This window comes from Athene noctua, chromosome Z (assembly GCF_965140245.1).
Source record: "Athene noctua chromosome Z, bAthNoc1.hap1.1, whole genome shotgun sequence".
NCBI lineage: Eukaryota > Metazoa > Chordata > Aves > Strigiformes > Strigidae > Athene > Athene noctua.
The window spans coordinates 47730949-47984315 of NC_134077.1; the positions used below are offsets into that span (position 1 = coordinate 47730949).

General features: G+C 37.1%; 2 protein-coding genes across 5 annotated transcripts in view; both read left to right on the plus strand.

Annotated features, from left to right (window-relative positions):
* The first annotated feature begins 92073 nt into the window (after positions 1 to 92073).
* On the plus strand, positions 92074 to 240157 carry ADAMTS19 (ADAM metallopeptidase with thrombospondin type 1 motif 19). Of its 4 annotated transcripts, none has more exons than XM_074931477.1 (23): positions 92074 to 92176; positions 93151 to 93761; positions 123013 to 123178; positions 130067 to 130239; positions 131145 to 131228; positions 132241 to 132398; positions 145699 to 145742; positions 168081 to 168186; positions 183003 to 183143; positions 184384 to 184534; positions 192346 to 192447; positions 195157 to 195287; positions 196881 to 197050; positions 199278 to 199405; positions 201460 to 201580; positions 203553 to 203633; positions 211200 to 211357; positions 212192 to 212345; positions 215182 to 215317; positions 217570 to 217774; positions 219662 to 219814; positions 235658 to 235835; positions 238994 to 240157. In XM_074931477.1, exons 1-23 carry the CDS (start codon positions 92092 to 92094, stop codon positions 239143 to 239145), a joined length of 3588 nt encoding a protein of 1195 aa, XP_074787578.1. In that variant the 5' UTR covers positions 92074 to 92091; the 3' UTR covers positions 239146 to 240157. The 4 variants fall into 4 exon arrangements, with proteins under 4 accessions (XP_074787578.1, XP_074787581.1, XP_074787580.1 ...); XM_074931480.1 differs by having other exon boundaries at positions 235658 to 235830; XM_074931479.1 differs by having other exon boundaries at positions 199308 to 199405.
* A 5051-nt stretch (positions 240158 to 245208) lies between these two features.
* The window catches only part of MINAR2 (membrane integral NOTCH2 associated receptor 2), an 8942-nt gene continuing 783 nt past the window's right edge, over positions 245209 to 253367 (plus strand). Inside the window, exons 1-2 of the mRNA XM_074932810.1 lie at positions 245209 to 245388; positions 252916 to 253161. Of these exons, the coding sequence (XP_074788911.1) occupies positions 245224 to 245388; positions 252916 to 253161 (411 nt within the window). The 5' untranslated portion in view covers positions 245209 to 245223. The remainder of the gene's footprint in view (positions 245389 to 252915; positions 253162 to 253367) is intronic.

Consider the following 253367-nt stretch of genomic DNA (forward strand, 5'->3'; position numbering starts at 1 on the left):
AGAGGGCAATGGATAAAATGTTTGCTCAGAAAGGCAATTCAATAAATGGGATTATCTTTAACTGGATCACTCAGTAGGGGACCAACACTCAGTAGGTGACCAAACTGTGAATGAATACTCTTATGAGAAAATAAAAAAAGACTCCAAAGTAACAACAGGTTGATGTAACAGGGTTAATGGGAGTGGAAATTAAGTTCATAATTAGACTGAGATAATTGCCTTTCTGTAGTTAAAAAATTAATGGAGGCTATAGGCCAAAGTTTGCCTTTAACTCTCTAAATACTATACATAATATGAAGAAGTGGATTTCTTTAAGCTTAAAAAATATTTTTTTCTAAATATGCTTAATATGCAAGAATTGGTAAAATCCATTTTCTTACTGGCTTGCCCAAACCTAGAACTGGTGTAAAACTTCAAATTCTTGTTTCACCTGGAAATTCTGACCACAATAATTTTGTTCTCATGCTGAGCAAGACTGAGTAAATGAACTTTTGGAATACTAATCCCAGAAAAAGTGTCAGAAGGTTTCAGTTCATTCAATGATTATACATTTTCTGATTAACTTCCTATTAAATAAAAATGTGTAAGATCTCCAAATCTTTTTTGTTCGGCTTGCCAAATTGCCTTTCTTCCTTTATAGAGATTTAATGGAGAAATGTTTCTCAATTCTGCAGGTACATGGTAAGGCTTCATAGGAGGAAAGGATGAACTGCACTGCAGGAGAGGAAATCTTCAATGGATCTGGTCTCAGAAAGAAAATGTTGAACTGATTAAATCCAACAAACAAACCAATTCTGATAGACAAAATATTTTATATCAGTTTCATTGATAAGAAACTAATTTTTTAAGCCTAAAAAAATCCTTTTTTTCAAATAAGACTTCAAGTGGAAAATTCTGACCAATTACATTTTAATTTTTTAATAAATCTTCATATTAAAATATGTGTTGCTGCATACTGATGTTACATTTGATGCCATTTCCTTTAACAAGCAGTAGAAACTCTTGAGTATGAATTAGGTTCATTGACAAAATATGTTCAGAAACTGCTCTCCTTAAAACACTCGTTTTAACACATCCAACATCTGCATTACATCAGATTTAATTCATACAGAATAATTCCAGTCATTTACAGTAAGTATTGAAAGCAATTTAAAACATATGTCTCATAAACTGTCTGCCATAATCTATGCAGATTCAATGCTACAGCACAGATGCTTATGTCCAGGATGCTGAAGAACATGTTTAAACATATTTTAGCATTTACCGAAAATCTTTAAAATTTTCTGTCAGTTCCTGCCTTCTGTGTATCATAAACAGCTATCAGCCAGAGATTTTCTTCTTGCAGTCCCTCAACAGCTTTTGTTTGATTCTGAGAGTAGACATGATCTGATTTTTCTTGGGGTAAGCTACCATGATGCCGTGCCACTAGGATCTGGATGCATGCACTCAGATAAATTTATGAAAACTGTAAACATTTGTTTATGGGTGAATCCATCCTTTTATGGGTGTGTCATGAATTCCAATAGCCATGACAGATACCTTATACTTCTGTGTATATATGCCTATTCCCATGACACTTGTCCATGGTAATTCTACAGAATGTGTCATATAAAATACAATTACTGTCTCTGCATCTTAGCATATATACTTCGTGTCTTTGCTGACACATAGGACATGCTATCTACCTTCACCTGGTATAGTTTTCAATCTAATAAAACTCATTAAAATCTCTGTTTTACTTGTGAGAAACAGGAAGCTTCCCATGCTTGTAAGTAAAAGCTACTAATCACAAAGTATGAATTGTGACTGTGACTCTGCCTTTTTTTTTTTTTTTTTTTTTAGGACAAAGAAATCTGAGGAAAGACACTGGATATAAACTAATTTAAAAAGTAGAAGTAGAGAGAAAATGTATGACATATGATGATCTTTATTTACTTTCTGGGTACTAAGTTGTTTAATCCTCTGCTTAAATGAGCAGTGGAAAACCTGATCTCAGGACTCTAGTCTGTAAAAGAGCACAACACAATTATGTTCTTCAAGACTTTGTCCTGGCAGTGCAAGAAAAAGAGCTGAATTATTGAAAAGAGCAATTTAATTTCTTAGGGTTTCAGGGAGCGCGCACACACAAATACATGTACATAGATACATATATATGTGTATACATACACACATACACATATATATTTTTATACATACATGTGTATATAAATATAAATATAACTACAGATTTGAACAGTGGGCCAGCTCCCACTGAGGTGTTTGACTTCTACTTGCATCATATAGGGACTCTTCAACTGCATCTGGGTAACAATCATGGGACTTAATTTTATTACCACAAAGTGGTAATAAGGTTTATCTGCAGCAGTTACAAGGGAACTTGCAGTGTCACAAACCTCATGCTGTTTTAAACTGTAAGTCTACTTCTTTTCCTAAATTACAACAGGACATCCACTCTGAGATCTCCAGACCTTCTCTTTCAGTGTTTATATTTGCCCACTTTTCATGAAGTGGTTTTAAATGTATGAGGTAAACAAAATAACTGCATGCAAATAATACTTTTTTATATCTTATATTCACATTTAACATAGGGTAGTGTTCCAACCTTAAGTAAAGTGAAAGTAAAATTTGTCCAATAGCATTTTCTTATTAATTGCTATAAGGAGTCTATACATTCAGCAATCCTTGTCCCTCTGATAGAATATCCTGGGTAAAATTCTAGGACCACTGCAGTCAGCTAAGGTTTTGCCATTCTGTCTACTGAGACAGGATACCCCCTCCTTTTTCTCGCCACCTAGTAAAACTAAAATAGAGGAAACATTAGCTCTATGACTTTCACAATGTCTTTTTCAGAAACATGGTTTTTCTGTCACTTGTAGTTGCAGATAACACATTATCTCCTAGATGCCACTGACAGACCATTAATAATAAGTTGATAGATAACTAATTGGCTAATTAGTTCTATTCCTGAAAAAAAAAAAAAAAAAAAGAAAAAAAAAAGTTTTGTTTCATTACAGTGAGAAAATGATAGGAGCCAAGCATTTCATGTTTGCATCTCCGAAAAAAACACATGCAAATTAATGACCATCCTGCTGACCTTTCAGAAATATCTATCCAAAATCTACAAGAAACCTACCAGGAAACAGGAATCTTAGTCAGTAGTCCCTAAGGTAGTTAAGCATTGGTTGCTAGTGTAAAGAGCTCTTTGTCACTTTGATTTAACTTGGAAAGGTTGCTGGAAAATTGTTTGACTTGGCCTTTTCCCATTCAGTGATTTCTGTGTAGTCCACATCTAAGTAAATATGTAATCACAACAGTATAGAATTCCGTTAAAATCTGACTCTAGCATAGTAAAGGATTTAGTAGTTTTGTTACAGTGACCAGAAATATTTTTTGCTGTAATGCTAATTGGCACTTTAATTGTGAAATGTGTGTTATTATGTAGCTTAGCTTGTTAAAACTGGCTGAAGGTAAAAGTGAAAACAAAATAAAAATCAGCTTTCTTCTTCCTTTACTGCTCCAAAAAATATAAAGAATTTAAGTTGATTAATCACTGACTTCTGGCTCATGTGTGGCCTCACACATATTTGGAGGTTAATATCATAAACCAGATTATATTTTTGCTATGAAAATTCCTTATTGTTCAACATTGTTTGATCTGAAAAAAAACAATTTCATTTTTCCCTGCCTTACTATCAGAATATACTAAACTAGACCTATTGTTTTCTGAAAGCACTAACTTGTCTGTGATCTTAGAGATTAGACTTCACACCCTGAGCTAGTAATACCACTGTCAAGAATTGGCTTCAGTAAGGCTAAACACAAGAATTTCTCAGGATTCCTGCTTGATAGCCTTGCCATTTCATAGCTGAGAGATATTTGATGGTGGCAAAGAAGAGAAGACGAGCCATTTATGGCCCTTTAGAAGCAGTGCTGGTTCACTCAGGTTCTCAGAACCCCACGAAATGTTGCCTAGACAGAATCTGATTCCCACAAAATAGGACAAAGTGGAGAACACTGTACTGAATGATTTGCAGGACAAAGGACGATAAGGAACACAGTAAAATAAAATTTTGAAGGAAATGCACATTGGAATTAGTGTAACTCGTGGTGAAAATGTAACTGTCCATGAAATTCTGACATTCTGCATTGAATTTCCTAAGAATCTAGTCTGTGTATTACGATGTAAGGCCTTCCATTAAGTAAATTGAAACAAGTGAGTTTATTTCAACCTAGAAATCTGACTTTTTTTCTTTTTTTTTTTTTTTTTAAGCTTGCTTTTGGCCACACTTACTGTGGGAGTGATACACAGTATGTTACCTGATTGAATTTCTGTTATACATCATAAAAGATACTAGTTGTCAGTTCATTGTCTCTCCTCTCCTCTCCTCTCCTCTCCTCTCCTCTCCTCTCCTCTCCTCTCCTCTCCTCTCCTCTCCTCTCCTCTCCTCTCCTCTCCTCTCCTCTCCTCTCCTCTCCTCTCCTCTCCTCTCCTCTCCTCTCCTCTCCTCTCCTCTCCTCTCCTCTCCTCTCCTCTCCTCTCCTCTCCTCTCCTCTCCCCCATCATTATTCTGCCTCTCTTTCTTTTCTCTCACTTACTTTCTATTAAATCTTGCAATGAATTTCTGAAGTACTAGAAAGCTGATAATGAATGTACAGAGATTTGAATTGTCAGTCAGTTCCAAGAAAAACACTGTAACAAGTAATCATTGTACTGCAACACAGCGTTATCTAAATTCTCCTTTCCAATTACTAAGAACAGATGTTATCTTTTAAAATAAACATGTTTAAATACTCTAATGGACCATAGAGACCATGTAAATCTATATAAATTTGTCTTTTGCACATATATTTGCACAAATATACAGTGTTATATCACAAACACATAGATGCAGTTGTTCAGCTGGGCAGGGAATACATGAAAGTGAGGGTATGTCATATCTCTCTTTAATCCTTTTTACTGAAAATTATTTCCAGTCTACAGTTTCCACCTTTATTTTCCAGTGTTGAAGATCTTATGTCTTGGAGAAATCATCAAGGTGACCTATTTATGGAAGAATAATATGCAAATATAAAAAGTCAGAATAACAGAAAAATGTGAGCAGAATCTGATGTACAAAACTTAGATTTTGAGACTTCACGTAACATTTCTATCTTGGGAATAATAATGATATTTCTTATCTATAGTTTTTACTTCACAAAGGCAAAAATATTTCTGAATCCACTCCCATTTACTGCTCTCAGAGGTTTCTTTTGCCATTGATTTCCATAAGCTTGAGTTGAGATCAAGATGAATAGTGTTTTAAAGCATTTGTTAATTGAGAAAAAAAGTACCTGATTACTTTTTGTTTTCTCATCTCCTTAAAGGCTAATAGGGTTTTTTCTGTAGACAATGTATAAGGGTTTGAGTGTCTCTGATTTTTGTAATTTTCACCTTGCAATGTTCAGGTAAGCTTTTCTGCACTTTATCAAGAGATGTGTGACTGACACTGATACAGCAGCCCACTCGTATCTACAGCTAACTGAGAAGGTGGCAGCCTGTTGAGACGAAGGTTTCTTATAAAAGAACTATGTAAAAGTCTTAATCCTGCTTCCTATAGAGGTCACTGAGAGTTTTGCATTTGATTTTGTGGAAGCCAAATTGGTCCCTGGTTGAACAGAAAACAATAACTCACTGTATAGTGAGAATTTATATCCTGCAAAAAAGAGTGTCTATTAAAAGGGACTGACATAGGGGTCACTGGGCAATTTTAGTAGCCTAGAGATCATTACATTTAGTACTCGATTTTTTTCCTTTTATGCAAGAAAAACTCACAATGACTTCAGTAAGAGTTTTTCTTACTAAAGGAGTACAGGATTGAGTACTTAGTTGAGAACTAAAGCAGCATTAATGGTTTCCATATGTCATTGCATAAACTTCATTCATGTGTTTTTGATTTAATGGATTATAAAACAGAAAACAAAAATATTCTGTGTGAGCAGCAGAAATGCTTTAAAGATCACGGATGAGAACAATTCAATTTTAGTTAGATGTGCAGTAATTGTTTGAACCCTGGAAATCACTTCTACAAAACAGTCTCTTGTTCTTTTTGTTCAGTCTGTCTTACATACTGTTTCCATTCTCTTGTCTTCACCTTTTTTATTTCCAAAAGCCCTCTGGGGTTATTATGTCAGCACTTCTTGACCTCATGTGGTGAAGTTGTCAATGTTGAATTAAGTATTTTTTTAATATAACCATACCCATCCTATGCACGGATCTTCCATGCAATGCCCTTGATTGTATAGTGAGGCGAAAATGCATAGGGTAATGCTGCAGAAGCTAGCAAAAGGATATTAACATGTTCCATAATGATTGACTCAACGTACAAATAACATTCACCTTTTAGTTTTATGCAGAAATCCTTAAGCACAGACACAGTCCTTTGCCCTAGGATACGGGATTGCAAGGAGAGCAAGACTAAAAAAGAAAATAGAAATAAAACCCTTTGCCACTGAATCAGTAAATAATACTAGCAACATCCAACTGAAAATAATTAACCTTTCTTTTTGTTCTAAAGATCATAACCAAATACCATATAACTCAGCCCTGTAAGGACAGTTGTCCAAAGTGGACTTCTACTTTGAGCTCGGGATCCAGGATTTGCAATTACTTGTATTCTCTAACTCAGGTGTCCCCCCATGGCCATTATTTGTGTTCATCTGCCAGATAGCTGTAGGCAGACAGCATGAAAACAGCTGCTATTTTTGTATTTACTGTATTCAAAATTTAGCTTATAATTTACCTGGATGTGAACCATAAGCCTCAGACCATGATACAAGGAGTTGATCTTTTTCTCCATATACATTTAATTAACTGTGCTGTGTTACTCTCTTACTGATGAAGTGAGGAAGAAAACATGAACATGCTGGTCTTTTAATGAGTTGTCATTACACCACATTAGTAGTTTTCAAGCAGTCTTGCTGTGGCTAAAGATTTAGGTCAGTAGGTCAGGAATTACTTATTTAGAGAAAAAGGGTTGACACTGATCAACAAGGCTGTAAAATTTAGCCACACATATTGAAACAGACACATGTAAAAGCAGCAAAGAATGCAAGGTGAAATGAAATAAAAGGATCAAGGCGCTGTAAACATCTGGCCTCTTCCTGTGCATTACTACATTTTAAGGGCTTTGCTGAGGGCATTGTCAATTCTTGAAGAAAGAACACAGGTCAGCAGATAGAAATAAATAATCACTCATTATTTCATACACAGAAAATGTCATTTTCCCACTGTCTACAATCTAAATATTTTCCCCAGTAGTTCATATATTTCTTTCCCTGCAAAGTAAAGTTAGAGCTTTCTTCATGGTACATGTCCAGGCTTTTAACACCCCCCACTGTTCGACATGGTTTCTCTCTCGTCTCTCCTCATGCTTTGAGTGGTGCACAGAGTCTCCCCTCAGTGTGGTCAGTCTCTGCAGTATAGCCTGCGTGGGCCACTCTGGAGCACTGTCTTTTGAAGCTAGCAGAAACTAGAGGTTGTGGAGAAGGGACGAGTAGGTTGTTATTATCTCAGAGCACTTTCCATGTTTTACCATTCCTCTGAAATCCTGATGGAGCTTTCTAGCTGAACGATATCCCCACTGAAGTATTACTCATCTAATCCTAAACTGTTTATGTGTCACCGATGAGGAATGTTGCTTCTCCATTTTGAGTTGAAAGAAATTATTTGATCAGTGTAAGCAAACAACTGAAAATCCCCCACATCTTTACTCTAAGAGGTTGCTAAAATGTTCTGTCTCTTCTGTTTCAGATTGCTGACACAGGAGCTGATTGCTAATACAGGTAAGAGATTATTTATCAGGACATAGGCAATGCCTCCTCAGTAGTCGCCATATTAGCGGTTACATTTTAGCTGTGTAAGCAATAGTTTGAATTGTGTTTGGCTTGATTTTAGGCAGATAGGACCTTACAGAATAAATTAGAAACATTAAACTGTTATATAAGCTTGATAGAAGAAAAACTCTTTTTACAGTGAGAGTAATCAGTTACTGGAACAACCTCTCCAGGAGCATGGTGAAGTCCTTGTCACTGGGGATTTTCAAGACACCATCTAGGCTTCTTTTCCCATGAAAGGTTGGATGAGATGATCTTCTGAGATCCCTTCCAACTGGAGTCTATCATTCCATGATTAAATTGAAAATAGCAAAAAAGCTACAAAAAAGATGTAACTCAGTAAAAAAAAAAAAAAAAAAAAAAAAAAGTGTCCTTAAAAAGTTTTTGTCTTAATGTTGGCAGTAGGTTTTCAAGGCATTCAAAATCAGAGGCAGGGGTTCATCTTGGACATCTCTTCTTACTGCTCTGCACACCTGATCTATCTAAAATTCTTGGCAAAACAGACCAGAAGCTTGTGCCCCAGCCAGAAGCAGGAAGTCCTTACAGTCTCTAGAAGTACACTGATCTTGCTGGCTTTCCAGACAAGTCCTTGATATCTAGGTAGGCATCCAAATTCGGTGCGAACCCACTGAGTCTCACTGAAATTTAGTAATGTTTCCTCCATCTAAAAGTAGTAGTAGTAGTTGCTCACTATACAAATACTTGAAAAAATGTTTATACTCATCCTCCTTACAATGATGTAGTTAGAAAAGTAAAGGGAAACATTTTATATAATATATTTCCTGGAATACACTGCAGGGCAGTTTTAGATATATAGTGTGTTACTGTATTATTAGTGACAAATTACTGTGAGGCTCTTTGAGTATGTAGGTAAAATGATAACACAAGATCAGCTAAAAAGTAGATAACTTGGATCAACACTTAAAAAAGAAAATACTTTCCAGCCACCATCCCCCAAACCCTCAGCATTTGTTTTTCGTTTATAAACTTTTGTGGCAGAACATTGATCACATTGTGTCAAAGACTTAAAGAAATATCACTTTAAGAAGAAGGATTTAGTTAAAAAATGTACTTTGTTAACAGAAATGGTAGTAGCAACGTATGAAGTGTAACATATACACACAGCATGACTTCCAGCTGTTTGGCTTCACAGTTATTATGTGCAATGTAAAAGAATAAATGAATCGTTCGATAATGCAGCAAAACATTTCGAAGTCCATCAGTTACTCTTTCTGAAGATGTAAGGAAAGTTTCCTTTCACTACTAATTCTGAGGTACATAATAACCTCTGCTGCGTAGATCCTAAAAGATTAGAAAGATCAGTGAATTTTGAGAGTGAACTTAAAAGTTAGTTTAAGAAAATTAATTACCTTTTCCTAGATAGAAACATGTTTTCTGTCTTATAATTGTTAGCTTTCCATAAGGAAAGAAAATTTTAAGTCAGTAGTACAGTTACTATTATTTCAGAGTCTTCTATTCTGATACTGACTTAAATCTAGGTAAGTATAAGTTAAAATTTTGGTAAATTCAGCTTTTAGGGGAAATATATACTTGGGAGAATTGTCTCAATTCAGTGTGTACTAAAAAGATGAATGTATTTTTACAGTTTCTGCCTTTCTGGATTTTTTTTCCTTTTTTGTACCAGATACGGTCCAAACTGCATTTGAGGGAAGTCCTTTAAGGTAGCTTTATTGTTTTTACAACACTTTTGAGATCCCATTTTCAGTAGGAAACTATTTCTACTTCTTGAACTATTTCTTGTATATAAGTGTAAACTCTTGACAGTACAACCTGTATTACACCTAGGAAGAAGTGTACATGTCCAGAAAAAGAAAAGAAATTGAAAATGGGGGTTAAATGCAACATAACATTTTACTTCTAATGCTTGGGTTGAAGTAGACCTTGTTCTGCTGTCACCACATCCCACTGGCTACAATACTCTTCTTAATAAGAAACTAGAAAGTTGAGGTTTAAATCAAATATAAGGACCTCCTGAACTCGATAATTCCATAAGATGCAGCATTTAATGAACAATACTGAGAAATACATATGAAATGTACAAATCATCAACATGTTGAACGATCTTGTAATTGATTGAATGAGATGTGATATGCTTAGGCAGATGGGAATCTTATTTGTGAACCTGCATTTAAAGGCTGTTATTTTGGCCATAAACACAAGTACAATTTACAAACAAGAACTTCTCTTGTTAACCTCCTGATACTTTTGCCAAGAAATTTTAGAATTGTAAAATGATTAAAAATAAGAGACATGATTTAAGAGGTTAAGTATTCTCTTCAGTCTGCTCTGTGGGTTTCAGCCTGAGATATGAAGGTGGCTGCCAACCCACCAAAATATAACAAAAAGTTAAGCAATGAAATGAATTACAGTCTTTTTCCTAGGTGTTTCATTTCGGCAAATGGCCTGTATGTTGGAACAAGATACAAACACAATAATTATGCCGGTATATAATGCAGGACTATATGTGTATGTGTGTATATATATATGCGTTATTATACAGTGAAGTGAACTTCTTGTTAAGCCATTATTTTTTTTCCGTCCTTGCGTCCAGATTTCACTTAGAGGAAAAATGACAGGATTTAGCTTTCTTACTGTCATTTCAGTAAAACGTTTGTGTTGGGAGAATGGCCACTGGGGAATTTTGGTTTATGCAGTGAGCCAGAGCATAGACAATCACTGTTTTCATTTCTTTGTGTTAATCCATCCAACTCACTGGTGTTTCTGCATTCATCTTACAGCACTACACTTGACCCCATCCTCCTATCTGAGGTAAAGCTATTCACCACTGCTATCTTCTTTTCATCACTAGCATAACTTTTTTGTCCTGCCTTGCAGTTAATAGTGTTCTTGGCTGAACTTCTGCATTAGTCTTCTCTGCTACACTATCAGAAGTGATTTTCTCAGTTCATGCAATTTAGTCCATCATCTAGCTGTTTATTTGCAATGCTATTGTAAAAAGAAAAAGTGCATTGATAGTCCTGATTCTGAACCTGTAACAGCATGCACAAAGCCCCAGGCTTCTATGTAGCTGCTTCAAAGATAAATAACAACAACAAAAGACGACAATAAGACTCCACAAAACCTCACAGGTTTGTTCACATGGGTCTAGTTATGGAGTTGGCGTTCAAAAATTATGCCACTTTTTCATGTCCTTACAGATGGCCTGTAAATAACTTCTCTTTGGCCAGGTGCTTCTTTTTTATTTTGGTTACTTGTGTAAGTCACATCACTACCAGAACACATGTGGGGGCTCCAAAGGCATAATTATATTTCAGAACTGGGCACACTTGTATGACGTGCTAAAATGACTTGCCAAGGACCACAGAGGACTTTTGGGGCAGAAAAAGAATGGAATGTGCATTTCCCACAACCTTGCCCAGTCCTTGAGCCACTGGCACAAACTTCTGTTTCACTGTTACAATCAACACTGTGACTCATAAATTGTCCAATCTGCAGTCAGACTTGAAAGCTTAGTTATTAGAGCTGGGTAATTTGTAAAACAAGAGAAACTTGCAGTATTCAAATAAACTTGCAAAAAGAGGGGCTTTGGTCAACCATGAACACCATTTGTATTCACTGTGCATTGTCAATTACGCACCTGAACCACCTTAGAATGAATTTCTTCTGAGAAAGAAAGATACATAACTTTCCTATAACATACAGCATCTTGTAGTGTGTGCTCAGTTAGAGACAACTGGGCTCAGAAAAATAGAAAAAACTCCACATCTAGGATAAAACATAAAATATGTGGAAAAAAACATCATTGCTATTAGGAAGGGTATGATTTCACTTTTGTATTTATAATTGAGTGGACAATTTCACCCATTTTTCTTGAGTAAAAATGAATAAGCAGTTGTAGATATTATGAGATATGAAGAGATTGTGTTCCTCTGTAAGGAGTTCTGAGAAAAAACCAAAAATGACAATATTTAATAAATAATTACAATAAAGGCTGATTTGCCGCTCTCAAGGAATTAACTACTTTCTCATCTTTTTAGCCAGATCAATACAAATTAAAGCATTACATTTAGCTTATGCTAAAGAAATCTCTCCCAATCTTCATGAGTTAGGAGCTTCAGATGTTAACAGAGGATGTTTGTCATATATTTCAAGGTCATTTAACATTGTTTTATTAAAATAGTGGTTTAAAAATATTTTATGTCTTACAGTCTCAGTATTTTAATTGATTTTTTAGGTCATGACTAAAGCTTACCTTGTTTGTTGGCACTTTTCTTGTCCATGGAAACCTTTAACATATACAATTTATTTATTGCAGTTAAGTAGTTGTTTCTGCTTCATCTGTCACTACATTCTCCTTACACAAGTGCAGAAGTATGCAACAATGAAATTAATATCAGGAAAATACTCAAACAAACATTTCCAAAGCTGTGAGAGAGTTTGGTCTGGCATGAGAGAAAAGAATGAGGTTCAGATCATGGGGGTAAAATGGGTTTCTTATTTTTTTCTAGACTGTTTTCCCCTTCTCTCACTGATACCATAAAACATTGAGACACTGCTTCAGCAACTTTATGCAGACCTGTATTCCAGGAATTGCTGCAGCTAACCAAGAGAGAAGCTATTCTTTGTGAGTCCAAACTTCAGCAGTTTTTTAAGTAATGATACAACTAAGGTAACTCATGATAAAAAGAATTTTGCAATTTTCAGTTCACTAAAATGCATCTTGGGTCTCTCACCAAGACAGATATATTTTTCATTTGAAGTGTCTACAAGTGACAGTCATTTATCACATCCCCACTGAAAGCTGTCAGGTTTAAGAGGCAAAAATAGTCACTCACTTCTCTGAGGGTGAAGACAGATGAGACTGCCTTAGCAGTCCTCATTTGGGTGCTTTTGGGGAAAAATCAAGGTCACTCCCTTTAATCAGCTGTAGTGAATAGAGTCTGAGCATCGATTTCAGCTGCAGGTGAAATGAGTTTCTGTCTGCACTTATTTCTTTTTCCACTTATTTCTAGTACAAAGTCAAACAGTGTCTCTTAAAGTTGCTTAACCTCATCTATTTGACTGGAAAGAAACAGAAATACTAAAAGTTAGAAATATATGGAAAATTGTTTTAGAAGCAACCATCTCATGCTTATCATTTACTATCTTTTATTTCAGCCCAGAAACTAACTGTACTTTTGTGAATGGGCTTAGGTACACGTTAGCAAGTAAAAAATAGATGAACAGGCAATTTATGAAAAAAACAGATTGAAAATTCCCAAGGACACCTCTGTCACAATATGTCCTGAGAAAGGACTTCAGCAGTGCATGGTTCCACTTGGTTCTGAGAGACAGTCCAGCACAGGGCTCTGTTGCCTTCCACTCTCTCATCAGAATGCTCCTAGTTACTGCCTGCCTCTCTTTCCTTTTCAAGCAGATAAGGAACTTCCTGTGGTAAGATATGCAAGTGTGGAGGACCAGGCAAAATAGTATGTGGAAGAGTGAGGAGCTGAAAACCAAAGTGAACTAGCCCTTTAATATTTTAAACAATATATGTATATGTAAGGATTCATGTGACATTAGCCAAAAACAGACTATATTGATTTTTCGTTATTTTACCACTGTATTAGACATGGTTCCTCTTTTGTGCAAAAGCCTATTTTAATCAGAAAATTGGGTCCAAAAAGCAACAGAAATATCTAGACAACTAGATACCCAGAGATACACAGCACTGACTCCAGCAGGACTTGCATGCCTATGTACTGTTGTAGAGCTGAGCTGTAGTACTTAGCACTGGAATGGTTAAGTATATATTGGGGATGTCTTGCAACTGACGCTGCCTAATCATGTTTGAATTATTAGTGGGTTAGCACAGAAAGCAGAGGAGGTTACTTAAGCATTTCTTACCCTGTTCAAGTTGTTTATCAAGTTCAGCCAAAGTTAAATGTTATGTTCAATGCACTTCAAGTTTTATAGGTGGTATGGGGATAGATACATGAAGGGTTGTGCTACTTTTGCTTGTATTCAGCAGTTGCTAACCTTCTTTTGCTCATTATATAAAGCTGGTCTCCATGGGTCTCAACTATTTGGGACACATACATTTAGCAACACCCCTATGTTAATATGGCTCTCCTGAGATCACAGCTGGGACATAGAGTTTCTGTAACTGCTTATGATTAGATCAAGACTTTTCTCTTTCCAGCATTTACTTATGTCATTGTTTTGCAACTTGTGCCTACTTAAATTCTGGAGACATCTCAGGGACATGATGGTTTCTTGGTTTTATTTATTTATTTTTAATTATTTCTGCTGCCATTGAAAAGTTTTTTACTGTAAAGACTTTTAAACCACTGTTACTCCTGAGGGAAATAGCATTTTCATCACTGCATTCATACGAGAGGGTACCGTTTGCTTAAAGCTGCCATATACGTTGCTCATACAACAGCTACTTCACCTGCTTCAGTTGAAATCTGCTGCGCCCCTGTAAACTAATTACTGCATATGCCCTGAATGCACTTATTTTAACTGAAAAAAAGAGATAAGGCATACCAGATGAGTATCTCTACCACAAGATACAAAAGGATGTGCTGCCTGAGGGAGTCTGCAGTTGGGGGACTGTAATTTCTGGCATTGACATGGCTAGATTTCAAAAAGGATGTTCAGTGACTGAAAGTGGGCTCCTAGGCTAGTACAGATAAAACTGGGAATCCCCAAAACCTCAGATTCCTTTCACAGGAGAGAGTCTTCTGCAGGATTTGGTTCTTGACTTACAGTGTCTAAGTTTGACCTTCCTGCATCCAATGTGCATAGTTGTACTTCTCTGCTGCTCTAAGTGATGCACTGTTTTCGCTCTTCCATATGACAGGAGTCTGTTTCACTGTTCTTTGATTCCTTTTGCAGCATTCACAGTGGCTGTCCCAAAAAGGCAAAGCCCTTGTCTTGTGACTGCTTTAGCACAGAGGTTTTCTGTCTCCCTGTTACATAGGATACACCTATATATCTGCAAAGGTGTACAGATGTTTACTGAGTAAAGAGACATGCTGACTGTTTTTACATGGGGGTCATCTGTACATCCTGGCAGAGAACAAATCGGGAGACATCTAAATACTACCAGGAAATTCTCTGATACTAAGTGAATTGATAATGTTTCCTATTTAGTAAAGAAAAAAATCTGCAATTCATATTTTTTAACTGTATTTATTGCTTGCAAGGATTTTTCGTGGGTGAAGCTTTTAGTTTCATTCTGTTTAGTGCTATCCTTAGATCCTCCAAAAATCAGTTTATCTACCTTCTTCTTGTTTTGCTTTTCTAGAAAAATCTGGAGAAATGCAGTGAAGTTTTTATGTCTGTCATTTCATTAAAGACTATAAGAACATCACATGTGAAATATGAAGGAAATTAACTACATACCTGTAACATCTGTTTCATTGCCTTTTCAAATGTATATGTGTGTTGGAAGAGCAAGCAATTCAGATACTGCCTACTTCTGTAGCGTCCCTGACTTCCAAGACCAAGTGGGGGTATAGCAGGGATGTTATCAACCTCCAACAATAATATGAAATAGTATTTACCAAAATACATAAGTAATGAAACAATGAGGTTTTGTCTCCACTCTCACTATAACATTTAGAACTAGTTAAATCATCTGTGGTTTGACATTCTTTTATTATTTATCTCGCAAAAGTGCTGTGGTCATATCTTCTGTCACTGAAATCCAGCTCAGTGAGAGGGAGAGACACACAAAAATGACATCAAGGAAGCACACAAATGTGAGAGTAAAACCAGATGTTTGGGGTGTAGTGGTCCTTGCATGGAGAGCAGTCTGACATACTTCACCCATACGGTACATAACAGTTTAATCCCCCCAGTTGTTGCATTAGATGCATAAGCAACCGGAGAAAGACTGAGCTGCTCTACATCTCCTCTGCTCCTTTTCTTTTTATCACCCAGATGTGAGAATTCACACAGACAATTTTATTGATGTAGAATTAGTCCTGTTTTGCAGGATAAAGCTCTTAGCATGTCACGGACTCCTAATGCGGAATATTTTGCAGTTAGGGAATTTGGTCAGAATTCTTTTCTGTTTTCCTCCCACCTTCTTTCCCTCCCCACTTTTCTGTCTTTAACTTTATAACAGACATATTTGTAAAAAACTATGAAATAATTACTGAAAACTTGCTTATTCTTGAGGTTTAGTATAGTAATTGAAAGAACGTGTGTGTAATGTATATATGGATTTAAGTTTTAATATATCACATATATTTTACAGCTTTTGCATGATGTTGATATTGTCTGTGTAATGGATGGCCACATGTGATGCACAATGTAGGGCACTACGCTGAGGGCTTACTGACACCCAGATAATTAGCTGGTAGCTGATACTTCAAGAACTGAACAAAGATAGTCTTCATCCTATCCATTCTTCTATGTACTGGTACTGCAAATGTGCACATAGTCATAAGTATTAAATCACTAAACTGGTGTAGTACATATTCTTTGAAGAGTACATGATGATTTTCAATATTCACTGCAAAAATAATTTTTAAAAAATAATGGCAATTTAATGTAAGATAGGGCTAGTCTCACAGCTGAGCTTTGTAGGTGTTGAATTTATTAAAGATTTTTATTGATTTTGCATTGATCTGCTTTTTTAAAAAAAAAAAAATAAATTTTTATACTGGTGAGTAGTTTCTCAGCTGACTTACTGCTGAGCAGGGCTCTAAGGAGGGACCTTAACACAGTGACAGCAACTAGAGCTGATAGTTGCTCCTGACACTTCATCTGATGGTCACAGTCTGTGATGCAGGATTTAGGGTAATTCAGTGAAAGCTCTGTATCTGTAACAGATTAAAAGACAAATGCTGAACACATAGCCATGCTACCAGTTTGCATGATCCTTATGGTTAATGTTGCAGCATTTTTTTGTTTTTCCTAAAACATAAATTACTAACCCTCATTTTACTACCACCCCTCCATATCTTCTCCCCAGTCTCCTAAAATTCACTTCTAGATTTGAAACTCTATAGGGTGAAAAAAAAAATAAAATTAAAAGCAATTTTTCAAATTCACATATGAGCTGATAGTGAAATATTAACTATATTGAAGGTTGTGTTTTTAGATACTTCTCATTGTTTTCTATCAGTGGTCTTAGATTTTAAATATATTATAGCACTAAAAAATCATGTTTGTTGCACATGTGTGGTTAATCTAGTTGATGGTTACTTGATGAAAGAACAAAGGACACAAATCAGTGAAGGGTGTAAATGATATTTTGTATGTCAGTATTATTAGTTTAGCTTTTTAATACTGGTAGAAGAGTAGGTGAACAACAATTCATCATAATGACATTTTCTATCATTAGCTGAGAGAGCTGAGAATTTTAACTGTGCAAGTTTACTCAATTTAATTTATTAAGTTTAATAACTGTCATAAGGATTTATTTGATACAGTTTGGGAAAACAATTGGAGTTCTTCCAGCCTCTGAATTTGCATGATTTTTGTACTTCATAGAGAGTTTTACTCCTTACCTAGTTTCACTAAAAATCACAGTCTTTAGAGGATCTTTTTTCCTATCAATCTCTTAATTTCTTCACTATTGAAGCTGCAGATGCAGAACTTCAGAGCTCCGAAGGGTATAGTGACAATGAATTTGCAAAAAATGTAGGTACTTCAGTAGTAACCTAGTGTCAAGTCAATCTTTGATAATTTAGAAATATATTGACTTTAGTTTGGTTTTAGACTGTGTCATTTTCAAAGGAATATATTTCTATTAGACATGACTTATCTTTGTTTATTTTCTATTCAATCTCTCTTTGAATTTGTGCATAGTTCCTCTGTGGTTCTCTATCAGATAAGAGAAGCTCTCTAATCTCTACGGTTAACAGGCTGTGCACCTGGTCTTTGCAGAGCAAGTCTTGAAGTGGTGAAAAACTGCAAAACATAAGGCTTGGTTTTGCTTCTGTATCCTTTTTTTGGAGACTTGGGGTGGAGGGAAAGGAATGAAGGTCTTTTGCCAGTTTCAGAACAATTAGCTAAATTTGATTGTTGAATGCTAAATTACTGTAGGACTTGACTTAATTGCCACATCCTGGTATAACTCTCAAGTATACAGTAGAATAAAGATTTGCAATCTAATGGTTTGTTAGTTGAGCGTGTTTTTTGATTTTTTTTTTCCTTTTTTCTTTTCTTTTTGGAAGAGTTCACCTTGATAAATTATTTTCCCACCTTACAATTAAGAACAAAAATATTTTAGAAGTGAATCCCAGTGAAATGTAAGGTTGGTACTTAGAAAAGTATAGAACTCGGCTACCACTTCTTAAATGACCCTGTACATTCCAGAGCATCTGGGAAATGCCAAAATAAGGGGTTCTGCCAACCCCCAAAATACTCATTAAGTGTGGGGCTGGGGAAGATTGAAACCATAAAAAGCCATGGATCAGAAAAAATGCACCTGATTCATTTTGTTTTTCTTCCTTTCTTCCTTTGCATTTCTGCCTTTCTGTCTGTCTGCCTGTCCCTTTTTCTAAAGTAGAGAATGGAGTAATGTGATCAGAAAACTTAAGTAAATAGTACTTCAAAAAGATTTTAGTTCTAGGGTTGAGTGAAGATTTAGTAAAGAGGCTATGATATTTTGTGTTGTGAGTTCAACGCATTAGCATCATGTAATGCTGTGGAATCTGCAACCAACATTCTAATCTATAAGATAAATATTTTTTAGTTCTGTAAGCAACATTGTGAATGAGAACATGTGGCTGAAACAAATGGTGATAAACCTCTTTTTTTCACCAGGTCGTATCAGTGTGAAATATGTGCTCTGTCACATAACAATGAAGGGATTTATTATTAAAGAGTTGTTTATTCACACAAATTACGTTTTTATACAAAAATCTCAAAAATTTGGCTTAAAAGAACAAATAACATTTGCAAACACTGTGCAGCTGCTAATGTCTCTTTATCACTGTGATTTTGTTTTGTTCATTACGTGGCAGCTGGAGATTTGCTCTCCATGGGCTTTGCAGAGGTCAGCAAGTCTTTCTTGTGATTTCAAAGGCTCTATTCCTGTCCTTTAAAAGAGCTTGACATCTTTCAGGAATCACTCCAATTTGCTAATACCAAACTATTGTGTACAGAAACATATTTCAGATGTGTTTTCAGATGAGGTATTATATACATATATATCAATGTTTATACATAATGCTAAAGATGGAGGTTCTTACCCATTTTTGGTTCCGATTTTCTTCTGGACCCTTAAAAATTGGTCTCCCTTATCAAACACCATTTCATTTTAACACCAGATTTATTTTAATGATCTATTAGCATAGTATAGTAAAGCAGTGGGATCAGCTGATTATATGACTAAGGAACTTCATTTGTATTTCATACAGATTTGAACTGTAACTGACAGAAAGTCACAAAAAAATTAAATGTTTCTATTTCTTTCAGAAAAGATCTAGTATGTTGGAATGATTACATATTATCTCAGTTCCTTTCAAAACTGGAGAAATAATAATATGGTGAAGGACTTATCTAGCTATAATAGGAAATGAAAATGAAACAAGTGATTTAATTTTCCAGATTTCTTTGACAAGAGTCTGTGAACGTGCTTGTGTGTATATGCAAAGTAAACACTATTATTTTTAGAGGTTACTTGCAAATGAGAGAAGCCTTAGGCTTTTGTTTAGGAAACAGATAGAACTACTATATATAGTTGGGTTTTTTTCTTTTTTTAATCCTTGCATTTAGGAATGTCAGGTTATATTCATATTTTTCTTCATTATTTTGACTTGAGGGCAGGAAGAACTGGAATGAGAGACTTCACAGTTTTGTTTTTTCCCAGACAGAATACAACATGTAATCTGAAGGTGCTCATTTGAGTACAACCTGTAATTTCAATGGAGAAAAGAGTGAGTTTCCTATTTAGATATTAAGTAAGGATTTGTTTTTTTCAGAGGGACTCGGAAGCTAGTGGGTTTAGTTTTTTGCATATAAATAAAGGTTACACTTCTTTGAAAACCTCAGACTGAATATTTGTAAGTCTATTTGAATGTTTTGAGAATTCTGGAATAAACTGGTTAGTATTTTCACAGAATTACAGCAGCCCAGGGGAAAGAAAAGTCTTTTCTCCTGTGTAGTCCTGGATCATCTTTTCTGTCTTCTTGACCTTTGTTCATTCAGCCTATCTGGTCCAAAACTCTTACATACTATAATAATTTGCAGCATTTTCCATCTCTTCTGAGTTGTTTGGTTTTGTCAAGTTCATTAAAGATGACTTTTATATTTAAACTGCTGTAAGAAATACCTCCCCAAGGAATTACACACATACATTTCAGTCTAACACTGCTGTCTGAGACACTCTTCATCAAGTTCTACAGTTTCTATCTGTGCCACTGCCATGGTTTTAAGCCCTGCCGGGACTGGAGACCACGTTGTCGTTGTCCCTCCCCCATCCTCAGCCAGTCAGGCTGGAAGTGAGGTACAAACAGAGGGTTAAAATAAGAAGAAATTTAATACAACAGTGTAATAAACAATCTGAACAACAATAGTAGCAATGATAACAACAATAAACAGCAATAACAGTAAACAAGACAAAAGCTATGCAGAGAAATACCACAATGGTTACAGACAGCTCGCTTGCGATGCTCCCTGTCACCAAAGCCACAAAGGAAGAAGCTTCCCGTGCTGCTGCGCCCAGACCTGACGCCAGCATGGTATGAATAACCCGACTGGAGATCCCTTCCCCCTCTCTGCTGGGGAAACTTAACCCTATCCTAGCTGAACCAGGACAGCCACCGTTTTAACTTTTGAAGTGACTTGGCTCATTTGTTTGACTACTAGTGGGTGAATTAACATTGTAATGACCCAAGTTTGTAATAGACATTTGGATATTATGACATACAACAGCAAGAGTGTCTTAAAGCTAATAAAGACTTCTTGAAATAAAGTTTATAATATCAAAACCAGTTTTCCAAGATGTACTTTCTAATTATCATTGTTACTGGAAATCTAGGGAATAAAATAATAGTTTTGCTATTTCATACAGCAGAATGAAAATAGACCTAAAATACTTATGTCCTTCAACTTCCAAAAATACAGAGTAAAAGCTTGATTTGTTAGATTGAATTAATTTTTTTAAAAAAACATCATTAAACAATTCATCCTTAATTTACCTCCCAGCCTTAACAACATGAGAAAACTAGCTTATCTTTTTCTCTGATTGTTAGTCTTTTTTTTTAAGAAATAATCTACTTGCCCACTTGAGATACAGAGTCTGTATGAGGACAAGAATAACTTTTGTTTCAGATTGACTTTTTTTACAAGTATGTGACTACAATGATGTAAAGCACATAGGAATAAACAACTTGGATTAACATTTATAGATCCTTTTTAACAATACACATATCTTACATTTACATGCTCCACATTTTTCAGATTTTTACACGCATGACAATTATTCAGTATTCCTTCAATAAGACAATGGAGGGGACAATCAGTTTCTTTGTTGAACACCATTTCATCTGGAATTTCTAGTATATGTTTTTTTAACATTGTGTTAAAGTGTGTTGTAACAGATGGCTATAAAAATACTTGAAGAACATATATTTAGAGTAAAATCGTTCTTTAAAGAATACACAAATACTATATTTTGCTGGGCAAAGCAAATTAATTTATTTTTAAAATGTATGCCTACTAACATTCATGACAATGATTAATCAGTTTACATAAGAGTTTTAGTGTACCTATAGAAGATGTCACGTTTATCAATCTCATGCTAATAGCATTCCTTAGTATTCTATTTTTTTTCTGTCCCTGTATTGAAATCTTTATTCTTATAAACTTCTCACTCATGATGTTTTCTACTCATTAGTGAAAGATTAGGAATGAACCAGAAGAAATATACTCAAGTTCTGTCCTCTTTTTGATTTTTTTTTTTTTAATTTCCCTTCAGTTTTAGTTTTTCTTGAGACTGATGAATTGTAAAAGTTTTGGGATCATTCTTCTGGTTTCTTTTTGAAGGAGAAGGAACTTAATATCTTATCCTACTGGTTATGAAACACCACTGTATTCTGAAATTATGTATCTCACATTATGTATGTGTTTATACATAATTTTGGCTTTACAGACAAGAGGTCTCCCACTATATTGTCAGATATTTGTGTGTTCTTGAAAGTCCAAGTCCTGCATCCATAATGATGTTCTGACTGAATCCTTGACTCTGCATCCATAATGATGTTCTTAGAGACATAATAGTGCATGTGCACATTTTAAAATTTTGTAATATAGAAATGGAATGCTGAAAAAATGATCTTACTTTATTGTTCTACTTGCTTGTTGATATGCTCACATAAACTGGACAGACAAAAAAGCCAATAAGCAATTTTCACTCTTTATTTCATGGTGCATCTAATCAATCCCAAACTATTAATCAATGTAAAAACTAATTTTTACATCAGTCTTTTAACAAATCTGCAAAAAACTTCATCAGATGTACACAGCTGAAAAAAAATGATGTTGCTATCAAAGACACTGTACCCATAATAACCTGGGATTTCAAAGGAACACTGCTGCTTCAATCTCTGATTCACTGGAGTACATTGCCGATTTATACATAACAGTTCTTGTTCTTTTAATTAGGTTCGTTGTAACTTGTATACTTTTCAGTATCACTGAAAGACAGCAAAGAGTATTCAGTAAGCACCTGGTACCAATCTTAGAAAATGTCATCAGAAAGTGAGTATGAATATTTTTTATACTACACCTCTGACTTATTGGGATGTGATATCAAATAACTTCCTATGAATTAAAAGTTTTAAATGTAAATGCACTTGCTTGTCACCTGGCTCCTACTGCTAGTATCTTGTAACTTACATTAGGAAAATTCCCCTTTTGTTGAGAGAGGAACCGTAATTGTGGTATCATTAATACAGATTATGTGAAATTCACTGTCTTCAGAAATATTTATTTATCAAGGAAAAATGACTTTGTAAATAACTAGGTAAGCCAAATACTGGTAGTCATAACAAACAGATGGAAATAAAAATATGTTTCTGATAACCATTTCTTCAAGTGCAATTAAAGTAAGACACAGAACATTGTAAACAACTTTTTTATCTGCCAAAATATGAGTTTGGAGTGATGCATTTCTCTTATAACAGATGACCCTACAAGCTTCCAAAGCAGCAATACCAATTTGCTCCTCATATTTGCTTTGCATGATAGACATGCCATCGACTACAACTGGAAACAAAAAAAAAAACCAAACAACCCAAGAATCAACAAAACAGAACCACAGCAGCCTTCATGACCCCAGATTTTTGTATTTAAATGAAGAAAATATTAATTTTAAACAGCTTGGTTTTAAAAGGTATTTAAAAAGCATTTATTAATGATTTTAAATTTGGCTAAAATTTGAAGATCCATTGCATTTTAGAACAAAAATATTTAACCTTGAAATTAAATTTAATACTATTTTCTGCCTGAAAATCCCAAACCACTTTAAAAGTATAGGAATATGAAACAACATGCACTTTTCCAGAAAGGTAAGGCAGCAGGTCTCCCTGGCAATACTAGTGCAGGGTGCCAGCTCCAGTGTGCCTGTTGTACACCTCCTACACCAGGAGCTCAGTATGGAAACAACACAAGGTGCTGGGGCCAGAGGCACATGTTCAGTTATAGTGGATCCAGTTCAGTTTATTAGTGCACTCGCTGCAACAGCTCCACCATATTGCCGAATAAATGAATGAGGGTGAGAAAGAGATGATGGTCACAGCAAGAAGGGGTAAAATCAAACAAGAAGTGACAAATGCCCATTCTCAGGTTACAAAAATGGCTGGAAAACAGTGCTGTAAGGCTACTTCCATTTATTCTTGTTTTGCATATAACAGAGGTCTGAATACTATTTGGAAGTACAGAATGTGCAGACTATTTGATTTAATAGATAGGCAGACTGCTATTTCAAAGGATAAGTAATCATAAGCGTATTCTCTGAAGGTGTATTTACTGAGTACATTAAGAAATTTGCATATTTATTTTAAATTTAGTTAGTCAAAGTGTAATAACAAATAAAAATAAAATACATGGACCTTGGACATTGAATATTAGCAAATAGTTTAAACATATTTAAAAACTATGAATTTAAAAATGTATTGTGGTCATTTATGTGCAATAAAAACTTTCAGCAGTTTTTTTTTGTACAAGACAAAAATTGCAGTAGGAAGTTGATAGATACTTCTGTCTGAAAATTATTATTTCTTTATTTTTAGTTGTGACTTTCAATATATGCGGTTAGAAATATAAATCAGTTGCTCACGAGAGGGAAGTGTTGTTTGCCAGTGTTTTCTGAATTCCTTTTAATAGCATATTTCTGCACATAAGCATTTTCAAATGAATGGGGTTTCAGCAGTGTGAAAATCCACACAAAAATGCAAAAAAAAAAAAGAAAAAATAAAAGTCAAAGTTTTGTTTTGTCATATAACATGACTGTAAAAGAACAGCTGAAATGGCGCCTCATGAATCTAGTCTCCCAGTAATGCAGAGGCAATGTGTATGTTAAAATCACGTGGGAATTAGACTATGGAGATCTGATATAAAGCAACAGATAAAAAATACACAGGAGAGAGCTTAAATGTACCTCATTTGTACCCACAAAAGGCACAGTGCAGTCTCAGATAAATCCTTGTTTCTGTATCCTAACAGACCAGCTAACTAAATAATTTAAGGTATTTTCACCTCTTTGCTTTTGCATTCTCCTGCATATGCATGAGAAATCATATCAAAGAATGTATATCAAAGTGTATGCATTTCAAAGTAAAATGAAATGACTCAGAAAAGTGAATCTTTTCATGAAATGTAAATACTGTAATATAATAAATGAAAGAAAATTTTCCATTGATTTCTTTGCAAGCTACTTGGGATGGAACCCAATTTCCAGAGTTCTACCACCTTTCCTTGTAACACAAGGTAATACATTTTTCACTGCTAATTTGAGTGAACTCCTGTCTGCTTTGCTCAGAGTTGTGAAATAGCAAAGGCAAAGCTACTAGCTCCAAAATAAAGAAGCCAGTTTTTAGCCTGCGGGCAGAATCTACAGATTTGGTGCCTGAAGCACACTTGCTGTTGTGGTCTATCATGAAGCCTGTGGATGAGGGAAGGACATTTACAAGGGGCAGAGGAATTGCTGGGTTGTTCTGCAAGCTCTTATCTGCTCCTCCAAATTCTTCTGAGCTATGTGATTAAGTTTCTACACATCCTTACTGCCTTTATATTTGAAATTGTCTCTCTTTGAAGAAAAACTGCTTTTTGCTAAGCCAGCTTGTCTACAGCAGGCTCAAAAGTGCCCAAGTGTAGACACTGAAACTGTGTATTGCTAAATAAAATAAACCAGGGCCCATATTATGGCTCCAAAGCCAAGTAGCAATGCCTGAGTTGAGTTCTCACACCTAAACTTTCTTTTTCCTGTCTGCAGCTAGATCTCTTAAAACAAGACGGTCACACAGGAGTTTTCCTAACTGGAACAGTTCCTGGAGTTTGCTATCCCCCAAATAATGCTGGGCAAAGTGCAAGCTGGCCTCAGCCAAAACAGTGCCAGAATGCATCCTAATGACAGCAGAGCAGGCAGGCAGGCACAGGAGAGAATTCACACTATCTCTATAGTAGCACACAGATCTACTTTTTGGCTTTAGGGTCCTTACAAGCTTTCACAGGAGGCACTCAAGGCTGACCCCTACTGATAGGCTGACCTTGTGGAAAAGGAAGGCTATTTTACTTCTCTATTTCAATGAGTTGTTCTAGTGCTGTTTGGACCTTATTCTGCATGATCATCTTGTTAGAAAGAAAAGTCCTTTGTGCCTGCTGAAATGTGAACATATAATGGAAGAGAATAAATTATTTTCCAGTGGTAGATTGACATATTTCTACTTCTTATACTTAAATTCCAGAATGAGTGATCTAGTTACTAGTTCATGGTAAGAATGGTTTCTCAGGTAAGGCTGATCAAATAGGCCTCAGTTCTATTTCTAATTTGTAGGTGATTTCATTAACATCAATGGGACTTCACATTTTTAAAGTTATGAAGATACAAAGCCATATCTTCAGAATATGCTTAAACTCTACTCCACATCTTTTGACAGTTTTCAGTCATTGTTCGATAACAGGTGCATATTTGCAGTATGATTCTTGAGACAGTACATCTCGATAGTCACTACCATATGAAAAAGAATATTCTTTCCTCCATGCATGTTGATTTTTACTTCATATTCAAGATATATTAGCCTCCAACTAAAAACAGAGCGTGTGATCTGGAAACCTCACAATATCAGACAACCTACAGAGTGACTACTGTACAGATACTTTTGCAGAAATAGGAGGCATCTGTAAATATTTCTGGAAGAGAACAAAAACACAACCTGTGACAGAGAATTTATATGGTACAACATTCTGAGCATTATATTCAACCATTCCATAAAATAAATATTAAACACATATATAAATCAAGAAGAAGAAGAAGAATGAATAACCTCTCTTCAACAAGAGACATGCTATTGCCATGAGCTAGTTTATAAACATTCATAATTAATAGCCATTTATAATTGTTGTAGTTACTTGTGCTGATTTCATTCAAGTGTAAGTTGTAGAAAGCACTGGCTCTCCTTTTCAATCCAAAATCATTGATTTAGATAGCACAGAATGGATCTTTATTTTTCTTCTCGTTGTGTGCATTGAAATCTTCCTCTAACATTATGTAATGTAGGTATTTCTTTTCCTTGTCTTGAGAACTGCTTAACAGTTTGGGACATTAAAAATATCTCTAGGTGCATTTTTAGCCTGGTTTCCTGAGGAAACAAGGCTTAGGCAGTCATGCTGTCTGTGCGTCTGTGTCTCTCTCTCTCTAGTACCCTGGAGTCCGTTGGACAGTTTCAACAAAATTTTACAAAGACATTGAGTTTTCAAAGATATTAAGCTCTTTCAACTGGCCTGCACAAAATATTGCCCAGGGGCCTCATTCAGGCTCCAGAGCTGTTTGTTTGATCCCTCAAAGTTGAGTTGTTCTGTTTAGGCTCACTCAGCAGCCAAGAAACAGCAACCAGCCAGGCAGTCAGCTCATGGAGAGCTGCTGGTCAGTCTGCATGGCTGTGATTTTCACCAAGCCACACTGTGTGCTGTTTCTTGCTGGGCTGTCAGGTCAAGAAAAGATACATAGGGACCTGATAGGTTGTGGCCAGGCTCATGAAGGTGTAAGAATTTGGCTGTGTAGGATTGCAGGTCATTAGTATTCAAACATTCTATAAAATAAATATTAAAAATAATATAAATCAAGAACAAAACCTCTACAGCTTTATTTGTCTCTTGTCACAGAACTACTTAAATGATTAAACAAAACACAGGGTCCAACACTTGCTAGCATCCAAATACAGATCTTAAAATTATGTGCACCATACATCTGTTAGGAAGCAAACAACATCTAAAAGGTACAGGAACAGACACACACATCCAAAACACATGTGAGCATGTGTGTGCATTTAGATATATATGCATATTTGCATATGAATGCACTAATCCTGAAACCTTCATAATGTGATGTACATAGTCCATATAAAGAACTTCAGATTCTGTGCTCTTGCTATTTCCAGTCCATTATGGCAACAGGACATTCATTTGTTAATTCGCGCCGAGATGGTCGAACAGAGTATTCGACCACTGGGATAAGGGTCAAGTCCACCAATTTTACTGTAAGATTACTGATTTGGTTTGTATAAATAAGATTTTGGATAAACTATGTTGTTTGTCACCAGCAGGGCTCATATTACATAATTACAATGTGACCTGCAAATAAGCTTCTCCAGGGCAATAGTGTCACAGAAATATTCTAGTAGTTCTAGTAAGCACTTTGTTTTAGAAAAAATGTCAGAAACTATTTCACAAATTTGTTTCATTGCCAAAAATCTATCTTAAAATGTGTTAACCGTTTGCCTTTACTCTTTACCGTGAACTGCTGTCTGTCTTTGGTTAAGAACTAAGTGATTGGAGCCAAATGTTCAGGGCAACAATTTAATATTTCTGTTTCATTTCTTGAAAAGTCCATATTGAAAATGGAGAAAAAATTGGAGGGAAGAAAAAAAATAGCATTGGAGGGCACAGCAGAGTGGACAGCAAATGTCCTGTAAGTAATGCCAGCAGGCAGGAAATAACATATATTAAATTCAAAGCAGCCGTTTGTGTCTTCAGTCTCTCCAAGAATGCTAGTACAAATCCAGCTGGCACCTCAGGTAGGTTCTCCAGCCACATCTGCCTGACGCATTTGGCTGTGTCTCTTACTTTTTTTTTCTTTTTTTTTTTGGTAAGAGAAGGTCTGAATGCTAAGAAAAGTATAATTCATTTATTTCAGGATTTCAGGGAACAGATAATCCACCACGTGGCAACATTTCTCCTCATCAGCTTTTTCCTACTGTTGTAATGCTGAGCAGGAACAACTGAACATTTATGATTGCCATGCTTCATATTATTTAGAGAGGCATGGTTGTATTTCCATCATGTGTTTGCACTGTGGTTTTCCTTATCCAGCAAGATGCCTGGTTATTAGCTTGAAGAAATGCTAACTTCTGGCTGTTGCACCTAGCAAGCAAATAGGTGTTTGTTCTGACCATGTAAGGAACTAGCTGGTTAGCATGTTTTTATAAGATACTAGAAATCATTTTACATTACAAATTATTTGGCCAAATCCCTCCTTCATTTAATTCTGTTGACTTTTGGCTTAAAATCAGAGAGGATTTTAATAACTCTGGCTAGCAATAGACTGTAGCCTCAAAATGTGAATCTAAATTTTCAAATGCCTTTAACTTGGAAGCCGGGTTTTGTTACAAGCTGTCTTTCTTTGTAACAGCGGGACAATACGGGATTATGCAATTTAAATGTTTTGTAGTTTGGTTATATGTTTTTCAGTTTGTGAAAGTACAAATTATTTGTCTACTTGAAATAAACATCTTTTGTATATCTGACTGCATGGAGTCACACTGGAAAATTGTATATAAATTCCCAGTTCAGTCAGAGTTACAAATGTCTATGTGAAACGTCAAAATGACAAGTCTATTGCACAAAAATGGAACATTAGAAATAAAGAAGTGCATTATTCAATCTATTTCTTTATGTCTGCACAACATCAGGCAAACAACCAACTCTCAATAAACCATAAGAAAAAACAAATAAGTATAAGAGAGTACAACTGAAATAATCCCAAAGAATTAAGGCCAAGTAATTACAGCTTTTTAGATATATTGACTATAAAGAAGTGTTTTCCTTGAGGGAACTTGAGGTTAACCATATGGCATACTGACCTAATCTTCAAAAGTACGAGAAGCTTTTGTTGAAGCATGGCATTGCTATCTACATCTATGACACAGGAGAACAAATTATGTAGTTCTGTAGATAATCTGGTAATCTTTATTAATAATTATAGTTATGCAAGTTAATACTATGGCAAATATTCAAGTATAATGTTTTAGGATATAAACTGAGCAGTGATGGCGCCAGGAAATTAAGTCCCATATGTAGAACAGTGACTCATTGCAGTATGAATCATTTATGTCTAAAAGCAGAACTGGTGTTATTGTGTGTTGCACTGTGTCAATATTTCCATGGTAAATCATTGTTTTCAGGGCTTCTATCCATGGAAAATAAATTTTTCATTAAAACTGGTATACAACACATCAGGCCAACAGCAAAAATGCTCATTACTGCAAATAATAGGTGTTTTCCCATGCAAAAGCAGTTTGGATCATTTGTAAATATGTTCAAGATAAATTTGATTTTCAAACAAATATTTGAATCACATTTAGACTCTGTGAACTTGAGAAGAAAATAATCTGTGTGTTTGAATGTATCTCATTATTTAAGTTTTATATATTTGTTCATTCTTTCCACTGGCTTTTCTCCCAGTCCTTTCTACCTTATACCACAGACATGTTTGCTTCAGGATTTGTTTATCTATGGGTGTAAATAGGTGGAATTCTAAGGCCCTCATTCTTCAGTCAAAACCAGCAGACATTTAGCTTCCTGTGTCTTCCTTGTGATTGGATTTATAATTATTGTTGATTTCCTAAACATTTCATAGCAGGTATAATGAAAATCTGTGCTACATGTATAAATGTTTTTAACCCACAGGTTTTAAATAAACCTTCACGATCAGAGAAAAATCTTTCTCATTAACGACAGTACATGAACAGCCTAGATTTGCCAGACAGACAGCTTAAACCCAGGTTTCACTGGTTTCGGGTTGGCATGTGACTAGGATAGCTAAAAATTCTGGTTTGACAAACTCCTACTCCTTAGCAAAACTATGGAGATGGAAGTGGAGATTTTCCTGTCCAGTTTCAGAGACAGATAAAGTGGACATTTTAATGTAAGTCAGTTACCTATGGATTAAACATCAGTAGTACATCCATATAATTTTAAGATTTTTCCACCATGAAAATGTTGTGGGGTTTTTTGTTGTGTTTTTTTTTTAAACTTATTTTCTCCAGATTTCAGTGCTTTTGGCTATTGTATGCATGCATTTCACTACCAGGCACCTACCCTGAAAGAAGTAGGGGCTGCCTGACACAGTTTGTTGAAGGTGGAGGGAATATAATAAATGTTGAAAAAGATTAATAGTAGTAGGGCATCATTATGCATTCTGAGTCCTGTGAAACTTCTTTTTTATAGTGTGGTCTATCTTGGGAGTATTTGAAATATTCTGGTCTAATACAATGGGATTTTGTGTCTGGAGTTCTATTTTGATTCTTTTTATTTTTGGCACGTTGCAAAACAACTAGGTCAAGTTTATGCAAAAAAAAAATGTACCTTATAAAATTTTTGCTAAAATGAAGATGTCCCTTCACAATAGATACAGGGCCCTGGAACTGTTGAATGAAGTAGAGAAGGACAAAGAAAATGAGACAAACAAGGAGAAAGACCAAGGTCCACCAAGGCTGGGTCATTCTAGACCAGGTATTAAAAGCAGTTCTCAAAAGAACTCCAGAAGAGTCATTGCAGTGAGTGACTCCATTCTGAGGGGTGTCGAAGGCCCCATATGCAGACCAGACCCGCTTCATAGGGAAGTCTGCTGCCTCCCTGGGGCCCGGGTCAAGGACCTCATGGCAAAACACTCCAATGTAGTGAGATCCAAGGACTACTACCCTCTCTTGGTTTTTCAACTAGGTAGTGATGATATTACCAGCAGACGTCCTAAATCAATGAATAGAGATTTCAGGGCCTTGGGAAAACTGGTTAAGAAGCTGGAGGCATAAATTATGTTCTCCTCCATCCCTTCAGTTGCAGGGATGGATGAAGAAGAATACAGGAGAACTCAACAGATGAACTTGTGTCTCCAATATTGGTTTTACCATCGGGGCTTTGGATTTTTCAATCATGGGTTAGTATACAAGATGCCAGAACTTTTGGCATCAGATGGGATGCACCTGTCCCAGAGGGGGGAAAGGATCTTGGGCAGGAGTTAGCTGGGCTCATTGAGAGAGCTTTAAATTAGATTTGAAGGGGGAAGGGGGCAAAACATCAGCCCATCTGAAGTGCATGTATACCAATGCACACAGCATGGGTAACAAACAGGAGAAGCTTGAAGCTGTGATGAAACAGGAAAATTATGATGTCATGGCGATTACAGAAACATGGTGGGATGTCTCCCATGACTGGAGTGTGCCAGTTGATGGCTACAAGCTCTTTAGGAGGGATAGACAAGGAAGGAGAGGGGGTGGGGTGGTGCTGTATGTTAGGGGCTGTTATGATTGCTTCGAGCACAAGTGTAGTGAAGACACAGTGGAGTGTCTTTGCGGAAGAATCAGGGGGAAAGCAAACAGGGCAGATGTAGTAGGAGTCCACTATAGGCCACCCATAGGTGAAATATTCTACAGGAACTTAGGAGAAATCTCGCGAGAGACTTTAACTTCCCAGACATCTGCTGGAAATACAACACAGCAGAGCGGGACCAGTCCCACAGATTCCTGGAATGTGTGGGACATAACTTCCTGACGCAACTGGTGAGTGAACCGACCAGAGAAGATACCCTGCTGGATCTCCTCTTTGTGATCAGAGAAGGGCTGGTGGATGATGTGGTGGTTGGAGGCCGACTAGGGCACAGCGATCATGAAATAATAGAGTTCTCTATTCTTAGAGAGGCCAGGAGAGGGGGCAGCAGAACTGACATCCTGGACTTCCAAAGGGCTGACCTTGTCTTGTTTGGGCACCTGCTTGAAAGGATTTCTTGGGAGATGATCCTGAAAGGTATAGGGACCCAGGAAGACTGGGCACTCTTTAAAAAGCAAGTGTTAATGGCACAGGAGCAGGCTGTCCCTAGTTGCCGTAAGAGAAGCCAGAGCCAGAGAAGACCACCCTGGCTGAACAGGGAGCTTTGGCTGCAGCTCAGGGAGAAAAGGAGAGTTTACAGCTTTTGGAAGAAGGGGCTAGTGACTCATAATGATTACAAAGATGCTGTGAGGCTGTGCAGGGCAGAAATCAGGAGGTTTAAAGCCCAGCTGGAAATTAATCTGGCTTCAGCAATCAAGGACAACAAGAAATGTTTCTATAAGTATGTGAGCAGCAAAAGAAAGACCAGGGAGAGCCTCCATCCCCTGCTAGACACAGAAGGAAACATGACAACTAGTGATGAGGGAAAGGCTGAGGTGCTTAATGCCTTCTTTGTCTCCGTCTTTAATGACAAGACTAGTTGTACTGAGGGAATCCAGCCTTCGCAGCCAGAAGACACAGACTGGGGAATGACTCCTGCAAAAAATCCAGGGTCATCCTGATCCAGGAGATCACAATCCAGTGACCTGCTTTATCACATAGACACACACAAGTCTGTGGGACCAGATGGGATACACCTGAGGGTGCTGAAGGAGCTGGCTGGGTGGTCGCCAAGCTGCTTTCCATCATTTACCAGCAGTCCTGCTGACCGGGGAGGTCCTGACAGATTGGAAATTGGCCAGTGTGACACCCATCTATATGAAGGGTCAGAAGGATGATCCGGGAAATTACAGACCTGTCTTGGCTTCAGTCCCCAGGAAGGTGATGGAGCAGCTCATCCTGAGTACCATCACACAACACATGCGGGACAACCAGATGCTCAGGCCCAGTCAGCATGGGTTTATGAAAGGCAGGTCCTGCCTGACAAACCTGATCTCCTTCTACGACAGGGCGACCTGCTTATTGGATGAGGGAAAGGCTGTGGATGTTGTCTACCTTGACTTCAGTAAGGCCTTTGACACCATTTCTCACAGCATTCTCCTGGTGAAACCGGCTGCTCGAGGCTTGGATGGGCACACGCTTTTCTGGGTAAAAAACTGTCTGGATGGCCGGGCCCAAAGAGTTGTGGTGAATGGAGTTAAATCCAGTTGGCGGCTGGTCACGAGTCGTGTCCCCCAGGGCTGGGTTTTGGGGCCACTCCTGTTTAACATCTTTATTGATGATCTAGACGAGGGGATCGAGTGCACCCTCAGTCAGTTTGCAGATGACACCAAGTTGGGTGGGAGTGTTGATGTGCTCGAGGGTAGGGAGGCTCTGCAGAGAGACCTGGACAGGCTGGAGCCATGGGCTGAGGCCAACTGGAGGAGTTTCCATGAGGCCAAATGCCGGGGGCTGCCCTTGGGCCACAACAACCCCCAGCAGCGCTACAGGCTTGGGGAGGAGTGGCTGGAGAGCTGCCAGTCAGAGAGGGACCTGGGGGTGTTGATTGACAGCCGGCTGAACAGGAGCCAGCAGTGTGCCCAGGTGGCCAAGAAGGCCAATGGCATCCTGGCTTGTGTCAGCAATAGTGTGGCCAGCAGGGACAGGGAAGGGATCTTACCCCTGGACTCGGCACTGGTGAGGCCACACCTCGATTCCTGTGTTCAGTTTTGGGCCCCTCACTACAAAAAGGACATTGAATGACTCGAGAGTGTCCAGAGAAGGGCAACGAAGCTGGTGCAGGGTCTGGAGCACAGGTCGTACGAGGAGCAGCTGAGGGAACTGGGGGTGTTTAGTCTGGAGAAGAGGAGGCTGAGGGGAGACCTCATCGCCCTCTACAGCTCCCTGAAAGGAGGTTGCAGAGAGCTGGGGATGAGTCTCTTTAACCAAGTAACAAGCGATAGGACAAGAGGGAATGGCCTCAAGTTGCACCAGGGAAGGTTTAGACTAGATATTAGGAAGCATTTCTTTCCAGAACGGTTTGTTAGGCGTTGGAATGGGCTGCCCGGGGAGGTGGTGGAGTCCCCATGCCTGGAGGTGTTTAGGGTCGACATAACGCTGAGGGATGTGGTATAGTTTAGAATGGTCAATGTTAAGTTAATGGTTGGACTAGATGATCTTCAATGTCTTTTCCAACTGAAGTGCTGAGGCTTGGATAATAGGCCCAGGCCAGAGCTGACCTAAAGATGAATCCTGTATATTTTATAAGTGGTAACCAGTGTGCTAATAGGAATTGTACTAAGTTATAACAAACCACCTATTTTGATGTAAAAGGTGAAAGTGTTGAAGCCTGAGCAAGAGGCTCCGAGCCAAAGCTGCTAACTTAATATGTAGTCATTAATGAAATATATATGCACATTAATGAAAGATGTAGCTTAGACATCATACACTCATTACTGGTGATGGATGTAATGAAAACATGTCTGTCCTGAATGTGTCTTTCTTCTTCTCTGTGTAGGGGTAAGTTAGCAAAGCCATGAAGTCAGCTGTCCGGCCTTGGGACAGACGTGTGGCCTTGTTTTAAAAGGAACATAAATTAATTAGATAAGGAGGGAAACTCCTTTGGTTTCCCCTCCTGAGCCCTGGCCAGGCTTTGGGTTGAATCCAACAGGAGAACGAAACCAGAAATTTTCTGCTCAAAGCAAAGGTGCCAGCTCTTCTGGCTTGTCAGTCTCTGGTATATAAGGCTGGGCCTGTTCGCAGCGACTTTGGCAGCCTCACCCATGGGTGGACGCACCGCGTAGGATTTCCCCCTTGCCGGGACAGGCTCTGCAAACCCTCGCTGTAACCGGGGCTGCCCAGCCACTGCGGGTCTGGGTGATGGGAACGTGTGCAAGGGGCGAGGGATCTTTCTTCATCACTACTCTCTCTCTCAGGTAGCAACGATTTGATGCATTACCCTGTATTTTCCTGTTTGTTTAAGTGCACTGTTCTGTCTCTTCTTACTGTATGTTTTCTGTATTATTCTGTTATTTAGTTATTTTGAGTAAAATACACCTGCTCTTTTTACTCTGGTGTCTGAGTTTAATTGATATCCCTAATCAGCAAAACACCAACCTAGATGATTCTGTGAAAAAATTTTATGCATCCAGTTACAATCAGGTGCAATTAACAGTTGAAGTGTAAACAGTCAGTGGTGTAAATATGTACTCAGTTATTTTTCCAGACAAAACTGAATTCACATCTCAAAAAACTATTTCTCTTCCTTAAAAGAGAATTCCATTACCTCTGGAACCAATAGGTATTATAGAAGGATAGTCTAAAATTTATCATACTTTATTCATTTGAAGTTGTAGATTTTTTACAAACTTTCCTTTTTCCCTGTACTTTTCCAAAAGTTATTATGAAATAAACAAGCTTCAGTAACAAAAATAAAGGAATATGTAGAAAGGAAAAATCAACTAATGACCACTGAATAATTGTTTTTAAAGTGTCAAGAAAAAAATTATTTTTACTACTACAAGGTACTCAGGTCTAAAATTAAAAAGAAGATTAAGAGGTTTTTTCCTAAAGTGCCTTTTTCTGCAAAAGGCTAACATGCTGAGGTCCTACTGTTACTCTTTTTTTTTGTGGGAGAAATCTTGTCTTTATGGATTTTTGTTTTTCTTTTCCTATTCTGGCCTAAATGTAATAGTATGAGTTCAGGTTTTAATGTGAAATTACTCAGTGGAAAAAATGGGAGAAATCATCATCCTTCTAGTTCTTGGAGTGAAAGATTACTGACAACTGTGCTGCAGCCTACACAAAACATGCGGGAGAATGTAAAAGTAAAGATCATAATCTTGTTCTCTGTATGAATCAGAAGACCAATTCCTTACATGGGTGAGATGTACTTCATTCAAAAGGATGTGACATTTCCATTTTGCCCTTGCAGCCCATGAGACAAGGGATGTTCATACGTCACAAATCTTCTGACTCCAAGCAAGAGGGAAGTGGTCAGGTTGCAGAGGAACAGTTAATGGTCTTCTTGTGTTTCCTGTGGTATATTCATTGTGGATACTATGAGAAAGTATTTCACACCTGCTATAGTCTTTACTTTTCCAAAAGGAGAACATTTTCTCTGAAGTATTAGTCAGTGTCCTGTGGATATGTTATCTCTGGCACAGATTATCTAAGTGCATCTACAGGGAGATGTTTCTCTGTAACCTTTTAGTAAAGGTTTCACAAGAGACACTGGAAGCTCCCTCCAACACTTTACTGTCTCATTCGGTTTTTTCATCCTTGAAGTTGCCAAGCAAAACTTTAGCTAATGCCTACAGATAATTTAGCTATAATATATTGCCCACTAAATTCCACAGCAAGGCAAGCCTGCATAAGCTTTCAGGATGCTTGCAATGTAGTAGGATTTATTTGGAACAATTGTTTGTTTTGGAAGCTTGTTACCATTAATAGGAAACACTTTCCTACTCTCAAAGTTATGCATGAGTCTTGCCATCCTTAGGTGTTGCATTCATGTATGCAACTCCATGTCTGGGGTTTGCAAGTGACTCTTTAGTCAAAATGAGAAGTATTTTATACTGTATTCATTAAGACCTGAGTATTCTTAAGTGAAGATTAACAAGGCTGTTATGGATGCCAAAGAGTGGCAGCTGTCTGCTCAGGTGGAAATCAGGCATTCAATAACAGGATTCCCTGTGATACGGCTTGCTGTGTATAAAAGGATGTAGGTGAAAAAGGACTTATAATGTCAGCCTAAGAGGCTCTTGAATCAGGTGAGATAAATGTAAAAGTAACTGCTGCTTGTATGCCTCAGGGGAAGGTGTGTTATATAAATGTGCATCTATTCAAGTATTTAGTAGTATCTCCACCCTTGAAGATATCCAAATCCTGACTGGACACAGCCCAGAGCAGCCTGCTCCAGCTGCCTCCACTCTGAGCAGGGGGTTTGGGATCATTTATCTCCACAGGTTTCTTCCAGCCTCAACCACTCTGTGATACTGTGTAATAATATCTATGTGATTATCTACAAAGCCTAGCAGACTTTTAGCTTACTTGCTTGCCTTTCCTCCCTCACCCATACTCCAACTGCTAATTAACCTCATTTGGGATGTTTGCAAAAGAAAATACATCAAACTTTGTTTAATTCCAGCTTTTTTACATTTTTTGAAGTTCTAACAACAGAACTTGGAAATTGTTGTTCTCCCAAAGAAGTGAAAATGATTTCTGGTTTTGGGTTTTTGGTTTTGGTGGTTTTTTACCTCGTATGTAATTTTCTCTCCTTTCAATAAAATGATAATTTTATTAGTTGTGATTTGAATATCTCCTTTGTATGCCATGTCTTCACATATAGAATTCAGTAGCAGAATTAGCTGATCTGTGGTTCATACTAAGACATATTTGCCCCTGAGCTACTGGGAGCTTTACTTATATCTTTGTTAACCAAGAAATAGGGGATGAAAAATGATAACTGTTTTTAATCTTGAAGTGTCAGTACTAAAAGCAAAACACTAGAAGTTCCTGAGATATGAGATTTTATAGTCATGTTTTTTCTGGATGAAAAGCATAGTGAAAATCATTCTGGATTATTAGTTATCTAATTTTGAGCCCAGTGGAGATAGTTTCACAGTAATTAATGTGCTGAGTATTACAAATTCAAAACAGAAATAGTACACTAAATTAAATTGGATATCACAATCAGCTTCCCAGGCACTGAAGTCAAGCTGACAGGCCTGTAATATCCCGGATCATCTTTCTGACCCTTCTTATATCTGGGTATCACATTGGCCAGTTTCCAATCTCTCGGGACCTCCCTGGTCAGCCAGGACTGCTGGTAAATGATGGAAAGCGGCTTGGCGAGCACCCCAGCCAGCTCCTTCAGCACCCTGGGGTGTATCCCATCCGGTCCCATAGACTTGTGTGTGTCTGTGTGATGCAGCAGGTCACTGACTGTCTCCTCCTGGATTGTGGGGGGTTCGTTGCACCAGTCTGTGTCTTCTGGCTGAGGAGGCTGGATTCCCTCAGTACAACCAGTCTTGTTATTAAAGACCGAGGCAAAGAAGGCATTAAGCACCTCAGCCTTTCCCTCATCACTTGTTGCCATGTTTCCTTCTGTGTCTAGCAGGGGATGGAGGCTCACCCTGGTCTTTCTTTTGCTGCTCACATACTTATAGAAACATTTCTTGTTGTCCTTGATTGCTGAAGCCAGATTATTTTCCAGCTGGGGTTTAGACCTCCTGATGTCCACCCTACGTAGCCTCACAGCATCTCTGTAATCACTGTGAGTCACTAACCCCTTCTTCCAAAAGCTGTAAACTCTCCTTTTCTCCCTGAGCTGCAGCCAAAGCTCCCTGTTCAGCCAGGGTGGTCTTCTCTGGCTCTGGCTTCTCTTACAGCACCTGGGGACAGCCTGCTCCTGAGCCATTAAGACTTCTTCTTAAAGAGCGCCCAGCCTTCCTGGGCCCCTGTACCCTTCAGGAGAGTCTCCAAAGGGATCCTGTCAAGCAGGTGCCCAAACAAGACAAGGTCAGCCCTTTGGAAGTCCAGGATGTCAGTTCTGCTGCCCCCTCTCCTGGCCTCTCTAAGAATAGAGAACTCTATTATTTCATGATTGCTGTGCCCTAGTCAGCCTCCAACCACCACATCATCCACCAGCCCTTCTCTGTTCACAAAGAGGAGATCCAGCAGGGTATCTTCTCTGGTCGGTTCACTCACCAGTTGCGTCAGGAAGTTATGTCCCACACATTCCAGGAATCTGTGGGACTGGTCCCGCTCTGCTGTGTTGTATTTCCAGCAGATGTCTGGGAAGTTAAAGTCTCCCACAAGAACAACTGCAAGCGATCGTGAGATTTCTCCTAAGTGCCTGTAGAATATTTCATCCACCTCTCTGTCCTGGTTGGGTGGCCTATAGTAGACTCCTACTGCAACATCTGCCCTGTTGGCCTTCCCCCTGATTCTAATGCAAAGACACTCCACTCTGTCTTCACTACACTTGTGCTCAAAGCAATCATAACAGTCCCTAACATACAGCACCACCCCACCCCCTCTCCTTCCTTGTCTATCCCTCCTAAAGAGCTTGTAGCCATCAACTGGCACACTCCAGTCATGGGAGACATCCCACCATGTTTCTGTAATAGCACTACATCAAAATTTTCCTGCTTTATCATGGCTTCAAGCTCTTCCTGTTTCTTACTCAAAGATTTTAAAGATTATTGTTTCAGGTTGTGGGTTTGGGGGTTTGTATGTTTGTACTTAGCTTACTAAGAGCATTGCATTGTGGAAAGATACTTATATAAATATTGAAGGCAATGGTACTTGATAAGCTATCCTAAAAAAGGAGTCAAGTGGCCAGTTTCATACGTGTACCTATTTGGGTTTTTTTTCGGTTTTAGTTTTAGTTGTTGTTGTTGTTGTTGTTGTTGCTTTGGCAGGGTTTTTAAATTATTGTTTTTATTTAGTTCATGCAGATCTTTTGCCTTTTGAGACTTAAATCAGATACCACACAGACTTTTATTGACATCCAGTCTCCCCCATCCTGCTTCCATTAAAAGCATTTGAACTCAGTTCATGTCTGCAGTTCTCCTTTCATTACAAAGTAATGCCAATATCTCTGCAAAGACTGTGGCCTGTTTAATGTCTTATTTGTCACCTTGTTAAACCCTACTGTTTGACATTTAGAATTATGTCTAATAGGTTTACCACTTTTCTAGGATCTTCATCCCCATTCAGCATAGCCTTTGTAGAATCTTTGCTAAAATATGATGCCGGAAAACAAATAACATGTATGTTACAAAGATTTTAAACTTACAAAATTCTATATAAACATGAAGTCTATGGAGACTCAGTTATGTAATTTCAACTGTAAAGAAAACAAAACAGATGCTATACATTAAAATTAAAACTATCTTAATCATAAACAGAAAAGATAAAAACAGGGAGAAACTCGTTGTTGCTCTTACCATTACTTCAATCAACTCCAAGATCAGTTCTCTCAGTTCTTTTTTTAAATGGAATTTTAAAAAGAGTTGGGCAGATTACTTCTAATGAAGAATTTATGCAGTTACTGTTCACAATATATAAATTCTTTAGTAAAAACACTTTTCCCTAATATTTCATTATCAATATGAATTAAGGGAATATTTCCCACTGCATTGCAGGCTTTGTTGTAGAGTAGTTTCATTAATCTGATATTCAGGCTAAATTTCTATCTTTGAGATTAGTAATTTAAATTATATGCTTTTTTACTCTGTTATCTCGGTCATTATATTTCTTAGGCTCAAACTTCACTATTTAGATGGGGAGTCAGAAATTGTTTTCCATAGTTTTTCAGAAGCATGTGGCACACAAATCTGTAACTACTTTCTTCAGGGAGCATAGCTGAATGAACACTTTCCCTCTCTTAACCTCCAAATGGTGCTTCTGTTTCTGTGCCCTAGCGTACCAAGTCCTTGGTTGTGCCTCTGCTATTCTTTGTGGGATAGCATTGAAAGTAAAGTCAATGACATTATCTGTCATTTAAGTATAACAGATAAGCTTGAAAGACTCATCCATTAGCAAATGTAACTAGTGTTGGTGAGGGACTCAGCACCAAGGTGTGGTGAGGGACTCAGCACCAGCATTCTGACTTCTTGGTGTTGTTTTGATTAGGAAAAGCTCTCTTCTTAGGTGTTGTAACTAGTGACAATGCAAGGTACAGAGATGGTGGTAAAGCCTTTAATGTGATACAGTGACAGAACAGGAGTAGCCAGAGAACAGAAGTATACATCCCAATTGGTTGTTCTGTCATGGACAAGGAAACCCATGTCTATAAAGCTTGTTGTGACTTTCTGTGGCTGCACCATCTGCAGTTAGCATGACATAAATCATGGTACATATTGTCCCCCCGAGTCATAGTGAGATGCTGACTTACACCAAAATAACGAGAAACAGCACAATACATGTCTGTGGCTGGCTGCTTTCAAACAACCATGACATTTCTTTGCCTAGCAGAAATTTCCTGTTGGCTAGCTTCCTTACCAAGGTTGAGTCTAAACACTGATGTACATGGAAACAAGTTTCCTCAGCCTGACATTTTCCCCAAACTCCAAAATTTGTAGCACAGTCCTCTGCCACCCATCCTGGTATATAGATCTATCATTTTATTTAAGCTTTTACTGACAGCAGTGTCTGACCTTAAAAACAAAGTCTGTTCCTAGGACAGCCACCAGAATCCAAGCCCAATCATCATGAGGGTAATCATACTGATGGTGATAGACTTAACATCACAGACATGTATGGGGCAAGACTCCACCACCAGGCAAGAAGAGGACAAACACAAGCAATCAGGGCCATGGCTGACAATTTTGTGGCAAATACTACATAAACACCTAGCTATATGCTCCAGCTAATTAATTCAAAATACACCTACTCCAGATCCATTTTATATTACCCAGTGATCAAGCAGTGCAAATATCTGATATCAGAGATCATCAGATCTTGCCAGGGCTGGGAGGGAGGAGTCTAATAAGGAGCAACTTTGGTTGCACAGGGGGGATGAATTGTGCCTAAGTAATGAATTTTCTGTTTCTTAGCCTTAATGTTTAAAGCAATTTTCAGCAAACTTCTGAAAATTTATGAAGAATATAAATTAAGAAAATTATCTTAAATGGCCAGCTAAACTGTGGCTGGCTTCAACATTTTAAAAGTATGGGTATGAATGCAAATAGTCTCAATTATCTATTTTTGGTGGTTCTGTGGTGTGGAAGCTGGACATATTTCTTTCCTTTGAATCAAACGCTATATAAGGAGCTTAAGGGCAGTAAAATAATAGAAATCTTCAAAGTTCCTGAGAACTGATTAAAAACCTAAAGGAGAAAAGAGCATTATAAACTGCAAAACAAAAAATTAATTAACACATTCTCTCCATTAGAGCCAAGAATGCTGCAATTGTGTTGGGGTTCAATCCAGGACATGTGATGTTTGTTACCAGAAACTATAACATGTAGCAAAGAAGCAAATGTAGCTGCTGCTGCTCAGGGTTTTTTAAAGTGTGATTTGAATACCTGGTCACTAGGCAACACAGTAGGAAAAGCACCATGAAAAGTTTAAAGAAGTTTTTCTTAGGGAACTGCCTGTGGGCAAGGTGATACAACTGAGCGTACAAGAACATACATTTATTACTGAAAAGGTATTGAAAGAGTACATTTGCTACTCAGAACTCATGTTAACTCTGATGAACACATACACAGTGCAAGCAAATTAACATTATATTCTATACAAAACACCAGAAACATATGGAAATATGTTTTTCCTATCTAGACAACTACAAAACACTTTTGTAAAATCATAAAGCCATGCAGCACAATCTGCCTCTGTCTTAAAAGATGAGTTTGAGACTTAACAAACTCTGCATTACATTGTGTTTGGCTCAGAAAAGAGAAGTGCATTGTGAAGTTGATCGTTTTATTTTTTTTAAAAATAAAAACTCCCTGCTGAAGTTGCCTTCTGAGGGAAATGAAATCCCAACCTGAGACCACTACATGATTGCAGCTGTGGCAGTACCAGCTGGGTGGCAAGGCAGCCTGAGGCAGACGTGGGCTCTATGTGCCCCATACCTTCAGCTCCATCCAGATGCACAGCAGAGCCAGAGCACATTCTGGGAACTGCAGTCCCTAAAGCTTCCAGTGGGAAATGCAACCCACCAGTGAGCCCTGAAAGCCTTTGCATTGTGATCTGTGTTGGAGTAAAACTACAGTAACCTCCTAGTGACTCACATGTGGCTACCTTACTGTCACAGAAATAGGAAATCTGCCTAAAATTTCTTTGTGTTGGGAATTTTGTGATGAAATGTATACCCACCCTCTATCAAATGCAGAGTAATCAAACCCAAACAATGCTTTATGTAGCCTTTATCTTAAACAGATCACAGAATCACAGAATCATTCAGATTGGAAAGACTCTTGGGCTCATCGAGTCCAACCATCAGCCCTACTCTACAATGTTCTCCCTACACCATATCCCCCAACATCTCATCTAAACCATCTTAAACACATCCAGGGATTGGGACTCCACCACCTCCCTAGGCAGCCTATTCCACTGTCTGATCACCCTTTCTGAGAATAGAGAGGATATACTGCCATTCCTGAGCTGATGCTGACCACCTCATTGCAGCAGGGCATCAGCTGACCATTACAGTTAGCATGAGTCCAAACCAAACTGAGCAAAAAAGGACTAACAGCAGCTCTCCTCAACCTGGTGGGGACATGTGATTTCATCAGATTCACTCACTCCTGAGTTAACCCAAGCCCTCCTCTTTTATGATGGTGTTCAGCCTCCCTCCTTGACTGTATCTCAGGTTGCCTTTTTCCCATCATCTGAGTAAGTGGAGTAATTATATACCTTTGGTTTACAAGATATGGGTAGGTATTAGGACTCCTTGTGGGGCTTTCCATTAATTCTGGTTGTCTTGCTGGAAGAAACTTGGTTTATCGTGGTCTGCTGTGACACAGCCTGCCAGGAGACGGCAGCAGACATGCTCCTAATTATCCTTCCAGCCCTTGGGAGAGATGGTGTTTTGGTTGTAAGAGGAATTTTTTGGACCACAAAAGGAATCTGACATCTGTAATACCAGTTAAGCACAACACTGCAAGCATACTGCTTTGTCTAGTAGTGGGCAATACTAGGTATAATGTAGGAGCAGGTAATTAAGTGTAGCTAGAAATGAAGACCTTATTGCAGAGCTTTGGCCCTGCATGTTAGATTTGCTCATTTAGAAAGCATATGACAAATCATCACAAGTATTTTCCTTTTCCCCTGTTCAGACCGTCTGCATATAGTGTATGTATATAACAATTCTGTTTTCTGAAAACTTATGAAAAAAGAGCATAAATAATTGTTAAATTATAAGAGATTTTAAAGAGAATAATTTTAAAAGCATATGCTCTTGTCTGTTTCTAGCATATATTTTACCTATCTCTTACCTTTAATCTGTTTAATATGTCAGTCTTTCCTACTAAAAATGCACTACAAGTCTCATACAATTCAGTCTTTCCCTACTTTTAATTCATTCGACTTTTCTCTATTCCAAGACGATGTGAATTCTCAGATTTTCTTGCCTTTCTATGTCACCCTCTTTTAATGGGACACTATTGCTAAATAGCAAACCTCAGTCTGCTTTCAAAATCCGTTTCTGCTTTCCTGTTAAAGACAGTTTTGTTGACTGTAGAGACAAAACAAGCCATGAACAAGCTTCCCCTGAAGCACTGTATTTATGTCTAATACTTTCCTGACTATTATGTGTGTCCAACACAACGACACTCTGCTATCTATAACTTCAGAATAAGAGAGGCTTAGAGCATGTCCCAGACTTATCTGTTTGAAAAAAAATCTCTAAAATATCTGCCCATTATCATAAACATAAACTGTTCAGTATAATTATTTGCAAAACTGCCAATAAGTCAAGCCTGCCCAGTTATCTGGCTCACCAACTCCGCATACCTTCAGTCAGTTTATCCACTTTCTGCTGAAATCTCCCCATTCTTCAGATGACACTGTAAAGTGCTTCGAAAATAATTTCAGTATAGGTAGCTTATACATGTCTCTTAATTGTTAGTTCATTTTGTACAAAGTAATTCAGTCAAACAAATATTAGAAAAAGCTGTACCAGTTTTAAAATTTTGCAGAGGGAACAGCTGATTATTTTTTATTCCTTTAAAAGTGCCTTAATTAAATTGCATAGAAGCAGAACACAGAATCATGCTTTCATTCAAATTCACGCCCTGAACAAGCAGTATTCTTGCAGAACTTTTTTTTAACATCTATTGTCTGACAATATTAATGACAATCAATGAAATCACTAATGATGACTTCTTTTGCAAATGGTTATGTGATGAAGAGACAAATTTGCTCTAAACAGCTTGGTCTGTTTCTTTTTCCTCAGTCTGTGTGAGATTGCGAGCTGCTCAAGCGATTGTGATGATTCTTGAAGAACTTTTAGGTCAGATAAAGAGGGTTATAGAATTGACACAGTATGGCCATATCATATATTACTGACAGAATGGGTGAGTATATTTTTTTGGGGGAAAAAAAAAAAGTTTTCTTATGAAACAGGTAAATACAAAAAAAAAAAAAAAATCAGATTTTCTTTAGCTGTGTACTCCCAGGATTTAGAAAATAGGAAGGGCATTCGATTCTGAAATTTTCTTAGACCTAGGATTTTTCCCTAGAGACTTGTTGGAAGCCATTCATTCAGCCAACCACTGACTGAAACAAAAACATCTTTATATTTTCAACCTGAGATTTTATAGGATAAAACTCTGGTTTTGGAAAAAGAGAAAAGTAAGTTTCTAATGTACTTGTAGTCTCAGAGTACAATATAAGTTTTGTAATTAAATGGAAACTGTAAAGAAGCAGTGGTAGGAATTCTGGATGTGTGTACAGAAAAAAAAAGGAGCAGAATCCAGAAAATACACATATTTGTAGACAACAGAATGATGAAGTAACTCATTGAAGACAAATTTGCTCCAAATCACAGAATCTAGTAATAACTAATAAAATAAACAGAAATGACAACTTGTTGAAAACCTTTGTAAAACCTGCCCTTTTGAATTTTTTAAATTAAAAAGATTAATTGGAATGATCTACTCAGTGATTCAGGGGAGAAGTTTCATCTTTTTTTGCCTGCACTGGCAAACTGATGTTGATTCTAATTAGGTAAGGTTCATAAAGCTAAAACAAAGCTTCAGTATCTGCAGTAGCTCTCCTTTAAACATCTTTCTAAAGTTCAACATCATTCTAAATATGTTTCTAAAACATCTTTCACACATCTGATGTGACTTAAAAAGCCCAGCTATTGACATCTATCAGTATATCAGGAAGACTGATGAGGGGAAGGGATACATACAGGAAAACCAAATGAGTGAAAACTTGTTATGAGTAAACTCAGACTGAAAATTAGATTTCTAGGGATTCAAGGAATAAGATTTTGGAGGTATAAAAAAGAACAAGTTAATTTTAAGTGAAAGATTACATGTTTATGGAAGAGAAGGGATAAGATTATTTGCAGTGAAAATGGACTAGATTTAGTACTCCAAGATCATCTTTACATTTTTATGTTCTTGTATCACATTAGAGAAAACTGCCAGTTAGTGGGGTGATCTTGATTATGCAGCTGCTGAAGCTCTGCACATGAAAAAGTGTTAAGTATTTAAACCCAAGAGGGTCTAAGCTTGTTTTCGAAAGGGATGGTACTCATCACATTACACAGTTGGAATTACTATCTAAAATACTGAAAAGTATAAAACAAAATGCCCATTTTCAATAAATTATTACTAGGTCACTACTAGAGATAGGTTAATTTTCTTAAATCATCTGGCTGCTTTTGAAATCTGTACTCAAGTTCCTGTAAGTGTATGATCAGAGAAACATTTTTTTTTTTAAATTGTTTTACGAAAAGCTCAAGAAAAAATGATAGATCTGTTCTTGAAGTATTTCTAGTATTTACTTTCTAGGTTTTATGATTCAGTGTATGACTTGATGTGATATATTAGCTTCTTTTTATACATCTGTGAATGGATAATTCTGAAATCTCATAGTTATCTATCTTGACACAGCATAAAGTCAGTACCTTTGTATGAGAAGCACTATAGATCTGTAAAATAATAAGCAATTTTACTTTTTCTATGTTTATTCAATTAATCAAAACAATATATCAATGTTTGTTACTTCTTTTATGTTGTCAGTTAATATGTTACTTTTTAAGTTATTTTTGAATTGACAGTTTAAGCAAATTACTGCTTTTGATTACAATACTCCATAAGTTGCAGCTCAGCAGACATTTACCACATTTATATGCTTAAATAGCACAGCCTGTGATTCTTAATTGAATTTATGGTTAGGCAAGGTATATTTTCTAAAAGGAAGCTGTGGAAACACACAGGAAATTAAGCCAGGTTGTAACCTTGCATAAACCCTTAATTGAGAACAGCCATGACAAGGGAGCAAATAGTGCATCAATATTGGGCTTTTTTTGTTCTGTGAAAAGATCTATTTCTGCTTGTGCTTTTCACTGTTCTTCCCGCCCCAGTACATCTGAAGGGAAGCAGTGGAGGCCCCAAAGAACACCTTTTCCTGGTTTCACAGTGTAGTTCTATCTCCTACAGACAATAGCTGGCAATTAATCACAAAAATCACGGTCCTATACAGACACATTTATATTCCAGGTGTCCTTCTGCAACTTTAGGCTGTGAATGAGATTGTCTGCTTTTTTCGTGTTGCTTGCTCTGTTGGCTTTACGGCACAGTACCCCCAAGTGGCCTGTTTAAGTCAGTATTCAAACATGATAGTTCACTGATGTTTTTTTAATGAACAAAGCTGAAATTGAACTAAGACTTAAAAAATAGAGTAGCAGGGAGCACTTCAAAGAAGCCTGTGTAAACAGAACTGCAGCTCAGCGACCATGTCAGAGGAAGTGAATGTTTTACATAAAATCATGCAGAAGACAATCACCCAAATTTTCACTTCTCAATGCCTTTCAGTGGCCTGGTTCAGGGTCCTGGCTCATGGTTTTGCTCAGAGTGTCAGTGAAGTGGTAACACTAAACTTTGGAAGTAATTTTTTCCCTCCTTCATGGAGATTTTCTATGATCATGAGCCAAGTAGGACTGGGTAGAACTCAAACTTGCTACCACAAGTTGTTATCACATGGCATATAAAACAGCAGGGCATATGGTAGACTCCTAACAGTGACACTGAGAGGATGGTAGGAAGGAGATGGAGCTTCACCAGAACTTTTTTTTTTTTTTTTTTTTCCTAATTGGCAGTTACCTCTAATGTTTATTCATGGACTAAAATATAGTACATTTTGTACTGGCAACTTCTACTTCAGGTAATCAGTCAGCCTGTTGAAGTAAAAATTCTTTGGACAGTTTTCATCAAGTGTTTTGGTTGAAACCATGTTTTTTTAAACAGATGCAGGGCCATATTCTGCAAGGAGATGAGTGCTTAACAGCTTCACTGATAAAGTCATACTGGTGTCAGTCAGGGAGCGTGCAGTACCTTCTTCAGCTTCTAGCCAAAGTCAGAGGTACTGGCACTGTAATTGGCTGAGGACTCCCAAGGACAATGAAAACACATCTTGCTGTAGACTTTACTCACAGCCCAGTGAGAGTTGTTCTGGAGCTGAATGCTCAGGCAGAGGGTGAGAGAACATTTGTTATGAGATTTGCCAGGTTTACATATGGAGGATAAGTATGTTTGCATGTGATTTGTTCCTGCCATTGGCATAATCGTTATATAAAAGCTAATAGATAACTGCATTCACTCTTCGTTATATAAAAGCTAATAGATAACTGCATTCACTCTGTCTTTCACTGCAGTATGGTACGATATTATGCCTTGAACTGAAATTTCTGGGATATAGCCCTCTCTGAACAGTGTCAGCCAATTCAGCTGACAGAAAGGCAAGATGATAATGTGACAGCAAACAAATACATATTTATGTAATAGGATACCTTTAGGATTTTTACTCTTGTTTTAAAATATGAAATATATAGTACTATGTGTGATTCTGATTTAGTGTCAGAGGTAAATTTTATCTCACTGAACACAATGGTTGAATAATACTGCCAATTAAAATAATCAAGTTAATATAAATCACATATTGTCAGAGCCCATATATAAGAGCCCACATTCTTATATAAGAACGGATATGCTGCATTAATATTGCTGTTTCAAAGGTGATGCCAAAAATGCCTGAATGGAATCATAGTAGCAATAGTTAAAAGTTACCAGCACCTTATATTTTGGACTTTGTTTCTTTTTCACCATATAAAAATGTCGTTAAATATAATGAAATTAAATAAGAGAGCTGAAAACAAATGGAAGATTTAGGATTTGATGCACTACTATACACACATCTGAGCGCTCAAGGGCCTTCTATGAAAGGCCACATTCAAGATACTCTGTCCAGCTTCACCACTGTGGCAGCTCACCCACAGCCAAGGCAGATGACTTGTACAGGCTTCCACTAGCAGACCTGTTGAATCTGCATCTTCATTTTTAGAAAGGCGCACTAGTCCAGAAATCTCATTACTCTCTGGTGGTGATCGTGATAATAACAAAATGTCATATGGTAGATTAAAGAGCAAATATTAAACACTTCACGGGGAAACTATAATCTACCCTCTCCTTTTATTATTAATGGTGTTACCAGTTAGATGCTGTCAACACACAGTAAAAGAAGTTCTCTGCCCCAAAGGACTTACTGTCTGAGGACCTGATCCTGAATACTGTTGTATATGACTGTACACAGGCATATATGCATATATGTGCTAGCATATATTTTCTGTTTGCTTGTTGACTAAAATGTTAAAAATTGCAGTTCATTCAAGAAAAGCTCCCATCTATATCAAAAGTAGCTAGACTAACTGGGGTATGCATTTTTGAGCACAAGCTAGTATTAGTACCTATTTAAAAAATCCACATAAACTGACTAGTAAGTACACTAATGTACATCAGATTGTAGGTTTGTACAACTGTCTAATAATAATTTCCAAGTAGTCCTATGACTACTTATTTCAACTATTTAGATAATGTGGTTCTTCTTTTCTAAATCACTTGGTTTTGCTGGTTTGTTAACTTCCTGGATTTAGATTTCATTATATAATTTCTACATTTTTCTAATATTACCTATTTCCCACTGGATACTTTTCCCTCTAGAGCCCTATAATTTTATCAAAAAAGGGGTATTGGCTATTCATCTTTACCTTGTTATTCCAAACAGCAAAGACTACAGGATTTTGATTATGTTATATGTTTGTGGGGTTTTTTTAATTACTGTATGGGTTAACTGGGCCTGCATAAGATATATGTATTCATCAGAACTGAAAAAGTATAGCATTTCATGATTTTTAAATCATTCCTGTAATTTTTGTACAATTTCAGAGAAGTCCAGTGGAATTCTGTAAGTGGAATTTAGTCTAAAGAATGTTACTTCTTCTTCAGTACTCTGCTACACAGGTATGTGTGAGGCTGGCAGAATATTTACTTGCGTTTTGTAAAGAAAATCTATGTTATTTAGCTGGTACAGCAGTGAAAGCTTACATTTCTGAATAAAGCTCTTGAAGTTGAAGATTCAGAGTTTCTGCAAACCGTAACAACTTGCCTATCACAATTTGAGAATGAATGCTGCATATACTGTCCTTTAAACAAAAATTATTAAGAGAGTAGTAGTTGCGTAGAAGGAATTGTTTTCTTACTTTGCAGTCTTTGTCCATGGACAACTGGACACAGTGGTGTTCTTCAAGTAACACTTAATAAGCATTCCACATGAAGTAGGAGTGTAACAGCAGAGAAAAGGAGCTCTATCATACAAGAAACTTGAGTATTCCATAATAATTTTCTTTCAAGCCATCCTACTTAAACATAATCCTAAAACATAGCTGTCTTCTTTCTTCTTAGTTTTTGTATTTAGATAAAAGAAAGCCCTGTAAATAATCTTGGTCTTTCAAGAAACATCTTCATCTGTTTGTTTTTTGGGTTTTGTTCCTGTAAATTTTCCACCTATGGAACATTGCCTTCATTTGGTCTTATTTTCATTTGCTGAAATCCTCAGTCACGCATTAATCATTTCTTATCCAGACCGTTGCTATTCCCACTTTATAGTCCTTATAAATCCTTATTATCTCCACTTCAGGGGGACTGAAGTAACACAGCCAGACAGTTCTGTCTACCCAGTAAATACCACTATATCATCTTCATCTTCCAGACCATTCCCTAGCTTTCTACTTAGACTGACCTTTTGATCAACCTCAAAATGGTATTTTTCAAAATCATTCATAAATTATTTAATTCACTATATTAACTTGTCCAACTTCACCTAACTTTGCTCATCCATCTTCCTGTCTTCTCTGTCTCTGCTCCATAATTTGAGCTGACTACTAAAGTCGCATTCAAGCCAAATGAGATTCCTTGCAGTGTCTCTGTGACCAAGTAATTTAAAATCTCGCATTACTTTTTTCAGCATAGGTTGCTTGAGTTTGTGCAAATCCTTGTATGACATTTATTTATACGGAATTGTATTTCAGAATTTGACAATATGAGATTGCATAATAAAACAAGGAGATAACCCTCTGTAATTCAGTAATTTCTTTCATTTCATAGTGGATGAATATACGTGATTTCAGCATAGGTTTGTTTATATGAGTGTCCCTAAAATTGTCCATAATATTTGTTCTCTTCAATCCCCAAAACTGAAAAGGGAGTGTACATTAAAAATACATATATAAAAATATAAAATCTATAGCTGCATGATGAATTTGAAGGCTTTCAGTTTTATGAACTGAAGCATTGGAAACATATTTACTGCATTTATTTTCTGAGCCTTTGGCACAAAAATAAAAGAAGATTTAAGCAAGCAATATTTTTTTTAAAAAAATCTTTAGCTCAAGATATGAACCAAATTTGATTAAAATATGATGAAAATTCTCTTGTATGAAGCATGATATAAGTTGTGAGAAATGCTTTATAGAAGGAGAAGCAAATTCAAAGAAAGAAATTAAATCATGATTTTAAATCCCAATGCTAAAACCCACATTAGCCTTTTATAATACAGCAGGGTGTGTGGCTAATTCCCCTCCAAGCTGAGTAAATGGCCATTTTTCTGTTCATAAAAGCAACAAAACTTTGTAAGGCTATGAGAATGTGACATTTTAATACAGCCTGAAAGAGCAGACAACTGCCATAGCCACCTCATACTGATAGCAAGCCTTAAATTCATTCCAGCACCCACTTTTAGGCAAACTTATGCTGTAGAGCTCCCTTTTGAATAAATGGAAAGGGATAGCCCTTCTCTGAGTCATCCTTTGAAGGACTGTATTTCATTCTTTCTACTGGCCACACTCTATATAAAAAAATAAAAGGTATAAAAGGTAAAAGTATAGGTATATTGTTTGATGAATTCTTATCTGTGTCACAATGAGGCTAATTTATAATGTGTGAGCTGTTTTCTTTCATTTTGTAAAATGTTGACTTGCATACTGAAGTAGGAAATAATTGCACTACTGCAGGCATTTTCCACAGTTTTACTGCCCTGGTTATACATAGTTTTACAGGAGAATCCTTCCTTTTACCAGACTAGATTTTTTTTTTTTTTTCCCAGTTATGAATTACTATATGATTTACCTCGAAGAGCTGCTCTGTAACGTCTAATTTGTAGTAATAAGGATGCTACAATCCAGGAAACTGTATTTATGAAACACCCTGACTTTTCAATGAGGTACAGAACATCATGTGATATGTGAAAGCTGCCAGTAGAAAAGTAATAGAGAGAAACAGAAACAGAAAACAGGAACAAAGTCATCTGGAATATTTCAGGGACTTAGCAAATGACAGATGAGTGTGATGAAGGCATAAAGGAATAGATTCCTGGAAACTTATTTTACAATTAGAATATGAGTCCTGAGTATCTGGCGGACACTCTTCAACTACAGGTAGGTTGATAGTTTAAATAACTATGTATTCTTTTCATATAATGGCAAGGTGACCAGAACTCCTCATGTTCAAATTGCAATATGACACACTGAGAGTAGTTGGCTCTTCATCATTTCTTTTGTAATTTAAACTCTCCTGACTATAAGGCAGAAAACTGTACACAAAGTATCTCAACAAAAGGAAAACAATATTAGAAATCAGAATTGTGTAATTTTTCCAGAGGTTGCACTGTGTACATCTAAATTAAATGCCAGTGCAGAGGCTTGGGTGATCACATTTTGCACCATTTAAGCACACCTTCTGTCACATTTAGAGAGGGTTTAAGTAAGGTTCTGTGAATGTGGGTGAATTTAATCTGCAATTACCACTTCATAATTTTAGAACTACCAATGTAAAAACATGCCAGCCTTTTCCATAAAACAACCTGATTTAGAAACTTAATGTTGTTTCTCACTCTTTCAGTATAAAACTACCATGATTTCTAGATAAAGCCATGTGATTTGAAGAAACATACCCAAACATGGAAACAAAGAGAATTTTTTTTAATCATGATGACAGAGGGGGGGAAAAAAAAAAAAAAAATTAATTAACAGAAAGGATAAGTTTTTCTGATATTCCTAAGAAATATCTTGAAAGAGGCTTGTGAATGTGAAGATAGTACAACTCAGGGGAAGGATCGAGAACCATTAGCTTAATGAAGTTTATTGACTGTTGCTTAAGCAGTTGCTGAGCTATGTCTGTAGACTTTTCACCTACCATGAAACAATCAACTTTATGAGCACTCCTTCAGTGCAGAGTTAAACAGATTGGTTTTCTTGGACCATTTCAGCCTGGACCCCCAAAGAAGCCAATCTGAGAGGCAGCAACAGTGAGGAGCTCCAGAGCCAACAACTGTAATTGCAGCAAAGATACACACAGCATTTAGAGTGAGGATTTTGAAACAGAAAAGAATTTCTGTGCAGACACCAACAAAAGGAGAAATATTAGTTTGAACATGAACATGTCAGGATCTGCAATTGTCTTTAAAAATTATTAAAAGTCCAGGTTACTCAGAATTCAGGTTAAAGAACAGGCAAAATACTCTGCTACCTCTCATTCCACTCTATTTATCATCTCAAAAATAAAATTAAAAAAAAAAAAAAAGACCACCCATCCAGTTATATTAATTAATATGTTTACTACATGAGGTATTGCTAAAAGCTATGCTTCAGCAGACATGAGCAAGTTCTTCCCAGAGCCTAAGCCAACATGAGCCATTTAACTGCCATTAGAATATCACAGAGCCCAATAAGCCCTGCTGTGAAGCACTGTATAATATCATGATGCCATGCTGACGAGGCAAGGCTTGTATTGGTTGAGAGTGGAAAAGAAGAAGATTATTTCCTAGATAAAACATATGTAAACACAGTCATAATTACAGCACAGTTGCTCAGGCAGCTTAGTTGTGTATCTCTAAAATTACTCTTTTCTACAACTATAGCCAGAGCCCCATCTAAGAACAAAGTGACTTACTGCCCTGTTTCCACACAGAAGTCATGATACCGGCTACCTATGTGATTTAGAATTAAACTAGTTAAATCCCAATTTTTTCAGTGGTAGACTACAAAATTCCATTACTTTTTAAATATCATTAGACATGATGCTGGAAATTTGGGGGAGATAAGATTGCAAAAAAGTTTATCTGATATTTCTTCTTCTTTTGGAATAATTCAGATCCCCCCCAATTACCTTAAATATTACTTTGCTAAAATTACATGTTTTAAATTAAGATTGATTTGCAAATAATGGATATATATTCTCAGAAAACAGACTCTATACTCGGAGACATTGCTACGATGTTTAAAAAAACTCTTTACTTCAGATAACTGTATTACTTGCTGTGGAGGCTTCTTGTATGTATATGCAATGCCACTGGAACCAAGCTAACGGTGGATGCAGATCTGCAAAATGAGATTGCTGAGGGGTACCTCATTCTGTACTTGAGCACCAGTACAAACTAAGATTTTCAGACAGTGGCTTTATTTTTTAAACTGTCTTGTACTAAAATATTTATTATGTTTAGTAGTTCTATGGTGTAACAGGAAGATGTAGATACGTCATGCACCAACACTCCCTTCTATAGAAAAGGTGTGTGTAAAAATACATAAGACAAGTAAAATTATGGAAGAAACTGATTCTTTACCTGCAATTCAGTTACAGACTCTAATTTTGGCCTGGCCTGAGCCTTTGTAAGACCATGATAGACTGGTCAAAATCTGGAACTGAAACAGGTTTCTAGAACATCCAGAAATATTATTTGGCAAAATATTTAGAAGAAACTGTCATAGTTTCCTGCAATGCCATAAATGAAGGGAAAATCAAACAAAATTTGTTTTGCAGTCTGAGCAAAAACTCACAACCCCCAAGCTAAGCAGTTAAAAATTGGTACATTGACTTGGGGTAGGTGGGAGCCATACCCAAAGAAGATTTACAGTCCATACCCACAGTGAACCTAGAGCTTCCCTAAAAGCCCATAAATCTCATTTCCAAAGGTAAGTTTGAGAGAAAAGAGAGATAATTTTGCACTCTGTTTTTCAAGATATGATATATCTAACATCACAGCAATGCGTAATGCGCAGACCGCTGAGAATGGCTTCAGGTACTGAAATTTGGGGTTAGATCACTCATCCCACTCCAACAGGAAAACTATTTCAGAACAGCAAAGTACCTTTAGAAAAATCATGTGGACTCATTCATACTTTGAACTATCAAATTATACTTTGGCATCAACCAAGTACAGCTTTCATATTTAATAGAAAACTGGATGTAGTCAGCCTGTAATATTTAAAACTGATGCCAGAGGAAATGAGGAATTGCAGAAGTACAAAGAAACAAAAAAGGCCAAAGAGAATAATCAATATGGTATAGTATCTGAAGGTCTTTCCCATACAGAAAAAGATACTATATATCTTACAAGGGAAAACAATGATAATAGCTTGCAGTAGGGTCCCCAAAATTTGGCAGACAGAAACTGAGGAGAGGTAGGTCCTATCATCCCAGCATCCCAAAAAACAAAGAGAAGGGATAATGGGAACCTGCCAGTTTGCACAAGAATGTCTCAAATAACTGTGACAGCAGATTAATACTAATGCCTCTACCAAAGCAAAGAGATCCTTTAAACATCCGTAGCAAAAGTAGTGTCTGTGCCTGAGGGGGAATCCACAGATCCAACCCACCAAGACACGTCACAGATAGATACATCAAAAGTATCTGATATGCTTTATGCAGTGCTCTGCATTCAAATACCTGGCGTTAACTACACATAATATGCTGTATTATTTGTGTTTGACAGAGTTTGAAAGTCTGATACTTTAGCACCGATTACCAACAGACCTGTGTTTATAATAATCCTCGCAAACTGCTGGTAAATGCTGCTCCTCAGAGTAGCTTTCCTGCAACTATCAGCAATGTTGTGCCTAATAAAAATCTGACAAATTAAATTGTCCTACTACTGGATTTTGGTATTGCTCTGTCTTGGAGTGTCTGGACTGAATTGGTTTATTCTGCTTCTGCGCTCATTGTCCCTGACAGCTGGGGAACCACAACATGTGCTCATGTCTTTCACTCATGAGATGTGGCTATTCCCAGAATAAGACCTTCTTTATTAAGAAATCTTGTCTTGCTTCCCAGTTCCTAGTTGTCTTCTCAGTTATTTCCGCTCTGTGTGGCTCATTTACGAAATGCTACCAGCTTATAAATACTACAGCAGTGAAGTTTAATTTGTTGCATTCACGATAAGCATCTGTGCCGTATGTTCCCCTTGACAATATTGGAAAAACTTTTACTAACAAAAAAAACCCTTCACAAAATCCTTTGGGGACAAATAGATCACTATTAAAGACCAAGTAAACTTTTTCAGGCATAACATAGCAAATGAATGCATTTTTATATAAGGTATTTATTATATCTATAAACAGAAAGATTTTTGGAATATACCGACCACACTGTCATTTTTTCAGATTATGCTTAAATTTTTGAAACAGGTTTACTTAATTTCCTCAGGAGTAACTGAATAGTTGAGAACAGGAGCTTTAACTTTTAAGCGTTCTTGCTTTTCGTATGTCACTTGACCTTGTTGCAGCTCTGCAGCTGGTTGAACATCAATCCTGAAATTTAGGAAAAAAGATTTGAAGACCTATCAAGGGGTTGGATTTTTCAGGAAAATAAAAGTCAGGAATTTTAAAAGGAGGGAATAGATAATCATGATTAGATTGTATTTTGTCCAGGATTGTGCAGGCTTTACCTAAAACATTGTATCTAAACTTAAAATGCAGCTACTGTCACACTTAATTCAGTCTGAAGATAGTTTCTCTAGCCAGACTTGCACAAGAGCCAAACGTATGTAGATATTGTCCAGCTCAAAACCAGTATGTCCTCTTCTTTGTCTGGTTTATTCAATCGTTTTTCTGACAGGGATTGTAGGAAGTGTCTCTCTTTCCTGAAAGAGTGTCCCGTGCTGTTTAAAATACACAAAATGTTTTGAATTTACTGATTTGTAGGTGTCTATTGACAGAAACTCACATCTATTGACACAAGAATTACATGTGCTGTCTCCTCCATGGCTCACACTTCAGTCTGTTAAAAGCTCATGTTCTGGGAGAGTCTGCTGAGTGCTGTTTGTAATAACCTCCTCATGCTGCTAGACACCAGGCTATTCCTCACATCGAGTTGAACTAAAGAACCATAAGAGCGGTTAGTGCTGATTTGTTTTTAAATCATTGCATCTCACAAAGTCCCAGATCTGGTTTTGTACCTAAAGCAGGAAGATGGCAAGAGTTCTTAACAGATGAGATAGGGTATAATACAGGAGAGGATTTTTAGATGTCTCTGAAAAGCTGACAAAGAAGTGGGTAATTGGAGCATGATACAGTGTTGTGAAGCAGACTGATGCACAGAAAGACAACAGAAGATGATGAGAGAGGCACAAAGATAGAGGAGGGCAGGTAAAGGACCATGAGTCAGGTTCCTCACCTATCCCAGCACAGCAATGGGGCTCAGCATCGTCCATTTCCTTCTTGTGATGGCACTCTACAACAGACAACTGGCAGATAACTAAGGCTTGCCGTTCTTCTGGGAAGGTCCCTAAAGTCTCCTTTCACAAGGATTTTTAGTAGCTTGAACTTGGCTTGGGTTTATCCTGCTTGCAAGGGAAATGGGACTGTAAGGTGGCTGGGCTGGGAGCTCTGGGATCTTTGGGGGCACTCTGGGACCTGAAGACCCAAATGCAATGTAAGTGTAAATAGCTTCAATCTGATGCTCCTGACAGAGTCAAAATTAAGTAAATATTAAATTGAGCCAATATTTGTGCAACTGAAAATGTACAAAGCAATAAAAGTATCGTTAAGACAGAGCACAACTAAAAGATTCCTGTTGCCTTCACTGGACTTGGGACTGGTCCCATTTGCTGTTGTAAACTAGTTCTTTAGGGATTTTAGGTTGACAGATACCTACTTGCTTACAGGGACTTGAAAGTCTTGAGGTTTACTACAGAGCTGTGTACTCTTTACCTTTACCCATCATGCTTTGTGCTGTGTTGCAGCTCTAAACAATTAAAGAGTTTACGGTTTCTTTTCTGCAAGAATATGCCAAATCCCATTCTTACTTAGGACATGGGGTGATTCAGCACAGTTAAATCAGCTGATAAACCAGGATTTATCCTATGAATTTTCTAAGAGAAGCATAAGCAAAAAGTGAAATGAAATTGTTTGTGGTTCAGCATGGCATCTAGCACTGTAAGTGATAATTCTATTTCATTTTGACTAAAGCAGAAATAAAAAGTTTAGCATGTAGTAAAAGCTCAAATGGACATATCATTCTATGATGGTGTTCTTTTATTCATGTCAGAAAAAAATTAGATTAACTTCTCTGGTAAATCTTACCTACCAATAAAGCTACACAATGACTGTCATTAATAATTTCCACATTGTACACACTTCTTGTGAAAAGTTTTTATGTGCTTGAAATTAACCTTGCATGTATTGTTTGGATTTCATAGCAGCATGTTTTATGTGGGGCTTTTTCATTTCCAAATGGAGAAAAAAACCAGGAAGTTGTTTTGCAGCAGGGATTTTCTCTTTTTATTTTTTAACATCTCTTCATAGTCTTATGGTCTGCTTGGCTGCTAAGAATGACAAAGACCTGGTTTTTGGCAAGTATGAAAGAGAGAACCACACTGCTGAACAACCTCATACAAATATCTGTACCTGTAAGGATCTTTTCAATATACATATCAAGTGGTTTTACTATTCATGCTACATTTTCACCACAGCCTCACTTTTCCAGTGCCGTGCATATAAGAGTTTTCCTTCCTATTCTGACTCCCTTACAGCTGAGTATGAGTAATAAGGACAAGAGAGCTGAGGAAGACATAGGGGTGAGGACAGGACCAGGCACAAGGACTTGAACTGGGTGGGGATGATTTCTTGGTTAAAAGAAACTGTGGGAAATAAACTGGTCCTGTAGGACAATGATGTGGAGAAGGGGAAAGGCTGCCATGATGGCAAGACCCAGATGGAAGTTGGAAGAACACAGGAGCTGACAAGAGACTGCTGACGTCTGCTTAGGCAGTGCTTAAAAGGTTAAAATTTCAGCAGTTGGCTGCATCTTAACCATTCTGGCAGACACTTGTGTTTTGCTGCAACTGTGGTCAGAAGAACCCAAAGATGAAGAAAAAAAATATGAGGATGTTACAACAGGGACAGTACTTGTGGTAGCATCTTCAAAGATCAGTAAATATTTCACCAAAATAATGATGTGGCAAATGATCCTACCAATAAAATGTAACTTTGCTACAACCGGAGAAGGAATTCACTACACGAAGTCTGCAACAGGAAGGCAACTCTACTTTCAGAGCTACATCCCAGTCCACTCTGAAAGGCAGAATGACTAGTGACCTTTCTTAGTTTTAGGGCTGAAAATTGCACTTCTGTCTATATCTTGGTACAACAAAAATGGGAGGCAAGTCAGTGAAAGAATCATAACTAACTACTACTATCAGAGCTGCAAGCTTTGTACAAGATCCAAAGTACAACATTCAAATCATTAAGGCTTTAGGATGGGCTTAACTGTCCCCAATGTGTTTCTGTGTCAGTAGGAAACAGGATATTGCCCAGTGTGCCAATATGTGTTTATGAGGAAGATGGTTTATGGGGTGAAGCAGCACTTGTGAGGGTGAGTTCTGCAGCACGCAGGTGTTGATGCCGGCATAGCAAATGTTGAAAGTAAAGGCTGTGTCCTGCACAGCCATGCTCACAGTCAACTCAGCCTCCCCTACAGCGTGCTCCTGCAGGTGACAATTGTGAGGAAAGGGGTGCCGTCACTCCAGTTCTGGCTGTGGTGAAAGAGGCAGATGTTGGGCTACTCAGCCTTGTAGACAGCAGCTGTGTTTTGGATTATGACTATTTGCTGAACAGGGTAGAGGAAGTCTTCAGCCTTGCAATGTATGAAGGAGCAGTTTGTCTGACATGTAGCTTGTTTTTCATGGATGTGATGTAGTGAGAGCATTTCCTTTATTCCCTGTGGAAGTGGAGGAGGCCATCAGTAGACTAGCAGCTGCAGAGCATAATTACTATTAGACTCAATCTCAAATGAGGTCATCATAATAAATATCATAAACATTGTAAAGTACATTTGATGGCCTCCTTCAACATCTGTAGTTTGCTTAGTATTTGTGGCAGCCACTGCTTTATGGAATGAAAAAAGATAAATATTTTTGCTAATAAAAACCGGTCTAGGTTTTCTCTGTTTCCATCTTTCCCCTTCTCTATTACTACACTAACTTTTAAAACTTTTTTGAAGTGATATGCTGTTTATATCTTTTTTTGCTAAGGCCCAGTTTCCTGCTAAGAAAGTCTTAGAGAGTAAGAGACCACGATGCAAGGCAGACACTGTCTTGCAGTAGAAATTTTAAAATTCTGGCATAACTATTTCTCTGAAGTAAATGTATGTTTTCCATCAGACTTTGCTCTATCATGTGGCCTAATCTTCTTGATATTTTGCCCAACATATTATGAGATCAAGCTACTATTTCTTTCCTTTGTACAAGCCAGTAATATAAACACTAGAGCAAATGGTATAAACCCCAATGGAAAACACATATCTATTTCATTGGGGTTATTGGTTGCCAATGGGAATAAACAGATTTTTGTCTTTGAAGAGCTCATTAGCTTCTAAGAAAACAAAAAACAAAAAACAAAAAACCTTTCTAACCTTGTAAATCCATTGGGACCCAAATCCAAAATTTCATTTAGTACTTTTGGAAACATCTGCTGACCTTGGCTTTAACAAACCTTGTGAGCTGTACTTTAGCCCACACAGATTTAGATGCTCACAGTTAACTTAGAAGATATCCATTACTGCTTATGTCCAGACTGAAGAAGGGTGTTGGTTTAGAAAACAACTGCCTGAGCTTCCATGATTAACTCCTCTATTAGATCATCCTTACTGGTAGTTTTTCCCTAGTTATTCTATATATGAATACTTACCTTTTCTTCAAGGTTGGTCAAGAGAGTATCTTTCTTGGACAGTGTAAGGCACTATCAATATTCCCTGAAAATCCTATTCCCATACAAAAATGCAGTGTATGAAGGAGGTGCAAATCCCCAGGTACCTGTCTCATACTGTTTCCACTAAAAAAAAAAGAAACTAGCAAGATATATTGGGTCACCTATTGTGATTCTTACTTGATTTAAATTGCTATCAGCATTGAAAAGTATCATTCTTCAAGAAAACACCCGGAAGCCTACTGTTTGTTTTTTTCCCAGAAAGCAGACACATTCTGCTGGTGGTCTTGTCTCCGGACTGTTTTGCTGATTAAGGATACCAATTAAACTCAGACACCAGAGTGAAAAGAGCAGGTGTATTTTACTGGTGATAACCAATGTAACAGTGTAATACAGAAAACATGCAGTAAGAAAAGGCAGAATAGTGCACCCAAAGAAAAAAACAGGAAAAAACAGGGTAATGCATCAAATCATTACTACCTGAGAGAGAGAGAGTAGTGATGAAGAAAGATCCCTCACCCCTTGCACACGTTCCCATCACCCAGCCCCGCAGTGGCTGGGCAGCCCCGGTTACAGCGAGGGTTTGCAGAGCCTGTCCCGGCAAGGGGGAAATCCTACGGGGTGCGTCCACCCGTGGGTGAGGCTTCCAAAGTCGCTGTGAGCGGGTCCAGCCTTATATACCAGAGACTGACAAGCCAGAAGAGCTGGCACCTTTGCTTTGAGCAGAAAATTTCTGGTTTCATTCTCCTGTCGGATTCCACCCAAAGCCTGGCCAGGGCTCAGGAGGGGAAACCAAGGGAGTTTCTACAAGGCCAGATACGTGGGTTCTCAGCCTTGAACAAGGCTGAACAAGGGAAGCTGGATACATTCTCTCCTCACTACTGATTATATTTTGTCTAAGCTGCGTCTCTCAGTAGCGAGCTTACATGCTTTGTTAATGATTACATAACAAGTTAGCAGCTGCAGCTTGGGGCCTGTTGTTCAGACTTCAGTATTTCAATGCTTTAGCACTTTCTACATCAGCACAAGTGGGTTGTTATAACTTAGTACAATACCTACTAGCACAATGTTTTTCAGTTATAAAACATACAGGATTCATCTATAGGTCAACTCTGGCTTGGGCTGGTTGTCCAAGCCTCAGCACTTCAGAGACTGAATCTTCAGAGGACCTTCTAAAGAACTGCTTTTAATCATATGTACTTCAGAATACAAATCATTTTACAAACTGAAAAAAAAGAGCCTGTGGATAAACAGCACATATCAGAAAAAGAAGGGAAAATTAATTTTTATTTGGAATCAATTTTACTGGTTCCTTACCACTTAAAGTAATAGTTTTATGATGAAAAATACTATGTAGAAAGACGCAAGTAGTTAAACTTAAATGGAATTATTTTAATCCAAAATGTATGCATGTAAGCTTAGAAATGCTGGCAAATTCATTAAGATTTCCAGACTTGTAAATACAAATCCATGAATAAATTCTGTAAAATTTAATAAATAAATTTAATTGCACTGCTAAATGTAATAAATCACATTTTCAAATGTATTTTAAGTTATCAAGGGTGATTGAATTTGTATTGTATTGAAAATACAATATTGAAAATATTGAAAATATTGAAAATATTGAAAATGTATTTGAATCTGAATTCAACTTTCATAGTCTAAGCTAAGTAGTAATTACAATACCTGAGATGTTCACAGTTATATATACAAATTACTTATTCAATATAAGGGAATATTAGCAAAATACTCATAGCAAGTTGTAAGCTCTTAAAGAATTTTTTTTTTCTGTATCAGTAGGACTGGTCAGTGAATAGAACTTCAGATTTTATTGAGCTGTGAAAAGGCCATAGGTAGCATGACTATTAGTGCACACGAACAAAGTTACAGCAACCTCAGGATTCAGATTTCTACCACTACCATCTCCACATTGTTTGTATTGTGGCTGCCTGACACACCCACACCCTTGACTCTTGGCTTAAAAATAAAATTTCTATTAACAATAGAATTGTTAAAATTAAAATTTCTATTACTGAAGTTTATGAACAGTGTCTTTCTTTCACTTCAACTACTATTCATGGGTGGGTTGGTTTGAATTTCATGCCCCTTCTCCTAGCACAAGCATTCATTGTTTTTTATATATGTAGTCTCATCCTCATTGTGAAAATTACCCGTAGCTGGCAATATGTCAGCAGCTGTTTCTTTTTTAATGTAATGATATTGGCTGTTATTAAGAAGACCTCAGCTGTAAGCACTAAATGAACAAGATCATTTTCATGAATTGTAGAGAAACAACATAAGGCAGAATTTGCCTACTATGTTTGAACCACATTTTCTTCAGTAGTGCTGATATTTTTTCCTGGACTTTCAGGACAGTGACAGGACTGTGTTAAGATCTAGTGACCCAGTTCTTTCGCGTGTCTGCACATTGAATGGTAATAGTCAAGGATATTGTCTGTAGACTGAGCAGCTTTATGTCTCAACTTCCCCCTATGTTAAAAAAAGTGTTTATCCTTCAGAAAAATATTCAGCATTTTGCAGTATGTCTCTCTATGTAAATAAAGTAACTCTACAACATTTTAAACATCTTAATAAAATACAAGAAATACAATAATAAATAAGTATACTCATGCAACCCCATATCAAGGGTATTTTCTTCTAAACAAATACATGGTTTTACGTGTACCATAAACCCAGAATACACATCTTTGTAAGAAGCCCAAAACAGAATCAGAAGATCTTGCACAGAAATTTGAATCCAGTGATAAAGTTTCTTTAGCCATGTAAACAAAAAGATCATAAATGTGGTGGCAGTATGCAGTGAAGATGGAACTGAAAGGGAGGACAAGAGGCCAAAATTAAATTAGTATTTTACCTTTCCAGAACGATGCTAAAGTTGAGTTCAAGGGCCAAGGCAAGACGGCTAGAATATGGAACTAGAAATCTTTATATCAAACATAGAAAAAGAATTTCACTGATTTACTACCTTCAAGTCAGGGAACTTCATAATCTTCACAGTCTTCACTGAAGAATCTTGCAAATCCCTCCTTTTTGTTAGGGTTCAGAGGAAGGTCTTCGATTATAGAGAGAAAATCTAACCTGATTTTTTGTGCACATGGGATTAATGTACTACATGCTTATGAATGATAAGTTTGTCTTTCTAAACTGGAGGCTAACCTTTTGGAAGAGGAAGGAAAAAAAAGGTAAAAAGCTCATTGGATTATGAATCACAGGAATGTGATGGGATACTGTCATGGTTTGAACTTGGCTGGTAGCCAATCACCACGTGGCCAGTCATTTACTTCCCGTCCACCCCCCCACCCCCACCCCCCCAGTGAAATAGGAGAGGGACAAAAAAGAGAAATTTGTAGGTTGAATAAAACCAAATTTAGTAATAGTAACAAATCAACAGTAACAATAGTAAGTCCAAACAAGTAAAATGCAGCAGTAGCTCACCAACTGGCAACCAGTGTGCAGCCCACCCCCAGCAGTGATCCTGACTGCGCCAAAACTGAAATCGAAACAGTCTGTGAGTGAGCACGCATCTGCCTATATACTGAACATGAAGTCACATGATATAGAATACTCTAGTGACTGATCCCATCCCAGCCCTCTAGCTGTGCTCCCTCTCAACCCAAGGAAAGTTAACTGGCTGAAACCCGGATCGTCTCCACCATAATATTTATGTTATGCTCAGGTTCCAAATACATCCTAAGGAATCACCAACCCTTTCTCCCAGGTCTCACAGATTTCATTCCCTTAGCCTATTGGCCATCCTTCCAAAATGTCTGCTGAGTTCATTTAGTCCATAACTTTGGGTTCCATCTGTTGTGACAGTCTTTAAGACTGGAGGAATGAGGTGGAGATGGCTCAGTCGGTGGAGCAGGAGGCTTCGAATGTGGCACAGGGATGTTGCGGGCCACCAATTGCAGTAATTTGTTATTTGACAGTTTGATTCATTGGTTATTTTCACCTAAAATCAAATGTCCTTGAGGCACACATTGGACTTCTCCATCCTTCTGCATTACCCACCAAGTGCACCTAGGTCCCTGGGCAAAAGTAACCCCACGCATGGGTTTACCTTTACCCAATGCAGGAATAACCTAGATGGTCTTCCCCAGCATATTTTTAATGCACACTATGTTGGCTTTATCCCCATCCACAGTCTGTAGGAGGTTTGATTGAGCAGGGCCAGCTTGCTTGGCAGATCCTCTGATATTGACTAACTTTTGCTAAATGCACGTCCCAGTGTTTGAAAGTTCCACCACTCATTGCCATTGCTCTCAGTGTAGTTTTCAGCAACCCATTGTATCGCTTAATTTTTCCAGAGGCTGGTGCATGGTAGGGAATGTGATATATCCACTCAATGCCATGTTCTCTGGCCCAAGTTCCGGTGAGGTTGTTTCAGAAATGTGTCCCATTATCTGACTCAATTCTTTCTGGCGTGCCATGCTGCCATAAGACTTTCTTCTCAAGGCCTAAAATGGTGTTCCAGGCAGTGGCATGGGGCACAGTGTAAATTTCCAGCCAACCCGTGGCTGCTTCCACCACTGCGAGCACAAAATGTTTGCCATGCTGAGTTTGTGGGAGTGTGATATAACCAATCTTCCAGGCCTCCCCATATTTATATTTTGACCATCATCCTCCATACAAAATGGGCTTTAACCATTTGGCTTGCTTGATGGTAGCTCATGTCTCATATTCATGGATTACCTGTGCAATAACGTCCATGATTAAGTTCACCCCTCGGTCACAAGCCCATCTCTTTGTTCCATCTCTTTCCTGATGGCCTGAGGAGTCATGGGCCCAGCGAGCCAGAAATTGTTCACCCTTATGTTGCCAGTTCAGATCTACTTGAGTCACCTTGATCTTGGGAGCCTGATCCGCCTGTTGGTTGTTCTGATGTTCTTCAGTGGCCCGGCTCTTGGGTACATGAGCGTGTACATGACGTACTTTCACAACCAGATTCTCTACCCGAGCAGCAATATCTTGCCATAATTCAGCAGCCATGTGTTTGCTTCTGCACTGCCGAGTTACTCCTGTAACCACCCCCACAAGGCATCTGCCACCATCCATGAGTCAGTACAGAGGTAGAGCACTGGCCACTTTTCTCGCCCAGCAATATCCAAGGCCAGCTGAGTGGCTTTCACCACTGCGAACTGACTCAATTCACCTTCTCCTTCAGCAGCTTCAGCCACCCGTCGTGTGGGGCTCCACACAGCTGCTTTCCACCTTTGAACCCCTCGGTAAACTGGGCATATTGCTTCTCATTATCCAGTAGCTTATTATATGGTGGAGCCTCTTCAGCACATGTTACTTCTTCCTCTGGCGACATTCCAAAACCTTTGCCTTCTGACCAATTTGTGATCACTCCCTGTATTCCTGGATGGCTGGGGCTCCCTATTCGAGCACGTTGTGCGATTAATGCGACCAATTTACTGCACATGGCATCAGTTGCATGGTGTGTAGAGGGGACACTCCCTTTGAACACCCAGCCCAGCCCTGGCAGTTGGGGTGTATTTCTTATGTATGGGAGCAGCTTACAGTGGCTGCAGTTTCTGTTACTTGGTTACCAGGTGCAGAGCCCTTCTCTTCCTCTTGAGGGTGCTGAACAGTGTTTAATAGCACTCGGTAAGCGTGGGCTATGCCCCAGCATGCTGCAGTGAGCTGTGCCTCTTCAGGATTCTGCACCTGTGCAGGAGTGAAGTTCCAATACACCGGAGGTGCCCACTGTCCTAGGTACTTGCCCATGCTACTCCACACTCCCAGCCACTCATAATTCTCCAACCTTGGGGCAGATTTCCAGGTGATACTCTTAAATAGTTCATTAACCCTAAACAAAACCTGAACCACATGCAGGAACACAGTAGCTCCTAGCAGTAAGACAACCATGTTAATGTCAACATTCCAGGGGAATTTCTCAAGCACAATTGTAGATAGCTAATGACTGCACCCTGTCATAGATCAGCATTACACAGTACAGCAAAGCAAAATCTTAACCCAACTCTCAGGGAAGGTGAGACACAGCATGGAAAATACATATTGCAAATGAGGTGATAAAATTTAAGGAACTAAGCAATCAACATTCTGACCTGTTCTGTTGTTGCCTCAAATCTCAAGCCCCACGCTGGGTGCCAAAAGACTGTCGTGGTTTGAACTAGCCTGGTAGCCAATCACCATGTGGCCAAGTCATTTACTTTCCCACACCCTTCCTGGTGAAATAGGGGAGGGACAAAAAAAAGAAATTTGTAGTTTGAATAAAAAAAAAAATTAACAGTAGTAAATCCAAATGGCTAAAACGCAGCAGTGGCTCACCAGCCAGCAACCAGTATGCAGCCCACCCCCAGCAGCAATCCCGACCACACCAGAAATCCCGCCAAAACTGAAACTGAAACAGGCTGTGAGCAAGCACGCATCCACCTATATACTAAGCTGTATGTCACACAATGTGGAACACTCCAATGACTGATCCAGGCCTGGTCCTCTAGCCGTGCTTCCTTTTAGCCCAAGGAAAGTTAACTATATCCTGGCCGAAACCAGGACAGATACTGTTGTGACTGCAGCAGATGCTATCCCAAAGATTTACTAAGTAACGTTGTTTCCAGCAGAGATCAAGAAATACTGTTGCTTTTTCACTATGCAGAGTGAGATGCATCTATAACAAAGATGGACGCAAATTGAAAAAGGTGATGAGAAGGGATCTTTTTGACAAATTGAACAGAAAGTGTTTCACAAGAGAATAATAAATGGGCTTTATTGTTTTGTCATAATTCTTTCAAATGAGAAGGCCTTCAGCTATTAAGGGTGATATGACACAAAAACAAATAGACATAATTCATCAGTATCTATACTCTAAATATTTCTAACCATCAGTGGTACTATAGAACAACTTTCCAACAGCAATAATGATGGGAAAATAAGACTACTGAACTGAGTGATGGCTCTTAATCCATTTGTGGATGACATTATTTGGCATGCTGAGCAGATGGCAGATTAAATCCTGCATTAGGACCCTTCTAGTCCTGTGCTTTTCAGGGTGTAGAGACCTGTTCCTGCCTCAGAGAATTTGTATTTCCTCCTTGCAAATAATCTTGTAAAGTTTCTCCCTCATAGTACAAAATACTTCAAAAAGATTAGAAATAATTCCTAGTCTGAAAGTCCCTTTGTAAATGTACAGAATCTAATTTAGAAAGGTTGAGTGAGCAATTTTCACCAGGATCTCGCTGAGTCAGTGATATCTGTCACTGAAGGAAGAAACAGATGTAGACTCCCAGGAATGTGGGACACCACCTGCAAACAGCTGAGGTTTTTTGAAAGTGTGTATTAAAGAAGAACAAAGTACGCAATGTACCAGTTTTGGGGTACAGCAGTCTCGGTCAGGGGAGCTGTACTAGTATATTCCTAAAAACTGTATATTTAAGGATATTTTAAGGTCCTTGCATCTTTAGTCATGATATAACCATGGGACATACTGCTGGTCAGTTGGGGTCAGTTGTCCCATCTGTGTTCCCCCCAAAATTCTTGTGCACCCCCAGCCTACTTGCTGGCAGGGCAGTTTGAGGAGTACTTGACATTGCATAAGCACTGTTCAGCAATAACTAAAGCATTAGTGCATTATCAACACTGCTCTCACCACAAATTAGGCATGCAGACCCAGTTTGGGATGGTCTTCAGCTTTTTAAAAAAATAACAAATAGAAGCAACAGATGCCTCAGCATTTCTCTGTCACATTCTCAGGCTTCAACCCTGCAGGCAGACCCCACAGGCAATTCCTGTTGAAGTCTAAAGTGTTTTAATAATCCATGTGTGAATTGCTTATATATAAGCCTAATCAGCTTTATAGTATGGTAAGAAATTCTCACCTTTTTTGTCAAATGAAGATTTCACTTCTTGAGTCATGTGCATTTTCACTGCGGTTATATAAGTTGGACAGTATGGTCCAATGGAAGGTTGTAGATTTTGTAAATGTTCTGTAAGTTCTGTGATTATTGCATTGTGACATCTTTTTTACACATGGTAGAAGCAATGTAGCTCAGTTGTACTCTTACAAAAACAAAATTAAATTTTGAACACATTAATGTCCAGCTGAGTCACTTTCTCCTGCTTATTAGGCTGACTGCATCAAGATTCATCAAACATAGGTGGCATTACAATCTCTGCCACTTTTTGAGCTGCTGCTGCTGCTGCTGCTGCTGCTTCTTTTCCTGATGGGCTTCTCCAGCAATTTTGATGTGAAGCCCAAACTGCTAAGCCCAACAGAATCTATTAATGCTGTTTTTTTTCCACACACACAGTATCCTATTTAATTCCAGGGTTCATTGAAAGTAGTGGTTGACTGTTTTAATGTAACATTATAATTTCAAATACAGTTTTTGAACACTACCATTCACTTTAATGTTAGACACAGACACCACTTGTTAACCAGTGGTACACTTTAAATATGCTAACTTCACTACCTCAGTTGCATACTTTACCTACATTATTAACTATGAGATATCCTCAGCCTTTCTGAATTTCCATCAAATATTCATAGCATTTTGCTGTTAATTTATGGTGCCAGTTTTAGAACTACTTAATACTCACCCAATTACCATGGGTGAAATCCTGGTCAAATGAAATGACTGATGGAACTTCCCTTGCTCTAGTAAGTCACTGGAAGTGTTTCTTTAGATTTTTTTTCCATTTCCTCTTCAAATAAATAGCATTATTTTATTTTAAATTAAATATTAACATAATTTCATTTAGCTGAGTAAAATACTCCTACTGGAGCTGATCAAGTGTGAAGCTTACTGCCTTGAGCAATTGTAGTACCCATACAGACACCAAATCCTCAGAAAAACTTCAAAAATCCATAGTTTCTGTAAGCAGCAATGAAAGGAATATTTAAGGTTGTTATGTACCCTGCATATTTAGTGTGTCTTTCTCTGTGTCTTGCTTTTTGATACAGGACTGGAGATAGCAACAGTGTAGTATAGAGACTCTGTATTCTATATAAAGTCCAATTAAAAATCACCCTAATATGATTAAAGATTTCCTTGTTATAGTCTGGTACATTTGCTGATCCAGACTGGCTATTTATAGCCCCGAAGAAGATCTCTTCTGCTGCCTGTTAAGTCATTATTAAAATGATGTACTCACAGCTGTAGGTGCAATGCTTGCCTAATCCTTCTCAAGATTTAGCATAACACTGTCCTAAAGTATCACAGAAGACAGCTAGAGTGTCAGTGACAAAGATGCTGGTAAAGACTGTGTTGTATGCCGTGACTGTTCAAGAAAAAATATATGAGCTTTCTTTTCCATGACATCTGTAACATCTCAGTCAGTGACTAGTTCCAAGTAATTGTCTACTCTTGGGGCTGGTTGAGTGTTTCATGATGAGGAATTTTTGTTATACTTGGATAAACTCACTAAAATGCAGACTTGACTTTTGGCTGGCAAAAAAAAAAGGCTGGCTTCAGAAAGGACAAATGTTTTTTTGATTTGAGTTTTGGTCAACAGTATCTCTTGGTGACACTAGAAATACTGAAGGAGTTTCAAACTGATAAGTAAGCTAAACACACAAGCTGCTTTTGATTAATGAAATTACTGGGAGAAAGCAAGATACCACTTCATTTGTAGTTAAAACTGGTGAAAACCTGCTTTAGTTCTTATTTCTCTGTGCACTGAAATGTTCTCTAATTACCAACTTGCTAGGAAACATTACTTCTATGATAAGATACAGTGAGAGCAAAAAAATTCTAAATCATTGTTTTTCTCACATTTTATATTTTGTGGTACAATACTTCACTGATTTTTAATGCTTGTTTGCCACCTCACAATAAATGAGAATAGAGTGTAAACTCTAGTCATTGATGCTAATTGAACAAAAGGGGTTATAACCATAGTCCAAGATAACAGAGATAAATCCAATTTGGAGTATTTTTTAATTTAAATACTTAATTACTTAATCTATTTATAGATTAAGAACTAGCTCCTTTTTTCAGGACAACTTGTGATGGTGATAAAACAGTAGTGTTTGCATCTATTACTCAGGTTTACATTGTAATTTACTAGGTACAATACCAGCAGTCATCTTATTTCTTTAGTTGAGAGCATGAATGCAGGTAAATTAATGGGGAATGGAAATAAACACAATTACTCATGTAAAAACTCTTCAGAAGAGCTAATGGCATTATCCTACCTTCTGTTGGGGGCGGTTTTAACTGGGGACTTTATCCCAGAGGTTTCAGCTAAGAGGATTACAGTGACTTAGCAAAAGTTTCTCAGAGAGCAAACCTCTGCAATGTTCAGCTTTCACTTCATTTCCAGATGTAACACAAAGGTTGTGTTTGAATTTTAGTTCTGTTTTTAAACTTCTATCTCCTTAATTCCTTTGGTTCCTATGTGGCTCAAAGACAGCTACACTCAGAAGACATGACCAAGCAGCCATGGCAGATGAGAATAGTAGTCAGACTAAGATTGACCATTTATTCATGAGAAATTGGAAGCAAGGCCTTTTTGAATGAAGGGGTTGACATAGTTAAAAGTCCCAGATGGGGTTATTGTAGTCTTTTGTGATTGATGCTAATCAGTATATGTGAAATCCTTAAGAATTTTCTAGTTTTCACAAAAGGAACTCCAATTCAACTATGCTAAATTGTAATTATTACTAGGATAATCCTGGAAGAACTGACAAAGATAACTGACAAATTTCTTGCCCTCTGATCCATGACGTGCCTCTTATTTGGGTTACAATGATCAATGTCCTGTCTTTGCTGTGCCTATAGTGAGACCAAAGGGCCTAGTCCTTTGACATAAATTTTCAAGTATAATACTCCGGGACTCTCCAGTTCTTTCCTTATGGGATTAGACAGGTCTGCCTCCATGCAGTCCTACTGCTGCATGAGTGGGTTTGCCACTAAGCATACTTTCCAGTGTCTGTCTTCGTTGTTGTACATGTCTCCTTTTGGAGCAAATCCTGTTGTTCCAGTGCATTTTACTTGACTTCCATTTATTTTACATTTTCTAGTATCAGGTCTGCTTGCCTTGTTCTTATGCCTTTTTCTCTTTTTTACTGCAACAACTACTTCTTTGTTTTTCTTCCTGTTCACTTATTTACTCCCCATATTATCCAGAAAGCCCTCTTCTCTTTGTCAAAGAAGATAAATCTCCATCTGTCTCTTCTTCTTTAAAGCCTTCTGTTTCAATTTCTTGCCTGATATTTCTCTGATTTTTCCTCCCTGGGAACCTCAAGTCATCCTCATTAATTTTAATTATCCAACACTCTCACCAGTTGAGGAAGGGTAACCCAGACACTGTGTTTCTGTGCAGGTGTATCCACACACAGTATGGATGCTTCTTTTACTGACAAGCCTGTGGGTTTGGCCATATGCTTGGGCAGTGTTCCCAAATTCCTGGGTAAACCACATGAACGCAGAGCAGGACTCTCTGCTCTTTGTAACCTCCCAGGAGCTGCATTACAAGACTATGGCCTAGGCTGTCTTTGGTGTCTCTGTCTAACTGTACATTAATGCATGGATTCTCTCAGTCTATTACAAATTCTCCTACACACTCAAAGGTAAAGATTGCATTTCTTCTTCTCAACTGAATAGTAGGTTGCTGTTTTTCTTTCTCCATGTATGTGTGTGTGTATGTATCTGTCTGGAACAGATGCCTTTCACAATCTCTTACTAAAACCTATAGAAAGTATTGTATTTGGGGGTGTGCCTGGGGGAAAATATTCATGGTCTCAGTGGATTTTAAATTGTTCCTGATATCCTTGCTTTAGTTGACCAATATCTAAGGCAAGCTTCAAATATATATGCCCAGAACAAAACTGGACATTAAGTTCACTGTAACATTCATGGCACGAATTCAGAAACTTGTTATGATTGAAGGGAAAAAATGGCAATTCACACAAATATCTTTCTGTGCAATTAAGCCATACCTCTAGATTGTTCCTGGCACCCCACAGCTGTAATCCTCAGTTCATACTCTGAAAAATACAAACTTCTTGGTACACCTCTCCTCAAGATGTGAACAAACATATTATGCTCAATGCTGATTCTATGTTGTTCATTAAATGAAAACTGAATCTTTCTAACTAGTTCACATCACCTAAAGTTGAAAAATGTCAGCATCTATTGCCATCAAAAAAAAAGCAAAACCACTGTATAAAGCAGAACAACTTTAGTATGGGAAATTGAGATAATAAATCTCCAAGGTAAAATAATTTCATTTTTTGAATTAAGAGCTCATTTGAAACAACATGTTAAAGAAAAAAAAAGCAAAAAATCAAAATCCCAAACCCATGTTTCTCCTACATAAATTGGTTTCGAAAGGACACCAGCAAGTGCCAGAATTCACACATACATTTATGCATGAAAGTGGCTGACCCTTCTTAGTCACTTCCTGTTGTAAAAATGAGAACTAAGATTTTAATTTAAGACAACTGTGGTGAAATATAATGTTCCCAGGTGGTAACAGTGAATGGAAAGATGGGACCCCACCTGGAGTACTATGCTCAGCTCCATCAGAAGGACATGGACCTGTTGGAGCAGCTCCAGAGGAGGGCCACAAAGATGATCAGGGGATTGGAGCACCTCTCCTACGGAAACAGGCTGAGAGAGCTGGGGTTGTTCAGCCTGGAGAAGAGAAGGCTCTGAGGAAACTTTATAGTAGCCTTCCAGTACCTAAAGGGGGCCTACAGAAGAAGGATTTTTTGAAAGGGCATGTAATGATAGGACAAGGGGTAATGGCTTTAAACTGAAAGAGGGTAGATTTAGGTTAGATATAAGGAAGAAGTTCTTTATTGAAGGTGGTAAGGCTCTGGAGCAGGTTGCCTATAGAGGTTGTGGATGCTCCCTTTCTGGAATTGCTTAAGGCCAGGTTGGGTGGGGCTTTGAGAAACCTGGTCTAGTGGAAAGTGTCCCTGCTCTTGGCAGAGGTCTGGACCTTGATGATTTTTAAGGTCTCCTCCAACCCAAACCTTTTTCTGATTCTGTGATTCCCTCATCGGAAGGGACAAAAAAAAATCTTCCCGATTAGTCACTCAGATAAAATACACATTCTGTTTGACTGTAATTGACCCACTGTACATAAATAAATAAATAGCTCAGAAGTCATTAGATACCCTGTTAGTCTTACTAGGTGTTCAAATACATAGGAATATGGAACTGCAATGCGGGCATAAAAATAATCTTCTGAATCTTTATCTCCGTCTTTTTTGTTTGTTTGTTTATTTTTTTCAGTAAAACAACTGTTCTATTTCCTTCAGTATTACTTCCCTAATTTTTGTTCCAAGGATTGACAGGCTTTTGGATAGTGAAAAATCAGTGCTTGGTCTCACAGCTGTTGAAGCTAATGAAAAGTTCTACTATGTGCATGGCTATATAGCAGAACAGTATCTCCTGCTGAAGGGCAGTTTTTCATAGTGTTCATTCCACATGCTATTTTATTTCTAACTATTACTACCAATCTAATGTTCTATATTTTATTTCTCTGGCTTCCTGACTCTTACATTAGGTGTGGTTTTTTTTTTTGCTTTAAATAATATTTTAAAATTCTTTCACACTTGATAGTTTCCATAAATTCAGTCTTGCATTGTCCCTGACAGAAGATACATTCTGCTGTTTTTTTCTTGATAGGGTTGAATTGCCATGTTTTTTTAAGATACCTTGTTTTCAGCTTAAGTATGCATGCCCTCTCTGACATTTTTAAGAAGCTCCCATGCTGAGCTGAGTGTCTCTAATTACTGATTTTTTTATGTCATATTGTGAGGCTTTTAGCTCTGTCTTTTAAGTACCCTATCCTTAGCACAAATATTTTTGCTTTGTTTTATATTATTTCTTTCCTCTATACTGTTCCATTTGTCTGTATTGTGGAGACTAAGGTAGTAACTGTGAGCTTACTGTGTTATCACTCAATGTCATGAGCCTATTCAACTAATTCAGACATATCTCTATCACAAGAGAAGTGAATCCTTTCTGATCACCATGTACTCCAGTATTTTAGTTTCACATACAGTTGTAAGCTTGCATCTGCTCCGACTTTCACACAGTCCATACACAATTTCTGTTTGCTCTTGAATACATGTACACATAGCATCCATGTGTGTTATAGGCAGAGAATCTCCATAGAGGCTACCAAACAGGTTTAAGGATAGGATTATCAGATTCTGTATGAAATGCTTACTTTAATCACTCTGGTGCTGGATGATGCAATAGAGAGCAGCAAAGTTGTTCCGACTAGTTTCTAGGGATTGCAAAGGAGAAATGATGAAACAGCTCAGCAGCCTTACTAAGCCATGGCTGAGGCCCTGCCTTGTAGAAGGGGGGGAACAGAGACAGAAGGTTAGAAGGACACAGAGGAAAACATAAATGCATAAAAACCCAAAAGGATGATGATGATGATGATGATGAGAAGGTTTATAACCACTCTTACAAAGCCTGAGAACCTGACCTCCAGTAAATGTCTTGCTTCCCTCCAGAGGCTGGCTCATGAAAATATGCTTGCACTGTGTTAGCACATTTATTCTCTGTTCTTGATTGCATAACCCTGAGGTTGGGAAAACCAGAAAAATAGTTGCAAATTATATTCATTTTGGGTTCCTTTCACATAAGCATCATGTAGTATTTCCAAAAAAGGAAATGCTAGTAGTAACCATGGTGGTTTTGGAGGCAGACATTTGGTGAGATCATTATATTTGCTTTCAGTTAGATTAGATTATGTGAGATCATTATAGAAACAGGTGAATATATATTTTTGGTAGTGAATTTTGTATTCTCTGTGGAACTACTGCACTCTGACTGTTTATTTCAAAATTGTGGTCTACAGCCTCATGGTTTTAGAAGTTCTTTCTGTTTATTATTAAATTGAGAGAGAGGTTTACTGAAAAGACCTACTATTTCCAAAAGCAACTGAAATTGAAGGCCATTTGGTAGAACCAGGTCTCACAGCTGTCACGGGTTAATGAAATGCCTGTGTGGATAGGCATAACTCTTTGGCTTATGACTACAGAATCTGCTAAGGAGAATAACAAATCACCATAATGTTTCCTAATGCTGAATCTGAAAAATAGGAGACACCATAGGGAGGCAGGGAACACCCTATCAAATACCTTGAGGAAGTTTATATAGTTTATTCCAGCTAATACTGGGAATATGCCTCACTCAGAGATACCAGGAATCCCTCATTATCATTCTTAATTTCACTCTAACAGCAAAATAGGGGAAAACAAAGAGTGCTCTGTATGATAAATTTATTTTCCCTCACTGTGTTTTCACTGGTCTTTTGTATATAGCAAAATCTATCATATTTCTATGTGTCTTTTGCATAACATTCATTCTAGAGGAAGAAATGGTATAGTGTCCTGGAATACAATGTGCCAATACTGATTTACATCACTTTATCACTTTGGAATGCATTTCCTATAAAATAACACAAGATAAGTATTTTACATAGTTAGCTCTTATGCTTAAAAAAGATTTAAAGTCATGAGAGTTTCCTTGTCTGGGATCAGGACCAAACTCTATGTCAACAAATTTCCATAAGGGTTGCTGGATGCCTTCTTGTAAGTCCTAAATAGTTGTGCTTTCTAAAGCCAAGGAAACAAAATATTTTTAACCACTTTTTCTTCAAATGTGCTATTGATGAAAAAAAGCATGAGGAAATGCTGAAAAGAAACTGAACTGTGGTGAAAGAACCTCCTGTTGAACAGAATCGTTCATCAAGCCCAACAGCAGCAGAAAGTAAATGAAAATGTGACCTGAATAAGCAGCTAAAAAAAAAGAGTAGAAGTTAAGCCCGTTAGGAATGCTTCTGTCAGATTTTTGGCATAGTTTTGCTCCTGTATTATATGTCTAAAATACTGTAGGTATGTTCTCAAAATAATAATAATAATAAAACTGTAGTAGACATTAAAGCAATTCTTGAAGAAGCAATAGAAGTTTAATAGAAACCATCTGTTAAGATGCTTGGACTCAAGAGGCCATTGTTTTAGCTGGTTATTTTGATCTTTTTTCTGTGATATTTTTAACAACAAATATTGCAAAAATACCCTATTTAAATTTAAATTCTAAATTAGAATGTCTGTATTTTCCCATTTTAAGGGAAAAAAATCAATCATGCTGTACTTTTAATTACTTTACAGCTGCTTATATGATCTCTTATTTGTAGCAATAAGCTCCTCCTGGAACCATCTGCTACCTTGTATTTAATGAAGTCTTACACTAAAGATTTCTTGTAGTATAGCATAGGAGGTTGAAGCATGTCATGAGTATCTTGTAACAGTCAGCTTTTCTTCCCTGTTTTTTAACACCAAGCCCTGTTTTCTCTCAGTAGGATGTATATGGGACATAAAGCCAGAAGTCAGTAATGAGATAAACTCCGTCTCTGCAATGATTAATATATAAAATACATTTATTAAATGAAAAGCACCAGTAAAGAAGCTCTTGATTTTTCTCTTACCACACACTTCTTAACTTTGTCCTTTCCTCCAGGTAGAGGCCATCTCTGTGCATAGCACTGCAGTGCACAGTCTGCTGAAATGGGCCTTAACTAGTAGATTTCAGTTCTGCTAGCAACAGTTACAGTGGCTGGCAAGTAGCATAGGTAAAACATCAGAGTATTTTCTTGCTTCACAAGGGTTTTGCACTGGGGCCATTTCTCACAAGGGAATTTCACGCTGCCTTGACTACTAGCAATGCCAGGTACACACTAATGCAAAGCAGATGCTGAGAGGTCGTGGCAGCACAGCTGTATGGAGGTAGCAAATTGAACAGTGTGTAAGAAGGTTGACTTACCTACTGAGGAACAAGCAGATGAAGTGAACCGACATAATTTGACTGTAATTTATGGGCCTAATCAAGAAAAGTAGTTGCATTCTGGATCAGCTTAAAGCACATAAGGAGAGATTGTAACTTTTTCAGAGCTCCTATGTTTTGTCTGGTTGTACCCTAAAAGCACTGGATGTTTTGCCTAACACAGAATCAGGCTTTTCACTGTGTTTCTTGTACGAGATCATGTTCTCTGTCTACATTTAGGTTTGAAAATAGGAAGGAAAGTTTATTCCTTATCATATAACATTATTCATGCTCTTGTATCCATAACAGAACTACCATTTAAAGATACTGCTGTTAAAAGCAGACTCTATTTTGATAACAAAAATAACATTCAAAGCAAAAACTAATGCTTTACAGATCATCAGTAACCTAGATGTTGTGCTTGGGATGGCATAAAATATATGTATGCCATTTTAAGTTCACATTAATTTATCATCGTTCTGTGTGGTGTTATGGTATCATGCCAGCCACCATAACAGGGTTTGACTCTAGGTTTCTGATGAATCAGTAAGACAAAAAGATATTAAAGTCCTTTTATATTAATAGTGCTACAGATTGAGCTGGGTGCCTGTGAAGAGGGACCTCGAACAAAGAAATCCCTGGGCAATTACACCCTTACAATCTTAAGTTCCCTACCCCTCACACATTAGTTTGGACCAATAGGGGTCTTTTTGCTTTTTTATTGGTTTGATTTGTTTGCTGTTTCATTACTAAACGGTTGCTGAGTGGTCATCTTCTTATACAATATCACATCTTCTTAGGTCGATTTCAGACGGTTCTATAGTTAGCTATTTGGCCTGTTGTAATATGGTTGTTACAGTTCACATATCATGATCTATAGGCTTTGTCTACTTCAGCTATTAATCTTTATGCTGCTAGCTTTGTCTACTCTAGCTATTATTAATGTTTAAGCTGCTGGCTCCACGTTTCAATTAACTTTGTGTACAACAGTAGATAGATTGCTAATTCTTGTAAAGTTCACTTGTTTGAGTAAATATGTAGCTGTGGAGCTCCCTCTAGCAGAGTTTAGTTATTCCCAGTCATTTTATCCTGCGTGTCCTCAAGTGGTTCTAAAACTGCTTTTCTCTTTGCTTTCTTAAAATAAATTGCTTCATATAGATGTTTTCTCAGAAGTTAGGGTTAGATACTCTGGGAATCAAACTTATTTTGAAAGAGCTCTCTATACAGTGCATCACAGGTCTAAGACAAGAAAAAACACTTTTATCTTGAAAATATGTGAAAAGGTACCTGAAAAGAGCTTTGAAATTTGCAGTCAGCTGTATTCTCTTGTGAACATGTCAAATGTGTCAAAAGATGATGACGCCTAAATTACCACCAAAAAAGACAGGTCATTCTTTTTCACTGTGTATAAAATTGGGAGTGGTTCTTAAGAAGTTTGTAACTGGTAAATTGGGAAGGTACATTAACTAAAGAAAAGTGAATTCAGTCTTTCTATGAAAGCTGTTTTTAACACTATGAAACTTGACTTCAATGCTCTTTAATTTATAGCATTTACTTTCTTAAAAAATTTTTTAGTTATCTTCATTATACATATCCCCTTTATGATTTGTACTGATTAAAATATATTTGATATGATGGGGCAGATCTTCTTAAATCACCATTTGCTTGCTGCTTTATGTACTACAGAAATATGTTTATTTTTCTTAATTAAATAAATGCATTTCTAATAAAATCTTCTATTGAAGGTGTAGGAAGAAATCAAGCAAAAAATAAAAGGGTAGTAAAAGCTATCATGATCATGTTTGACCAATGTCACCCTGAAGCTTTGAGGAAGAGGAACTGAGCAGTTTCATTAATAAATGACTGCCTCCACTGAACTATTAAATTACCCAACTTATATACAAATATTCCATAAACAGAAAGGAGTTTATTTCCAAGATTGAGCCCGAACAGCCCTAGAACATTAATATCTACTGCTGATCTACTATGACTGGCGTATTTGTCTAAAAACAATGAGAGCATTTGTTTTTCTTAAATGATATAAACCACTGATGGATATTAGGAAAACAAACATTGTAACCTACTGATAGATGCTAGGGATTTTAAATTAATCATTTGAAAGATAGAAGTGGGATTTATTTTATTTGGATGGATTGTTTCTCTTTTAATAGAAACTCCATTTTAGAAGAGAATGTGCAGAAGTTTTACATAATGCCTTAAATGTCTTAAAATAGTATGTCTTTTGCAAAGCTCTGTAGGTCACTAAAGCAGGAGCAAAACTTCAGCACGTTTCAAGCTGAGATGTCAGAGAGCCACCGCAGGAACCTTGCAGTATTCATAAACATTAAAGGCAAAAGGACATTCTCTTTTTTCTTTTTTTTTCCCCCTTCTTTAGTCGTCTCCTTGTTCATTCATCAGGTTTGTATTTATGAATCACACTTCTTAACAGAAGAGGCACTTGATTTTGCATACTGGCAAGTATTTAAGAAAGGAAGCAAAGCAAGTAGGGAAAAATTACAGTATATTAATATGGGCAAGATGACACTCCAGTGCCAGCCAGATCTGAACTGCACGTTTGTGCTGGTTCAACAAACACAGTTGATCTCCCATGTACTAAGGATTTAACACTTTACTACAATGTTTTTCAGTGCTTAAAAGGGGATGAAGATTTTGCTCTCTAAGTATGGGTTTTTGAATGAGGCAGTGGTCCTTCTAACTAGCTTTTCCATAGGACAAAAGGGAAGAGGAACAACTTGCTCATTTGGTGCATTTTCACTGCTGAGATGGCCATTTCATAGGACAGGAGGGAAGTCAGAGGAAGACCTTGCTTATTTGGCCAAATTCCACATAATTTCCTGCAATCAAACCATATCTCTGTTTACTTTTGCTGTGTCTTCATCTCTTTTTTTCTCTAGAAGTCATACAAAAGGACAATATAAACTACATGGTCCTTCTAGAGTGTAAAACACCAACCTTTGTGATCTCAGGTCAAAAAGGAATTAGTCTACCTTTATATAAATATCAAGTGAAAGGCAGATTAATATCAATTATGCTTTTATATAGACGGTGAAATATCAATGATAGCTACCATCGTGAATATGTACTATAAACAACCATATTTACCTTCCTTGCCAGCAATAAGCTAAGCCTGAATGCAGGTTTCTGGACTCAGGTTTCTGCTGAGCAACCAATGGTTTAAAGCTGAGTTTAATATTTTGATTAAATGTAAGGTTCCTACCTGTGTAAGTTTTTGCTTTCACAACCCTCATTGCTGTAGCTGAAGTCATAAGAGGCCACTCTTATGTGCTGGAATACCTGGCTACAAAGAAGGAAGCTATTTAACCAGGCAAGGCATCCCACTCTTCCCTTTAATCCATAATAACTTGCATTTGTTAACTTCAAGTTGTCTTATAAAGCCTCCAACTCCCCACCCCCCACCCAGGTTTCTTCATTGCTTCACAAAAATTAGTTATTTGGCTCCTTTTAACATTTGAGAAGCTTTTCCAGAAGAGTTGTCTTTATTTCCAACGATCACTGTTGTTCTCCTAATATCTGCAGACTGATGAATGAGGGAATAACTAACGTACAAAGAAATTTTGCTATGTTATGAAGGAAACTGAAGGTGCTGCTTTGGCACCAATGTGCAGATACCAAACACAGGTTTTGCTGAAGCAAAAAATCCCAACATTCTCTGATCTGTATTCTGTAAATACTTATCTTTCCTAGGTAACTGAAAGATAAAAAAAGTATATTCAATTTTTTAAAAAAGAGCACAGGTTAGATAGGCATAATACTTACATTTAAAATACTATATTCTCCATTTAAAGACATTTTATGAGTATATTTATGAACAATTTTGTTTGTACAACAGGTTAAGACAGTTTCAAGAAATATTTAATTCACAGTTGCACAAAGGTCCTGAATTGTCTGCTCAGCAGCTACAATTCTGTGTGATTTTATTATTACATGTCTCCACGTCTAAGAATAAGATATTTGAGTTCATGTCCTATTGCACCATTATTTTGGTGGGAGAAGCTTGAAAAGTCTAACTGGGATGCTTAAAACCCACTATTTTAGACCTTATTAGTTTTTACTCTACAAACAGAAAACCTTTTTCTGATTTGAAACACAAAGGAAAGTCCAAAGCATCCCTAGAGGCACTACAGTCTGGACTAAGGCCTTCAGAACTCATAGAGTTAATTTTTGCTCTTACTGAGAAGTGATAAGGCTTTAGCAAGAACCTGTTTTGGGTAATTAATTTCCAGAAAGATGTGGGCCAGTATGAGGGTCCAGGGGAGAGTAACAGTGCCCTTCAGAGGTCTAGAAAGCATGAAGCTGAAAACGTGACCAGTGGGAAAATACTGAAAAAATGTATTGGGCTTATAGCACAAAGAACCCAAAGAGCAGTGATGCTTGGTACGTTGCTGTTGAAAAGAGAAAGGTAAACAAATTTTCTCCGTAGCTACAGCTAGCAAAGTAAGATGTTGAAAGTGGATCACAAAAAAATTAGATGAGACCTAAGGAAAAATAGGCTTTCCAACAATTACGACAGTTTAATGCTGGAATTAATGTAAACTGGAGAGCATGGATTTTTCATCACTGAGGTTTTCAATCTCCTGATTGATTTGATGAACAGCTGTCAGACAGGACACTGGCATTACAACTGTTTCTTGGGCAGGAGGTAGACAAATGGCCTACCTAACCATATTTTTCAGAATTAGATGATGTGAAGAGGTGAGGGAAAGGGAAGCTCTCTGGTATGCTTACCCTATCTCACCCTACCATCATGATGAATAATTTAAGGTCAGCTTCCTTAGGATAGAAAAAAGGAAACATATCTAAGACTTTCTTTGAGCATCTTCCCACATTTTTACAATTCCTTGAATGTATGATTTACTGGAAAATAAGCTAATAGTCAGAATGAACTGTACTGGTTGCAAAGCTTCATTCTTCTTGTAGGTGTGTTCAAAAGCTCTGGCTGCTAGTAAGACCTATGGAAAGAAAATAGAATGAAGAAGTGCTGTAAAAAATTAGGTGTCTGTGAGTCAGAATTATGATTGCTATATGGGTGAGCTTATTTCCACTTCATGGGCGCAACCCTCACAAAAATTCTTCCATGGAGGAAGAGCTGGACATCTTCATAGACGGACATCCCTCAGGAAAATAAAGTGTGGCTCTAAACTTGGAATGATAGTATTTCACCGAAAAAATATGTGGCTGGATAGCTTAGAAAGCTGGTGTTGATATGCAACAGAGGATCCAAATCAAAGATCAAAGTGAAATGAACACCAGAAACATATAGGAGTACCTTCTGTCAGATGTTATCTCTGAAAAACTGTCATACTGACACCAGCCTTGTCAAGTCAGCCACCCCTATTGATATGCTTTTAGAGCCTGGTCCTCTCCTTTTCTTCACATCAAAATTAAGGTAAAAGATGGGAGGGTAAAAGTGCAGATAAACTTACTTGTTTAGGAAATGACTGAATGTATAACAATTTGGATTAACATTATCTTTTTTAGATAACATAAATATCAAGATAACTGGGTGTAGTATCTAGGACACCAGCCTGGGAAGTAAGAGATCATAGAATCACAGAATCATAGATATGACTTTAAACTCAGTTTTTACTACTTTCTCCACGTGTAGTTTTCACAGATCACTGGATTGTGTCTAGGTTGTTTCACCAAAAATTAAGATAAAAATACATTCTCCTATCTTTCAGGCATGAGTAGATTAAAAGTACCAAAAACCATAAAAGGCTATGACAGCAGGACCTTTAAAAGTTAGGGTTAGGTACAACATAGCTGGATTTGTAATAAGACATTACTTTAATGTCCTGTAGAAAATTGATAGGAAAATTCCTGTATGTATTTCTTATTATCAGAACAACAGTTAGCCTTTTCTTGGCAGGATAGCCACTCCTTCTGTTTTTTTGGTAATATGTTTATACTACTTGTGTCGTACACTACAGTAGGTACTCTGAATACATAGAAATCTGTTTCCTTCATATTGTCTATGAAACAGGCTTACAGTGCAATCTAGGCATGCAGGTAAAATCCTTGGTCTACAATGTCTTACACTGGCAGAATAAGCAGGAGCAATCATGGACACCAGATTTACATCAGCTGGTTTAGAGAAAGACTTTATAAATAATCCCAAGGTTTTCTGACAATACATCAGAGTTTGCATTTTACTGAACAACAGAGCTTTTTGGACATTAATGATGTACAGCACTTTTAATCTTCAGGGTGCTCTGCAAACAGGAAATAATGTCTCCTCTACAACAGAGATCTTTGAGCTCTCTGTTGTCCCACACTTCCTGGCTTTGGCCAGGAATACGATCGCCGTTGTGTGGCTTGACAGTTTGTTTATTTCTACTGCCTGACCTCACTTAAGTACACCAACTTTTATGATTTTATTCTTATCTGTTTCAGCATAATGGGAGGGAGAGGGAGGCAGTGATTAAGAACTGAGGAGCAAAACTGAAAATATCTCATGGTGCCAGTATTTTTTTTTTTTTCCACTTCAATTCAAGCAAAAGACTACTAGAGAGTAGGTTGGAAACCTTTTAGTCATGTGTCCCTGGCTTTCTGCCTGTTCAACAGAGGTCTTGCACAACCTGTGTTTTATGTGCTGTCACCTTGATTTCTCTAGATTTTAGCTGTTCTCCTGATGCCACTGTTTGCCATTGGCCTGCCTTCAAAGTGAGTGTCTGTGGACAGTACTCATATGGTATGCAACATACCGTGTGCTTTGACAACTCATGTGGTCTTAATGGGTTTCCCAGTTACAGAGGCTAAAAGAGCAAGGCAGCCTGTTCTGCAGGCTACCACACAGCAGTTCTTATGAATAAATGCTTTAGATAGGAAAAAATAAATCGTTTCTACAATGTTTGTATTTTATCTGGCAGATATAATGAAGTCTTTCTTTCCTGTGGCAGGGGAAAGTGCAAATAGGATATCCACAATATCATTTAAATGAATAATGGCTTGGAGACTAGTTAACTTCATTTCTATTAGGCTTCATGATATCTTCAGTGCTTGCAGCTAGGTGACATATTGAATGATGTCTAGAAATCAGTGACTATTGTGGTTTACCTATCCCACTGAATGCTTTCTTTAAATATACACAGAAAGAAAGATGTGTTTCAGAAAGCAAGGTTATTTATATGCCTCACAAAACAGCAAGAAAATGAACTTTGCTGCATGGACCATTTCCTTTGATTTACTTACAGCCTTTGAAGTGGTATCTCATTATCTTCTCTTTATCCTCTCTTTGTTTTTCTTGACTTTGTTATCTTGATCAGCTCTCAATCACCTCTACACTGGCTATTCCTGATACTGGATCTATTCTCCTGCCTCTTGTCTTCTTTTTCTCTGTTTGTGCTAATGGTGTGGTAGATATAGTTTTATAATAAAAATAGTAAAGCATCTATACTGGTAAACTGAAGACCATACAGCAATTTAACTGCCAGAATCTCTAAAGCTGATTCAGTTTTTTAAACCTTTCTTGGAGCCTTATTTCATGTTATACAAGATTTGACTGCATTGCCTTTCATATTTCTCACATATTATCATTCCCATCCCTGTATTCTTCATTTTTATCTTCAAGTTTATATGCTTTCAAGTTATACTAATTCCTTGACTGAAAAAAAACAAACAAAAAAAAAGAAGAAGGTTTTGGTTTAGTTTTTTTTCTGAAGCTAAAATGGTGTAAATATGTTAAAGTGGTAATACTACTCAGCCATTTAAACTGTGTATGTAAGTAATGGAAAGGAATTTTTAACGCACTGTACAACTCTTAACATGATTGCTCCATTTCTTTGGATAAAATCAGAATAAATTATGAAACAGACTGGTTGTCTAGTAGGGTTGGGACAACTATGGCTTACAAAATCTTTTAAACTTACTAGTTTAAACATAGCAGACATCTACCCACCATTCACTAATAATCTGATGTAGTTGTCAATTATTCTGGTTTGATCATAAATGCCATACAGTTTTGTACCCAGTCACAGATATTTGCAGTTCCTACCAAACACTTTCCTTTGTTGTACAGTTTGTATTCCTGCCCACTGTCCCTACCGCCTTTTAATGTGTGGACATGCTGACACGGAGAGAATAAAGTAGCCTAGTCAAGTTCCCTGAATGTGCTTCTGATATTAATTAGAAGAGGTTAGAATCTTTTAAAATAAAAATGCTACAGTCACAAATGGAATAATTTTCCAACAGGAAGCAAAACTGTAATTTTCCACCATTTTTGATGCCGAAAAATTTCTTTGATCTTCTAACCTGCTCTTACAGTTTGGCAAATGAGTCAGTTTCATTATCTTTATTTCAGAGAGATACTTCCCTCTGCTATGGGAATTTATGTCCATCAAGCTATTTTAAGGATATTTTCCATTATTGCTTTTTTCCCAGAACATGTCTGCATGTTCTTACATACATTTACAAATTATACTACAGTTGTAAACAGTACTTTTATTTTGAAGACATGACTATTTTAAGACATACTTGTTGTATTATTTTAAAATGTAATTGTCGAGAAGAATCATGCGGTGTTAATTAGTAATGTGAATATATTCTCCATAAGCAGTCTGTGCTATAGCATCTCTTCTAAGCCCTATGATAGCAAGAGTAATATACTTGTTTTGATGGTAAATTGTACATGTTGTTAAGTACAGAGTTTTATAAAGAATGGAACAAGATTTCAATAGCACCAATATAAAAATAACTTTAGGCTTACACACATTGACCTCAAAAGGATTACTCTTCTAAATGCAGGCATGCATGTAGACCATGGAAGTGTCAGAACCTTAATTCTTACTGAAGATCTGATTCAAAAGGCAATCTCAAAAGTTCTTAAAAACTAGAGTCTTCATCTGCTTTAGCTTTGAATAATAAAGTTTTGAAAATACAAAGGACAAAAGTCTAAAGGATAGACTAATGAAACTGTTTCCAAATATTTTTTATTATGCATGTCATTTTTTCTATCATTCTTCCACCTAATTCTTTAAACCACTTTCATTCAGAAACCAAGCAAGTGCTTTTTACTGTCAATGGAATAACTGTTATCAGAGATTCCCAATGCCACATGTGGTTCTGAATTGTTATTTTTGCCTTTTCTCTAGTTAGAGATAAAAGTTTTTAGATAGAACTCTGCATTTGAATGTTTATATGATCGCAATTCTCAGCAAATTCTCCCAAAATGCAAATTAAGCTGTCTTTTGCCATCTTCTTAACTAGGAGGAAACTCAGAAGGATGTTCTTCTCATGGTCTTGAAAATTCAGTAAATACAATTTCTTCTTAAGTTGTCTGAATTGAATTCTGAACTCAGAATGTTGATGAATTTGCTTTTGTATTGGAAGAAATCAAGCAGAGCTTTGAAATCCTTAATGTACGAAAGAAACCTTACTAACTGGGTCACTACCCACAGGCAGAGTTTTAAAGTTGGGTGTATGTGTTCAGAGGTTTTTTTAGACCTACTACATTGTTTCTTGTGTTGGTTTAATTATTTTTTTTCATGTTCAAAAGTTAGAGATCTGACTTCTGCCTCAGAGCAGCTTTCTCACAAATTAGCAGGTTTTTTCACCAACAAGTGACTTGCAGGTTTAGAATTTGAAGACTTGTTCTTTTAAGGTGTTCCAAAACCAGCAACTATTTGTGGATCATTCTAAATTAGCCTTCTCCCCATAATAGATCAAGTGATATACTTTCTTGATAGATGATTTCCAGTTTAGAAATTTGAGGAAGCTCCTCTTCGTGGGAGACTTTAACTTGGCAAGTTGTGTGGGACTTGGTTTCACAGAGTGAGCCTTGCTGTCTTGGCCACTTAAAAGTGTCTTCAACTTGAGTAGAGTACTCTGGTACCTTCCATTGCACAGACTGAGCTTTCTGACAAATTATCTACAATTGACAAGCATCAGTGTTTCTGAGAAAAAGAAGTCACTAAACGAGAAAAGGATGTAGTAGAAGAGCTGAGAAAATCTATTCTGGTTAAAGTGGTGACTCTGCAAAACATTCTGTGTAAATAGCGTGTTGAAAGTGTGTTTTTACCTGTATGTACCACACACAAAGATCTCGATCAATTTCACAATATGACTTTGTGAAGTAGCTCACAAGGTAACAACTGTGACTTTGAAGTAAATTTCACTGCATTATCTGAATTCAATAGGATCATAATAGTTGGTGGCATAGCATAATAGCATTGAGCTGCTGTAAGCTTATCTTTGCTCTTTTGAAGTTTTTGCACTTTAAATCAGTAGAGGTATTAAGCTCACAATAGTTTGGCACACATCTTACTCCACAGATCATCTGATTGTACTACTGAGTTTAGATGTAACTGTGAGATTTACCCTGAAGCAAGATCTGCTGAAGAGAAGTTGTTTGGAGTGGTCTTAAATACATATATTTTAAATAAACCCTTCATTTTGAGCAAGTAAATAACAGTATAGAATTACAGACTAAACATTCAGAGTCTGTGAGCTAAAAGGCAGTAGAAATCCACTGTTCAGTTCAAGGGATAGGCAACACAACATTTTCTAAAATGGAAAAAAACTTAATTCACACTTAAGTGGAAAAAATCTGCATTATACAACATGTAGGTTTCAGATGAAAATAGTTCAATCTGGTTTTGAACAAGTTTATTTACACTGAGATAACATTTGCAAAGCACCCTAAAACCAGGAAGATGTGAGTTTGTTTCTAATCTCTATGGTCATATGATATGTGGCCTTAACATAGTAAGCACCATTCAAAACATAATAGATTTTTTCCACTCATCTAGCATATTTTGTTGTAAAAATTTGAAACAAATGTACTCAAAGATTTTAAAAAATCAGTGATGTCATCAATAAGATATATATAAAGCGTACATTAACAACAGATGTATATATAAAGCAACATTAACACTTAACAACTATTTCTCTGTGAAGAGGATTAAAGGTTTGGGGGATTTTGCTAACAATTACTTGAGTCAATTTTGTATATATTGTAAAACTGAGGTAATTTCAAGTATAAACTTGGTAGCTTTTACAGTTAGACGATTAAGAGAAAAAATAAACCAAGGAAAGTCCCTGACTGATGCTGGTGTCTGTATTGCTAGAATCTGACATTTTGAATTCAACAGTATGATTTGCCCATACTTATCTTAATCCACAGAATTAAATGACTGAAACAGATTCACTATGAGATGGGGGGAAAATTCTGCCCTTGCTTGTGTAATATAAGACAGTAACTCCAGCACAAATTTGAATAAAACCATAGTGATGAAGGGCGTGGAGGCTGAAGAACAATATCCATGTCTTCGAAAGGTGGCAGGAGATGCCTATGGTATGTCACCAGTGATTGTGGCACTATCATTATCTTGGTGCACTGAAGAAATGAGAAGTCAGCCTGTGGCGGGGCCTGAGAGAGACCTTGCCCTGCCAGCCCCTAAGGGACCAATGGCACAACTCTGTAAATTTAACATCAGGAAAGACTAAAAGAGAGAAAGTTGCCAAATCTCTACTTCAACAAAATTAGGCTGATTTATCTCAGTCAGGAAGGACTGATGAGGATGCATTCTGTACCTCATTTTCTGTCATTTTTGTCTCATGTCAGTGAGATGGTCTGGATCATTGTTATACTTCACAAATCAACACATTCTTTACTTAGTGTATTTATGATTCCACACGAGTCAAAAGCCTTAGACCTTTCAGATAGGAAGTGTAGTTTTAAGAATCTACTGGAGCAAATCAAACATTTTTCATTTTGCTCTATACTGAGTTTGAAGATACTATTCCCTCCATTTTCACAAAGGCATAGTTAATACTAACCCATATGCAGTATGTTCTGTAAAACAAAAGCTATATTGCAGAGTTTTGGTGGCTCTGTGATTAAGAAAATAAAGTCTTTTGTACAGTACATGTGGATACAATATTTTTCTCTCTGCAAATAATTGCAGTATGAAAGCATTGTTTTGTTCTTTTAATTCTTATTCTTTTAGACATAGACTTCTCTGCACTGGTTTCACAGTGACGACAGTTAGCATGTGGTGGGCTACAATACCGTCTACCAGTAGTAACCTATGACCAGACTCTTTGTTTAAGCTAACGAACACCAGTGGGGGCTCTATTTTATAGTGCACTTTCCCCAAAGTTAAGCATAGAGAACTTCCCCCTATATTTTTCCTTTAACTATTGAAAACGATAAAAAAAACCAAAACAACAAAACCAACCATAAAACGAGCTAAAGAAATTTGTTGCAGCTCCATGTTGACTTTAGCTTGCCTTGTGTTCTTATGTGGAGGCTTATTTGAAATGCTCCTCTTTTTTTTAAAGGCTTGTGTTAAAGTCAAACACATTAAATTCTTTCTCACTTGGCTTCTTGCAGTCTCTTTACACCCTGCAGCTTGTGTTAAAACATCAAATTCTGCTTACCTTACTGACAAAACCTGTTCTTTTGTCTTTTTAGTAAGATTATACATGTGAATAAGGGAGGCAGAATTTGGTCCAAAGGGACTAACTTAACTTCAGCAGACTGAAAACAGTTACAGCAATTTGTAGTTTTAAAATGAGAGAATGCACATGCCATGTCTTTTTTTCTTATTCCTGCGGGTTGTCAATTTATATCTTTTGGGATGTAACTGTATGCACCGTAAGTAAAGATTTTCTCTGTGTATTTTTACACCTTGTCTATATATTCTGATTTTTTTTTTTTTTAAAACCCAAACAAATAACATCAGAATTTGTATCTAGTATATGCACAGGAGCTTATAAACTGCTTTTTACAGCATTTCCTAATCGGTTGTAAGGACAGTTTTTGCTGTGGAAAGGCTGCAGTATTGGGCCTATTAACTGATTCCACTGTAAATTAGTATGTATGTTATTTACTTGGGGAAAAAAGCTTCACTTTAAATACATTTATAAGGTAACCTAATTATCATGCAAATACTAGTTTGCAACCTCTGGAAAACTCCCCTCTTCCTAAACTGCCTTTACGAAGTCCCTCTGATTTTCTTCCTGTAAGCTGGCTCAGATGCCAAAAAAAGGGGACTGCTGTATGGTAACTTTTTTCCTATAAAAGCAAACAACTAATCAAAAATACTGTTTGGAGGTAGTTGAGAATACATGTGTGTGCAGCATAGGTTTCAAGCAGCTATTGCACAGCGGAGAGCAAACCCCAGCTGCATTTGGCTTCTGTGGAGTCTAAATGTGTTTTTTATTTGGAGTCTTAACATGTGATTTTTGTTTGTTTGCTTTGCTTTAAATTTTATACAACTAACTTTTAGGAAGAATTCTTGCAACTTCTCAGCCTACCCTTAAGAGCTCCCATGGCTTTCCTGTCCGCACTGGATTACTTTGCTTTCCCCCAAGGCACAGCAGTCACCTTTGACACCAACCACAGTAGGTGAAGCAGAAGCTGTGATAAGAGATCAGGCTTTTAGAGGGAGGTGTTTACTTGTTGCTTATGCTGATGTTAGATGTGCACTTAAAGCCTTTGCTCGACTCCTCATTTACTCACCCGTCTGCTGACAGGGTTGGGGTGGGAAGTGATGGGTTTCCAACGGAGAGCCGCGCAGTGGGGGCAAAAGGAGTTTAGCATCAAATTACACAAAACCAAGCTGAAGCGGTCAGCGCCCGCCGCTCCCTGAGCCCGAGGCGCAGGCTGTGTAGACCGCGCTGCTGGCGGTGAGGACGAGAGGAGCCCTTCCCGCGGCCGGGACGCACGCGGTGCGTGCACGCTGGAGGCGTGCGGGGTGCGAAGCGCGGTCTCCCGGCGGCCGCGCCCGCGCAAGGTGCCCGCGGGGCGCGGCCGGGACTCGGCTGCCCGCGAAGCCGCCCGGGCGCGGGAGCGCGGTGCGACGGCGGGAGTGGGGGGGGGGGGGTGTGCGGCGGCGGGGTGGAAGGAAGGGGGGCCGCGCCGGGGGCCCGCCCGGGCGGGGCGGGGCGGGGCCGGGCCGGGGCTGGCCGGGCCGGAGCCCGGCGCGTCCCGCCCCGTGGGGGCGAGCGCGGCGGGCGGGGGCAGCGCGGTCGCCGCCGCCGGGGCGCAGCTGCCCGCCCGCCGCCGGGCGCTGTGTGCGCGCACGGGCCGCGCTCCTGCCTGCCTGCGCCCGCGCCCACCCACGCGCGCCCGCCGCGCGCGGCTCATCCCGCGCTGCCGGGGGTGCCGCTCGGCCGCCCCGGCGGGACGCGCCCTTCGCGCTCGCCTGCGGTTTCCCCGCGGGCGCCCAGGTGGCTGCGCTCCGCGGCGCTCCACGCCCGGCACGGCCCGGCCCGGCCCGGCCCGGCCCGGCTCGGCTCGGCCCTCCCTGTCCCGCCCAGCGGCGTCCCGCGGGCGCGGAGCCGATGGGGATGGGCGGGAGGATGCGCCTGAGCCGCGTCTGCTGCGTTTTCTACCAGCTGTGCGTGCTGTCAAGCGGGCTCGCCGCAGGTAAGTGCGCGCCTTCCGCGGGACGGGGCCGAGCCTCGGGCGGCCTCCGTGCCCGGCCGGCTGCCGGTAGCCGCTTCTGCCCGTTGTTCGGCGCCTTAACAGCTCTGCCCGTGCCCTGTCAGCGGTGGGCGATCAGATAACGTGTGCCTCCGCTGTGAGGGTCCTTGGCAATGCGCTAGTCCGCACGAGATACTGATTTTCATACTCATCTGTGTCATCCCAGCAGTGCTGTTCCTGGCGTGTGTGGGATGAATGAGTAAATAAAACTGTCTTCTGCCTCAGGCTGGTGGGGATTCTGTGTAGTCGTGTGTTTATAAACATAATGATGGTATGCTGGCAGTTTTGGCTAAATTGTGATATAGTGTGTGTAATAAGCAGACCTCACTGATTAGTGATTATAATTCAGTTTGATTATAGCGATAATGATACAACAAGTGCGTGCATCTGCCACTTGTACTTGCACTCGCGAATGTGCGGCCATGGGGTGTGCGTGCATTGGGCCGCACTTTTAAAATCATAGTGGGTCTTGTAAAACGTGCGGAGAGCAGCGGCTTTTTGTTCAGTTTTTCCCTGCTAGGATAACACTTTTTTCTAGCTGTATGACAAAGTTGCCACTTAGTCTAAATGATTAAAGGTTTGCGCCGCTCTCCTTGCGTGGAGGAGGTGGTCACGAAGAAGAGCATCCCCCGCTGCTGGTACCACCATAGCTTGTGCCCGGCTCTGGGCCCGGGTGCCGGGGCGCTTACCGGGACGGCGGCGTGTCCCGCCCGGCACGGCACGGGGACACCTAGCGGCGGGCCCGCCCGCCCGCCGGGCCGCAGGACGCGGCCGCGCCGAAGAGGGCCCGCTGTGGTTTGGGTCACACGTTCGGCGGGCTGGGAGACAGAAGGAGAGTGTCGTGGGGGGCACGGGGTGGGTTTCTGGCAGGCGCTGGGTGCTCCACTCAGGTAAAGCATCTGCTGGCCTTCCCGCAGGTCTCCATGCTTCAGAAGAAACTGAGGAGTGGGAGATCGTCTTCCCCGCGCTGTGGAGCAGGGGCCAGCAGGAGCCGGCGGGTGGCAGCGGTGGTGGAGGGGGCTGCGGTGCCGACCCCAGCTGTGGGAACCGGAGCAGCACCCTCAGTGCCCCCATCACACCTAGCCCGGTGGCCGGCAGCTCCCGGGAGGTGCGCTCGGTCTCCTCCTCGGTGGAGGGGCAGGTGCAGGCTGTGGGGGAGGCAGCCGAGGAAGAGGACGCTGAGGATGAGTATGAGTCTCAGGAGTTTTACCACTGGTCCCCACTCCCCCAGGGGTCTGGCGCTGCCTCTCAGTTGCCACTACCACCATCCCCACCACCACCACCTCCAGCGGAGGGCGGAGATGAGGTCCTGCTGAGGATCCCAGCTTTTGCTCGGGAGCTCTACCTGCTGCTCAAGAGGGACAGCCGCTTCCTGGCTCCTGGCTTTGCCGTGGAGGAGCGGCTCGGGGGTGAGGGAAAAAGCCCACCCGGTGCCGCACAGTCGCAACCTGAGAGAGCTTGTTACTACAGTGGTGCTGTCCTCCGCTACCCGGGCTCCTTCGCCTCCTTCAGTACCTGTGGTGGATTGGTAAGATGACCTTGCATGCAGGGGTAGCACCAAGGTCTCCATCCAAGTGTCAGCTTCATCTGCTGCTTTTCATTCCCGTCCCTTTCCTGAGGTCTTCTTCCTTTCTTATCCTCTTGGGTCCTCCTCTGTACTTATTTTGAGACGTTTTGCCGTTCGTACTTCTATTATCCCACTCATAATTTTTTTCAAATCCCATTTCTGCCTTTATCATGTAAAGTTTTTATGTTCTTTGTCCTGTTTCCAGATATACTTTCATCTCTTAGTCCCATACCTTTCTTTTTTGGATCTCCTTTTTATCCTGTGCCCTTTTTCCTCCAACTTCTCCCATCTCTATCCTTAGTTTTATCTTGGTCTACACTATGTGCTTGTAATTAGTTACCTGCCTGCTCACTCTCCTTCCTTTTCCCTGTATCGTCATCTCTCTGCCAGTCCATCTGTAATCCATTTGTTCTTCATTCCTATCCTATATTCTAAAATTACCTTCCTCATCTGTGTTCTTTCATATCTTCTGCATCTCTGTTTTCCGACTATTCTGTCTTTCCAACTTCTACAAATGGTTATGTCTGCTTTCTCATCTTCATTATTCTTTTTCTTTCATTCATCTTATCTCTTTGGCCTTTTTTCTCTACCTCACAACTTCCCAGATGTGGTACCTGTAGTTACTTGGATTTGGGACTCCATACCCTTCTTTCAGTTCCTCCATAGACGTATGCAATGAGTATGTCCTCAGCAGAAATGTTAACAGAGTCAGACCTTTTGAATTGTTACTTCTATGGCATACCTCCCTTATCTAAAACAAATTTCACCTCCTATGTTTTCTGTTGGATCAGTTGTGATTTTTACCAGATAAAGACTAGAACTGGGCACACTGATGACAGCAGTTGGTGATCCAGTGAGCTGCAATCCCAAGATACTTGGGAGTGGATGGAAAGAGTCTAAAGCAGCTGAGATGATGTAAAATGCTGGCAGGATTTTAAACAAAACCAATTATTACTACTATTATTTTCATCTTGGGCCTTTATATAGCATTGTAAATGCACACTCCTGCAGCACTTTATAGAATACAAATAGTAATGGTGCTAGGGAGAGTTAACATCATCGTGACCCTGGGTTTTTTGGGTGGCTAGATGGGTGTAAATCACCCCAATCACATGATAGATGTTTTCTTGTATTTCTTTTCAAATGTGAACATCTAACTCATTTCATTGTTGATTCATGAAGATACTCCTGCCTGTTTTTTATTTGCATGGTCATGAAATGAAACCATGTAAAATGCGGAAATTTTGACTGCTTATTCATTTGCCTGTTTGGACTTACTCAAAAGTCAAAACCCAAACTGAAAGGAGGGAACATAGGTGGATTGACACCAAATAAAATATTTGCCTGAACTCCTGCAAAGTGAAACCATCAAGTTTCACACATCTCTTAAGAGGCTGGCATCTAATTATTGACATTTTGTCAGATTTTCCAAAGCATGGTAGCAGAATTAATTGTGGAGAAAGATACTGAAAGTCACCTGAAGGTGGTTTGAAAGCAATCAGGTAAAGGATTTTTATGTTCTGGAAAAGCATTTGACTTCTCTACTCCTTGTTCTTGTTAGAATTTTACTCCCTTCTACATTGTGAATGGGTAAATGATAATGCAAAGAAATTGGTAGAGATAATTATCACAGAAGCCTGCTCAAAAGTGATGTACATCATTGCATATCTGTAATTCCTTTGACTGGATTTGTTGAAATTCACTGTTCAAATAGACCCCAGTTCCTTAGGAGTCCTGTTTATAATTTTTGATTCAGTCAGTCTTTTCCTAGGATTACCAGCTTACTCCCAGCCTTCTGGCCATTTAAGCATATATGTGCCCAGATCATGTTCCCATTCAGAAAGCTGCAGTTGAAATATAAACTATTTGTGTATCTCAAATAAAACTGGAAACTCTTGTAGATGTTGACTGGTGGTGTCATGATCCTCAACTGCATAGTCTTGTTTGCAGTTAAATAGTTAAGCAGCTGTTTTTCCTGACAGAGTTGATGTGTCAGGCACATAGTTAAAAAAAAAAAAAAAAAATTGCACTGTGCTATTATGTCAAAGTTGTCACAACAAATCTTGAAGTTATTTGTCATTCTTTATTCAGTCATTGCTTGGGCTCTATTATATATGTAAGTTGCTCTGTTTCCAAGAGTCTTGAAAAAACATCATACATGCATTGCATATTCCACCCTGTTTCTTTAGTCTTTGCTTTGCAAAAAGAGCCAAGCAATATTTCAAACTACATTTTCTCTTTTAAGATGTAAAAATCCATTGAAACTTGAACCTACAAATACTTTATTGTAGTTACCTCAATTACAATATATTTTTTCATTTTAAATATTAAGAAATTTCAGAGAAAAAATGAATGTCTTAGATATACTCTTAATTTCAAAGCCTTGCAGACTTTGCGTTAGGATTTCTACACTGCATACACTTTGGAAAGCCAAACAGATGGGCTGTATGTCCCTTAATATGTGGCTTAGATTCCACACAGCAATTTTTCTTTTCACTGTGAAATACAGCATTTCTTTCTAACAACAAAACTTCCACCATTTTGTTCTTTGGATAGTACCTTTTAGTGAAAGAGATTCACCTTTTAGTGAATCTCTTTATTCAGCAATGAAAATAAGTGTAGTCTGAAGACAACAGTGATTTTGCCGCACAGGAGGAAAGTGTAAAGAAAAGGTTTGGCCATTGTGTGCAGCGGAGGGTGATACATGGCAGTACATATGTGTGGCTGATGCTGTAAGGCTAGTTTTGTGAAAAGATACCAGATCTTCAGTTAAATGAGAAAAAGGCCTTGCATGACATTATTGTTGCCATCCAAGTTCTTAAGGCGTGAAGAGACCTGACATGCCAGTGACATTCAAGAAACTGAAAAAATGTCTATGTAGAAGTCTTAACTGCTCCTTCTGTAGTCAGAAAGACGGAAGAATATTGTTGCAGATGTTAGGTACCTTATCCCCTTGAAGAGGGATTTAGATGCTCTTTGAATAGTTCACTGATTGCAGTTGGGTAAAGCATGAAACATACAGCATGACATGAAACCTTCTCCATATTTCTTATTTCACAGTTCTTTAGAGCTTCAGTAGTGTGTTTTTTCTTGAGCTATTTGTCAAAAACCAATCTGGAGGGGTGATAGAAACGGGATTCATAACATAGCACGTTAATCGTGAATATGCAAGTGAAAATTGAAGCTGTATTCCCAGGTAATTACTAACCAAATTCTGACTGCCAGCATTAGCTTCATTTGGCAACCTGTCTTGACAAGTGAAAGGAAACATAACTCAGTGAATATTTTCTAAGATCAAGTTAAAGACTGGAGATATGCACTGACAGCCCAGGAACTCTATCACCATGGGCTTGGTGTAATCGCAGAGTTCACATGATCAGTGGTGACAGCCCTATCCAACTCCTTTGTAAAACACCTGTGTGTTCTTACATCCTTTTGTAGCTCATTGACACAGCGCTGAGGGATATGATGAGAACGGTCAGTGTGAGGTTAATTGTTAGACTAGGTGATCTTCAAGGTCTTTTCCAACTGAGATGATTCTGTGATTCTGTGACATTTGCTCTGAGTTTTTTTTAGGATTCTGCACTGGAGGGAAGATTAATAAGGAGAGGTTTCCAAGAATTCTCCATCTCCATGCTGACTGCCTACTTGTTGTTCATCGTTAGCCAAATACCAGAATGTAAGCAGTCCTGCTGATGCCAGTGAGACTGCTCTTCTGAAAGTGATGAATTGCAGAGCCGACCCATTAATTATTTAAATGGTCATTTCTACTGCTTTCTTGTGTTCTGCCATAATATTTGAAATAAGAAAAAAAAAGCATGTGAAATATTGTTAAATAGTTTTATTTGTAACTGGAAATATATGTAGCTTAAAACTGATGGTACTTTTAGAGCATGCTCCAGGAGAAACTTAACTGTGGACTAGAATTAAGAAACCTGCCTACTGGCTCTTTACCAATGACCTGCTCTGCTGCTAGCATGGAAGTTGAAGTAGTCTCACTGCATTTCCCCAAAGAAAGCTGTAAACGTGTGCTTTATCCCCCATGTCATTTATTTCAGAAAGAGAAGCATTTAATGTCATTTTTTCTTAGCACTGAACTGCTCAGGTAGTGCTCTGTGGCTATGCGGTGACAGGCAGGGGTTTTCACAGTATTTCTTTGTCTTTTTAACTGAAGCAGTCTGCCATAAACAGAGAGCAGCTAGGCAGAGAAAGGATTGGGATGTCTTCTTATACCAAAATTAGTGCTATATGTTTAAACTCTTAGGAAGTGCAAATAAGAGAAAATGTATACACGGAGGATGGATAGGAGAATGCAACTTCGTACAGCTATGTTGTTCATTGCAGCACTTGGCAGATTCTCTAACAGAACTTGTGTGGAGATCTGCCTAGACAGACAGCATTGCCAGCTGGGTCAATTTACTGGAGAGAAGCTTTGAAGTTCATCAGTGTGGTTCTGTGTTTTCAGTGTATCTTAAGAATGTGAAATTGTCAATAGCATTATTTATAGTTCTCTAAATCCCCCAAGAGTCAGTGCCAAATACTAATTGCAATGAAAAATAATGTGCATTTGCCCAGTGACTTGGGTGGGAACACATATTAACACAGCTCCAATCCAATGAAGAGCTCTCTCTAGAGAAGTGTATGGTGCTTTTATTAGGCCTCATTGCCATTAACAAGCAGGTATTTAAAAATCTGATCTATAGTTTATCAGCAAGTAGTCACAGATTGACTCCAGCTGTTACACATGCATTTAAAGAGCACTATCCAAAGCAATGCTGCCATCATCAGCAAAAGGCTGGATGTCCAGTAGTTCTGTGTCATGCAGAGATGTGCCAGATATCATTGGACAGCATATTTTAACAAATACTTTCTATGGTAATGTCCTCCCTTTACAATGAAACTGAAATAAATTAGGATGTGAAAAAAACTGTGTGCTCTCTTTGTCTAATGGAATACTTTTATGTTATTTTAGTAAGAGCTGAAACAAATCTGTAGCACCTTTACAGGAAATGTATTTTTAAAATTTCTGACATAAACTGTGTTTTGACGATCACTGCTATTAAGTAGTAGTAAGGGAATGACACATGATGTATTCAAAATATTTTAGATTTTTTAGGATATTTTAAATTCACAAGACCCTTAAATTCAGGATATGTAGTAGAGATTCTACAAAACTATAAGTTTTCATTTTGTATCTGTCACTTGAGGACAGTCTGACTTTACAGGTTGTCTGTCTCAGAACAAGCAGAATGAAATTGTAATAGAACAGTAGTTACAAAAAATACTTTCTGTATTCCGAAAATTCTGCACACAGTCACTTTTGAGGAAATGAAAAAAGGCTGAATCCTTGTTTTGACATCTTTCCTCCCAGAAAAGGGTTTTAACCACAGTATTTAAATATTTTTACAAGGCAAAACTCCCAATAAATATAGTTCTTAGTTACACTTCCTAGTGATTCCTGCAATGAAAGTAGTGTCTGACATAGCAAGTATACTTGAGTTCTTGGACAGCTTGCACACTTTGGAGAGCTGTACTGAACTTCTACCTTTTGGTTGTACAGCTGCTTTCAGTGGCATAGCAGTACTTAAGCCCGTTGCAACTCCTTTTCTGTCAGTGGGGACAGACTGGTTGGGAATGCATAGATTGGTTGCACTGTGTGTGAGTAGCGAACCTGAGATTTGCTGTGCATATGCAAGCATGAGAATCCCTGGTTTTGTGGGTCCCTTGGAGCAGGTGCTCAGGGGCAACTCATGGGCATCATAAATTGCTTTGGGAAACTGTGTTATTGCAGATTGTGAGCTCCTGGTGGAAGGCTCTGAGACTTCTTAATAGACTTCTTGTTTCAATGAAACTGGAGGACAGCTACCCCATTAGATCTCCTGGACCATAGAGTACCAACATACAAGCTTGAAATGGGATAAATACCAAGCCTCTTGTCAACCAAAAACAGTACCCCTACCTTCTCACTTCAGTGATGTTGCAGTTACACATTGCTATTGACTAGCTTCCACACCAGACACTTCCCCAAAAGGAACTGGAGACAATTACAACTCCTTTACAGTGCTGAGCATAAGCATTAGAAAACAGAGTTCACCAACAATTTTTCATAAAAGGGGAAAGAAAAAAGATTGTTAGCAATATTCATGGTCCATTTGATACATACAGGCTAAAGTTTTACATTGCAGAAGGAGGATTATAAAATTAAATGGGATTATCCTTAAAGGCTGCCAGGATGAGATGAAGTGCACATTCCCTCCTTCTGTACACGCAGCTTCCTGAGATCCTAAAATGTAAAAGAGGACAAATACAAGCGTTAAAATACGTATTTAGATCCCCTCTTTTTAAAAACTAGGGTAAACTCAAGACAGAAAGATGTGGGAAGTCACAGGTGGGTTTTTTGGGAGCTTTTCCTGTTACCTGTCTACAGTGATAAACTATTTCTTATCGCACAGTCTGCCTACTGTTTCATTGTGAGTTTGTTAAAGAAATGAAACTTTGCTGAGAGGGACAGAAACATGTGAATGAGTGTGCTCTGTGACTATCCCTCACTGAGAGGTCACAGGTTCACCAAGTTTTGCTTTGTTGACTTTAGCTTACTTGTGTTTTAAAATTCTTTAAATGGGCAGTATAAAATGTCCTCAGTAGAAATGGGTGGGCCAGGTAGGGCATGAGTGAAAATGTCATCCTTTGACAGAAAGCAGCTCTGCTCTTTGGGTTTCTTTGCAAAAAAAACCAGAAGCATCTAGGGGAAAATAAAGTGTTGGGATAAAATTTGGTCCTTCTATCTCTTCATAAGGTAGAAGAACCAGTGAAGTGCGGTGGTGCTCCTGGGAGAGTACCCATACTGTCAATGTAATATGAATAATGTGTGCTGAATGTCGGTCAGGTTGCTCCTCCTAGATTTACATGACAGTGGAACGTGGAAGGGAGGAGGGCAGCTGCTTAGGCACAGAGGCATCTTGCTCCAGAATAGATTTGTCTGCTATTTTTGTTTAATCCCTCTGTTTTACTAAAATCTTCTTCATTATAATCTCACCTTGAACATCTAATGAAGCACAACTGAAAACACAGGAGAGAAGCCAGAGAAAATTAACATGAACAAAGTAACTATGGCCAGCTGGAATAACCAGCATATATGTACAAGCAAAGCAGTATTAACAAGCATTGCTTTATCCTACCTTAACAGCAAGTTAATTTGAAACAGAACTACTAAATATGGTTCTTTTTTTTTTTTTTTTTCATAAAGGACGACTGAAGATGGTATCCCTTTAAATGTTTGACTAATGTCATTAAGCACCATAGCCAATGAAGATCTATGTAAAGATAAGGGACTAAAACCCTCTTTGTTTTTATTTTCCTTCTTGAGCTCTGATGCTGCAGTCTGTTGCTATTCCTCTTTGTCTTTCTGGATGAAACATCATTTGGTTGGATTTTTGTTTTGTGTGTCTGAGAACTTTTGTGAACTGATAAGAAGCATAAGTCTTTTAGACATAGGAACAGTAGTGTTAATGTAAAGCTGAAAGGTTTAGAAAATAATTTTTGATTTAGGCTGAGACTACATTTGACCTATAACGATCTCTGTTTCCTTTAATATTAAGCGCTAGGACACGGTATGCGATATGTTGGGCCAAGATGCCTCAGACCATGTGGTAATGATTCCTTTCTCCTTCTGAGAACCGTCCTATAATCATGTAATCATTCCATTCTGAGACAGGTTTGACTTGTAATTCTAATCCTGCTTATAATAGCCTGCTGTTCTTCTGAAGTGCTTAGGTTCAGTACAAATACTTCCTTTCCAATATACTTCCAAGCCATAATTATAAATGAGAAATATGCTATCTCCAGAGTAGCTTTATTTAAAAAAATTGAAGCTGTTGTGAGTCACTTAAGATATTTACCCATTTTAGTCAGTAAGTATAAAATTATCAAGGTTGTTTTGCAAGGTACAGAAGCGAGATGGTAAATCAGAAAAACTGGGTAAATTAAAGAGTAAAGTTTTTGCATTAATTAAATTTGTAAAGTTTTGACTCCCTAATTTGAAGGTAACTGCCTTAAAAAGAAGACAGAGCACTGAACTGTTAAGGTTAGTGAAATTAGCATTTAGTTTTGTATCCCTGACTTTTATTCATATCTCAGGATATGTGCTGATTGCTTCTTCTATAGCAAATGAATCAAGATTTTTAAAAGAAACAATTGTTCTCTGGCTTGCAAGCCTTGTAATTTTATTTTTAAAACACTGTTCTTTGTCTTTCTTTTTTAAAAAAAATCTTGGACCTGCAAGAATGGAGATTCGTTTTGGTAGTTAATGACAGATTGTGACAGGGAAAAAATAGGAACATCCATGATTTAGAAGATGTGATACCATAAAAATATGGGAGCTGGAACATAGGGTAGAAACAACAGGTGTAGTAGTTATTATGGAGTTGATGGTATGTGAGGGTATTCAGGAAGCCATCTGTGAAAATGGATGGTCATGTACAGGTAGCATGTAAGTGATGCACATCTCTCTTCGCTGTGTGATAAAGAGAGCTACCACGGTAGGAAGGGATGAGTTGAAGCCATTTGGATTTGGGGGAAAATGAGATGTTTGGAGTTCTTCTGTAGAGCATGTGCCTTTCCTTGGTTTACTCTGGTCTCTCACTGATGACTTTAGGAAAATAGCATGAGAGCTGATTGGTTGCTCCTTGTTTAGCTGGAGCAGCAATGTAGTGGAAATGGTGAATACATGCATGTGTGTGTTATATTGTATATCCAGATGGTAGTTGGTCAAGCTTTTGTAAACCAATAGCCAGAAATATTTATATTAGATTTAAAATCAGATGTACATGTGTATTAGCCGTTCAGTTAACCTTTTGTTGTTAACCTGTCATTGCCTGGACAATCTGGTTATCTTGTTTTTTTCCATTACTTCTAATAATAGCATAAATAAGCAAAGAAGTGTTATTTGGACAGGAAATTATGAAGAATATTTCTAGTGTAGAACAATGTGTTAGAATGATAAATCAATATTGCAACATTAGTTGCTAATAATCTATGCATCTATACGTAAGTGAATAGAAGTAAAACTTTTTGGAAGCCTGTGCTGTGAATTTTTTTCTTGGGTCTGCCAGTACTTCAGTCAGAATTATTTTCTGAATGAGTTTTGCTTCAAAAAATGTAGAAATGTGCCCAAAATTGACTTGTGAAGTGATTTAGTTTCGTGTGATTGTCCTCCAACAATTGCATATGTTTGTTTTATGATCTCAGCTGTGCTACCTTAACTTCTCATTAGATGTTGGAAGTTTAACTGGGTCAAGTCAGGTCAAGCTTATTTAGATAGCAGTGTGTTACGAAAAATACAGATATTTCTGCATGTATGTCAGTTCAGCTGGGGACAACTTTTTATGATTCAGTAATTTATGATTCAGAGTAAATGTCCTGTTATGACTCTTGGGGCTCAAGGGGATGCTGGCTAGTAATGCCTAAGTAACAGCTAGAGCTGTTATAGGAATGCCATATAAAATGTTAGGCTGTGCTTCAGGTGCGCTTAAACTTCTCAGTGCTCTTTTTGTCAGTGAGAACACTGATTAGCCTGGTGATTAGATTATAACCTTGAAAATTCAGTTGTAACTCTGCTTTAAGGCTTCTATTATGAAGTGCTTTGCTTTTCTTCTGAAGATGGGAGACTGAAAGAAAAAGGGACACAGAAAAGCTCAATGCCTGTTACTCTGGGATACAGCAGTGGGTGAAGAGTGAGTTCTTATTCTTGGTATGTGCAGGGAACATAAGGCCAGGTTTGTACACATATTTTCAGGAGTTAATATTTAACTGTGGTCTTACTTAATTTACTTTTTAAAAATACTCTCTAAGCATAAAGCTGTCTGGATCTATGCTCTGTTGTAATCTCTGTGTGAAATTCTTCTAATTTAAGCAGTTTTTCAAATCTTCTGAGAATTTACAAGCTTGTTGCAAGTTAGGGGACAGGAAGTTGCATAGATGATTTTATGCCTAGAGAGATCCCTGATCTCATTTGTCCCTCTATGGCATAAGTGGATCTCACCCCAAATATTTATTAAGTAACAGGTGAGGGGAGTGAGGGAGATAAAAGTAGAAGATGGTTTATAGAGTAAAATGGCAAGCATTATACCTATAAAAAACCTTAGTTTTCTGATTTCGGGCTGATAGTTGTAGCATGTTTCACTTCTTCTGTCTGATCTCCCATTTCTTCTGTAGTAACCTATCTAAGGACACATAATAACAAAGATTTCTTCGATGTCCCTTTGTTGTTTTTTTTTTTTTTTTTTTCTTCTAATATTAAATTATTTGCATTGGAAATAACAAAAGGAAACAATTAATTCTTGTTTTATTTGGGTGATAAATCTTTTGCTTGTTTGATATAAACAAATTCACTCAAAAGCGACCAGTTATGACTGATGCTTCTTGGTTCGAGATGCTAATATCAAAACTCTATTCTACTCACCATTTTTATTTTTATACCCATAAAATCAAGCTCTAGGTTGTTTTTGTTTTTTGTGGTTGTTTTGTTGTTTGTTTTTTTTTTAAAAAAAAGGAAGAAAGCCTTCTTTTCCTATTAGTTAAAATTATCATTCTTGAAAAATAATTACTGTTCCTCCTTTCATGAGGGTAGCAGAACTTTAGTTTCTATGTGCAACAAAAGATAAATTTGTATTTTTTCTCCAAAAAAAGAGGAAGGTGAAACTAAGCTTGGAAGTTAAAGGCAAAAAACCCTATGCCTAGTTTGGAAAAAAAGTCTACATATGAATTTCAGTTAGGAATGGAGTCATAGAAGTATATGGCTTCTATATATTTTTAACTTTTTTAAGCATTGTGAATCTAAAATGATACAAAATTGTGAAAGTCTTATTTATTTCTCTTAAAGCCACCAGTTCTTGACTCATTTAATTCTAGATAGAGATATAAAAAGCCTAATCATAACTAACTTTATTTTATAGATGGACTAACTTGATGTGTTGAAGAATAGTTCTATGCTCATAACTATAATTTATTTTCCTTTCTTGAATTACTGTTTTCCACAGTTAGTAGTTTTGGCAAATTGTAGATTTGAATGAAACTGAATTTCATGTAGTGTTGCCTTGAATTAAGTAGTCTTTGAATGCAATTCAGCCCCTCTCTCAGAAAAAAAAAAAAAAAAAAAAAGGAGTTGTGGATAGATATTTCAATAAGGATTAGCAGAGATTAAATTTCTCTATGGACAATCATGGGTGGGTTTTGGAGCTGTGCCACATCCCTCTGTGGTTACGATGAAAGCACATGGGTTTGAACAATAGTAGCTCATTGGTATGCACTATTTGAGTGTTTTACATGGATGAATCAATTTAAACTTGGATCGCTTGTACTGATCATTTTTGGTACTAGTCTAGGTGTTTGATCTAATGTAGGTTACAAACACAGTTGCTGGTATTTTATGTTTAAATCTCCTTCATGGGACTCAGTGTAGAAAGCTCTGTGCTCATCCTTTGTGTACTATTACATTTTTGCCTGCATCAAATAGCATTGTAGATTCTGATGGGATTAAACCTGGGTTTGCACTAAAGAAATGGGGTTGATGTGTTGATGCAGTTTCATTAGCTAAAGGTACAGCAGCTCAATTCATACTCCAAAAGAGTGGGTTTTTTTGTCTTACCACAAGAAGTACTGAAGTTGTTCATATTACACCAAAATGCTCTAAAGAAACACATCTTTAGAAGCACTGAGTCTTTAATTGCAAGGATTTTTTCCATAAGTGATACATTTCCGTAGATACTGCTTTTCCTGGGACTAGTCATGTTAAGCTTTGCAAAGGGACTTTCTTACACAATATTAATAATTATTGAAATGTTGTTATATGATGAATAATCTGGAATATCACTAAACCTGTTCATTGTAAATAATTTTTAAGTTTTATGGAATAAAGTTTTTTTTAAATACTGGCTTACTTTAGAGAAGTTGTATTTATTCAGGAAAGTGGGTATGGTTGGGATTGTGAATTTTTATTTATTTTTAGTAGTAAATCAGTGGTGTTCCATTTAATATAGCATGTACTTCATGTGTAAAACCAAGTGATTGTTAACATCATACATCCCTTGGTTATGACAACGTGATAGACATAACTTAGAGGTTAGGTGGCCATTTAAAAATTTTATTTTTATGCCAGTTGCACTTTGAATGGTGCAAGTAAACGGCTGTATCATGCTTGTTCAAGTATAATTGTATCCTGGTTTTCAGTGAGATTTCAGTTTCTTTTGTTGCTCAGTGTTAATCATCTGTGGTTGGTTGATCAAGTTGCTGCAGCATACTTTTTGAAGCAAAATGAATTGAGGCTTTCCAGAACATTTCAGGCAACAGAAAAGAAGCATCTTTATTCATTAGTTAGTTGGTGCATGCTCCAACAATGAAGTTGAAGTCATGCAACGAAATAAAACATATGTTTAAAGTATGGTTGTATGGGGAACAAAATTAAGATCTTTGTCCATAGGACTCAAATGTTTGATATCTTTGAATGTTTTCCTTTGGTTTAGCAGCCCTGGTAGTTGGTTAATGCTTACTTTTGTAATGGTAGTTACTTCCTTAATTTCATTTGGAAACTGTGCTCTGATCACTGTGTTTTTGATATGCCAAACTGAAGGCATAGTCTTTCTGATTTGCTATACGATTAGTGATCTTCCAGCTTCTTGAAACATAGACCTACATGAAAATTAGAACTCACAAAAATAAAAAAGTAATTCTCTAGCCCACATAGGGACAGGTCAGAATATTAAACCTGAAGGCCAAAATGCTGGGAAACCACTGAAAGAACTTGTTTAACAAAAAAAAATTATTCTGATTGTAGTTGACCAGTTAGAGCTGTGAGTACAGAAAGTTTATGTATTCTCTTAGTAAGATAAAAAATTTAATTAAATTGTGGTTAATAGTATATTTTTCATGCAAGTGAAGAGGAATAAGCTAGGTGGCCAGTTCATTACTTTTGCACAGATGTTGCATCATTTGTCTTCCCTTTTAACATTACAAAATTGAGAAAGCCTTCTGATCTTAGCTATAATATGGTTACCCTCTTACCATAGAATGAGGGCTTGGCAATAGTTGACATAGACACAGTGATTTTGAAAGAGACGTAGGGTGGTCATTAGTGTCGTTATTCTTAAAAAATAATAAATACTTAATGTTTGTCAAGCTTTCTGAACCAAAGATACCTATTTTATTAATTCAATTTATGTCATTGGAATAAACAGACTTTAAGGCTTTCTAGCCCTTCTTCAGAGTGTCTGTTTCTTCTGTAATAGAAGCAAAACTACTTGACAGATAAGAATAATTCCACAATCTAACTAGTTTTACTAATCAGCTCAACCTTCTGAGATAAAGAGTAGGAGTTACCGAGTAAAGGAAGAAATGATCAGGAGACCAGTAATTTACTACATGATGGGTTGGCAGAATAGATGTCGATTTCTTTTGTGACATAGTCATGGTTGCCATAAAGTCTGTATTGGTTTAGGCATCTAAGGTTGAAAATACCATATTTGTTTTCTTAAGGATTGCAGTGTGCCTTGTGTGAAGTTAAAGATACTCTGCACATTTAATAGCTGCACCACTGATGAACTCTGGCTTGCTAATAGCTGTCTCTGTTCTTAGTGATATTAGTCAATCCTTGCATAGTTATCTGGAGTAAATGCAAACAATATATTTTTAAAATTTAAGTTAGTTTAAAAAGAAATTTTTGCAGTGTCTTTAACCCAGTGTGCCTTGAAAACAGGTTTTAAATTGACTGTCACATACATAATGTAAAGTTGACTTCCCATTTTAACGCTGGCTTGTAGCACTTGGATCAGAAATGATAATTTGATTTTAAAATTTTATAACATCACCTATGTTAAGAGTAATAGACTTTCTCTACCTCATAAACTTCCAGGGGGCTGCATAAGAAAAGAAAATAAGGACATGCCTGTGGTTAAGACTCCATTTCTTTGTTTGTAGTTTCTAAGTATAAATCTTCAGTTGTTAATAATTTTGAATTTATTATTTTTAAGATATATCTGTGAAATACTTGAGTGAAAATGAAACTGCATATGGGAAAGAAAATGGAATTTCATGTACTGCAAACTTGAAGTCCAGATCATCTCTGTATTGTATAGTCTCTCTCTCTCTTTCCTCTCTTTTTTTCCCCTGTTTGTTTAAAAGATGTAAAGCCTAAACGCTTGGTAGATAATAGGTGTATAGCTGTGGAGAATGAGTATTCAAAATCTGCGTAGCTGCAATTTAGTGAAAAAAAAGAAATTATTTACACAGTCATTTTAACTTTGTAACATGGTAATAGGAAAAAAAGAGGCATTTCGAGTGTTTATGCTTCTGTCAAACATTTTTCATGTATGTGTGTTTCCATGCAACCACAACTATTTGCTTTGTAGATGTGCAATTGAAAGCTAGTCTTTAAATTGTGGTTTATGTCAAAATTTTAAAATATAGCCACTAGTTTTGAATGTCTCAGATTGTTAGTATTCAGCATATACATATACACTCCCAAACTGAATGCTAGTTAAGAATACATGAGCACAAATATCTTGGCCAAATTTATATTGCAAGGCAGTGACAGAACAAGGTTAGAATTCAAAACTTAAAACAAAGACAGAGAAAAAGTAAATAATAGAATTGGACTAGAATTTAGAGAACAGGACAGTATCAACTTAGTACAACATCACAGCCAAGTACATGTCCCCTCTGTGAGAGGTGATGATGTTGATGTAGGCAATGGCATAGATCAGCTGTTCTTACCAGAAAAAAAAAACAAATTACAGCAGAACAGTTGTAGGGATTATTCAGCCTAAACTGAAGAAGTACTGAAGAAATACTGAACAAGCTGTTTTATCTTTTAGAAACTGTATACACAGAAGTATTGTACTATTCATGCAGAATTGCAGCACTGTTGATTTTTTTAATACCTCAGACAAAGATATTTGAGTAGATTTTCTTTCTTTCTGAATGTATGTGACACTTCAGTAGGATTGCATAAATTTTTCCTCATGTTTTTTCTTTTTATTTGCATATGTCCCTTTGTTGTATTCCATGCTCCACCTACTGCCCATAAGGACCACCAGGTCCATTTTAGCAGATCTGCTTTCCATCTGTCCATCCATTCATCCATCCATCCATGCACTCAGTGAGAAGTCCATACCAGTGCAGGGAGTGAATCTGTCTCAGGCACTGCACTTGGCATTCATCCTTGCGGAATTTCATGAGGTTCCTGCTGATAACTATTCATAAAGATATATTTATAAGTATATTTTATATTACACTAAAATGAGGTTATGTGCGTGACTGGTATCTCCCTGAGATCCACATGCCCATCATTCTGCAGCTGTAAAGAAGCTGGGCCACTTGTTGGCTATCCCTCTTCTTTATGTTTTCACCTGGCTCATAGATGACATTCTTTGTCTGGTCATACCTCTTCAATCCCCAAAATTTTAAATTATCTGAGGATTACTAGTTTCTATGGTGCAAATCATTAGGTAACAGAACTAGCTTTCTGTGACACGTTTGTAATAAGTTATCTGAAGTTAGACATAGCTGGTTTGGTTGCCATCTATTTTTTAGGAAAATAGGCTATAGGAATGGTACATTTATCTTTAGGAGTTTGTAATTCATATTTATTACATTTCTGCTCGAAACATTTGAAAATAGCACTTAGAATTGCATTATGGTAGTAGGTTTCAATGAATTATTGTAAAAGATACTTCAGTTACCTCAACCTGGAACAGGTTATACTTGTCTCTGTGGAGAGAAACAGCAGCATATGCGCATCTAGTTCATGGGACAGGTTTCTGTAATTGTTCCAGAAAGAGTCATCTTAAGAACTATAGGGTTTCGTGCTTTTTTGTGTGTGTTTAATTTATGCTGTGCCTTCTCAGTGCAAGACTTAAAAGGGCTTGGGATGAATTCTGTGTTTTAAAGCACTGAGCCTCTTCCAGTGTTTTGACACATCTAATTTGACTAAAGCAAACTACAATTAAACTATACTTCTGGGTAACTGCTGCCAAAAAAAGAGTATACAGCGAAGTCCATTTACAATGTGCTGTTGAAGCAATAAATCTGTGAGAAGAATAACATATGTTTAATTTCAGTGAACTTCTTAAAGTTTGGTTTTGGTTTCGGATTTTTTTTTTTTTTTTTTTTTTAAATAATCCATGAAAGTTTATACATGATGTTGTAACAAACCTGCTGGCACATTACTTAGATGAAATTTTCACCACTGTATCTAGCTAGTAATGTGTGCCCTACAATACAGGAAAATTAGGTAGTGTCAAAGACTAATAGACAAAACTAGTTAGACCTAGGAGACTGAGATGAAAAAAAGTATTTCTGTAAAAACAGAATGTCAGCAGTAACAATGACCTTAAAATAACAAATTGAAAATAGCAAATTGTAGGAATTCTGTTCTGTAATGATCCTACTATGTGTGTGTTTGTTGTTCTGTGCTCTCTCACTTTTTAAAGACTTTATTCTCCATGTTCAGATGACTGTCTGTCAATGGAAGATGTACCTTTGGTATTTGGTATGATCATTCTGAAGTCCTACTCTCACAAATATAATCTCATGGCATAGTGAGAGACAGGGTTCCAGAAAATTTTGCCTAGTTTTCAGTATGACTTTTGTTCATATTAATGTAGAGAGAAGGCAGTGTTTTATAATATAAGGAGCATATTCTTTTTGATTCTTTTTGATGCAGTATTTTTGAAGGAAAAAACACTCTTTTGCTGGAAAGCTTCTGGCCATTTATAGTAATGAAGAACCTAGCTTCTGTAAGAACAGGAGGTAATATTGAAAGCAACACTTCTGGTGTGACTTAATACTTTTACAGTACATTTCTAGATTTGCTTTATAGGCTGATGATTTAGCTGGCAGTGGCAGGAGGAGCATACTTGCTTATCACAGGATCATTATGAGAGATCTGGCATGATGTGTATGTGAAAGTTGCATCTAATTGGTGAAGGACATTTAGTGGGGAAACAGAAAATTCACTCTCATTTCACGAAGTTGCAGTAAAAGGACAGCTGAAATACGGCTTGTGGTTCTGTTTGCTGATGTTCAGAGAGAAGAATTCAGTTGTGGCTACAAGGATAATTGCAGTAGTAAAGCCTATTTGATCAAGCAACAGTCAAAGGCTGGTGTGTTTATCATCACACAGCAGAAACTGTGATATGATATGATTACCTTTTATAAAAACACTGGAATGAATATCAAGGAGCCAGGAAAGCCGGCCAAGGAGGAAAACATTGTAGACCCAGGATCAGGTGGATCTAAAATAATGACCATGAAGAAATTAAGGTTAGAAAATTGGAAAGATTTCCAACTTCTAGAAGAGAAAGGTCTGAAACAAATTTCAAATAAGAATAGTAAAATAATAGAGCAGCAGTTCTATCAAAACTACTTTAATGAACAGTAACAGCAAAGAAATACATTAAAAAAATAAAGGATCTGTGTTACAAGGGTAAGTGTAAGAAAGCCTCTATGTTATGATGTCTTGAACGCATAGAGGGCTGGACTTGATCTGTGGATCTAACACTAAAATACAAAGGCAATTTGCATTCTCTGTTCTAGACTCTTTCTTATCCTTTGCTAATATTTTGATACTGTAGGACTTAAGCATTGAGAATTAAGGTAGTATAATGAGAATAAAGAAATAATGCATGCTGCACATGACGAAGAGAAAATTTGATTTCATTTAGCAAGTTGAGTATAGCCGAGTCTGGTTTTAATATTCAAGTGAAATTTATAAGCCAACCTACTATTTCATGAGTGATGTATAAGTCTTTCTTTGATTTCCTGGCTAGAGTAAAGAGATTAAATGTCTTTTTATTACTTTGAGACAGTAATAAAACCCCCTGAAAATTCATTGTGCTAGATAAGTTACTAGACAAATCAGCCAATTGTTCTCTTGGCTTCTTTCAAGGCAATGTAATATGTTCAGAAAATCATGCATGACCTGTGTTAATACCAAGTGCTTCAATCAGCACTGGAGAAGTCGAGATTGTTCCCTTGATAGCAAGTGGTCTTCTCCTGCTGGGTTTTCCTCTCTTTCGCAAAATACACAGCTTTTTCATGTATTGGGGTGTGTTGTCCTTTATCACAGGTGCTGCTTAAGTTTCATGTTTTTTTGATCCTTTAAGACAGTTTAATCAACCCAGAACCTGGGGAAGAGCTTCTTCGGTGGGGGAAAGGGGATTCAAACACATATTTTCACCATCTGACAATTGGTTTATCAGTTCTGCTGAATTCTTCTGGGGATCAAAGGGCAATTGTAGGGTAGTTGAAAATGCACTGACTTCTCTGGAAACAGTGGCACAAGCTGAACAGGTGGACTCCATGAGTGATGTGACAGTATTGTTGAGAGTCTGTAACCAGTTGGTATTTCTGAGAACAGAGAGTAGTTGGCATATGAAGAGGGGGTCACTTGAACGTGATGACCAGTCTGTTACATTGCACAGAAGGCTGTGGCACTTGGAGGGACTTGTTTCAGGTTCATGAGTTTCACTGCTGATGGCAGTGGCTGAACACCTGATTTTTAAACACCACCATGAATTTAGGAAGCACATTTTGTGCTTTTGTCTAAAAGAGGCACTTAAAAGAAATGAGCTAATTTAGAATTGATACACTTTGTGTATTTTATTTACAATTTCATTTTGTGTGTAGTGAATAACTGTTTACTAGTGAGTAGCACAGTGAGTGCTGCTGGGTAATAACAATTATCTTCTTTCATCTTTGTGGATTTTTCAGAGAGTGAGGAGTATGTATTTCTCTGTATAGTCATTCTAAAACACTATAAAATGGCAAGAGAAGCAAGGGTAATAACCACTTCAGTATTTTAACGTTATTCAAAAATTACAGTTTTTTTAAACAGTATCTCCTTAAGATGGTGAACATGGTAGGTGGAGATACTGTGCTGAAAACTAGAGAATTTGTACTTACTCTGAAATTTGTGTTAGTCTTTACCAAAACAGGTGTTTGTACCTCTGTGTTCACCTTGTGAATTATGTGCCAATTCATAACACACCCTTTTAGATAGTATCTTGATTAAAAAGAAATTTAACCATACATCATGGATGCTAAAGTCCAGTTGATATCAAGTTCTGAAATGCAAATATGATATCAAAATTACACCTTTATTATGACAATCATGTATCATGGGGAGTATTCCAACTTTTCATCTTTGACATGGATTGTTGTAGATCTGGAAGACTCCATTAGACAGAAAAAGCAAGAGGTGAGAGCTTTTATGGTAAACTCAAACATTGGGACCTATGATAAAAGTGACAATGCTGAAACAAAGAACAGATGTGCAACATGAATAAGGAGATTATAACATTGTAGTGATACAGATAGGTTTTTGACATAGACGCTTGTTGATACATGTGCCTTCATAGCTTTTTCCTTCCTTTCTTTAAAGCTGGAATTAAGTGAAACACTTTAAAGCTTAGTGTTATTAATAAGTTTACCTGTAAGCATTGAAAAGCTGTTTTGAAATGCTTGAAAAATCACAGTTTGAACTATCTACGCTTATGTTAGATTTATAATATCTGTTTTTGTTGTTTATCACAACAAAATGTGTCTTCTACCTTCAAAGACATTGCATTGCAGCTGTGCAGGCAGATTACACCTTGAGGGTTAATTATCTCAGATGTGACATGAGAATTTCCAAAAGTGCCCTATAAAAGTTCTGATTCCTAAGTTCTGATTGCTATCTTGGAGGTGTGAATACTGATCACTGTAAGCTGTGGACTTCATAGCCTAATAATACAAATTATACTGAAGCATTTTTGTCTAACTTCCAAAAAAATCTAAGTCCATCACAAAGAATACATTAAACAGAACTGAGATATTTCTGCAGATGCCTTTTGCATAAATTAAAAATACATCCCAAATGTTAAAAGCTAGCCATGTAACTTAGGGTATTTATACTTTGTAAATGGCCAGTGTGTAAATAAGTCTATGTAGATTTTTTTGTGTCTTACGTGTTGGAAGTACAGTCTGCAGTTTAGAGATATGCGTTCTAATCTTAGAGGTTTGCCTTCTATCTCAGATTTTTATCTAGGGAAAGAAATGTGAGCTCATTCAATAAATTGTCACTATTTGGGACCAGTTTGGTGAGTAGGTTTTTGCAGAGCTGTGGGGTTCTTGCAGAGAATATATCCTGTCACCAACTTCCCAGTTGAAACTGAAATACCTTTTCCTAGCTTAGCTGTATTTCAGCAAAATGCCATTGAAAGAACCCAAGTCTTTCAACAAGGTAGGTTACCCATCACTGAGAACTGAATAACTAAAATTCAGAATTTGAAACTATCATGGGAAGCTTGTAGACAGCGAGTTTGGAGCATTGCTATGAAAGAATGTGTTGCTGTGAGATAGTCTTACCATCTAGTACATTTGCTGCTTCTCCACTGATCTTCAGTAAAAGAAAGGTGTAGTAACTGAAAGGTATAGGACCCTGCACAGACCAGATAAAGGGTTTTCTTTTTAGGTCTGGCAGGAAGAGCTTCCTCTACAATGAGATGCATTTTGTTTTTACTCAAAAAACTATTCTACCTAAGTTTTTTTAAAACTTTAATGTAGCATTCATGCAGTGCTAAAAAAATAGAATGTGAGTCAGAGCAAAAGTTAGTGTTGCTGCTGGAACTTTATTTTGACAGTGGTGCAGTATTTACTATTCTGTTTGGGTTTTTTTAAAGTTATGACTTAACTGCACATATAATAAAATATATACGGTTTCTGATTTAACTTTGAACTTTGAGCATAATTCAAAAGAATAGGGAAAGCTGACGTAGTAGTAATAGATTTCCAATGCACTTTTATGAAAAAAGAAAAGGAGTTGAGGAATTAATTCTATCCATATCTTGTTGCAATTCATGCAGTGGTATGTCATAAAATGGTATTATTGAATGCTCCCTGATAATCTTCAGAGTGACAGCTATACCAATTTTAAAATCAAGTGACACTTCATGTATTTCCAGATTTCAGAGAATGTCTGACAAAATTACAGATTATGTAATTTACATCCTCCAGACTAAAATGTACTTGAATAATATCTGTTGTTTTATAATGGCAGTTGAAGCATTAGAGAATTCTACTTTGCACAGAGGTGAGATGCCAACAAGTAGCTGAATGGCAATGCCTTATGTAAAGAAATTATTTCTTGTGCTTCACATCACCTGAAAGAAATATGGGCAGTCTGGCTGGCCAAAAGAGGAGATGCACACTTTGGCAGTGGAGGCACGCAGGAAGTCGTATTGCTGCTAAGAGTGTAGGAGGTTTTAGAGGTGGAGGTTTTGAGTAAGTCTGATTGTGGTGCACATTGGTAAGAAAGGTATTTGTGGCGTGGAATGGAAGAACCAAGATGTATAAAGGGGCTTCAGGCTGCAAAGTATAAGTTAGTGTTCAGTTTAATGGGAAAAATGTAGTTGTATCAAAGCAGCCTTTCTTGAGGTCCTAGTGAATGTCTGCAAACTTGAATGAAAATCAACAGGCATTTCACAATCTTATCAGTTTCACAGTTGTGACCATGTGTCATGTTGCCTCCATTGCCTTGTTTCCAAGGTACGTTAAATTTATCACAGCTCTCAAGTGATATTTAGGAGGCTGTCAACCTTTTACAGATTGGGAGATTACTATCAAATATTTGACAACATTGAATCATTTCCAAAGCTACGAATTTGTTGTCTCCTTTGAGTTCTGGTCTGCTGAAGGACAGCGCTGGACTTAACCAACAATATCTTTAAGCACTCACAGCGCAGGGATCACCAGAACAGTGTTTGTATGTCACTCGTTATAAAGTGGAAAAAAAAAATGATGCTTTTTAAAAAAAATGCCAAAGAAAGTGGAGTCTGTAAGTCATGGAAAATTAAATAATCCTCTGTCCACCCTTCAGTACCTTAGGATCTTAATAGATCCTTTTCCATATTTTTCTTATCATGGTTTTTATTAATGGTCTTGATATATTTTTGAGATTTTACCATGGTTGGAAAAAGAAGGCTAACTAGTTTACTTCCGTATCTTGTCATTCTTTTTCATACTCTAGAACTTGAATCATTCCTGCATTACCAATAACTCTTTAACAGTGTTTTTTGACTTGTAATCTTGTAAATGAGCAAATGGGAGTGGGAGAAATTGTTTTGTTTATTTCCACTGCAGTTAAAGTTTGTGCATACTGTAAAGCTACTGGTACCAGTTTGCTACTGGAGTTTGCTGTAGGCTGTGAGCATACAAACTACATGTTTGCTTTGTTCTTATGGTCTTTCTGGTTATCGGTTACACGTGTCAGAGAGAGGATAGTGCACAGGGTGGACCTTTGTTCTGATGCAGTCCAGTTGTTCATATGTATTTAACATAGATATGATTGTTTTCTCAGTATCGTCAATTGTATCAGTGGTGCAGGTGATCAGCCAGCCTGAGAAAGCTGGCTGAATATAAATTTCCTTGATGGGAAATTTCCTTGAGGGACAGGATGTCAAGATTTGAGAAGTGGAGATTTTGGAAAAAATGATGCGATTTACATATTTTTATTGAAAGATTTCTCTGTAAAAATCTCTTGAGAAATGAAAATGTTTTGAATGTGGGGTCCAAAGAGTAAGGACACAAATGCTGAAATCTATTTTAGGTACTTACATTCAGTAAAGCTAATATCTGAAATAACTGGTAAAATCTTGCAATAGATCACAAACTTGTGTTACAAAGTAATTTGTTGCACATGCAGCCCTATTAAAATATTTTTATTGTGATGGTGGTCAGTGATTGTTTGTGGTCACTCCTTAACTAGGCTGTACTTTCTTTAGATGTAATCCTGCACTGTGAAGATAGTTTGAGAATCATCGCAAATATTAGAATATTGGCAATTTAAGCAGCACTTGCCCAAATACAGCATTAATTTCTAGTAATGTGTTTATAGAGGGAGACTTAGGTCTAGAAAAGGAAATATTTTCTTTCTGACTGGGAAACATCAAATTTTGAATCTGGAGGAAATGCCAAACATCTTAGGGTTTGGCCAGCAGTTGATTAATTGTCAAATGGAAGTTCGAAGGGTAACAACCACATGGGCAGACATGATGTCTATAGTTTTTTTATCCATTGATCTCCTTTACTTCATTTTCTTTTCAACAAATCAGATTCCTTTGGATTTGTGTCCTTTCTGTGATCAGCTTACACTTCACTCTCCACCGTCAGCTTGAGAAATTCTTGCTCAGTTGGGTAAGGTTATATGAATAACAACACCTGTTCAAATGTGTCAGACTTTGCAAACCCATCTCAGTTTTGCATGCTTCATTATTCAACTTCATTTGTATCTAACAAAAATGGAGAAAGTCTTTTGTACATCAACATGAGCTTGTTTTGATAAAAGTACTCATCATGTTAAACATCATGAGAGCAGCATCCTTTAGAGAATGATTTTTGTAAAGATTCAGGGTAGTATTTATCTTAAACCAGACTGGAGGCAGAGGAGTTTGGAGGAGTTTAAGAGCCATAGAAAAATTCTACAGATCTTAAATTTGGGACTAGTAGCTGAATGCGTGCTTTTAACTCAGTAATCTCTGTGTAACAGTCTTAATGTTTTTCTGGGGCTATAAGGTATGGTATTGTGCATGTATGTGTACTTCATTAGGGCACACTCCTACCATTAAATTAAAAAAAAAAAATCCTAGAAGGGATTGGATTGAATGCTATGTTGGCAGCTGAAGGCCTGTCAACAGAGATAATAGTGACTTTCTCCCTGCCATGGCTTCTCCTAACTCTGCAGCAGAGTAGAGTGAGCAGGTAGTTGGAGAACTCCTCTAGAAGTTCCATGTGTATGCTGTGCAAAGCCCAGAAACACAGTTAACTGAAGACAGAAGTTGCTGGCATTTATGAATTGTTTCTTCAGCCTTCAGCAATGAAGGTACTTGAAGATGGAAAGCTGTAGTGTGTTTGGACAACAAGAACATGTGAAGTTCTTACCCTGTTATTTATGCAGTTTGAAAAGTTGTTTGAGCTTACTTTATTGTAGATATGACTATAATATTACTATTGCATTAGTAAGAGCTGGAGACTTTCATTTTGGTTGTGTTTCAGCTGAAGTCAGATCCTGATAGAATCATGATACTAAATTTAATTTGGACTTTTAAAGTCATGGAGAAAAACCTTCTTCAGAGTGGAATACTGATATGCGAATTAAAGATTTTATCCTCTTTAGTCAAGAATAAATCTTCAGTTCTGGGACATTTTACAAATAGTACAAAGTCAAAGATTAACAGAACGTGATTCAAAACTAGTAGGTATTGAACTAGTAAACAAGAATTGTCTCTTGCACTCTACATCAAAGAAAAACTTTTTATACTGCAGATGACATTAATGCTTCAGTGCTGATGGTTGTAATATGCTTATTAAAAAACTACATGTACATTTTCTACATTTGATAAGGATGAGTTTTACCTATGAAAAATTGTTGTTTTGTGGCCAGTATTGCTACTCGCCTTGGGCAGTATGGTGAGAGCATGAAGAAGTACAATTTTGTACAGCCTGTCCTTGCACACTGTGTGCATCTGCTTTACGAGATAGCAGAAAGTAGACTGCAGGCAAAATTTTTATCAGGGTCATGACATTGCAGTGCTATGTCCATTTATTACTGAAATCTACTTTAAGATGTCTGTTGAATGGATGAAGAGACAAAAGAGTAGACAAAACAGGGAAGGTGTAACACAGTGAGAGTCTGCTTCAGGTGAGAATTAGGAAATCTTGGAGCTACTGCTCTGTTAGGGGAACTTACAGTTATTAGGTATACCTGTGTCCATGCAAGCATGCAGCTGGTAGTAATAACCTGCAAGACGGGGACGGGTACCTAACTGTGTGGATGGCCTCTGTGGGATGGTACCAGCGACTACCCTGTGCTGGCTACAGTTGATTCCAGTGGGCTCCAGCAGACCTGCTGCAGGTCACAGCCGAGTCCCTCAGCCAAGATGGCAATGCCCCTGGGAAAAGGAAAAGGTGAAACACTGCTCAGCAGTGTGAGGAGTGAGCAAAAAGGTAAGAGAAACATCCCTGCAGACACCAAGGGTAGAAGAGGAGGATGGTGATGATGATGGCAACCACCACAGGCCACAGCATGTGGGCATGCCCTGAAGGATGCTGTAGACTCTGGAGAGGCCACGCCTGAGCAGGCTCATCCTGGAGGAATGCTGCCTTCCAGTATGAGGATGAGGGAGCAGCAGAGAGAAACTGTTAATGTGCTGATGGTACCCACTATTCCCCATGCACCCTATGCCACTTGGGGTACAGGGGAAGGTGGTGTTTTCATTTGTCTTTGTTTCTCACTGTTCAAATCTGTTTTAATTGGTAATAAATTGAATTAATTTTCTGCAAGTCAAGTTTTATTTGCCCATTATGGTAACAGCTAAGAGATCTCCCTGTCCTTATCTTGACTCATGAGTTGTTTTTTTTTTAAATCTCATTTCTTCCCCTGTCCTGTTGGGAAGGGGAAGTAGGAGAGCAGCTGGGTGGGTGTTTAGCAGCTGGCCAAGGTCAACCCACCACAGTGCTGAATTGTTTAATCAATGAAATATTTTGCTTTGCCACATCAAGCTGCAGGATTAGAAACTGCTACTATGTAAGTGACTAATGATAAATTGTAGACCACTGAGAGTCACCCTTTGGAGCTGGCAAACTAGTTTGGTTAAAGTTGAAAAGGCTTAATGTTCTGACATCTGAATTGGTATGCAAGGAAGATTATATAAGAGTTTAAAGAAATCTTTGACAATCTTGAAATTTCCTGGCTTATAACCAGTATCTAGTAACTATACGCATTAGTAGTCTTCACAAATTTACTTCACTTTTAGAAACTGCAGTTCTTTTAGGAAAGGACAACAAGAAATTGCTGTCTGTTTAGGAAAGAAATGCTGGGCAGAAAAGATTAGTGTGAGTGTTCTAATACAGATGTTAGAAATATGATAGCATAGCAGTTTCTCTTACTTCTTTTATCAGATGCAATTGCCCAGAATATTCAGATATTTTTCATTCTTCATCTGTCGCCTATGATATTTCCAATTGGATGTAAGAAAAAAACTCAGCTTTCATATTTAGAATAATTCTGATCTGCCTACTTTTTGAGATTATTGTTATATTTCAGATGTTAACTATGTTTATTTTGGGTAAGACAAAATGTTAGTTTGCTTTAAGGGCTGGTGTTTCCACATGGATTTTTTCTGTTTGTTTCTTTTAAGAAAGTGAAAAGTCTTTGGTATGATATGAGTGTATGTTGTGGAAAGCTTTCATTTATGAGGGCAAGTGTCCACTTTAAAATATATGTGGTAGATGTGAGTCTATTTCAGAGTGTCCATGCTTAGTCCCATGTAATGCTCTACATGCTCATTTGATTAAATCTGCCCTGTACTTAGGGTCTCAATCTGCTGCATAAAGTAAGTGAAATGCAGAGCAAGTACCCTGTTCATCCTTACTTAAGACGTCTGAGCAATTTTTTGCCAAATGAGGTTGTCCTGGGCTTGAAATTTACTGACATATATGTGTGCTACTTTTAGGTTTTGTTTTATTTCAGGTAAGAATCTTCAAAATGCAGGGATATATGAATGCAGGGGGAAGAATGGCATGTTATGTTACCTTTGCATAAGTCCACCAACCTGGTAGCTTTTTCAATTGCAGATGTGACCAGTGGTAGCTCTTCATATGAAACTTGTGGAAGAAAGATCAGTTTCTCAGAACTCACAGTTGTATCCTAGATGCTTTTTTTTTTTTTACTTTTTTTAAAAATCTTTGTTTTGCTGTGTATTTTCATAACATGAAGGTTTGCCATTTGAACTGTCTGAAGCCTGTATTTGGCCCTGTCATATCTGAAAACACGTTGAAACTGTGGTGCTTTAATGCATGGCTTTGATTCTCTGCTTTCTGTGTTTAGTTTTATGGTAGAAGATCTCCTTAACTCCATTTCTAATTATTAAGAAAAAATAAGGGCATGGTTGGCAAGGATATAGCTTCATCTTCCGTTCTTTAACTGTGAAATTGTCCAAGAGGTGGAGAAATAATAATAATTTTTTTCAAAGGCAGTCAAAATGATCACAGAGATTATTTGGTTATCCAGATCTGTCTCAAAATTACCCATTTGAATATATATAACTGAGGTTAATTTTATTCAGTAAACTTTATATCAGTATTCAGTTCTTCAACTTCTCTCTCAGGAGACTGGCCATAATTTTTTGAGTTCTCTACCAATGGATTAACCTTCAATTTATGTAAGGAGCTGAAGGAAGGCATAAAATGTTAGTTGTCCTAGCACAGCTTCTCAGTATGTCTAGCGGGCACAGCATCTTAAAACCTTGGTTTCATTTTGCAGCAAAAAGAATGAAGCCAGAAGAAATATGGCAAATGTGGAATGATTGAGTCTTTGTTCAAGGTGGACTAAGGCCTTGTTTTTCGTTAGGTGGACAAGGGGAAACCTGCACCACCGCCTGATGGGCTGCTATTCCTGTTCTATACCCAGAGTTTACCAGCATCTTTCATAGGCTAAATAATGATTTTTTGATCTATGATCTATGATCATATTTGATCTAATTGATCTATGATCTATTGATCACATTTGATCTAATGATCTATGTCTGAATGAAATTCAGCATTAGACATAAAAATCAAATGAAAAATAGTTTATGCATTTTACTAGTATTTTAGAACTATGCTTTTAAATAAGATTTCATTTAACATCATAGTTTATATTAGAAAAGTTAGTTGTTATGTAAAGGTAACATTATTCAGGATATATAGAAGTGGCATCTTGTAAGTGGAGGGAAAGTACCTAGCAATACATAAGTAGCCAATCTTCTAAACGTGTAACATTTAAAGCTCATGATGAAGATAAACTGACCTAAAAAGTAAGGGCAAAAAGGAAACAGAACAGCCCAACAAACCCAGCTACTCTTATGTTTCTGTACAATGCTAATGATGACCTTTGTCACTATTTTGCAGCTGGTGTCGCTGATTGAAAAACTAAATATATGCATTCACATTTATTTAATGTGAATGTACAGAGAGATTGTGTTGGGTTTTTTTCTGTTTAAAGTAATGCCCACTTACGTTTGAAGGAAATTATATTTTGTACCACCTATAAAATTTAATTTCGTTTTTCTTACTTGGATCAGAATTTTTTTTTTGATGATTTGTTCATATGTCAGGCAGAATATCCAATGTGATAATAACATCTACATAATTCCAGAAGACAGAAAATTCTTTTCTGTTTCTCTCCATTCATACTACAGGGAAACACGCAGAAGAGCTCTGCTTCTCTTAGCCATATGTGCCACATTGTTTTCTTTTTGTAGCAGAACTGTTTAATAGGTTTTTAACTTTAGAGAATGAGAAAGTCAACTGTCAGTCTTGGTGATGACATTTTCTAGGAGTTAAAAAAGCCCACAAAATCTTGCTGTCTGCAGCTTTATTCTTGATAAGAACTTGTGTGTTGGCAGCTTAACAATTTGAGCTGAGTTAGGCTTGTATGGTATTTATATAAATATGTTTTATAGTACTTTTTTAAAACTTTAGACAAACTCTTGTAATATTAGATATGCATCTGGTGTGTTAGCTTTTTATATATGTTTGTATGTATCAATATGTTGCGACAGAAGGAGAGCTAACCTACTAAATGTCTGTATTAGAATGTTTTTCTGTTTTGGCTGCTAGCAACCAAGGAGGGATTGCTGCCTTTTTTAATACTTTTTTTTTTTTTTTTTAAATTTGAAAAAGTGTATAAAGAGTATCACAAGATGTCTTTCCCAGCTTTGTAGTTGTTCAGGATGTATTCTTATGCCCTAAGTTATTTCATTAAGTGTAGTTACCTAAAAATGTGACAATACACTGAGTAATAAAACTGGTGTATAGACTTTTCTGTACATGCTGTACATATTTAAATGACCCCATGGGTCTCCCAAAGCAAACTTTTAACATTCCAGATCTTTTACTGTGCATCTGCTACTGGCATGTAGCCACCCACCCACCCAGATTTAGTTGAAATAAAAGAAATATATTCTAGTTCATTTAAGTAGAAAGGCTTGTAAAATATAAAGGTAGTCACCTTGCTGGTAAGATTACTAAAACAAAGGGTTTTCTTAAATGGAATTTTGTGGGGTTTTTCCTTCTGCAGGACTGTGCACAATTTCATACTTTCTTCAATTCTTATCTTATGTGTTCCTTTTGTTTTTCTTTGCAGATGGGGTTTATACAGATGAATGAGGACTTCATATTTATTGAGCCAGTCAATCGCACTTTGACTGTGACAGGTCATGCACACAGGGTGTACAGACGAAAAAGGTCCATAGAGGAGAAAATTACTGAAAAGCCAGTTTCTCAGAATCAGTACTGTGGTGTTGTTACAGGTAATGTACAAATCTTACCAAAAAGATCTAATGTATAATAGCAGATGTGTTTTTAAGATATGTAGATAGTAGAACCAACCCCCAATGAAAGCATATCTGATTATTCTTGTAGAAGTAATTTATGATGGACTTTGAGATTGCATGCTGAGGCTGACGTTTCACTTCCTGGAAGAGGGAACTGTCCATTGAGGAATAGATACTGCTTCTTAATGTCCAATTATATTTGAAAGTAGAAATCTTTGGGTCATATTTTTACCTCAACTTAATAATTACAAAGACAGAAAGGGACAAAAAAATAGATTGTAGTTGCTTAATTACTTACATGTGAAGTTCTTGTACTTAATTTTCCATTTTAAAACATTAGCACAGTTCATCCCAGTTTTGGTTAATAATAAGTCTTGAACTTCCAAATGGGTCTGACACGGAATTGAAATTATTTTTATAACAATGTTCTTGTTCTATGATTGACACTTAGAAAAAGTGTATGAAACAATCCTAAAGCATCTTTCTTAATGGTGGGTAGATGAAGTTATGAAGAGTTTCAACAAAAATTTGGCACATAGTGATGACTTAAATGAAGTTTTAAGTTTTACATGGAGAGAGGGAAAATTACTTTTGTAAAAGGTGATATTCTGTTGTTTCTGCTTCATCATCAGCTCTTGAAAGGGTAGAGGACATCTCAGTCTTCTGACTTCAACATGAGCTGAGGGAGTTTTTAATGTTGTTGTGAGAACTTATTTTTTCACAGGAAATAAACCACAATGAGTGCATGTTCATAGGCATTTTTTCCATGTCTTCTAACCCAATATAAGTGAGATACTGACAAAACAGAAATAAATAGCAGAGGTGCACTGACATGGCTAGGGAGCTGGATTATATGATATTTGGAGTGAGACAGAGGGAACTGGGTTATTTCAAACAAGTAAAGAAAGGTAAAGGAAGGATGCAGCTGCAGTCTTCTAGTACCTAAGAAGCTGCAAAGAGATGATGCCAGATTTTCCTTAGAGGTATGCTATGGCAGGATGAAAGACAACAGTTGTAACTTGAATTCAAGGAAATTTCAATTGGGCAAAAGGAAAAAAAACCTCAGTACTAATGCTTAGCACTGGAAAGGAGTTGCCTAGAGAGGCTGTGGAGTCCACATCCTCAGACATTTACAGAACATAGCTGGAAATGGCTCTAAGAGACCTGATCTTCAGCGCTTGCCCCGACTGGAGCAGAAGCTTGGCCTAGCTGACCTCCGGAGATCCCTTCCATCCTAAATGTTTCTGTGACTGTGTGGTTCTTCCTGAACATTTATACTGCTCTGTCTGTTTTATATGGTTACAACATAAATGTTGCAGGTTTCTTCATTTTGGAACTATTGTTTTTATAATTGAGCATCTATCCACAGGTTGAAATACAAGATGAATTAACAAAGCAAAGCTCTTTTTGTGGTTACTAAGAGGGACTAAGTAAATGACATGTAACTTCCTTCAGCAGGCTCTGTATTTCTCTTCTAGCATTACAAATGCTTATCTAAAAGTGAAATTTTTCGTATTAGCAAAAGTTGTTCACATAAGTCTAGTTATTTTTCCTTATTAATGATAAGTGAATTATAGAGGACACATGCCTGCATTTGTTTGTGGGTGAGAAAAAGAGAGGAAATAAAAAGTATGCATGATGTGTGCACTGGGAAAGGGGAGAGGGACATCTGATAAGTAACAAGACATGATGTGTATGAGTAAAGATGTAAACTGATCTGTAAGGACATTATTCTTCTTCCTTGTTCATTACCAGTTATCCTTTCACTTTCTCTTATGCTCTAAAATGCGAAAGTCAGTTTATTCTGTTCGAATAATCTTATGCCCAAGGCTCTGACTTGGTGCAAATAGTCTGTCAACAGAGCTTCAACTATTTGCTTGAAATAAGATTCATTCTCTCTACTACCAGGCTGAAATTTCAAAATCACTCAAGCTGTGCATAACTGATTAGCATCTGCTGGCACAACCTTGTTGCCAGGGTGGTATAAATATCTGCAATGTCTAACTGATGCTGTTGTGCTAGCAAGACCAGTCCCTCACTCTGCTGCTACAGATTATTTTTCTAAGCAGGGCTGCAGTAAATCACATGCATAAGAGCTCTGTCTATGCTATGAGCAATCTGCTGGTGTGATATGCAGTTAGCTAATATCACCAAAGCATTCGTGATACGGGCACAGCCTTGAAGGTGGGTTGAAGCAACAAAAATAAGCCTTTACAGCAGTATTTGAGAATTTAGAGTTAAATCATGAACTAGATAGATCAATAAAACAAAACAGATGATTATATGGGGCTCTCTGATGTTCTCAGGTTAGGCACAGCTGCCTTTGGTAGGTAGAGTTGTAGCTCTGTGACACAGAGAAACTATTATCTCAGCAATATGGCAACTTCTCAGTGATACGGACCTATCTTACAACAGGATCTTGCTTCTACAGTACTCATGTGTCAGAATATGTGCTCAGGGACAGGTATTTATGATGCTGGCTTTGAGCCAAATTGACCTCAAGGTCTGGCTACCTATCAAGCAAATGTGTATTGCCAGTGATGAATTGTAATTATTAGAAGGAATGAATGTCTGTGCTGGATGTGTTGAAGGATCACTATTGGAAATAATAGCTTTTCATGGAGAACTAGAAGAGGCAATCAAAGAAGGTATTGTCTGTTGTCCTTTGCTGGTGTGGGCTGGATTGAAAGATGCTACACAGCCAAAATTGTTTGGAGAGAACAAAGAACTTGTTTTTGTGAATGGGGTGTATTTTTGTTATTAATTAGGGGAGGGAGAGAATTGTGCCAACAGAAGCAGATGGTTTCTGGATTTCTGAGAGTGTGTGTGTATCGTGTTGTATGTGTGTGTGTGATTTATTTACACATGTGAGCCAGTTGCACATACATAGACCTCACACTTCACACCTTTCTTTAGCACATGGCCCATGAAACCTTTCAAAGCAACCACTTCACAAGTGTCTTACAGAGAAAATGTGAGAGAAGAAGGTGCTATTAGAACAAAGGACCACATTGGAAAGCTGAACTGGTTTGTGTCTACCTAATCTGAAGCTCTTGTTCCAGGCTGAAGTTGTTTCTACAGTGAACCTAACTCATTGTAAAGGCATGGGGCACTTTGGGGGAGAGGGGGTATTTACCTTCTCAAACGGTCATTGCTTTTCACACAGACTAGTGAGCAAGAGCTTTTACCTAGGATACAATAGATCTAAATTTTTAATCCCTTCTGTATTTGGGACACAGAAGGCCTCCTCTTTTATCTCCTCAGTTCTGGTGATAAAACACATACTGTTCTGAGTTATGACCAAATGGTACTTCTCCTAGAGTGATGCCATTTTGCAGGAAAAAGCCTGCTAGTTTCACTGGATCAAAAGCAGAAGTTTAACTTTGTGGGATGTAGACTGGGCAGTCAGCTGGGACATCTGTGTTTGGTTCTTACTCTACAGCCTGTTTTCATGTGATAATCATGAAATAAAATCCATAAACAATCTTGGTCATAGGTCTAGATCTATGAGATTGCACAAGATGGAGACTAGTGCTGCCTGAGGTGTTGATTTCCATTCCTTAGGTTGGAAACAAGTTGACAGTCTGCATTAAGATATTTAGATTCCTGTCCAAGCTATAGTGGAGGTACAGCTCATGGTTTCCTAAGACCCTCAATATTCCCTGCCCAACCAGAATACTGCAATTTCTATATGGCTAGGGTACCCATTTTCCCTGGAAAAATAAAGCCTGGGGGGCAATGGTGATTGCTCTGTAGTCTGGGCCTGATGTAGATGTTTTCAGGGAATGCTCTTGTCTGAGGACTTGCAAGTGTCCAGGAGTCCTGTAGTCATAGCCTGTTGGCTCAGATATTTTATGCAACCTGTGGTTGCGGTAGCTGGATTTTCAGCTCTTTTAGTTTTTTTGGGGGGGAATTTTTACTGGTTTGTAATGCTTCTTGCTATTTTCTCTTGATTGCTTATTGAATATCAAATGTACTTGCTGCAGTATTTCTAGCCTTCTTACTGTAGTACTGGAGTGTTTCTAGTTTTCTTTCAGTCAGCTGAGTTTAAGTAATAAATTGATATAGAATCTTCTTGTTTTCTATAGTTACACAAAACATAGAAGTCTTATTGCACAGATTAAAAAAATATTTTTTATTTTGCCAACGTAATTAAATTTTAAGATTTATACATCTTTAATCCCAAAAAAGCAGGGATATTTTCAGTTAATCTGACTTTTATTAGCACATGCATTATTGTCGTATGTTTTTTTGCAGGAGTTATTATCTCTTATATACTATACCCTCAATAATGAGCAAATTTTGTAATTTTTACTTATTTCTGGGAATGTAAAGAATTAAGTGGTTTTGCCCAAAACCTGCTTTACCTGTTATCTGGTGGTAATCATGGTAGTTGTTTGAATACCACTGGTACCAAAATTACTAATGCCATTTATTTAATGGTCTTAGGGAACAGCTAAAACTTTCAAATAAATGAGATCTCATGTGATAAGGAATTCTGCCAGCAATTTGGAAAAGGTTGGCTGGCCAAGAACAGATTGTCCTTTTGTTTGTTAACCTGGCAGATATCTGAGGCAAATGATGGGCACTGCCCCCCTTGCAGCCGGCTTGTCTACAGAGCTGTGCAGTCTCCTCATCCACTACAGTTCTGAAAGACAGGTTCCAGATTCCAACTGCCGTGACCTTAGTGTTTAGCACAATGCTGTATTTTATTGTGGGCTGCCTATTGTCAATTCTAAATAAAAATGCACTGCTAGCTATAACTTTTATAGAGGTGTGTTAGCAGACTTCTCTGAATGGCCATGCTAATATTAAATTTAAAGTTTTCAACCACTAGCTGCTGTTTTTTACAAAGAAGTGAACAATGAATAAACTGTGTTGCTGGAAACTACCCTGGTATCAATCACTGCTCCTGAGAGGAAGATGGATTGACCAGATGGCTTATGAGAGATCTTTTTTTAACCAAAATGATTTTGCTATTTAAACGTAGATCTATAGCCTACTCTTGCAGCATTAGATGCTTGTATGGTAAGTCATAGTTCTATAGCTTGTAGGGTGTGGGGTTTTTGGCACAAATCCTGACACTGAAGTTTCATTAAAAATTATTCTCAAAAGAGTGATGAAAACACTCAGTGTTTTATAAACCAGGCTGTGAATCCACAGTTAGCAAACATGAGTAAAGCTAGAGGCTAGCTGTACGTATAAGGCTAAGCAAGTGTCTGCAGGATCAAAATGGGAAAGGTTAAAATTAATTTTAGATAGCTTATAAATTTATAAGTTGTTTCCAGTTCTAGGCAATCAAACACCAAATATTTATTTCTGAACAATATATTATTTTATTAAATTTGTATACTTATCAGTGTTAGTAAATCTTACATTGTCACCCTTTGTACAGGAATCAGTAAGCCCCTCTAAAATGTAGCAGGGTACACTAAATCGCATGTTTAACATATGACTACAGAAAAAGATGGACAACCTGTTTTAAGCATGGATACTTTATACTTTTTACATTGAAAAGCACATATCTACGTTATATTTACATAAAATCTGTATTAAACATACATTTATATTGAATCAGGGATCCTTCTTCCACCAGTATCTTATATTTTAAAGTTATTTTGAGAGTTCAGTGACTTTTAAAGCATATTTTTAGCACTTTCCTGAAGAGTGACATTTTGTGGAGAGTGTCATGTGTTATAAAATGAAGTGCAGGAACTTTCCTATTAGAGATGAGACTGATTAATTGCAAAACATTTCCTCAAAATTTCTGAATATTTGATTGTTTCCAGGACATGTGTTTATAATTGTCATCTTAAGCATCACTTTTGTTGTAAACAAAGAGCCTAATATTCCATTGTGGAAGCTGGAAAAAATTTCACTTGATTTCAGTGACTTCAGTGAGATGAGTCCCAGAAGTTTTACTTCCTCTCAAGGGGATCTAACAGAATTTAGCTATTGCAACAGGGAGTTTTATATTTTGTTTTAAATTAAATTATTTTAAATATCATTGCTAACTGCTGTATGCATATTTGACCAACTTCTAGCCTGAACTGTTTCTGTGTAATTAGTTTTTCTTTTTTTCATACATACTGTAGTAGTAATGGGGATTTTGTCATGGTTTTGGAGTTGAGATTTAAAATTAACAAGAGCCGTAACCTCTAGCTTACCATAAATGTAACATGGTTTTGATTTGAAGCTTTTTGTAGGTTTAGAAGCATGTTTCCAGAATTTGGTTTTGTTGTTTTACTTTAACTATTTGTAATGACAGCAGCACTGACTCTGAAGTCGTGTTAGTAAAACTTCACTTTTTTGTTTCCAACAAACCTCTATGTTACATATCATTCTCTTATCATTCATCTGAAATATTCTTTTGTCTTTTCAAATCAAGAAATTGTATTTTCTTAATATTAAATTCTTAGAAAATCTGTATTTGTTGGTTTTTATGCTAAGATAGAGTTACATCAAGATGTTTTCTCTGATTTTGAAGATGGGCAGATGATAATTCTGCAATTTCAGTGAGACTGTTTTTCCGTCAAACCTAACATGAATTAAGTTTTCTCCTACAAAACAAACTAGGAGTCTATATAAATATGTTAGGTGAAAGGATGCAAAGAATCTGACTGACTTTATATTAGCAGCTGGATAAGATTCTTGTTTTGTTTTGGTGTGAACTAACATTTATATGTCATATATGCCTTCAGTCTAAGCCTTAGCTTTGGCAGTGCTAAATAAGCGTGTATTAGAGTTCACAGCTATTACAGTCCACTTAATCATAGTTACACCATAATCATAGATTGCAAATACAAAAAGTACTGTAGGGGTAGATTGAAGGATGAGTTTGTCAAGCAATGTTTTATGTTACAGATAAAAGGAAATCCAAGAATCAAAAAGTATCAGAAAGTGGAAGAGGAAAACGATACTCTTACAAGTTACCTCAAGAGTACAACATAGAAACTGTTGTGGTGGCAGATCCATCTATGGTTTCGTATCATGGAACAGATGCTGCCAGAAGATTTATTCTAACCATCTTGAACATGGTAGGAAATTTAAAATTAATTCTGGCATTAATGCAAGCACAATGCAAGCACTGCGGGCTGATTTCGTTGCTCCTTTTAATTATTCTGACTGAGCACCTGTAAGGGACAGTCAGTAAATGATCATGAGCAGTCTGTCAAGACTTAATCCATATGTTTTGCAGCATAAAAATGGTGCTGTGGACTTGTCTGTACTGTCTGGTGTTATATCTTCAGGGAAGCCAGAAAATGAGAGCTGAACAAGATGACTTTTTGGTTAGAAGCCCATGATATTGTTGGGAAGGCTGGGCTATTGGATGATTTCTCATGATCTATGCTTGTTATGGAAAGATGACATTGTTGAGAAGGATTGTGTTATCATTAGTGGCTGAAAAAACCCAAAAGGTAATGCAGTCACACAGTTACCTCCTGTATCAGCTCTATCTGGAGCTGTAGTGCACTCATTTTGTGCATAAAGCAGTGAAAACTAGCATCTGTAATGTAGGAAAGGAAAGATTGTTCTAAAGAAGGAGCATAAACTGGACAATAAATAAAAATTTTATTCTGAATGATAGGAAGAATTATTGCCGTATCCTGGCTCAGACCACTTGGGCCATGATCCTGTATTTAATTGAACAGAAGTTTTATGTGATTAGTATTTAATGCATGTGTAAGTACTTTGAGAAGGAGGCTACAGTTTCCAAAGTGGTCATGGCCATTGAGGAGAAAAGGGGGTTTTTGTGCTCCCAGAATGAATACTGACTTAAGCATAGAAGATCAACACAGTACTTTAGCTTAATGTTATGTTCAAATTATGGAAAACAAAAGCAGTCACAACAGAATATGAGAAATTTTTTACTTTCTGTTTAGTCTACAGTGTGCGGTGTACAATACAAGCATGTATTTTTATTACTCTTTTTTTTTTTTAGGTTTTTAACCTTTTCCAGCACAAGAGCCTTGGACTACAAGTAAATCTTCGTGTCACTAAGCTAGTTCTCCTTCATGAGACTCCAGTAAGTATGTATCATCTTTGTCTTAGCCTGTAGAAGGTAATGCTGTTTAGCTTGTTGCTCCATGAAAGCTTGTAATACTCACTGAGTTTAATGGCTGACAAATTTTCTCAGTTAGATTTTGTGTGTAGTTACACTGCTGGGCAGCCCCAGTAAAGATTAAGCTTCTCCTAATTTTTGTGCTGCACATATTGAGATTTTTCTGTGCTTGCATTTGGAAGTCAATCAAACAGAGTTGCCTTGTGGAAATCAGCTAGTTCTTAACAAAATCTGCTTGTGCTCTGCTATTTGTGTGTTCATATAGCTCAGTACAAAAATCATCTCCCTTAAACCCAATGGACAGTAGAAGGAGAACTGTTATTTGTTGACCAATACCTAGAAGACCAAAAGGTGCCACGATACAGCACTATTCTTTCATTGCACTTTTCAGACATCATCTCAAATCCTGTTCTTTTTGAAGAAAGATGAGTCACCTGGTATCTTGATTGAGACATTCTATTAGTCTATGGTTTGTATCATATTTCAGGAAAATGTCAACTTGATTTCTTGGTTTTTATACAAAATATTATGAAAATCCTTTCATACTTTAGTTACTTCATAAGAAAAAGGGATTCCCTTATCCATGTTTCTAATTTTAAAATAGTGTATTTTTCCAGTGAACAAGAAAGTATTTCTTACTTCAGTGTCCTCTCCTCAGTAGAGGAATCTCATTTCATGTTCAAATTCTGGATCTTCACATGATTAATCTTTTCTTCACTATGGAGAGTGAAAAGTCACCACATAAATGAGATGAGTTTAGGAGAACAGATCCACTGTACACCTCTCAGTACACTGTCTTCACCTGGTCTCTTTAACATGAGAAAAAGGTGGTCACTGCTCCTGAAGTTCAGGTCTTTCTACCATGAATATATTATGCCATAAAAAGGAGAATATTTTTGTTAACTTAGTCAGAAATATTCTTAGTTCTGTTTACAGAATCATAATTTCAATAAAATGGATCGGTTTTTGCTTCCAGGCAGATATGTATATTGGACATCATGGGGAAAAAATGCTGGAAAGCTTTTGTAAATGGCAACATGAAGAATTTGGCAAGAAGAATGATCTACACTTAGAAATGTCAACAAGCTGGGGAGAAGACATGTCTTCTGTTGATGCAGCCATCCTGATCACAAGGTAAAATACTGACAAATAAGCATTAACAAATAGGCAGTGGCCTAATATGAACATAGAACAAAGGAAGTGGTAGATGACTAACGCAGTTAGGATTTAGTTTTGCAGTGAGGAAGAGTGCAACTTGGGGCATATTTCCAGAACTCAAAGGTGGTGGTAAAGATGGTTCAGAAAGCAATATTTTCCAGATTGTAATATCTGAAATGACAAACGGGTCATATTCTTGTTTCTTCTTTGGCTATATAGCTAAGGCCATAGGTTGGGTGCCTCTCTCCATATGCCTTCATTTAAAAGACACAGCACACACAGACCTGTAGATATTTTAATTAAAAACACAAAAGCATATTTAGACCATTCAGAGATGGATCAGCATGACATTAGGCACATGTCTGAATCATGTTTCCCTCTAATGGACCTAGAATGTCTAATAGAACTAGTATGTTTCATTGTGTGCTGAAGGTACATCATGTATGCAGTATGTACTCTGCAGCCACAGGGGTGTGATTCCAGATATGCAGTTCCTTACAACTCTTAAATATCAGGCATTTCACACATTTAGAATGAAATATGCCTCCAGCTCACCTCTTTCCTCCTAAGCAGATGCTGTCATGGTTTGCAACTGGTGCACAGGAGAATGCAACTTGACGTTCAGACAGTGTGCAACCGCCATCCGAAGAAAAGGACAGTTGGTTCAACTGGTTTAGTGTTGGGCTTAGTGCCATTTCTGGTGTACCTTGGACTGGATGACCTTCACAGTTCCATTCAAAGAAAATTCCTGTGATTGGATATACTGAAATACAATTGTGCTTTCTTATGCTAGTTGGTGATATGGTATCCTAAAACCATGTGTAATCTTTAAATTTACGTGTAGCCTTATACTGTTTATTCAGAGAAATCTTACTAGGAGCTATATGCATTGTTTAAACACTAGTTTACATTGTGATTACCCCAATATCTATAATGTATTTCAATTTTCTGAAGCAGAGAAATGCTTCCCCAAATTTCCCTGTTTTGGATAGCCAGTCACATACTGGAAGGAGGAAATTAAGCAATCCAAATTGTCTGTGGTGAGAGCTTTGTTGCTACTTTTGCTGCTTAATCCCATACCTTTTCCTGGAAAAGCCCACACCCATCTTTTCTTACCCTGTGCCATGCTCCTTTATTTGTTCTGCTTGTCTGTTTATTGGATTGTTGGGGCTTTGAGGGGGCAGGTTAGTTTTTGTTACACATTTATACATTAGTTAAGCAGTAGTACTTCACACAGACTCCTCTGAACTACTGTGAAAGACATGAGAAATAATGTTCTCTGTAACAAATTTCCATCAGCTCATCAGAAAACATATGTGGGACGACAGACTGGAAATAAATTTTTCAGATTAAGATCCAAAACTGATTTTAATAGCAGTGAGTGTGTTGGTGAAGGAAAGAGTCTAGATGGAGAAGGAAACATGTGAGTAGTAGGAAAGAGTGAACACGGGCCAAGGCATAAAGGATGGCCAAGTATCATACATGGCATTGCGTTGACAAGCATAGCTAAAGGGGAAAAGACCTTCCCACATCTAGTTGTACTTTGTGACTGTCCAAGGTTAACTGAGCAATTACATACTTACTGGTTGCTAGAAATATAGAGTAGTTGAATGACCTCTTGCCTATCACCTGCTCTCTTAGTTGATACAGTGGAGGCAGTCAGCAGTATCTGAAGCAGCAACTTGAGGGAGAATCGAATGCTTCAAACCTGCATGTTCCAGGAGAGTAAGTCTAGGGCTGTATCCTTTAGCTTGTGAGGTATATCTCACAAGTAGCAAGATACTGTGAAATAAAGCGTGTTAAACCTCTTGCCTACCATTTTTTTCATCTTTGACTTAACCAGCCTTTATGAGAAGAGGCAGAACGGATGGAAGTGAGGCATTAGTTAAACAGTCAAGAGGCAGTGGTCTGGAGATGTCTTTAGCAGCCAGTGTGTTTGGCCACAGAGCTTTTTGAATTTCATGCAGCATTTCTGAATGGTAAAAAAGCATTTTGAAAGCCTAATCATATGTTAAGATATGCTTTTGTGATGTGCTTTGTAATAAAGATACACTGATTTGCATTGCCTAAAATTTTTTAACTGTCAGTTTTAATATGTTTTTTTGAGTAAATCTCTGATCAGTGTTAAGGAAATTGAAGTAGAGAGCAGGGAAGTGATTGGTTAGATGTCAGATAGTAAGTCGGTGCTGGAGCCAGAAATTGAAGATCTGTTCTGACATTTTTTTATTTTTTCAGTGGTATTATTCTCTGGACTATACTGCCTCCCATCTTAGAACTGCTTTAGCTGCTAATAAATCATACCAGTGCGGTTTGTTGGCTGTGGGAATGTTTTGCTAATCCAGGCTCCCTCTGCATATCATCAGGTTTATGGTATAGCTAACCCATGTGTGGCTCCACTTGTGTGTTTTGTTAATTCAGTCTCATTCTGCTTTGCAAATGCAGAACAAGCTCCTTTGTTGCAACTTCCAAACAGCTTCGGAGAGCAGACCTGCTTTATTGAGAGAAATAATTTTGTTTAGACAGGTGAACACCAACTGCTTTGTATTTTTCAAGTAAAAATGTAAAGTTCTGGCTATCTAACACATTCTGTGGCAGATGTGTTAAAACTTACCCACACCTCCTTTTTTTGTCTTGCATGATAATAGAACAGCAAGAGTGCTTTGAAAAAGCTTTACGGTGCTTTCACATGCCAGTTGTGTCTAGTAAGGAAAAGAGTTAGAAATGAAGTACTGAGTGTTCTGCAGAGCTAATTTTTAATGCTTAACTACAAAGAGTGTAATGTGTACATAATAGAGGCTGTTATTCAACAGTCAAAGATCTGTCATAACCTTTTAATGAAAAAGGTATTTTGCAAGATTTAGTTTTGCATTTGTTATATAAGGCAGAAGGCAAAACCAGCTACTCCCCACAACTTTCTCTGCTATAATGAAACGTATGAATCTGCCAGCAGTTTGTTCATTTCACTTTACTGTAGTACTATTTCAGCCTGTTAGTTTTTGTTTACTTTCCCTTTTAAATTGGCTTATTCAGATGAAGTAACGTCCTGTTTAAAATATAATGCTATAAAATAAAAGTAAAACAGAAAGAAAAAGTTTGAATTATGTATTTAGAAAAGATCCCCAGGGAGGTTAGGTATAAAGAGAATGTCAGAATTAAGACACAAACTGTTTTAAGGACTCTCTTGATAAAGCTATCTGAATCACAGTTAAAAATTAGCATATTACTTTAGAGATACACATAACAGGAAGAACTTTTATCTGGAAAAAAAAATATACCATGGCACATCAACATCCTCCTTGCCTTTTGAGTCACAGAGTGCAAATGCACAGAGATAAGTCCTGATTTTGGTGGCCCCTGAGATATTAGCAGTTGCTATCTGCATTGGTTCTCTGAATGAGGTAACTGAAAGTAAGGCAGGAAAAGGCCTATGGCATCCATGGTTGCTCTATGATGATACTTAAGTTCTCATATTTCTCCTATTGTAAAAAAAGCACTGAAATCTTCAAAGTGTATTTTAAACAAAAAACAAAACCAAAACCACAGAATCATTCAGGTTGGAAAAGACACTTGGGATCATCAAGTCCAACCATCAGCCCTACCCTACAAAGTTCTCCCTACACCATATCCCCCAACATCTCATCTAAACCATATTAAACACATGCAGGGATGGGAACTCCACCACCTCCCTGGGCAGGCTATTCCACTGTCTGACCACTCCTTCTGTGAAAAATTTTTTCCTCATGTCCAGTCTGAACCTCCCCTGTTGCAGTTTAAAGCCGTTCCCTCTTGTTCTGTCACTAAGCACCTGTGAGAAGAGACCAGCACCAACCTCTCTACAGTGTCCTTTCAGGAGCTGTAGTCCTTTCAGGGCTGAGGGAGGTCTCCCCTCAGCCTTCTCCTCCTCAGACTGAACAGTCCCAGCTCCTTCGATCACTCCTCATAGGATTTATTCTCCAGGCCCTTCACCAGCTTCGTTGCCCTCCTCTGCAGAGATCTCTCTCGTATTGAGGTGTCCAAAACTGGACACAACACTCCAGGTGTGGCCTCACCAGTGCAGAGCACAGGGGGACTGTCACCTCCCTACTTCTGCTGGTCACACTAGGCAGAATCTACCTTAATTTAAAAATTGTGCATCATGCTGCTTGTCAAGTGCATAGACAGTCTGTGTCACAGTGGTTTTTAGAAAAATGTGTAAATATAAACAAAATTCTTTATTCTCCTTCTCAGAATTTCCATTTATATATGTGCTTGTGATAGAAAGTAGATCTCTGATTCTCCTAATATGCATCCGATAGACAGTGATATTTCATGTTCACAGTGTACATCAGCTGTCAATTCAAAGTGACCTGCAGTATCTAAAATCTATTTGCTCTGGGTGATAGATAACGAAACAGTGTTGCAAGGCATTTTCACTGTAAGAAAGTGCCTAATTCTATAAAATTAGACAATGGCATGAACAGCACTTAGATTTGCTAAATATTGTTTCATTTCCAACTGTTTCAACCCTCCAGAACTCTCCCCAAAGATTGGACAAGGACTTCTTAAGTGTGATAACCTTCCAATGCACACAAGAAGTACAGTTCTTTTCCTGACTACTTTTTACTACCTTTCTGATGGTTTGAACGAGAAATACATCCTCATGAAAGTCACAGGTGGAAGACTGAATGACCGCTGCACAGAAAGTAAAACTACAGTGTCACGGAAAAAAAGGTTGCAGTGTTTGGAAGTCCAAAAATTATTGAAATGTAACAGGATAAAGATTGAGTTATTAAACTGCTACTGCTGTCCTTAAACTTCTAATGAAATTCCGCTCTGGAAAAATGAGTTCTTGCAAGTGCAGGGTGAGAGATGAAATTATTCCTAATTTTGTCTTCATCGTGGTATTTATTCATCAATATAACTTTAATACTGCCAACTCTTTTGATATTTTTGCAGTTTTACTGTGTTCAATGGTTTTCTTTTGATATCAGCAGCAGACATCAAGGGAGTTCATTAGAATTTCACATGTTCTTACTGTCAGTTATTTACTAATAGGATTGTAGATGCAGAAGGAAGCATGGACAGGTGAAAAGATCATACTTCAGAAGCAAAGCTGTCTTTTTTTAAAAAACACAACAATCTTCCTTATTCATCACATTTATTGTAAGACTTATTTTTACCTTGTGTATTCCAAATATCTCACTAATTTTAAGTCATCACATGATATTTGTGTGGGGTTTGTTTTTTTCCTTCTGTAACTTCAAGTGTTTGAGTCTGTCAAGTAGTAATGCTTGTAATAATACATGTAAGGAAAATCTGCATGAATTTATCTGTTTCTGTCAGCTTGTTCTTTTGAGCTTTAGTCCTCAGGCTATGTATGTTCCATTCACTCATACAGATCTGTTATGTAGAATTACATGGACCTAAAATGCATTTTAAATCCCTGATTATCTAGTGCAAGTCTCTAACATACAATTCAGCCAGTTATTTTTACATAGAATCACAGGATCACAGAATCATCTAGGTTGGAAAAGACCTTGAAGGTCATCCAGTCCAACCATTAACCTAACACTGACAGTTCCCAACCACACCAGATGCTTCAGCACTATGTCAACCTGACTCTTAAACACCTCCAGGGGTGGGGACTCCACCACCTCCCCAGGCAGCCCATTCCAATGCCCAACAACGCATTCTGTAAAGAAATGCTTCCTAATATCCAGTCTAATCCTTCCCTGGTGCAGCTTGAGGCCATTCCCTCTTGTCCTGTCACTTGTTACTTGGATAAAGAAACTCATCCCCAGCTCTCTGAACCTTCCTTTCAGGGAGCTGTAGAGGGTGATGAGGTCTCCCCTCAGCCTCCTCTTCTCCAGACTAAACACCCCCAGTTCCCTCAGCCGCTCCCCGTACGACCTGTGCTCCAGACCCTGCACCAGCTCCGTTGCCCTTCTCTGGACACGCTCGAGTCATTCAATGTCCTTTTTGTAGTGAGGGGCCCAAAACTGAACACAGGAATCGAGGTGCGGCCTCCCCAGTGCCGAGTACAGGGGTCAGATCCCTTCCCTGTCCCTGCTGGCCACGCTATTGCTGACACAAGCCAGGATGCCATTGGCCTTCTTGGCCACCTGGGCACACTGCTGGCTCCTGTTCAGCCGGCTGTCAATCAACCCCCCCAGGTCCCTCTCTGACTGGCAGCTCTCCAGCCACTCCTCCCCAAGCCTGTAGCGCTGCTGGGGGTTGTTGTGGCCCAAGGGCAGCCCCCGGCATTTGGCCTTATGGAAACTCCTCCAGTTGGCCTCAGCCCATGGCTCCAGCCTGTCCAGGTCTCTCTGCAGAGCCTCCCTACCCTCGAGCACATCAACACTCCCACCCAACCTGGTGTCATCTGCAAACTGACTGAGGGTGCACTCGATCCCCTCATCTAGATCATCAATAAAGATGTTAAACAGGAGTGGCCCCAAAACCCAGCCCTGGGGGACACCACTTGTGACCGGCCACCAACTGGATTTAACTCCGTTCACCACAGCTCTTTGGGCCCGGCCATCCAGACAGTTTTTTACCCAGCAAAGCGTGTGCCCATCCAAACCTCGAGCAGCCAGTTTCACCAGGAGAATGCTGTGGGAAATGGTGTCAAAGGCCTTACTGAAGTCAAGGCAGACAACATCCACAGCCTTTCCCTCATCCAATAAGCAGGTCACCCTGTCGTAGAAGGAGATCAGGTTTGTCAGGCAGGACCTGCCTTTCATAAACCCATGCTGACTGGGCCTGAGCATCTGGTTGTCCCCCATGTGTTGCATGATGGTGCGCTCAGGATGAGCTGCTCCATCACCTTCCCGGGCATCGAAGTCAATCTGACAGGCCTGTAATTTCCCAGATCATCCTTCCAACCCTTTTTATATGTTGGCATCACGTTGGCCAATTTCCAATCTGTCGGGACCTCCCTGGCCAGCCAGGACTGCTGGTAAATGATGGAAAGCGGCTTGGGGAACACCCAGCCAGCTCCTTCAGCACCCTCGGGTGTATCCCATCTGGTCCCATAGGCTTATGTGTGTCTGTGTGATGCAGCAGGTCACTGACTGTCTCCTCCTGGATTGCAGGGGGGTTGTTCTCCCAGTCTCTGTCTTCTGGCTGAGGAAGCTGGATTCCCTCAGTACAACTAGTCTTGTTATTAAAGACTGAGGCAAAGAAGGCATTAAGCACCTCAGCCTTTTCCTCATCACTCGTTGCCATGTTTCCTCCTGTGTCTAGCAAGGGATGGAGACTCTCCCTGGTCTTTCTTTTGCTGTTGAGGTACTTATGGAAACATAACTTCCTATCTTTGGCTGCTGAAGCCAGATTAATTTCCAGCTGGGCTTTAGACCTCCTGATTTCCACCCTGCATAGCCTCACAGCCTCTTTGTAATTATTGTGAGTCACTAGCCCCTTCTTCCAAAAGCTGTAAGCTCTCCTTTTCGCCCTAAGTTGCAGCCAAAGCTCCCTCTTTAGCCATGGTGGTCTTCTCTGGCTCTGGCTTCTCTTACGGCAACTGGGGACAGCCTGCTCCTGTGCCATTAACACTTTCTTTTAAAAGAGTGCCCAGTCTTCCTGGGCCCCTATACCTTTCAGGATCATCTCCCAAGAAATCCTTTCAAGCAGGTGCCCAAACAAGACAAGGTCAGCCCTTTGGAAGTCCAGGATGTCAATTCTGCTGCCCCCTCTCCTGGCCTCTCTAAGAATAGAGAACTCTATTATTTCATGATCGCTGTGCCGTAGTTGGCCTCCAACCTCCACATCATCCACCAGCCCTTCTCTATTCAAAAAGAGGAGATCCAGCAGGGTATCTTCTCTGGTCGTTTCACTCACCAGGTGTTTCAGGAAGTTATCTGCCACACATAGACTGGTCCCATTCTGCTGTGTTGTGTTTCCAGCAGATGTCTGGGAAGTTAAAGTCTCCCACAAGAACAAGTGCAAGTGATCGTGAGATTTCTCCTAAGTGCCTGTAGAATATTTCATCCCCCTCTCTGTCCTGGTTGGGTGGCCTATAGTAGACTCCTACTGCAACATCTGCCCTGTTGGCCTTCCCCCTGATTCTTCTGCAAAGACACTCCACTGTGTCTTCACTACACTTGTGCTCAAAGCAATCATAACAGTCCCTAACATACAGCACCACCCCACCCCCTCTCCTTCCTTGTCTATCCCTCCTAAAGAGCTTGGAGCTATTAACTGGCGCACTGCTCTCATGGGAGACATCCCACCATATTTCTGTAATAGCCACGACATCATAATTTTCCCGTGTCATCATGGCTTCAAGCTCCTCCTGGTTGTTACCCATGCTGTGTGCATTGGTACAGACACACTTCAGGTGGGCTGGTGTCCCCAGCACTTTTTTGCATTTAGAGGTCCTAAGTCCAGCCTGAGCTTTCAAAGGTGTTACCATGGTTACTGATCCATCAACATCCCTTGCATCTTTGTTGTGCTGCGTGTCTTCATCCCTTGCCTCCACTGAGATGGCAGGGTGAGGGTCACTGCTGGCACAACAGCCCACAAACTCTGATAATCTTCCCTGGGACTTATGTCTGGGAGTTCCAGTTTTATACCCTTGCTCCTTGACATCTAGTATAAAGCTCTCTCCATGAGCCCAGGTAACTCCTGCCCCAAGATCCTTTTCCACCTCTGGGACAGGTGCATCCTATCTGTTGCCAAAAGGTCTGGTGCCCTGTTTAGTAACATATGATTGAAATATCGTATTTTATTTTTCTAGTGAATAGCAAAGATAGACAGTTCTGAGACAAATATTTAAAAGAAAGGAAGATTATCTGTGTTCTGAAGTAGACCATTGCCACAGTTAATTACTTTCAGAATGGACAGTTGTATCTGATTTGTAATTTTTGTTACTTCAGCTTTCAACCATGGATCTATTTGTACCTTTTACTGCTTAAGAACAGTGAGAAGGATCTTCCCTATGTAATACTTGCAGGCTGTACTCAGGTTACAACTCATCTTTCTCTTAGATTAATAAAGAGAGATTTTTAAGCCTGTTTCTCAGACATGTAATCATTGTCTTAGATCCTTCCAGACCTTTTCCCTTTTTCCAAATTGCTTTTTGAAGCATAAGCACCAAAATTGGACACAGTCGTGTGTGAATGGTTGTACCGGTGCCATGTCTGATATTTTCCTTCATCTTTATCCAAGGATACTGCTCACTCCTACTGCCTGTTTTCGCATGCGCATTTCTTTTTGTTGTTCTTGTCATGCTGTTGCCATATCTGATCAAGTTCAGGGGGTCCATTTTTGGCTACATTAAAATAAAAAGTTACTCAGATGAGTAATCTTTAAAAACTGATTTGTTTTCATTCCTATTTGTACTCTACCAGAACTCATTTAATTTTCAAACTTCACCAGTAGTGCTCTCTTATTTTCTTCCAGATCATTGTTTAATGCTAATGCTGAGTCTAGATTCTTTTGGACTCCACTCAAAAACACCTTTCTTGGCTTCCTAACATTTCTATATCTGTTCTGAGATGTTAATTGCACATTCGATTCAGTTGCTAGTTCACTTACCATACTTCTGAGCTGTTATTTTTTTTAGTTTGTCTGAAACATAAACTTTAGAAGACTTATTTATATTATCCTTTTTAATATCAGCTCAACTTTACAGAGCCTTAAGTGATCTCTTAACTATTTAAAATATTTAAATATAGTATTTCCTGACTTGCTAAAATACACTGACAAGTGCATACTGGTGTATTTGAGGTTACCCTCAAAATACTAAACAGTTTCTGAAATAGCAGTTGCAATAGTAACATGGTCCATTTGTTTAAATTCATAGGTGAATAGAAAATTTTTAACTTATCTTGAGGTTCATTAACTACAAAATTGATTTTTTTTTTAAAAGCACATTTATTAGTTAGTAGGTATGTGCTTAGTTTATATGTGGGAATCATTTCAGAATGTCCTATTACATGAAGAGAAAAGAACATCTGTAGTGTTGTCATTATTCGCATAGCACGATGGAAACATAGGCATTTGCGATGTGGTGATACTCTTATTCGCTACAGGGGCCATTAATTGCAACTATTCATAAAAATTTTATGATTTGAGAAAACTTGTTTCTGGGACAATAAACCTCAGATATATCTTTAAAAGTTGTAAGTGCTAGAAGCAATAATGGCGGGAGTTAGACTGTAGATTCAAACCTACACTACTTTTTTTCAAAATTATGAAGAGAAAAAATTAGAGAAATTAAGAAACTGAAAATACTGTGAAAGACAGAATGAAGATTTGGTAGACTTGTAAAATCCATCATCTATCCTCTTCTATTTCTTCTTTTCTCCAATCTAGCACATGGAAGGAAATGATAAACTGGCTTGGACAAGAAATAAATCTTTGACTAGTGTGGCTAAAACAAGTGTTAAATTTATCCAACATCTCAAATTGATGGAACCTATTAATAAAAAACGAGTCTGTGTTCTTCTCAGTCTTCCTCTGCCATTCTTGATGTCTTTTGTTGTACATCTCATCTACACATTAGGATTTACTTTAACTAAGAGAATGTAGTGAGATAATTTACATTTAGAAACTGGATAGTTAGTCTTTGCTGTGAAGGCCATTCATAATGCTTTATGTAGTCAATTAGAAATGCACTTATAATTTTCTGAAACATGGTTTAGTGGTTAACCATTCTTACTTAGAATTCTCTTCTAGGGTTAGCCAACTTGTTCAAGCTCAGAAGTAAGTCCTAAATCCCATGAAAGCTCCTCTCTCACTTGATTAAGGGCCTATTTTCCCTTCATATGCATGCTAAGTAACCATGCAGAGTAATGTGTGTGCTGAATACTGGTTAGAAGGGGACATTAGTGTGCTTTAACCAGTTTCTCACTTCCAGTGTTAGTTACTAACTTACTCTACAAAAGCTTCTATATACATTAATGATAATGCTGATACCTTTGCCCTGTTTTGCTAAGAGAAGGGAGGAAAAGAACAAGGCAAATAATCTCAGTGGCTTTCCTGAGGGCTTTGTAGTGTGCTTTATTGCTCTATCTAATACCTTCTCTTACTTGGAAGAGGCCGTATCCTCTCGTTTTGTGTAGTTTCAATATGCCAGTTCCATACATATATAAAGTGTAGAGCTCTGTGTGTGTATATATATATTTGTGTATGTTATATACACACACAGAAACATAGTTATAATATGATTGAATATTTAAGATACCATGTGGGGATTAGAGAATGATTTCTGTGAGAGTCATTGGTAGTTCTAGCTAGAGCTGTAAATCTTTACTAAGGAGCCTAGTCTCAAATGTATGTAATGCAATCATATTCTTGGAAATTAAAGGAGGTATTACATTCTTCCAATGTAAATCAGGAACTAAGAATGGTTTATTGTACTTCCTTCTTGCCAAATCATAGCAGTACTGTTTCCCCAAAGTCCCATAATGAAACTCTGGATGCATAGCATAACCATAGAGTCAGCCAAGAAGGAAAAACAAAACAAAAACAGCTCAGTAAGCATACGAGACAAAGCTATTACATAAGCAGAAACCTCTTGGATATTGGCAGTTTTAAAATGTCAGATGGCATTCTTTTACATTTGAAGGTATCATTTCTTTCTTTTTTTTTTACTCATCGTTGCCACAGTTAATATTTATGGCAGTTGCATGAGTGTGAGTGGAAGGCAATCTATGTCCTTAGATTGTCTTTACACATGTTCTCTTGCTTCACCACAAGTCCCGCATTTCTAATCGTTCTGTCGTATTGCTTAACAAGACAATAAGTCCCTTGTGTCACATAGCGCAAAACAAAGAATAGCGTTATAACCCAGCACATTAAATGCAATTTGTTGCAGGGTTGAAAAAAATAAAAGAACTTCCTTCTGAATATGATTATAGCTTCTTGTTTACCATCTTTGGCTCCATTTCCAGGGCTCTTCTCAGTGGATTCCCAGAGTTTCTTTATCAGTTTATTCACAAGATTTGTTTCTAGCACTGTTGTTTTGCTTTTCTTCTCTGTAATTATCCGGCAATGGTGACTGGAGAATCAAAAGCTATATAACCCCATGTCTCTGGCTGTGTGGCCTTTAACAAGTGTCAGAAATTTGCCAGCCTCTTGAAATTGCTTTTGGGTCTAAATGACTCTGTGGGAATAATCTGTGGGAAACAAACAATCAAAAAGCTCTTGGAGTAGTTTAATTTGTAAAAATTATAAGTAATCGTTACTCTACTCTCTCATCCCAAGCACCAAACAATTCCTGCATTCTGTTCCTGCAAAATGAGTGTTTCTATATGTGTGTATGTTTATTCTTATCAATCTATGTGTATATCTATGTAGCTTCATAGACGGAATATAAAAATTAATCTCTCTGGCCCATATGGTCCCTCTCTAAAAATAAAGATCATTACTCCATGGTATAGCTAAAGAACAGGAACGTCTGTATTTGAGTACATCTCAGAATGAAGTTCAATAACTAGGTTGTATTTTGCTTAGATGCTATATTTGTTTTATTTTTTCTTGTTTGTTTCTCATGGGTTCCCTCCCCGCCTCCCCAGTTCGTGTATACCTCAGCAGTCCTATTTTTTACTTAAAATAAAAAATTAGCATGAGTTATAAACACTGTAGTAGAAAACAGCTTTTTCTTTGGTCTTTTGATAACTTTGTTATGTGTCTCTGAGAACAGGTAAAATAGGTATGAAATCCAAATGAATCATAAGGAGATGTTGTTTAACAGAGATGAAATGTTTTCTCCACTTCAGTCTTATTTATAGAGCTATGGCTGGACTAAAATATGTGTTGGAGATAACTAATCTTTTCCCAGTTAATTAATTTGTAAGTCTTCCACTACTAGAATGGAATACCCGAGCAGAAATCCTTCTCCAGAGTGTATTCGTATTGGTCATTTTAACCACTGACTTTTTAGCACAAAAACTTTCTGACTGTATTTCTGATCTAAATGCTGGATTACAATGCTGGATTTGGACCTGTTATTAAGCACTGAAGAGATTTTCATTTCAAGAGAAAGAAAGACTAACTTTAGACTTGTTATATTTCAAGATACATGGGAAAAACCAGAAATTCGATACGATGCAATTTAAATATATGGTACATGTTTTATCATCTGACTACTCCTAAATCTGTCCTAAGAATAAACTGAAGTTTAAGTGTTCTGGGTAATCCTGGCCTTTTCCTCCCCATGCTCTTTGTTGATATAATGGTATTCTGTATTTATTCATTGAGCCATAGAAAATATTTGTAAATAGGTCACATAGACATTACCAGTCTGACAGCTTGGCTTGCTTAACATTTTTCTTTTCCCCCCCAATTCTAGGAAGGATTTCTGTGTACATAAGGACGAACCATGTGATACTGTTGGTAAGTAAATAAGTATTAAGAGACTGTGTGTATAAATCACTAAAATGTTATGTAAATAGAGATGAGAAGCTAAAAGACGACAACATCATCGGTAATGGATAGCTCTGATTAGCTAACGTGCAAAATAATGTCTTAAATATCAGTAATACTTTGTTAGATTTGTATATGCTTCTAGCAAAAGAATATGTTTAAGAACAGTATTTCCATCTCATTCATAGAGCAAACTTTAAAAACTTTTTTCTTTTTAATCCTTCTGCCTGTTTAATACAAAATTGTTCAGCTTCATATTCTGAATTAAAAATATTAAAGCAAATGTGTTTATGATTTTTATTACGCAGTGGATTTATCTTTGGTGAGAATATGTCTATGATGTTTAAAAGAAGTTTCCACAGGAATATAATATAATATAGTAGAGTGATACAGTGTTTATGCACTATATAACTTCAGAAGAATACAGGATGTGAACTGTTGTGCAAGGCATCTTCTGACGTCTTCAGCTAAAGTGAGTGCTAGATATCAACAGTCATTAATTAGTTCACACCCTTCTGTGAAGATGTTTTTTCAGTGTAAAGGTCTGCAAAAGGTAGCAACTGTCTGTTCAGTCATAATTCTGGGTAAAACCATGCCATGACACTAAATGAAGGATGGCATGGCATGTTTTTACCCTAGAATTTCATTTGTCTAATAGAAGTCTTTAACAGTTCTATATATTCAGAACCTAAATTGTTTCAGTAAGATTAGCGTGACAGCAATGGACTATTAATTATTGTCATACTTGGACTCCCTCCTAGGTAGAGGAGAAGTAGGTGATTTTTTTTTTTTCCTGTTCAGTTTCAGTGGCAAAGGTTTGAGAATTCTCACGTGAGCTGTATTACCTCACTACTTTCTAGTCTTTTTTCTTCTACTGCTGTATCATCCCAACTCTATGTGAGTGAGTCTGTGGGGTGGGTATCAATATCATTCTTAATGAAGAATGGAATGTTTCACACAGCAGTTAGTGGTTAAGAATTTATGGTGTTCTTCCATTAATCGGCATCTTGGTCTTAGGTGAATTTTGTATGAGTGTTTGGTGCTCAGAGGCATTCACTTTTGTCTTCTAAGTGGAAAAATGTTTCCTTCCAGCTGAAAGAGGAAGTGATGTGACAAGAAGGCTTCAGTATCTTATGCTGATCTGAGCTGAAGATTAAATCTGGAGTACTTTCAGTGTATCTAAATCAGGATAGGCTGCAGTTTGGATTTCACAGATGAAGTGAATGTATTCAAGGATTTTCCCTGAAAAATATTTCCTGTTTGTTTGAACCTTGAAAGTAATAGAATGGCTATCTCTGAATTTGTCCATGGAATTATAAATGAAGTCAGATTGAACTGACTGAAGTATCAGTCATTCACATTGAAGTGATGAAGAAGCTTGGATGAAACTTGAAAATAAGTCAGTGCATTAACTGTAAGTGCACAGGAAGTAAAAAGTTTGCAGTCTTAATAAAGTGGTAAGCAAAATGAAAAGACCTTGGCTTTCTAATTTGATATTTTGTAGAATGGCTGTTGTGGACTTTCCCACTGTGTATTGTTGCTTAGAGTTTTCTTCAGGAGTAAAACATAGTTCATATGTGTAGTTCTTTCCATATAGCTACAACTGTGCAGCAAAAGCTGAAGTCATTCTTTTCCTTTTGTTCTATCAGTTATTATATGATTTTAATGGTTAGTTTTCCAGTTGAATATAGTGTCCTTCCATAAATTCAGTGTATAATTTCTTCCATGCACATTTACAGTACTATGGATCCATCCTCACTCTTCAGAAGATAGTGTCTTTCTGAAGCTCTTGTCCACTATCATCCATGAGCTGACCTAAGGAAGCTAAGGAAGAGTGTTCAAAAACTAGGGAGAAGTTTGTGCATTTCTGTTGAAGAGAATTTAAATTGTCTTACTGGTATGGATGTGTTACCTCAATATTTTTAGGACTACAGATTTATATGTAAAATTGTTGGAAGTACATGTAGGTGGATGGTTTGGTTTCATTATGGCATCTTTTCTTTTACTTTTGATTTCCCTAGGAAACCTAGATGCTGATTTTTAGTCTTAGATAAAATCCTGAGTAAAAGTTCATTGAAAGGTAAGGAAGAGCAGATTGATCTTGCTATAGATCTTCATGCAACATGTCTATAGGCAGACAGCACATTCCAGGCTGTTTAGCATCCTGTAAATTACAGAATTTGCCAAAGAAAGTAGATGAGAAATGCTAATGTAGTATCAAATGTACAATTCCCAGTTGTCCAGATCTTACTTCTGTTTTCCACCCAAAAATCCCCAAAAGAATACACCACAATGCAAACTTTTGTCTACCATAAAGAGTGGAATAAGGCAATTTTCTGTGAAATGTTAACATAACTGTACATGTACGTGAGGCAGTCAAGGTAATCTTTGTAGCACATTACACAATCCAGAAATGAAAGTCATGAGAAAGGAGTATCTACAGGACAGATCTCATTATTGGAAAGGGTTGTCATGTTGGATCATAGTTCTTCCCAGTGATGGATACGAAACAGGCAAATACTGCATTTATTTTTTATTCATTAAATGCCAAGACTCAATGTTTTTCAGACTGGATGTGAGTACCCACTTAAGCCAGATGGAGTAGGTGCCAGTGTTCTGTTATATAGACAAAGTTTTCATGGATTTAGGTGGCAAGTAATACATTCTGTGCTTCCAGTCTTGTTCTACTAAAAGTACAGAGTTTATGCAGTCTTCAATTAGTAATTTTTCATTGTCCCTTAGAGTGATATATATGAAGTTTTAATGGTTTAAAGCTAACATTAACTGAGAACTCTGTTAACCGGAAAAAAATGTTTATTCAAAATCAAAAATATGTCCAAACTCCACAGCAATATATAATTTCATTCTTGTTTTTGAAACAAAATACATGGTGCCAGTCTTCCAAATCTTCCAAATATTCCTTCACAAAAGCTTAAGTTGGAAGAATATTCTTATATTTTTCCATAATGATAGAAAACATATTTTGGAATGTTTCTCAGATTTTTACATTCTTAATCAGGAAAAAAAAGTTCTATTTTGGTGACCAAGCAAATATTATTAACGCTTCATATCTGATAGTTTTGAAATGTAGGTGGAAGTAAAAGAATTTTATTTGATTTCCCAACATGTGTAAACTTTAGTAAGTAGAATGTCTTTATTTTATGCTTTTCAGAGTTATATTAAGTATTATAGCATTGCTAGAAGTGTTTGGAAAGCTCTGCTGTAGCCAGGGGAGTTGTGGAGTTACTTTCTTACTTCACAATGTAGATCCAGAGTAACTTGAATGCCTTCCTTGACTAGCCTCACATTTCTGTAAAACAATAAGCTAGACTCTCATGTGGTATCAGAGTGGGTCAACTGATTTCAGCTAAGCTGTTCTGATTTCAGTATTGTCAGTTGTCACAGCCCCTTACAAATTCTTTCTGTGTGGAGAACCACAAGGCTATTATCTTAGGGTCAAAATTGACCAAGACCCAAGTGTTCTTGAGCTTCCTCTGGTTGGTTGGCTGCAGCACTCTTACTATCTCCGCCCCACCCCCTCCTGTGCTGTTTCACTCATGTGTGTGCTCCCTGTCTCCTATTCCTGCACAGAAGTGAGATCCTGTTGTTCCACCACAGATTCTCACAGCTCTTCTGTAGCTTAAAGAGGTTTTAGACCTTGCTTTACTGTACAATCATTAGGGACATATTATGATTAAAACAGAGGATTTGTCTGGGGGTGGAAGAACATAAAGGTATTTATATACACATTACCTGTACTTTAGCTAATGAAGAGATTAGGTTAGATCTGTAATTGTCCAAGATCCTTTTCCCTGAGAAGACAACAGGGTTTTGAGATAATGGCATTTCTGACCTCCAGACAGGTTTTGTTAGCTTAGTCAGAGGGATCTTTTAAATTTGTGGTGCTTTAGAGTGTTGTTCTTGTGCTGTAGACAGGTAAAATTATGAATGTAGATATCTCAACGAATTTCTGAAAACTAAAAAATAATTCGGTTAGAAATTTTCAGAAACTTAGGTGTACTAAAAGAATCGGCATGAAATGTAAACTGAGAGCTAGTACATACTGTGCTGTTCTTGTGCATGCATCTTCTGGGATTATATTCAAGTAATTGAAAGGAGCAGTGATTCATAGGGCAATTTGTTAGTGGGTTATTGCACAAACCTTAGTACCAGGAGATGGAAATAAATAGATATTTTCTCACTCCCTTCAAGGACTAGGCTGACAGATAAACACAGGAAGACTATTTCTTGAAGCATGTGTATGCACATTTGAATTTCCCTTCGTCTACCTTTCCACTGCAGCAGTTAAGATTTTGAGCCTGTGAGATATTCTTCTTCTGGATTACATTTGTTCTTTGCTGCTAGCTAACGTCTTCTATGGAAGCGCTCTTAGTAGAGAGTTCTTAGTGTGAAATGTTACAGGCACAGATAGATTGTAAAATTATTCTTGTCTTGTGTTGGCATCAGTTGGGAGCCTCATTAATCTGCAGGAAATCAGGAATGACTGTTTCTAAGGGAGGCCATGTCCTTTCTGGGACACGCTTTCTCTCTGCTTTGAGGCTGCTAACTGCCTTGATTTAGAATCCCTCTGCCTCCTTTTCCAGTCTTTTCTTGTGCCAGCAAAATGACTCAGCAAGTCTTAGCACAAACAGTTGTGTTTAGCGGAAATTATGCTTGTTTACTTAAATAGCTCTAAAATTTTGTCTGTAGCTTCCATGCAGCTCAGTATTTGTGCCAAAGCTATAGGTTAGATTGAGAGGTAGGTTCTAGCAGGAGACATGAGAGCTTCTGATGCCCTGGAAGTGTTCAGGGATGCATAGTGATGTTCTCACAGCAGTATCATCTCAAAATTGTTTTCAAAAGCCATAGGAATGAGCATAATTGATACAGCTGGAAATACTGGCAGGCTGAATGACCTGCACAAAATCAGTGAATTAGTAAGCGGGACAATGAGGAAGGGAACCCAGCATGTTCTTCCTCTCCATTCAGCCTATTACATTGTCTAGTGCCTATGATGTGGCTTTTAAGAAAATCTAAAATGTTGGTTTGCTGTCATATCACTGTAAGTTGTAAAGCTCCAAGTAAATTTATTCTTAAAGAACACGCAGAATTTGAAAATAATTTGCAGGGGAAAAGTCTTCTCTTCTACTATCCTATAGTGAATATTAATTGCAGTTCCTGCTGGTAGTTGGTTTTGTTCTGTCTTTATTGAAGATGGACCATTCCAGACATTAAGCACCTGAATCCTTGCATTATTCTTTGTCTTACCTATTCTTCAGGTAATATCTTCTCACATCCCTTGTCAAAAGTCTTCAAGTGTACAACACATGTGCTCTGTAAAGTGTTGTGACCATAGTTAATGTTTTGAAAGATTCGTGATCGCTAGTAAAATGTCCTAGTAACACTGATTGCAACGAAATGAAAACAAAAAATTAGTATTTTCAGATTCAGTTACAGTAGGCATTTTATTGCACTCAGTTAAAAAATATGCCTCTATCAAAGGAAGGTCAGGAATTTTCTCAGCATGTATAAATGTGAGTTCCATTTGACCTAATATGTCAGAATTATGAGTCATTTCAAAGATAGCTTTTGCCTTGAATAGAGTGACCTCAGCTGATTGTTTCAACACTCTTACTGCAGGATGGTGAGGTTTCTTTTTTTTAACTACATCTCCAGCTGACACACCTATATTGTTCTGCACAAACGTGTTTCCTTTAAAGCTGGTATCGTTTGCTTATAGTCTTAGTTCTGATTGAAGTTCCCAGGTAGCTGAATGTTTCAGAAATAGTAAATGCAGCTTTTCTGACACGATATGAAAGACAGGGTTTCCATCATTTTGTTGATCACAGCGGAGAGTAAGTGTAGTATCTTCTGATTTTGGTCTCCTGGAGAGAAGGTAATTAAGTGCTGTTTTCAAACAATATTTTGTATTTTATGATATCACAAAGCTCAGGATTTCCTTTAAAAATATATATTTTATAAACCTGATATTTGATATCAGGTTTATAAAAAATATTTTCCTTTAAAAAATGTATTTTATAAACCTGGTATAATTTGATCCTGTATTTTCAGATACCATTTTCATTTAAATCATCATCTATAAGAACATTGTTTCCAAAAACACGCTTACATCTAAACTGTTTACTAGAAAGCATTTTCCAATAAAATGCTGATACTTCAACCTTTAAAAAGAACTCTTAAAAACTCATCAGATTATTTTAGGGGGACGGTACAAATATAGTATATTATAAATTTCTAATTTTGGTAATAGCTAGTGTTGCAGAGATAAAAACAATAGCAGAAATTTGAGGTGCCTCAATTTGGCACAAAGTGTCTAAGTACCATGGATGCAAAGAGTGACAGTAAGGCATCAGGCAAACATCTACACAGTAAAGACCACAAAAGAAAACAAAGTGAAAGAACACATATTTCATTCAATTTAGCAAAATGCCAGAGATTATAGATTTATTTACTTTTGTTTTCTGATGTGAAAGCTGTAGATCTTTAATACAAAGGACCTGACCTTTTCCTCCAAAACTTGTCCCCGAGCACAAAGGTTTAGTGAAGCCCTGTGCGTTTAGAGATATCACGGAAATAGGGAATTGTTCAGTGGAGGTTAATGCTGGAAATATTGAAGCTGAATACTTAGTGCCTGTTACCAATGAGCAAGCAGACAAAGTTGTGCAGAACATGGTCAGGAGCACTGCAGAAATAAACTTAAGAAGTCTGTTGCCCTGTGCTTCCTCATCTGTCTCCATCTGGTGTCCTTCCTCTTATCCAGCAAATCGCTCTGTTGTAGTCTTGCGTAGCTACCCTTAGCCTAACTAGCTAGGAGAGTGGTAACAGTTTGATGAGAAGCAGGATGAACTCTTGTCAAGCTGAGCTGTACATCACTGTGGCTGAACTCTTGCAGGAACTTCATATTGCTAATTTAAAGCTATTTCAAGTACCTGTGCGCTGCAGAACAGGAGCCCTTGTGACATAAGCCTTGTAGGCAGGGTTAGTCTTTCTGGTTCTCTAACACTTCCTATGGCTAGACAGGATGGGATTGCTGGAGCCTGAACTGTGCCTCTCCAGAGGAGTGAAAGGAGGGAAGAGGTGCTGCCACTGTGTTTTCAGTGGGCGTATTTGGTTTAACTGGGATAAAGAAGCAAGGGGAAGTCTGTCAGCCCTCTTTCAGGCCCTCCCCAACATCAGAACTGTATCCTGCAGCATGTGTCTGTATTTCTAGAAGATAAAAACAGGGACTTATGTTGTTTATGTTCACTAGCAAGAGGGTTTTTTGTTTCTTCTCTTTCATTGAGGCACACCTGTGGGAGAAATACACTTAAGACAGTTACAAATCAGTACTGTAGGATTTTTCAGGGAGCAGGGGGCAAGGGAGACTTCTGATCAGTCAAGGCAAACAGGAGTGGTGCGTAAACCCTGAGGCCTGTTGCTTATGGTATGTCCAAACTTTGACATGCATTTTTAGGAACAGGTTCCTCGGTAAGACAGATAAGGCTGAAAGCAGGGGGTGGGTCAGAACTACTTCTACAAAGGATGGAGTATAGAACCTCTGTATAGGTCCTGCCATATATATAGCAGAGGGGGTGGGGAGTTGGTAGTCCTGTCAGTCTTGCAGATCGAAATGTAGCAGGCATGCTTAGAAAATGAAATCAGTGGAGGTTAGAAAGATGAGGTTTTTCAGGTGTGTGCATACATCTGGTTTTTGGAACATTTTAGCATTGCACAAGGTCAGGTTGGTTATTGGTGAAAAGTGTTAGGTTTAAAGTAAAAAAAATATTATTTGAGGTTGCCATTTTAAAATTCTGTTGACTGAAGTCCCCCATACCTGGAGATGTACACCTATTCCTCCAGCCGACCACCGTGACCTGCATTTTTTTTCTGATATTCATCACTAGTGCGATTAAATTTGTTTCTTTTGTTGTGAATGTTACTGTCCTGGGTGTTATGGGGATTCAGAGTGGGAGCATGAGCAGTTGGAGGGACAGACTGGATGAGGAGATGCAACCACAGCAGGTTTCTCCCACTGATGGCATACCTGCAATCTGTTAAACTTTCTACATCAAAAATGTTCTCTAACATATCTTGCTGGTACACAGAATTTGCAAGGACAGCAAGAGCATTGTAAACTTTCAGGTTTTGCCTTGTGAGTTGGTTTACCCCAAGATACAAAACCTGTCCTGAATAGAAGATACTCTAAACGCATACCATGTGAAGGAAAGATAATTTTTGTCAGTAAGATTGCTGACATTCAGAGAGCTGGATTCACCATTTAATTTGCAAAAGAATTCCTATGGAGATTTCCAGTGTGTAACCTAATCTAAGGCATTCATGTAACTTTTACAATACATAAAATTTTGCATTCATAAAACATTCTCTTCTACATCAGGATCATGATAATAAATTCACTGACCTGTATATAAAGGAGCACCTCATACAGTGAGAGCAGAAGCGTCTTTTAAGTGCTCTTACGGAAAAGCTAGCCATAGACACTTCACTCAATTTCACTTCATGAACTTTTGTTTAGAAGTACTGTAGTTCAGATGTGTATCCAGTAACTGCAAATGTCTGAGTAGCTACAGTGTTCACATGTGGCCTCTGAACGTTGATTTCTCCTGTGGCCTTGCCAGGATGTTTTATTTAGTATCATTTGAACTGTGTTCCCTAGTTCCCTAGGAAGTGAAATTCGTATGATAGTACAGTATATGTGTTATACCTTTACTGCACAAGATTTTTTTAAATCATTGGGGGAATTTTGACTTCTGTAGTCAACAGAATAAAACATGATTTTATCAGTGAGTTACATGTCCCTAAGTACAGCAAAGCAGAGCCTAATTAGATGGGAATTCTAATAAATATAAAAACCCAAAACATAATAAATAAATAGAGTTTAGCCTACCTCATGTGTCATAAAATGTCAAATTAATTACGCATGCTTGGTGCAGTTTCTCAGGAAAGCAGAAGAATGTAGGACTGCAATACATGTGCTCAGTCATCAAATCCAGACATCTGCTATTGCAAGCCTGAACTTTATTCCTCTTCTAGATATATTAAATCCAGATATATTAATTTTTTTAAAAAAATATTAAGATTCATGATTCCAGCAAAACTCTTATTAATAAAAGATGCAGTCCCTTCTCACCTTACTTTTTTTTTTTTTTACTGAGTTGGACTAAATAGCAACACTCCAGTGAGACCAGAGAGCTACATTTTCACACCAAAGCAGCCAAACCTTTGTTTTCAAGCTGTGTTGTAACTCAGAAACAAAATAGCTAGGTTGCAACACATTAGATTGTTTTATTTTAAGTGTTTAAAGTTTAATTAATCTCAACAGTAGGGTAACACAGAATAAATCTCTGTGAATGGACTTTTGATGGCAATTTCATAATCACTAGCTTGCCTTTAATTACTAACCACTTACATACTTAAAAAACAAGTCTCCCTTAAACAATTGATCAAGCACTTATTGCTTTAGGCAATTCCTTCCTTTTAATACTTTGAAGTATTAGTTAGCCAATGAATTTAGAGAGCTGGAAGTGAAGGAAAAAGAAGTATCTTTTCTGTTTTGTTTTTCAGATTATATTACAGAAGTCACTGTTTTCTCATTTAGTATGTGCTCACAATCTGTCTTGGGAAACAGAAGGGCCTTTGAATGTATTTAGGAAGACTGAAAGGTTAATTTTCATGTTTACATCCAATTTCAGAGGTTTACAATTAAATCTGTAAGAAAATTTTAGATTTTTTATAGCTGAGAAAATCTATGATACCTGCATTGAATTTCCATTAGCCTGTGGATGTTCTGGCTCAAGGAATAACAATTTTTGAAAATAAAACAGTCTAACATGTTACTCACTTGATGTGCAGGAAAATTTTGTGTGTTTGTTTATAGTCATGGTATTTATGCTTGTCTTTATAACTATTATACAAATAAATACTATTAAATTAAAAATAAATACAGGATAGTTAAGATAGTACTAAAGATTCAATCATTCCTCAGTTACTAAAGAAACCAACTTTTTCAGATATTGTTGTTATCTTGAAATATCTCTGAGGTTAGCAATTATTTTCTTACAGTATAATAATAACTATTACATCCATTTAGACACATGTCTAATTCTTATTGCACATTCAAGTTCAGATATATTCAGTTGTGCTCTTTGTCATTAAGTTGACATATGTTTAAATCCCTGCAGTCAACTACATGCTCAACTGCTGAATTTTATTCTTGACCTCAGTAAGTGGTCCTGTAATACACCACAACATCATCCATAGTTCTTTGGAATTTCATGTGTAACCATATCCCTTCTGTGAAAATGTAATATAACTGTCATTTTCTACAGATTATACTACTTTAGGTAAATATTTTTGTGTATTTTGTCTTGTTTTCTGTATTTAGTCACAATTTACCTGAGGTATTTAAAATTCTGGTTTAAAGTGATTTATGATATAGAGAGACTTACTATACATAAATCATTTTAACCTTACACTGAATAGCATTTAAAATATTTGTGCTTGGAACTAGAACAATTTCTTTCGCAGGCAAAGCTCCTGTGTCCTTCAGAAAAGGCATTACCAAGTATGGACAAAAGAGTATTGTAATATTTTACAGTACAGATTTGCTTTGTGTTAAAGAAAACGGAAGGAAATTGCAAGCTAATTATCACAATAATTTGTGTTTTCTTGTGAATACTGTGTACTTTCTAACTTCAGCTATGCATGCCAGATTCAAAAGTGAAAAATCAGTGAAACATCAGAGCAATACTGCCATGGTACGCAAGAGATGCTCATGCCAAGGCATGGGAAGGGTGGTGAGACACAAAGCAGAGGACAGAAATGGGCATGGCTTAACTAAGCTCAGGCCTCTGATGGCAAAAATTCTTTCACAAGGAGAAAATATACAGTTTTAGCTATTCAGACTGCAAGAGATAAACAAATGAATGGTTTGGTGACCCTCTCACTGCACTGAATAGTGCATTACGTCCTGTGTCATTTTATTCATCCAAAGTGTTGAGAAACTCAATCAGGCCCAAGCAGCTGTGATCTCTTGACAATATCTTTCATTGTCCCCTGGACTTTACGTCTTCAAAAATTATCTTTTATAGCTTGTCTTTATGTCAAAAGCATTCAAATGAAATCTTGCATACATTCATATAAACATTGTGTGTGTTGGCAACTGTAAATAATTGTGCATTGATAATCAGTTATTCTATATAAGCTATAACACTGAGGTATACTCTGTAGTAGCTTGTGTAAAGAATTGCTCTTCATTCTATGTATCATGCATACAATTAAACTTTAAAAATGAAAAATTAAATTTGGTGTCAAACATTACAAATTAAAGACACCCAAAATACAGGACTGTAAAGTAAGCTATACCCATTCTCTAGTTAGCAGCTGTTTCTCTAATACTAGTCTTGTGTTCAGTTCTTGGTAGATATGCTTGTGTGTACTATTTTCATCCCTTCAAAAGAAAGTTATATTGGAATAGGGTAGTCAATCTTATATAGTATTTTGCACTGAAAAAATCCGCTATTTTTTACTGGAAGTTTTTTTCAGAATAAGAGAGTCAAGATAGCTCCTTGTGACTAATGCATCAGTTTCTGTCTCCTGTAGCTATATAATGAAAAAAACCCAACAGCGTAATGGAATTAGATAGACCATGTAATGGATGCATATTTTACTCTGGAGTTTGAAGAATGAAATGAGTAGGCAGTGATACATGAGTCCTTTAACTAAGGAGGAAACAAAAGGAGGTCCATATTTGTGGAGAGAACTGTGGATGATCCATACAACTGCATCTAACTTGTCAAAATACAAGGAAAAGTGCTCTGCAAGTACAAGCAGGAAGGAACAGAGAGACAGGGTCAGGCTTATTCTTCATTTAAATGCCTTTGGGCAGATTTTCTATTTGAATCCATATCATAGGTCCCTTCTGTGACACTTAAATGGCAACACATTCTTTTGTATTTCTGTTTTGAGTCCTTACTGAAGGTTTTATATTCTCAGGATCATGATACCCTACCCTGAATAAATCATGAGTTCCTCATCAAGTCCTTTATGCATCTTGCTCAAGCAGGGACTAGTTAGGGTCTAGTGCTGTATATGTGAGATACAGGAACGTCCTCTAGTTCTCAGTTACCTTGCATCTTGCAGACTTTGCGAAGGTAGTTTCGATAATGGATTCCCTGGAAGAAAAAAGACCTGATACACTCAGCCTTTTCAGCTTGCTGTCATAGAATTCAAACTTCTTGAGGATCGTCCCAACAAACTTGAAGAATTTTTGAGTTGAAAGCAATTTGCAAGAACATTGATATGGTCTTGAAGGAACTCATCAGGTGCAGGTACAAGTTGGCACTGACTCTTACTTAGGCAGAATAACTCCTTTCATCACATGTGCTATTACAGCATGGAACAATATATGCTTAGCTACACTAATGAAGGTAGAATACAGGATGGATATGTGGAGATAACAGTAGTAACTTTAAATATTTTTAGCTGGGAAGAGTCACAATGGAAGACTTTCCAAGATAGCTTTGCCTTTGTTCTCATTTGTCAGAAAGATACTAGTTATTCTAGCTATCCACTTCTAGACAGTGTTTTCTGTGTAAAGGAACAGCTATCTATTTATTTCAGTTTTTCTAGAAGGTGTGCTACTGGTATCTGCTTTAAACAGTCCCAAGATTAGTCATTTTCTTCTACTGCATCTCTCTTATAGTGAAACAAAGTATAAATTCTTCACATGAAAAACTTGAATGTCACAAATTTCAAAATTTGGCCATAGAATAATTGATTAGTATAAAACCCAAACAAACAAAAAGCAGACTAATACCTCTTTCAGTCCCCTTAACTGCTCCATGCCTCACACAAAAGAGAATGCACATTACACCATGCTTTAAAAAAAGGAAAAAAAAATCCTAAATATTTTCTTTAAGTGGGGTCTCAACAACAGTAGAAAAATCACTTTTATATCATTTTTAGCTTGATTATGTCATGACAACATGAGAAATGTTTTCCAGCAATCACCCAGATTGCAGAAAACGAGGAAATGTTTTACTGTGCTGAAGAACTATTTGTCAAAGAACACTTTTACGTTTCTGCCACACAGTGTCATTTACATAGTACAGCTGTAATAAAATAAATTACAAAAGAAAACAAGACAGTCTTGTTTTCCTCATACTTTGTTGCAGAAATAACAATAGGTGTAAAGAAGATGTATTAGACTGAAAATGATATGGTCTCTTGAGTGATTTCACATCGGTTTGTTGCGCAGAGGATGGTACAAAGGCAAGGGGAAGAAGACAGCAGAAATTTAATTATAGGAGAATCATCTTAATAGGGTATCAGGACTGCAATCTTTGTAAGACCAGCAAAAGCATCAGTGATACATTATGAATAGTTCAAACTGGTAAGGGAAGTTATGTCACACAAGGCTTGGAAGCATATTCAGAAAAAAAATATTTTGCTGGAATGAGACGAGATTAATTCAAAGGCATTGCAGTGTGCATAGAGATACAGAACAGGGGGCAGTTTAACAGCTGTGCACTTTATGAATGTGGGGAACTGAACCCCAGATGTCAGGAAGGCAAGAATCTAAGAAGCTAATCTGGAGGAGTGGTGTATCTGATCACAAAGGTAAATAAGTAAAAGGAAAATGTATAATTGGGTTTATGTATTTTCTAGTCATTGTGATGATCCATTAATAGCAGTCTTTCCATCACTTCTAAATTAGGGTTCATTCTATCAAAGAAAAGCAGAACTCAAGTTCTGCTTTTTTCCATCTAGCACAATGTTTTAAAAGATGCTTCTCACTGATGGTCTTATTTTATGTTGTGAGAGATTAATGGACAATAATAAAGAGATTAATGCACAATAATAATATTTTCCTTTGTGAAGAGTTATTTTTTATTCCTGTTTTGCTACAGCTAATCCAAAGATCAGATCTGCCATATGCTTAGAGATCATGAGGACTGGAAATGGCTAGATCACATAAATAACTTCCCCTGTTCATTTTTGTCCCAAGAAAAAATATGATCCCCAGAAATGGTTGGTAGAGAAGGCTACAATTACAGCCCGAAAGACTGCAAAACAGCATTGTCACATTGCCTGCCTGTAAAGCGAGTGTAATTATAGAGCAATTTGGAAAACACAGAAAGCAAGTTTGAGTTGCTAAAAATCCTTCCTGTGGTGTACCGCAGAATTCACTGTTGTCTTCTCCCCATCTTGTCTGTAGAGTAACCAGGATTTTTTCAACATACAGAAATAGTTTTAGGGTAGGAAATGGGCACCAACTCTTAATCTGAGGCATGTGATGCTCATTCAAAGTAAACTGTGTGACTTACAACTTTCCAATGCATCAGTGAAAAGCATATCCTCAAGATGAATGCATGCATATATTTGGTGAGAGCTATTCTGAAAAGGCTGGTGCTCAGCTTGAAACCTCTTTTTGGCTTTTTAAGTAACAAGCTTCTGTTTTACTTTAGAAAGCCCCCTTTAGTTTTGTTTCCAAAGAAATGACATTTCTTTTCAAAGCCACATTTTATTTGATTGTATACAGTAGAGTTCCATGAAGCTTTCATGAGTCACTCTTACAGTTTACTCATGTAATTTAAGGGCTGAAATTCTTTCTTGTGTAAGTCCTAAAATTAGACTTTTGTACTTCTGTTCAAAAGTTAAACTTACAAATGTACATTAAGATTATTAATAATTTTCTATACCATATAAAAAAAAATCTAGAAAATTTGTTTATGCAAATTGTACTGTGAGGAAGTTAGAGTAATGGATTACACTAGTTCAGTTTCTTTGAAGACGACTGAGTTATTGCTTAGAAAGATTATGTTTGATTATTCTGTCATATTAATAGTAGGAGAAAATACGAATCAAAGAAAATCTTTATTACACATTACTGCATACGCTATGATTTTTTGAATTTTCTTCTGAACAGAATGGCTTACAACCTCTTCAACATTAATTCAACACAATCTAACGAAATTTCTTCTGCTTTTAAGTTACAGGTGCAAAAGAAGGTCATATGTGAAGGAAAGGAAGTTGTGATTCCCAATTTATGACATTTTCTTTTCATTTTCCAGTATGCAGTTTTCTTTTGCATCTGTCTTTTCCTGTTCTTGCATATTATGGACAAGTTTTCCACTTGGTGATGTTGTCTTTACCAAAAAAAAAAAGGCAATCAAAAGATTTTAAAAGTATACTTACTGTACTCAGTGGATGTGTTATAATGTGTTGTTACTTTAAATTTTTTCCTTTAAATTTCTAAGAAATTTTTTTCACATGTTGCTTGAAAGATTAAAAAAAAGACATGGGAATTACTTGCCAGGTTTTACATTAGAAAGTGTCCTTGACTTCAGAGCTGTCTTGCTTCATAAAGTATTTGGAATAGTGCGGCCTGAGTATGTTTTCATATGGCTTGAAGCACTCTGGCACTCTGAATAGTTCAGCATAAAGCTGACAAGAATAATTGTAGATTAACATCATGATACCAAAAAGGCACTGAAAGACCAGATGAAGTTAAGTATTGCCAAATACAAAGTAATACATATTAAGAAGAAAAAAAAAAGGAGTCTTTAGCTTATATGTGTGAAACCATGGGCTTTGCTACGACTCAGAAAAGAGGTCAGAGAATGATAGTGAATGATAGCAGAAAATGTCAGTTCGCTGATCAGCTGAGTAAAGTGACTGGTAGGACTGACTAGGAAAGAATACAGAAACATAGAAAAAATCATAATGCTGGTTGGTACTGACCTTCTGACTACAACCACTTTTGTCAGAAAAACTGTCGTAGAACAAGAAAAGGTCAGGTGGCAGAGTGCTGTAAAATGTAAAAAAGGTGTGGCTGGCTTGTGCCTCATGAGTCACTAAATGTTCTAGAGCTTCTCAGTTTGTCACTGAGATAGCTGACAGGTAACTAGGAAGGCATAGAAGGCTGTTTTAGTTAGAATACCCCCTACACAGTCTTCATAAAAATAGAAAAATGTACTGTTGTACACACAGTTACACTCTGGAGCTATTTGCCAGTACATGTTATGGATCCAAACTGAAGCAGGTAAAGAAGGAATACCCAAATTCAGAGAATAAATGCTTTGGTGGCTGTTAAAGTTAACAGTATGGATGCAGTCTTGAGCTCAGGGGATCCCTACAACACTTGTCAGCAGAGGCCAGGAGTGAACAGTGGGGAGGTTCGCTTACTGTCTCATCTGTGTATTCATCTTGAGAGAAATGTTGGCTTCATTTTAGAGGAAAATCAGTATCTTCAGCAGTTCTGCCATCCCATTCGTAGGACAACATATTAAATACGTGTAGTCTGTTCATAAGGTGCAAGAACTAAGGACCTAAAACTGTGCAGTCACACACTCAGAATTGCTCATGTGTGTATAGCATACATTGTTATGCCCTTCCCATTTTTAGACTTTTTGCCCACTCCAGGGATTAAAGTGAAGCAGTTTGTTTAAAGGGAGAAGAGTAAGTTTAATAGTCTATTCTGAAACATAAAATCACATACTTATGAGATACTTGATAACTTATTTTTCTGGAAGTGTTAGTTTTTCTAAGACATATAGAAATCATAAACTAACAAAACAGGTGAATAAAATTTGTGTTGCATTTGTGTAAAATGCAGCAGAAGCTGATTGGGTTTTATCCCATTGGTTTTTTGAATGTCTTGCATCGATGTGTATGTGCATTTGTATATATACACACATACAGGTATACTTATCATGACTGTCAATATCTCTCAACTTAAAAAAAAAAAAGTATTTCTAGGCTTTTCTGTTTGCACTTGGTGTTTTGATTGCTGCCGTGTTTAAGGGATTGTGATTCACTGACAACTGACAGGATTTTTTTTTATCCTGGAAACAATCAGTGTCTGGGACTCTTTTAATTAACTTGTGCTAATTAGACTTTTAAGTGTCAGATCTGTGGAAAGCTTTTCTTTCCCCTGCTTCTTAAGAAAAGCATCTGGACAGCTAAAAAGAAAAATTTACTAGATTAGTAATCAAGTCCAGTTAAGTACTATGATCCATGCTCACAGGCCCACTGATTTGCCAGTTCAAATTTAAAATGCTTATAGTTGAACCAAAAGCCAGATGTGCTTGGCTACTAAATTACGTTTCTATTGCAGTGGCTTGCTAGGTTTGTGCATCATCAATAATTTAAATTAAGGTTATGCTGTCAAGAGTGTGTTGCTGCATGGCACATTCTGAAGGCTAAAGATTTTTTTCAAAGTTTGTGATTTAAATCATGAGTTTTTCTTCATGTTCTTTATCTATTTAGGCTTACCTGTATTTCATCAGTGGTTTATACTACTGATTATGAAACTCAGTATAGAAACTTTAGAAGAAAATTCCATACATAAATACTACCTTTATTCATAGTATGTGCTTAAGTAATATCAGTTGTATGTATACTAATTTAATAAAAATAGATCCATCGTTCATGAAGTTCATGAATGGTTTCAATATTCTTGAAATGTGCATTCAGTAATTATATGCACTAATAATATTCAGTAATTGATTATATTACTACACTATGTAATAATATTCAGTAATAATAATGCACTAATATGCATTCAGTAATAATCGTGTGTTTCATTATATTCTCTAGACGTTAAAGAATGCAGTAGGCACTGGGAATCTGTTCAGTTTTACTGGTTTTCATCTTGGTCAACTTTGACAATTTTTGCTTATGTATAGATAGTACTTCAGGGAGCATACTATCCCTAGATTCCTGAGAATATAGTATACTCCTTCATTAAAAAATGCTTTAAAATGGAAATGCTTTTTTTTTTTCCTGAACTGTGCTATACAAACATAGGCTCTTTTCAGTTCTTTCAGCTTGTGTTTTCAGGAGTTGGAAATGGAACATATGTGCTTGGTTTTCACGGAATTTTGATTTTATATGAACTGGAAATTCAGCTAGAATGCTCTTGATCAGTAGTAGGGATATCTAGGTGATCCCCTATTCCTCTTCATCAAAGAATATGTTACGGAAACTTTGTTCTGTATATTTTATGGTCGTAATTGCCTTATAATCTAGAAAAAAACCTCAAATCTGTTTGCAGAACATTACTATTCCCAAAACAGAAAGGCTTTGAAATAGCTCAAGAATGTGTAGAGGTGATGTCTAGGTGATATCAATGAATAAAACTGGTAATATGCGGAAGGGTCTCTCTAACAACATCTGAAATTTGTAAGTAGCTTTTGAGCAAGTATGAGAGAAGGGTTTCAAAATAAACACATAACTAATGGCATGTTAAACCAAGTTTGAATGTGTTGTGAAACCAAGGAAATTCAGAGAAAAATAAAATCAAATGTGCTAAGAAATTTATTTGTGTGATTAAGACTTTTAGAATATTAACTCTGTTTCATTGAATCACTAAAAAGTGAAAAATAATAACCATTCTCTAGCCTTTTAGAATGCAATATTACAAATGAAGACATTCGTGTCACAAGAGCAATGTTTGTATGTTTGACTGCATATTTCTTAATGTGATTTTTTTTTTTTTTTTTACTGTGGAATTTTTGTCCCTGTGGGCAATGCTGACAGTAGTCTTTTAATATAGGTAGTGGATTTATGTTGTGGATTGCAGGCCGCGAATGAGTAGGTAAAGCTGACAAATTTGTTTGGATACTGTAGTTGGTACCATGTTTTGTGTAAACATCCCTGTGAGTTGAACCATGGCTTTTCAACAGAAAAGATGTTAATGTGTTCCTACTTTGAAAGAATAAATAGTTTGATGGTTTGATGAGGGTGTTCATTAAGAAACCAGAAAATTTTAAAGAATAGTTATCATATTATTTAGAATGAAATACTTGTCTCTATGGGTAGCAGTAATGGTAGTAGCAATAAACCGCTGTTATGACTTTGGCAAAAGTTCTACTTTTCTGAAGCAGGATTTATTTTATTTGTATATTTACATGTTTGATAAGAAAATGTAGTTGCTTATGTGGTTCTTCTAGGGCACAATGGTAAAGCTTTACTCTCTTAACTGATACTGTATGTATTTTCTTTTGAATTAACTTGAGAAATGCCTGTCTACAGAGTGAAGTAATCTGAATATTTTACATTTGGCATGTATTCATTCAGTAAACTGATTTATTTATAGATAAATAACAGAATCCTGCCTTAAATTGTCAGTGAGCTGATGTTACCACTTTCTAGCCAACACTTTTAGATACTAAGTGGTTTAATTTGAAGCTGGGTATTGAGACTGTGGGTTCACTAGCAATATCTTAATCATAACAAGGAAGCAATTGTTCTTTTTTTTTTTTTTCTTATGGATTTAACCTTGGAACGGTTCCAGCTGTCTTAATAAGCCACAGGAAGCTGCAGTGAACATACACATATTTAAAGAAGAAATTCCTTCTCTTACCTAATGCAGAGCCAACTAAGCAAGAGCAGCTGCTTACAGAAGTCAGTTTCTTTTTCTCTACATGTGAAATTAATAACCAAGGACAAGACATGAAACTAGTTCATGGCTAGTAGTTGGCTAATTTACATCCAGTAGCTGCTGTTGGATGTCTCTTTCACATACGAGGCTGACTTTGTTTAATAGGGGAAAATCATAAAACATTCATTGCACTTGATGCTTTTGGACATTTCTAGAATCAGAAATCTAATTTAATCTAAACGAAATGCAGGTCTTATGTTTTGTGTGTTACACCTAAAAAAGTCAAACATAATTTTCTTCAAGGAATGCCAAGTATAAAATATTATTGGTGATGTGCATTGACTACTGCTGACTGCTTCTTCTGCAGAACAGGTATGGTACTTGCAATGTGTGTAGCTCTTTGGGAACAAACTGGGGGAGTCAGGATAGTGACAACAACTGATAGTATTCATGTTGTCATATGGAAAGATATTGCTAATGTACTTGAACCTGCCATTTTAGAGACCAAAAGATGGTTAGGAGGCTTCTTTTCCCTAAAAACTACAGAGCATCAGAAAGTTTTCAGTTAGGATCAACAAGCAGAGGGAGGTTTGCCCAGAAAGTGTTATCTGAGAATAGCCATCATCAGTGTGTTGTGGTTTAACCCCAGCTGGCAACTAAGTACCATACAGCCACTTGCTTCCTCCCCTCCAGTGGAATGGGGGAAGAGAATCAGAAGGGTAAAAGTGAGAAACTCGCAGGTTTAGATAAAAGCAGTTTACTAATTGAAATATTGTAATAATAATAATTGTAATGAAAAGGAAAATAACAGAGAAATAAAACCCAAGACAGACAAGTGATGCAAATGAAAACAATTATGCACCACCAACTGACTGATACCCAGCCAGTCCCTGAGCAGCAGCTCCCCCACCAATCTTCCCGCTAGATTTATTTCTGAACATGATGTCTTATGGTCTGGAATATCCCTCTGGTCAGTTGGTGTCAGCTGTCCCAGCTGTGTCTCCTCCCAACTCTTGTGCACCCCCAGCCTTCTCACTGGTGGGGTGGTGTGAGGAGCAGAAAAGGCCTTCACTCTGTGCAAGTGCTGCTCAGCAATAAGGAAAACATCACTGTGTTACCAACGCTGTTTTCAGCACAAATCCAAAACATAGCCCCTTACCAGCTACTGTGAGGAAACTTCATCCCAGCCAAAACCAGCACAGTAAGGAAACTATTTCTCAACATTTTCCGTTATAGCAATAGGAATGCTCACAACACTTCAAAATACAGGACTGGATTTTGTCTATGGCAAGAGTAATTTTTCTATTTTGTTTTAGTACTTTGTGAATTCATTGGTGTTGGTTGAAATCAGAGCCCTGATGTCTGCTTCTTCTGGTATTGTCACCATTTCTACTTCTTAGAGCTACAATATTAAAAGCAGCTCTATCTTTTTCAATTTGGTTGTCAGAACTTGAAAGAAAATGCATGTAATTATGGAACTGTAAGGCACAAAATGATTTTAGAAATATTTTCGTTTCAGACACTGGAGCATAACATTCAAATTAAAACATTACATTTCGGAGCATTTCTTCTCTTATTTCCAATAGAGTTAATGTGATAGCTACATTTAGCATGAGGTGTCATTTGAAGGACTTTTTTGCTTTTAACATGTTTTGCCTTTTTTAATATCCCAAATTACTTTTACTCCTGCTCCACCTTTTCTCCATTCTTTGGAAATAGGTTGTAAAATTTTAAATATTCTGCCTTATTCAAATCGAATTTGTAGTTCTTTTATTCAACTCTGAACAGCATTTTTTGTCATATGAGTTCTGTGTCGGAAAACTTCCAGCCAGCTCTGTTGAGAGCCACACTGCCAGACTAATGATGGGGTTACTACTTGAATTTCATGTTGTGGATGAGACATTGTGCTCAGACTGACAAATACTTGGATTGTAAGAAGAATTACTTTTATCTGGTTAACTTAGAATGCTAATTATGACTAAATTTCAAACACTGTCAAACATTTCAAACTTGACCTTTATATGCAAACATCAAGCAAAGATGTTGATCCAGAGGGCACCATTCCATTGAAAGGATGTTCCTGGGAAGAAGGCCAAACACTTGAAACAGCATTTTGGTTGCTTACTCCAGAATTTCAAACAAGTAATGACAATGTCATCAGAATGTATTTGTGGTCAAAAAAAAAAAAAAAATTACCATTACCCAAATTAAGCTGCATGTTCCTCAAGCTTTTACAATTACAGACCTTCCATTTTTTAGAAGCTGAACTGAACTCAAAAGCCTACCATTCAGGCTTCTGTTTTTTGAAAACTTAGGTATTATATAGTAGAGTCAATTAATGTGTTTATCAAGCTGCAGTCTCCTATGAATTCTTCTCATTCTGTGACACCTGAGATTTTAGACATTTTAAAAATCATTAACATGATGAACACTGTATCATTACTTAACAGTGATCATGTAGAGGCATGGCTCTGTGCTTCTCATTCTGTTCTTCTGAGTCTGTCAGAGGAAATACCTGTTCAGATTTGTGCACTATTGTTGTAACTATCTATTTTCATTTACAGTAGTATTGATACTCATATGTGTGATCTATCACATCTGATTAAGGTACCTAGCACCACTTTTAAAGAATGTATTTTCTGCACATTGCAGTCTGTGTAATCAGTTAATATTACTATCTGATAATATTACCACTGTTTGTGATTTCTTTGCTATCTTTTATGAAATTTTGTGCTAAACTCAGTCATTTTGGCTTACAGGTAAGTAAACTTTTGTCAGATATCTGTTTATATATTTGGATGGTTTTGGCCACAGTATGGCTTCAGACCTGTTTGGGTTTAGTAATACATATAGATACAGTTAGTAATAACAAAATAATGGAATGTGGTGGTTGTGTTTCCTAGGTATAGCATATCTGAGTGGAATGTGCAGTGAAAAACGAAAATGTATAATTGCAGAGGACAATGGTCTGAATCTCGCTTTTACCATTGCCCATGAAATGGGTCACAAGTAAGTGTGTGGATAACAAACTTTAGTATTTGTTTGCATGTAATATTGCTATGATTTTATTAGTTTGACTGTATACTTCAGTTTTTCATTTTTCCTATTAAATCCTTTCAAAAGCCTTCAAGGCTTTTAAATCTGGTGAAAACTTCCAAAACAAGCTTTCGTTATTAATAATAATAGTGACATGTATTAATATATAGTATGCAAATTAAAATGTTTACAACTTGGAGTAATACAGGAATATGTGTAGCTACACAATAACTAGGTTAGCTGGAAGGACTGACATTGTCTAGAGGAAAAGCCAGTGCCCCAGGATGTTTTTTCTTTTGGGAGTATGGTATTGTATATCAGATCCAGCTCTGACTATTGTTGCCAACAAACACTTTAATGAGATCATGAATTGGAAGAGCCCGTATTTAATTTGGCTTTCTTTGGATAGATCCCTTTGAAGTGTATAGTGGTCATCAAGTCATTGCAACATTAATATTGTTTTTTCCTCCCCTTAATAGAAAAGGATGACAAAGTGAAGGTGAAGGTAACTATGTTTCACAATTGGATGTTTTTCCTTGTTCTGTAAGGAATACTTTGAAACAAAAGTGAAAAATTCTTATATTTCAATAATCAAATTTGTTATTGAAAGTTGTGTTTGATTCTTAGCATCAGTACTTGTTAAAGAAAAATAAATAGGAGAAGTTTTATTTTAAAATTAAATAAAATAAAAGGAAGGTATATATTTATCTGTCATTTTTATCGGTGATGTCTGCTCCAGGTATCTGCATATACATTTTTAGAATAGCAGCTTCAGAGTGACAACAGACAGGGATGTTTTGTTAAATCGTTTGAACCTCTGAACACTGAGGTCAGGTATCTTAGAACAAACACTTGGAATTAAAAGTGATTTGGTTTAAATTTGGTCACAACTGTCTGAGAATTGGATAGCATCTAATGTTGAAACATGCAGTTAATTACAAGAAAGGATTAGAACTTAAAATATTTCTATTTAAGGTTTGTCCTGGATACAAAATAAGGAAATTCAGAGCAATTATATAGCTTGGAGGAAAACGGTGACATAAGTATTAGATGATGCATGAAATTGATCTTTTCTGTTTTTTCTTTTTTTTGAGTTTTCATAACTGCAGAAAGCAACACCAGGTAAATATAAGTCATCCTGTTTGAGTGACAGTTATGATAAAGGAAAAACTACAAAAGAAAAATTGTTTGTGTTTTTTAGCCACATGCTGTCCTTTTTCTTTTTTTCACTGTAGTGTTTGCTGATATTGTAAGGGAGGATAGACTCGTTTTCTGTACACTTGTTCTTACGACAGTAAACCAAGGATAAGGGGAAAGAAACATTAACTGAATATGGTCTGCAGATAAGTTCACTGATGGAGAAAATTAGAAAATCGTTTGAGGCAGGATATGATTATACCACATAATTTAGAGAAATAAAAGTGCTCTGCACAATTAAGATATATTTATAGAATAAAAAGCCCAGCAGCAGAATTACTGGATTTGAAAAAAGAGACATGTTGATCAACAAGAAATGTGACACATTTTTCCTGGGAAATGGTGATGTACAAAATCCTATATTTGGGAAATGGGATGCAGGTATAAAATTCTTGCAAAGTTACGAGTGATGTTGGTTCTACACATGAAAATTTGAGAATGTGGGATACTTATGAAGAACTTTTGTATTGCAGCAAACAAGTCAGACCTATTTTTTAACATTCTAAGAGCTACTGGATGCCAAACAGTAACTGGAACAAGTTAGACAGGGAAGCTCACTGTTGATGCCTAGCCATTCTTCCAAGACTGCTGCACAGGCCAGGCTCCATAACCATTGTTGCATTCGGTCCTTAACTTGAGATATTTTCATGGCTTTGCGTTGCAGTAAGACTGAGGAAGAGAAAGGATTTAGCATGATCCTCCTACAGGGACATAAAAACTAAATCGCTAATGTATGAATCTTGGGCAGAAATGTTAAAGACTACACTATGAAATTTCAGAACTTTCCCTCCATATTATTTCAAATAAACTTGGAAAAACAAATCATGATGATATCCCAGCCATCATATTCTCAATGTAATAAAGGCATTTGGATGGTCTTAGAGACATTCTCACATTTCTCTGCAAGGTACTGTAATAGACATTTTAAAACAATTGAAATGAAGAATAAACCAAATCTGGTTTCACAGTAAAGGACAGGATATTATTTGAACCACACATTTCTTCAAGAAATTCAACCTCATTAAGGCTAGTAACAAGCTATGTAGAAGTTAGGAAGACTGCCACAAAAGTGAAAGAATAGGTAGGCAGAATTATATGAACAGATGCCACATAAAATAAAAAAAATAATAAGGGGCAGCCTCCACCCCAAAACATGCAGAGGCATTTGGCTTGATCCCTGCTTCATTATGAAGCCAGAGTCCCTAACCATTGCAGTCTGAAATAGAGTGGTCTTGCACCAGAGAGAGTAAGGTGATATTTCAGAGACGTTTGTTTTCTCTACATGACTGCTGCCTGCCAGCATAGACCTGGTGATTGCAAAGAAGCAGATTAGGAGTAGTTGACCCTTTGTGGAGAGGCAATATAAAAATATTTGAAGGCAAACATTTGAATGAAAGGCCCACTGAAAATTACTTTGAGATTCCTACATAGCTAGATTATTTCTTGCAGAGATTTGTCTTGTTCATTCTGAACTGTCTCGGAAATGGAGTTTAAATGATCACCATCTAGACCAATCATAAATCTTTTTCAACACATCATGTTTTCTAGAAAATCTTCACAAACTCTTTCTGAATCTTAAAGTCACTTAACTATTACTTTTTTTTTTTTTTTGTCTAATATCTTTAACCATTCTAGTTGCTCTTGTTGTGGAGAGAGTCCTATTCAACAGCATAGAAAAAGCAAAAACTTTCACAGACTGCCTGTCAAAGCATGAAGAAAAAACCCTTATTTTTTTGTCTCCTGTACAACAAATAATATGCTTGCCCATAAATTGTTCAGATAGACACAAAATGTGTGAGTATAGACTGTTGATTTTCACTGATTCATCTGAGAACATAAACAAATACATTCAAAATTGCCATTGTTTTTAATAAGTATAAAAATACCTTTGAATAAGATAACAGTTTGCTTTTGGAGGGCTTATTTTTATACAACAAACTCCATGCTGTTATCTATATATTTGAAATTCATTTGTCTCTGGTAAAATCTCATGATCATTTGCAAACTCAGGACAATTTTGGGGACCTCTAGTGTCACTGACATCATTTGCATACTTACATGTTTAGGGGACTTTGGGAGGGATGGTGTGTACCCCCTGCACTGAAATCTAGATTTGCTTGCATGGAAATGCAGTTAAAGAAGTATAGTTAATTCTATTGAATACTTATACATGGATATTTGTTGAAGTGTTGTGTTGTGATTTTCTTAATTTTTCCAATTAAAATAGAAATATTCTCCATTAAATACAATGGCAAACTAAATCTTACTTTGCAGTATGAAGTGTCTTTGTTCTAGTCTTGTATATCTGAAAGCAGATGAACTTTTAATGACATTGAGAATTAATTTTGTAAGTCAACAGTTGATTTTTGAGCTGTCTTGAAATATTAGGAGTTGGTCTCTGTAATCGGAGATTAAAAACTGTAACACATTAATGGATTCAGTTTTAAAAATCAAATCCTATTCATTAAATGTAATGAGCAATGAGGTAGTTACATAATGAAGTCATACTACTTCATAGAATATTACTACATAGAATAAAAACTGAGAAATAAAGGATAGATGTAAACTGCAGTATCTCAAAATATATTAATTAACAATTATTATGGACTCTAAGTGTACTTTAAAAGTTATTTTCAATAGTTGAAAGAGGTACTGTCAGAATTTCTCAGAATCAATTTTATACACATCCACATTCTTTTTCTGGTATTCATTTTGTGAAATATGAAATGTACCTATTTTTCAAATTCTGGATATTCTACCAGGTATTTTTTAGTTCCAAACAGGAAGTCTGTGCAATTTTTCAATCACCTACTTAATATCTCAAGCAAACAACATACATTTTTTGATGATATTTAACAATTGTATGAAATCCAGTGGAACCTGAAGAGAGTATTAAGTGGGAGACTAGGAAATGCTCACAGGGCATCAATTACTTCATGCATTTTTGTTATCAAAAATTATTTGATAACATTATTGTCCAAAATTTGATAACAGAACACAGTAAAACCAACAAGATTAATAAAAGCAAATATCTACCAATCTTTTTGAGTGAGTTACTAATGTGGAGAAGGGAATCTCATTAAAGTAACTGAAAAAAGATGTATCTTGATATTTATAAGGTTAAAGTAGAATTTTACCATTGAATTTGTGTTTACAAGGTACAAGATTAGCACATGCAAAGCAAAGGTATTAATGAGATTGTGTAGAAGACCTCCTTACATCTTCAAAATCATCTAATCACAGGTATAATGAGAAACTTCAGGAGCAGTAGTGGTCACTTCTACTGGTAAAACTGTGCACAGTAGGATTCATATAAGTAAGGATTACCAAATTAGGGCATTTGATATGTGGCATTTTATCTCTGATGTTAAGTCAAATTATTTGTTTAGCATTTATTTTGATCCCTTTTTGTTCAGCTGTGAGAGAAAAAATTAAGCCTTAAGTGATGCCTGGGTGAATGTGCATACAGACTACCCACTGTTTACATTTTATTTACTTTTCTGTCTTGAGAAAGAAGCGTAGAGAGGTTTTACAGGATAGTGGGACTGTTTTTCAAAAATACCTATCTGTGGGGTATACCAAGAATTTTGAGTCTCCTGTCTGTTAGTTCGGCAACTTTCTCAAATGTTAGCTTCACCAGGAGAGGGGTTTGGGTATTCATTTGGAAAAAAAAAAAAAACAAAAAAACAAAACAGAAGAAAACTTTCTGCCTACTTGGTCAGTGACAGCAGCCTGTCTTATGAATGATGAGATTCCTTCCCCTTCCATGTGCCTTCCCCTTTTCTGTGACAGACTACAAAGGCAGAGTTTGTAAATCCTACCAGCTCATGATAAGCGTAGCTTCCCAAACAAGGAAACATATCTATATAAGGACTGTAATTGTTGGTATCTATATTAACAGAATACCCATTTCCGTCCTGAAAACAGAATCTAGATGAACAATCCGTGATTTGAATCACATTGCTGAAATTACCTGCTTCTGTAGGACCATTCTCCTCTTACATGAGGTAGCTGACTTCTAGCCATGCAACAGATTGTACTGTTCTTAGGATAATTATTTAGTTAGATTTATTTCACGTTCCAGAATCTGGGATAATTTTTTTTTTTTTAGAATAAATTAGAAAGCACAAGGGTGATTTAATGCTGTTTTACCGCAAAGGAAGAAAAATACTTTCTGAAGTGCTATTTTATGCTCTGAGAAGGCAGCCAAATTAATTTTTCTGAATGCTTAGAACATTTTAGTTGATTAAGAAATGAACCATAAGTGAAATAACATATGATCTCAGGACAGTGGATCACAGTATGAAATTAAGAGGTAAGCAACTGTTGAAGTTGAAAACTGTTTCCTGCAGAAATAAATGCAGGTATGGTAAGTTGAAGAATAGTTTTGAAACATAAACTGGTGAAAGTACTAAGGAGCTCATGCTGTAGGAGGTGGTGTTTCAGGATTCCTCAATTGCAGAAATGTTACAGTACGAGTACGGTTCCTTTGCAACTGCCTTCACTAGTAGAGTATGCTTCCTGAGTTTATCGTGGAATCCATTACTCAGACTTCTGATTCAAGTGAAGGAGTAAAAATATGAAACTGTTAGGTTTGCTGTAACTATCATTTGTTAATATTTTCAGTTATTTCCTTTTTTTTTCCAGCTTTAGGCCTTCTCTTCTAAAATACTAGAACTTTTAAGCCTCTGCTGCCATTTTAAGTTTTTTTCACTAATGCTACCTTACAAATTATTTCTCTGTAATTATACAGTTAAGATCCAGTAGTATTTCTAAATTTCTTGGTCTAGGAGGCTGAGAAATTAATTTCTTGTCACCTGCAAAGGCCTTTTCTTTATTTTGGCTTTAGAATACCAAATTTATTGTTAGTCAGGACCTTCCTGTTTCAGGTTATGTTTTTCTAGCTTCCCCTTCCTTGATGTGAAACTGTTCTTCTATTTCTGTCTTCAATTGTTATTACAGAAAGACATATGTCTTCTAGTCCTCTTAAAATTTTAGATTTTTTTCTCATTGTTTGTATTATTATATTGTTGTATTGTTATAATTTGTATACTAGCAGGAAGGAGACAGGCTAGCAAAATTTTGGGGCCCTGTCATTCCAAGCATTGTAATGTTGAAATGTGAGAAAAATCCCTTTATAGTTATAAGCATAATCAGTAAGTGAATTAATTTCTAGGAAGCATAGATAAATGTCAAAATATATCTATCTTTTATGTGCTCTATGTAGCACTTCTCTTAAAGAGATCTGCATAAGAGAGATACTGTGATGGCATATATTTAGCCAACTTTGATTTGTGGATAAATTATTGCCTTAAAAGATGGTTGCAGTTTAGGTTATTTAACCAAGAATATATTGAGTTGACATGCTAGCATAATTACTTGATTTACTGATAATTAAGTTAGGCCTTTATTCAGTAATGGCCATAATGTCTCTCTGGGTCTCTTCCTCTCAGAGGTCTTGCTTCTCAGCATGCTGACTCAGGTTATCTTGTGGTCCGACAATGTCAGGCATTCCCATGGCAGTGACTACTGAATAAGAAAGAAGCTGCTGCAGTTGTGTCACTGAGGACCATGCCTGTAACGTGTCTCCAAATAATCTACTTGCTTCCTACTCTCTCCTATAAACCCCTGATCCCATGGGCTACAGGGGCAGTCCATAGAAGGTGCAGAGGAAGTGTCTATCATTGTGGCCTCCTCCCAGCTGCACAGACTCTCTCATTGTCCCTCCATTGTTTCTTTATTTTTCTGTCCTTTTTGGCTAATGGTCCAAAGTTGTATTTCTCAGCCTGAGTTTAGAAACATAGATAGGAATATTTATCTGTAGATACAGGAATATCCATAGATTCAGGTAGTTGGGTACAAAAGCAGCCTGAATGTCAAAAGATGTTGAGCTGTAACTGCTTTGACTGATATTCATCATTACTGAGTTGTTTATTCAAAAGTTATTGTTGACTGTCAACTGAAGTGTAGACACAGGAGACTGAGTTTTGTGCAATACAATTTGAAAAGTACACCTGCAGTTTTCAAAATTGAGCTTTATAATTATTTTTAAAATATATTCACAAAAAACTATAAAAAATTATCTTTCGCATACACATATTTGTGTCATTGATGGATTTACAGAGGAAATGGCTCTAACTCTCTGCAGTTTTTAGATAGCTGCATAAAATATGGACATATTTTTATATTATTTCTAATATTGCTTTACTCTCTGTGGTAACATTTTCTGCCCCATTTGCTCAAAAATGTTCACAGGAAATTTTATCTATAAAGTATTGTACTTGTTTAATAAGAAACTACTTTTATTAAATTTGCTCTTAATAAGAAGGATACAATCCTTCCACTTTTCTTTGTTACTTAGTTGATTGTTTTGATAAAAGGTGATACAGGGTTTTCACTTTGTATTGCATTCAGCATTAGATATTCTTTATTTCAAACATGATATATGTAAGAATCATCCCAGTAGTTTCCACACAAATGCTGCTTTTTTTACTGTTGGATTAAGAAAAGAATCCATAAGATAAATGTTCAAAAATATTGCAATAAGAAAACCCACAGTGCACTGACTGATCTTTAAAGCCTTTTAAAAAATATACCTCTTTTGATTTTTTTAACTTATTTTAAAGAAGTTCAAAGTGTCTGTTAGATGTTCAGCCATATTAGCATGACATTTAATACCCCTGTGATGATAGTAAATAGAAAGTAATGGCAAAAAATAGCACTGACCCTTAACAGCAGTCACAAGGTCCTTGAGATCATCTGAGATTCTGTCATTCAGTTTTCATGCTTTAGTTAGTTAAGTTCGTTAAAAATCAACAGTCTCTGGTCTTTCCTGCATTCATACAAAAGTAGGCATCTGTGTTCCACAGTCATGAAGTTATGCTGATTTAAATTAGTGTAGAATCTTATTGGGCAGATGGGTATATCATGCCAAACTTCACAGTGGTCTGGAAACTATGCAACAAAATACACTTGCAGTTAGAGATGACAGAAAAGGACGCAGTTTACTGCATACTTTGCATTTCCATTTACTCTTACCCTCAACGTTTATATAGTGATTCAAAACCATGAAAAAAAAAAAAATTGTTTTGCTTAGTCCAATTCTGTGAACAGACAGAGGCTCAAGAAATTTCTTATTTTATGCAAACAAATCACAACAATGCCTAGCAGAAATCAAGCCTCACTAGCCTTTTTCTGGCAGCTAGACAGCTGAAGAAAAAAACAGCTTGGGAAGAAATAAAGCACTGGGACAATGAAGTAGCACTGTATCAGCATTTTTAGTAATTTTAAAAGATACAGTAATTTTGTAATTGAAATTTAGAAGAGTAGTCAACCCTTCATCTAGCAAGGTATCAAAGCTTCCATTTCTGCCAGACTATAATGTTCCAGGATGGATTTATAGCTAACTTTCCTTAGAATAGCATTTATAACCTGAACGGTTAGTAACTGAATGGATGCATAGATTTAATTTAGCTGTGTAAAAGCTGAATAAATATCATAGTAGTGTCAATGGGGTTTGTTAATAAGGAAACTTAACTTCTAATTTTTTTTTTGTCTGTTCACTAAGTTCATGATCACTCAAAGTCTTTTTCCGAATTACATAATTTCTTCAATTTGAAGAAATACTATATGTCAGTGTTCTACCTTGGCATAAGATTAAACCATAGACATAATTGTTTATCTTGAAATACTGCAGTTTGCAGAATGTGGCATGGGTATCATATTTGCCAGAAGTGACTACTTTTCCTGTATTGTATACTCTCTGTAAAAACCTTCAGCAAGAGGCAATACGTATCATCATGTTATGATGCTAAATAAATCTGTCACATCAAAGCTTTAAATTATTTATGTGCTTAAATCAAAGGACCGTGACATGGTGCTATGCCTAGATCCAGCTTATTGAAGTATTGTGGTAGAAGTGTTGGAGTGATAAAGAAAGCAGCTGTTTAGCAGAAGTTACAAACTCATCTGGACAGGAGCATCCAGTATATCCTAATGTCCATATATTAATGTACGTGTTGTAATTTTTACCCAATTGTTTTAAGATTGAAAATGCAATCTGAGTTGCAAACAACATAACTGATTCAGAAAAGAGAATATTAATTGCATAAATATATTTGATTTTTTCTTTTTATCACTGAATTATTTTTCCTTTGAAGACTAGGTTTTTTCCAAAAGAAATCATCTTCTACCTTTTACCATCATAGTTTTCTGTAGCTAGGTTACTTGCCTTCCAATTCACTTTAGGCTAAATAATTCATTTACAAGTAGAACCATGTGTTTTATGCCATTTATGCAATAATCTGTGAAGCCTTCATATCTTTTAAAACACTTCTAAAAAAATCATACAACACTTATTACTTCACTAACTGGGATTTAAAAAAACCCCACAACATACAGTAATACATATTTTTGCATTAATTCTACAAAATAGCTTATAGAAACCTGCTACTAGTCTGTTTACATAGTTTTCTCTATAAAGATAGCAGTATGATAATAAAACTTTTTTTGTTGAAAAAGTGCAATACAACTATTAACAAAGTAGTGCAGCTTCCTTCTCCCTGTATGTGATAGTCAAATGAATGATGTTTTCTTCACTTGTCAAATACATCCTTGTGATATTGTGATATGCAAAATTTCAGATTAGAGAAGTCATTGGGACAATCATTGTATTATTAAATGTCATATAAGCTTTTAAACCTCGTCCTTTCCAAGTCCATAGTTTAAGAAGCTTTGATCATTCTAACATAGTATTGTATGTAATGATGACAAGAAACAGTGGAACTAATAGGGAGGATAACACTTTGTAATTAATAATGATTTAAAATTAATTCTTATTTGTTCTTTTTAAAGTAATATGATCCATAAGGTGTTTGTAATTTGTTTACTAGCATGGGAAAAGATCTATAGGTTAATAATTATAGTAAATTGACAAATTAATCTATAAAAATATAAATTTTTAAAGAAATCAGATGACACCCTGATCCCATCACACATCACCAGTATAAACTGGCAGCAGCATTCAGAGATTTACTATCTCCTTCACAAAGGGAAAATTTTTTCAATAATTTTCATTCTGTCATGAACTTGAAGTAGTATTGTTATCCTGGATCTCCAGTTTACACTCATCCTTCCTCTGCTCTTGGGCTGAACTGTTGTCTTTTAGGCTTTGGGAATCTATTTATTATACAGAACATTCAACAACCTACCCCCAGTTCCTTGGGTACTTGCTCTCGTGGATTTTCTAATTCATCTCATTTCCTAACCTGTCTCACTGTTAGTGACTGTAAAACTCTCAACAGTAGTAGTCCTCTTTAATCTCTTTAATTCTAATTTTTTTTTAAATTTACAGATACACCTAAAGTAGTTTGCCACATCTAGCTGAACTCACCCATTCAATTGCTCCTCTATTAAGTTTTTTGTACTAGTCTTTGTGCCTGCATTACCTGTTTCTCCCTTAATTGCATCATTCTTGTTCAGCTGCACTACCACGCATTTAAGTGGAATGTGATGATGATAACCAGGTTGTCAACTGCCATTTGCAAAGCACAATGAAAATAATGAATAAATAATAAAAAGCTTTCCACCTGGAAGAATGTGGGGACACTGAGCAAATTCATGATGCAATGAATGTAGCACATATAGGAGAATTCTGTAGCCCTATAGTAAGAAATATAAAATAGCACTTTACAATGCAGACTTAATTATTTCCAGAAGGTGTGTGAATAGCTTTATTTAACTTATTTAAATATAGCATAATGACTGAGGACCTTTTGTTGTGATTTAAAAGGGCTTTTATTTCTTAGTACTTGCCTATAATTAAATCAAATCAAAGTGTGGTATTTGGTACATTTTCAATATGTGGGTTGACACTAGAATGCATTTTGTGCCTGCAAGAATATGAACTATTCCCTTGATGGCAGGAGAAAATCTGTTGTCTATCTTGAATCCAGCTGTACTCATATAATTGCAGCAGTAGTGAATTGTAAAAGAATCACTTTTTAACTGAAAAATTGAACTAATATTTGTTTCCTGCTTTCTGTGGCCTGAGTTGTTAGTTCTGACTTCTACAGAAATGAAGGATTTTTCTTTGTACTATTCCTACTGCTCATTAAACATCAGCAGAGATAATTTTCAAAACTTAGCAGAGATTCTTCCAACTTTCTGCATGATATCACACACACACACACACAAAAAAAATCTGGCAATGTTTTTTAAACAAGTTCTAGAGGTTTTATTAGATAAAAATATTTTTTCAGTTGACTTGACAACCATGTATAATGGTAGTGGAGTTTATTTGACCAGGGCTCTTTGTCAAAATACTTTTAAACTGAGATTATTAAAATGTAGTTTAGTTGCATAGTGTGAGTTGAAATATTGCTTATGTTTTAGTTAGGGAAAGCATTTCATAGGATACTTCCTACTTTCATATTATATCTGTTGTATACAGTCTTTAACCAGAATGGGTGGAGCATTTTTATATATTAGCGGAGAATAATGCTTCTGTTCTTAAAACAGAATTTGATTTATTTCCGTGTAGATATGATCTACTACTTGTTAAAGTACAGCACTGTCGTCTTTGTTAATTATGCTTTTTTAGACTCTTGTAAAGTTATCCTCGTACCCCAGATTCCCTTGTCTTCCTCCCACATGCACATGGTGTTGCTTTACTCCTGCATGAATGATCACAGCTGTGGGAGAGAAGAGCTTATGGACAAAGATGTTCGCAATGTGCTCAATGCTAGCATAATAAATTCTACAGGAAGAGTACAGAACAGCACCTTACACAGACAGTTTCTGCGGTGCCTTTCTTTTAGTGAAAGGATGTAGTTGTCTCTTTCATGTAGACAGTACAACAAAAAATACTAGAAAATACCATGACCACTAGTGGGAGCATGGAATATTATTATATCCTTGATTGTTAGTGAAGTAGATATACATGCTTGCATTACTTACTCTCTTGCTGGATAGGAAGGTAGCAGTGACTGTTCAACTTCTTTCTTTCACCACACACATAATGTAATACGGTGAAAGAAATCAGAAGTCGATACTACTGTACATCTACTTTTATGTGGTCTTGTAGTTGATACTAGATCAGATAAATTATGCGGTCGTTACCATGATATAGAAGACACCAACAGTATGTATTAAGGAAAAGATTTCTAAGAATGTTTAAGGGCAGGTTCTGTTGCTACTTTAACATAATCCTCACATATTGTCTTGAGATTTAATTACTTGACGTTAACATAATGACCTTTACTTCCCTTTTGAAATAGCTAGTCATTCTGATAGTCAAAGTCTCCAATACTGGCTTTCATTACTTGCTGGGTATTTTGTTATGTGTACTTAATTTGGAGGTGGGAGTGTATTAAAGAAAGAATCCTATTGTGTTAGTGCAGATACTCTGAACTACATTTGAGTGTCAAAGCAGAACAGAAGTGTAACAAAAGTATAGCAGCTGAAGTATTGAAAGACAGTTGGAATTAGATTTTTTTATTAGTGCCTAATGTTGCAGATATACATAGCTGTTATGAGTACACCGTTTTTTACTACTTCTTAGCTTTAAAGACAATGTTGTTCTCAGAATTTATGTAATGATAGACTATACAGAATGCTTCTGTGGTAGTAGACTGAAAAGGTTACACTGCTGTTTCTATGTGATGGTGGCTCGTGGAATTGTTTTGTGAAATAGTGAAGATCTTGATTTAGCTCAGCACACATTTTTCTGGGTGATTTTACAGACTACTTCGTGACAAAGTCTGATTTCAAGAATTGCTCTTCAGAGTGGATGGAAAATACTAGTAATCAGAAAATATTCTTAATTTTTAAAAAATTAAAAAATATTTTAAATAACATGTAAATTCCCATTCTGCATAAATGGGAACCATCAATTCTTTAATAAATTGTATCAAGATTTTGTGTACTTGTATGTTGTAAATGCTTTATTTCAAAACATATATGATACTGATAAATGAGTATTCTTGCAGTAAGAAAGTCTATAAATTGAAAAGCTGTAAGTAAAATCTATTTCTTGTGCAGTCAACAAAGTAAAGTGTCATTAGATTTTCTGTGTCTTCTCCTATAGTTCTTACGGATATAACTCTGGAGATAAGGATGTCTCAGATTCTCCATGTGAAGCATATAAGAATGTAAGGGAAGTGCAAAGGCACTTTCATGTGCTTGTTTTGTCCCATTCAGGCAGTTCTGGAAAAGACAGAAGCTAGGACTAGAGTCAGATTTGTTTACCTCAGTTACACTGTTTACAACTAACAAAATTATCTAATTCATGCAGGGACAGCTGTTCCAATGCTTCAGATTGTGGGGTGTGCACATCACTATGAAAGACTGAGCACTCTTATAGGCAAGATAAAGCCCTACACAGCTTTTAAATTCATTTAATTGTTAAACACAAGGTAATGCAGCTTGCAAAACAATATAAAATTTCATCTAGTCATGAGGGGGTTTGGGATAAACTGGAGAAGAAAACTGAGCTGGTGTTTTCAGTGATGGGTGGCAAGGCCTTTTTTGCCCTTTGGCACTGCAGTGTGGTAAAATATGGAGAACCATGATGTACTCTAGTTTTTCTACAGAAGCGGCAAACTTCTACCGTCTTTGCAGTCTCTAAGTGATTTAACTGCTCTTTGGCTGAAGAAATCAATACAAGGTATAAAGCTTTATTCACTCTAAAGTTTTGCTTTTATGCAAGGCAGATTAGGGCTACAAAATTCCAGCACCACTTTGAATCCAGTCCTCTGGAGAGTAGTCCTGTACTTATTTATGAATCTTCAAAAACAGTTGAGAGTATTTAATTTATTTCTCTTAATGCCGGTCAAACATGTATCCACTTAGCTGATTTTCAAAACTTTATATAAGTCTATCTTCTTCCCCTCTGTTTACTGGTTGTGAATGAGAGTGACAGTGAGTCTTCAGTTAACATAGCAGGTTCAAGCAGATTTTTAGTTGAATTTTTCATTGCAGTGTCCTATGTGACAACTCACTGGGATGCATATGGATGCTGAGTCTTTAAAATCAAAATCTATTGAATAGCTTCATCATTGTTATTTCTAACAGTAGACATTGAAAACACATTTAGGTGATTTTTCTTTAGATCCAATTATGCATTAAACTAGTAAGCATTTTACTGTCCAATAAAATTTCAACAAACCAGTTCTATATGGAATTACGATAGAATCAATGCCAAAATATCGAACAATTCATGGATCTCAAAAAGTAAATCTCCAGCATTTTTGTTGCCCATTAGTGAGAGAAGTACAGTTCATTAAACCTGCCGTAGTTTTGCAGTTCTAAATATTTAAAAAGTTGTCCAAAGTGTATATTGAATGTCTGATTAGAATGTAATACTGCTCATCGAATGAGGCTTCACTTTTATCTTTCACTATAGAATTGTCCTCCACACACTGTTTCATGTACTTCTGTGAAAGTTACCGTGGAAAAAAATCAAAAGATATTTCCTACGTGTAACATAAATGAGTTATTCATAGCTTCTTGCAAGAGCTTTAACTTATAAACATTTTGAAGACAACTTCTTATTTTTTGTGCTTTGGTTTATTTTTAATAACTTCATAATTCAGCATGGGGATAAGCCACGACAATGACCACCCATCCTGTGCAGATGGTCTCCATATCATGTCTGGGGAGTGGATTAAAGGACAGAATCTTGGGGATGTTTCATGGTCTCGGTGTAGCAGGGAAGATCTGGAAAGATTTCTCAGGTACATCATTCAAGAAAAAGAATTCTTACTGTGTGTCATTTACAAATAGTTGCAATAAATATCCTGAAATATCAAGTTTTCAATATTTTTTACTTCTGTGGGAGATTTGTGTTGCATAATCCATCAAAATAATATAAATCATTATGAACTGCATAATATGTGACATTGACTAAAATCTGTTTGCAGCATTTATTTGTAGTTTTATCTTTTCATGTGTTAATATATATGGTTATACTTATATATATATTTATATATACATTATATATATATGTAAATGTTTAAAAATATTAATATGCTGTGTTTTGAAGAATGCTGGACAGTGCATGACCTATGAACATTATGTACATTCTCTAATCTATGTTCTGCCATTCAGTATCAAACCATGCAGTATAATCACATTATGTTAATTTTTAAAACAGAAATTGACTATGAGATGTTTAATAGAGAATAGTATACTTAGAAACCAAATAAAACACTTAGTTTCTCTTTATATCTCTTAAATAGGATATGTTCCATAAAGCTCTGTTCCTTTATTAAGTTCATAAATATATCTGTTGAGAATTTGCTTGCAGCAGTTAAACAGACCTCAGAAGGTCTGTTTTATGACACTGGAATACTTAGTGTAAGTCAGGTGTAACAGTCTGACACATTTGTACTGAACCTAGACAGAAATCAAAATCATTACCTGGTGCTTTAACAGGTCTAAGTATTTTCAAATATTTTTTCTTCATTTTTATAGAAAAGTTAAATCTTTTGGCTACCAGCTCAGAAATTTATGTATTTTTAAATATGTGTTTATATATACATATATAAAAGATATATAAAAAATCTGAAGTGATTAATTTGAGGTCCTGCTAGATGTGAAAACACAAAGATACACAACTGCCTATGTGTTATCAGTCGTCTACTTTTTTATAATTGTTTGCCTCTCTATCCGAACTTCAATCAATTAAGTAAATTTTACAGTAAAATGTTGTCCAGTGCTTCCCTGAAATTCTTATTATAGCCGATAAATTATAATTTCTTTCTGCAAATCTGTAACATCAGAACACATCATTAACTTATCTCAAGTAAGTCATATTAATTTACACAAAGTCATTTCCCTGGATGACAGCCCAATGGTGACAAATAAAAAAATTGGAAGAGCCCACATTTTTCTAATGTCAAATGCATGTTTAAGTCAGTACAACAATCAAACTGCTTAGGATTGTTCAGCATATGAATCTCTATATATTGCCAGGTCAAAGGCCAGTAACTGTCTGCTGCAGACGAATCCTCAGAGCCTCAATTCTGTGATTATTCCCTCCAAGCTCCCAGGAATGACGTACACTGCAGATGAACAGTGTCAGATTCTTTTTGGACCAACTGCTTCCTTTTGCCAAGAAATGCAGGTAAGGATGGCTGTGTACTTCAGAAGATATAACTATCAAGTCATTTTTCAGTGAGAGATATTTTTGTGCAGGTGCTTGAGAGGAAGAGAACATAGTGCCTTTGAAACATGAAATTTACACTTCACTTTGAAGTTAATATGAAAATTTTCATTTGTTTATCTTGTAAGGCTGGCTTTCGATCTCCAGACATCCTGAATCATGTTGTAGTGTACCATACCATTGATATGTAACTTGTATGTTAAAAATAGAAAATGTTGTAGTGTGAAGTCACCTCACTGCAGCAAATGGAATGTTTGCAATTTATTCCACTGAGATCAGATTTCGTGTGTACGTTCTGTTTGATTGTTTTGGGTATTGAACCTCTGTATCTGACCTTCAGTAGAGTATGCTGTGCCTGTGCATGCTCCAAGGGAGAACAGTGGTGTTAGCTAGGCTCCCTCTACTGCTGAATATATCCTGCCTCCTAGCAGTCCCTTGTGAGCTCAGGCAGAGCTATGCAGTGCCATGGCAATAGGAGTTAGAGTTCTTAAGTGAGTATGCTGACATTGCTTCATGCCATTGCATGGAACAGTGTCACTATATATTAACCTTGAAAAGACAGATTAACAAAACTGAAGAGTTCCTCATAATTTTATGGCCTAATACTAGCAGACATCTGATTGAAGAAGCATTTTAAGAATGGTTTTAACAGAGAAAAATGATCCTTCTTTAATGTCAACAGGACAGGTACTAAACCTGTTGGATGCCCTTGAGAAGGTAACCAAGACAAAATGAGTAGATGATATTACAAATGTATAAAGAGCATGAACAATGGGTTGATAGAATGAGGGCTAGGAGGAACTGTGAAATAAAATTTCATTAGAGTCAGAACAGAGTGATAGCCTGGAAAGATAAGGAGTACTTATTATGAAAGCTTAGTTCCTTACTCCTTTAGTTCTTCAGTTCTCTTCATCTTTTCTGCTTGGACATAGTACTATTTCTTTAGTGAATTTCAGTGAGAATAATCTTTATCCTAAATATTCTCAAAGGAAACGTTGTAATAGATGCAAAAGGTTACTGGTTATTTAACTATCTTGAAAACATTTTCATTCTGAGAGATAAGTAGAACTTAGTGTAACGATTCTATGAATGTTCTTAATTGCTTCTAATGCTTTTTTCATGAATTGGAATCTGTTTCTTGGTTTTAGTACTTTGTTTTCAATTAAAGGATGTGATTTTGGTTTCTCACTCTCTAGAAACTTATTCAGAACAAGAAAATGGTACAGCATTGTTCCTTCTAGGTCTTCTTTACCAGCTAAAAGAATTTCCAAAGTAGCTGAAGATATAGTCAGACCTGGAGACTCACTGTTGCATAATACCTTATATGCTTTTAATTTCTCTGGCACTTCCCCTCCATTAATATCCTGTGTTTAGTTCTAATTCAGGCCTTTAAATTCAGATAGCCAAGTGGTCCCATGCCTGTTGTGTTTCATTCACAGATGCAGTGAATATTCCTCCCTCAAGGTCCTGGCTCCAAGTTTTCTTTGGTTTTCATTATTATTTTAGAAATGTTAGGAAGTCAAATTCAGTTAATACTACTCTGGTAGTGTTCAAAAGTTTGCAGAGTACTTAGGCTCTGGGTGCTGAAACCTAATTGTCCATTTCTAGTCATCTTCAATCATTTTCTCTTCTTCTGTCATTTTGTGTGTAAGATTTCAGCTAAATCATTTGTCATCTGTCTTTTTTCCCCACTTACTGGATCATTATATTAACATGGTTATTTTAGGAAAATTCCTATTGAATATTGGTGTTAACTTACCATTGTAACAAGTCCAAAGATACGTGGGCTTTCTTTGAAGAAAGAACCTAGTAATGCTACAAGCCAATACAAAAGGCCAGTGATCTTTTAAACTATTCTTGTTTCTGACAAGTTAATTTTCAGTTTTCTTCATAGACCGAGTCTGTTGCTTGATAACCTTATGGTCCTAACAGTAAGAAAGGGAACATGATAACAGTTCTGAGAAGAAAGCAAGGTGAATAATATTCTGCAGTTTCACTAGAATCCCCTGCAGAACTGGTAATCCTAAACCAGAAAACATGTAAGCAAATACCGATCCACAAAATTTAAGAGCTTTAGACCTATAAGAAATTGCATTAAAATAATTTTAAAATACTAAAGACAGAATTGAGAAAATATGGTGGGGCACTGAAGGAGAAGAGAAGTTCTACAAAGCTCCAGTGCCAATCTCTAAAATCACCTTGTTGGTCTTCCTCTGCATTCTTTTGTCTGGAAGCAAAATTTACACTCCCACCTTCCCCCAACAAAAAAATCCAAGAAATTTGATTCCCAGACTGTAGACCCAAAGAGCAAGTTAGAGCAAACTTAGGCACTTTATTCAGATCTCCTTCTTTTGTTCCTTGATGTGGGTCTTTGTGTTGGTTTAGGCCCTGCCGGGACTGGAGACCACATTGCTGTGGTCCCTCCCCCACCCTCGGACACAAGTAGGGCACAAACCCTGGGTTAAAATAAGAAGAAATTTAATACAGCAGTGTAATAAGCAATCTGAACAACAACAGTAGCAATGATAACAACAGTAAACAGTAATAACAGTAAACAAGACAAAAGATATACAGAGAAATACCGCAATGGTTACAGACAGCTCGCCCGCATGCTCCACACGACCAAAGCCACAAAGGAAAACTTCCCGCGCTGCCGCGCCGGACCTGACCTCATCGTGGTATGAATAACCCGGCTGGAGATCCCTTCCCCCTCTCTGCTGGGGAAGCTTAACCCTATCCTACCTGAACCAGGACATTCTTAAATTAATCTTTTCTGTTAGGGAAGTTTACCATATCCTACTCAAATTAAATGCGATTTTCATGGTGAAGAGGAAACAGAGCAATGGATAAAGCACAGCCCAAGGGATAAAAAAGTTCTTCTGATCTTACATATATTTCTCCTATATAAGAAGAGAAAGAAAAGAAGATGTTTCTGTTTAAATTGGGCTATAACCAAGTTGTAGAAACTTCCCAGAAATCCTTCATGAGTTCTAGTACATGCACTGTACAACACCAATATTGTCTAACTGCAAACTGCTATTAGTAGCTAATTTTATCATATCCCTCTTATATATGAGGATGTTACATGGAAATAACAAAAATAGCTGAATTTAACTTAACCAAGTAATTGCATTTTACATATTCTGAATGTGATTCAAAGTTCACGGTGTTGATTGGACAGGTTATTGTGGCTGCCATTAGAGAAGTCAACATTTAGAAGACTTCTCTGAACTAAATACCATATTTCCCAAATTACAGTATTAATTTATTAAAATAATTAATTTGTTATACATTGGCTGCCACAGAATTTTCCATTAAATCCAACTACTTTCTTTTATCTCTGTATACTCTTCTACTCTGCCAATACCTGGCAGTTTACTGTGGATGCAATTGTCCAGAAGCCAGGAAGTGAGACAGAAACGTACAACTTGAAGGTTCATTCAATAAATCCGATTTATAGCCCAGGATTTCTTTGATACATTCTACTTGCTGAACAGTACATGCACTTCAGTGTAACACATAAAAGGTAAATTATGAACTACGTCAGGTGTTACTTTTTTGTGACTGGAACATAATTTGATGACCAGACTTCCAAGCAGTCTTTTACATTAAGCCAGTATGTTTCATATACAGCAGCTATTCAACTAAGAAAACAATTGAGTTATGATGGGAAATAATTTTATTAATCTAAATATAATCTACAAATATCAGTGGTACAATCAATAATGCAATTCTGCTGAGATGTAATTTTCTACAATGTTATTACTGAGCAGCACTTTAGGATAATTTACAGTCACATTACATGGCAACCTCAGAAAGACTGCAGATGCAAATTATTTTCTCTTGCTATCAGGAATTCCTCTTTATTATTTAATGGTTAAAGCAAAGGACTGAACTGACCATTGAAGGCTACTCCCATATCTTCCTAAGTGATCCCCTCTTACTCCTCTTCCATGAATGGTGTGCAGACTTTATTTTTTCCTTTTCACCTTTTATAGAGCCTGAGAAAAGTGTGAGTGGAGATCAGAGTACAAGGTTTATACCATGTCGCTATGCTTATCTTGTAAGGGAGGCAAGTTTGCCTTTATGCGCATGATGTCTCACACAAGAATCAATTAGACCCTAACATTGTTTCACATGACAGTGAGATCATGACTCAGAAGTAGTTCTTGATAATTAAATGTGATTGTAGAACTTGACAATTTAATATAATTGTCGAACTATTAAATGTTAGCTTTTAAGATTAAAGTCCAGGATGCAAATGCTATCTAGTCAGGTCGACTAAAACAATTCTTGTCATAACACAGCTGTGATCTTTGCAAAGAAGTAGGAAACTGTAATATTTCAAGGTGATTTTTAAGGCATTTTAGGGAAAGATCAAAATGAAAAGAATGGAAGTCCTCATCTCCACCACCACACTTTAAACAATCTTGTCTTTGTACAGATATAATTCTAAAATGCTCTTGTCTCTGCTATTTCCTCTCAACTGGACCTTCTTTCTAGATGCTTATATGATTAGAAAAGCATCCTTCTGATGCACACAGACCTACCTCACTCTTTTCTTTAAAAAAAAACCCACAACCAAACCAAAAGCTGGATTGACCTCTGCTATTTCTGTAGTACATTTTGACTTTCATGTTGTATTTTACAAGCTTTTGATATTAAAAACTCACGATTAACATTCTTTCAGAAAAAGGTCTTTTGTGTGTGCTTGGCAATATTTTGTTTTCCAGTGCACACACATGAAATACTTTACAGATTGTGAGTAGTCTAATATCACAAGTATAAATTTATAATCTTCAACTTCTGCTTCCTTTGGCTAGTTTAAAAAACTGTAATGGCTGTTGAACTGTGCTTATGGTAGATAACTATTAATAGTAAATCTCTGTGAATGTTAACAGCTATCCGGATTTTGACTGAATGAAACTTTCTCCCCAGAGGAGTAAATTTCTGGTTTAGAAGTTTGTGCTCGGATTTTGGAGTGACTGTAATATTGACACTGTCATCCAGATTTCTAAGTTTTCAAATCACTTCTGATCTGCAGAATTGCAGGTTGCTAAGGAAAAAAACAGGTTTTTCCTCACCCACATGCAGAAATCCCCAAATGTCAAACGTTAAATGGTAATAGTAATCTCCATTTCTCTTACTTCTGCAGCAGAAGTGCAACCGGAAGCGTAACTAAAGAGTCTATTTCAGTGATTTCACTGAAATGGAAAACCCAGAAAAAAAAAGTCATCCTCCAATTTTAGTAATTCCATATCTCCATTTTCTTAGGTTTGTGAAATCTCAAAGTCTAGGATGAGAAGTTAAAGTAATATTAAATGCTTATTTTAAAAATTGGTGAAGATAAGGGTTTTTTTTAGAATACAGTTTGCTTAAGGCTCAAAGGTGTTTCTAGCTGGTGAAGTTATGTTCATAGTTCATAAGGAGGTGGTATGCAAGTATTTGCAGAAACATGCAGATGTATACAAAGGACATTAGCAAGTCAAGCGTCTTGATCTGATTTGTTTGATTTACTTTACACAGCTCAAGTTCATCTGTGTGTTCAGGTACTCAAATCTTTGCAAATCTGACTTCATGTCTTCCTAAGTTTAGAATAATAATTTCTGGATTTGTAAGGAGCTGTGGACTTCTTGTGAGCTATTCTGCAGCCATATGCCAGTGAAACTGAGCACAAGATCAAAGTGTTTAGGAAATGAACAAGGATAACATGCTTTAAATGTGTTGTCATAAAAAAAAAACAAAAAAAAAAAAAATTGACTTTATTTTTTGAACCCCTGGATAGTTTTTCCTTAAATGTAGTCAATGATGAAGATTTAGGGATATGAAAAACATTATTTGAATTAGGAACATTAAATTAACGTATATTTTTGTGGGGGTGTTCCAAAAGTATAGTCTGTTACTTCATATTTGCTATGGAAGCCGTTTCTCATGATCAGCTGATACTCTGTGTTGCCTACATTGTTTTCTAAAACTGTCCCAGAAATCTTCTTGCTTAGTTCGCAGCTCTGCAGTTATATCTTAAAGTGCATGTTTCAGAAAAATTTAGAAGTATATATTCTCTTTCTCCCTTGTACAATAACAGAAATTGCAGTTTGATATTTGAAAAAAATGTTTGTTAAAATTATTCAGGAACAGGATAGGACTTCTGTAGCTCTATTTTAGGATATGCATAGGCTAACTGTTGTCTTGTTTAGTTCAGCTTCAGCACAAAACTGTTACAGGATGAGTCAGGAGTGAATTTGTCTACTGCCATCCTGTCTCTTGTTTCTGTGCAGTGCTGCAGACCTCTACAATCTGTGACTTTTTTTGAAAGCTGATCTTACAGACATTTTTATATGTAAGACTCCCACTGGAACTGTCCTGTTCCTTGGTTCAGACACAATCTTTTGTTGAGTTATGTTTCCTGTACCATAAGACTGTTTTCAAGGTAGCACAAGATTTATCACACATTTTTCATGCATACTATAAAAGGCACAGAGATTCTTACTGGGTTTACCAATGTAAGAAATCATTTCAGTCAGAAAAAGCACATCTTCTGGCAACCCTGATTTAAAAAAAAACAGCTGATCTTTATTTTTTATCCTCCCTGCAACCTGTTACCTTTTCCTGATCCTTCCTGTCTCCCTTTGGGAGGACTATGTGTATTCGGGGGAATCAGTCTGCACATGCAGTAACATTGAGGCCACAGCTGAGCCCCACATGCCCTCTGTTCACTTCCACCTAGTTTGCCAGTAAGGGGGAAACAAGACAGCAAGGAGAATAAAGTCATGAATGAAAACCATGGGGGAAGGAAGACTTAAGAGGAAAATAGGGAAGGCTTTCACTGAAATTTGGAGAAATGCAAGCCAGCATACTTCAAGGCCGTACTTTCTTTTTAAAAAGGTAAAATCATCTTGTTCTGATGCTTAAGAGGGACAGAGTAAGCAGCTTTTCTTTCCATCTCTCAGATTCATTACTGACTAGTACCCCTCTCATGTCCCTTTTCTTCTTCTTTCCGGCAAAAATATTTCATCCTGATTTGTGAGTTTACTTTGTGTCTGTGGATATCAGGTTTGACTGCTTTTTTGAGATATTTCTAGAGGAATGAATGAATTCTAGAGGAATTATGAATAATTGGAAGAGCATAAGATAGCAGCACTCATTGGGATGGTATGAATAAGGGGGATTTGGAAGCCTCAGAGAAGCCTCAAAGTTTCTTACAAACACATCTTCACAAAATTCCTGTGACAGTTTCACAGGATTGTGTAGCTTCACATTCATTAGTCTGTATATATAGAAATGGACTGGTTTTAAACCCTTGGTTTTTGTTGCTAGTGACCATCTACTTTTCTCCCATTCACACAAAATGAATGAGCACTAAATAAAAAGAGGAAATATATTAATTATTTTTTAAAATAGTTCCCAGAAGGCTCACACCTCTTCCAGTCTCTGGGGCAGTGGATGTACTCAGCGACTGCTTCACATCAGAGGACAAAGTTGTTCTTATGTACTTTGTCAGATCTATTGTATGCAAAGACTGTGACCTGTAGGGTTATACTTAGAGGGTTCTTTCCCCACTCTGTCAACACACCAGCTTGACTTGTTCCATGTGTTCATGATTATTAAAATTCTAAGCAGAATCTGCCCACTCTGTTTTTTGTGCGTTTAACCTGTCTTTAAACATGCTTCAGTACCATCAAACTGGTGACTTTATGATGTTAGTGAATTGCATGTAGAAAATAATTGTGCATAAGATAGATTTTGTGCTTACCTGTGTGTCTGGTTTTCAGCATGTCATTTGCACCGGGTTGTGGTGCAAGGTGGAAAGCGACCAGGAATGCAAAACTAAGCTGGATCCACCAATGGATGGAACAGACTGTGACACTGGAAAGGTATATTTCTGGTGGAAAAGCAATATAAATTATCTTGAACAGCTAACAGTTAAGCTGAATAGGTCTTTGCACTTGTTTAAAGTTCCTTCTTACCTCAGTTATTATAAAAATCATACAGTTGAGTTACACATAAAATGCATGTAAGAGTGATAGATGTCATTAAAAGTATGTCATCAAGATAAACGAAATGGTCATCTGAAGTCAGACTTACATTAAATGCCTTTCAAGAGCCTTCTTGTTTGAATAATCTCTGTTATCTCTATATAACTGTAAATGAAGATAAATAACCTCAAATAGATAACAGAGCAGTGCATTCATATATCTTGGGATTTTCCTGATACTGTGCTGACAGCAGTCTCCCACAGGAGTGATTTGCTCTTTGTATTGTATTACATTAACCAGGACTGTCATCATCCCCCTAAAAAGTAAACCAATCAAGTACGATAAAATGTTCAAGTAATATATTTTTACATGCTAAAGGAAAAACTGGGTTTATTCATTTTTGTATCCCTAAAATAATTACTTTTGCTGCGATCTTTGATTCTGTTAAATGTGTGTAGTTGATATTTTGTCTTAAGTCAATACCTGGAAAGTCAGGGACATGCCTTTTGTAGTAAATGTTGCATTCTTTACACTGAGACTGGCATGCCCATGGTATGGATTAAGAAAGTGGCACCTCTTATTAAGACTACTTAGAATTTTCATTGTGAAATCACCACCATCATGTACTGGGCACCTGAAATTAGTGTGTGTTTTGCATATTAATGTCTGACTTACAAATGGTGATAATAACAACTCATCGCAGAGGACTCATTCTGACTTTGTACTTGTGGGAGCATTATGATATGGTAGTGACATGGGTCCTGGCAGAGTCCAATGAGGAACATAACATCATTCTCTTTATCATAGAGTTTAGATAGTAGGGGGTAAATAATTAGTAATAGCAAGACAAAATACTGATTCTAATTAGAACAGCTCGTTAAGCCTTGTGCCAGGCTACAGAGATACCTTATTTAGTCCTGGGAGTAAAAATCTAAGCCAACATTACTGAAACATCTGACTATTAGAACGGATTATTCTTCTCGTTTATTATCTGTCCAAGATGAGCTTCAGATTACACAAATCATTGGTTTTGGTTTGTTTTATTTATATTGTAGAGATGGAATATTGTCTTATGCTCCTCTTAGGATCTTAGTAAGTGATGGAAATGTTATTTGCATAGCCTCTCCAACTTAGTTGTTTTTTAAGTCAAGGATTTATAAGCATCCCTCAGATTCTACATAAGGCAGATACTATCTCTGGAGAAAAATCCTTTTTACCTATTATCTCTGAAGGAATATTGTTAAAAAAATATGAGCCATTTTGATCTGAAACATCCAAGAGCACTAAAAAATTTGTAGTATCTGATTGCAAATACAACATAATGATGGAGCCGTGCTATGTGAAGACTTTTCAAAGGTGGTATAATTATGCCATCATTGTAATGTCATGATTTAAGAGAGCAAATTAAGATCAACTGATCAGTGAAGACCAGTTTGCAGTTTGAAACTGCAGATGAAGTTTAAGATCACCAGACAAGGATTTAGTACAGACACTGCAAGTAACGGAAGTGTATTCTAAAAGTGACAAAGGCCTTTATTGACTGCATTAGTGACATGTTTTGTTTTGTTCAAAATACAAGACTTCTTCATGAATTTCATCCATTGGTAACAGTAATTCACCAGTAATTCAGAGTACAAAGAGAAATGGATTAAATTAGTGATGGTAATGACATTAATTGTTCATTGTCTACTTGTGGACTTACTACTTAGCAGTTTCTGAAATTTCATAATACATGGGACAGATATTCAGCTGGTATAAGTTGATAAAGTGCTAGTTTCTGTAGAGTTATGATGATTTATACCAGATATGACAGATTACAGAGCATAACAATAGTGATTGGATGGATTTTGAGTGTGAAATTGCAGTTGCCCTGGGAAACAATGTATGCATACAAGACTATTGAGGTGAATATTATTATTATTATTATTATTATTATTATTATTATTCAAATAAAGGCTAGAAAATTTCTTGACTTTCTCAACACTAGCTTACTGAGGATTCCATTCTGTCTTTGAATTCAAGTTGTGAAAAAAATCTCTTTTTCTCTATTACTTGTAATATATCCTTCTATTGAAATTGTCACTAGATAATCAATGACAGTGCAGTTCCTAATAGTTACATGGGAACTGTATAGTGAACCAAACAAGTCCTGAGAACAGCCCTGAAAACTGTGCTGTGATCATCTGTACAGTTCAGCTGGAGAATGATCCCTGCAGTGGGTTTGGGCTGGACCCAAAAGCACTTTCTTAGGCAGTGCCCAGGCTCAAATGAAGGGGACAGCATGCTCTGGGGACCATTTCCAGTAGACTATTCTAGGAAGCATCCTTTCTTGGGAATGAACTGGTGCTCGAGCTTGTGAACAAGAATTGCACCTGCTTTCTGGCCACTGAGCCAGAGAAAGGTCTCTGGCTCTTGTATTTACTAGAATTAAATAAATAATAATTTTTAAAAAGCCACGGGGAACAATAGGAGGAAATATATCATCTGACTCATATGAGAACTGTATTGAACAAAATGTTTGTGTTGTGCTTTGTGTGTGCTTGTGGAGCAGTGAATTGTTTTGCATGTGCCTTGATTTATTTACCTAAGAGCTGAATTTTCACCTAGTGGTGTAAGGCTGGAGAGTGTATCAATCGGACCTCTTTTGCGGAGCATATGGAGGGGGAGTGGAGCACGTGGAGCACTTGTAGCCGTACTTGCAACACTGGAATCAGCAGTCGACAACGCAAATGCCCTGGGTAAAAACAAGTTCAGGTTTCCATTGCTGTTCACCAGAATTTCCAAAGAGGATTTAAATCTTATGAGTACAGAAACCCATTAAGATATAGTTGTCCTGTACATAAGCAATATATTTTTTATGTATACTGAAAAACAACTAGGAGAATAGGTACTTCGGGGTTTTTATTGCACAGTAGCACTATTTTTCCACTTTTCTGCTTCTGTCAGAATCTTAGATAATATTAATGGGAGAATACAACTTTCTTTTTAAGATTCATCTGAAGAAGCAACAGAAAATTTAATTTGTAATTTTGGACTTGCAGAGCGTCAGTGTGTAAGTCTACTCTTTCAGTTTTTTACTGGAGAAAATTGACTTCTGTCTCATTTGGAGAGCCAACTAATTGCAACTTTTACAAAGAGATCTTTATACCAGTTTCACAGACATTGAGACAGAATATCTGGAAACAACATTTAGATTCCATATCTTGTAAAAACAAAAACCTTGTGCCATTGGGGATAAAGGGAGTTTTACCATTGACTTGGATGATTCTGTTTCACCATATTCAGTGATCAGATAAAAGATACTTTCCTTTTAATTACTCATATCACATATCTCTCTTTCATGGGTCATTTATATACCAATAAAAGAAGAATAAATAGAGAAGTTGGAACAGAGTAGAGCTGAGTAATGAAGACAAGTGTAGATAAGACTAGACTAGATTAGACTGCACCAGGGTAGAGTAGAGTAGGGTATGGCAGGGTAGATCAGGGCAGGGAAGGTCACAGTAGGGTAGAGGATTTAGGAAAATAATAGAACAAAAGGGGACAATGAAGAAAGATGGAAGACAATATAACAGATTTGGGGCAAAAAAATAATGACAGGAAAGACGGATTTAAAAAAGAGGAGTTTACATAAAGACATGTCAGGAAAACTTGGATATGGCTATACAAAGGCATTGTACCTTAACAGAAGCCTTAGATATGCAGAATGCTTTCATATTTCCTGCCATCTAAATGCCACTTCCAGCTCTATGCCTATTTCTAGAATTTAGGGATGTCTTACTTTTACATTCATTCTTCATTTTTCCAGGCAAGGTTACAAATAATTAGATCCAGTTTCTGCAGTTCACTGTTCTTTTGCATTTGCTCATTGGGACCCGCAAGCACAACAGGAGCTACCATAAAGAAACAAAGCATATTGTCTGAACTTTGCAATGCCACAGTTGTAAAAAAGGAGAGGTAGCAAATCTGCAGGTGTTACTTCCTGTCAGTGGCACCTTTGGCTTAGTCCGGCTAGAGAAGAATCATCTGAACAGTGTCAAAACTGCAGTTGAGGTTCTCCTTACTGAACAACTCTACTAGTCCTCGTGCTTCTTTGGGGCCAAGTGTAAATTTCGGTTTAGTACCCATGACTCCTTGTATGTAATATAACCAGTACAAAGAGAAGGCAAACATGTTCTGTGACTTTGATTTTTTGCGGGTGATTTCTTAAATGTTATGTGTCAACAAAAAAATCTGCTATTTAAATTTAATTTCTGTATAGCATAACCGTGCTGGAAATTTGACAACACGTTACCAACAATAAAGCATTATATTTATGCCATCTTTTCTAGTTCAGGCCTTGAAGGAGATTGTCATGGTCCCACGATGCAGTATAGAGTATGTGAAAACCCTTCTTGTCCTGCTGGCGTGCCTGCATTCAGGGACTGGCAGTGCCAGGCTTTCAGTGTCAGATCTTCATATCAGAAGCATGTGCACCAGTGGCAGGCTGTCATTGATGATGGTAAGTATAAACCATCTCCTATGTTCTTATCATCTGCTCATATGACTTAGACCTTGGTATTGTGGTTGATTAAGAAAGATATGGTAAATACTAAAGCAAACAGACAAACCACAGGCCCAAGAATTTTGGGAAGTCATTTTTATTTCATAGGCAAGATCTGGTGGTATTTTCACACACTGTGGAATCTTTTGTCTTATATTCCTATAGAATTTGTCCTGAAAAATTGAACTGAAATTCAGTATCACTTTGGTCCTATTTAATCAGAAATGTCGTATGAAGTGATTCAGAAATACATCTCTACATTAAGCACGCATATATCAGTTATCCTTCTGCCTACAAAGCGAAGAAAATAATACGGTTATTGTAAGCTTCTATTTTTGTGGAAAGAGTGAGCCCTTTTAGCTTAACACTTGAGTATTTCACATACCAGTATTTGATTTTGGCAGAAATCCATATGTAATGCATACTGCAAATTTAGATTGTATTATTCAGTCATCTGAGGAAAAATCTTGACACTCTTGTCCCATGTTGAGGAGTATGGATGGTTGCTTTCACCTGACTTTGTTCTGAGAGATCCTCTTGTCTTGAGGTATCCCTCAGGAGGCACAAAAGACACCAGCTAAAGAATTCCAGCGTCACAGAAGTACATCGTTCCCAAATCCTCAATTATTTACACTCTTAGCTTTTTGTAGACACTAATTGTGCACCATGTCCAAAATGGATGCTGTATTGGAATGAGGTGTCTTATAGTTTGTTGAAGTTATCTGGTGTTGTTGAGTTACTGTCTCTTTGATTTCAGTGTCCTTAAAATAATGCTTAGGTTGTTAATCTTGTATTTCTTTAAAAAATGCTGTTACATACTTAAATCTCCCAGGGAAGTTTGGGATTATTATTTAAGGAGTATATCAGGAATGCAGAGGGCACAAGCTCAAGACAGAGACTCACGCTTCTCATTTGGAGATGTCTGACTGGCTTCATGTGTTGGCAGAAGAGATCACAACTGTTGGCACCAGTCCCCTAGATATACCCAGGAGCTGTGTCAATTTTAGTAAATTATAAAGCGCACAGACCACTCTCTGATGTTTAAATCAGCTGGCACAGAAGTCCTGTGTCCATACATTTCAGCTCTTTTGCACTCTAAAAAGGATGGTCACATGTGAACTGCTTTTTGTAAAAGGTTCTTTTCAGGTGGCAATTTCCAGTCTAGACCAAGCTAGTACTAGTTAGAACATGCAAAAAGATGTGGCATAGACTGTTTTACAGTTCAGCTGTGTAGACAGTAGAACTCCAGTGCCCATGAACGTTTCCTGGAACTATTTAATTTACTAATAAAAATGCACTCCAGGAATCTAGAAGTCAGAATGAAGTCAGAGTGGCGTACATTGTGTCCAAGTGAAATCAGTTTCAAGTTCAGGATTTACTTTATCCTTTCAAAAATCTGCAACAAATTTAGGAAGAAGTTCTGAGTCAGTAAGCTTGTGAACAAAGATGTGAAAAAATCATGTCATTTTGTACTCAGTTAACCACTGAGAGGAGACTTATTATATTTTGGTATATTACTTTGGCGGTGGTGAAGCAAACTTCATTTATAAATGATGACCATTAGGAGTACATTGATACATAGGATATTATTACTTTTTTATTCTCCTTCAAAATTAGAAATTATTTGCAAAATGTTTTAGAAACATAGTAGAAAATTGCCTGACCTTGGCAAAGATGTTAGAAAGAATGTGTTCAGGTTTTTGTCTTTTTTTTTTTTTTTTATTGTGGACTTTTAAAATCTGTGTATTTTTCTTCCCAGGATGTCTCCATTACTTATTTTTTTTCTCTTTGACCTGTATAGTTAGAAAATCTGGAAAGTGTTAAGTTTCTTTTTTAACCAATATTTATGATCTGCTAAAAATATAGTAGAATGAAAGTATAGATTATAACCAAAATATTCCAACAGCTGTTAATGTGCATATTCTTAATTGCAACAATGAACATGACATGAGTACTATGTAGGCTCTTTATAGCACCAGTATGCTCTAGCAGGAAAATGAACTTGAGTTTTTCAAATAGCTGAGAAAAGGATCAAAATATTTTTGTTTGCACTGTATCTAAGTTATGCTAACATAGATTCCTGCCACACAGATAAGCAAATATCAGTTTTAAAAATAATGTTGATAATATTTATTAAGTGATTTTTTACCAATGTGGTGTTTTTTTCCATTAATTGCTACTACAGAAAAGCCATGTGCCTTATTCTGTTCACCAGCTGGAAAGGATCAAGCCGTTCTTCTAACAGAAAAGGTGATGGATGGGACTTCTTGTGGCCAGCACGGGTTAGATGTCTGTGCAGATGGTAGATGCCAGGTATGAATTACTTGTTTTGAACCTGGATACACAAGCACACGTATGCCAGCATATAAAATTGTTATGCACATGTATTATTTTTGTGATAGCATGTTGCAATACGCATGATCAAGACTGAACAGCTCTTTTTGCATCATATTAAACTATTTTAAGCTAATTTCACGCAGTGCAACACAGTATGTGAAGCAGCTGAAGGGTTAGCTTGGGGAATGTGTATCTGTGATGATAAGGATGCTTACTAACAAACTGCTGCAGAGTGGAAAATGAGTATCACTGATTTCATCCTCTAAAGGAAGCCTCAGTTTTCAACAGGTTTGGAAATTTTGCTACGGAGCATGCATATATATGTCTAATTCTGCCTTTTTCAACAGAAACAAATTTTACATCTAAATAAACCAAGACCAAAGGAGAAGAATAACAGATAATTAAAGCTGAGGGCTTATGCTGTTATCGATCCTCAGAATTCATTTGGTTCATAGAAGTTCTTTTGTCACTTTCATAGTGCCTCATATGGAAACTCTTCTATATAAAAATCTCACAGAGCTGGTTTTTTTCTTTATCCACTTCTAATGGTACACATGGAATTCAGTATAAAAACTAACCTTTAACAGAGAAACAGCATTGCTAGATACTGTAATAACTTCAGCAAATTAACTTATAGACATATGTATGCATGCATGTACATATGCATACAAATGCCTATATGTTCGTATCCATTCTTGAGTGACTGGGTGCATGAAACAAGAATACTCTTAAATACTTTGTCGAATTGGGGCTTTAAGTTCACTGTGTAATAATTACAGGTTTAATCACGAATATAATACATAGATCATTTTTTCCTGAAAAAATGTCGTTTAATCATTCACTTTTCACAACTGACTGATAAAGACAAAAAAAAGAGCCTTAAAAAAACCCCACCAGACTGACTGTGTTGGCTTCTTAGCATATCAACAGTCAGACAGATTAGGCTCTAATTAGATTTGAAAGTCTTAATTTATAAGGTCTTCCACATTTTACACTGTCTTTTTGGACAACCCATTGGGAAGAACTTTGGGGGCTACAGCTGTAGAGTTAGGTTTTTCTGTCTTGTAGATGTGCCATTTTGGATACACAGCTCTTTGAATGCTTACGCTGTAAACAGTGTTTTGAAATCTGTATTGCTTTTTTAGGTAGGACTCTAATAAAAATTCTGTGCATGAAGTCAAGTAACAATCTGCCTGAAAATGGGTGGCACCTTGATAGACTGTGGTTTCTTGTCTTAGAGGAATCCTTTATTTTCTCTTTTACCAAGCTTTTATCTTCATTATTTATCAAACAGTCTTGAAGTTTAATTGCTTTTATCAGATGCATTTATACAGTGCACAAGGTTACCCTGTAATGACTTCTCTACACTTTAAAAGACTTTAATTTCATATCAAGCCAGCATATGATATTGACTGTATTTCTGTTGTCAAGCTACCACTGATATTTATTGGGAGAAATGTGTCTAGCATAGTAATGTGGAGATGCTTGTGGAAACTCAATTTATTTTAAACTGAATACTTTTTAGCAAAACAGATATACAATCTACATTTACATATTCCAAGTGTGTCCACATCCTATTCATAATAAGACATTAGGTTGACATTAGACACCACTTTACCATTGTGGGTATGGCAGAGAAACTCCCATATTTTGAGTAGAAAGCAGTAGAGTTGCACATGTTGCAGACCAGGAGGTCCTGTGGGGTCTGTGTTCCACAGTGCCTCAGATGTGTCAGAGGTCCCATGGGGGAGATGGGAACATCATATTTCTCTTGGAGAGCAGCTGATAGAGATAGCCAGCCATATTGGAAGAGTGAATACAACAATCTACATAAACTACTATGTTTAATTTTTAATGTACTTCATACATTACTATGGAAGGGATCTCTGAACTAGTGCAACTCTCATTCTGAGCAAGGCTAGATCATGTTGATTAGGGTGTCTTTCCAAAGGGTGAGATGTCCACTACTAAAGGCAGCTTTATGAAAAGCATGGCCTGTGTCTTAATTGCTTTATTTTCTTCTCCCACAGAAATTTGGCTGTGATGGCATATTGGGATCTCTGGCTCGTGAAGATCATTGCGGTGTATGCAATGGTAATGGAAAGTCATGCAAAGTTATTAAAGGTGATTTTAACCATACCAGAGGAGCAGGTAGGTCTGTTTCTTTCAAATACTCAGGAAACCAGTAGCTGTTGGATTACTTTGAACATTGGGAAGTTTAAAAAGCTGTATGTCTTAAAATTATACAGTTCTCAAGAACTCAGATCTATTTTTTTAAGATAATAAGACATTTAAGATAAGAATGCATGAGTATTTTTAAATTTAATTGTTGCAAAATCATTGCAAATTGTTTTAATTATAAAATTAAGGAATTATCTGTCTTCCATTAAGACTCATAAAGAGCCTGATTTTTAAAAAAAATCTGTGAAATAAAATGTATATTTTTAGTAAACAAATTACCTGTAAACTCTTATAGTGTTTAGATAAATTTAGTGTTCTTCAAAATAAATGCACAAATTATGATCTGTTACCTAGACAGTGGGAGAATATAAAGCTAAATGTGTGAAGAAGTCTTATATCTTTTCTTTATTCATTGTTTTACACTAACGTATCATAAAAAGCAAATAGATTTTCTGATGCAGAATGAACATGAGATTTTCAAATACTACTGTGATCTGTTCCTTGAATGAGAGTAATCGACTGGCTCCAGCACAATAGTGTTGACAGAGTAGAGGATTGAAATCCTTAATGTGCGCCATGCAGCATGTATACCTTCTCTACAAGAAAAGTCTTTCCTTTGAAACAGTGTTTGACCAACTGTTTTCAGCATTTGTTTGCCATTACACTTTCAGTTTCTTGAGTAGAAAATGCGCAGAATTTCAAAACAGTAAGTAAATCACATCAAAAAATATTGTAATTAGAAGCAGACGGTATATCTGGAAAACCAAGGACTTCAATGCATTGTAGACAGAAGTATAGTACTTCCAAAAAAAGAGAAAAATTTAGGCAGAGTCTTTAGATGTTTATGTCTGGTCCTCTCTTAGGCTGAAGGTAATGCAGAGCAGGTATCCCAAAACCACAGATGAGTCTGGAAGATTACAGAATCAAAAAATACAAAGAAGGTGGCTGCTAATAAAAATTACAGTGTATCAGCTCCCTTTTATATTTAATGTGTATATCCACACGCTTTCAAGTTTACTGAGAGTTTTGTGTCAATCCACATTATTGTGGTACTGCCTTCTAAACAACTGAGTAATTTATTTTCCTTCTCAAGAAGCTGGACTGTCAACAATACTTAGAAAGTGTTATTAGCTTTTAAGGAAAATAAAGAAAAATAACACTGCTTTGCAGCAATTTAATTTTCATGTTTCAGGATTATTGAAAGGCTGTTGAAAATCCTCAGTATTTTGTGTAGAGCATTATGTAGCTACACAGAATAAAAATTTGGTTTACTGTCCACTTTTTGAAGTTCACATGGATAATATAAAATACATTTTTATTTATTTATAACATTCTTGCTTGCATGATGTTTTTCAATCTGCATTGCCTTTTCACTCCTTTTTACCTAACACAAATTGCTCAACAGCATGTCTTTGTCCTATAGTCTTATTGTAATGTAAAGCAAATAATTAATAAAAAACTTTAAAACTAAAGCCATTCATCAAAGAGGGTTTGAATGTGTTAAAGCAAGAAGAGGTAGATGGAGCACAAAACGTTTTAAAAAAACAAAACCAAAGCCAAACAGTGGGAAGATGTTTGGGTTTTAGTGCTGCATCATGTGTCTCTCTATGCTGAGTGAAGCTGGAATTATTTTATGGTTATCTGGTGGACACTAAACTACTTGGCCAGACACAATTTCATCTGCTCCAGCCCAACCTGCCCAGCCTCACTAGTTCTTATTATGTTTTACTTAGCTAAACTCTTAATTGTATATCATGGTATATGTAATACACACAACACAGAGTTTCATAGTGTGTTTCAACAGAACCTTCAAACCGTTGCTGTTTATACTATAACTTCTTACACTGAAAAAGCAAAATAGGAGAAAATAAATTAAAAAATATACAAGATATAATTTTCTACCCATCTGTATTTAACTTGGGACATCTGGCCTCATGTCTAGGTTATGTGGAAGCTTTGGTGATACCTGCAGGAGCAAGGAGAATCAAAGTTGTGGAAGAAAAACCAGCTCACAGTTATTTAGGTAAATGTGTGTTTTAGTGTTCATATCCTGTTTTGGTCAGCACTGAAGACTGCTAGCTAAACATACTTTTGTGATTAAACAAAACTCTGAGTGGAAAAAAATTTTAAAAGGTGAAGAATATGTCTAAAGAAATTTTGTGGAAATAACAAAATAAAAGAATGGTTATAGCACCATTCTTTGTATAGATTTTATTTTGAACTTTTATCCCATCATATATTGTTTAGAGAATGTTTCAAAGAATGTATTTAGATGATTTATGAAAAATGCGGAATACTTTAACATTTTTAGTTTTTCATGTGGAAAGTGGCAAGGAAAATACTTCACGTTAAAACTAGTGAAAACAATTTTATGCTGAAATACAGAATAACTTGTGCTCAGACAACAAAAATACCACACTGACCAACATATAGCAAATCCCCAACAAAGACAAACAAAAGTTCTAAAATTAGCCTAAGCGAGCAGAAAAATATTATTTGTATTATTTGGAATTGTCTATATTTTTTAATGGACAAATTTAATCACAATGAATACTTCTTTTGGTTTTTCCATTTCTATAAAATTTTCTTTAATTGATAAAAATTTTCTCTTTTAATGAGTTCCAAAGCTGTTGTGCAGGGGAGTACAATTTATTGCTATTATTTTTACAGGATTTAAGTGAATATATGAAAGAACATAACTGGGGCTATTTCATGCATTGCCTAAGTTTAAATTGAGAGAGACAATATGGGAAATAGGACAGTGAAATGAAAAATTCCCTGGTTTGATTACTACTCTTAGTTCTGCTTATAAGTAATATCTACATTTTAAGGAACTTTTAACCTGAGTTTTCTCAGTACTTTAATTAAGAGAATGTTGAAGATGGTGAATCTTAAAGTTATCAATGGGTGAGTCTTAGTTTATCATGGAGTCTGCACCTGCCCTGTTAAGATATCACAAATCATTTAGAGATCTGGATTATTTCTTTGTTCCCCAATGGACCATAGACATAATATGTAAGAGTGTCAAATCAATAACTGAAGTTTTATTGACATATTTTGAAATTTTTACAAGTTTATTTTCCTCTCTGTGTCTACTGTGTTAACATATGTGGGCAACAGAAATGCTATTACTTTTTATTTTTTAAATAGTTCAAAAATAAATAAATATCGGAATTGTATTTAGGGAAATTAGTTCCTTTTTCACGAGTAGCAAACTGATTCATCCCTTACCTTACAAAAGGCAAAAAGAATGTAATGCTTTTTATGGCCATGAAATAATATCAGTCATGCTGCTTATCTTTGGAAGGTTCTAACTAGCACATATTTGGCTCTTAATTGCTTGTCATTTTAATTTCACTTTTCTGAATTTCACTAATGTCAGTATGAATGAGAATCAGCCAGTATTTCACTGCAATAGTTTTTGGTTAAGCCTTTATGGAGAAGCAGGAGCAGGTCTGTTACAATATTTTGAATTAAAACTTCTTTCATTGCACCTTTTTTTTCTTTTTTGCTAGTGTATTTAAACTTTTTTCACTTCTAGGAGATTTACTCTGAAAGCACAAAAATCTGAACTGAAAAGGAGTAACATTTTGAATGTTTCTTAATAGGAGTAACTTAAAAGTTTTGGGGAGAAGGCATAAATCTCTCATCTTTAGAAAGAATATTCTTCAAAATACTGTGATTAAAAATGTGAAAAGTAATACGGATTAAATTCTCTTGTGTTTCTGATTTGTTTTATATCTTATATTTCTGGATGCTAATTTTATGTTGCATGGTACTTTTTATTTCTGTACCTGAGTTGATACAGACCAACACTATTTCTGTTTTGCTAATTGTCATATACACATTTTAGGATTAAGGTTTTTAAATAATATAGCTCATTATGTGATTAATAATTGTATAATAATTATTATACTGATTATTATTACAAATATTTATTATTAAGTATAATTAATAATGACTCTGTGTAGAATAATATGCATATATGTGTATATTATTATGTAATGTATATTATATAATATAATATATACTTAATAGAAATAATAATTGTATGATTAGAGATATAGCTGTAAACACAATTTAATCCGGTATACAGTAAGAGCTGTGGCATACAAACTAGAAGCTAATTTAAACTTAAAAGAGGGAAGATTTGATCCTTGTTGTACAGCACAGGTCAAATACAGAGGGTGTCAAAATGAAATGGCCGTCTCTGGACTTGCTTGGTGGTCAGAAAGCAGAGTCACTATGACCTGGAAGCTGTAATGGTGTTGCTAAAGTGATTAGTAAAACTACAGCCCACATCATTAACATCACTGGGTGATAGTGCTGCTGAAGCAAATCTTTGGAGGAATTCTACCTGAACACCTCAGATATCTTCTTTATCTGAGGTATATCAACATACACCACAGTAACAGAAGCTCTGGCATCCTAGGAGAAAAGATAACATGTAACTTGCAACTTCATTTACAGAATCAATTGATTTATTGAGATCTGTACTGTCTCTTCTCCCCTGTGGGGAGATAGGAGCAGTGACATAGCCAAGCATTAGGTATTCCTCCCTAATAAAGTTCTATGAGAAAATGTGTAAGAGATTGTAATTCATCTTTCATCAGTATAGCATTCAGGAATAGGAATTACTTGTAGCAGTTTAAAAGGGCAGGAAGAGTGTTTATTTAATTTGATAAATATTTCTTAAAATGTATGCTTATTAATTTTGGATTTGGAATTCAATTTTTAAGAAAGAATTTTGACATTTATTTTTAAAGAATAAACTAGCAGTGATAACCCTGTCTGTTTGTAACTGTGTTGACATGGGACTTAGTTCATTGTCAGTTACTTTAAAAAAATTATTGTAAGAACAGCTATAAAAAAGTTCTATCAAGCATTATCTATGTTCCTGTGGTCTAAGATAATTCCTTTTCTGTCCCTAAGTTTTCATTTATATTTAACAGGTGTTAAAAGTTTTTTCAAAATAAGTTCTTTATGTAAGATACAAAAAGGAAGATTATGTAATTTTTGTGTGAGAGATACACCAGACTAGGAGATTAGAGAGCTCATTCATGTGACACTTGTATAATGGCATGACAGGTCCAGGCCCCACAATGAATTAATAAGATCAGTTAATGGTATATAACTATACAAATGAGTTACAATATAAAACGTGAAAATTTTTCGTGCTAATTGGAAAAGAGAAATTATTTGTTTTCAGCTGAACTGAAGTGGATTAACTGTATCATTATTCTCAAAGATGCTATCAAACCACTTCAGGGATATAGATCCTTCGGACCTTCAATTTAACGCTGCCTGACATTGTAATTGCCAGTTGTCCTATAAGTATCACGTCCATAGGTGTGTTGTGTTCTGTCTGATTCCTTTATGAAATATGTTTCCTAGTAAAAAAAAAGCATGTTGGACCACATTTTGGGGGTAGAGGGTGTGGGAAAGCCAGGTGGGGTCTGACAAACAGTATGAAATTTTGAATCCCTCATTTCTGGTAATGCTAATAGTTTTAAAATACCTTGGAGCAAATCCTTAGACTGTGTAATTTCTAACTTCAGGGTCATCTAGTTGAGGACCTGGTCCCATAGCAAAGACCAGTCCACTGGGACTAAACTTGTTTTTCTTTCATATATAGAGGGCCACAGAAGATGGTTAACAACTAACTCCTGTTGAAACTATTTCACATCAAGATGAAACAAATGTCCTCTATATAAAAAACTGGATTGACTTCACAGAGCTATCTTTGAAAAACAGTGAGGAACAGGTTGAGAACTTATGGGTAAAACTTAGGGGCCAAACCAACAAAGAAAACTTCATGGCTGGTGTTTACTACAGGCTGCTGGGCCAAGGGGAGCCTATTGATGAAGCCTTCTTACTTCAACTACAGGAAGTGTCACATTTAGAGGCTCCAATTCTGCTTGGGGACTTCAGTAACTCAACATCTGTTGGAAAAACAGCACAGCACCAGGAGACTCTTGGAGCGCATCAAGGATAATTTCTTAATCCAGGTGATAGACAGCCCAACCAGAGAAACAACATAACTGGACCTTGTTCATTGCTTACCAACACAGATGAACTATTTAGATAGGTCAAGATTGGTGGCAGCCTGGACTGCAGTGATCATGCCCAGGTGCAACTCATGATCTTGAGGGGTATGAGCCAGGTGAAGACTAAAATCAGGACTCTGAATGTTAGGAGAGCAAAATTTCAGTCGTCTAAGGAAATAGTGGATGGAACCCCCGGGGAATCTGCCCTCAGGAAAAAAAGGGGCAGAACAGAGCTGGCAGCTTTTTAAGAACATTTGTCCTAGATTGCAAGATCTCTCAATTCCCACATGTGAAAAATCAGGCAAGGAAAGCAGGAGACCAGCATGGCTGAGTAAGGACCTCCTGGTCAAACTAAAGTGGAAGAAGGAAATTCATAGGCAGTGGAACCAGGGATATATACCCTGGGAAGAATATAGGGATGCTGCTTAGTTATGTAGGGATTGGATCGGGAAAGCTAGGCCACAGTTGGAGCTGAATTTGGCAAGGAATACAAAGAAAAATAAGGGCTTCTACAGGTATGTTAGTCAGAAAACAAAGATTAAAGAAAATGTACACACACACAAACACACCCCCTGATAAATAAGACAGGAGAATTAATGACAAAAAAATATGGAGAAGGCTGAGGTACTCAGCAGTTTTTTGTCTCAGTTTCAATGGTAAACATTCTTCCCACATCTCTGAAGTCCCTGAACACCAAGGTAGGGACTAGTGGAATGAAGTCTCTCCCATCATAGATCAGGTTCGAGACCATGTGAGGAACCTGAACATGCACAGCTGTATGGAACTTGATGAGATGCATCTCAGGGTCCTGAGGGAACTGGCTGATACGGTTCCAAGCCACTCTTCATGATACTTGATAAGTCATGGCAGTCAGGCAAAGTCACCAGTGACTGGAGAAAAGGGAATATGGCACCATTTTTAAAAGGGATAATAAGGAGGACCGTGGGAACTACTGACCAGTCAGCCTTACCTCGGTTGAAATTTTTAAAATGTTACTCAAATCTTAAATCTTAATGTTCTTAAGAAGGATTGAAGGGAACACGTGATAACCTGAATGGAAATGAAACAATGACTACCTTGACAAAAGAAATCAGTGAAAGTACTAGCATTTAGAAATTAATTTCAGATTTTTATTTTTATTTTTTTAGAAAAATTAGTGTCAGTCAAAATTACATTGTTTTGGTACATTGGAGAGCATGACTAAATTTCGCACAGAACAAAAGGCAAAATTCACAATTCACAAATATATCAACTTCCCTCTTATTTCAGTACAAGTGGCTTTTTTCTTAACCTCTCTGTAAAGTGTGAAAATTTCAACTTAAGCAAAAATTTCAAAGTTAATACAGTGGTGTAGTATTTTACAGTTTTCCATAGAAAAAAAATAAACCAGGAACTAGGCACAGATTTACCAAGGGAATGACCAGGACCAGGACACTGTTGCTTCACACTGAGCACTGGGAGATGCAATAGCTGGACTGTGAAATGTTGCATCTCTATGGCTGTGTAACCTCTTACACCTTATCCACATTGGAAGACTGTATATCCCTGGTACAGTAATTAAAGAATACATTTCACTCATCACCATCACTTAACTGTCATTGTGATAATGGTTATTTTTTGCTCTGCAGAGGTACACTTGTAATTAGGTCCCTTGTTTTAGCACTGAAATTTTGGTGTTGGTTACAGTTGAAGTAGGTTTCCCCAGTCCAAGTTTTTTTTTTTTGTCTTTTTAGTTGCATATGTATTGCTTGATTTGTTTTATGGCCTGAGAGAAGAAAAATTTGTGTGCTGTATTTTCTTCCTGTATTGCATTACTTTGTACAGGAAATCCTTCTCTATCAAAAGCTAAATAGAGTGGGAGTGCATGTGTGGTATGGAATAAAACTCGGTGAACTTGCTTACAATATGGGTGTGACAGAGTCAAGAACAGAAGCTGGACTGCCTGAATCCAAGACTAAATTTTAGGCTGGAGGATACCCTTTCTTACTTCATCTAACCCCAGTGGCTGAAGTGAGGAATCTGAAAGCAGAAAATGCAAGATCTAGCATATTTCTCTATTCTGGGGCTGAGATTCCAGTCCCCTGCACATGTTTGTGTGCTGTGGCACACAGGTTCATTTTAAAGACAAAACAAAATGATGCAACGTCTGCTGCTCTCCAGGGGGAAGATGATGCTCCATCTGAGCAGCATGACCCAACTAGACCTCGGCACTTTTGAGTACATTTGTTTCTACACTGGGAAGAGGATAGGCCCCTACAGTTTAAACACTAAATAGAACTTAATTACCATTAATAATAGAATGTTTAAACCTAAAATAGCAATTTTTAAATCTTGTAAAATCACTGGCTATTTTTAGTATAGGGCTGTTCTACAGTGTTAGTGGATTTTATAGTCTTAATATTTATTACACAGTGCCGCAGTGGTGCACATCAGTGGTGTCTTACTCAGTTGGATTTCTGCCAGTCCATAGACCTGTTGCCATTGTTTCCCATAGAAACAAAACATAACAGTATAAACAGTATAAACATGAATAGGAGAGAAGATGATTACAGGAGTGACTCACATTAACTTACAACTTAAAAAAAGAAATTCTGGACAAGGCTTAAACTGTTGATGTTCTCTTACAACAGTCTGATGCCAAACATGCACTTTCAATGAAGAGGAATGTGTAAAACTTTTTGTCCAGAAGGTGACTTTAAGTATATTCTACTTCACATGATTATTCAGACATGATCTCAACAAAAAGTAAAATAAAGTAAAATTTCAAGTCCTTCACAGAAGCATCTATTCTGTTTACTATAGAAAACTATTGTAAAATCCTGTGTTCTCAATGTGTGAAATATATCTTACCTGATTTGATGATGCTTTTGCATATAAATTAGGCCAGCAAGAGGAATGATTTGGCCAAAAAGAACAAGCTTCTCCTATTTGTTAGGAGCATCAGATTTGTCGTGAGTGTGTATAAAATAAGTGTTTAGGTACAATGACTGTAGTTTTGTCACATTTAAAGGTGAAAAAGGCAAATGTAGTTATTAGAGGGGAAAGAATTCTGAACTAGAATGTTTTCAGTTTTAGCCTAATTCCACAAATCTTGAAGGTTTCTGAAAATTTTGTTTCCCATGCCTGTGTGCATTGTAGAAATTATCTAGGAATAGAGAATGGCTCCTTTACCTTAAATTAATTCAGTGATCAAATTACGAATTATGCTGGAGTCTGTCAGTCTCTTCAGGCATTAAAACACTGATGTTAACTTCAAGTAATGTTAAACACACATGGTTTTCCAAGCATTTATTCCACAAAGTGTTTCTGAAGCATGTTCTAACTGAAAGTCATGTATAGCAGGATTCATAAATACCTTTGCAAACAGTTAGGTGATTTCACCTACTTATAAAATTGTCCAAACAGGAAATGGAAGGAGACCCAAATCACTACTGAACAGACACCTTTTATTTATATATATATATATACAAATAAATATATATGTATGTACTTAGATATATAGATATATAGATATACACAGTCTTTTCTCGTATATTTTACAGCTCTTCGAGATGCTGGAAAACAGTCAATCAATAGTGACTGGAAGATAGAGCATTCAGGAACATACAATATTGCTGGGACCACTGTCCATTATGTTCGGAGAGGTCTCTGGGAGAAAATATCAGCCAAAGGTCCCACAACATCACCTTTACATTTACTGGTATGACAATATGGGTTGGGATTTTTTACCTGGTTCCTATGATAGCATGGTAACTAGTGTTTTTCCAGGCTTCCGAAGATAATGAGATCTATGTAAGATACACCTGCTTTTTTATATATATATATATATATATAAAATTGGTTATCTATATAGATCTGTCAGCCCACTTGTAAAAAAATGCACTTAAATCAAAGAATATTCTTTATGTTGTTGAGGCAGGATGAAAGGTTTCAGCTTTCTTATAAACGTCATAAAAGCTGATGTGCTACTTAAGGAGAGGGATTCAAATTAATATCAGATGTTTATTGTCCTGGCTGACTATAGCACAGCCTCACCAATTCATGATTGCAATCATCAAGTTCTCCATGAAGAAGTAGAGTTTTGATGCATTTCAGTGTATGGGTGGAGAAGTTGATAGTCGTCAGAAAGAACAAGGGAGAGATTATGCGGAAGTACTTCACAACTCAAAATCCTTCAAGTACAAATTGTCTGGTATATCTAAAATAGTTCTAAATCTGATGCATCTAAGAAAGACCTCCTGTATTTATGAGCACTGAAATCACAGGACATAATCATCCTCCAGATTTCTGGTGATTTTTGTTTGGTTATTTCACATGGAGAGCTTTCTGACCTTTATGTTAAGTAAAATAGTTTTTCCCATTGTCTTGATTTGGATACTCTAATTTTTTATACAAAATCCATCAAGAGGATTTAAGGGCTATAAGGCATTAAGTCATTCTGTCATGCTTTTTCAAGATTATCTCCTGACAGTTCAGAGTTTGTTCTGCACAGTGTCTGCCTACATAGGTAGGTTTTCTTCTCTGTATCTTGTAGGTGCTGCTCTTCCATGACCAGAGCTATGGTCTACACTATGAGTACACAATCCCACTCGATCCACCTCCTGAGAATCAGAGCTCTAAAGTGCCAGAGCCTCTTTTCATGTGGACTCATTCTGGCTGGGAGGACTGTGACGCTGTATGTGGAGGAGGTAAAATAAAATAATCTACAAACACACAATATTAAAAATGTATATTTATGTGCAATATGCCTGTATATACAGAATATGCAATATATGTATGTGTGTGTATACAATATGCATATATATGTATAATACACTGTGTGTATACATAAATATCTCTCTCGATTAGAACACATGGTGTATTAATATTGAAGACTGATGATGTGTTGTATTTAATAGGAATATCCTCATTGTGGTTGTATGATTCCATACAACGGTGGACATTCTTCATGCTTCCTGATTATATTAAAAGAATAGTGATAACTCTAGGAAAAGATTCAAACCAAATAAAATAAGTAGAAAAAGATGGTAGTGAAGGAACAAAATCTAGATTAGCAAAGCAAATTCAGGACACAGTTTCCAAGAAGAAATACAAGTGCAAGAGCTAGAACAAGAATAGAAAGTTCATCTGCATTCCACTCCATATTTGGAACTATTGAAGATAAATGATCTGTAAAAGACATTTCAAACTACAGAAAAGCTGAACCCCAGTCTCAGATCAAATATGTACAGTTAGTAACGTGAGTTGAGGATGATCCAGAAACATATGGAACAAATATTACAACAGCAGATATTAGTATGCTGATGTGTAATTTTTCCTATGTTTATGTTTATAAACCATAAAAAATGTGAATTTGGAAGAACAAAATACGATTATGAAAACAAATACTGGAACATGAACAGGATTGCTGTAACAAAATCCTTTAAAACTGCTGTTTAGAAGATGGATAGATAACTACACTGAAAAAAAACTTGAGAGTTTTTTTAATTAATGCAACCTATAGAGATCTGTTCATACCTGTGTAATTAGTCAGGCATAGACTGTTAATACTGTACTGATTTTTGATACCTGTCGTTCCTGCTTATGACCTTGACAGTCATGGTTGCTCCAATCAGCAGTTCTGAAAACTGTTGTACACCTTGTGATTTGAATAAGGCCTGGCAACACTTTACTTTCTCATAACAGCAGTATAAGGAACACAGTGTTCTACCTCCTTTGACTCTGTGAACAATCCTGATGTCATGACAGACTACTGTAGTTTCCATAAACATGCTTTTTGTGGTTTGGTAAGAAAGCTTCTTCCCTGAAAGTATTTTGTATGTGGTGCTAGTAGCTTCCTCTGTTTCTTAGTAGTGTGTTCCTATTCACTTGGAATTTTCATGCTTTTTACAGTTTCCTGAAGTATTTTTAGAATAATTTAAATGCCACCACAATCTCTCATTATTGCCCCAAATATTTCTAAAGTTACCTATCAACTGGAGAAGACTTAAAATGCAGTATGTCGGGAATTTATTCTACATTAATGCTTAAATAAATATTTAAGTGTTTTACTGTAATGTTTATTTATTATATTTTTATCTTGTAACTGACATTCATTTTATGTTATAGTCTAAAATAGCTGAGTTAATACAAAGTTCCATAAAAGGTGTTTTTACTGCAAACACTCCAAAATACAAGTGAAGGGTTTTTCTCTCTTTAGACAAAACCATTTTAACTATTCTTTCAGTTCTTGGCTTAAATATGAGGCATTTATGACATTAAAATGTGCAGTTTGTACTGTGTATAAATGTTTCAATTTTTAACATCAATATTTTGATGAATTACAAAATGTAAGTTTTCAGTAGTTTTGCTTAAATGCTAAAGCGTATGTCAGAATGAAACTATTGATGAAGCCATGTGGGTTTGCATGTTTATACATGTAACTGATCTGCAACCTCCTGTGTTGCAGAAAAGCTTTCTTTGTGTGTGAGAGAATATGAACACACAGATGCAGACATAAATGCAGAATTGTCAAACATTTCAGACGCTGTATATGATGGATTAGTTGCATGTGCTCTCACGTACACAAGCGCTGTATAAAATGTCAGTGGTGGTCACACACATGATGTGCATTTATAACTTAACTGCTCCATCCGCAGGCACATTTCTGACCACTGGTGAACATTGCGTGCTTACGTCTACCCTGCTCCTGCACACACCCTCTTTGTCCGTAAACTTCCAGATAGAAACAGTATTAAAATGTAACCACAGGAATAAATGGTTTTGAACCTGTTTTCTACTAATTAAAATCTTTAATTCAAGGATTGCTAGTTTTCTAAAAATTAGACTCCAATCTAATTGCAAATTACTGTTTACGGTAGGTATAACGTTGAATTCTGATTTCTAACACTTCCAGATTCAAGAGACACCAGGCTTCAACCCACCCATCAGGGCAAGGTTTCTGTACAGAACATAGCACATCCGCATGTAGGCAGTAACCAACTCCCTAAATAATTTTATGTGGCCTCTCTAGTTCATAATAGTGCAGGTTCCTTACTGAAGGGTGGATGTTCTGATTCCCTTTAGCTGATTGCCAGCCACGCCTACTAATATACTGTTAAACTAGGCAGAACTACTAAACTGAAGCAAGATGGACTTGTCATTCCTTATTTTATATATTAATTAACAACCATACTTTTTTATGTAATTCCTCTGCAAGCTTTTGTCAATGCTGGGGTCTCAGTGGCTGAGAAACAATTATTCCAGTAAGACTAAAGGTTTGGCTTATGACTGATTATACAAATGAAGCAGCAAAACTGTTGTCAGCAATGTGCAAAAATTGGACTAGAAAATCACATTGTTGCCTATAAACTGTAATATCTCTTTCGGGCTCCCTGTTGGCTTTTATTTTCTTGTAGAGGTTTTACAGTTCTTTTAGCCAAACTGTACATGAAGTATCTATACCTCATAAAGATACCATTATCCATTTTTTTTTTAACAAAGTTGCATATTCCTGGTTTCCCCACCTGCTTTATTTTTCATTAGGTGAAAGAAAGACAACAGTCTCTTGCACAAAGATTATGAACAAGAATATCAGTCTCGTGGACAACAAGAAGTGCAAATACTTAACAAAACCTGAACCACAGATCCGCAAGTGCAATGAGCAGCCATGCCAGACCAGGTAATAGTGATTTGGTTAAACTAAACTGTAATATCTGTATGTAAAAATCTTAGGAGCTAAGAGAGATGACTGCCTCTGGCAATGCATGTGCAGTAAATAAATACATCCAAGAGGTTATAATGCAAAACATCGGGAAAACAGAAACACTGGCTGTTGTTTCTCCTGAGTTTTAATGAAAGAGAGCTGCAATAAAGCAGCTCATTACTTTCTCCAGGAAGTGTTCTCAGAGACTGACATGTACTATGAAATTGAAATTCAAGTGCTGTTCATATGAAGATGGATTTAATCCTGTGCTTTTAATTAATGATATATTTTAGCGTTTTGTTCAGTCAAGGCTTTGCTCGTTTAAAAGCTGTGGGTAAGCTCTGGGTGCACTAAGTAGTAAATAAATAAATAATTAACTTAATCAGGTTTTCTACATGGATGCAACTTGAAGTATAGATAGCCTTCCCCTCACTCCTCTCCTCCCTCTCCCCCCATCCCTTTGCATGGGGATCAATAGGCAGAACTAGACTCTGACACTGGAATGGTGGAAGAAGCAGAAGGACCTTTTTTCCTCTGAATCTGACCCCAGGAAGCAGCTGCAGCATGCAACCTGTGCCCTGCAAAGCCTATCCTATTTGGTGTCCCTGCAGCTGAGCTGGCAGCCTGCTCCTTGCTCTGGCTGGCCAGACTGGCACAGTCACCCATTTCAGTTTGCCACCCTTTTTCCATATGGCAGTGAAGAAGCTAAGAATAAAGTCGCAAAGTATTGTGTGCACTTTCAAGGAAGGGGAGAGCAGCTAGCAATAGTTGGCTAGCATCCCCAGGAGTAAGCACTTGGATAGATCTACTGCAGCCATCTGGACGAGAGGAGGATGGTATTTTTAAAGAAAACAATGCAAAGTAAATAAAATTAAAATATTGTTGAAAAAGTACATAAAATGAACCAAGAGACATAGCTTTCTTGAAAAGGATGAAGTACTGAAATTGATAAAATGCAAGGTATGATGCATTTTAAGGCCAAATCACTGAGGTTTGGACTTCCCCAGACTAGGGCATTACACTTTGGAGGCATTATTTGTATTTCATTATATACATACTTGAGCAGATCTTTATTTTATTTACATCACTGTGCACTTAGTACATAGAAATGTAATAGTCTGACCTCTTTCTGAGGCAGTCAGCTATAAATTTTCAATGTTCTGTACTTCTTGCAGCATATTAAACATTTCAAATGTTGCTAACTGTATTCAGAGATGTTGTGCTGAGAAATGTAGAAAGATATCATGATCCTTAACATATGTCCAATTTTTAATACAGTATTAGTGACGATTACAAAACAAATATTGTTAGCTTTCAACAGAAATATAACTAAAGGATACACTTGCATGACTAGTTGTTATTGGCACTTGAAGAAGTATCTTAAACTCTGTTGCATTAACTTGACAGGCTGTGATTTGTAAATTGAGTCTCTGGACTGATAATAAAAAAATCTCAGTTAAATGTTTTATTTTCTTACAACAAATGCGTGACAGAAGGTTGGAAAAGATTTGTTAAATATCAGTTTCCTAAAAAATCCCCCTTGCAGTCTAAGTCTCCTGGGATACACTTTTGTACTGCATCAGTGACAGGACTGTTTGATTTTTAAGGGCACATGGCCATAGTCTGGAGCTACAGAACAATTGGGAAAAATTATGTTCTTGAGTGATTGCTCTCCAGATATGCGGGCTCTGCCAAGATGCATCAGCTTTCCTTTCTGCTGTGATTTAAATCACACAACCTGAGTTAGGCCTGACCCTGAAGAACATGAAGTCTTATATTTCCTCTAGAGCAACAAGCCTTTCACACAGGAGGGATTCTATCTTGTAACTGAGTATTTTCAAAGAATGCTGGACTTCACATGCTGGGCATGCACCTGACATATAGATAGTCATATAGATAGAGAATAACAGACAGGCTGATCAGTGATCTGTCATCTTAAAAATGTGTGTGCGTTTTAGAATTTTTTAAATTGGAATTATAATGAGGAGAGTACTCTGAAAATATAGGGACGATGGACTAGGAAAATAAATTATAAGAATGTTAACACCTTATTTATTTTTAAATGTTAGATTAATAAGTAGTCCATTAACAAAGTGAAGTTAAAAGGAGACAGAAAATATGCAAGTATGTCTTGGGTGTGTGTACTGGTAAGCAAGAGAGTAAGATGATGCGATGGTACTTTTCCCTTCCTGATTTCTTCTTACTGCACTGCCTGTATTTCTTTGCAGATGGATGATGACAGAATGGACTCCATGTTCAAGGACATGTGGAAAAGGGACCCAGAACAGACAAGTAGCCTGCACACAGCAGCTCAGAAATGGGACCCTGATCAGAGCTAGGGAGAGAGATTGCCTTGGGCCAAAGCCTGCTTCTGCACAGCGCTGTGAAGGCCAGGACTGCATGACTGTGTGGGAGGCAGGAGTCTGGTCTGAGGTCCTGCATTTATTTATACAAATAGTTCATAGTGATTATTTCTGCCTATTTTCTGGGAATATGATTTCTTCAGTGTCAAGTGGCACAGCTCAGCCCAATGATTTTCGTGGTCCTCATGCAACGATTTGGCAAAGGGATCAAGGACTAGGAAAACCAGTCATGTAGAATTACTACATTTTACCTAGTTAATGTCCTGGAACAATGGCCAGTTTTCAAGCACGTTTTATCAAGTATATTGTGACTGTAGTAGTAGGTAACTAGGAGTAAATGGAATCGTGGCCATCATTTATTAGCTACCAGACCTTGGGCTCGGAGTGGGATCATCTCTGAACCACTTTTGTACCAAGGGATGTTGACCAGTAGATGGTTGCTGCTATTCTGCTTCAGGGAGGCTATGAGGGGGCTGCTTGTAAAGAAGAACATTTTCTTCCCTTCCTATCTCTTCTCACCTCTTTTTCCAAGACAAGCCAAGCAGTGCACAAAAGAGCTTGTAAATAACATGATTTTGCATACGTTGCATCCTGAAGCATGGCTGTAGTGTAGGCTGTAGTCTTATTATTCAGAAAGCTTTATTTAAGATCTTTTGATGTGTATGTCCATTTGGCTTACTTCTTCTAAAAAGCTATACTACTTCTAAGAATAATTAATGGTGGAGGAAGAAGGGTGCTTTTATCACTGCCATCTGGACAAGCCGAAGGGGTTATTTGCTGCTTCTCATTCCATTGGAAAGGCAAAGGCAATTCAGATTGCCTCCCATACCAGAAGCGGTGCGATGGGTCCCTCAGGGTTCAAAATACAAATATCAGCTTTTCACTGTGGATGTAGTCCCTTCTTTGGGCTCCTCTGCTCAGCAACACCCCTTGATTCCCAAGTAAGGAAGAGCTAAGACATAGGGAATGTTTTCAAAGATGAAAAGCAGATGCTAAGGTAGAGATATGAGAAGTAAATAGCAGCATTTCCTGGTGTGGTACACATTGGTTTACAATGCAAGAGCTGGTTGTGAGATTATTCACTCAGACATGTGAGATTTGTTGGTTGGTTTGTTTTACTTCAGGGAGGAGAAATAATTGAGCATGTTTTTGTTGGAAGCAATAAATATATTTTGAAGAGTGAGGTGTTTTTTGTGGCCATTCCTACTATCACCATTATATTGGAAGCTAGCCATTACTGCTTCCTGCAGTTATAATCAGCTTGGCAAAGGAGAATTTTGATCTGCAAGCAGTGGGATGATCAAAAGCAGTGATAATGTTTTGAGAAGGAAATGGCATAATTTTTGGCAGTGTAAGTGGGAATGGTGGAAAAAACATAGATTAAGACCTTCTGTGCAACTTGAAGAGAGTTTTCACATGCTGTATATGCAGAGACTTCGAATTTTCAAATTCACACTGGATACTTGCAGAGTTTAGAATATTTACTTTTTCATTTTTTTTTCCCTCCCAGAAAAGACCTGTTAGACACTAGGAGAGATTTTCTGAAGTTGCTTCATATCTTATTATGAACATTATTTAGATTTTCTTTCATTATATTTCCTTCCATTCATAGAACAGAGATTGCCTAATATTTTCCATATAACATTTTGATTTCACTTCATCATAACTTTCCAGGTGTTTTCTTATCCAAAAGCCTAGTTTTCCCTTAAGCAAATAATTTTTGATCTAATTATATATTTTTAGCTGAAAGTGAAAAAATTATCATTCTGCCCCATAAGGAATTTTTGTTTATTTGTTAGTTTTTAACAAATCCAGTGTCTATGCAATTGAAGATTGGAAGTCAGACAGTCACTGATGTACTGAAATATTTATGTTATTCTGTCAGAGAACATTAAAAGCAGATAAAATGGGGTAACTGCAACTTTTGTAGAACCTGAAAAACATCTTTTTCCAACAGTGCTCTGTAAAATGTGGTAAGGGAGTACGGCATCGGACCGTGAGGTGTACCAATCCCCGCAAGAAATGTGTTTTGTCCACAAGACCTAAAGAAGCAGAAGACTGTGAGGACTATTCCAAATGCTACGTCTGGAGAATGGGAGACTGGTCTAAGGTGAGGCATCCTTGATACTAGTGCCCCAGAGCATAATACATTTTGCAAGCTGAGTTGTTTGTAAGAATTACTTTTATCAGAAGCGTGGGAGTCTCTCAGCTGAGGGAACAATCAGGCTTAAAAAAAACCAAACCAAAACAAAACAACCTAAAACGTGTAGTTACACTGAGACCACAGTATAAAAAAAAATATATGAAGGAAGTGTGAGATGAATCTTCAATATGATTCAAATCTGATATAAATTTACTGTTGTCAGTAGGCAGGCAAACAAATGCAGAAAATGCAGCTCACTCTAACCTCCCAGTTTTCATCACTTCATTAATTTGTGTTTGCACATTTTATTTGTATTTCAAATTAGTGTCACCTTCCAGTCTTACTTCCTTATAAGGAATCACCTTAAGCCTATTAAATTTCCACATATTTAATATCTAGGAAGCATCTATTGCTGTCTGTTCTGAACACCTGATGTAGCTGTCAATACATGATTTCCTTGGCACATGGGCTTTGATTTCAGTGAGGTATATAAGCATAGGCCAAACCATAACAGAAAATGTTGGTTATATCTGTCATTGAACTGAGGCCTTGAACATCTGATACAGTTTTGAATATCCAAAACATGCCGAAATACAGAAATTGAAGCTTGTCAGCGTTTTCTCTTGCCATATCACAGACCACACTTTAGCAGAGAAATTGTAAATTTTTTTTTTCATTGCTTCTCTTCACAACTTTGAACACAACAGTTCTACTTTCAGCGCTTAACGTTATTGCAGCATTTTTTAGCTTGCTTGTATGGAGAAGTATTTAATGTATTTTTAGTTGTCTTTCATGTGATATAACAGCTGGAAACAAGGACTAAAGCCAGCAGTGTATGACTAGCCAGCCTTCCAAGAAATAACTGCAAGTATTCTGTGGGCAACTAGTGTTTCACAGAATTCTGCTTGGGAGCTCCCATTTTATGATGATGGGGTACAAACTGTCACTATCACATTACTATACCATTTTCTTTACTTTTTCACATTTAAAGGATAAAGGATGGTGTAAAATGATATTTTTTTAATATAATGGCGATAATTTAAAATGTTTGGAAATATTCTGGAACAGCCTCACAAAAACTAGAAGATAACTCCCCTACCTTAGTTACTTCAAAAGGACAAATAACCATTAATTTTTGAAACCACAGAAGCAATTAACCTTCTGTAGCAGGGTTAATTTTACAAGAAGATGTGTTTGACAATAAAATTTAGTATTTGTATTTCTATACCACAGAACTGCACCTGCATCATTTAGCACTAGGACCAGCAGGGAGTAGACTATGGAGAAATGACCATCTGCTTTTTTAATTGAAGGCAGTAATTCAAATCAGGGTTGCTGAGGCTATGTCGAGATGCTCAGACACTTACACCGTGTTCCCAGTGCCCTCTGGAGAAAAGAGCTTTATTCTCTAATGCTGTACTTTTCACAAACATCGTTATCATAAAGATACAAGAACTTGCTTCTTCCTGTTTAAAATTTACTGACATCTTGTATGTTCTGCTTTCCTCCTACAGTCAAAGCTGTAAAACTGTCACCTAATTGTACTTTAAACTTCAAAATTAGGAGATGAGGAAATATTTCATACAGGATTGACAAAATCTTTTGAACAGTTAACATAGCTGCACAAGTCATAGTCAGGCTGTGAGATTTTCCAAGATTTATACCAAAAAATAGATACTTAAATTTCTCTACAGAGACATGAGTTCAATTTAAAATATACTTGGATTTCCTTTTTTTTTTTCCCTGTTGCTATTCTGTTCCATTGCTAGAGTACATAGCAACATGAAGTCATGGCATACATGTTAATATGTCTGCAATGGAGGAAAAAAATAGAAGACTCAGATAAATGTTAATCTTTGCTCACTGTTTGTTTCTAACTCAGAGGTTCAGTGCAGCCTTCTGTGTTCACTGTTTTTACTCTTCAGGATTGTTCTTGACATTGACAGAAGGCTGTTCCTTTGAGCAGAGCCAAGTTCCCCCAAGCCAGTGCCAAGACTTGGCTTGAAAAATTTAAATGACGCTTCTCACACATTGAAACAAGAGGCTTAATGTGATCCTTATTGGCTTTGCTGCTCCCCTTGAACTCCTAAGGCATAATTTTAAATGAAACTTAAATTGCACTATTACTGAAAAGATTACATTATTAATAATCATAGTAGTGCTGTAATGGAGTTAATTTGTTTCAGAGGTACAGTCACATAGATCAGATAATTCTTCTGCTTAATGTTTTAACAGTGCCAAGATCAAAGAAAATTTGACCAAAATTACAAGCTCCAGTAGGACAATAAACACATCAATTCTTCTAAAACTCGGACTTAATTTAAAAGTTTGCTGTATAACCTGGCCTCTATGCAGCATTAAACTCCATAATAGCTCTTAAGTCAGCAAGGTGGGTCAATACACTAAACGATGCTGTTCTTAACACCATTTGGGTTCTGCGCCTGCCCTCATGAGGAAAATTAGTATCATGAGAAAGCAAAGAATAAAGGCTCAAACAGTACCTAGCAACATTACCAATTATACTGTCTTTTCCCAGTGAATGCTGTCCTTGAAACGCCATACTTAACAATGTAAAAGTTACCTTCAGATGAGGAAAGCTCATAGCTGGTAGCTACTATAGTGCCACTTAGGGCAAAGTGTAAGCTTAGCCTTATTAGCAGCAGTGTCCTTTACTAAGCTGCCCACTGCCACCCATTCCAAGGCTATATGAGGACAGGGTCATGCTCAGAGGATAAGCAAGTAGGCAGGGGAGAGGTAAAATGAAATGCATGTGAACTGTGTGTTTATGTATCTACCTGGCTTACCAGAGTTCATGTCATTGTAGAAGTCAGTTTTCCAAAAGAGACTTCAATATCAATAGCATAGGGTACTCGAAAGGTAGGTCTAAGGTACTTTATGTAGGAAGCTGTGATTTGGGTTTTTTCTGCTATTATCTGGAATCTTCAGAACATTGGTGTAATAAATGTAGCATGAGAGGCAGGATGAATTTTGAAAGGGAGAGTGAGTTTTGAAAATAATAATTAAAAGCTTAAATATAATATTATACCAGAAATTTTTTGAGACGTTCAGCAGGGGATAACAGAATCAAAACACTGGACAATGGAGTAGAATTTAGGAGCAGCCTTTTGTAAGATGAAGGAATATAATTCATGTATAAGAGACCAGAGAAAGATAGTATGGTATAACTTCTAAAAAGACATTTTTCCTTGGAAGCTGGAAAGAGGATGCATTCAGCAGAAACTAAAGAAGCAGTAGCAGCAGAATTTCTAAACAGTATCTATATGTTAGACCAGAGATGCAGAGGAGTAAAATCTGAGATAATGGTCTCAATTTTTGGGATGGAGTTCACTTTGTAGTGTGAAGAAGCAAAAATGGGGAACAAAGGTTAATCTGCAGATTTTTTTCCAATGAGTCTGAAAGGAAATCTGAAGCATCTGCTTGGTTTTCACATCAGTGAGTCCCAAAATTCATTACTGATTCCAAATTACTTAAGATAGTGCCTGCAGTGCCCTCTAGAAAGTGTGTGTATATCAGAGCAGGAAGTCAAGCTGTTGCGAGGGACACAGAGTGAACCCAGCAGGTCACAGAGAGATCTCTCGATTGAGTGATACAAAAAGCAGTGATAAGGATTGCTTCTCTTCTGTCCCAGTCAAAGAACATGTGAAAAAGGAGAGAGGGAAAAAACCCAAATTCTTTTTTTACCAACTATGTGACAGCAGGGGACATTCAACCTTTAGACTGTGTTCTTAAACATTTAAGCAACCCCTAAATTTCCACAGCAAATAGACTTAGCTGATTTAATCTCCTTCAATTAAAAAACAGAATTTGGCTAATATTAATATAACAGTTTTATTGACAAGGTAATTAGCCTTGGTTTTATTCTTTGGATCCCCATCCAAAACTGTTAGCTCTTTTAGATTCTGGGAATGGAACAGTGCTGGCCATGAGTCAAAATATGACACTATTAATAGATTTATGGACAAAGAAATTATGTGACTTTTATGAAATAATAGAATGCAAAATAATACTGGCATCACATTAATAACTTTTATATTGACTTAATTATACAGTTAGTTTCCAGCAAATGAGGTATATCTTTGTTTCAGAAATGAAGTATGAGCAAGTCATATGGAAGATATCAATATAATAAAATGAGAGTGGGAAGTTTTTTGTACCTTTCTAACCAATCTTGTAACACTAACTTCATTTGTTTCAGATTAATTTTTTTTGATAGATCAATGTACTGCAGTATTTTGCCTGGAATAAATGTAATGTCATGCTAGTTTCTAGAAAAACAGAACAAGACCACCCATGGGCAAAAGCACTGATAAGACTGAAAAACATCTTAAAAGTAAACATTACCCATTTGGCACAAACATAAAACCACACAGAAATGGGAAATTCTGGTATCTGTATCACACTTAGATCTACTGGGACATCTTTGCTGGTTTTCTGCTACAAGCCTCTTTAGCGTAAACAAAGTTTTGGGAATGCCAGACTGGAATCAGAAGGTAATTATGGGTACATGTTGTATTGTCTCTTGAACTGCATTATCTGTAAGTGGGGTTATATTAAAAAAAAAATGAAGTTGAGGTACATCAGTAGGTTCCCATCATGATTGAGCCTTGCTAGGTCCCATAGTAAAATAAAGCAAGAACAAAAAAGAACAAAAGGATCTTACAGTTCCTGCTGAAAGGTGCTTGCAGTCTTATCTGACAAGTGACATGGTAGGGGGAGAACTATATAATCAGATGGATAATGAAAAGGAAAAGAAAGAAAAAAACTTTTGTAAATCCACTAATAACAGCTGCTTTTTTTTCCTGTGTGTCGTAGGAGAGGGTCTCATGCAGAAGGTACAGCCTTTATACATTTGTTTTGAATGTTCCTTCAAGAAGTAAACAAGTGGATGCCCATAATGACCTTCTAATGGAGCACAAAAGATGGTGTAATGCAAAAAGAAGGTGAACAGATTAAAAAAAACCAACTTTCATAGCTAGAAGAGGATGCCTGGAAGATGGCAGCGTGTAGCAGAGGCAAATACAGCCCCATGCTTAAGTGGGTCTATACAGGCACAGTCTCACTGGATAATGAGATGCATGCTTCAGGTGCTATCTGAAAGAATGGTATGGGGAAAGAGGAGATTCACTAACGCAGGAACTGTTGTTGCCTGTCTGACAAAGTAATGGTAACATCTATGAGTTCAGCAGTTGTATGAACTGGCTTTGGATTGTGCTGATTTTAGAGTGCTTTTCAGGGAGGCATGCTGAGATGCATGCTAGGGACACAAATCAGTAGTGAAAAGGTTGACTTCTATGGCACCTTCATAAACATTAACAGTCAGAGGAAGTCTAGGAAATCACAAAAGAAAAGGAGATCTGAAATATACCTGAAGGAGCTGGCTTTTTCTTACTCCCTGGTAGTAGAAGTAAAATGATAGCAGTGATGTTAAAATAGATAATTGAAAACTTTATAAATAAAATACGTTCTCCTCCCTGTATGCTCAGCAATATTTTAGAACTAAATACTGTTAGTATGCAGTCATAGACTGCAAATATGGGACGCTTTATAAATTTCCTGGGCATTCCTTCCAGCTATATGTTCTGTGGTTCTACCTACAGCCCGGAACCATAGCTATAGGTGAACCAGTCTGGCTGCTATTTGCCGTAACAGTATTTGGCACTCCTTAAAATTCACAGGTATGGTTGACTGGATTCTGTCTTACTGGTGTGAAAAAGATATGTCTATATCAAGGCAGACTTCTATTTCTAAGTGAAGCAAAAATTGGTGTGTCAGCTGGCATGAATTTTAAAAATCTTTTCACTTTACAATGTAGCCCATTTTATCTTAAGTTGAATAGACTGTAGGTATCCGTGCTGTACACAACTCCTATTTTGCTGTTCTCTAATGTCTAAACTGTCCGTTTACCTTCTATAATTAGCTTCCATACTTGTCTAGCTGTTTATTGAATTGCCAGATTCGTCAATCTGGCATTGCCCAAAGGATAGATGGCTTCAATAGATATTTTAGTGGTATACTGGATGCAGAGATCCAGGTCATCCACTGAGCTTTGTGATCTGACACCTCTTTCCATGCAAATGATGGTGTTTGAAGAAATTATTCTTCCTGAAGCCTTACTGAAAAATAACGGTGTGGGTGTTTGGCAGCCAGAAAAGTGCTGATACTGTCAGTTAGCATTAATGGCCCTTTTCAGCTGTGATGAACAGAGTTGTAATATGGAGTCCAGAAACTGCATATATCAGATTTCCAAAATGCTGATTTATAACAATCTTTCTGATATATAAAAAATCATCTTTGACTATACACAATGAGGTAAAAAAATGAAATGTTGAGAACAGTAAGGATCTTTTTCAAGCATTTTTTAAAATTAAGCTTCAGCTGCCCAAAATTAAGCTGAAATGTTCTCATGAGAAGTGGATTGGTCAAACAAGATACTGTCAATATAAGGATAAATTTTTGGAATGGCTTTTTTTGGACCAACTAGGTGAAAGGCTTCTTGAATTTTACAGAGTAATACAAAGGTATGGCTTCAGGGAGAAAGTCTGGTTAAACTGTTAAGCATCATGGCATTACTGAATGTCTTCACACAGAGAAAATCATACATGTACATTTCTATTGCCACATTAAACTTTGGTACTGGATCTCATTTTAAAAAGGAGATGAGGATTACCTTCAAAGGAAAAAAAAAAAAAGAATTAGAAACTAGAAAACTAGAATTGGAAAAACCCACACCTTAGCTATAATTATTAGATGTGGAAGTACAAGTAGGATGCCTTTGAATAACTGTTAAATGTTTCTACTACAGAGAAGATAGCAGGAACTTGCTTGTGCTGAGGCTTGCTCAGTGCTGTCTTTCAACATTTGGATGTTATGATCTTTTGGAGCGAACAGGGCCAAGTGAAGGAGACAAGCTCACACCTAGCAGGAGATATATCATGAAGGAATAAAAGCAGTAGTCACAGATCATAGCAGTAGCAGCTTCCCATCACCTCCTTTGACTCTGCATCTGTCTTCCAAGCCATTCTAGTGCAGTCTTGATCAGGCCAAATATCAATTCCCAGACTTTTCTGGGAGCCTTATAGTGCCAGGCCAGACATTAATGCTGCAGGGGACTTACATTGGCACACATATGCATATGAACATAATTTAAATAAAGGAAAACATTATTGGGAATTTCGGGATAGAAGCAATGTCCTATATCCAGGACTTCACTATGTGCTTTCCCATAAATGCCTACCAATTTTTGCCAAGGGCTGCTGGGATCTTTGAACAATGAGGCTTCTGGAAGGCTTATGCATAATTCATCAGCTTGGGAGATAGTTCTTCACCAGTGAAATCTTTAACACTCTGCTACACAACCATTATGATGCAGAACTTTTTAGCCCAACTAGCAGGATGCATATCCCAGAGTAGTCTTCTGAATGAGGAAGTGCAGTAACACTGAGCATCCCTCCAGTGTCCTTGTGCTGACACTGATTCTTGCTCAGTTGGATTCGATCTAAAAAGATTATTCTCAACAAAACTTTATAAGATAGGGACTACACTGAGCATCAGAATTTCAGTGTCCTGAGGAGCTATGCTGAATTGATGTGCAAAAAATGCCATCACATAGCATCACAAGTAAGTAAGAAAGGAGCTAATAGAATTAGAAGTAACATCAGATGGCAAAGGGAGGGACAAGACAAACAAACGCAGCAAATTCTCTTTTATCTTCTCAGATTTTACTTAGCTGAAATTAATATACTGTGTATGTACAGCCCATCCTATGTAAGGATCTCCAGTCTCTTTACAATAACTGACTATAACTGTTTGTAAGACTATCTCAGTATAAAAACTGGAAAACACTGCAGTTCATCGGACTTTCCATGGCTGATCCCACACTTTGGAGGAGAACACCAGTCCCCTGACATTTTGAACCACATAAGTTTTTTTATCTTTTCAGCATAGGCTTTTGCTGCATGTTCATTACTGTAATTTCCGTCTTAATGTTCTTTCTTGCTTTTGATTAGTGCATATTGGGCAAACCATTTCATTAGTCTGTTCATGATAATGCCTAGATTTTTTTTCTCTGATAGTTGACAAGTCATTCCAAAACTGTCTGTGTGTGCAGGAAAACTCAATCACTCACTCAGTGCTGAGACTCAGTCCAGAGGCGTTCTTTTGCCTGGTGCATCTCCATCTCTAAGATCGTCTATCTCGCCAAATGTTTTCCTCAGCATCTCTGACTGTGTCATCTGCCAGTGTGTAACTCATAGCCAGTTCACTTGGGTTCTGTTAGAATTTATATAATCCTTCTGCTCTTGTGGGATCTAATTGATTTTTTGCATGTTGGAAAACTTTTTTCTTTCATGCATTTTTTATCCTATCTTTTATGCAGTTAATGTAGATAATACTGCTTCACATGTTCATTTTTGTGATAAATGTGATCTTCTATGAAGTCCACGTTTTTTCATAAATGTATTTATTGTTTATTTTGTTTTAATCTGTGTGATTCTCTCTTTTTACTGTTTTCTAATACCTTGTAACTAGTTACAAGCTGAAAGTAATATAATTAATAACTAATTCTTGAAAATGTCTTTTGAAATAATTGTTTCAAATAAGTCTGTGATTTCTGACTGGCAAGACAGAATCAGAATAGCTACATTATTTATTTACCAATTTTAAAGAATTACAGGCAATATTACTTATTTTTAAATACTGTAAGAAATATTTACTTTTCTGCTTTATCTGTGCTGTTTCAGACTGTTGTTCATAGATTTATGTTTAATCTCCAGAGTTCCCTCATCTAATCTTGACACAAATGCTTCCAATAATGTTGACATAAAACAGAGTTCACCCAAAAGTAATGATCCTTCTTTGGTAAGTTTATCATAGGATCACAACAACTCAGGTCAACATTGTCTATCTTCTGGCCCTCTGATAGCTCCCTCAGGACAGTCATGCTTTTGGGTGACCTCATCATACATAATGACAGTATTGCACTTCAGTATGGGTTTCCTACTAACAAAGAATCATTTTCTTCCAGTTAAGAATGTGTTTAGACATTTTGGAGAGAAAATTAACTGGTGGCAGTTTTATTGATAGATCTAAGTTATTTTTCTACTTCATTTTCTCTGTTTCTCTTCTAAGGGTTTTTTTTTTAGAAGTAGTGACCCATATGTGGGATCATGGTATTTCAGCTAAAAAAAAAAAAAGTCCTTAGGGTTCAATTGTCCTCATAAACTCTTAATTTGTTGTGGTTTTTTTTTTTTTTAAATATCTTCCATATCCATTTAGCTGAGTTACCTGCTGTCACTTCAGATCTTGATTTAAGATTTGGTAGATTTGTACTGAATGGAATTAAAGTCATTGCTAGAGATGAGCTCTTTCATTTACATGTAATACTACTGGAAAAAACGTGAGAGTGCTATATAGAGTGATGCTATTTAAAGGCAAATACCTAATTTTATGTAGTACAAAAAAGCTTTTTGACATAGGCTTCTTTGATTTCTGAAAAGTAAATAGTGGAAAAATTTAAGAGAAAGGAGTTTTGGGGAGGTTTTTTCCCCCTCCTATGACATTTCCTTTATGTTCTTAATGGGTTCTTTGACTTGTCTTTTCATTAGAAATGCCATAATCCTTTAATTACATTTTTGTGCTGATGAGCCCCTTTTTCCTGGAAGGTTTTCTACAGAGCAGCAGGCCAACATTGTGATATATGCTGACATTAAATTATATACTCAAAGGCTAATATGTCAAATTCTTTTTAAAAGTTCATAGGACATATTTGTATATTATCAGTAAGTCTGAACATCTCCACTTTTTACTGTAGAATACTGCAGCCATGTAGAATGCTGATGGGCAATTAATGATTTGTTAGCATTCACCACCTTATTTTTTCTAAAATCCACGAGTGTTTGGATGTCAAATACTATTTAACAATGTGTCTAAATACCTAAATAAGAATTTTTCAGGTGGAGAATTGCTTAAAATGGTCTTAAAACTTGAAGGTGCTTTTGTATTAAATACAGATCTGTAGAAAGTATAAATACAAAATTATTTGAAAGTAAAGTACACCTGGATCATACAGAGAAACATGGCTTCCTATATCTATTATGGTATTACAGTTTTTGACCATGCTTGGCCATAGATCATTAATGATCAGACCTTTCATGATCTGGGGAAGAAATGAGAGACTGTAATACTGTCTGTTGTTCTTATGGATCAGGACTCCAGGTTGGCATACATGGAATTTTTGCAGCTTAATGCTGAAGTTTAATCTTTACTTTGAAGTTTTCAGGAACATTTATCTTAATTATTTTTTTGGAAAGTATTACAATCATAACCAGATTTCTGTTTGTGGAGGAAAGGAAAATCTTCATGATAAAAGCTTTTAAGTCAGTATAAAGCTGTTGGAAGAATCTACCAGAAAAACACCCTCCCTTTTGCTCTTTTCTGGTTCTAGAGGATCCAAATCCATCCTCTGTGCCACATGGGAAAGCTCTTTAGTCCTACAAGACACTTTCCCTTCAAAATTCGAGGGTCTTCTACTTGTTCCTTGCATAGTCCAGTAAGAAGTGTATTGAGGCATCAGTCTTCTTGAGCTTGAGGAGATTCTTGTCCTACTGGTAGCACTTGTCCTACTAGTTTTTGTCCTACTCTAAGCAGCCTTCTTACATGAACTAATAAGTCCATCTGTCCTAACAAAATGAACTAGTTTCACTGGGATTTTTAAATCATGAAGTGGGTTACTGTGTTTCATTAGTTCATCCAAGAAAGAAAATGAGGAACTGAACCTGGGTTTCAAATACAGTCAAAGAATTTTCTATTCCAAGCTGAGTGCAGCAAGTCTGTTAAAATTGAAGCCTATCAAACCCCACTATTGATTCAATGAGTAATTATATTCTCTAATATAGATTTTTATATACTGTCCTAGAAAAAAATATTTGTTTTTTTGTTTTTTCATTAATCATCATATTACACCAAAATCTATGTGGTTTTCCTCAACCAGATTTTACTTGTAAACTTTCAGTTGCTTCTTGTTTTGTTACCAAAGGCAGTTTTGCATTGTTCACCAAACAACTGGGTTGTTGTGCATGGGAAGCTAACGAAATTTTTTAAAAAAAAAAAAAAAAAAAAAAAAAAAGAAAGGAGAAAAGGAAGGTCCAGGTTCTTGACATGAGGGTTTCCTACATAGGAACCCTGTCTCTAAGCCCACTTTATCAAAAGTGATTTGGGGGTCTATCTGTCTTACTTTAAAATCTTATCTCTTTTGAAGTTATCCAGTATTAATTCTTACTCTGGAAAGAAGAGCTAAAACGAAAAAATTAAGGGGAAAAAAAAGAAGGGGGGGGGAAAATGAGAAAAGTAAACTAAATAAGGACAACTCAAACTTGCTAAACTTAGGAGAGACCAACAGTAGAATTTTCTCAGCTAAACTTAGCACAAGTTCTGAATTTTAAATTTGGCATTCACATACTGAGGTGTTGGGTGTGTCAGAAATGAGAGAGGCAGAAAGACCTTCCTGGAAATGATGGATTGGAGAACTCAGACTCCATCTTATGTTTGGATCCATTAGTCCCTCTTTTTGTGTTGGTTACACTATTCACAAATGCCTTCATAAAAACAACAACAAAAAAAGTGCTTAAACTCCAGATTATTTGCTTTATTTAGGTAACCTTTAAGAATATTGCTAAAGTCTTTGTTGAAAACAAATGCACCACTTCATCTACTACCTGCCTTCAAAAGCAAACTTCATAAAAATACAAGATACAGAAAAAGATTGCAAGCATGTTAGCAAATATGAATCCTGTTGCTAAGTCTGATTGCTTTCTATCCTTGTTTCACACTCGCTTTATGCAGAGGTTGAAGCCGCTTAAATGCTGGAACTGATGAACCTATACATAAATGATTAGGAATGCTCTGCTAATAATTTCCAGTAGAACACATCACTGAGTTTCCTTATGAGCACATCGCTCTCTGCTTTGAATGCTACTTAGTTTTGTAAAAACCTTTTACTGAACAATCCATTTATTCTTGAAATAAATTGTCCAAGTCAATTCTGTTAATATTGTCACAAATTGGGTTTTTCACTGTGGATTTTATCAGCTTCTGCAGTGATTGCCTGTTGTCTTGGCAGAAATATGCATTTTGACCATTATTGTCTGCCAGTGACAATTTTTCCCTTAATTTAGGAATTCCTACTTGTTATGAAGGCCAGCTGGAAGCAGCTAATGCATTACAGCACCTTTCTCAGCTGTTGGCCTTGGGAATATGCATTCTCTCCAGAATATATATCTTTGGCAGGGAACAGAAAGAAGGAATCTTGGGTAACGGGTGTGCATGCCAAATGTAAGGATTGTTATATTTAACGCCTAGGTTTCTGTCCTTGAAATTATGTCTAAAGGAAGTTTAGAAGTAGGACAAAATTCAAGCAGGGTGGGTAGATTTTATTTGAAAGAAATAAAAACTTAAAAAAAATAGCTGTTAACTATATTTATCAAGGAATTTTTTGTAATCTTTAACAGGAATGTTTTACATGTCTCGCTGCTTGAATGGTTTTACAGTACCTTTAGGACTGTGTCCAAAATGCACAGATTAACAGCTACATAAAAAACCTCTGGCTGCATATTAGAACATTTAGCCTAAACCTACAAACACAGTTGTCCTACGGGAATTTTTGCTAATCAGCTACATGGCCTTAAAGTCTAGGTCATCTGAACAGTCAGAAGTAAAATGTAATTAATCACCACAAAAATAAAATACAGCATGTGCAAGAGTGACATCTGGGAGGTGGAGGCAGTGGGAAGAAGAGCTATAGAAAAGTATTCTTCATTCACTAGTAATAAAACCTGGGGTTGAAATTAATCTGAGATCTGCTGAATTGATGCACGTTGCTACAGATTGGAGTGGGCATTTTCTGTACATTTTATATATGTAAGCTTTATATTAATATATATTTATGTATAAAGTCATGGAAAATAGAAGCACTTTTTACAGATAGATTGCTTTCTGATTAAATTCACTGCTTAATATGTAAAAGTGAAAGTATTTTTTGTTTCCAGTAAATTGAAAGCTTTGTTACAGTTTTAAACATGGAAACTCCAGAAGTATGCAAAAGCTATGCAGCTTTAACTACATACAAGTGTTACCTAAAATGTGACATCTGCACATCCAGTGGGAGGTATTTGCCTCAGGTTGAATATTTTCAGTGAGAGAAATCCCAAACTGAGGCAAGTTTAGGAGAGAGTTTTGGAAGTCTGCTTCAGCTAGAATGTACACATGCATATGCAGTAAAATGAGTATCAAAATGAGGGTCAGAACTGTGGCTTTAAGTTGCATCTAGCTGGTTTGCAGAAATTGAGGTGTCTCCCAGTGAAATTGAACCAAATCCATAGCCTTGCAGAGTGAAAAAGGAAAATATTATGGATGCTTTTATCCTCCAATATTCAGTGGCTGCCTTCAGTTATACCAGCAGTTTGCTGGTGTGTATGCAGCACAAATTCAAGTTTGAGACAACTCCATGGAGACAAACAAAAATCTCACTGTTTGTCTGTGTATCTAGCAAATGCACTGCTGAATGCCGTACCTGAAGTGTATTTTCTCTATTTCACACTACTTTGAATGTGACATAATAACGATATGGTAAAAAGATACTATTTTTTTTCTGGCTTCCAGTCAGTAGAATTCTTAATTTTGAAGTCAGACACTGCTACTGCTGCTGCTGATGTGTGAACATGGAAGAGCACAGCTTGAGTATAAGATCCGCGGTAGATTTTAAAACACTAGTGGTTTGGAAAAAACTCTCTGCTTGTAAACTGATGAGGCTGGCTTTGAAAGTTTTGGATTGCAGTCTGGTAGTCCTGCCTCTTCACAGTTTTCCCCACACATCTTACAAGACTTAATAGAAGTCCTCAGTTTTTTATAAAATAAGAATAAATGCAAAGTTAAAAAGTAGTACATATCTATGAAAATAAGACAAAACAGAATGCAAATTTCTTCCTTTGCCATATATTTCCTATATGAACTGAGCCATTTTATTTTATCATCCTTTATTGTCAGTTTCTTCCTCTAAAGTTGTGATGTTAATAAGTAGGTCATGCAAGACTAAAATTAATTGTTTGAAATATGTATACATCTTTGTATAGAAGATACTGCATTGTAATGCTTCATAATGCTCTTTGAAATATCTCACAAAGGCCAGTAACAGCTCAGTTATTAAAGGGATGTTAATTCGCCAGTTAAGATTTTAAGACCAAAATCTTGCCACACTCTGCATAGAAACTTGGGACCTAAACACTGATTAGCCGAGAGAAAGATCTGTCTGCTGGTTGCATATTGTCTCCATTACAGTCACAAGAAGATTTTGGCCAGAGCTCATCTGATACAGAAAAGATGTGACTGCTGTCAGAGTGATCTCCACAAAGACACCTGCATACATGAATTGTTATGCACTGTCACTTAGCAGATAAACCAGTGGAGCCCATTTTGTCAGCAGAAGTCTACTGTTTTCAAATCCAGTTCTCCCCTCCAGTTAATTGGATGCAAGCCCTCTACTTCTGGTTGGGCATGTGTAAATCTTTCCTCATGTCACTCAAAAGCACACAGATAATGAAAGTAAAGGGTAAATACACTTTTAGCGTTTCCTACACACCATTTTATTTTTTTTTTTTTTTCAGAAAACTATACTTCTCCATCTCCATCTTGAGACAGGATGGTTGGGAAACCTCTTTTGTTATAGCACCCTCTCACTGTCTTTCTCTCTCATTTCAGTATTTTTTTCAGCTGCTTCTTGAAGCCTCCTGAGGAAACATATTCTCAATATTTATGTAATTAAGATTTTTTAGAATAAAAATATTTTCAGAATTATGTGGATAGTAGTGGCATAAATTTTCAGCCAGTGCTCATACCATTCACTGCAAGAAATTGATTAATATTTGAAGATGTCCTCTGTAGTAAATTTCTCCAGAGCTTTATGAAATTTGTGGCTACCTGAGTCAAAATCATTAGTGGGTAGGAGAAACTGGATAATTTTTAAAATGAATTTGTAGTTAAAGCAATGGAACATATGCCAATGGACACAAAACTAATTCATGCCCTGTGAAAATTTGTTAACAAATATTAGTGAAGGGGAAACGTTTTTTGTTGGTTTGGAATAAGTTTTGTATGCATCTATATAGCACAGCCTAAGTTTTCATTCTAATATATTATGTTACTGTGATAGAAGTAGAATGTTACCAGCATTACAGTGCTCAGCTGTTTGATTTTATGACCTCACTCTCTGTGGCAACAAGATGGGAAGGTTGGTTAAAGGCCAGGCAGCATGCCTCATGTTGTGTGTTTCGTTTGTGGGATCCACCTGAAAACATGTAGTTGTCACGGAAAGACAGGAGGCATACACTCTGCTTAGTAGAAAGAGCACTTTTGCACTGGCAGGAGTAATGGCTTAATTAAAAATGCTTCTCTCCATCAGTGTCTCTGAGCATTTTCTGGTTTTCCACCACTTTTACCTTTAATAAGAGTAAATTAGGACACAGATACAGGAGAACAGCCCCTGCTCCCTTCAGGCACATTGCTGTGTTTCATCACAGGCTCTACAAAATGGATCTTGACAGCAACAGAATGCTGGAATCAGTCCTTCAATAATACTGCCGATTTATTTGTGCTTTTTTAATTGATTTTCATTTACGTAACGGAATGGAAGACAGAAATGTTGGAATGCTGACCACGGACTTCACTTGGACTGGCATGTCACTTTCATGTTTACAGGCAAAAATACCTTTCCAATGAACATGTGTCTCCTGTGTGTTCCAGTGCTCTGTCACCTGTGGCAAAGGGATGCAGTCTCGAGTCATCCAGTGCATGCACAAGATCACCGGAAGGCATGGCAATGAATGCTTTTCCTCAGAAAAGCCTGCAGCCTACAGACCCTGTCATCTCCACCCCTGCAATGAGAAAATTAATGTTAACACAATAACGTCACCCAGGTTAGGTAAGCAGTCAAAATGATACATTCCTGCTGGAAACCTCTTTTTAGTTCTTTCTCTCCACAGAGTAATGACAATCCCAGATTAAAAACGGAGGGCTAGGACTCAGATGTAAATTCTGTGTAGAGACTCATCTCTCTGCCTCAGTTTTCCAGTGTGTACATCAGAGACTGTACCTCATATGATGAAGGGTTTTGTTAGCCAAGGAAAGACCATTTTATGGGACTGTATGATATTATGGACACAAAACATCCTAGATATAAATATGTTTATAGTAGAGACATTATAAACTATTATATATGCTTATATATATGTGTATATATATATATCTTTGTTCATTCAATTTTATCAAACATTTCTAAAGTAAGAAAATGCCTTGTTTTCTCTTTAAAAGCTCTGCAGAGTATGTTCTCATGCTATTTATGAGATCAAGGAGGTCTGTCCTTGTTCCTCAAGTACAAATAGTTTTTTCCATTTTTTTAGTTCAAATGTCTAAAATCTGTGCCTGATAGATTAGGATGCAATGAGGGAAAATTACTAACATGATGAGATTATTTGCTGTTCCTGGAGGAACTCACGTCTCTGGTAGTCTTAAATATGTTACTGCATAATTACAGAACTGTTAATTCTGTTAATAGTGGCTTGATTATTATGGTTTTGCCATTAGCTCCCTCAGATTATTCATCTTGAGCATGACTGGGGAATATTCAAAGGCTTGCTGTAAAATAGCATACTCTTTCCAGATGATTTTCCAGAGCCCATGTTATGATAAACCCTCCTGTCAAATAGATTACTCGTGCATGTAAAGCAAGTCTAAAATTTCGGGCTGTATGTAATCCTTCCTTTAAGTCAGTGAAGGGTATTTCTCTTTGAAGTTTTTAACCCTTAAACATTTCTGTGTACAGTCACTGTTTCAGTTTGCTGGATGAGATGGCAGCTGTTGCCTATGCCCCTATCCTGTGCTATTCCACTGTTGTAAGGTTGCCCTTCATGCTTTATCTTTCTTTGTTCAACTGATCTCTCAGAAGCAAGAGGCCATCACCCCATCACTGATGCTCTCTCTGGTGAAGTATAAGCAGCTTTGTGTCACAAAGCAAAGTGAATCACAGAGTTTCACAGAAAAAATACAGCATCAAATTAATTAAAATTTGACTTAATGTGAAGTGCACAAAAAAGATTGGTCTACGTTGTCCTCATAGAATGGATTATGTAGCACTGATTTTAGGAATCTACAGGTCAACCTCATCCACCAGGAGTCAGAATCCAAGATGGTAGAAACACTAACATCTCCAAAATACATAATGCAATGCTTCTTTTGAATATATTGATCATTTTGGCCTCCAGTTCCATTCCTATTATGCAGTACAGATCCTCTGGATTTGGGGGTAAGGCTAGTGGAAACTGATGTGGTTTGCACCATCTCTGCTTTTCTATAAATACACTATTAATAGTTTCTCTTTCCCTTCTATTAAAAGAGGAGAGTAACTCAAATCTTCTGTGACTTTTTCAGTTCAGTGTCTGTGGTGATTTTTGGATGATGTCTTCTTCTCTGTCTTATTGTCCACTGTTTTCCCATATTAATTCCATATATGCACTACAGTTTGAATAACTGAATGTGCAAAGATCCAAATTTGGTACCAGGGTCCTTCTATGATAAACACTCTAAGAAGCTTTTGTAAGTGAAACAGGTGAATGGATTAACAGATGGCTTCACAAGAAAAAAGACAACACACATGAAAATATTCCTGTTTTGTACAACAGGCATACAGTACAAGTCAGGCTTCTGCATTTGAATGTTTATAACTGCTGGAGAGAACTGAATAGTTATAACAACCATGGGAGGAGGAAGAATAAATCAAACAGTGGCTTTTCAGTCTGGCATCATTTTAGAAGGTTTCTGAGGAAGAATTTGGTAGTCAGGGATTCCCACAGTTAAAAAGCAGCAACAGACTACTAATAGAGCAACATAAATAACTGGTTGAAGACATGAAAGATGTGAAGGTTGCAATATCCTGAATTTGATGTGGAGGAGGGAAGACTTACTGGAGTGATTAAAAAGAGGGTGATGCTGTCAGACCAGTGTATTTGAAGACAATTAAAAAAAAAAAAAAAAAAAACAACAGAAAACAGAAAAAAAAAAAAAAAACCACAGCATTTTGAATGCATTTGGAGAGGAAACAAAAAGGTCAAGAAAGTAAGAAATGCACAGTGTTTGTGCATCTGAGAAGCCCAAAATGCAGTAATTATGCCTGGACAAGTCCATTTGCCAACATATCAACTGGCATTGATTCCATACTGTAGTTTCATTTTCTAGATAAAATGGAATTGCATTACAGAATGTACCATGGGACTTGCTAACTGTCTTCAAACCTCATGAGTGCCTCATAGTGTGGCATCTCTAGCATTCAAGCTAGCAAGACAATGTATTTCTGTTCCTTTGAATGAAGAACCAGACAAAACTAAAGGTCTAGTAGATTATTTCACTCCCAAAGAAAGATGATGTAAAACATCATGTAGTTTTGTTCAGTTTCCATTCATTGGCAGCATAGCACAAAGTCTTAATTTCTTGAGCAAAAGCTGATCAGGAAACCAGCAGCATTCTCCATGCTTTAAATCCTACATTTTCCTACCTGCCTCTGATTAAAAAAAAAAAAATAATAAAAAAAAAAAAAAAATCCCCTTATAGGAGTTATTGGGAACCCTGTTCTGGTATTACTCAAGCTGAGGGCTTCTTGTTTTTCTAGTGGCAACTTCCATTTCAGAGTGAGGGCAGTTTCAGCTGAAGCTGCTGCTTCGTGCGGCTTTGCTAGAACTGGCTCTGCAGCCCCCACCTAGTCCTGGCCCTGGCCCCAGCCTCAGCCCACCTCTATATAGGGCAGAAAGCTGGGCTTCACTCTCTCATGAGGGGGCAGCTGCATGACATTAAACCAGTTAGTTTCAGTGAAGCTTAATCCAATTTATAAATTAAACTGGCCTTAAAAATATTTAATGTTGAAAATATTGACAGCAGGAGGATTTTTGTTGTTGTTGTTATTGAATATCTGCATCTATTCTCCTTTCCCTTTCCCAGGTACACTTCTGGTGTCCTTCTCACCTTTGCTACCTGATTTTTCACTATTAAATGTAACAGTAATGTATATTTGATTTTGTTGTTGTTTCACAGCTGCTTTAACATTCAAGTGCCTGGGAGACCAGTGGCCTGTGTACTGCAGGGTGATAAGAGAGAAGAACCTCTGTCAAGACATGAGGTGGTATCAACGATGCTGTGAGACATGCAGGGACTTTTATGCGCAAAAATTGCAACAAAAGAGTTGACCTCTGTCAGGCTGGCTGGCTCTCAGCTCTTTCAATTTTATTATTTATAAACACACACACACACACACATACACACACACACACGCACGCTTCTTCAGACCAAATACTATCAGATTACATATAATTTAATCAAATTAATTTATTTTTGCCTGCCAGACATCCTTAGTTGTTTTGGTTAGACAGCCAACTTGTTTTATCCTCTGACATTTTCATAATTAATTTTTATATGAACAATTTTGGATACATTTATCAGAATTTTAAAAAAATAGTAACTAGTATTTTAAATGTTTATTTTCAGTAGGGTCGTCTCTCTGTTGCCAAAAAAAAAGTCATGCTATCTCGAATTTATTTTAACTTAGCTGAATAGTTTTGTTGTATATGGAAATAAAGCCCTTTTTAATTTTATTATATTTTTGGCATTCAGAGTCAGAATGATCTTGTGTATTTTGCAACAGATGTTGAGGTGAGTAAGCTAACATTATTGAACAGGTTATTACAGAATGTATTGTGAAATCAGTTCATTTGATTTAAAAACATACTGAAGGGGATAATCTACTGTAATTTATATTATAAACAAGAAAATTAAAATCGCTAAGTAGGGATTTTGATCATTCTCATGGACACATACTTGAACACAAGTATTGAATCAATGAAACACTGTAGAAATTTACACTGAATCACTGTTGCACTGTTTGAGGTAGTGTAGAGAAATGCAGTCCTAGAACTTGTACAATCCTATGAATCCATGTCTGTACTCTTTTAACATGTCACTTGATTTTAAACGTTTTGAAACAAAAAACCCATGCCCCTCTATACCTTTGTGTCCTCTTGCAGATTTACAAATGGAAGAGTCCTTTCTCCTGCCACTTGTATGAATCAATCTGTTAAACATTTTCAGTTCTCTGTTGATGATTTAGAAAATAGCTTTGTAATACTACTTTAGTTTTACCTTTGTTTTATGAAAAAGTCTTCATAAAAGCGAAATGTTTTACAGTTTTGTGAAACTTTATGAAACAGCTAAAATTTTCCTTATGAGAAAATACTGTACATGATTCACATGATTTTTAATTTTCAATAAAAAATAAAGTTTCTTTTGTTGTTTGCATTTTTCCTCTTTTGGGCATCTGTGTCTGGTAGCCAAATCCATTGAGCCCTGCATTGCAGCAGGTACAGCTACAGTAGTCCATAAAACAAATGCCTCTTGCCTCTTGACTTAGGCATGTTTCTGCAGCTGCAGACAGACATGCCACTCTGTGAGCCTTGATATATGGAAAGCTTGGTGTAACAGAGTACTACTAGTCAGTGGAGGAATATTTATCTATCTCGGGTGAGTTCTATGACCAGTGAACTTGTCAAGAGGAAATGGGTAGGTCCTCTGTCTCCACTTTGTGATGCAAGCCTTTAGACATGCTGTGTAAATTATGTAGGAGCACAAACCCTGAAGGCAAGAAAACTGGAGAAATCAGTCTGAAAGGCATCATTTTTTTCTACTCATAGCTAAAAGTAAATGCATCTTTACTTGAGTGATTATTCCTTTTAATTCTCTATAAAGAATCTACTGTATAGATGTGATGTGGATATCTGCACAATTTAAAAATCTGAGGCCCCCAATCAGGACTATGATTCTGTTCAGGAAGAATACTTAACTGCAGTCTTAACTCCCATTGAAATCAGTTATGTGCTTTAAAATAGCTGTACTGCCAAAATCGTTGGTTTGGCATCTTACTGCTGTGCATTCAAACTCTAATGATGTGCTAATCTATGATTTAAAATTAAGTATCATCTGGTTTTAAAAAGTAAAGAAAGAAAAATAACTCCTACATAATGAAATGTGATATTATAGTTTGTATAATTAAAAATTTTCAATGCACAGAAAATTCAGTTGCTCTTGGGCATAACTCCTCAGTATCACAAAACACACATTTCAAAGTCAAGTAGAATTATTGTCATTGACAAGAAAAAGAAACAATTTCAATTTTAAATTTTCTTCATACTTACTTAGTACACAGTCCTGCTAATACTCCTGCACTTGCTTGAATCACAACCAAAAATGAAGCAAAAGGAAAGATGTCTCCAGACTAGGGGCCAGAGTATGTTCTTTTCTCAGCTAGTGGTATCATCCACACAATTTTGAATGTATGTTCTGCTGTTGCTGAATATTCCACTAACAAGAATGTCTGCTTTATCTCAAAATGGAAAAGTACATTTTAACTCTGCCTGTATCCATTGAAAACAGATGAGTGACTTGTGCCGAAATCATCAGTTTGTTGGATTAAGAGGGATTTAAGAGGTGCATAGGGTTTATACTACACTGGTACACAGTGGGCTTATTTCTTCCCTCATACATGCTGGCTAGCTACAGCAGCGACCAAAAGTTACAATAGTCACTACTTTCTACATATTTCTTTTTTTAAAAAGCAGTATTTTAATTTAATTGCATTGTCATTTTTTTCTGGAGGGAATTTGCTGCTTTATTCTGGAGGATGTGGTTTAGGTTTTGGGTTGTTTGGGGTTTTTTGCATTCAGTTTTCATCATCATCTTCAGTGACAGAGAAGCAGCCATTTTGTTATTCTAAAACTATATTAAAAATTGAAAGGTTGCCTGCATGAGAAGGCCACCGTAGGCCCTCAAGGCTAGGAGGTCAGTTGTAAACAGAAAATTGAGTGCTCAGAAAGAATTTGAAGAGCTCTGTAGAAAAGATACTCAAATAGTAAAAGGGACTTGAAATACATTAAAAGCAGGAAGCCAGCTAGGGAGTCAGTAGGACCATCTGATAACACAAGTGTGAAAGAGACACTCGGGACTGATAGAGAGGGAAAGAGAAGTTCAGTGACTTAGTAATGTCAGCCATTCCACCTGAAATGTGGCAGGGATTCTCATACCTGCATATTCCTTATAGCAGAGTTGTCATAGAAGCTGTATCGAGTTGAAAGAAATATGTGAGAATGTAAGACCAAATATATATGTTAGATGCTAACAGGTATCTAGGGTACCAGTCACACGAGATTCCTGGAAGAACACAATTGGGAGATTACAGAACTGCTTGCCATGGTGCATAAGGTGGTGTTTCAAACAGCCACTCTGCCAGAGGACTGGCAGATTGCAATGTAATACCTGCCTGTGGAAAAGGGGAACTTTAGGAGATCCATTGAACTACAGACTAGGGAGTGGAGTTCTAGTGCCATAATAGCCGATAAAAAAGAATAAGCTCCCTGAGCACCTGGATAAGCATGGGCTGTTGGGAGAGAGTCAGCATTGCTTCAGTTGTGTCTTGAGCAAAGAGGATCTGGTGGACACAGAAGTCTCCAACAAGGTTCCATGTTACAGGATACTCAAGAAACTACATTCACACAGGACTACAGGAGCAATCGTTATGGCTCAAAAGCTAGTTAAAGGATTGGAAGCAAAATGGTCATCTTTCAGGATGGAGAGGAGTCAGCAGTATGGTTCCCTAAGGAATGATGCTGGATTTATTTTTTTCAACAATTTTATCAATGGCAAGAGGAAGAGAGTAAAAACTGAGATCTCCAGCTCTGCGTGTGACATTAAGCTCTTCCAGTTAACCAACCATTGTCTCACTTGGCAACAAACTCACAAAACTGAGTGATTAGGCAAGACTAGCCAATAAACTGATGTGGGTAAATGTAAGGTAGTAGCTAAGGAAAATAGCCTAAACTATTCCTACAAGATACTGAATTTGCAACTGAAAGTCATAGAGGTATAGAAAAATCATAGTGTCGTTGGTTACTGTAGTCTGAAGTTATTAGCTCTACAAGAATAGCAGGAAAAAAAGCCAAAACCTGATGGATACAGTTGTCAGAGGAGAGGGCAGAGTTTTTCCCATTTTTGGAACTGTGGTGTACCCACAGCTTGAACATTGCGTTCATTTATGGTTGCTGTGTTCTCATTTACGGTTGCTGTGTTCTCGTGAACAATGGGGTGGAATTACACAGTAACACATGAAAAAAGGCAAATAAATGAGCAAGCAGATAGACCAGGTGCCTTATGATATGAGATTGAAAAAAATTAATACTTCAGATTGGACAGGACGAGGCTGAGATGAGCATGGTTAAGGTTTAAATAATTCTGAAAGTGATGGATAAGCTGCACGTGGAGCTCTTGTTCTTAAAATTCTGCAGTACAACAAAGAGGGCATCCGTGATAAAGCTGGTATGGAAATCAGTTAAAATTAAGCACTTTAAACAAATGGTCATGAGGTTCTGGTATTTGCTTCTAGAGGAGGTAGTATCAGAAGATCTGAAAAACAGTTAGACAAATGTATGGACAACAAGTCCATAAATACGTAAAAAAAGGCCTGGGAAGAGACTCTCACAAAAAAAATGTGTGGCTTCTGGAGGAGTAAAATGAGAACAAACTGCAGAAAGTACCCAGGTGTGGACAGTCTCCCTAAACAGTCTCTTCTTGCCATTTTCAAACACAGGGATAGATCTTGGGCTTGGGAGGTCTGACCTAGTGAGATGGCTTTTATGTTATGTCATGTCTAATGAAAAAAAAGTATTGTCTGTGAGTAATTCACATAGACACACACCACATCATATGCTATAGTAGCACAGAAGAATTCTGTGTTCAGAGAGATACTGGAAAGGTTTTAAGAAAGAAAGGATGGGTTTATTTACCCAGCTATATTAGAACACAAATTACTACTGTCTTAGTTCTGCACAGGGAAAAGGGGGGACTGCATATCATGGTAAGTCTAAAACAGCAGATTCATGGTAGTCCCTTAGGATACACTGTAAAGGTGTGTTAGTGTTTCAGGGCTTCATCACACTGGGAAGAAACAGTCATAAATGTAGGTTCCCCAGAAGCATATATGTCCACTCAGAAACACAGTCACTACTCTGTTTTGTGGCTGCTCACAAATACTTTAACTACTTGAAAGCTGACAGATTAATAATTTTTAATAGATACGCTGTAAAATACACTCAAGGAAAAAGCATGAGCTTTCTAAGTAGTTTTAACTTACAGGTGTATCAAAGTATTAGTTTATTACATTAGGATCTCACATTAATAACATTAATAACATTTTTAAAAATAGTTTACTGATTTTATTTTATTTTTAGATTTCAGCAAACTTCTGTAAGGAAAAGAGATTAATCTGATTTGCTGGTCTAAGTACAAGACTAAAATTTTTGTGATGCCCTAATTCTCAGCATTAATTTGACACAAAATAGGTTTTCTTGGATTTCAAACAACTTTCAAAACCATATCCTCTGTGGCAGTGTCATCAAAAATTAAACATATTTTAGAAAAACAGAAAGGTTTGGGGAAAAAAAGTTAGAATAAAAATGAGGAGACTGCTTTTGCTGGTTGTAAGTAAAAAATTATGATGTAAATAAAATGAAGATGAAAATACCAAATCTCAGAATAGGTGAAGGGACTGAGACTACACCATTCAAATCAGTAGGAGTTTTTTCCGTTCTCTTGAACAGGAGGAGAATCAATTCCCCGAAAACTTCTGTTATCAGTTACTTGAAACAAACTAATATTTCCGAGAGTCAGGAAGAATTTACTGTGAAAGAAATCCCTGAACTTAAAGAGGTGCATGTCATAGCTGTCGTGGTAAATGGTACTGACCCACACAGCACAATGGAACCTCTTAGTACTGACACAGAAAAGGAGGACTTGCCTTGCACTGGGAGCTGCTTCTAATTTTCGGGGCTGGGGCAGGGGGGGGAACAAACTTACTTTGAAGTATTGTAAGCCTGACGTTTTTGGCAGGTCACTTGAGGAAGTGCTGGTATGCATTTAAGTGTCTCATGCATCTACTCACTGCTACTCCGTTAGCTTTAATGAGCACATATGTATCTATCAAAATAGACCTTGACCTTGAAAACTTAAGCTAGGCACTTACAGAAACATGTCCTGTCTGCTCTGCCACTTCTAAACAATCTTTTATCATTGGTAGATGATATAAGTGAGCCTGACACCAAACAGGGTCAGATACAGTTTCAGGAAACTGTCGTATCCTTCTTCACGTCATTAATAATAGAAGGAGCATGCACAGCCAGGAAGCAGAAGCTGGGGCTGTTTTCATTATTGCTCTACAGGACAGAAACATGGACTTCTCCGTTTTGCCAAACAACAACCATCCAGACAAATTCCTGCAACTGGAGGTGAAGTCTTTAGTGAAAAACTCTGACTTTCTACAAGCCAGACTGGCAAAATTCCCAGAAGCAGCTTTATCTGGAGTGCAGCGGTGGCACAACAGGGTATATTTACAGGTAGGTAAGGTCTAAAAGAGGCTGACATTTTTCCTGACTTTTCTACCTTCTTTTGGGGATCAGGAGACAAATGACATCAGGTTGAGACTTCAGCTGTGGGTTTAGCTTTCTGCATCTCTGAATCTGCATCATTAATATCCCTTCAAGTTTTTGCATTGATTTCAGTGAGGATCAAGCTCTAAGAGAAGAGACATTCTCTTCCAGGCACTCTGCTGACTTTATTTCAGTGTTCGGCATTCTACTGCTCACTGTAACATTTCCACAGCATTTCCCTGAAAGTCTACTGATGTCAAATACCAATTAATTTTGCCAAAGAGGTGAATGGAACATGCTCTCTGAAGTAAGAAATAAACCCACTCTAAATGTGAAAGCCGGGTCATTTCCCTCAAACTCGATGAAAAGGCACATTAGAGAGAGCATTAGAGATTATTTTTAGTGTCTCACAAGCTGTCTACATAGTTCATCATAGCTTCCTCCTTATTTTGCCTTGTTTTTCTCATTTTCTCATTCTACTTTGACCTTCCTGTTATCCTGACAGACAGCCGTTGAAAGTGTGAAACGCACTGACTGTATTAATCCAGGTTATTATACAGAATACAACAGCAGCAAAGCATAATACATAGTAGCAGCAGTTTCTCGGTAAAAATTTAAATATGCACTGCCTAGTAGAGGCCCTGAAGCCAGCAGAGAAGTTCATGTCTGGACCAGCAGCAGTACAGCTGCATCAGCTCACACCCCTCTGGGCCTCACTTGCTGCTCCACAGCACTCCTTTCCTGCTGCCCGGGGAGCCCCTTGCCTTTCCCAACCCCTAGAATGAGCAAAAGCTCCAAGGTCTGGTTCTTGTCAAGGGATGGAGACACACATATGCAGTTGGGGGCGGGGGGCGGGGGGGGGTGGGGGGGTGGAGAAGGATCTGCATCCTGAGGATCCTTAGGGTAGGGGTCCAACTCCCCAGAGGAGTGAGGAGTGAGAGCCAAAAAAACATCAACCTGTGGGAGAGAAAGATCCTTAAAGTCTCCCACAGCTACTTATAGTTGCACTTCTTCTCTCTCAGATATTTCTCTCCATCAGCTCCCCAAACTACTTCGCTCCCTCCAGTCCTCATTCACAAGCAAGTCCTCTGCTTCCTGACAACTGCTTCCATGACACCCCCTTACCTTCCCTAGACTCTTCCCACCCTGGACACCCTTCCCTCTGCCCACCCTAATGCCTCCAGCTGCCTCGGCTGGTATTGTATAATCTCCACTGGCAATTCCCCAAGGAGAGCTGGGAGGGGGGGTACACTGTCGCCTGTTGTCTCCCACGCAAAGATCCCTAACCAGGGGAAGAAGACTGTGGGATCCCAAACAATGGGATATGGTGCAATGCTGGCCTTGCTCCCCACCCCACCTAAGCCCCTCTTTTGTGCAGGAGGGAGGCAGCCACACACAGAGCCTCCTCCACAGCAGGGATCCTTCTCCCCATTGTTGTTAAACAGGATGCACTGTCACTGAGCCAGGGCTGCAGAGCTGTGGAAGGATTAAGAATGTGTGGGGAGCCCTGTGCATTTTCGACTTGTGCTCTGCCCTTTGCCACCAGTGAGAGAGTTTTCCTGGAACTCTGTTCTCAGACTCAGGATGGCCATTTCAAAGGAAATGTCTGTGCTCACCATGTCTCCAGAAATGCAGCTTGCAATGCAGTATGTTTTATAAATATTAAACCTAGGGCACAACCTATACTTTTAAGTGCAGTCATTAGTGAAATCAAGCTGTCCAGATAAAATTCGTTGTGCCTTATTCTCTCTCGCTTATGAGCTTGCCTCGTTTTTTTCCTTTTGCTGACAATCAAATAAAGGGAAAAGAACTGATGAGTTCCAGACATTAGAATAAACACGATGGCACAGCGGAGAACTAATGGCGCAGGAATAACATGTTTTGCTTTAAGATGAGACAGCTAATGGGGTTAAGGGTTAGTTAATTCAGAAACGGAAATGGGGCGGGCGGGCGAGGGAGGAGAACTCATTTCAGAACATATGTGCGTGACCTACAGACTCCCAAAGTCATTAAACCTTGAGAGTAGCCTAAATTCCCTCTTCAGAAATTCATTTTCTTTTAAGACACTGTTGCTACTCAGGGTTCCCTTTGTAAAGTGACTTCTCAAGTGGTTTGTGGTCTCTTCCAGACCTTTATTATGAGATCACTTAAATTGAAGTGCACTTAAGTGCTTATGTGTTTTCTCCACCTGTAATTTTTTAAAATTTATTTCCATTATAAAAAGCAGCTTGACATAATGACAATTCCTATTGCTAACCGAAAAGGTGCTGCTCTTTCTCCTTACTTTCCTATTCTGTATCAGGCAAACTGAAGAGCTTTTCTGCTTAGCATATATTTTCATTGTGTACTTTGAAGAAAACAAACCATAAAGCAGTCCAGGAATCATAGACCTTCCTTGTGAAAAGGAGCATAAAAAGCACAGACTGTTTCTCCTGCAAATGACTAGCTACCGACTGCTTTCTGATTGCCCTGAAAATTTCCAGTCCCACTGGACTCTCTGCCTCAAAATATGTTTTAATGCTCAGCATACATCAGATGAATAATTCCCTCTGTCTGCTTCTGATAGACAGGGTCCATGTCTCCCCTGTATTCTACCTGGTCATTTTCTGCAGTTCTTGGACTTCTCTTTCCAGCTTGTATTTCCCTTTTTTCCTTATTTCTGGAAGAGAGCAGAGAGCATTTGGTCTTTGAATACTGTGCTACTTCCTGCCATGCTTTCTTGCTTAGGAATTCACAACTCCAAACAAATTTTGGCCTGCAGTTATTACAGTTATCATACTAATGGCACTCCCTCCTGGTCTCTCATCTGTGTCCTGCCTTTGTTTGTTTCTCAGTGTACCAGGACAAGAGATTTTTTTTACCTATAAGTTAGGTGCTAGTTTAGTCACTTGTTTGTCCCCTGTTTCATATGTGCATTACATCTACTCTTTCCCTTATTCTTACCTAGACATCCGAAATTGGCCACAATCAGAGCCAGATGCAAGGCTGGCAGGAGCTCTGGTCTGACACCATACATAAGTTTTTATAATATGCACCCAGAATCCTGCAGAACTCCATTACCAATAATATCCAACAAAAAAAAGGTGATAAATCACCTTTCTTTAAATAATCAATTCGTTAAGAGGACAGAAGTACTCTCAACGCTGCACAATTAAAATAATTCAGATGAGTGGCTACTTTTCTCTAGATATTCTTGTTACTTCAGCTGAAGTGTTTATAACCATCTACTGATCTCCTTTCTATCCATGTCAGGTAGCTTTCCACGTTGCTTTGTAGTACCTGATGCTACTTATGTCTCTGACAAGCCATTCTGATCCTCTTCAGTTCCTTTGATAAGAAAACTTGTATTCTCAGGAATCCTTGATGAGAGCTGTCTGTCCTACTGTCTTTCAGACCTGCTTACCTACCCTCGGTTACTTCTTGTCTTCCTGATTACTTTTCCACAGTATTCCCTATGAGATCAGATTTGTTCAGGAAATTCTAAAGAACTAATAATTATTTATCCTGATAAATTAGCTTTTTTTATTGACCAAATGCCTAACAATACCTATACAGTTGTTAAAACTATCACAGGGCCTCCAGGGCATGTGACAAGACTTTTGCTCAACAGAGGTTTATAGTCCTAAACAAATTACATGTAAATATAATAATCACCCTGTTACCCACTTTCATTAGGATTGAGGAGGTTGTTACAAAACAAATTGTGCAGTATCTGGTGGCACTGGGTTTCTTATAGACTCCCTTGATTAAAATTTTTCGGCATAGCTGCCCATCAACAGCATTTGTCACTTTCACTGAACAACTCTCCTGGCAGCAGCTGGAGACCAAGGCTGGAACAAGAGGAACTAACTCTCTTTGAGGAAGAGTAAAGAAAAATTTTACTTCCAGGAAGTAAATTTCCTTAATTTTTTAGCTGTTTCCTTGATCTTTTCTTGCAGGTAAATGGGCTTGAGGCCAAGGCCTAGACTTAACTGTTCATGTCCTGGGTTTGGTGGGTGATTAGCTTGCTGTCTCATATGATAGACTGAGGAAAGAATACCTAGACTCTCAGGTTGTTTCAGTGCTAACAACAACAGCGGGAACAAATGGATGAAGCCTAGATAAAAATGGGATTAAAATGTTTTCTAGCAATATAGATTAAATAATATTTTCAAATTATATATATTGTAATGTATATGTATGATTTGCATTATGAAATAATCAGCAAGAAAAAACTGTGGAGTAAGCACATTTGACCCAGGGATGGAATTAATGTAGACTCACTATGGATCTTCAGGCTTTTTACAGAATCCTCCTTTTGTATGTGCCAGCTCTCTGGGTCTGTCAAATAGGGACAAACTGTTCTCAGTGAAACACAAGTTATAAACCATAACAGCTTTCTTGCTCATGAGCTATATGTAGATCACAGTTATGTGTTTGCAGAGTTGAATATTTTTCATCTTGTTAAAGGAGTATTTTGTCAACACAGTTCATCTGGTTTCTTAGAGTTCTTTATAACTATTGCTGCTTTGAGTATTTGCTGTTCCCTCCTTCAATTCAGGGAATAGTAACATAAATTGCCTCTGATTTGATCTGTCCCACCCTCATTCACACTGGCTTCTTAGACACAGTGTATATCATAAATTCTGTAATGCATATCAATACCTAAATTTATAATACTTTCCTCTTTCTGAACATTTGCTTCATTAATCAGAATCAAAACATAGAAGTCTGTGAAAGATGTTTTGAATCTTTAAAGACAAAATACATAGATTTTGCTAGAATTAAAGCTAGCAGGCATATTTTTATTATCTAATCTCCTTCTGTTTCTATAAAAGCATGTGTTTCATGCAGTCTCCATGTTTCTCTGTATAATTTATTGGTCCTAAAACTTTTTTTTTTTTTTTGTATGTGCTTTTGTCCTTCCTTTTCCCTAAGTCGTCTCTAGGACATATCTACTGCAGAAGTTTCGCAGTCAAGCATTTGCCTGCACTCAAGTGTATTCTCCCGATTAGCTTGGCAATTCAATGTCTGTTCTCTAGAACTTCTGCAGACTATATCCTACCCCAAATTCCAGTCCAGTTTTCATGGTAAAACCTTTTTGCCCCTCCCATCCTATTCCTTCTCTATCTCTGCTCCATGCTACCACATTCTCCTGTTCTCATGCCCATGAAAAGGAAGGTACTCCAGACGGAAGGGACAAAAAGTTTTGCCACGAAGCACTCCCTTTATAAAAAAATTTTGCATCATGCCATCTATTCCAAGTTTTGTAGCATTTTATTTAAAACAGCTTTAGAAATTACTGTCAAGTCACATTCTTTTCACAACATTTTAAGCCTAGGGAGACTGAGCATCCCCTGGTGAGACAGTTCGCATTCTTCAACAAAATGTTTTCCAAGTTCAACTATCTAGCAAGCCTGAGGGAAACATCATTAAAGTCAATGAAAATTTTAAGTAAGAAATAAAATAAAATAAAATAAAATAAAATAAAATAAAATAAAATAAAATAAAATAAAATAAAATAAAATAAAATAAAATAAAATAATGCAGTCAGAAAGAAACTACAGTTAAAAGCACCAGCTCAGCTGAAATCTGTCCAGTACAAGCCAAAGAACTTCAGTGCCAGCTGTAACTGCAATGTAGAGTAATATTATCAGGGGATATGTCAAGGCTAAGGAATGACATATGGAAATTATGAACTAATTAGATGGACTGGGAGGGCACCGAGGATCCACCCACCTACTAATGGTAATTATTGATGGAAAACATGCTTAGTCACTTGTGCACAATTTAGTAATAAGAATGCCAGCACAATGCTTCCTCCTAGGGTTTCTTAGACAAAGGCTATTATTTTCTCTTCTCCACCTTTCCTTTCTGAAGTAAACCAGTCCTCCTACTTCCTTCTACACCTGCCTACCCAGACTAACTCACACATGTCTATGCGCATGCACAGGCACTGAGCCATAAAGTAGATGATGACATGTAGCATATGGCTTCCACTGAAAGTTGATTCACCATGAAGGGGGCAGAAAATTACTCAAGCAAAAGAAGCCAACAGTTTGCTTAGGGACCTGCACTGGCTGGTGTGGGATCCAAGTAACTCCCAGAGCCTGTGTGGGAGGTTGTGGGATCCCCTGGGCTCCCACCAGAAAGGTGGAAGGAGAAGCAGGATGTGACCCTAGCAGCAGCGAGCCCTTCAGCTGCTGAAGTTCATCCAGCCCGTGGCACCTTAACAACTAGAGATGTCAATACAAGCAAAATATCCTGGGAAAGACATCCTTCCATGGAAGAAAGTTTCTCATGCCCCAGCCTCTTCATTGTCTGTTTATGATGTGCACTCATTTTATGGGAGTCTGGCAGCAGATGCTGCCCGCACCTTTGTGATTTCTGAGGCTGGGAGAGGGCTGGGATGTGCTCCTCTCCCAGCATGCCTGTTGCAGAGACATGGGGTCAGGTCAAGGCTCCCCTTCTCAGCATAAAGTTCCTAAGGACAAAGGTGCTAATGGGGAAGTGGTGTTTCTAATGAGGAAAGCTGACTTTGCACTGTGATGGTTCTGTAGAAGCAGTCCTGAGACACAGGAGAGCTGTTAGCACGAGGCAAGGTCTCTGCCAGAAGTAGGTCTCTCAGGAAGCTGATGCACTGCTGGAACCTCAGATCATTGACAAATTAATTCAGTGTCAGTGACAGAAGGTTGTGGTGAACCACAATTTTTAACAGCTTGACCTGGAGAGTCTGATTGCATTCCTCCATGAAATTACAGATCAAAAAATATTGTAACTACCATCTTAACAGCTCTTGAAGAGACTCGTTGTGTTAAGCAGCAGCTTGTGAGTTATCCAGTAATGTGATCCCACCAGATTTGTTTGTCCTCCTCTCTTGCCACCCCCCTGTTCCAAAAGGTCTGATTTAATGATTAATGTCACTGGGAGGCTGCTCAGATATTTAATTACGTTTGAGTTCTGACAGTGCCTGAATTAAGGACTCTGCCTCAGTTGAATGAAGGGCCTTTTTGCCATCCTGACATGGGTCTATCATTCAACAGAGTGAACAGAACTGCTAATCACACCCTTACTGTCAGAGGTGCAGCTCTAGTCAAGGCAGTCACTTACACACCATTACCCCTGTGCTTCATTCTGCTTTGTCCTTACAGTTCTGCTTCTGCCTCACACGCCCCTGGCTTTCATCAGAGCCACATCTTCTACCACAGTGCTCCATGGCAATGTTTTGTTAAAGTAGAGGCTTTCTTTCAGCAGGCATTATAATGTCAGTTCACATTTGGAGAAGAGTTTAATGTTCAGATTGTACCCACATGCTTTCCCCAGGGAAGAAATCTGCCCAGAATGCACAGTCAGGCTTCCTTACTGCACTGTAGATGTTTGCCAGAACAAGAAAAATTGTTGGATGTGTAATTTTAAAAATGATTCTTTTGTATTACAAATGATGATTCTGGAAGGAGGCCTGAATCATAGGTAAATGAAGATGAAAGCCAACTTCTAATCTTATGTGCCTTACAGAGAGAGAAGAGAAATATCACTGAGCTGCCAGGCTTGGATTCGAATGGGGTCAGTCAAGAAATTATAGACAAAGCCCTTGGGAAACACATTACACCCATCACCCTGAAATCCACAATCAAAAGTAACCCCTTGTATACTGATATCCGGCTGGATGATGACTGGGAGGAGAAGAAAAAGACCCCTTCCTGGACTGTGCAAGACTATGACAGACACTCGCTGCATTCTAACTTGGCCAGCCACATAAAGGTACTGTACACTGTTGTACTGTGTTTGAGTAAAGTGAATTGCTATGAGCTGTGTGGCGTGTGCATGAACCACTGTGCAGGTCCCTTTTTCTTTTGGTGGGATTCCAGAAGTAAATATGGACATATTTTCTGGTACAGAGATGATACTAACATCACTAAGTCTGATCAGGAAAATAAATTTACATATCTGGTTAGAGTCCAGGAATT

Coding starts and splice junctions, on each gene's coding strand:
- ADAMTS19 (XM_074931477.1), top strand. CDS start 92,092: ATGGGGATGGGCGGGAGGATGCGCCTGAGCCGCGTCTGCTGCGTTTTC. Junction 145,743..168,080: donor CGAACCATGTGATACTGTTG/GTAAGTAAATAA, acceptor TGTGTTTCCTAG/GTATAGCATATCTGAGTGGA. Junction 197,051..199,277: donor GCAGGCTGTCATTGATGATG/GTAAGTATAAAC, acceptor TTGCTACTACAG/AAAAGCCATGTGCCTTATTC.